The sequence below is a fragment of the Dendropsophus ebraccatus genome, chromosome 9, assembly GCF_027789765.1.
Source record: "Dendropsophus ebraccatus isolate aDenEbr1 chromosome 9, aDenEbr1.pat, whole genome shotgun sequence".
NCBI classification, from domain to species: domain Eukaryota; kingdom Metazoa; phylum Chordata; class Amphibia; order Anura; family Hylidae; genus Dendropsophus; species Dendropsophus ebraccatus.
The window spans coordinates 107951825-108222175 of NC_091462.1; the positions used below are offsets into that span (position 1 = coordinate 107951825).

The 270351-nt window shown below is 44.1% G+C and overlaps 5 protein-coding genes and 1 long non-coding RNA gene across 8 annotated transcripts; 3 read left to right on the forward strand and 3 right to left on the reverse strand.

Moving 5' to 3' along the window:
* Positions 1-31642: 31642 nt before the first annotated feature.
* On the forward strand, positions 31643-70330 carry AXIN1 (axin 1). Of its 2 annotated transcripts, XM_069984280.1 has the most exons (11): positions 31643-31856; positions 38527-39495; positions 53470-53610; positions 53730-53829; positions 55227-55364; positions 57275-57828; positions 59301-59477; positions 60349-60594; positions 61772-61879; positions 63260-63424; positions 65358-70330. In XM_069984280.1, the coding sequence occupies exons 2-11, from the start codon at positions 38618-38620 to the stop codon at positions 65482-65484; spliced, it is 2634 nt and encodes an 877-aa protein (XP_069840381.1). In that variant the 5' UTR covers positions 31643-31856; positions 38527-38617; the 3' UTR covers positions 65485-70330. The 2 variants fall into 2 exon arrangements, with proteins under 2 accessions (XP_069840381.1, XP_069840383.1); XM_069984282.1 differs by lacking the exon at positions 61772-61879.
* An 872-nt stretch (positions 70331-71202) lies between these two features.
* On the reverse strand, positions 71203-82560 carry PDIA2 (protein disulfide isomerase family A member 2). The gene is made up of 11 exons (XM_069984283.1): positions 82301-82560; positions 79440-79646; positions 79116-79249; positions 78656-78793; positions 77913-78026; positions 76743-76868; positions 75021-75215; positions 74811-74931; positions 72945-73126; positions 71518-71607; positions 71203-71433 (listed from the first exon to the last, which is right to left on the reverse strand). The coding sequence occupies exons 1-11, from the start codon at positions 82497-82499 to the stop codon at positions 71350-71352; spliced, it is 1590 nt and encodes a 529-aa protein (XP_069840384.1). The 5' UTR covers positions 82500-82560; the 3' UTR covers positions 71203-71349.
* Positions 82561-89670: 7110 nt separating this feature from the next.
* Positions 89671-137354, reverse strand: LOC138801444 (rho GDP-dissociation inhibitor 2-like). 2 transcript variants are annotated; one of them, XM_069984286.1, is made up of 6 exons: positions 137217-137354; positions 102157-102336; positions 94496-94579; positions 91106-91182; positions 90570-90633; positions 89671-90044 (listed from the first exon to the last, which is right to left on the reverse strand). In XM_069984286.1, the coding sequence occupies exons 2-6, from the start codon at positions 102329-102331 to the stop codon at positions 89845-89847; spliced, it is 600 nt and encodes a 199-aa protein (XP_069840387.1). In that variant the 5' UTR covers positions 102332-102336; positions 137217-137354; the 3' UTR covers positions 89671-89844. The 2 variants fall into 2 exon arrangements, with proteins under 2 accessions (XP_069840387.1, XP_069840386.1); XM_069984285.1 differs by lacking the exon at positions 137217-137354 and adding an exon at positions 108561-108669.
* On the forward strand, positions 133319-227525 carry RGS11 (regulator of G protein signaling 11). The gene is made up of 20 exons (XM_069984284.1): positions 133319-133351; positions 154712-154937; positions 162037-162133; positions 174460-174510; positions 179986-180092; positions 188024-188075; positions 193369-193427; positions 195057-195133; positions 198281-198362; positions 204584-204652; positions 205719-205748; positions 206471-206532; positions 206935-207048; positions 207839-207954; positions 208043-208130; positions 209590-209728; positions 212314-212396; positions 215662-215785; positions 222591-222745; positions 226649-227525. Exons 2-20 carry the CDS (start codon positions 154875-154877, stop codon positions 226770-226772), a joined length of 1692 nt encoding a protein of 563 aa, XP_069840385.1. The 5' UTR covers positions 133319-133351; positions 154712-154874; the 3' UTR covers positions 226773-227525.
* On the reverse strand, positions 153365-174705 carry LOC138801445 (uncharacterized). Its single transcript, XR_011364619.1, has 4 exons — positions 174439-174705; positions 155429-155532; positions 155257-155352; positions 153365-153434 (listed from the first exon to the last, which is right to left on the reverse strand). It is a non-coding gene; the product is annotated as an uncharacterized lncRNA (long non-coding RNA).
* Positions 227526-261443: 33918 nt separating the features above from the next.
* LOC138800467 (retinal cone rhodopsin-sensitive cGMP 3',5'-cyclic phosphodiesterase subunit gamma-like) lies at positions 261444-266671 on the forward strand. Its single transcript, XM_069982152.1, has 3 exons — positions 261444-261834; positions 263487-263527; positions 266595-266671. Exons 1-3 carry the CDS (start codon positions 261578-261580, stop codon positions 266669-266671), a joined length of 375 nt encoding a protein of 124 aa, XP_069838253.1. The 5' UTR covers positions 261444-261577.
* The last annotated feature ends 3680 nt before the right edge of the window (positions 266672-270351 follow it).

Below are 270351 nucleotides of genomic sequence, written 5' to 3' on the forward strand. Positions count from 1 at the left end.
CCACCATCTAATGTGTGTGGGGGTTGTTCACCCCCTGAGGGTACATGTTGAAGGAAAGAAGGATCAGGCAGTTTGATTTCAATATGCCCAGTCTTCAAGTTTTCAAGCTCTTTTTCTTCTAGACGAGAGGCACTTTGCATACTTTTCGTCAGGAAGAAGTCTCCCTAAAATGTAAATGTAAAAGTTGTGGACAACTAACATTAATGTGACTCTGTACTCAATCTGACCCCCCCCCCCCCAAGCCGCCTGCACTGTCAGAAATCTGCTTTTATTTCTAGATCTGACCTGGGCTCCGTTCGGCAGGAGATGCAGTTATTGTCCTAAAAAAAACTTTTAAACTTGCAGTCCTGTGTCATATTGGCGAGGCTTAGAGTGTCTGTGCCCTAGGATTGCAACACCCCTCTGTCCCTCCTCCCCGCCCTCTTTATTTTTAAAATGCCCCTAGAATAATTTCTCCTATTCATCACCTGTGTGAACACTGCACATAAGCTGGATCATTAAGGCACCTGTACAGTGTTCAGACAGGTGATGAATAGGAAAAATCCTGCCTGGGGGTGTTCCTAATGATAAGAGAGCGGGGAGGAGGGACAGAGAGGCGGTGCAAGAGGCCACACCAATTTGACACAAGGCTGCAAGTTTACAAGTTGTTTTTTAAGAAAATAACTGCATTACCTGCTAAACAGACCCCAGGACAGATCTTGGAGTAAAAGCACTTCTTTATTGTCTGACAGTTATCTCTCCTGTCCTCCTCAGACATGATTTCCTGTTCTCTCTATGGGCAGGGGTAAGCGGCAAACTGCTCCGGTTAGTGGCTTATCTCTCAAAGAACAGTTAGGCTGTGAAATTCCATCATGCCTGACCCCTATTTCCATTAACATCATCAGTTGGTAAAGACTCAGTCGGCCTTCATACACTTAAAACTGAGGACCGAACCCAAGACCAGGAGATGGTTTGGCCGACAGCAGAGACTGTAAAGGCAACTGTACTGGCCAACACTGGGGTCATTGTGGATAACATTGGAAGTACTTTGGCTGATAATAGGCAATTTATGTTGGCACTGGGGGCACTGTTTGGTTGTGATTGGTCCGGGGTTTATCTGGCTAACCCTGGGGGTCACGGTTTATGTCATTGCCTCTGTATTGGATCATATTGTGATTCTAGGGTCTCTGGGGCTCTTATTGTCTGTATGGCTATTCTAGTTAAATGGGCATTATGGCTGAACAAACATATCCTCTTACCCCGAGTTGTCACGTACATGTGAGATTCATCTTTCACTAAACAGCAAATTCACAAAAAAATGAATGTGAAACAAGTGATCCTCCAGACGTAGATTCCCATCCCCCATCATGCGTACAATCACATCCTCCATAGCTAATTGGCGCAATCACAATGCCCGTTTTGTATACCGCCATAGACTGAATACGGTAATCAACCTCATGAGGTTTCTACAGGAAAACCCTTCACTTTTTATCACAATTGAGAACGTCTTATTCCTCAAAGTGTGAATTTCCTTGGCTAATTTTCGAGAGGACGTTTCAACAAAAGAAGAATTATTCTAGACAAGTGATTGTAATTAAATCCTGTGAAAGAGCAATTTATGCTAAACAGTCACAAGCTGCAGCTATGGACCATTCCCCCCCAAAATCATCTTCTCTAAAACTTAAAGGAACACTCGTATACTATGTCATAGTGTGCCTACTGCCTACTGAGGAGCATGGCCAAGAACACGAAAATGAATATCTTTGTCATGCTCCACCCTCTCAGGCTGTATGCTGGGTATTAGTTTGGCCTAGAAAGATGGATGACGGCTCTAACAAGCTGGCTGGGTCATCCCTGTGAAAAACCTTGTCAGCATCCCTTCTTCAAGAACCAGATCCATACCTACATGATATATTCACCTCTAAAAAAAAACCCTCAATATTACAGCAGCCCGGGGACACAGACTTATGTTCTTACAGGAATGTATAAACAGCAAATGATAAACATGTGTAATTTTATGTGACAACCATCTATATTAAAAAGAACATTACTCATCTGTGCACACGTTATCTCCGCTGAATCCTTGTTTCCATGTGTCACCGTGTGACCGGGAAGAACTTAACATAAATGGCCCCAAGTTGGCTCTGTGACCTACACATACTTATTTTAGTCGCATGTGTTGATGGAGAGAGACCACGCACGTAGATTGTCGCTACTGACCATCTGTAAACAATTTGCAGAGGCACTTTGCTGCTAAGCAGGTGCATCTATAGCTGTAACATTGGGGACCTCTAAGTACTAAAATTCCTCTGGTGTATGTTTATTCAACTTGGTTCCTCCATTTTTTTGTATTCATTATTCATAGCATGCAATCTCAGAGTGACAGAGTATGTAAGTGTGTATGTATGTAAGAGTTAGGGACATTTTACATGTGATGATTTCTTGACCGATCAGCGAGATTAGCGCTCGTTTGGAGAGCCTTAACACGGCTCGGGACAATTAGCGCCCTGGCTGTACGAATGATCACTGTATTGTTAGTGCAGCCCTGGAAACTGATAGCACAGATATGTACATGTTGAGTTCTAGAATATGTATATATCTGTCCTGTCAGTTTAAAGATCACAAGCAGCAGTTTAAACTTTCATCCAGTGCAGATTCCAGTGATCTGGCATCGAGGTCTCCCGACTGATGACTGTAACTTCAGGCCCAGCCTCATGCAGAATGATTGACAGCTGGAAGAGGAGGGGCCTGAAGATACAGCTGGCGTCCAGAAGACGAGAGACCTGAATGCCGGATCACAAGCAGAGGGGATGAAAGTGTACACTGTGTCTTAAAAGAGTGTATCTATAGGTATAATATATTAATCATACTTAGGCCATGTTCACACAACATGAGACACTGGCTGTTCCGTGACCCGGCCGGTGTCAGAGAAGATCGGCCCAGCCGGTATTGCAGTACCAGCCGGATGATCTTCACTGCAGCTGAATTCGGATGTGGGCGCATCCGTACACGCATGTATGTAAATTCCCCACTGCACACAATGGAGCGTGCAACCAGAGCCGCACGCTCCATTGTGTGCACTGCCAGCTTTTCTGTGGCCCCTATTCAGTGAATAGCAGCAGCAGAAAACTAACATGTCAGTTTCTTGCGACGCCGCTAGCGACCCTGGCCGGAGTGTATACACTCTGGCCGGGATTCCTTAGAAGGCAGCACTACGTAAGTTCCGTAGTAATTACGAATACTTACATATAGTGTGAACAAAGCCTCAAACAGCACATTCAAATATAGGATATTAAAGAGAAACTGTAAGCTAGAAAAAATCAGTTCACCATCTCAAAGAAGTGCAGGAAAAGGCTAGATTAAAAGCAGAGCACAGAGAATAGGATAGTCAAGCTGACCTCTAATTTGTAGCAGCCAAATAGCAATGTGAACTCCAGCATTAAACTAACACTTTATTTAATCACAGTAAAATTCAATAAATCATAAAACCAACACGTTTCAAACTGCGAGAGTTATTAATTATCACAGTTCTTATCCATGATTAAGTACTGTCATGGCTTTAAAAAAATAAATAAATAAACATTCTAAATTTGCTAACATGGTTGCATAGATATGTAAGCAATGAGACTAAACCTTGATTGTAGTTACTGAGGCTTCAATCACCTAAAAAAGCTTGTTATTACAGATATTAAGAGTAATAGAGGTGTGGTCAGTGCCCTGGCCCCGCCTCTATGACACTTTTGATTTGGTTTTAGGTGAGTGGAGCCTCAGAACTCCAATGGATATTCTATGGATTGTCTAACTACTTACATATGAAGCCATGTAAGAAGTTTAGTATGTCTTTTCTAATTGACAGTTTCCCTCTAATATTCTATAGTACAACATGCTGCTGATGTACGTTTACAATATCATAATAGATACACAATACAAGTAAATGTTTTCTACTATTTTGCCTTTTAAGTAATATATACGCAGTGGCACCTTTTTCCCATTTACCCAGTAGTTCCTGCAACAGTTTTTTTTTTTACGTGACCTTTATTTTGTGGATCTGACCTAAAAGGCCACATAGCTTTCTAATAGCAGCTGCTGAGTGAAATTTACAAGGCAAGATGTACTCCTTTATGAACTATCTGTAACAGGATCCGACACAAGCTGGTGCCACCTCTTGGCACTCGATGTCACAAGCTTGTTTGGCAACAGGATATACTGAGGAATGCCATTCACAATGTGTGTCCCCTGTGTGACTCAGTGAAGGACTAGTGAATTATATTTAATAAAATAATAAAATGGCCTGAGAATACGAGATGTGATGAAGGAATACGTCCATTGGCCGAAATAAGGGGCAAGAAGACCATCCAAGCAGACACGTGGCTCCAATACTTCCAGCTGTGCACATTGCTAGGGTCCCTGGCACTGGTTTCAGACTTGTCTTCCACATTACTGGCCTATGAGCTACTTTGTGTAGGATTTCGGAGGGTTCGGTTGACACAATATCCTTAACCTATGGCATTTTGTTGTTTGGTAACAGACACTTAAGTTTCCAGTCGGCATGGTTTTCATCTGTGTCGAACATTTGCTGAAGGTGCTCCTCCACAGTGGGGTCTATGCTCCACATATGGTGGACCTGTCTGTCTATCGCGTCTCTGTGGAAAGGGGCTCTGTATAGCGCTGTCACTGGAGTGAGGGTTACACTGACGCCTGAAATAGCTCTCCTTTCTATCTTGTTGGGCCATCTCTTCAAAACCAAAAATGGTCTGTTAGGATTTTTTATGTTGGCCACTTGTCAGATTATCACTAGGTTGTGAAGGTCGCACACTTCTCTCTCTAGATTTCAATGGGGTGAAGCCTTTAACGCCTTAGGCTATGTTCACACGTCGTGAGAGACCGTCCGTTCCGTGACCCCGTACTTAAGTACCGTCCGGATGATCTTTCGGCCGCTCGCTTTACTGTGTGAACTGACAGGGTTTCCTAAGTCCGCAATTCACTGAATAGTGAAAACTGACCAGGCTCCTTTTTCAAAATCTGACCTGTCTCACTTAATGCGCTTATAGCTCAGTGATGCTTTAACGTATGCTAGTGATTCTGAGACTGTTTTTTCCTAACATATGGTACTTTATGTTAGTGGCAAAATTTGGTCACTGTTTTGTGTGTTTTTTGTGAAAAACTTCAAAATATCATGAAAAATTTGCACTTTATGAACTTTGAAATTCTTTGCTTCTAAAAAAAGAAAGTCAAATGACAAAAATTAGTTAGTAAGTCACATTATCAATATGTCCTCTTTATTCTGGCTTCATTTCATAAACATATTTCACTTTTTTGGGGTGTTCTGGAGCTTAGAAGTGTATCAGCAAATTATGACATTTTCATAAAATTTCCAAAACTGATTTTTTTAGGGTCTTGGGAGGCTTGTATACTGGAAACCCCCATAAGTGACCCCATTTTGGAAACTAGACACCTTAAAGAATTAATCTAGGGGTATAATGAGCATTTTAACCCTACAGGGGCTGGAGGAAAGTATTCACAATTAGGCCGGAAAAAAATGAAAAATAGAAATTTTCCAATAATATATTTGTTAAGATTAAAGTATCTCATTTTCATAATAAACATGAGAGAAAATGCACCCCAAATTTTGTAACGCAGGATCTCCTGAGTACAATGGTACCCCATATGTGGGCGTAAACCACTGTATGGGCACACAGCGGGGCTCAGAAGGGAAGGAGCGCCAATTAGCATTTCCAGTTCAGATGTTGCTGAAGAAGTTTCTGAGCGCTCCTGTAGTGTCAGCAGAATAACCCCCCCCCCCCAAAAGTCACCCCATTTTGGAAAGTACACCCCTCAAAGAATACATCTTGGGGTGTGGTGACCATTTTGACCCCACAGGTATTGGAGGAAAGTATTCAAAAGAAGACGGTAAAAATGAAAAAATAGAATTTTTCCAATAATATGTTTGTTTAGTTTGAAATTTCTCAATTTCACGAGAAACAGGGGAGAAAACTCATCCCAATATATGTAACGCAGGTTCTCCTGAGTATAACGGTACCCCATATGTGGGCATAAACCACTGTATGGGCACACAGCAGGCCTCAGAAGGGAAGGAGCGCCAATTAGCATTTTCAGTGCAGATTTTTCTGAAGAAGTTTCTGAGCCCCAGGTGCGTTTGCTGTGCCCCTGTAGTGTCAGCAGAATAAACCCCCCCAAAATTCACCCCATTTAGGAAAGTACACCCTTCAAAGAATTCATATTGGGGTGTGGTGACCATTTTGACCCCACAGGTATTAGAGGAAATTATTCAAATGAAGACGGTAAAAATGAAAAAAATAAATTTTTCCAATAATATGTTCATTTAGTTTGAAATTTCTCAATTTCACAAGGAAAAGGGGAGAAAACTCACCCCAATATATGTAACGCAGGTTCTCCTAAGTAGAACGGTACCCCATATGTGGGCATAAACCACTGTATGGGCACACAGCCGGGCTCAGAAGGAAGGGGGCGCCAATTAGCATTTTCAGTGCATGATTTTGCTGAAGAAGTTTCTGAGCGCCAGGTGCATTTGCAGTTCCCCTGTAGTGTCTGCAGAATAGAACCCCCCCAAAAGTCACCCCATTTTGGAAAGTACACCCCTCAAAGAATACATCTTGGGGTGCAGTGAGCATTTTGACCCCACAGGTATTGGAGGAAAGTATTCAAAACTAGACCATAAAAATGAAAAAAAAAAATAATTTTTCCAATAACATGTTTGTTTAGTTTGAAATTTCTCAATTTCACTAGGAACAGGGGAGAAAAAGCACTCCAACATTTGTGACGGAGGTTCTCCTGAGTACAATGGTACCCCATATGTGGGCATAAACCACTGTATGGGCACACAGCAGGGCTCAGAAGGGAAGGAGTGTCATTTTAGTTACAGGCAATATGTGAGTGTTTACTGGCTATCTGGGGTGGTAATGGACAATCTTGGGGTGTTTACTGGCTATCTGAGGTTGCGACAGGCAATCTGGTGTGGTTATGGGCAATCTCGGGTGGTTACGAGCATTCTGTGCCAATCTGGGGTGGTTAGGGGCAATCTGAAGTGGTTACGGGCAATCTGGGGTGGTCACGGGCAATCTGGGGTGATTACGGGCAATCTGGGGGTGTTTACTGGCTATATTGGGTGGTTACAGGAAATCTGGGGGTGTTTACTGGCTATCTGGGGGTGTTCACTGGCTATCTGGGGTGGTGATGGGCAATCTGGGGGTGGGGACGGGCAATCTAGGGTGGCGAAGGGCAATCTGGGGTGGCGACGGGCAATCTGGGGTAGCTATGGGCAGTCTGTGGCAATCTGCGATGGTTACGGGCTGTATGCGATGGTTACAAGCTGTCTGCGATGGTTACGGGCTGTCTGTGATGTTACGGGCTGTCTGCGATGGTTACGGGCTGTCTTCAATGGTTACGGGCAATCTGGGGGGTTACGGGCAGTCTGGGGGGTTACGGGCAATCTGGGTGGTTACGGGCAATCTGGGTGGTTACGGGCAATCTGGGGAGGTGACGGGCAATCTGGGGTGGTGATGGGCAATCTGAGGTGGTTACAGGTAATCTGAGGTGGTTACAGGTAATCTGGGGTGGTTACAGGTAATCTGGGGTGGTTATGGGTAATCTGGGGTGGTTACAGGTAATCCAGGGTGGTTACGGGTAATCCAGGGCACTTGACTTTGGTGACGGGTAAAAAAGTGCCGGCACCATTTGGAACAAGGGATCAGCGGTATATATTATATACCGCTGATCGCTTGTACTGGGACAACACCGGGTGGTCCCCGATCATTGCCCCATGCTCTCTGCCACCTCTGGTGATGGAGAGAATGGAGCTTTGATCATTTTTAGAAATTCTATCACTGTGAACAGAGTCTGTTCACAGTGATGGCGGCGGCCATCTTGGATCAGATGGTCGCCCAGGGAGGGAAGGGTCAGTGACCAGGTCACTAGGGTTAATTCTGGGGACAGGGGGGGACATGTTTTCATCTCCTCTCACCGTGGATTCACGGTGAGAAGAGATGAAAGCATTCAGCTGCGCTGGCAATGCCCGTTACTGGTGGCCGCCGTTATACTGGTAATAATGGTGATCGCCGGTGAGGGGACTGGCCGGGACTAAGCCCACACTCTGCCCCAACCCCTCAGCGACCTCTGGTCGCTGAGAGGAGGGGGCTGCGGGCCTTACCAGCACCGCTGCACTATTCTGCACCATCGCCATAAAGAGCTGATGGCAGCAGAATAGAGCCCATTAGTGATCGCCATAAAAATCCGTATCGGCGGTCACTAATAACATAATACACGTATTCTCTGGGTCACTACGGTTACGGCGATACCACATTTGTGTAGGTTTTTCTTTAACTATTATCACTTTGGTGCAATAGAAACTATCCTCCTAGCAAAAACCCACATTGCAAGATCCATAGCGTTCTTATCTTTTGCGCGACAGAGCTGGTTTTGGGCTTATTTTTTTGCGGGAAGATCTGTAGTTTCTATTGATACCAAGTTTTATATGTATATGACTTTTTGATCTCTTTTATGATGTATTTTCTAAAGTGGATTGATAAAATACAGCTATTCTGGTACTGTTTTTTTTTTTTTTTACAGCGTGTGTCGTGCGATATAATTATTGATATAGTTTTATAGATTGGGTCGTTATGGACGTGGCGATACCAAATATGTATAGGATTTGTGTTTTTGATCACTTTTATGTCACGTTTTATTGGGTACAGGGAATGTAATGCATCTTTATTATTGAGGGGGGCTGGGGGGCTGTGTTGTGTTTGGTGCACATTTTTTTCCACTTTTTTTTTACTTTTACACTAGTGTAAAATACTTTGATCACTGATACAATACATTGCAGTACCTGATGTACTGCAATGTATTGTATCATGCCTCATGCTGACAGGCAATAGCCACAGCCACCCCTGTCAGCATGAGGCATCTCCATGGTGACCCCGGGGACCTTCATTAGGACCCCGGGATCACCATGGAGACATCGGAGGACCGGACGGCGCCGCGGGACATCGCAATCACGTAAGTGACCCACAGCGCCGACCTGAACCCGTTAGATGCCGCTGTCATGGTTTTACAGCGGCATTTAACGGGTTAAACAGTTTCAGGGGGGGGTCAGTGGTCACACTGACCGATAATCCCCCGCTCTGCTGCTGCCGCCGGGTGGTAATTTATTCCGATGCGCCCGCCGTTAAAAGGCGTAGGCATCGGAATAAAGCCCATTAGTGGCCGCCGTGAAAAGGCAGCATGTCGGTCACTAAGGGGTTAAAGGGGAACTCCAGATAAGGAAAACTTGGTTTCTATTAAAAGGTACAATAAAAGTAATATAGATGTGTCTATACAATGTATTAACACATCTGTGCAGTTCTGCCACACTGGTAGCTGATTGACATCCAGGAAGTGAAGAAAACTGGCCTCTGCGCCAATCCACATTGTTTCCTGTTCCCACTGCTCTCCCTCCTTAAGAGACAAAGATTCCATGCCTCTTTTTCCCATTGTGTGTGTTTGTTGAGCACAGGCTGATGATGCAGACAGGGGGCAGGGCGTGATGTCACAGGAGGCTTGGCTGGATCCCCCAATCCCGAGTGAATCACCATCTCTAACCAGCCAGAAGCAGGTGCTGCAACTTCACTGATTGTGAAATTAGGACTATGTTCACACATGTTGGAGTGTCCTTGCAGTACTGCAGCGTATTCACAAAAATGGTACAGTAACACAATTAAATGATGCTAAATGGCAGAGAGGATCAGAGCCGGCACTGCCAATCCCACCTGGACAAAAAACGAGGCATAAACAGTATATCCCATGTAAGATAATATCGGATAAAGTCCTTATTGTGGGCTCATCTTCAAAGATAAAAGATGCTTTATCATAATGTGTGCATGGAGATGAAAAGAAAAAAAGTAAAATAAAATCAAAAAGTTCTTTACTGTATTCCAATATCAGTATTACAGGTAGTAACAGTGTGCTGTGGGTGTGGGGGGACCACAATGACATAATAAAGTACTGCAATTAATTCAGTAACACAATAAAACTACAGTGTGTGAACACAGCCTAGATGTTCTGCAACAGCTGTGGGTGGGGAATATGCAGTGTTGGGGAGTGTTATGAACAGCTGAGGGAAAGCAATGCATTCTGGAACCTGTAGTACTGTGTACAACTGCTCAACCAGAAAGTACAGCCACACAAGGTGCACAAGAATCACCAGTGGTGGGACACCACAGTTGGATTGCTGGTTGGTCTTATCTATTCTGCAGGGGCGTAGCCAGGATTTACGGGGCCCCATAGCAAAAATTTTTAAGGGCCCCCCCCTCCCCTATGCACAACACAAAGCACTGCATGCACATATATATAGCCACAAGAGTGAGTGGCAGAGCAGAGAGCCAATGGCTGCTTGCTATGACAGTCCACTGTTTTTACATATAAGGGCCCATTAGGAGCCCTTATGGTTAAATACATTGGTGCAGGAGTAAACTACCTTCTGCTTAACCTCTTATGTACTGCAGTGTGTAAGTGACCTAATATTCAGAATACAGGAGATATGTGCTTTACTGCTGGTGCACTGATAACCCCTGACCTATGCACATTTTCCAACTTGATCTCACAGCTGGAGAACAGAGGTCAGGGGTTATCAGTGCAGTGAAGCAGAGATCTCTGTCTTTTTTGTGTTGCAGCATGTAAGTAAATATTGGGTCACTTACACACTGCAGTACATGGCCCCATGGGCACTGGCCCCATAGCAACTACCTACTCTGCCTCTATGGTAGCTACGCCACTGCTATTCTTTAAAACTTTAATAAAAATATTTTGAACCATAAAAGAATAAAATGGGTTACATCTTTATGATGGGTAAACCACAGATCACCCTACCTTATCATAGTGTGAAGTTTTATGCTTTAATGACGCTGCTTCTCATTTTTTTACGAATTGTTTAACTCTTATTATATACTCCAGTCGCAACAAGAACTGCATTCAGAATTCTTCTACTCAGAATCTGTCACCGCTGTGCTGACAGACCATCCCCAATTGCTTAGCTGAAATCGTACAGTTAACACTACACTGTATTACCTCACAAATAAAATGTAATTTACTTTATGCATCGTGGAATACTTAGCTGCTGTTTAGTTCTGCCCCAGTTGTGACTATACCTTGCCTATAGAAAAAGTTAAGGTCACGTGCCCAAGAAGCTTCAATAGTTGTGATAAACACTCATTTATCTGTTTTTTTCCCAAACTTTCCATGCACCTGGACACTTCCCTCAGGAACCTCTGCATGTTTTATTTAATTGGTGAACGAGGAATAGGCCGCTGCCAGGCACCTCTGAGATATCTCCATAGAAGGATATTCTCATTTTACAAAATGATCCCCTATCTACATGTCACGCTGTCGAGACCCCCTACAAACCCTAAAAAATGCAGTAAACTTGTTGCCCAAATTTATCGTATTCTTGGAATTGGTAGGGGACCCATCCCCTACCCTGTGTAAAGCAAATAACTTTGTGAGTTTAATCATACTGGATTCTTCTTTTCCATGACATCATCTATCGGTAGACCCCTCACACACACACACACACACACACACACATAAGATAGTCAACTAGTAATGTCAAAATCTGCTGATTCAACTGACTGTTCTGTAATGTCTATGGAGGCCTATAGGCCGAGATCCATTCTGTTTCATCAGAGGCTCCGGCCGCTGCCTTGTCTGTATGATTTACACACTAGGTCAGCAGGGAGTCACTGTATGATGTCGCAGCCAGTTGCCTTACAGCTACATAAATGTCTGATCTAAAAATGTTAGTTTTGTATTTTGCACAGTTTTGGGGAAGGACATGATCAATAAAATATGGAAAGCCCTTTTACTCTTTGCACCAGAGAATAACAGCATTATTCTACATTCTGGAAACACAGATGGATATAAGAAAGGTACCATGTTTCCCCTTGACTTAACAGCTATCAAACAGTGTCAGTAGTTTGGAACGTGAACTGCAGATGACAGATTCAGTTTTAATGATTGTTTTTGAAGCGACACATCCAACTTCCTCACACTTTAGACTACAGTCTCTTGTAGTGTCACATTCTAAGCTCCTTTCCCGGCCGCATCTTGTAGCATTCATGGTATGTCGCTTATGTCTGACTCCCATCTTCTACTACTAATACAACTTCCCCCAGCTTCCCAAGTGTTAAGCCATAAGCGACAACTGGGTCACTACTGCTAGTTGTTAAATAAACTTGAAACTGAATCCACTTGTAGACATATACAATTTACATAATAGATACTCCCTATTTGAAATTATAACAATATTAAAAGTCCTAGTAAAAATGCAAGATGAGATCTAGGCTGTTTTTGGGGGGTAGTGTACCTCTTGACTGCTAGGCATGCCTCTAAGACGCACTTGAAGACAATTTGACAGACTTTAAGAGGGACGGATCATTGGACTAAAAGAAGCAGGATGGTTGTTTCAACAAATTGCCCACCATCAAGCTGTTACATGGTGTTGAAGGCAACGGAAGTGTATGCACAGCAAACAGACTCTAGGTGCCCCAGAAGGACCACCAATAGATAGGATTATTCATGACAGACTTATGGAGAGCGTTTCCATCCTGCCTATGTTGTAGATGAACACACTGCCTCCTGTTGGTGTGATGATATGTGATGGCTCACCACATAACAGTCGCTCAAATTTGGGCAGGGCTTTTAAAGGCTCATTCACACAATCCATGCCACGATGATCAGAGGAGGATCACAGCATGGATCCCCTAGCAGAGATGACAGGAGCGCAAAACATGCGCTCCTGTCATTGCATCTGACTACTTACCTGCTCCCCCGTGCTGGCCGGCTTACACATGCTCACTGGAATTGCCCTGGACTACACTGCCAGGAGAAGAAAGCAGCATAGTCCACGCCACTTCTGGTAAACATGTAAGTCGGCTGGCATTGGGGAGTTGGCGAGTAGTTACATGCAATGACACGAGCGCACATTATGCGCTCCTGTCATCTCTGCTTCCAGGCGGCATCCATACCAGAATCTGCACTAGGACTTGTCCTATTTATTCTCATGGTGGGAGGCACGAATCGTGTGAATGGCTTTTAAAATTGTTGCAGATCCGCGACCACAGACATTTTTACGGGATGTGTGAATGCAGCCTAACTGCAGCATAATGCTTACCCACACACAGGAAAGGTTTGCCATGAATGCCTCTGCCATATTGCAACACTTTCTTGACCGCCCAGTCATCAAATTTATCGCCATTCGAGCATTTATGTGACTGCCTGGGACACTAGCTTTGGCAACATATAAGTACACAAGATCTACAACATCAGTTGCAACATGTGTGGGCAAATATGGCGCAGGATGCCATATGGAACCTGTAAGTCTTCATATGCCCACGCACAACAAGGTATAAGAACCTCCTTAAAATTGTGCAGTTTTCCCCAATTGACTTTTTTTTCCCCAATTACTGCAGTTCATAGCGATGGTCTCAAATACAGAATTCAGAAATAAGATTGAAGCCATTAAAAGTGAACTTTGGCAGAGAAACAATAAGTTACAATAAATAACCAAAATAGGTCGGTAAAGTTCCCTACCTGCCAGTCCCCTTTGGGTCAGTGACCAAACCAATTTTCCAAAGAAAACTTCTCATAAGTTTTATGTAGAACTTGTGCCCGCAGGGCTGGGAGTAGCTCCCGTCTCCTTCCTCCATTTGTGAGTCTGATAGGAAAAATTGGAAAATACATAATATTAAAACAGACATTTGACATTTTCCTTTAGCCTTGAGCATGGTGGGGCCCCGGAGAGCTGGAGGGCACTGATATTTTCTACAGAGGCTGTTCATATTGGTACTGCTCTCCCTGGCCTCCCTATTTATGCAGCCTGTATTTGGAATGCAGCCTGTACTGTAATATTCTGGATGAGCTCATCGAGAAAAGGAAAATATACTTAAAGTTCAAGAAAAAAAGACCTGAAGCTGTTTTCACTGTCACAGCACAAACTTCCTGGGCAGAATTCTATTTATTCTAAGTATAGAGCAGGTCTGTATGATCTAGCTGACAGGGATGCTCTGTACGGGGTGCAGCGGGGCTCGGGGTGAAGCCCACAGACGGCAGGGGTGGCAATCAATGTATTTATTTAGCCTGCTGTTACCGAGAGCCCACAAAATCACTGGAAAAAATGAAATCAGAGGATCTTCCTAAGATGACAAGACCCACATAGAAAGTTCTCTTCTGTTTTGTAACTATTTATTTTAATATGCTCCTGGTAATGTGCTCATGTGTGATGTCATATCATGGCAAATGTCAGGAAATTAGATGGACTGCAATGGGCCAGGAAAAAAGAATCCCGGCAATCTCATATTCATCTATATAGATATTAAATAAATTTGACAGTTACCGGTTGATATGAGTGAATCTAGGTGGCATCTGTCTATTATGTATCCATCTCCTATCCATCTAATTGTTTACCTATCAATCTGATATCTATGTATCTATCTTATAAAAACCCAATTAATATGGCATCTACAGGTACAGATGAGTAAATCGATCTCCTATGAATCTATTATCTATTTATCAATCTATCTAAACATCTCACTCTCTCTCTATATATATACATATATTAATCAATCTTCCATTTATCTGTGTCATATCAGGGCAAATATCAAGAAATTGACAGGAACGCATCAGAAAGAAAATCCTTCAATGTCACATCTATCAAATTCATATGATAGCTAAAAAGGTAGATTATTGAATGTATCGAGAAATATAGAGAAAATAAATAATAATAATAAAATATATAACAACTGCAGCACACTAGAAAAAAAATGGATTTGTTTAACTGTTTTTCTTCTATATTGGAGCGCTGCAGTTGTTTCTCATATCTATCTATTGGTTAGCACACCTTTTACAAGGAAACCTACAGGATTTTAGCCGTTGTTGTAGGAACTACAGCTCTGATATAGGAAATTCAAACTTTGGTGAAACACAGACAATGTAAATTTTCACACCTTATCTCCTCTCCCATTCTAATTCTTAAGCATAGAAGAGATATGTGGGTAGGTTTCTTTCTGTAATTCATTTTAATTGTTAAAACTGTAAAAGAAACCATCATGTAAATAGATAGTGATAAGTCCCATTATAAAGAACCTGGATTATTGTCCTGAGCCACGGATCTACACGAGTGACACTCACAGATCTGCTCTTTGTCCCGGAGTCTCAGATTCTTGCATTGTGCTACTTGACTTAATCTGTCTCCTTCCATCTTGCGGATATCCACTGCTACTGTCTACATTTATTCTAACAAATAATAGGGAGGGGGCTGATTCAGTAGTTATTCTTTCTATGTAGAAAAAATAAACGCCCATCCTACTGTGTTTTTATAGTGGGAGCAAAATGAATGTTAATTATTACAGCAAATAAAGATGTGTCATGCAAGCTCCTGAGTAACGTTCTTCTGTAAGGTATCCTGTTTATCATGTCTGACCACCATCCTGCCTCTTTACATAAAACAGATACTAAAGGCCCTATCACACAGAACAATTATGGGCCGTATTCGGATGATAATCGTCCCGTGTAATAGAAGGCAATCAGCCCACATGAACGATGTCGGCTGATCGTTTCTGTCGTTTGTCTTTCAACTAGAGATGAGCGAACCTGGAGCATGCTCGAGTTGATCCAAACCCGAACTTTCGGCATTTGATTAGCGGTGGCTGCTGAAGTTGGATAAAGCCCTAAGGCTATGTGGAAAACATGGATATAGTCATTGGCTGTATCCATGTTTTCCAGACAACCTTTATCCAAGTTCAGCAGCTAATCAAATGCCGAACGTTCGGGTTCGGATCGACTCGAACCCGAACCCGGTTCGCTCATCTCTACTTTCAACATGTTGAAAGACAAATGACTTTGATGGCAGCGATCTGCTGCCATCGCCCCGTTGAACAGGAGCGGCGGCAACAGACCGCCGCTATCCTCTATGGGCTGCCCGAACGATCTAGCGATCACCTGGGCTTTGGTCTGATCAGGGGTTGGTCTTCTCAAAGAGAGGCATTGTCCATAGGAAATAATGGCTAAAAAAAAAATCAGTCTGAAAGGGGGTTGGTCTTCTCAAAGAAGTGGTCTGCTCAGGAAAATTACTTTTCCCTCCTCTCCATTTCTCCTACTGCTATCCCTTTGTGTCAGTCTTCACTTTAGGGCTATGTCCACAAAACTTTTTTTTTTGGCTGTTTTACGCCTACCTTTTTGGACTGCCATCATTATGAGCTGATAATACGCCCGTATTATGTAAAATCTGGCCAAAATTTGCATAATAAAGACATATTTTCATCTCATAATGACAACCATCCAAAGTAGCTGAAAAACTGCCAAAAAATTATCCCAGTTTATTCTAAAAATGTTTAATAATATAACAAGGCAAAACATTTTAGTTCAATAAGATGTATCCAGCCTTAGGCCAAGTTCACACTACATATAAATTCATTAAACAACAGCCGTTATTTAATGAATTTACCTATCATATTCGTTGCTATGGAATTCCGGCCAGAGTGTATACACTCTGGATACACTCCGGCCGGGATTCTTTGTGGCCGCACCAAAAACTGACAAGTCAATTTTATGTGGCGCTATTCATTGAATAGCGGCCGAACAAGACTGACAGAGCAGACAATGTAAAGTGCGGCTCCGGCCACACTTTACATTGTCGGTTATGGTTCATTGGAATGCGGGCACACCTGAATGCAGGAACTGGATGCGAGTGGCACTACAAGTCCAAGAGAGGCGGGTGCCAGCAGACTTGGTTCCGACCACGAACCTCAGTAGGTAGAAAGGATGATGATCCGCAGCACACCAATCGAGTGGAAAAACTTAGTGTTTTATTTTGAAAGTTTCAAACAGTGCAACACAGCATAGCACACCTGAATGCACCCGCATCCCAATTAAAAAGAAATGAAGTTCATCCTTCCGGTACACTGGAATGGCCGGTGTCATACATAGTGTGAACCCGGCCTTAGGCACAATGTACTTACCGTGGGTCCAGTAAGTTACGTCAATTGAACCTAGTCTAAGCACCTATGTTTAATCCAATCCCAAATTCAGACAATGCCAAGCTTTGTCTACTATGCAAAAAAAAAAGGATACATTCGGATAACTGAAGTTCAGTTATCCGAATGTAGTTCACTCCATTATAGTCAATGAGCCCCCTGTGAGTACACTGTGTTATGCATTGCCATAACGTATGGTCAGACTGCAGACTTTTAGATCAGGAAGACGTTATACTGTATGTTCCACAGATGGCTCTGAAAGGCATACAGTGGTGTAATCAACCATAGGATCTCACTGTAAAAAACAAAACAAAAAAACAACAACATGTACATGCAGTCTGCTAAGCTTTCTTATATAGCCGAAATACTAATAAAATTGAAAAGGAGATTTGTTTACCGTATACATCAGGAGTTTTTCTCAGTATATACAAATGTAGGGCTGTAAAACAGTGTGCACACAGTCTAGGAAACAGAGTTAGAAAAAAAGTCCTGGTAGAGAGAAATATGAAATTCCCAAGGAAAGTAAAAGGTTTGAATTGCTGAACTTTCCTTATCCTTGCATGTATTTGCTGGGAATTGTAGGCATTTAGGTAAGGATGGCTCCTCCATCATCAGTCTATAAGACAAAACAGTGACTTGTATTCCTGCTGGAGGAATGCCCTTATCACAAATATTAGGGGCATGCAGCAAACGTTTGTCATCAGTAGCAGCCCCGGCAGAGGATATGTCATGTATCATGTGCACACAGTAAGCCTGGTTTATTGTGCTGGTAATGCCCTGGTATGCGGCAGCGATTTGAGCACATCTCCAGATGTTCACAATGAATTGCTCTGTCATGTCCGATGGAAAGGATCTGCACTCAGCACCTGCTTTTCTATTAAAGCTGCTCTAAGAAGGAGGATCAACAGAGGCAGCAAGTTTGAGGTGCAGCTTCTGCTTCTTACTGGGTATTTAAGCTTTATGCGTTTTGTAACATTGCCATAGGACACGTGAAGAGCCAGTTTTGGAAGGAATGAGGAATTGAAGAATTTTGTATATATCCAGTTCAGTAGAGTCCATGAAGGATCAACCCAAAACTAGTATTGCCGACTGTACTTGTACTGGGCTATATGTTATTTTGGCACTATATGGCAGCTGTATAAGCGATTAGCAATATTACAACCCCTAACATATTCTAACAGTCAGGGCATTTTGACACGTACCAGGGAACCGCTTGTCACCAGTTTCTAACTCTTTGGGCTCTTTTTACACCCAATTTTTGTGTTGTCCGGCAGAGGTACAGGTTGCAGACTTTCCACTTTTACTGGATCGTGCTCTACTGAACAAGTCAGAGGTCTTCGCTATTTCATCCATCAGATAAATGCAAACTAAGGCAAAAACCATAAGTTTGCCATAAGTGCCAGGAAATTTGTTGACATATACAGCAAACAGTGTGGGAAAAAAAGGCTTGAGTCATGGAAGAAAACTTCAGCTGATGTCTGCCAAGCAAGGCACCATATCTTCTCTTTCTCGACCCCTGTGAATTTACTTGTTAAATGTGTACATAGTCTCATGCTTTTCTAAACATCGTCCCCTAACCTTCAGCTCTCCAATATAATAGGAGGTTGGGTTATACTATGCTAGGCATGCAGTAGAAGAGTGACAGGATCAGACTACACAAAGCGTTTGTAGTCTGTCACTATGGAGACACATAGGTCTGAATACATTGAAAATAGGCACTGGCACAACATATTAAAATAGTTGCAAACATTTTCAAACTTCTTAATATACTTCTTAAAGTTGCTGAACTTGAGCTTAAATCTTGTGAAGAGCAGATGTTTGATCACTACAAGTCCTAACAGATGTTAGACCCACCGCCAAGGTGGAGATCAATGAAGCACTGTAGCATCACTTCAAGGAAGGCATACTTTCATCACCCTGTCGACTACACTGGATACTTATTTCATTACTGGCACAACAAATGCAATGAAGCCGATATGGTCCGTAGACTTCAGGGAAGTTCCCAGGTCAGACTGTCCTGACCACATACCCCATTACCGGCTCTCCAATGTTTGTTCTTCTCTATATGGTACTTGTCCACTCATCGGGCAGATATTCTAAGCCCTTTATATTCCTGTAAAAGTATGCACGATATGATCTTTGTTCTTTAATCCTGTTTGATGTTGGCAATGGGTATGATAAGAATATTTATTGTACTGATAACGTGAGCATGTGTTCTCAACCCTGTCCTTAAGTACCCACAGCTGCATCCAAGGTGAATTACTCACTGTGTCACTAGCTGTGGTTTTCAGATTCTTGAAGTGAATGTCTATCGATGACCACAATTGTATTACTCTATTTTTTAAATAGGTCCGATGCAGAGCTACAAAACCTCAGCATAGCCATTGAATTAAATGGTAGAACCCTGATTGCTTGCATCCACCACTAGTAGAGTTTGGGTGCATTGAATATGTACTCAATATTCAGTAATGCTGCGTTTACACAGAGCGACAATTCGTCCAATCGAACGATTAACGATTTCGAAGTAATGATGTTTTTTTTATAACGATCAGCGTTTAGACGATATATCATTTGGAAAAATTGTTATTGCGATCGTTTTAAGATCACTTAGGCCTATCTCACACAAAGGGTGAATCAGTGAAAGACTGTTTACACGAAGTGATCTAAGAATTTTTAGTGAACGACCAACGATTGAAGAACTTGTTGAAAGATCACAATGAACGATTTCTCGCTCGTCACTTGATCGATCGCTGTGCTTACACGAGCCGATTATCGCTCAAATGTGATCGTTATTGCAAAAAATTTGTATGATAATCGCTTCGTGTAAACACACCATTAGTTTCTTAACTCCACCTGAAGGGGTACTGCCATCTTAATAAGGTATCCCCTATCCACAGAAGACAGAATGGTAAGCTTCATTCCAAATTCTGCACTTGGCACTGTTCAGTGCTATAGAGAACGAATGGAAATCTGGTTGCACACACAATATGCATATCCATCATTTAGAAGATCTGAAAACTAAAAGGGGTTGCAGCAGTCCGACCCCCACCAATTAGTGAGTTATACCCTATTCTGAGGACATTCGTGATATGGGTTTACCCCTTTAACAGTAGCCTAAAAAATAAATTAATAATTTTAAATTTTCTGTATGTTATAAATAGAAGACATTTTGCTGCTGTTCTTCTAATATCTATAAGTTCATTAGCAAAATTGCTATGCAAGGGTGCATACACACTACGGAATAGAGCCAGGAAACCTGTAAGCATTCTGCAGCTCGCACCCGCTCGAAGATTGTGGCGGGCGCACGTGTCTCCGCCTGTGTCATAGACTCTATTCTCTGTACTCCATGCACGGGCGGATTCCGGGTTTTCCGTTGCCATTCCATAGTGTGCACGCACCCTAACTTAGTGGTTCAATTAGTCAGGATCAAATGATCATGACTGCTCTGCTAAGAAATAATTTAAAGCAGCACTCCCCCTTTATTTTCGATGGGGTTGTGGGACACCATCACATGGTCTCTGACAAAAAGCATCTAATTGCTGTTTTTTGAAGAGACCTAAAGTTGCTGCTCTATATGTTCCTAAAAAGGATGCTGAATCCAAGGAATAGAGCGGGTGAGCAAGAACAGCACTCTGCTGCCTTAAACTTGGAATTTCTGATTGGTTAGCTTTTTGGTAAATATCCCTGTCTTTTTGCAGTTTCAGGCTAGGTTCAGACTATGTAACTGTGCGGCTGTATTTGCGGCTGTAATTGTGCGGCGGTATTTTTGGTGGTTTATGCGTACGCTGGAAAGTATACGATATACGGCTGCACAGTGCACACTATGTATGAATCTACGGCCCTATCGTTAACGGACCTGTAAAAAATGAACAAGACCATTGTTTGCGGCTGGACATGCGGCCGTGGATTGTCAGGCGGTCCGTACGGAGTACTTCAAAAATAGCCGGCAATGATGCCGAATGCCGATGCCTCTAATAGTTAATATATTAAATTAATAAAACACATTTGCTTTGTAATAAAGTCCCTTTCGTTGTTCAATAATTTAATTCTAACGAATCCATCATTGTGCAATTAAATATACTGTTAAAATAAATAGATATATAAATAAATGTATATTTATATATATATTTATTTTTTGACAGTATATTTAATTGCACAATGATGGATTCGTTAGAATTAAATTATTGACCAACGAAACTGAATTTATTTCAACGAAATTGTGTTTTATTAATTAAATATTAATTAGTACAGGAAGCTCCATAAGCCGTTAATTCATATTGGCGGCAATAGAGCTTTCTGTACTAATCATCACTTTACTTTAATGAAAACATCAAATGTTTCTTCTAATTATTTTATCACAATAGCATTATTAGAAGAAACATTTAGAATTATATGTGAGCTCAGCTGATTGGCTGATCGGCTCAGCACACATATAATTAGCGGGTCCGCAGCACAGTGACTGTATTGTGCTGCGGACCAGCGAAGAGGACACATCGGGGTGAGTATAGAGCTCTCCCCACCCCCTCCCCAGCACTGCACCCCTCCCAGCAAGGAAGGGGGGGTCAGTTAACCCCTTCCTTGCTGGGATGGGTGCAGTCTGACATCAGTCTGGCCCCCAAGGGGTTAAGGGGGATGCAATACATCCTCCCTTAACCCCTTGGGGGCCAGACTGTAAGCAGCGATCTGTAAAGATGCTGCATACTGTAAGGAGCACAACACCGCTCACAATGATGGGTGTTGTGCTCCTGTTTGTGTGTTTCTCCCTTTTTGTTTTTCAGATCCTGTGGATTACGTCGGATTCCGTGGACTACGTCGATGACCAGCGTTTTTTTAATGTATTTTTTTAATAAAATGGTCAATGAGGGGTGTGGGGGTGTTTTTATTTGAATAAAAAAATGTTTTAACTTGTGTCTTGTCTTTATTTCTTTACTTTATAGACTTAGTAGTGGAAGCCGTCTAATAGACGGAATCCATTACTAAGTCGGGGCCTAGTGTTAGCCGGTATAAAATGGCTAACACTAACTCCCTATTATTACCCCAGTACCCAATGCCACCAGGGGTACTGGGAAGAGCCGGGTGCCAGTGGTCCCGGAGCGTCAAAATTGGCGCTCCTGGACCGGGCGGCAGCAGGCTGGTAAGATTTAGGCTGGGGAGGGCCTAAAACAATGGCTCTTCCCACCCTGGTGTTACCAGGCTGCTGTCGTTTGGTTTTTAACCCGGCTGGTTATAAAAATAGGGGGGACCCTATGCATTTTTTTTTTAAATAAATAAATAATTAAAAAAAACCCGCATAGGTTCCCCCCTATTTTTATAACCAGCCGGGTTAAAAACCAAACGACAGCAGCCTGGTAACACCAGGGTGGGAAGAGCCATTGGTTTAGGCCCTCCCCAGCCTAAATCTTACCAGCCTGCTGCCGCCCGGTCCAGGAGTGCCAAAGTTGACGCTCCGGGACCACTGGCACCCGGCTCTTCCCAGTACCCCTGGTGGCATTGGGTACTGGGGTAATAATGGGGGGTTAGTATTAGCCATTTTATACCGGCTAACACTAGGCCCCAACTTAGTAATGGATTCCGTCTATTAGACGGCTTCCACTACTAAGTCTATAAAGTAAAGAAATAAAGACAAGACACAAGTTAAAAATTTTTTTTATTCAAATAAAAACACCCCCACACCCCTCATTGACCATTTTATTAAAAAAATACATTAAAAAAACGCTGGTCATCGACGTAGTCCACGGAATCCGACGTAATCCACAGGATACCGATATCTGAAAAACAAAAAGGGAGAAACACACAAAAAACACACAAACAGGAGCACAACACCCATCATTGTGAGCGGTGTTGTGCTCCTTACAGTATGCAGCATCTTTACAGATCGCTGCTTACAGTCTGGCCCCCAAGGGGTTAAGGGAGGATGTATTGCATCCCCCTTAACCCCTTGGGGGCCAGACTGATGTCAGACTGCACCCATCCCAGCAAGGAAGGGGTTAACTGACCCCCCCTTCCTTGCTGGGAGGGGTGCAGTGCTGGGGAGGGGGTGGGGAGAGCTCTATACTCACCCCGATGTGTCCTCTTCGCTTGTCCGCAGCACAATGAAGTCACTGTGCTGCGGACCCGCTAATTATATGTGCGCTGAGCCGATCAGCCAATCAGCTGAGCGCACATATAATTCTAAATGTTTCTTCTAATAATGCTATTGTGATAACATAATTAGAAGAAACATTTGATGTTTTCATTAAAGTAAAGTGATGATTAGTACAGAAAGCTCTATTGCCGGCATATGAATTAACGGCTTATGGAGCTTCCTGTACTAATTAATATTTAATTAATAAAACACATTTTCATTGAAATAAATTCAGTTTCGTTGTTCAATAATTTAATTCTAACGAATCCATCATTGTGCAATTAAATATACTGTCAAAAAATAAATATATATATAAATATACATTTATTTATATATATATTTATTTTAACAGTATATTTAATTGCAAAATTATGGATTAGTTTAAATTTAATTATTGAACAATAAAAGGGACTTTATTACAAAGAAAATGTGTTTTATTATTTTAATAGATTAACCATGAGAGACATCGGCATACTGCAGAGGATCGCAAACCCCGGTAATAGCAATTCATGTAAACTGTTTCCCTGCTTTCCCAGATGCATCCAGAGGTGTTTGCATCACTTTCTTAAGATTTTATTTGTTATTTTTAGTTGAACCAGATTTCAAAGTAAATGACCGTATGTTTTGAGCCGCATGTCTATTTTTTCCCACGGACGGAGTTTCATCCGCACATTTACAGCCGCATAAAAAATACAGCCGCACAGTTACATAGTGTGAACCTAGCCTAAAGGGGGATTTTAGCATAGGCTGTGTGTTCCTTTTAGTCTAATTTTCCTTTCTAGTCTCTTGTTAGTTCTTGGTTCATCTTTGTATAGTCTGTGATGGTATTTTGAAGTTGTTGTTGTTTTACTTTGTTCCTTATTGCCTCTTATTCTATTTCTGTTCATTCTTGCTTTCGACTTAAAGGGAACCTGTCACCCCCCGTGCCGGGGTGACAGGCTCCCGACCCCCGCTACAGCCCCCTATACTTACCTGATCCCGCTGGACTCTCCATCATTCTCTATGAGCGTTGGACTCATCTCTCAGCGCGCGTGCCGGGCTGCAGCGGCTGATATCTCCGTGACCCGACCGGATCCAGAAGCGGGACCCGGCGGGATCAGGTGAATATAGGGGGCTGTAGCGGGGGGTCAGGAGCCTGTCACCCCGGCACGGGGGGGTGACAGGTTCCCTTTAAGGTCTTACTGTCTGTTTAGGCCTTACAGTCAGGAAATAATTATCAGGAATACTGATCAGGAAGCCTTCCAGGAAACCATCAGTATTTCCTGACCATAAAAACAAAACATACTCACCTGCTGCAGCGGTGGTCTCCTCCAGCTTCTCCCTCTCTTTCTTGGCTCTACGAGCGAGTGATGTCACTCGTAAGACACCGCACTGGGGGAAGAGCATGCTCTTGTGTAATGCTGCCTCCCACCAGAAGATTGACAGGGCCAAGAGCCAATGACTCCCAGCCAAAGTACTGCATTTAACTGTATGCACTTCTGATTAGGAGCACATACAGTTAAAGGTGCAGCATCAGCAGTTGGTGGCAAGCAGAACATCTGATTTTAAGACAGTTAATGGATGTGCATTTGCATCTGGCTGGAATTCTGGATGCTCTCATTGGGTTTTATGAGGGATCTCTGTTGGAATTACGCACAGTTATAGGATATGTCCTATAAAAGAAAGGTTGTACGTGCCCAACAATAGAACCCTATGGGTCAGAAAATCTGTCTGTAAGTCCTGGGGATATTAGAGTACTATTAGTACTCAGAAAATGTGTTATGAATAGAGATGAGCAAAGCGAACTCGAGCACGCTTGAGGTTCGCTCATCTCTAGTTATTAACTATTAGTGCTTATACAGTACCTACACTGCTTTCTGATGGGCTTATTCAGTGGCAGAACAGCATTTATGGTCCACCTTGATGTTAACTCTTTATGTTCAGCAAAACTGAGTCATGGCTCCAATTAATCGAAGTGTGTATTCAGCACACAGTAACAAGTATGTTGACAGAAAAGATACAGCATCAACTTTGGGTTGAATTGGTTAAATTACCTAAAGATGTCCATGTAAAACCTCTTCAATAGATTTGTATTTGCTATGAAGAGTTCCCGGTGAGGTTTGGCAAGACTTGAACTAGCTTTAAGACCTTACTTCCTGCATGATTGCCACCCTGCATTGTTGGGCTGGTGCCCTGGTGATGTAACCGAACAAATCCTGCCAAAGCCGGAGCTTGTGGCATCTGGGCGGCTGCAATTGAGACTAGGAGAGTCATGTACAAAAACGTCTCAGAAATCTGTCTTATTTATGTTGGATGTAGCCTCTAATCATGTTGTAAGCATACACGGCATCTATTCCTTTCCTCGGTTATGAATGGGACTTCACTGACATAGACAAGATGAAGCAGTGTGGGTATGAGATGTTCTTTACTTCTAGGGGTGTTGATAAGTCATTAATCTCTGTTATACAGTACATACAGTATCGGAGATTTACTCCACTTAAGGGTCTATTCACACTGCTCTTATAGCTCACAAATGCCTCGGATTCTCTCATCACTGGTTCTTTTTACACTATTGTTGTGGTTTCAGTCAACTATGTAGTGCCAGATCTGTCACCAACAGACCACAATAATTTATAACAGGATCCATCAGGTTCCATCCTGGTGTCTGTTTTTTTGACAGGAGTAATACTGCTATAACCTGCACCGATATATGTCAAATATGTCAGAGCCTCCAGCGGTAGTTTGAGCTCTACTAGGACCTTTCCCAAGCAAAATAACTATACGGTGTATAGTTAGAATAAAATCAATCTAATTGTCGTATTATATTACACAGGTCTGGAAAGGTATCGCTTACAGTGCAAAAAAAGCTTGAACATAATACAAAGAACAATTTAAAAAAATGTAACACAAACTATGCATTCTTCACAGGATTAAGGAGATACTTAATATCTTAACAAAAGGGAATTACGAGTATAACACCAGTGAATACAGAGAATGGCGATCATTAGGTCGAGATATGCGTACATGCTACTCAGCTACTCACTGACGTCAATGGATTGGGTTTCCCTTGGCCTTAGCCTCTGGCCGAACTGGTCTGATCAACCCCTACTAGAGAGTACATGTATGATCCAAAAGATTAATTGAATTTATATGTGAAATTCCTTGCGACTATAGCCTCTAATCTGGGGCTTTCTGGCTGTTTCAGAACTATAACTCCCAGCATTTCCTGGCTGCTAGAAGCTGCAGGAGTGAGTGAATGGCCAGTTTAAGCACTCTGAAAAAAAAGCTCACCAACATTACATCTTGTAGATACCTCAGGGATAATATTACAAGCAATATAAGTCTATGGGGGGGGCGGGGGCATGGGAGTGCCTGGGACAAACTGAAAGAAATACAGCTAAGAAACAACTCTGTTAATAAGAGATCTCACCTCTGGGCCTCATGCACAGTTTACACTGCTCACTAAAGCATTATCACACCTTCCATATCACTGCTTTTTAGGCAGGGAGACACAGGAGAGCAGGATCTCCTCCTCTATGTGTTCAGACACACTTAAAGCGACTCTGTATCCACAATCTGCCATGTTGCCATGTATATACATAAGGAGCAGTACTATTTCTCGTCTAACATTAAAGCGACTCTGTACCCACAATCTGACCTACCCCACCCAAACCACTTGTACCTTCGGATAGCTGCTTTTAATCCAAGATCTGTCCTGGGGTCTATTCGGCAGGTGATGCAGTTATTGTCATAAAAAAATTATTTTAAATTTGCAGCCCCGTGCCCTACAGACGTATCTGTGCCCTAACTTTGCACCACCCCCTCCGTCCCTCCTCCCCACCATCTTTATCATTAACCCCTTAGCGACCCATGACGTATCTGATACGTCATGGTGCCGCGGGTGGTGTTCAGAGCGGGGTCCCGCCGGGACCCCGCTCTGAACGGCGCTGATCCCGGCTGACATGTGCAGCCGGGCAGTGCCTCTGTTAGCCGGCGCGGGTCCCGTTGCCGCGCCGGCTAATTAAGCACTTCAATGCAGCTGTCAAACCTGACAGCTGCATTGAAGTGCTTTATGCACACTATCCCTGGTGTCTAGTGGGTCGGATCTCCCCCCCGCGATGCGATCGCGGGGGGGGAGATCCGTTCTTCTGCCCGTGCCGGGCCTCAGCGTCGGAATGACGCTGATCCCGGCTCGGCAATAGATTGCTATGGCCTGCAGCAGGCCATAGCAATCTATGACCAATCTAATCGATCTTTGCTGTGTATATACACAGCATTGATCTCTATGAGAGATCAGTGCTATGTATATACAAGCCCCCCAGGGGGGCTTCTAGTCCATGTAAAAAAAAAAGTAAAAAAGTGTTTTTATTAATAAAAAATCCCCTCCCCTAATAAAAGTCCAAATCACCCCCCTTTTCCCATTTTATAAATATAAATTAATAAATAAACAAATAAATAAACATATTTAGTATCGCCGCACACGTAATCGCCCGAACTATTAATTAATCACATTCCTGATCTCGCACGGTAAACGGCGTCAGCGCAAAAAAATTCCAAAGTGCAAAATTGCGCATTTTTGGTCGCATCAAATCCAGAAAAAATGTAATAAAAAGTGATCAAAAAGTCGTATATGCGCAATCAAGGTACCGATAGAAAGAAAGCATCATGGCGCAAAAAATGACACCTGACACAGCCCCATAGACCAAAGGATAAAAGCGCTATAAGCCTGGGAATGGAGCGGTTTTAAGGAACGTGTATTTGTTAACAATGTTTTGATTTTTTTAAAAGCCATCAGATACAATAAAAGTTATACGTGTTATATATCGTTGTAATCGTAACGACTTGAGGAACATGCATAACAGTTTTACCATAGGGCGAACGGCGTAAATGCAAAACTCCCCGAAATCAAAACAAATTTGTTTTTGTTTTCAATTTGACAGCGCAAATTATTTTTTTCCGGTTTCGCAGCATATTTTATGGAAAAATAATGCCGGTCATTGCAAAGTACAATTGGTTTCGCAAAAAATAAGCGCTCATATAAGTCTCTCGGTGAAAAAATGCAAGCGCTATGGACTTTTAAACATAAAATGGAAAAAGCAAAAGCGCAAAAACGAAAATTGGCTTTGACCTTAAGGGGTTAAGAATGCCACTGGATTATTTACTTCTGTTTGAACATTGCACAGGTGCCTTAATGATCCAGCCCATGTGCTGTGGTAACACAGGTGGTGAATAATAGGCAATCTGCCTGGAGCATTCCTAATGATGAGGAGGGCGGGGAGGAGGGACGGAGGGGTGGTGCAAAGTTAGGGCACAGATACGCCTGTAGGGAAAAGAGCTGCAATTTTAAAAGTAATTTTTTATGACAATAACTGCATCACCTGTTAAACGGACGGCAGGACAGATCTTGGATTAAAAACAGCTATGCGAATGTACAAGCGGTTTGGGGGGTCAGATTGTGGGTACAGAGTCGCTTTAATGTTAGACGAGAAATAGTACTGCTGCTTATGTAAACATTTGGCAACATCCTGAAGTCACCTGAACTGACAGGTACACTTTAAGAAAATAGTTTTTATAGCAATTAAAGGTTTACTCCCTATCCAGTATAGGATTTCATTCATTTTATAACAAGCCTCTAAGGAGAGCAGCCTTCCTTTTTTGTAGCTCCAAAGAAAATTAATAAAGCAAGGGTGAGCATGCATGGCCCACAGCCTCATTCAGCCGAGACTTCAGGATCCCCATTCCTGAGATCACAGGAGCCAGTGGTAAATATAAATATATACATACTTTCCTAACTTTTCTGCCACTGGAGTCATGATTCCAAAGCGCAGCACACAGTTACAGGTGTCCCATCTCTGTGATTGGCTAAGTGGGCAAAGGTTCGTGCCGACCTGATGATGCTGTGCATTAGGACCAAGACAGAGTGAGAATTGCAGCAGCAACGTAGAACTGAAAAAGACTCTGTACCCACAATCTGACCCCCCCCCCCTCAAAACCACTTGTACCTTTGGATAGCTGCTTTTAATCCAAGATCTGTCCTGGAGTCCGTTCGGCAGGTGATGCAGTTACTGTCCTAAAAAAACAACTTTTAAACTTGCAGCCCCACCCTCTTAATCATTAGGAATGCCACTGGAACATTTTCTCCATGCTGAGCATTGCAGAGGTGCTTAACGATCCAGCCCATGTGCCGGGCTGACACAGGCGGGGAATAGGAGACAATCTGCCTGGAGCATTCCTAATGATGAGAAGGGCAGGGAGGAGGGACAGAGATTATGTGCCAGCCTAATGCATACACAAGCTAAGCCCCGACCTTTGGGCAAGGGGCTGCCAGTTTAAAAGTTGTTTTTAGGACAATAACTGCATCACCTGCTGAACGGACCCCAGGACAGACCTTGGATTAAAAGCAGCTATCCGAAGGTGGTTTGGGGGGGGGGGGGGTCAGATTGTGGGTACCGAGTCGCTTGAATATAATTTCTTCAAAAATTTTTATTTAGCTCCTGTCTGTGTACTTTTATAAACATTAGAAAGACAATTAAGGGATGTTTTCAGGCATTCGTTACGTAAAAAGGGTCAAATACAGCACTGGGGAAATTTACTCAACAAATTTGTGCAATTACTTCTTTGCAAGGTTTGGCATCAAGTGTAGATATGCAACTGTCCTCTTTGTGGTACAGTTGCCAAGGAAATAGCGACTATTTGGCATTAATAGTTGGTGGTATAGTGGTGAGGATAGCTGCCTTCCATTATTATGGAACCTATGCACAACATATATATAAATTTTGATTTCTGCTGTGAATGCCTTAAATTACTATGGTTTACAATGCTGGCAAACTTTCTGAAAGTAATGTTCACACAATGCTTATCCATGGCAGGTTAGTTGCAGAAAATTCTCAATCTGCAGCGTTACTGCACACACACACGTCAATTTATTTAGGATCTGATGCATATCAGTTGCAAAAGTCTGCAGATCTACATCATGTAACATACAGTTAAAGTTTTGTGGGCAGCAAAAAAAGTTTATATGCTACTAGGAATAGCATAAGAAAAAAAAGACATACCTACCTTGGCCTGTCTTAGCTCCCACTGTTACATCTTTTAATCCCCTACTTGTCACTTTCTTCTTACTACTGAGACATACTCAGTTGGGCTGATTTGGTTCCCTGCATCACTGTATAAAGCTGCCGTGCAGCTCGGAGCACGTACCAGCCGCAGCAGCAGCAACTTTATATGGGAGAAATGAAATTTTAATCCCCAGAAGCGCGGCGGGCAGGTAGTCATCTGGATGGCTCCCCACCTGTATGTAGTCTCCGCTCTCTGCTTGTCAGCGTGGATGAATGACAGGCAGAGAGGCCCATTACTGGCCTCTCTGCCTGTCAATCAACCCCTCCAAGCGACTACACACAGGGGCAGGGAGCCACCCAGATGACTACTAGAGATGAGCGAACCAGCCAAGGTTCGGGTTCGTATGAACCTGAACTCTCGGCTTCTGATTCCCGCAGTCTGCCCGTTCCGTGGAAAGGGTGGATACAACCTAGAGGACCGCCTGGAAAACTGGGATACAGCCATAGCCATAGGCTGTATCCCAGTTTTCCAGGCGGTCCTCAAGCTGTATCCACCCTTTCCATGGAGCGGGCACAGACTGCGGGAATCAGAAGCCGAGAGTAAAGGTTCATGCGAACCCGAACCTCGGCTGGTTCGCTCATCTCTAATGACTACCTGACCACCATGCGCCAGGGGATTCACACTTCATTTTCTCCTGTATAAAGCTGCTGCATTGCAGCTTTATACAGTGATGCAAGGAACCAAACCAGACCAATTGGTTCCCTTTAAATGGGTCAGATACTGTCTACAATTGTGGAAGTCTCAGTGTCTATTACACAAAATAGGTTTAACACAGCACAAAGACAGAAAATGTACTCTGCAACTTATTTACAAAATTATTACTGCCCAGTTTTAACCTCACTTCCACTTAAAGGGATTCCATGGACATACTTTCACACGCCACCCCACAGATGTGGAGAAACATCCACCAATTTAGTAGTACGTTTGCCGTGTCGGCTAATAATAACTATTCGTTGGCGGTATAGTGGCAAGCATAGCGGCATCCCAATAGGAGCACTATACTCTCTGGGAATTTTTCCCACATAGCAGCACTTCCCTGTCTGCATAAGGTTATTGGTATAAAGCTCAGTTTTAGGTTCTTTTCTCACATAAATCACAAGTCGATCCTTTGATCGGCAAAAGCTTTGAAACAGTAAAGCAAATAAAACGTCCGTCTTGCTATGATATCTGACACAAGAGAAGCGCCCTCACAGGCTTCCTTCCCTATACTTCTCCTCAACAGGGCTATGTGAGTGGACCAGCGATGCTAATGGGGGAACAGGTTTTCCAGTCAGGCTACGCGCCTGTGGCGGGAAGATAACGCGCCCGCTCGGCCGCGCGCCACTCACTCTTGCGTCCCGCGTGCGCGCCCCCGCTCCTCCTCCCCCCGCAGTGACGCAGAGACGCAGGGCCGCGCACGTCCAGGCAGCTCACTCTCGCTGCCTCTCACACGGCGCACTCGCCAACAGGAGCTCGCCGGGGCATGGCTGCCGGCCCGCAGCGATCGCTTTGTTTTCGTCTCTGTCTTCCCCAGTCGCCGCCGCTGCTGGAAGCTTGATGGGTGGCACTGGAGCGGAGGAAGACGAGGGCCCGGCGCACTATCCCGGGAGGAGAGCCGGCTTGTTTCCAGGGAGGTGAGTGAGACGGGAGCCGAGGGGGGTCATCATGCTGGGAGGAAACTTCAGAGGCGAGCGCCGGAGGCCGCGGAGTGTGCAGCGGAGCACAGGCCGGAGAGCGCCGTCCGCTGGCCCCGCAGAGTGCTGCTCCCAGGCTGAGGGGCCCCAGTGCCCCCACACACATCCCTGCCCGGGGCCTCTCTAGCTGGTGCCAGGGCTCAGCCACATACCTGCTTATTTTTTTGCATGCATGACCCAAGTCACATGATGCAGCTTTGATGCGATTATTTTTTCCTATGAGTTTTTTCCTATATTTAGTTTTGTTCTAATGTTTACAATTTCCACAAATCTTTGTGTTTTTTGTTTTACGTTGTCTTACGTCTGCGGCGACTTGTGGCGTGCGTGGGAAAAAGTGCAAATCTCCGAAGCGTACAGTTCTACGAGACTCGTAACCTATTTAGCATTTGTGGAGGTTGATTTTGGTTGTAAGGACGTGTTCCCCAATCTGTGTCTCTCCAGCTAGTGCCAAACTACATCTACCGTCTTGCTCGTTGTTGTAGTTTTGCCACAGTTGGAGTTTTCAGGCATGCTGAGGGTTGTAGTGTTGTCGGAGGTTGAACGTTGTGTCAGATCTAGGGCATGTTGGGAGTTGTAGTTTTGCTACAGCAGGTTGGGCAACATTATTTTAGGTAATAGCCACACAGGGTTGAAATATTGCTGGTTTCGACATTACCCGACCCCAGTAAACAATCCCTATGGTACAAACCGCCATAAGGAAGTGTGTGTTGATGTTGGATGTATCCTTGGATGTTGGAAGTTCTGTGTCTGTCAGATGTTGTGGCGCTTTCCTTTATATAAGGAATAGGGAACCTTCGGCCCTCCAGCTGTTGAAAAACTACAGTTCCCATCGAGCTAAAGCTTTGGCTGTCTCGGCATGATGGGAATGGTAGTTGGAGGGCTGAAGGTTCCCCATCCCACCTTTTAAATTAAGCTTATCACTGATCTCCAATGTGGTGCTCCATCGGCTGGCTACTGACTCTAGTAATTTAATTTTCTTTGGTATTATAAAAATATAGTGTAAAATATTTAATTGCTCTCCGATGTCTGCGTTCTTCCATATGTAAACATCTATTGGATGATGGGGGTCATGTGATGTCACTGCTGTTTACATGCCACCAGAGGGTTAATAAAGTGAGAGCATGATGGGTGAATATTAAGGGGGGCGTTCACCAGTAAAACTTAAGAACACCTGTGCACTTGATGTGATAAAATACACATGTTCTTTATAGGTCTCTGTTGTGTTGATGGTGTGAGTGAGGCTTAGTGTAGCATGAGTGACAGTTCTGGTCTGAGCCACCGCTGTTGCTTGGAAGGTCATGAAGTGATGATGATGAATGAGATGTATGGATCTCATATGGATAGTAAGCAGAAATTATGGCACAGGACTATATGCATCATTGCATGGCTATCTTTACCTTACATAAAACATTGACTAATGGGTCCGCTAGTCCCCAAGACAGATGTGGCAGTGCCTAGATACCCTGCAGGTTTGGAATGAGGCCTTGTTCCTATCACACCATGATTCCTTTATATATCTCCAGTAAAAGGTTATGTATCTCACTCTATAATCACAGAAGTAAACATTAGATATAAGCGCAACTCAAGCATGCCTGAATCCGAAAGGTTTGGCGTTTAAATAGCGGTTGCTGAAGATGTTGGACGCAGCCCTAGGGAGTCAGGGAAAGAATGGATAGAACCTATGGATATCTTTATCAGGACTCCCTATCGCTGCATTCAACTTCAGCCACCTGTATTTAAATGCTGAACGATCAGACTCGAGCACGTGTTATGGTCATCTCTATATTATACCACTTAAATCTCCATTTGTTGGGGAAAAAAATTTCACTGCAGTATACATTTTTCACTGTATATTTTTCTATGGGATGTAAACCAGGTTGACATCAGGGGAATGGAGCTCTGCGAATATTCTGAGCATATACCACCTGAAGCAAATACTTAAGGCATGTCACTAATGGGATATAGAAACTGTCTATTAGTAGACAGTTTATCTTACAAGTCATCTTTTTACACAGATATACCCTTTAAGGGCCCTATTACACCAAAAGATGTCTAACAGATTATCTGACAGATTTTTTTCAGCCAAAGTCAGGAACGGACTATAAACAGAAAACAGGTCGTACAGATAAGACTGAGATTTCTCCTCTTTTCAAATCCATTCCTGGCTTTGGCTGAAAAAATCTGTAAAATAATCTGTCAGACATCTTTTGGTGTAATAGGCTTGGGTGAAACAATCTGCTCTATGTTCACACAGCTGTCTGGACGCCCTAGGCTTCTCTTAACATAATAACGCAACATTTAGTATTTGTATTTATTTTGTTTTACATATAGAGTTATTGGATTGTCTATAGACACATTGGTCTCAGGTTTTATGTTACCAGTGCAGTTTGAGAAATGATAGCTGGGCTGTGATTCAATGCTCAGTTAGATTGATAAATCTGGGCCATTAAATGCATAAGCAAAAAAATGTGCTGTGACATTATAGAACAGGGTTTTCCCACAAACATGCCTGGTCAATGGGGGTCTAACTTTTTGGCATCCGCACTGATTGTGAAAACAGGGCTCCAGTGTTACAAGTCTAAATGGAACATGGTTCAGTGCTGTACTCCTCCGTCTGTCAGGTTCAGAGGCTTGTATAGAGCAGAACTGCATGTCTGACCACTCACTTCACATGGGGAAATGGGACCCTCATACTTGCGATCCTAGTGGGCAGAAACTCATCACCTAACCTTTAGAGAACAATCCCTTTAACTCTGAGTAACATGTTGCTGATCACAGTGACTGTAAAAATACCTTAAAGTGACTGTACCACCAGGCCCAGGCCGACCCACCCTTAGTGGGAGGAAACCCTAGCCCCTCTGATAGAGTTCCATTGATTCTAATGGAGTCATGTCATGGAGGGGATGGGATTTCTTCCCACTAAGGGTTGGTCGGCCCGCCTCCAGTGCTTCAGCCTGGGCCTGGTGGTACAGTCACTTTAAATTGGAAGAGATAAAAATATCCTTTGTAAGAAATAGGAAGAAATGTTTTTTTATTCTTTTCATAGCATAATATCTGTGCATGTGGATGCAGAACTCACACTGACATGGGTAGGTCCCCATACAGCCAGTAAGTCTGACCGAAATCTGCATTCATTTTGTCTATTAGTTCTTGAGCATTTGTCCTTATTTGAACCATGAAAAAACCAGCTCCAACTCCATTATTATGATTGGTAACATTTACTTTTGGGTCCTTTTACACTTGTTGATTTGTCAGGGGGCTGCAAACAAGTGCCGATCAGCGCTCGCTTACAGTGCCTTTACAGGGCACAACAATTCTAGGGGCCCGGGCTTCTCTAACATTCCTTGTATACTGGGATAACTGACAGCAGGGATATGTATATATTGAGGTTTGGGATATGAATATTAGAGATGATCGAACATCGGAAAATCTTTGGTTCTATAAAACTCGAACTTTGACGAACCTTCCGCATTTGATTCCCGATGCCTTTCCGGTCCATGGGGATGGAGGAGACTGCCCGGGTACCGCCTGGAATTCCGGGATTCAGCCTAGGCAGTTTTAACCTGAATCATAAGAATTTGGGCTAATATTACATACCATTTCTGGTTGTTGGCTATTTTGTTGGAAGTATTTTTGGCTTTTACAATTAGTGATCTATTACTGATCTGTGTGGATTGTAAAATGCATGACAAGTTAATTGGCAATATTTTATTAAATTTTTCATTCTATTTGAGTAACGCCCATAAAAGCTTTGTCCATATAAAGTCAGTTGGTGAACATACAGGGACATAAATAAGATACTGTGTCATCTCGGCCTCCTTGCCGTGACAAAATTGGTGTTGGCCAGGTCTCTGTGTACATTGTGCTATGATTCACGTAGATAGCGGCGGATTAGATCACTCAGGTTTTTATGTCATCACGTATTTTGTCAGAGAAACGTTTACGACTCCTTGTTATCTGCATCTCTTTCATCTCCGCACCCCAGTTCAAAGTGCTGGATCTTTTTATGAGTCGGTGAGAACAGCACGTTGCTTGTTATGTGACTATAGCAGTGACCAGCCGCAAATTAGGTCTAGATGAAAGGGCCGTAGCATTTCACTTCAGAGGGAATATAAATGGGGGAGGGGTTTATATGAATGGGTGAAGGGTCAAGCTTAGTGCTAGGAGCCTCATTTCTCTACCAAAGACTGGGCTCGTCCCGGGAGATAGGAAACCACTACAGCACTTGCATTACTTTGCAACTGGAGCCATGTGTCTTTTTTTTTTTTTGGGGGGGGGGGGGGGGTTGTTAACACTTGTCTAATAATTTCAAGACCCGGTAAGAACGGTGAGTCGGAACAATTTTCAGTACTTTTAGATGCATTGTCTACATAACCCTTGCGATTTGCCATTCCCAAATGCAATTCATTATTACTGAATAGTAAATGTTAAAGGGTATTCCTCTCTCATAAAGTGATAGTATATTGCCAAAGTATGCCATCCTATTTATTATCTCTGGTGGTCTACTTCTGGGACCTGTATAGTTCCTTAGAACAAAATAAACTCTGCACTCACGGTTGTGTCCCCTTTACTCCCATCATGTCGGCTTCAAATCTCCTTTTACACATGGCAATGTTCAGTAGACGTTTTTAAGTGTGCTAACACCATGCAGTCACTCGCTGTATGATCAATTGCTTATTCATTGGATGATTACCAGGTCTGTTACACAGAGCGATATAGGCCTGTCCGGCTGATAATTCTCCCATGCAATATTGCCCTTAAAAACTCAACCCGTCATTAACTGGTGACTAGAGATGAGTGACCCTTGAGCATGCTTGAGTCCGATCATTCGGCATTTGAGTACCCATGGCTGAAGAAGTTGGATGTAGCCCCAGGTAGTCCGGGAAAATATGGTTACAGACTATTGCTTTATCCATGTTTTCTGGATAGCCTTAGGGCAGCATCCAACTACTTCAGCCACTGGTATTCAAAAGCTAAATAATCGGACTTGAGCATGTTCAAGTTGTGCTCATCTCTACTGGTGACATCATTGTGATATATAATCACTTTTAAGATTTTTGAGTGGTGATTTTTGATCTTGTCTCATTGGAACCTCCAATCTGTTGTAAGGAGTCTTATCGTCCTAAGGAAAGGTGTGTTTTTTTTTTTTTTAATGCCAGTTATTGGAGGTAGCTTCCCTATAAGTTAGTCCTCGTCCCTTTTAAAAAGCCTTGATATGTGACTAAGGTTCATCAGCCAAACCAGAAACTCCTCATAAGGTATAGTTACCCTTCTGTAGGTGCTGTTTTGGTGTTTGCTGTAGCTAATAGATGATTTGGAGGTGGTACACAGATTTGACATCTGTGCAGTACTATATTTCACCTTTGACGGCGCTGTAAGGAAATTGCACACGTAAAGGCAGTTTCTCAGCCTAGCACCAGGGAACCCTTATAGTAAATAATAAATAAATAAATTATTGACTAACCTTTAACTGCTGTAAGTTTTGGGCCGTGACACTCTACTAAGACACAACTTTTATGTTATGTACCTTCCAGTGACATTTGTTTACTGAGGCCTTTTACTCTCTGTAGGGTGTAGCAGGAGGCAGCAGTATTACTCACTGGCTTTAGTTTTGGCTTTAGACAAGAGCAGCGGACCCCTGGAGTGAATGGAGTATAAATGTGAATCTACTGCTGTGCGGTAATGGAGATTCAATACATGCATAATAAAGGGGAGAAACTGCTAGCCACTTATTGTCAGGAATGAGAAAAATAGAAGAGGTGTAACCAGGGGGACATACTTACGCCCTATTCACACATCCTGTTCCTGTCCGCAATTGCGGATCTGCAGAAAAATTAGGACCAATGTATTTCAATGGACCCATACACACATCCGTGTTGTGTACTGGGCTGCAATCCGTTCCGCAAAAAAAAAGGACAGGCCCTAGTACGGACAGTAACTGACACACCCAATACAACTCTATGGGGTCCGTATTTTTTTACGGATGTAATACGGACTGAATTTGCGGATTGTTACTGACTGAAATTTGCGGATTGGAAAAATATACTGACGTGTGAATAAGGCATTAGGCTCCATGCACACGGAGCAAAAGTGTCGGAATGCCGCCAGCCTCCCTAATGACAGTATATGGGAGGCTTGTGCGCCTCCTCTCCCCGCGCTGAACTTATTTCGCCACTTTAGCTCCTTGTGTGCGAAGCCTTATACTCTAACTTGGGTTAGATGTTGTGGGCAGCACCTTTGATTTCACATTGCATTACCTGGTAAATCTGCAATCAAAAATCAGGTTTTAATCGTAGGATAACTCCTTTAAAGCATACCTACCATTTTTAAAAATCTTGGGACATGCCATATGTTTTTATCTGTTGGGATCTGCGGAGACCCTCACTCATTAGGAGATTGAATGGGGAGACACTGTAAGTTATCTTAGTCTATTGGCCCCGATTGAGCTGTGGAGTGAAATGCCCTAATGTGCACTTCTCCCACTCATTCTCCTAACTGGGGGGATCTCAGCAGAGACCCTGATCGAGCAAAACTGTTCACATGTTTAAGTCTTCTGCTGTATTTCTTGTCCTTATTGACCTTAAACTTATATAATTTTCTTGTTTTGCAGGAGGCTAATGTTTATCGGGGACCTTTGTCTCGAAATGAACAGAAATTGAATCCACGTTTTAATCATTATTTTGTAATCCAATACCGTCAAGATGAGTGTCCAGGGGAAAGGTTTCCCTTTGGATCTAGGGGGAAGCTTTACTGAGGATGCACCACGACCACCGGTCCCCGGAGAGGAAGGAGAACTGGTTACAGCAGATCCCAGGCCGTTCAGCCATAGCTATTACTCCGCAAAAAATGATGGGATCAGAAATGAGACTTCAACGGCGACACCGAGACGGCCTGACCTCGATCTAGGTTACGAACCTGAGGGCAGTGCTTCTCCGACGCCGCCATATTTAAAATGGGCTGAATCGTTGCACTCTCTGCTCGATGACCAGGATGGGATTAACTTGTTCAGAACTTTTCTGCAGCAGGAAAATTGCGGAGATTTGCTGGATTTCTGGTTTGCTTGCAGCGGCTTCCGGAAGCTGGAGCCAAGTGACTCCAAGGTGGAGAAAAGGCTCAAACTGGCCAAAGCAATCTATAAAAAGTACATTCTGGACAATAATGGCATTGTCTCCCGGCAGATTAAACCAGCAACTAAAAGTTTTATTAAGGATTGTGTTCTGAGACAGCAAATTGAGCCAGACATGTTTGACCAGGCGCAAATGGAGATACAATCCATGATGGAAGACAATACTTACCCTGTGTTCCTTAAATCTGATATCTATCTAGAATACACTACAATTGGCGGGGAAAGCCCTAAGGTTTACAGTGACCACAGCTCTGGGTCTGGGACAGGGAAAGGTCCACCAGGATATTTACCTACTCTAAATGAAGATGAGGAATGGAAGTGTGACCAAGCGGTGGATGACGACTGTGAAAGAGAATCCGTTTCCTCAAACAGACTCAACCAGAAACTTATATTAGAAGCTGCATCACATTGTACAGCACCAGCGAGACGACGGAGTGACGGGAGAGAGTTCAGGTATGGCCTATGTTACGTAGATATAATTGATGATATTGTGACATTCTGAACTTGGACACAGCAGTCCAGTTGCTTATCTCTGAAGGAGCAGCAGTAGGTGGAACATTGTTGGCACAGCAACTTTTTGGTTATATGGTTGCCCCCCTAATAATACAGAAAACGTACTCTGTGTTAATGTGCTAATGTGTGCAGTTCTTTTGTAGACGGTTGATGGCACTCTATGGACCAGTGCTGTAACCGTGTCTGCCTCCATTTAATCCTAAAAATTTTTTATTTATTGTGCTCTATCTGATGCTGGAAGTATTCTCTTCAAGTATTGTTGCTTTTGAGGCAAATACATTGTTGCATGGAGCCAAAGTGACTACTAGGTTGAGGCACGAGGCCTGCAGATGGTTATATACACTACAAATATAAGACCGTTCAGTTGTTAGAAATAGATATTGGCGTTCACCGAGCCGTGTGGGGGCTTGTTGTTAGAAATTAGAGATGAGCGAACCTGGAGCATGCTGGAGTCGATCCGAACCTGAACTTTCGGCATTTGATTAGCGGTGGCTGCTGAAGTTTGATAAAGCCCTAAGGCTATGTGGAAATCATGGATATAATCATTGGCTGTATCCATGTTTTCCAGACAACCTTAGAGCTTTATCCAAGTTCAGCAGCCACAGCTAATCAAATGCCGAACATTCGGGTTCGGATCGACCCGAACCCGGTTCGCTCATATCTATTAGAAATGTTTTGTTCTTGGTATTATAAACAACAGTTCTGGAATTTCTTTTAAGCTACATTCACATGTCTGCAATTTTTGTCCGTAATTGGGGAAACTATGGACCCATTTATTTGAATGACCCATGTCTGCACTTGCTACAATACCTTGATCTGTGCCGCAAAAAAAGACAGTTCCTAGTACAGACCTGTATTTGTGCCTCAGATCACCATTCACCAAAGAATGGGTCTATGAGTTGCAGATGCTACAGATAGCCCTACTGACCTGTGAATGAGGCCTTATTGTTCGGAATTGATAATGTGATAAATGTATTTGTGTTACAGAGGAGCTAATGCTAATTATGTAACATTTTTATTTATTTATTTTTTAAGGCATACATTTTTAACATTTTGTGTGGTATTACAGTTCATCTCCAAATTGAGTTCAGGAGTGGTGCTGTTTCTAAGTCTGGATAACCCCTTTAAGAGGATATTCCAGCCCAAAGCTTATGCCCTATCCTAAATATGTCTGAACGTGGGACAACTTCTAGAACCCCTTCAGTCTCAAGAATGGTGACTCTTCCGTCTCTCTGACTAACTGCTCTCTTCCGTCTCTCTGACTAACTGGAGATCCTTTGGAAAGGGGATAAGTTTAGGGCCATCAATACCCATTTCAACATCTGTTCTCTTCCATAAGCCACTGCAGTACCTTGTGGTTTATTATACCTGTCTGCAAATGACAGGTGTCCTGTTAGAGAGGGGTACACAGATGTTAGACATAGGGGCTGTCTAAATCTTCCTGAGTGCTCACAGGGTTACAGGAGAGCCCCTACCTTCTGTAAACCATTTAGATACAGTGGTCACTATTGACCATGGCCTCCTAAGGGCTTTCATGGTGGGGATCAGATCCCTGTTGGAGTAGGTGTTTTAGCAGTCTTGCCTGGGCCCCAATCTGGCACCAACAACCTTCACAGGCTAATACTGCAGAGCCGTAAAAATGTGCGTTGATGGTTATAAAGGAAGGTAAAATACATTTGCGATCAGTCAATACAACAAGGCGAGTCCCGTCCTTCCGTAGATTGTGGTGACATTGGCTTTGTACTAGAAGTGTATTCCTCTGCCGAAGCCAGTCTCCTCTTTAAGAAAAGAGCGACAAAATGTGCTGCAGACATGTAACAAGACGGAGCAGGTGCACAATTCATTCCCGGCCTTTATTATTCCCTGTTTGCAATAGATTATTAACGGAAAAATGTAAAGCATCTGCGTACAGCCCACGGGTAGCGTTCCCTTACACCAGCCATTGTTTAGGTCACTGCCTCTTTTATTTCTGCCCAGACATTGAACAATATAAACTTACAGTCCTGCGAGTCGGCACCTTGTAGACACTCATTGACTTTCCAGAACATCGTGGGAGCTCACGGAATACTTCTCACAGGTCGCAACAATTCTGCAGCGCCTGAGTAAGCCCTTAAAGAGTGTTAGGTCAGAAATTTGGCAGAGGAATGAAGCTCTACCGCGCTCTGTATCCAAGGTTTGGGAGGAATGTAGAAGTGATGCACATGAATAAAACTCGCAAACTCTAAAATTTATCCTGATGTAAACGGAAGGGTTCTGGAACTGTCCAAGGCAGGAGAGAGATTCTATGAAGATTTTGCTGCTGCTCTAGACAGTTCCTGACATAGACAGAGGTGGCAGCAGAGAACAGTTTGTCAGATTGGTAAGAATACACCACTTCCTGCAGGGCATACACCAGCTTATAAGTACTTTCACACTGGAGATTTTTAAATAGATGCAAATGACAAATCTGTATGACCTTCCATGATTTGAATGAAAAAAATGTCAGCTCTCGGGCCTACCTAAGGTGCTGACAGTGTGCTGTAGCTGCATGGTGCCTTTTGATAATTTTCTGTGCAGTGGATTATGTACAATTTCAGGTCTCCTAGTGTCAAAGAGGAGTTGTTTGTGCCACACTCTGGCCGCCTCACCACGCCTTCCTTCTCCCTTCTCTTCACGAATAATCAATGCTGCCTGGCCTCCTGCTCGCTCAGCTGTCAGCCAGTGTCCCTGATTGCAGATCAGTCCTCTGTAGGCAGTTTATGTATTATGTATCATTGTTACGGCCATGTTCACATAGTATTTTTGTCAGTATTTTACAAACTAAACCAGAGGGAGAGATTTATGAAGGGGTAAATATACACCTGGTGTAAACTGCCCACAGCAACCAATCACAGCTCCTCTTTCATTCTACCAGAGCTGAAAGCTGAGCTGTGATTGGTTGCCGTGGGCAGTTTACACCAGGTGTATATTTACACACTTTCATAAATCTCCCCCAGAAAGGCTATGTTCACACACTCTTGAAAATAAATGATGGCAGCCACTTATTGGCAAATAATTACTGTTTTAAAACAAAGGCTGATAGTTGCCATTAAATGACGGCCATCCGCTCAATTTCAACAGTGTGTGAACAGAGCCTTTCTATGTTTTCCATCCACTCCTGGTTTTCTTTGCAAAAATACTGTGTGAGAACATAGAAAAAAAAAATAAAGTCGTCTATTTCACATCCATCAGGGGATTTGAAGCATTGAATGAACTGCTGGCAAGGCTCTAGAAAGTTACCCCTAGACCACAGATCTAAAACATTTGAGGTCAGAGTTACAACTGTATCTGAGATTCTTTTAGACATAAACTGCCTACAGAGGACTGACCTGCAATCAGAGACAATAGCTGAGAGCAGAGCATTGATAATTCATGAAGAAGAGGAAGAAGGAAGGAGTGGTGAGGCGTCCAGAGTGTGACACAAAAAACTCCACTTTGCCTCTTCAGTACAGTAGGAGAAGTGAGATTGTTCATAATCCGCTGCATGGAAAATTACCAAAAGTCACCATACTCACTAGGGGACTGTCAGCAGGGCCCGGGGGCTTGACAGATTCCCTTTAAAGGGGTACTCCAGCGTGGGGGCTATTTTGGGATCTGGCCGGGGAGGAGGTGGCTGAGAGAAAAGACGTCCACTCACCTCTCCGGATCCAGCGGCGGGTCCTGTATCACGGCGCTCCGGTCCCCGATTCCCAGCCGCTTCCTGGTGTCTGACGCAGGCTCGAGACGTGAAGTCTCAAGTCCGCTCAGCCAGTCAGTGACAGAGGCGGGATCTGAGCGGACTTGAAACGGATCATGCCTTTGTCACTGACTGGCTGAGCAGACTTGAGACGTCACGTCTCGAGCCCGTGTCAGACACCAGGAAGTGGCCGAGAACTGGGGACCGGAGCGCCGCAATACGGGACCCTGCGTCAGACACCAGGAAGCGGCTGGGAACCGGAGCGCCGTGATACGGGACCCGCCGCTGGATCCGGGGAGGTGAGTGGATGTCTTTGCTCTCAGCCACCTCCTCCCCGGCCAGATCCCAAAATAGCCCCCACGCTGGAGTACCCCTTTTAAGTCTGTTTAGAACTTTGGAGTAAGAAGTTGCACAGCCTGTACCGCAGTATTGACAAGACCCATAGGGTCCATAGAAGCGCTTTGAGTGCGAAACAGGCTATCATCTTCCCCCTGGTGGCATCTGCCGACGTGTTTCCGCACTACTGTCTACATGCATCAATAAATAAAGTTTCGTGTTTTTGTAGCTAATGGTGAGTGCCGCTACGTTTTCCATTGCTTATTTCTGGACAAGACCCATCTGCTCTACGGGACATAAAGTAGTGACAATGATGTGCAGTATTGTTTGTATGCTTTTTCTCCACCCATTTATACTTACGATTATATCCACAAAGGGCCATTCTAGCGGTAAAAAGATTCTACACCACCATCAAAAGGGATTCTTTACTTTAAAAGTTGTGAGGCTGTGAGCGTTCTGCAGGAGGCAGTCTTTCTTGTGAACTCAGTAAAAGCAGCTTGTGTATATTTCTGGAGTGTAATAATATTGCAGGTTATGGCCATTCGATTCCTGAGAAGGGGTTCCCTCCCTAAAGTTAGGAAGATGAGGCTTTTACCTTTTTATGGAAGGATTTTCCTTTTCTGGACCAACACTATAGGATATGGAGATGTCTGTTTTTAGCCCTACTATAATAGTATGGGCCACCAGGTCCTACAGCGAACTACTTCTACTCTAATATCTGTTGGGGAGAGGAGGCACCCCCGAAACCTTCATACACATTAAAGGTTACCTGTCACCCTAGCTGTTGGGGTGAAGCCCCCCTGACCCCCTGGTGGAGCCCCTTTTACTTACCCCTTCCTCGAAGTCCCGGTCACGGACCCAGTTGGAAGCCATGCGCGCACTCACCAGAGATGAGTCTGCCGCCTATAGAGAATGCCTGTTTCTAGGAAGGGGGGCTCCACCGGGGTGTTGGGCGGCCTTCACCCCGTCAGCTGGGGTGACAGGCTTCCTTTAAATAGGCTGTTCTGCCAAAATTGGTTGGACTGATATCTAATGCCCTGCATCCTCCTTCCAGTGTGTGATGACTGACAACAGGGAGCAGTAGCTTGCATGTAGGAGTTAGGCCTGGTAGATATGATTGTCCTCGTCTTTCTCCGCACTGTTTCTGCAGTTGTCCGGACTCCTGGATGTAAACGCCAGAGGTTGTCATTAGTTGGGAAGCCGGACAGTCGCTGCGGTTTGTTTTGCTTGTATGGATTCAGTACATACGCGGGGCTGACGCCAGGGGCCTGCCGTTCTCTGGTGTTTACTTTTATAAGCCGCTGACCATAGAAGTTATGATCTGTGTGACCTCATCACACATCAAAGGCGGGGGGGGGGGGGGGGGGGGGGCACATATATGAAGGCTTTATGTTCTGCGAGACTAATGTGAGATGTGTGCATTCATTGCCATGGTGATTCGCTTTTGCTGATGCAGGCCGCCATCCTCTCTTTTTTTTTTTTTTTCTTTCCTACTCACTTACAAGACACAACTTCAAAGTGTCCCCCCGGCATGATTCACAATTTCCAGCAATTTTTTTAAAAAAATTTTTGTGCAAGGAAAACGTTTGATGCTCTGGAAATACTGCGCTGGTTTTACACAAATACGGGTAATCAGCTGACCTTTTTCCTTTCTTATTTTTTTTCTTTTTCGTGGAAAGTTGATCCCTCCAGAAATGACAGCTTGCTCATTTTTCCGTCTAACATGAAGTAACGGAACAGAGTTTTGCTATTTACTATATTTATACCCAGATTTTAGAGCGCTGCATGCCGTGCGGTCGCTGCCGGAGAAGCTGTCTTTGATTTTTTTTTTCTCACAGAGCTCTTTTCATTCGGCTTCAGAAGTCCCTGAGCTGATGACATGTTTACATATAGCCCAGTTCTATGGTGATTTGGTGCCCGGGATTCTCATTATAGCCCATAGTAATAAGGAAACTGACATCCAGCAAGTTCTTTGATGGTCTGCGCTGGATTGGGATTGTCAGGCTTAGTCTTCTCTCATTTTTAGCGTTTAGGAAGCCTGTTTGCAAATACTTTTAGGAAAATAGGAAGCAGCTTCGAGGAGAGTATCTAGCTCTGGAGGACCTGGCATGTCCCTCCATTATGCTGCGTTTACGCGAAACGATAATTGCCCCGATCATACGATTAACTATGTCGGAGTAATGATTTATTTTAATAACAATCAGCGTTTAGACGGAACGATATATCGTACGGAAAATTCGTTTTGCGATCGCTTAAGCCTATCTCGCACATAGGGAAAATCGGTGAACGTCTGTTTACACGGAACGATCTGCGAATTTTTTGCGAACGACTATTTTAGGACATCTGCGATTTCTCGCTCGTCGTCCGATCGTTTGCTGCATTTACACGTACGATTATCGTTCGAATTCGATCGTTATCGTGCAAATTCCGTGTAAGCGCAGCATCACATGGACAAATCCTTGATTTCAGTTGGTATTTTGTAACACCTAGCTTCACCTGTGGTGGCGTTGTAGTAAAATCAAATGCTTACTGCCAGGTTCTTGCACTGACTACAGCTGATTGCTGGGATGTCTTGTGGCAGGACTGTGTGATCAGCTTATTGATGGACCATTCTAGAAATAAAAAAAAAAATTTATAAAAAAACTTTTCAGTCAGTGTCAGGAGAAGTCCACGCCCAGAGCATTTACTCCCATTTCTGTCAAATGACCATGACAGATTTTCAATATGACAATAGGCCATTTAGGTGTCGGACACGGAGCAGGGAGGGGAGCGCTTGGCAAGCGTAGTTTTCTCCCGCTTGTTCTACTGATCATTCAGGGTCTGAACACTCAGACCCCAATTGATCAAAACTTTCTTGAAATTTCTTTCTGACATATCAATTTTTTTTTTTTTAATGTTAAAGAGGACCTGTCACCCCCGATGCCGGGATGACAGGCTCATGATCGCGTGCGCCGCTGAGGTGACTCTGACGCTCATAGAGAATGAATGGAGCGTCGGACTCATCATTCATTCTCTATGAGCGTCGGACTCCTCTCAGAGGCGCACTCAAGTAAGTATGAGGGGCTCTAGCGGGGGGTTGGGAGCCTGTCACCCCGGCATCGGGGGTGACAGGTCCTGTTTAACTATACACCTACAATCTGCCAACCAACTCTTTCCGACATGTTTGGGGGGGGGAGGGAATCAGACATGTTGTTTTTTAACTGTCCGATCCCTTAGTTCTCAGGAAAACAAGCTGCCAGTAGAGACGTGTGACAGCAGCTACTCATCTCTCATCCATGTCCAGTAAGGGCAAATCTGGCCATACACTGGTGTGACAGATTTATATTGTTAGGTTTCAAAAGTGGCTTAGTAGAGACAAGCACAGTTCGTGCATGCTCGAGTCCGATCATTCGGCTTTTGAATACCAGTGGCTGAAGTTGGAAGAAGCCCTAGTGAGTCCAGGAAAACATGGATACGGCCATAGACTGTGTCCTATACTCCCTAGGGCTGCATCCAACTTCAGCCACCTTTATTCAGATGCCAAATGATCGGACTCGCGTTGCGGTCATCTGTTACCCCTCTCCCCCAGTATAGAACACGCGCACGCTTGGCTAAACCGAGGATGCATGTTTGTAGGGGCTCAAGAGGAATTGAGAGCTCGGCCATGTTTGACACCTTTCTTTTAGAAGGTTGCATGTAATACTCCATTTTCCTATGGACCTATAGATAGATCTGCTTCTATCGAGTAGATGTATTGAAGTATGTTTGGTATGCCTTGCAGATGCTTTGTCTTTCATGTATCTGCGGTTGTGGTAGGTCTGTAACGCGCGGCCTCCCACCAGCCCCCGTGCTCAGGTTTCATTACATGCAATGAGGCACAAAGCACGTTTTACTTCTTCAGCCACTTTGTGTAAATGTATCTTGTGAGTGGGCCGCTCTCTCGGTTGGGGGGTAGGGGGGAGAGCCGCTTGCGTAAACCGTTTATAGTCATACTGGATCCATTTGTAAATTCCTCCCCTCCAGCTGAGCTGACAGGAAAGAAAAGCGTGGCCAGAAAGAGGGAGCGAGAGAGGCCTTTCCATCCTCCCCGACACAAAGCAGCGAATATGTAACCGCACCGTCAGGGAAAGTGAATTATCATTAGGAGTAATTACCCCGGTACCAGTCTGCTGGGTGACAGCCCCGAGCAACATGACAGGGCTGGGAAGTCATTACCTTGTATTTACACAAAGGCAGCTTTACGCAGCGCCTTTTCCGACCCGCCGCTCATTTCCAGCGTCTCTGTAGTCATCAGGAAGAGCACATCAGATCGAGTTACTTGAAGCCCCCCCTTGCGAAATACATTTGCTGAGAGACTGTATTCCGCCTGCCTTGTACTTCAGTACAACTGGGGACAAAGACCTTACGATAGTCGTCATACTGATGGTGAATATAGAGAATAGTCTTCAGTGTACAACCCCAGCATTTCAGGAGTATAGATCCAGAATGGTTGCCGTTACATCTTAGAACAGGGGGTGTCAAACTTGTGGTCCTCCAGCTGTTGCCAAACTACAATTACCTTCATACCTGTCTAGGCAGAATACTGTTTTTCCTTAAGGAGATCAAGCCACAAGCATTGCCCTATGGGAAGGGATTATGCTAAAAAGCTCCTCTCTAGTGTCACCTATTGGACATCTACCCTGTATGACACTGCTCCATAACCTGTGGCTCACCAGCTGTTGCAAAACTATAATTCCCTTCATATCTTAAAGGGGTACTCCGCCAAACCCTGCTGAGCATACTTACCGATCCCCCTGCAATCTTTTCAACAGCTTTCCCGCGCTACTTGCAAAAAGAAAAAGTATGGATTATCAAGATCGCACCATTTGGAAAACTACTTCTGGCATGCGGTGCACCTTCTCTATACTACAGGCCCACAGAGATGGAGGTCGTATAATGTCTCCAACGTAATCTGTGGACCGAATTAGCGATTATTTTGTAAAGCTAACCCACCCAAAGAGACAGAAGTCACATGTCCTCAGTCTTAGATGGGATAGCACTCAGAGCGAGTGGAGAGGACTGTGCTCTCGGGATTTGTTTTGTCTAGAGGGGGTTAGTCTGCACCAAAAGCAATGAAACGGCACTATACCAAAAATTGATGTATATTGCAAATAGGGGCATTAGGAGTGTGCCTTTAATAGAACTGGCAGTTTCCTGTCTGTAAGACCCCTTTAATATGCATGACACCCATTGCATGTAGGAAACCTGTAAGGCTGCATTCACACGTTCCGGGAAGTTGTCCGTGCTCACGGACAATTTTACACCCCATTGCTTTCTATGGGGCTATTCAGATGTTCCGTGATTTCACGGATCCGTGATCCGTTCCGTTAAAAAATTGGACATGTCATTACTCGGAACGGATGCACGGAAAGAATTCCCCATAGAAATCAATGAGTGACATCCGTGTTCATCCGTGAAAAACACGGATGTGATGTAATCAATGTCATTTGAAATGCTGTAAGACAGATCCGTGAAAAAAACGGACACGGATACAAAACGGATGCAAAACGGACTGTTTTGCACGGATCACGGAGGTATCTGCCGGACCACAATCACGGACCGGGAAAATCACTGAACGTGTGAATGCAGCCTAAGTCGGTGATCGCCAACCTATTGCAGAATCACTCCTCTTGCTGCCTAGAAGTCGGAGCTCCTAAGTCCATACCAGCCTGTTATTGCAAAATAGCTTCTCCCATCATACTCTGACGGACGCCTACAGGATAGCTTTGTAATATGGTGGTACTAGTTAGAGCGTACTTCCCTCTGGAAGAGAGCTTATTTGCATGGTTCCTTCCCTCAGAGCATGGCTTCTATGTCTCCATAATTTGGCTGAATCTACCAAAAAAAAAAAAAAACAGTATAGGTCCCTCCTTACACCCCAAAGATTGAATTTCTGACTTGCCCTGATCCATACAGAGGTAGTTGGATGCATTTCTTGGGAGGTACTTTTACTCCTCAAGGAGATCCAGCTAATGGGTGGGGTCCATATGAATTATGCAAATCGGCTCCCTGACGGAAAGCAGCACTTTCACAGCGGACCTAAGTTGCAGTTTGATGGTCTCTCCGATACACCTCTGGTGACCTCATGCCGGTTTGTAGAAGTTGGCCATCTCTCCCGTTCTTCTTCCATGTTGCACAATGTAAGTTTCATCCATGAATGTGGTTTTGTAATCCTGAGGATGAGATAGAAGCAGGAGTACAAGTCCCATCCGCTCCTGTTCTCATGCAAGTCACCACCCGCCACCAGGCACAGATTATACACCGTAATGGAAGTCGGCTGTCAGAAAATATTCCAGATGTGCTTCTAGGTCAGAGGTCGAAAACTTGTAAATGAGAACAAGGTGGAAGCTTTTCTGTGGAAGTGAATCAGCTAGTCCTATAAAGACCGGGATTTTTTTCTCCCCTTTTAATATATCCACCCACAATCCCGTTCAGTGGTAACATCTGTCTGTATGGGTGGGACATTTAGCATTGGTAATATTGCCTCCCTAACTCCTGATTAGAAGGAAAAAAACTACATGTAGGGGAAAGCAAGAAGCGGCGCCTTAAAGTGTCACTGTCGTATTTTTTTTTTTTTTTTTAGTACAGACGATTTTAAGAAACTTTCTTTTTTAGGCAAATATGTCATTATCTGCATTCAAAAAGACTTTACCCAGCCCCCCTCCTCCCTCTCATCCACTGCTCATTATCAGGAAATCTCGACTTTTACATCAGTCAGGCCCTGTGTAACCTGGGGAGAGGGGAGGGGGAAGGAGGGAGATTAGTCACCAGCAGAGAATAAAGGATTACACAGCGGGAGCTGTGTGAAAGCCAGTATTTAGAGGTCAGTGCTGACTTTAGAGGAGGGTGATGTAGCTGTAAATTAACTCTTTGTTGTCCTGTTTGGTGCCTCATCTCCCTTCACCCCTTCCCGTCTCCGTAGACAACCATGAAGACAGGGAGGAGTGCTTCAAACTGCTTTTTCATAATAAAGCCAATTACAAAGTTTCTTAAAATCGCCTGTATTATTGATTTCTGCAAAAAAATAAAATAAATTAAATGACAGTAACACTTTAAAGGGCCTCTCCAGGATCAGACAAACATGGCTGCCCTTCACTTATAGCACCACACTTGTGCACAGGTTGGTTGCTGTATTGCAACTTTGCTCCACTCACGCAATGGCCTTTCTTCTAGATAGTTCAATAGTCTTTATGAATTTCCCAATTATTTTCTATAAGAGAAACAGTGCAACCGAGATCTGCCCGCGATCACATGTGAGCTTCCCAGACGCAGCCACGAGCCATGCCCAACGCAGATCTGTGTTTCCACAAGCCGGAAAATGCCTGCGCTCATCAATAGCATCCCAAATATTTGTCTTGCTCTACGATCAAAGGCCTCATTGTTGTGGCAAATTTTCAATTGGTTACGTGTGATCGGGGCTGGAAACTTCCATGACGCGAGGATGAGAAATACAAAGTATGGCCAATGACTTATGGAGTCCGTGTGACTGCTGTGTACGGGAAGAGATCAGCAATCTCCGGCCTTATACTCGCCACCTGTTTCACAACTACAACTCCCATCAGGGCCTAGAGAAACACAGCTCTAGCCAGAAGTACAGCTCTCACCACTGCTGCCGATGTTATAGAAGTGCCGTAGCTGATATAATACTTGTGATGTAACAACAGGATTGGCAATGAGCAGGGAAGGAGGAGTAGTACAGGCTGATGGCCGCTTTATACTCTACTCTGTAGTATTTTGGAGTCCGTCGGCCTGTGGAAACTGAACTGGATGAAATACCCCTATAATCCCTTCCACATGGATGCATCCTGAGCCCCAGCAGTTATTGCACAAGCTCTTACTCTATCAGCATTTTATGTATCTCTATCAGGGCTCAGTCTACCTTTATTTTTGCTTAAATTGGTCATCGATTTCCTACGGGTCCTATTAGACGGGCCTAATCAATAATGTAAACGAGTGCTGAAATGCTAGATCGGCAATCATTGTTGCGTTTACATGAAGCGATAATTCGCCCGATCGTTTAGCAATTTTGAAGCAACGATTTTGTTTTTATAACGATCAGCGTTTAGACGAATAAATCGTTAGAAAATTCCTACGAAAAATCGTTATTGCGATCGTTTTTAAGATCGCCTTAGCCCATCTTTCACATAGGGTGAATCTTTGAAAGACTGTTTACATGAAGCGATCTGCGAATTTTTAAGATTTCTCACTCGTCTCCTCATTGCTTGCTGTGTTTACTCGGAATGATTATCGCTCAAATGCGATCGTTATTGTGAATATTCGAACAATAATTTGTTCCATGTAAACGCAACATTAACTGGGCCTATTACATGGCTGATTGTTTAGCAAGGGCTGCGCAGAGATCGTTTGGGATGTCCATGCAGCCCTTGCCCTAAAGTGTTTATACATTACCTCTCCACACTCTAGGTTGCTCAGCCAATCAGCCAATCGGCCAATGATGGTTTGTCAGATGATCGCTGTTTCCTGTTACAAGGAGCAATAATCTGCCTGATTCTCCGATTATCGCTTCCTGTAATAGCGCCCTCTGTCCGGAGAAGTTGATGCCCAGTAACGTCTGGTATGGCTCCCTGAGGTCTCCTACCACTTACACACAATCTTTCCAGGATAAGAGGGCATTCACACGTCCTGTGCACAGTCCATAATTACGGACGCTGTATTACAGAACGGACGTCATCATTCATTATGATTCCAGGAGCTCGAAACTTTTTAAATCTTCGTGCTACTGTACTGACACATCATGGATAGGAGAGAGAGGAGATGCTTCATGTGTATAAATAACTACCAGAGAGTACATTGAATCATTGAATTATAATTGTTGTTGCTCCCTTTCAGAGATTGTGGAGAGAGAGAGAGGTGCAATACTCACCTAATCTAGCCGATGTATGTGAGTGGTCAGCGCTGTACCCGTCATAGAAACTTCCGGAGTAACTGATGACCGTACTTTTCCTGGTGACATCAACCGTTGTGAGCCCACTGCACACGTGGTGGCACCTGGCTGCTGAGCTGAGAGCCACCCTTATTAGTCGACATGTAGTGATCTCCATTTTAATGGTTTAGATAATATCAGAGAGAAGTCCGAGCATTTTTAATAAATGACAGGTGTCAGGGGAGAACATAGCACTGAAGCATTGCTTACCTCTCCCCCCGTGTCTCCGATGCACCGTCTGACCGGCCCCGGGACCCCCGCCGGAAGGCATCTTACCTTGAGTTGTGATGATGAAGGGGGGGGGGGGGGGGGTAAATCCCTGTCCTGGCTAATGGACAGCCCACTCATCCAATCGGTGACTGAAGTGGCGTCCCACCCCAGTCACTGACTGGCTGAGCAGACTGTCAATCAACCGGTTCGTGACGTCAGCAGCACAGTAGTTCCCAGAGCCCAGCGGGGTCCCGGAGCGGCGTACCAGTTCTGGAGAGGCACAGGAAGATGAGAAACTGGCTGGTCTGTTATAGTCCCCCCTGCCCCTGGAGTTTGACTTTTTTTTTTACTAGTGACGGACTTCTCCTTTAAATAGTGTGGCTGCATGTCATTGGTGGTTCATTGTTTAAATAGTCGAGATTTTGGGGAGCCAGTCCGTTGTTGGATCTGCTTATTTAATCTTTTTAAGGCAGCAGACTGTATAGGTAAATCACAGATTAAATTGATCCATAACTGTGTATTAGAACGTCGTGCCCTCCTCCTATATAGCCAGCGAGAGACCCGGCGGCTGTAGAGGATGATGGCAACGGCCCCACAATGATGGGGACGCTCCACATCTCCGTAACAGCAGAAATTATATCAGTGAATTTTTTTTCAGCAGCTTTTAGTTTGACTTGATCCTATAGTAATGTGTTTCCTTTATCCCTTGCAGGCCGGGAACGTGGAGGGAGCCGGTTAACCCTTACTATGTCAACACTGGGTATGCAGTGGCACCCGCCACCAGTGCCAACGATAGTGAACAGCAGAGTATGTCTAGTGATGCGGATACCATGTCTCTGACAGATAGCAGCGTGTAAGTGCCACCGATGTCATTGTACTCGCACTATTGTTCACTGTCTTTCTACTTTCCTCTCTGTCACCGATGATAACAATTGACGCGTATTGATTATTTGTTTTTATCTTTTATGACAGCGATGGGGGGATTCCACCCTATAGACTACGGAAGCACCATCGTCGCGAGATGCATGAAAGTGCCAAAGCCAATGGACGCGTGCCACTACCTCACATTCCAGTAAGTGATGGAGATCAACGTCTACAAGACATTTGCATTCTTAACCTTCTCCCACCCTGCTACATCATAATACATTTTAGCAGAAACCGCTGTAATAGGTCATAGGATGGTGACACTGGAGGTATCATCCTATCAATAACCAACTCAAAGGTATCCCCATCACCTGAACTTTTGTTAGGTGATAGAGAATGCAAAAGAAAGCAAAAATTGCTTTCTTTTGAAGTTTGGCCTAGTTCTCCCTCCATACAGTCGACATGGGTTGCCTAGGTATCCTTAGCTCTGAGGGTGCTGGTCGAGCTGTGCCGTCACTTGGGTGGTCGGGATCCTCGGGAGCAGTAAATTTTGCTCCTTCCCTCCCCTCCACTGTGTCTTGTCTTGTTGTTGGCGCCATGGCTTTCTCCCCCATTTATACAAAGGAGATCGATGTCACTTCTATACTGTTCAGTCCCTGTTCACTGTACATTGACGTCTATAACTCCCACCCTGTAAGTCATGGTACCCCAACCTGCGGCTCTCCAGCTGTTGCAGAACAACTCCTCCCATCATCCCATGTAACAGTCGCTGTCAGGGTATGGTGGGAGTTATGTAACAGCTGGAGGGTTGCAGGTTCGGGATCACGGCTGTGAGGCGTCAGTCACAGCGGATGAATCCCTCCCTTATATTCCCCTAGTTTGTCATGTTTAATGCATTAGCCCATGTTTCCAGCCGAGGACATGATCGTAAATAAAAATGGTCGGCTCGGGTAATTGAATGTGACACACGGCTTCCGTCTCCATGATTAAAGTCATGCAAATCCCAATCCCGTCGCCAGAGCCGTGTGGCGTGTGGGAAAGTGTTTATAAGGAGCTATAACCACTCATTTAGCCGCACCCGGGGATTAATCTGCCGGTGTCACAACACGCAGCCAACCTCTATGGATATCCGATAACTCGTCCAGCGCCCGTTTGGCGCATTATGGAATCCTTTGCATAAAACGCTTCACTCGCTGTTTCTATGTTTTGCTGTTTACATCGATACTAAGCTGACCGCACAAAGTGTTTTCACACATGAGGATCGGGTGTCTCGCTATTGATCTGGAGTCCGCAGTGCAGAGATGGCTCAGGGACATTAATATTGATAGGACTGTGATCTGTTACTGCTGTAATATTACATTACTGCAGCATCAACGACCGAAGGTTTCGCAATTGTTGCAAGGCCTGAGTGACTGCGGCTTTCCGCATTGGGCTATGGGCCATGTTTCTGCAGTTCGTGGCAGATCAGGCGCTGCTTTCCAGCTCTGTACTCCAGTGTAATATGTATCCCCTGTACGCTTTCTACACATTTGTTGTTTACCATGTTTTGGGGTAAACCCTTATCAGAACAGAACCGTTCAGTGCCCACTTTTATTGTCTCCCCAGCGTACATATCACATACCAAAGGATATTCACGTTGATCCTGAAAAATTTGCTGCTGAGCTCATCAGTCGCCTGGAGGGAGTGCTGCGAGAGCGCGAGGCCGAACAGAAGTTAGAGGAGCGACTGAAACGCGTGAGAGCTGTAAGTATTCGCTTATGGGTTCTGCTCGTCTAACCCCTTCATGTCCACAATACACATATATACCTTCCTACTGCACATGCCTCATGCGGTAGAAACGTGTATATATGTTCCTGTAGTGAAGGGGATTTTAATGTGTATAAGTCCCCTAAGGGACCTATATATGCAATATAAAATGTGTACATTAAAAAAACAAACAAACATTTACATTACCCCCTTTCCCAATATACGATAAAATAAAAAATAAACATATTACATATTGAGTGTGCGGAATTGTCCAATCTATTAAAATAGAACAATAATGTTCCCGCATGGTGAACGGCGTAAATGAAAAGTGAAATAAAAAACACCAGAATTACTGACTACTGATGTCTTTTCTCTTACACCAATACGATACCATTACAAACTAGAGGTCATGGTGCAAAAAATGACACCCCAACCAACCCTGAAGGTGGAAAAAGTAGAAGCGCTATGGCTTTAATTTGACCCAGACGCCTGGGCATCAATGACCTTCGCTCATGGTAGGAGTTAAAGTTTTGCAGCAGCCATAAAGCCGCTGCTTGGGGGATCATAGGGTTAAAGCTGTGCAGTGATTCTGTACAACCTCCATCATGCTCCTATGGTCAAAGGCTGTCCTGGCATAATCGGGGTTGTAGTTCTGCAAAATCTTGAGACCCTCTGGGTAGTTACCCTTGAGATGCTGCGCCACAACCACGTACACTTCCACAGGAAACGCAACCCGGCGGTCTTTGGTCACATGACGTTTTGTAGCTTAAGTGGTTGTTATAACCCTAACCTGATATAGGGGGATGAGTGTGCTCGCTCTACCTGCAGTGTGTTGTGTTGCTCATTCTTCATTACAGCGGTTCTCCGAGTACGTACGCAGCCTGCTCCCTTCTCTCACAGCCGGACAGCTTGGCCTTTAGCTCATATATTATTTACATGGCACTAAACCTCTCCATGCTGGGGTATCCAGGAGGCTCGATCAATGCTATACAACCTTTTTCTATCTGTAATCTTCACTTACTATTCAGCAGGCGCAAACAATGAGAAAATGCCACTTATAGTTAACATGTGAAAGCAAAAAGCTGTGGTGCAGCTGCCCCACCTAGTGGTTAAGCTCTATATGGCAAGAAGTTTTCTTTTTTCCACAAGTTTTGTTGTGTTAGTTCTAAAAGTCCTTCTTACATACAGATAAATCGCTGTAGCTAGCACCCGCTTTGCAAGCGACAAGCGTTTTTCTTTCTCTTTTAGATAAGCATTTAGACGAAACAAGAAGTTATCCAGTGCTACAAAAACATGGCCGCTTTCTTCCAGAGACAGCACCACTCTTGTCTCCAGTTTGGGTGCAGTTTTTTTTTTTACTTATTTCCATTGAAGTGAATGGAGCATAAGTGCAAACCACACCTGACCTGGAGACAAGAGCGGTGCTGCCTCTGGAGAAAGTGGCCGTGTTTTTTGTAGCACTAGATAACCACTTTAGTACGATCGAATTTAAATAAAATCGCAATTGTGTTCACACACATATATATATATATATATATATATATATATATATATATATATATATATATATATATATATATATATATATATATATATATATATATATATAGATGCGATCAGCCACATATGAACCAATTTTCAGTTATTGTTTGATCATTGCCGTGTTTACCCCAGAAGATTATCGCTTAAATACAAACGATTTAACAATTTATTGCACAATAATCTGCCCGTGTAAAAGGCCCTTAAGTGCTGAGACCCTTTATTGATTGCTAAAGCAAAGGGTTATCCTCACATCCTGAGGGTTTGGTACACTTGTAGTGCTCCAAGAGCAGAGGTCTGTCTCCTACCTGAATAGTAAGCTGCAGTATATGATGAAGTGACTCTGTTCTTTCTCTTTTCCATCATAGGAAGAAGAAGGGGATGATGCGGACATCTCCTCTGCACCATCTATGGTTAGCCACAAATTGCCTTCAAGCCAGCCTGTGCATCATTTCGGTTCTCGATATTCTGAAATGGGTTGTGTTGGGATGCAGATCAGAGACGCCCATGAGGAAAATCCTGAATCCATTCTCGACGAACATGTGCAACGTGTAATGAAAACCCCGGGCTGCCAATCTCCAGGGCCCGGCCGCCATTCCCCTAAGCCGCGCTCACCAGACGGTCACTTGAGCAAAGGCCTCCCTGTGTCTACGGGAACAGTGCCACCCGGGCACGGCAAGCACTCGGCCAAGTCCGGCTCGAAATTGGAGGCGCCCAACATGTATCACCACAAGCACGTCTATCACCACGTTCACCACCACAGCGGGGTGAAGCCGAAAGAACAGATAGAGGCCGAGGCCACACAGAGAGTGCAAAGCAACTTTTCATGGAATGTAGATCCTCATAACTATGCAACCAAATCCCGAAATTATGCAGAGAGCATGGGAATGGCCCCCAATCCTATGGATTCTTTAGGCTACAGGTATGAGATGGCGTATCTCTCTGCTAGAACTTGCCACAGTTTTTGGTGTAAATTTGTCGGTAAAAAAATTTGTAATTAGTTTTTCCTAATTTTTCTAAATTATATATGTATATTTTTTTTTATAATTTGTCATTTTTCATAAACAGTTTGTCAGTGAATGAGAAGATTATCCAGGGGTTGAAAGTCTTTCCTGACATAACTCTTACAGCTGGGGGTTTGTTACATTGTACCTACACTGTAGTGACCCCTCAGGACAGGAGAGACTCATGCCAGTGCTGGATTTGCACTCAATTCTGACGCCCTGTAAGGGTATGCTCGCATTGAGTAAATTAGGCGGATTTCCCTGGCAGAACTTTCCGCCGCAGAATCCCACCTGTCTGTGTGCCATAGCCTGTCTATGGGAAAGCACACGCTCCTCCGCTGCCGCCACTCTCCGCTCAGAGAGGTGACATGTTACTACCCCGAGCGGCAACAGCATAGAAGAGCGTGCGCTTTCCCATAGACAGGCTATGGCACACAGACAGGCGGGATTCTGTGGCGGAAAATTCCGCTGCGGAATTCCACCTGATTTACTCAGTGTGAACATACCCTAACAAAGACATGACTGTAAACACAGAGTCATTTTAAGTTTCCATCCTCTTATGGTAATCACTAAAGGTTTACACTTACTAATTCCTTAAAGGGGTAAAAAAAAAAAATGCGCCCTTTTTATTGTATGTTCGTGTACCTGTCACTGAAAAAAATGTTGGCATGTCAAATGTTTTTATTGTTGTTTTATTGAACGAGCTGCCGTGTGGTCCGTTCTCCGACATGCCTCATAGACGTCCATTCTCCCCGCTCTTTCTCCTGATCGGTTGCGGTCTGAACACCCAGACATCGACTGATCAGAACTTTTGGCATGTCTCTGACATTTTGTTTTTTGGTGACACTGATTCTTTAAAGGGGTTATCAAGCACTACAAAAACACGGCCCCACTCGTCTCCAGCTTGGGCGGGGTTTTGCTGCTGAGTTCCATTGAAGTGAATGGAGCTTAATTGCAAACTGCACCTGAACTGGAGACAAGAGCGGTGCTGTCTCTGAAAGAAAGTGGCCATTTTTTTCTAGCACTGGATAACTCCTTTAAATAGTCTGTAAATCTTGAAAGTTTCCCCTGCCGGGCCTGGTCTAGCCCCTTAATGCCCCATCATGCACTGCACTTACACCTCCATTCCTTAGTGCTGCTTATTACTGTATATAGGTTGGTAGTGGTAAATGCCAGGTTAGAGCTTGCAGGAAGCATGGCGGATTCTGAATGCAGCTCTGGATGTGAATAGAGGAAGACTCCTTGATCGGTACAGAATATTAACCCATTGCAGACTGCTGTGCACCCGGTGCCGGATCTGCTACATGCCTGGCCGCACCATTATTACTGTGTAAGGATTTCTCGTCTTTTACGTTCCCATGTCACTTACATCTCACAATCTTTCATCCAGTGGTAAAGTAAGCATGTTGGCCAAGAGGAACGCAAAGAAAGTGGATTCTGGGAAGCTTGAGAGCGCGGCGCATGACATGCCTGTGGTTCCGGAGGATGCCGAGCGACACCAGAAGATAATGCAGTGGATAATGGAAGGAGAGAAGGAGATCAGCAGACACAAGAAAACCGTCCATAGGTGAGCGATGGGCTCACCCGCATATCATACTACTTTATAGTTCTTTGGTTCAGTCTCCCTTTGCATCCAGAGCTGTATTCAGAGTTCTGCTGATGGCTTCTTATAAACCCCTTCCAAGACACACCTCCGTATTCTGAAACGTACTAAGAATGGGCGTCAATGGAACGGTTGTCACATGACACTGTTCTACTCCACTCCCTTTCTGTAGGTTTGCCAGAGAGCTCATTTATCCCAGCAGTCTCATAGACTGTGCATGCATTGTGTTCTGACAGACTCGGGGTGTGGTGTTCTTAAAGGGTATGTTCATCAAAAAAAATTCTTTTAAATGAACTGGTGCCAGAAAGTGCAACAGATTTGTAATTTACTTCTATTAAAAAATGTCCAGTACTTCCTTAACTTATCAGGTCCAGAGCAGCAGCAAGTCTCCATAGGGATTCTTTCCAGTCTGACACAGTGCTCTCTGCTGCCACCTCTGTCCATGTCAGGAACTGTCTGCATCAGTAGATCATCCCCATAGAAAACCTCTCCTGCTTTGGACAGTTCCTGACATGGACAGAGGTGGCAGCAGAGAGCACTGTGTCAGACTGGAAAGAATACACCACTTCCTGCAGGACATACAGCAGCTGATAAGTACAAGAAGACTTGAGATTTTTTTTTAATAGAAGTAAATTACAAAATCTCTGGTACTTTCTGGCACCTGTTCATTTGGAAGAAAAACAAAAATTGGGGGAGAGCAACCCTTTTAAGATCACTGTGGGTCCTGTGGATGCGGTATGGTGTTAGCCAACCAGTTTTATAGGACACCTATCATAATAATATGCTCTCCTATGACAGACCTGGATTCTTAGATTTTACTTTTTTTTTTCTGCAGCTCATCAGGTGCCAAGAAGCAGTCCGCTCATGATGTGCCTAGACCACTCTCCATAGAACGGCCGGGTGCAGTCCATCCTTGGGTCAGCGCTCAGCTACGCAACGTGGTGCAACCCTCTCACCCCTTTGTCCAAGACCCCACCATGCCGCCCAATCCTGCTCCTAATCCACTGACGCAGCTGGAAGAGGCACGCCGGCGGCTGGAAGAGGAGGAGAGAAAAGCTGGAAAAATGCAAGTGAAGCAAAGGTATCCAGCAGCTTACTGTGTTATCCAACATTTTAGAGGGGGTTTTCTTCTATGTCATGGTAAATGCCATTGCTTCATGCTCCTGGGGGTCTGATCTCGGAGACCTCCATCAGTCCTCTCATTCAGTACTGCCTCGCTTTGTAAGGTTTCCATGCTGAGCGGCATCCTGTCCGCCTGCTGTGCCAGGGAACCGAAGCCCCATAAACCTACGTAGCGGCCTCCTCTGTTCTTCCTTCTGGAAATGTGTAACTCAATCCACAACTGTGTAATGCCGTATGACACAGACAGTGAGAACTCGACTTTTGAAATCAATTGTAGACATTCATAATTTACCTTTTTTTCCCATTTTCTTTAGTTCTCTTATTTGTACTTATCAGCTGCTGTATGTCCTGCAGGAAGTGGTGTATTCTTTCCAGTCTGACACAGTGCTCTCTGCTGCCACCTCTGTCCATGTCAGGAACTGTCCAGAGCAGCAGCAAATCCCCATAGAAAACCTCTCCTGCTCTGGACAGAGGTGGCAGCAGAGAGCACTGTGTCAGACTGGAAAGAATAAGACTTGTCTGGGCCTTGGTGTGGATGAGTCCTAAGATAGTAGTTGGATTTTATGCCAGGTCTCCATTATAACCCTCACAAGCGGGGGGCTGTTGTCATCTGTAAAGCGTTAGAAGTGTCATCATAAGCAATGGTCTTAGCATAGAAGACGACAGCTGTTGGTTATACAATATAAAGGGACTTAGGGGCGGTGTCTGTACGTTCATAGGTGTCAATCATTCCCATTGTAGCGGTGCTGCTCATAGTCTCAGTCTCTTACTTTGCTCGGAGTTTACAGATAGACCAGGATGTGTGGGAGATCCTGCTGGAAGCCATGTAGGCCTCGTCATTGGTAGAGAACCTTCATCTGTGGGGGGATATCCCATATATAACATCTGGTAAATGTCCTGATCCGCAGCCATATCCTATAATACAGGAGAGCTGTTCCCTACCCCGGAGCTAAGCCCCTGATTTGATGCATTACATGCGATGTAGCAGAGTTGGTTCTGTTGCAGTGGTTGATGGATGTAGTGATGTCTTGACATCGACTTTCCAACTGGCGCATGCTGGGAGTTGTAGTTTTGCAGGGTTGTGGCAGGTGTAGTAGTAGTAGTACATTTTCTAACCTATGAGGGTTATTCTCTAGGTATGTTCAAGAGGTTATCCAACGGGGGCGCTCCTCTGTCAGGCCACCGTATATTCCACTGCTGAATGTGGTACCAGCGGTCTCCGACATGGACCTCTCAGAGTCACAGTATGTGCCGCTCTTCTTTTCCATGTTTCAGTTTGTCTAGTAATAAGTCGTGTTGTCACCTAGCGCCCCCCCTCCATGTGCGTCTTCCTCCTCGGTTATTCCTCCCTTCCCCCCCCAATCCTCCTCCGCTGTGTATTATTAATCCTCGTAGTCTCCCCTTGTCTGGAGGAAATGTAGACGTTCGTTGTTCTGTGCCCATCACATGGCGTGTAGAGGGATGATGGGAGTTGTAGCTCATTTATTAGCATGCATTTCACTTATTCCCATTGCTTTTAATGGGATACACGATCATTAGGTAGCAAATACATTCGCCTAGATGAGTCCCCTGACATGGTGACCCCCCCGATGTGCAACCTCTACATCCATTGTGGTGTCCACCCAACTATGTAGGTCAGCAGACACCCGTTCTCTCTCCTCTGCATCTGACATCTATAAACTATCCTGTGGATATGCTATAAATGCTGGAATACCCCTTTAAGAACATGTTGCATCACCTGCTGCCCGGCTGGCAGGGCGCCATGTAGTTGCATTTTCTGCATACTCCGGTCTCCTGGTATGATGGGGGGTTTACACGGCCATCACATCAGGGGTGCGCTGCCGCCTCCGCTCTTGTATTTCCTTCTCATACATGCAGGGATGAAACCTGAGCAGAAATCTAAATAGAGGGCGGTGGGGTGCCCGGCCCAGTCACCTCCGCAGCCAACCGAGCGCGGTTACCCGGCAACGCTACAGAAACAATAGCAAATAATGGAACATTCCTCCGCCGTAGGACGTACTCGCTGTGCTGAAAAGTCGACTTGTGCTGCATTGCTTTACTGCTGGATGTATCACGGTGACATTAGAGAACCTCATTCCTCTCGGCGTGTTAAATTAGGTTAAAGTGGAAAATGTGGTTAGTATGGAAATAAAGGAAACTGAAGAAGTACGCGGCATCGGTGCCAACAAAGCCGCCGCTGCCTCTTCTGTCAGCGTCAGCTGGTGGCAAGATGAAAAGTCAGTCCCGACACTTGTACGAACCAGTGTTTATCCCATCACTATAGCACAACCACCATAGCCAAACCACACTATAGTGATGGGATAAACACAATGTCAGCGCTGGGAAGGACTTTTCATATTGCCTTATGGGATGTCTCCTGTCACCACCGGAACGGATGTACCGACCACACACCTTGTACCGACCACACACCTCTGCGCAAACCTGCACGCAGTGTGTATGTAGATAGATGGCCGAGTGATGAGACCTTGCCCACCGTATGGTTGAAGTGTTAGATTGGCTCATATCATGACATCTATAAAGAGAGTCAAGTCCACAGTCTCTCTAGTTCCTAGCTTACATTGGCTGCCGATTTAACCCTTTAACTCCCTTTTTTTCTTTGCCAGGCTTAAGCCGCAGAAGAAAGACAGCAAAAGCTCCGGACCCGGTGAGAACGTGGTGGTGGCTTATTACTTCTGTGGAGAACCCATTCCCTACAGGACCATGGTGAAAGGTCGAGTAGTGACCCTGGGACAATTCAAGGAGCTGCTAACCAAGAAAGGAAATTACAGGTAAACACGATATTATACCCATCAGGGAGACTTGTGGCCTATCCACAGGACATGCTGTATGTGTCCCCTAGGTTTGGGGTTCACCTCTAGAACGTGCAGCTATTGAGAGATCTACGGCTCTAGGCGCACACACAACTTGCACAACCACTGTTGGCATTAATGGGAGTTAAGATACCACTTTAAAAGCTATGCTCTTATGTAATTCTGGGAGTTGCGCCAATGCTCCCATTAAAGTCAATGAAAGTCACAGAAATGATATAGCTCATTGGCCTGTCAGGCATCTGATCTAATATAGATGGCTTCAGACATATAAGCTTTTATAACCCACTTTAATGGGTGTTCTCAACTGGGTATGTTATTCCCTAGCCACAGAATAGAGGATAACAAGCTAATGACTGGAGGTTTTAGTGGTCAGTCCCCCACCACCCCACCAATCGGCGTGTTGTCCTGTATCCTGCTGGTAGGGGGCTGACATGCTCAGATGGAAATATCCCTTTATGGTGCGTTCACACCTACAGGATCTGCAGCTGATTTTCTGCAGCAGATTTCAGTTAAAGAGGACCAATCACCTAAAAATCACTGTCCCTATTATCAAAGGAAATCTCTCCCTAAGTCTATCTATGAAGATACAGACTGCCTGTGCAGTCTGTATCTTATCCCTTTACCCAATTCTCTTGATAGCTGAACGAAGGCCGGGCGCCGCCATCTTGATGACGTCACTTTGCGTTTCACCGCTGGAACGCAAGTGACGTATTCAAGATGGCGTCGCCCGGCCTTCCAGCACCGAACAAGAGCATCCTTTACCTGTTCCTCTTGTTTGCTGCAGCAAGGCCGGCACCGCCATCTTGATTTCGTCGCTTGCGTTCCACCGCTGGAACGCAAGTGACGTATTCAAGATGGCGGCGCCCGGCATCAGACTGCAACGGACAAGAGGATCAGGTAAAGTATAAGATACAGACTGCAAAGGCAGTCTGTATCTTCATAAATAGACAAAATGAAGATAGACTGCTGTTGCAGTCTGTATCTTATACTATACCTGTTCCTCTTGTTCGGCCCGGCCGCTGCCTTCTTGATTACGTTACTTGCGTTCCACCACTGGAACGCAAATGACGTAATCAAGATGGCGGCGGCCGGCCTTGCTGCCGCTGTGGATGACGGGAGCTTCCTGTCTCGAGCCGGCTCTTTTGAAAAGAGCCGACGCGAGACAGTGAATTGAAAAGTTAATAAAACAAAAACGCGGCCGAAAAAATAAATAAGTATTTACAAATGTAATTAAATAAATAATTACATTGAATTAGAAAATAAAAAAAATTAAAATTTCTTCCGTGATTGGTTCTCTTTAAATAACTGAACACAGCATCAGATTTGATGCTGTGTTCAGTTATTTAACTGAAATCTGCTGCAGAAAATCAGCTGCAGATCCTGTAGGTGTGAACGCACCCTTAAGGACCAAATAGGCCTGGCCCTTAAAGGGGTTTTCTGGTGAGCAGAAAATGTCCAAAGCCGCCTGCTCGCTAGTGCTCATTTTCTTAGATCCCGCATCCTGGAAGTAAACCTGAGAGATTGGGAGGGGCCGGGGCTAAGCTGTGGGCGATCATCATTTGTGGACAGAACCATGGCCACATTCAATGTCAAATAGCTGTATGGTGTATCCGATATTTTGGAGACATTGTGCAACTATTGGACAGCACATGCGGGAGTGTTTCACTTGCATGCGATGATCGCGACTTGGCCCCGCCCCCCTCTCCCTGTTTCAGACGGGACTAAAGAAAGAAGGTTTAGAAGGCTTTAGTTGTCTTCAGCTCGCTGGACAATCCCTTTAAGGGGTAATGTCATATTTATTTTATTGGCCTATCCTTAGGGGGTACATAGCCACCTCCTGCCATGTACAACTCTTTGATGTTAACCCTCTCCCTTCTGCCTCCTCTTCTAGGTATTACTTCAAGAAAGTAAGTGATGAATTCGATTGCGGAGTGGTATTCGAGGAAGTGCGGGACGATGACTCTATTTTACCCATTTATGAAGAAAAAATCATTGGGAAAGTAGAGAAAATTGACTAAAGTCTTCAGAAGGAGAAGGAAGTGTCTGGAATGAAGCCTTGCTCTCTAATATATGCTGGAACGGGGGACTCCCTGCGGTCCCCTCGCTGTCATACTTGGTGGTACCTGGTCCTAGAGACGAGAACAGATACTGTACAGCAGTCTCCCTGCCACCAGCGGAGGTGCTGTGGGAGGCGTGTGGCGCCCTCTGTGGAGGGTGCGAGTAGTTGGTGTAATGTAGCGGTGTACAGCGGGAACAGAACCTTGGTTATGAAAGCTGCATATTTTTGATACCTTGAAATAAACGGGAAGATGATTTCCAACGTCACAGTGCTCTTAAGTACATTCAGACAGCGGTGCTGAGGTCACCAGACGTCACCTTGTCGGGTCAGGAGTAACACAAGGACATTTACCACCTGCAAACAACGAAAAAAGTTTTGCAGTTTGGAGATTCATTTCCAATATTCATCATCCCCCTCCCCCTGAAAATTTGAATTTTTAATTATTTTTTTTTTCCCTGCAGTTACAATAAATCTATTTTCTGGTTCCAGAAGTGACCTCTAACCTGTGACCGTTTGCAAAACGGCAACTCCCAGCATGCCGACTGTTCTCGTTTTGGAGGGTCCCAGGTTGGGGGTTATGCGCAGAGCCCGAGATGTTGGTACATAAATATGTATTATGATGTCTGGCTATTTTTTTAAAGAAACTTCTTAAAAAGTTTATAAAAATTTTTCGGAAATAGAAATCCAAGTGGAACGCCTATGGATTCCCGAGTTAATATTATGTATTAAAGTGATCTATTTATGTGTAAAGCTTATCTGTATATGGGTGGAGTTACTGCTGGGTACAGGAATGAATGGTCCAATATAAGGGTCCTAAAAAGATGGCTGCTTTCTATCTGAAAAAGCGCCACTCTCAGCCTCAGGTTGTACGTGGTATCACAATTTGGCACCATTTAAGTCAATGGAATTGAGCTGCCCACGAACTGAGGACAAGAGTGGCCCTATCTCTGAGTAACAAAAAGCAGCTATATTTTTTATTTTATTTTTTTTGCAGTTCAGTTACATTGAAATGAATAGAGATGAACTGCAATACTACAAACAACCTGAAGATGGGTGTGGTGCTTTTTTTTCCCCGCACACAGTGTTTGATAAATCTGCCCCTCTGGTCTCATGCTCTTTGCGTTTATTTCTAATCCGTTTTATGATTGCCCAACGGACAAAAAAATTCATGTAGAACGTGATATCTGGCAGTAGCTACAATGGTCTGTGGTCCTCCCCCGAGACATTGTCCATTTTTGCCAATAATTTTTTCAGCATTATATGAAGAACACCACAAATACTTGTCTTGAACCGATCTGCAGAGTTCTGAACTTTAATCACAACAAGAGCTGCATTCACAATTCTGCTAGTTTCCTTTTATGTATGCAAGTTAGCTCTCCTCAGGAGGATGTATACGCTCTAGTGCCACCTATAGGTAGCTACTTGACTCGTGAAATGTAAATAGGCATTGTTGCTGAGCCATACCAACCTATAGAGAGCAGTATTGTTGGGTCTTGGATCGGGTTAGTACAGAGGCCTTAGATCTGATGAAGCGCGCATGCGCGAAATGGCCGTCATGTCTAGTTTGTCTATGTGAAGTGGTTTGGCGTCTGAATAGCGACATGCATCGAAGTTTGTAACTAGGTGATAGAATAAAGACCCATTGCAACTTTCTGGTGAGTGCCCTCAGCTTTTACTGAACTTGTTGTTGCCAGGGTATTATTGGTTACAGAAGAACCCTTGATGTTGCTTAGGGGAGTCTACTGGTTCTCATAGAGGTGAATCCATCTGGTGTATGGAGTCTAAAGGTGCACAGCAGTGTCTTGACTTAGGGTCCTATTACACAGGGCGATTGTCGTGCGGAAAATCGTTTTATCATTAGAATTTAAACGATAATTGCAGGCAACGACTGAAAAATTGTTTGTGTGTCAGTGATAAACAATCTGGTTTGCAATCGTTTCATCTAATAGGACCCTAACATATTAATATCAGTGAAAAGAAGGGACTGAGACCCTTTGGTTCTTGGAGGCATAAGCTGGCCCCAAAACAGTCTGGCCCTTCCCCATAGGCAACACGTGAATGCATGGCACTGCTAAACGTTCATGTGTATGAGGAAGCTGGGAGGGATGACTGTCAGCCGATTGATTGTTACTGAGGCTCTATGGCAGTCTTTGCAGGCAGTGCTTCATGGGAAAACATATGCAAATTAGTTCTTCATAAGGAAAGTAACTGTTCATTTTAGAAGTCAAAATCTCTTAAGGGTCAAGAACCCCCAAACAGCAGTCTACAATCGACTCTACAGAGCGTTCCCTGTCATACTCATAGACTTATGCCGGCAAATTGTAAATGCAGCTTTTGGTGTGATTGGAGCACAGGGTACGGTTATAAGCTAAAGTCAAGACCTAGTTGTCTCATGTCTATCACAACCATCACATTTTGCTTTAAAGTTTCTTGGAAGTTCCCGGCATTATCTTATTGGGACATCTGGTTTAGGATTCTTCTGACCACATCTCATTGCGGTAATTTTATCTTTTCCATTTTACGGCCGTTTTTTTTTTTTTCCCTTATAGTGAAGCTGGTGTTTATGGAAACACTGTGTATTATTCTTATTAAAAATTAATTCCAGTATTTTATCCTGATCTCAGTGTTTTTCGCTTTGGGAACTTGCCCTTTCCTGCCAGCACCTCCTCAAAACTTTTAACAATTTTACAAAAATTTATGTAAAAAATTGCTAGTTTGCTATCAATAAATTCTGTGCCAAATGAATACAGCAAGAGTTAATTGTAGAATTTTTAAAGTAATTCTACAATGGGGCGGGGACTAAAAAAAATTTCCATCATCGTGTTGGATGGGGACTTTTCCGGGACCATTAAGTTTTAAGTATGTGATATTTTTTATTTTTAGGTACATATTTTATGTATTTAGCTGCATAACACAAATACAAAAATCCTTTAGGTTTCTCTGCCAGCTCATTTTAATACATTGTACCAAACGTTAACTTGCCTATAGAATTTTTTTATTTTTTTTATTTTTTCTGCAGCAGTTTAAATTAAATCTTGTGCCACCTTTAACCGCCGCAATGATAATGTGATCTCCCTATTTGAAGGGGCTACTTTTGACCATACAAGAGTATTAAAAAAAAAAAAAAATGGTGCTTTAATGTAAACGGAATTTTTCCTAAGCGTTTTTTGCAAGTTCTAGAACGCGGCCTTATTTGTATCCAGCGCCACAGATGTAGACTATTTTCAGAGAAGGTTCGTGTAAAATTCTGTTCATTAAATACAGTTGTGAATTGAAACTATTTTGTGTATATTATGTTTTCTATTATATAGTATAATATATATATTGCATGTTCTTTGTACATTGCCACTGTTCTATATCGAGGGTTGGAGGTTGCATATTTTTTTTTTTTTTTTTTTGTAAAATCACATCCATAGAATAGAATTATTTTTACAGTATAAATTATCCCGCCACTGTGTTTCAGAGGTCATGTACATAAAATCCAAGGAGAACTTGTTATTGTGTAAATGGATTTGTGAGTATTGTAAGAATTTAAATTTACCTTTTATTCTATCTTTTTGGTGCAAATTTTTTTTCCCCGTTTTTAGTTGAGCATTACATGTTTCCATAATATTATAAAAGAAAAACTGTTTGGGGTTTTTTTATTTTTTTTCCCCTTTTTGAATTTACTTTTTTACAAACTCAGTTGGGGTTTTTATTTTATAAAGGAATTATTTTTTGTTTTCAATTTTAAAGTATAATTTGCTTTTAGATTGTATTCTTTGCTTTTTTTTCCCCCTATAAGAACACAAATAGAAAGTCATTGGCTGAGACTTAAACTAATCTCTGTAAGTTATAAAGAAATGTGTTGGGCTAAAAGGGAAGCCGCGCCCCCTCCCTTTAGGTCCCGCCCTTTCAAAGCGGCAAAAGTTGGCCAACTACAGATAAGTCACAATTTTTAGGCTTGCACAAAAATTGCATCTTAATTTGTAAAGTATTAAATTCCCCATTTCATTTGAAGAACATTTAGTAAATTTTAGCAAAAAAAATTTACATGAATTTTTTTAGAGGGTTGATTTTTAATTTTTTGAAGTTGTCTCTGCATCTAAAGGGATGACATTTTTCCAGGTGCATCTTTTTTTTTTTTTTATGGAAAATAACTTATGTAGTTTTCCACAGTAAGTTATTTTTTTTTTGTCATCTTTTGAACCATTTTTTCTGTATTTGGGGTGGGGGGACTTACAAAATGAAATAAACATAAAATAAAATGTAATGAAAAGTTTTGAAGACACTAGTTTAGGTGATAGAAGAAGAAAAAAATCTGTATGGCTGTTTTAATTTTTTTTTTTAACATACCTCTTGCTTTGTTATCCTTATGTTTAGAAACCATCAGATTTAAAGCCAAAGTATGTTTTAGCCGCAGAATTTTTTTTTTCTTTTTTAATCAAAATGTCATTGGTACTTGTGCTGTCTGTGGGGGAAATATCTATTCTACACATGTATCCAAGTGTAACGCGTTTCGTCTACTTACATATAGATGTTTGTCACAGAGTGCCTTTAAATGTACTACTTCAATGAAACTTCGACATAATGCTTTCTATCCAGGGGATGTGTAAGAATTTTTTTATTCATGTTTTTCCACTTTTTTCTAAAGAGGTTTCCTTTGTAAATATGTACATTGTCTTTAGCAAAAAATTAAAAAATAAAAAAAATAAAAAGCACAGCAGCTTTTCTGAACACGCCTGTCACTGATCAAAACCCCACAGATATTGTCTTGTAAAAAAAAATTTTTTTAAACAAAGGTACTTGGAGATCAATAAAATAAGCTGTCATATGTATCCATGTGTCTTGTGTTTCATTAGTTTTTTTTTAATATCTATACAAACTATTGAAGTGTTAGTACTCTCCTTGCGATAGAGGATAAGTGTTATTGACTGTAATACCCTTTTAACACTGTGTTAAAGGGGTACTCCTCTTATGAAAATTTAACCCTGTTAAATTCCTTCCCATAATATAAGCATGTTTGTATTACACGAATTAGTCCTCGTCTGCAGTACATCCTGACTTACACCCTGAAGCTGCAAAAAACTCCTCACTTCTGGTCTCCAATGCTCTATCCTCCTTTCTGAGTCACATGATCTGTTTCTTTTGTTGCCAGGAAAGCTGTAGCACCTCATCTGTACCCCCACCCACCACTGATATCACACCAATCGTTAAGCACCTGGCCAAGGAGAGGAGAAAGCAATATAAGTGACAGCCTCCTGAGCCGTATAGGGAAAAGAAAACAGTTGTTTAAGTCCCGGACCCTGTCCCACCGCCAAGAAATCCCCTCCGTAAGCCGTACGCGCGGTCACCAGAGATGAGTCAAACGCCCATAGAGAATGACAGCTCCAATCATTCTCTATGGGCGTTGGACTGATCTCTGGTGAGTGCGCGCATGGCTTCCGATGGGGATTTCTCGACTGCGGGACAGGGTCCGGGACTTCGAGTAAGGGGTAAGTATAAGGGGCTCCACCGGGGCGTCGGACAGGCTTCACCCTGGCAGCCGGGGTGACAGGCTTCCTTTAACCACCTAGATGGTGCAGTTGGTTTTGACTGCAGCATGTAAGTGTCTAGATTTTTTTTTTTTTTTTTCCTGCTTGGGTTGTTGGCGCCTTTATTACATTGGTTTTGTATGGTCTTAAATGTAAAAGTCGCCTTATTGTAAAAATTCTTTATTGTTTGGGGCTTATATAAATCAGTAAACATTTTTAAATTTTGGAGATTTTTTTTTTCCTGAACTGGACGACCACAGTGTCCATTAACAATGTATAAGCTCCTCCGCACGTTGCCGTGTCTCTCACAACTATAATTCATCTTTTGACACTTCCGCTGAGTCGTCTTCTACTTTAATATCTTCTTGTTGCGCTGCTTTCAAGTCTTCTACTATCTGTTAAAAAAAAAAAAAAATCTAATCAGACTTAATTTTTCAAATTTTATATGAGAAATGTAAAATTTGGCTGAAAGTACAAACCTTCTCCTCTTCATCCACAGGGAGCACTCCGCCGCTGTCGATGAATTTGGAGAACAGCTCCACGGTCCTATTCTTGGTGTACTCAATCATCTACCAGCAAAATAAAATGTACATAATTTCCATGAAAATTCCCAGGTGCTGATCAAAATGCCGAATCCTGGAATGTGTCATTTTATTTTGCATTTGTTGAAGTGGAAGCGGCAGACTTTATGATGAAGAAAAATTACATTGTAAGAAATTTTAGAAACCATCTCAGGTTGATTCTTATTTACATTTTATTAAAATTGTAAATACTAGCTTGTTTTTTTAAAGGGATAGTTCACAAAAAAAATCTTTCAAATAAACTGGTGCCAGAGATTTGTATTTTTACTTCTATAAAAAAATCTCCAGTTTTCCAGTACTTATCAGCTGCTGTATGTCCTGCAGGAAGTGCTGTATTCTTTCCAGTCTGACACAGTGCTCTCTGCTGCCACCTCTGTCTTATGTCAGGAACTGTCCAGAGCAGCAGTGGCGTAGGTACAGTGAAGGCAGGGAAGGCGACTGCTATGGGGCCCCTGCATGAAGGGGGCCCGAGGAAGCCTGCCCTGCCTTCATGGTACGTACCCCGCTCCCCCCAGGGGTCCAGAGAGGAAGAGGGACCCCCACTGCACTGTTCAGCCCCCTCACTGTAGTGCCGGGTGAGCGGGCTGAACAGAGGAGCAGGACCTGCCAGACGGCACAGGAGAGGGATGAAGTACAGGATTTATGGGGCCCCATACAGTTTTTTGCTATGGGGCCCCATGACTCCTAGCTACGCCCCTGCAGAGCGGGAAAGGTTTTCTATAGGGATTTGCTACTGCTCTGGACAGTTCCTGACATGGACAGAGGTGGCAGCAGAGAGCAGTATGTCAGACTGGAAAGAACACACCACTTCTTGCAGAACATACAGCAGCTGATAAGTACTGGAAGACTGGAGATTTTTGTAATAGAAGTAAATTACAAATTTTTGGTACCAGTTGATTTAAATAAAACAATAAATAAATTGGTGAACAACCCCTTTTAATGGGAAACTATCAGCAGGCTAGAGGAATCTAATCTGCTGATATCTCCCTATAGAGCTCAGGGTGCTGAAGATGAAGGTCATATCTTTAGCATTTTGGTGCACCTGGGGCTTCGCTACCACCTTAAGTGCCCATTCCGCCCCCGCAGTAGTCCTGCCGCCAGTGCGCCACAACTTTTAGCATTTGTAACTAGCACTGATTCCAGGTACGTCTGGGTATGTCCACCTGGTGCTGTGAGTATTACAGTATTCTATTGGCTGACTGTGTGTGATTAAATCTGCGGTCTCTTTTATTCATATAAAAGCTAATCAGAATTTTTTTATTTTTTTTTTTAAAAAGGCTTTGATTGTAGAATCCAGTGCACTAAATGAGCAGCAATCCACTAACCTTCCGGCCCGGCCCTGCAGGGAAAAACCTCAGGTTGGGGTAGCCTCTTACTCGCATCCCGTCTATTTCATTAGCGGTGCCGTCTATTTTAGCGATGATGACGTTTTCGTGGTCTTTGTATTTTTCTCCAAGCTCCTCCCAGATGGGTTCCAGCTCCTTACAGTGAGAACACCACGGTGCGTCTACAACAAGAGGGTCACATGGGTTATTCAGAGCTTAAAGTGTCAGTGTCGTTTACATTTTTTTTGCAGAAATCAATAGTCCAGGCGATTTTAAGAAACTTTGTAATTGGGTTTATTAGCTGAAAAATGCATTTTTATCATGAAAAAGCAGTTTGATGCTCTCCCCCCTGTCTTCATTGTTATCTATGGAGAGGGGGGAGGGGTGGGGGCAGATAAGGCACCAAAACAGGACAACAAAGAGTTAATTTACAGCTACATCACCAGGCTATCTTCTCTGAAGTCAGAACTGACCTCTCTGACCTCAGAATACCGGCTTTCACACAGGTCCCACTGTGTCATCCTCTGTTCTCTGCTGGTGACTAATCTCCCTCCTCCCCCTCCCCTCTCCATAGGCTACACAGGGCTCGACTGATGTAAAAGAGTCGAGATTTCCTGATAATGAGCAGTGAATGAGAGAGAAGGAGGGAGGGGGATATTTGGATAATAAACCCAATTACAAAGTTTCTTAAAATTGCCTGAACTATTGATTTCTGCAAAAAAAAAAAAAAAAAAAAAAAAAAACGACAGTGACACTTTAACACTGGTGATGACCACGAACATTCATGATCGCCCGCCATTTGATTTCCCCCGCCTGGAGAGCTTAGATATGGCCTATAGCTGTATCCATGTTTTCCTGGACTCCCCAGAGCTGCATCCAACTTCTTCAGGCAGAGCGAGTCAGATTCTGAGCGTTTGGCTTTAGACAAACCTGAACTCTCGGCAGGATCGCTCATCGTTATTTAACACTTTACATAAGTGAGTGAGGCAGATTTGCCGTCTTCACTAGATAAGTTTTTAAAACTAGTTGTTTTGGGGGGTTTTTTTCTAAAAAAAACAAAACATTATCTAGTTAAATATATATTACGTATCCTATAATGATCATGTGTTACAACTGGTATTATACTTCAGAGCAGTATTCACAATTCTGCAGTTTGCGAGATTAAATATTCCAAGATCAGGACAGGATCCCACTAGCAGAATAGCGAATGCAGCTCGGGAGTATAATACAGGATGTAACTCAGGATCAGTACAGGATAAGTAATGTATGTACACAGTGACCCCACCAGCAGAATAGTGAGTGCAGCTCTGGAGTATAATACAGCATGTAACTCAGGATCAGTAATGTAATGTATGTACACAGTGACCCCACCAGCAGAATAGTGAGTGCAGCTCTAGAGGATAATACAGGATCAGTAATGTATGTACACAATGACCCCACCAGCAGAACAGTGAGTGCAGCTCTGGAGTATAATACAGGATGTAACTCAGGATCAGTACAGGATAAGTAATGTAATGTATGTACACAGTGACCCCACCAGCAGAATAGTGAGTGCAGCTCGGGAGTATAATACAGGATGTAACTCAGGATCAGTACAGGATAAGTAATGTATGTACACAGTGACCCCACCAGCAGAATAGTGAGTGCAGCTCTGGAGGATAATACAGGATCAGTAATGTATGTACACAGTGACCCCACCAGCAGAATAGTGAGTGCAGCTCTGGAGTATAATACTGGATGTAACGTGTTGTAAGGCTTCTTGTCTCCTGGGCCCAGCCATTCCCCCTTTGCTTCTAGCAGGATACTGTCTTGTGTCTTTTCAGGATTTGGGCATATTCACGGTATCGGCCATTTTTTTGTACTTACAGAATTCTACAAATACGTTCTTTGTTTCATCATATGCAACTTCCTCGAAATTTTTGCCCACGAGAACTTTGACCGGCTTCTTGTCCCAGTCTTCCGGAATCTCCTCACTTAAAAGATTTTGCTAAATTCAAAACCAAAAAACATCGACATTCAACGTGTAACCCAAGCTATCCCCTGGGCAGGAGTCATTGGGGCGGTGGTTTTCTGTACCTTTATTCTACCATCCAGCACTCCTTGGCAAAACTCTTTGACGGCCTCGGCTGTTATTTTGTCGGCATTGAAGGAAAACTTCTTGACCTGATCGATGTTGATGAAGCGGATGGTGGGAATATCTGCTTGTGTGAGTCCAAAGTACTCCAGCACCCCGGCATGAGGCCCAGCAGAATCGATCGCCACAAAGAGGACCTGTGGGAGATGGGGAGAGGGAAGAGAGAACAGGAGTTAGGGTACGTTAGGTGCGGAGACTTAAATCAGATTCCGCTTGAAGTTCCGCCCGTCCAGTAGACTCAATGATAGCCTCCGAGCCTATTCCGTAGTGGGAACATACCCTTAAACTGTGTCAGAAATAAAGGGGTACTCCAGAGAAAATTTTTTCTTTAAAATCAACTGGTCAGCAGGGCCGATTCTAGTTTTTTTTTACACCTGAGGCGAGAATTGACATAGCGCCCCCCTCCCACACTAAAGATCAAAACAAACACATTTTAAATGCAAATGGTCAAATACATGGCAAAAAAATATGACCATACATATTGTCAACATACTTATTGGCCAAATCCAGTATACTGAGAGATATGTAATTTACAAAACAAATAATACCACCAAACCATGAACATGTATTACCACCACACGGTGCTGTTGTTAAAACATAAAACCCAGTATATAAAGGCCAAAAACAACGCTATACAAGGGACAAATCCTGACCACATATTACCACCGCCTAATGATGTCATACCACCATATTGTTACTGAATAAAAATCACATGCATGGGGGCTATGGTTGGCTTTTTTGGCATTTTCTATTTCTATACAGACACATATATACACACACACAAGCACATACATACATACATAGAGGCACATACAGTCACATATGTACCCAATCAGAGACACACACACACATGTGATACACACAAGCACATATATACAGTCACATATACATATATGGACTTGAACATACATACAGAAAGACACATACAAGTACATATACCCAGGCACATACCTACATACATGCAATCTCATATACACACAGTCAGGCACATATATACACATACAGTCACATATACATACACAGTCTGGTACATATATACACATACAGTCACATATACATACACAGTCAGGTACATATATACACATACAGTCACATATACATACACAGTCAGATCAGCTATTTAAAAATCCTAAACCTTCCAATACTTATCAGCTGCTGCATGTCCTACAGGAAGTGGTGTATTCTTTCCAATCTGAGATAGTGCTCTCTGCTGCCCCCTCTGTCCATGTCAGGAACTGTCCAGAGCAGGAGAGGTTTTCTATGGGGATTTGTTACTGCTCTGGACAGTTCCTGACATGGACAGAGGTGGCAGCAGAGAGCACCGTGTCAGAATGGAAAGAATACACCACTTCCTGCAGGGCATACAGCAGCTGATAAGTACCGGAAGACTGGAGATTTTTAAATAGAAATAAATTGCAAATCTATATAGATTTCTGAAACCAGTTGATTTGAAAGAAAAACAAAAAATGTTTTAGCTGGAGTTCCCCTTTAAAGGACAGCTCCAGTGCACATAATGCCACTCCATACATTTCATAGAAGACGTAGCCGAATCTTTCCATAGACTTGTTAGGAGAAATGGGTGAAAGAAGATGGTATTCTATTTGCCTCCAGTCGTATGGTGGTCCCCAGAATTTGGTGGTCCCTGCTTTACCATGAGACTTTACCTTTCCTTTAAAGTCAGGTGCGGCCTGTCGGAAATTCTCCAGGAGTTGGAGTTGACCCTCGGCGGTTTTGTTAATAAACAGCAATAAGTGGTTGGGAATCTTGGCGGCAAAGATCTTTTCTGATGTCTGTTCAGTAAGAAATGTGCAGAGAATTAGAATATTTTCTACCATACGCAATGCCTGAAAATAAGCAAAATCATCTGCTGTAAAGTGGTGGAAATTTGTCTTCAGCTCTAAGAGGCACCTGAGTGATGATTCTGCAGAGAAGAAGCTTATATGCTACTTATAGGGGATCTGTCAGCCCTATACCATGCTCATAGGCTGAAGGCTAAGTTATAAAATCATGTTTTACTTCTAAGCTCAAGAGTTGTAAAGGCACTGAGCCTTGAATATTATTCATTCAGAGCAGGGAGGGAGGAGGCATGCATGCCACGGCTCATCCCAGCCTCTAGGACACTTGAACTTAGAAGGTAAACATGATTTTAGAACTTAAAATAGCAAAGAAACAGGTATCATTTATGTTACCTCCCTATCAGCTATTTACCAGCACTGAGCTGGTATAGGGCTGACAGATTCTCTTAAAAAGGGATCTCAATTTCAGGTTGATCTGGATCTGGCTCCTAGAACCCCACCATTCAGCTAACTAAAAGAGGCCGGTGTGGCGCATCTCCTTTACTCAGCACAGTGCCATACTTTTATTAGTGGCCATGCCTGGCATTGCATTTCCTGTTCACTGTTGTGGGATTTATCAGTCCAGAGCTGCAATACCAGAAAGAGCCACTACTGAGAGTATGGCACTGTGCCTGGTAAACCATGAAGATGTATGGGGGTGTACAGAGTGAAACCATCACACATCTGATATTGATGGCCTATTCTAAAGACAAGCCAAGAACAAAGTACACCTGTATGAATACCATACAAATAAAAGAACAATGATAGAAGGGAAGTGTGAACAGATCCTAGGGTGATGGGTCCAACCAACCTCTACTCTCCCCCATATACATGACCATTGAGCATAGCAGGCCAGCATGTCATTTCTATGGAGAGAAGCCGCTGCCAGTCACCTCTGACTCCGCTGTCCTCGTAGACATCACCTTCAGGTTGTAGGTTTCTGGTATTTTCCTATATTACTATATACAGCAGTTATTATATACATAGCATTATCCATACCTGATCGTTGTATTCGGTGACTAGATCCATGCTGTTCACCATCAGGAACTTTACCAGCTCGTCTTTGTCAAAGCCCAGATCCTCATCTCCCTTGTAGTCGTATTTCTCTTCAGACTATAAAAAAAAATTGATGAGACCTACCCACTGTGATATGTTCTGTGGCTTATTCCTTGAGGGGGGGGGGGGCAGAGTTATAGAGCAAACGTGAATAGGGCGCTAAGGGGGGCGCCTTCTCCATGTGAGAAGTAGAGCACGATTGCCATCTTGGCCGCTGTCTGTCTGGCATTGCTTTTTTGGATCCACTATAGTTTTTAGGCCACCAGGGGCTGCAGCAAGATGGGATGGTTGGTTGAGGGTGGGACATAGGTTGGTTGGCTACTGGAAATGTGAAGAGCAAAAGAAGTTTTGGCAGCTAGCATGGTTTGTGGCTGGAAGAAGACATCATGGTGGTCTGAATTACTTATTGAAGAAAAAGTGAAAGAAAATGCCTTAAAGAAGATGACCCCCTGTGTGTCCCTGGATGAACTGCACTGTAATCACTTCTATGGTCTTCACAGACTGCATGGTACTCATTAGGATGTGGTTTTTCAGTTATCACAATTTGTTACATGGGTTGGGGCCCACATAGGCTGTGGGTGTGTTGTGTGTACCCGGTGCTCAACCCCTTGCTATGCCGCTGGATGACTGACAGATGTGACTTTACCATAGGAGACTGAAATATCTGACAAAGGAAAAGCTCGTACACTCTTGAAATAGATGACGCTGTCTGTAGTCACTCCGAATTTCTCAAATATTTCTTCTTTATGGGCAATGGCAAAGTTGAAGTCTTCAGTGTTTGCCACAACCTCGTTATAGATGTTTAGGTCGACGTCTTCAGGATCCTGTAGATTTATGGGGGAAAAAAAACGCATAAAAACTTGGACATTGTCAGAATCGGGGCTGTCTACTCATAGGAACCAATGACCACAACTTATAATTCAACTGAATGTACTAAGCCAGCTTTGGGGGTCCACCGAGATCTATTCGTTGAAGACAGTGCAGGCAAGAATGTAGGATCCAGTAAAGTTCTTCTAAGCCTCTTGACCTTCCACCATCTAGCTGCTACCATTAAACCAAATGGGACCAGAAGCTAATGGGCCCGCTCAGGTACCGGGGTCTGGGTGTGAGTCTTACATATTAGATACATGCAGCCTTATTATTTACCTTGAAGAAACCAATCACTGAATTTTCATGAGATTTAATGAACTCCTCAGCATCCGATACAGTCTCCACCACTACGGCAGCGGCCTCCATCTTCCTTAGCATCCATCGGACAAGGCCCTCAGTGTCTCTCCTGCCTATCGGGGAAGGAACAATTGTTTTTGCTTCCCAGTAACACCATCTATCACCCATCTCCAGTATTGATGATAAATGTATGACTGCTGTGGATCCAACCACTGGGATCTCCTAAATGGAGGCCCTCAAGTGCCCCTCTATTCACAAGGGGCACCCAGTGACCCCCCATTCTCCGTCAGGTTCTCTTCTTACCTCCATAATCAATGTGACCGGTTCTGTTTCCATTCAGGAAGAACTTTATTGTCGGGTATCCTTTGACATCAAACTCATCACTAAGATCTTTCTCTTCAGTAGCGTCCACTTTGGCCAGACGAGCCTCGGAGGTCTTCTCCTTCAGGGTTTCTGCAGCTTTGCTATATTTTGGGGCCAGTTCCTTGCAATGGCCGCACCATGGGGCATCTGGGTAAAAACATAACCCAATGTTAAAGGAAGAAGGATATGCAAAATGGCTTTCTGATGCCCCATATGGAGGTCACCTACACTAATGTCAGTGTTTGACTCGTATAAGAAGCCCCCAAGAAGGCGAAGTGACCCATCTGTAGAGAGTGTTTTTTGGGTTGTTGCACCTTGTCATTACGTAGCCGGGTGCTGGATGGTTTATTATTGTGGGACCAAAGGGGAAATGTTTCTTCTTGAGGAGCGAGCCATAAAGGTGCATGGACTAGGGATCAGCGCGACTCCAACATGTTTGAGTCCGATAGTTTGGCATTTGATTACTGGTGGCTGAAGAAGTTGGATGTAGCCCTAGGGAGTCCTGAAAAACATGGATACAGCCATTGCCGTTTCTAGGGCCAGGCCACCACACGGGGCACCGACAGCTAGGGGGTGCCCGGCGGTACCCGAAAGCGACCGGCCCCCGCACTCACTGCATCACTCGGTGGCAGAGGGCGGTGTAAAGGACCACGGAGCTGTCTCACTCACATGTCTGTGCCACCCTCCCTACTCGGCGCCCCACGGATTGAGATCTCTGAGGGATCCTCCAGCAGGAGCAGTGATGACGTGGAGAGGAGAGAAGAGGCCAAAAGAGAGGACGACTGGCTCCATGACAAGATTAGGTGAGTATTATTTGTTTGTTTTCTTTTTGTTTGTTTTTTTTTATGGAGGGGGGGGGGGATACAGGGGGCACATTATTACTATATGGGGGACAATGCAGAGGGACATTATAAATATATGGGGACAATGCAAGTATATGGGGCAATGCAAGGGGACATTATAAGTATATGGGGACAATGCAGAGGGACATTATAAGTATATGGGGCAATGCAAGTGGACATTATAAGTATATGGGGGACAATGCAGGGGGACATTATAAGTATATTGGGCAATGCAGGGGCACATCATTATTACTGTATGTGGGGCAATTCAGGGGGGCATTAATAGTATATGGGGGGAAATGCAGGGGAACATTATTACTATATGGGGGCACAGCAGGGGCATTATTACTATATGGGGGCACAGCAGAAGATCCTGCATACAGGGGGCAACCCAGATACCTAGTGACTTTAGTGCATCAAGCAGCAGAATTCCTACAGTTTGGGAGCCTATAGGAGAGGAAAAGGGAAGGAAATGTGCGGAGCCTGAGATGTTTGTCTGGCAGGTTCAAACTTTTATCAAGATTCGCCCTGTTGCCAAAATGCCCTGGATACGGCCAGAGGCCAGAGGCTATAGGGATGTTTTCCATCCAACTTCTTCAGCCACCGGTAATCAAATGCCAAACTATCTGACTTGAGCATCTCTAGTGGAGTCCATAGAAGTATAAATGGCCTATAAGTCTCCACACATCTTTATGCCACTGACCTAAATTAGTAACATTATTATAATATATTATAATAACAGTGGAGATAACGTTACTTATATTGACCATCCCCACGTATTAGCCAGAGCAGCTACAAGAGATCTCTCCCTGGAGGACCCAGCACATCCAGCATTACCCAGACAACCCATTGACAATGCAGTGAAGAGTGTAATACCTCTTTTACCCTGTCGGGGCGCTGTATAAAACTCACTGCAGACAGGAGAATGAAAGCTGCAATCTGATTGGCTGTTACTGGTAACAAGGCCCTGTTCTGAGCGCCCCCTTCTGTACAGGAGGCCACTGTTTTTGGAGGGAGATGATCCACAGCAACCAAGATAGTCCGTCCAGCCCTTCATGTCTGATATTATAATCTATAGAAGAGGTGATTTCAGGATATCAGGATATAATGCTCCTTTAAATATGTAAAATGGCCGAATGCGCCTGTAATAACTAAATGTTTGCGCTTCGTCTTCCCTGTCCAGATAATGAGACTTCTGGGAAAATGTGCAGCTGGGAGCCGAAGGCCGACTATAGCATAACATGTACACCTGTCACCTTCCCAGTGAGCGCCCCCTGCAGGGGAATGTATGTATACAGTATATCACTGCTACATAGCAAGTACTGCTGGGTTTTTCTACACTGATACACTGTAACGAACCATCAGCTGTTGGATCTGAGCAGGATTGCTTGGAGCCTCTGTGTAACATATGGGATCACACCGCCATACAGTGCACCAAGAACATCCCCTTTATAGGAGTTAAAGGGATCATCCAGGATCACCACTCTGGTCTTTAGTTCGGGTGTAGGATTTGCAGTTAGGCTCCATTCACTTCAATGGAACAGAGTTGCAAAATCCCATCCAAATTTGGAAGAAAGCGGCCATGTTTTCTAAGCCTGGATAACCCCTTTTATTTATATGTTTTGCACCCCTTATAGCTACACCCATCATCTATGTGAGGAATATTTACATCATTTACCACAGGATAAGAAAAACCTAGCTGCTTTCTACCAAAAACGGCGCCACCTCCGTCCTCAGGTTGTGTGTTGTATTACAACTGCGCTCCATTCACTTCAATGGAACTGAGCTGCAATACCGCACACAACCTGAGGACAAGAGTGGCGCTATTTCTGGAAAATCTTCTAATCTTGGAAAACCCCATTTAAGGGCTCGGGGTAAGCTAAACGGCAATCATTGTGGCCGCCATATTGATTGTGATGAGAACTTCTCCTTCTTATGTCACCTCCAGATGATACTTACAGAACTCCACCAGCAGGTACTTATAGGTCCTGAGGGCGTTGTCAAAGTTCTTCTTGTGGAGGACCAGCACGTTGTCCTCTTCCAGGATCTCATCCGTCTTCTCCTCGCTGGAGGACTCTGCAGAAGTGGCGTTGGCGGAGTCTTCAGCTCTGACATAGAAGGCCAAGAGGAGGCCGAGGAGCAGGTGGGACCACCTCATGGTGTGTGGAGTGGGGATCAGTCTGTGCTGCCCGGAGGCTGAAGGAAAGGCTAGAGATAGGGAAGGGGCAGATAAAGCCTCAGCCGTGGTGACGAGGACGCGGCCAGCACTCGTGGAGCATTGCTACTGGTTTGTGCAACTCACAGAGGACCTTGTTTAAATATTTACCTCATCCTATCAAACCAGGAGCTGGACGCTGCCAAACCCTGAAGGGCGACGGGGACGAGAAAAACCTGGATTAATATTACTGTCAGGAATGAGGAAAAATTACAAAAATGCCATTTTTTAACTAAATTTAAAAAAAAATTACATTTTCAGTTATTTTTCAAATTATTTCTCTTTACAATAAAAAAATATACATTTGATTTTTTTCAAGTGTCCCTAAATTTCTGATATAGCAGCATGTCAGGCGTTGTGATGGGCGAGGTCCAGGTGCTGGCATGGGGTTGCATCCCGAATATAATGCGACTGCAAGAGTTGCCTAAAATGTAATTTTTTGGTTGCGGGCTGCAAGTCATGGGCGACTACTACCTGCTTGGGACTTTTTAAAACTTTTTTTTACAGTAAAAAAAAAGTCGCTTAATGGAAAGGTGCAAACAAATCACACATTTTGGTCGCTCTTCCCATGTCATGGTATAGCCCCAGCCATATGATAATGTATAGAAGGCGCCTGGTGACCCCATGTGTGGTGACATGATTTGCTATCTAATGACAATTAAACCGATTTGATGACGCTCTCATCTAAGTAAGTGTTATAAAATGGCAGATGTAGCAGAGCTGAGTTTATCTGTGGGCTAATATATTACTTTAAATTAGTATTATTTTTTTTAATTTAAGCCTAAATGCTTTTTTTTCTACATTAATATAATCCTGAATTATACATTTTTGATTATTTTTTTATTTTTTTTATTATTTGTCATTCGTTTTTAATGGCCAAACAGTAATTGTCTCGCTATGCAGCTGCTGTCCGCATGATCTCAGCTCCCTCTAGTGTTCATATTGGGGACAACAAGTCATTTTGTAATTTAAAGGGGGCTATACAGCTTTGCACCCTTGATGGCCTACCCTCTGAATAAGCCATCAATATTAGATCATGCATCATGCAACAGTATAATTAATCTCTGTGTAGTCCTATAGCCAAAGACTAGAAGAACAGCGCCACATCTGTACAAAGACTGACATTGCAGCTCAGCCCCATTAAGTACAGTGGAGCCATACCAGCTTCAACCCATGGACAGATGTGCTGCTGTTTCTGGGAGTAAGAAGCAGCCATGTTTTTCTAATCCAGTACAACCCCCTTAAGGGTGCGTTCACACCTAGAGGATCTGCAGCAGATCTGCAGCAGATTTGATGCTGTGTTCAGTTATTTAAATGAAATCTGCTGCAGAAAATCAGCTGCAGATCCTGTAGGTGTGAACGCACCATAAAGGAGAACTCTGGTGAAAAAAAATATATTTCAAATGAATTGGTGTCAGAAAGTTAAACAGATTTGCAATTTACTTCTAAGACTGGAGATTTCTAAATAGAAGTAAATTACAAATCTATATAACTTGCTAAAACCAGCTGAATTGAAAGACAAAAAAAGTGGCAGAGTACCCCTTTAAGTGTGTGTTCCCACCATAAACACCTACAGCAAGTATACCCACACTTGCATAGCCCAGGGAGTATACAGAACTCATAAGGCCCTATAGAAAAACTCAGGAAGGCCCTCAAATTAGAGCTCCACCATATGTACCACACCCACCTTTATTAAAGGGGTACTCTGGATTTTTTTTCCTGGTTTCAGAAAGTTATAGAGATTTGTAATTTACTTCTTTTAAAAAAAATCTCCAGTCTTCCAGTACTTATCAGCTGCTGTATGTCCTGCAAGAAGTGGTGTATTCTTTCCAGTCTGACACAGTGCTCTCTGCTGACATCTCTGTCCATGTCAGGAACTGCTCAGAGCAGCAGCAAATCCCCATAGAAAACCTCTCCTGACATGAACAGAAGTGGCAGCAGACAGCACTGCGCCAGACTGGAAAGAATATACCACCTCATGCAGGACATACAGCAGCTGATAAGTACTGAAAGACTGGAGATTTTTAAATGGAAATAATTTACAAATCTATATAAAGTTCTGAAACAAGTTGATATCAAAGAAAGAAAATAATATTTGCTGGAGTACCCCTTTAATAGAACAGGAGCTGTAGAAATCTACTTTGAATGAGCTCCCCCTAGTGGTGGCTGCAGGAAGCTGTTATTATAATATCATAGTAAGCAGAGGAGGCAACTCAATGCTGGACTCCACCCCCGCTGTACGCTGATATCAGAGGACAGATCTCAAGGTGACCCCACTGTTATAATAATAGGGACCCGTGTTTTGTACTGAGGTTCCTCAGCTTCAGGCCTGGAGACTTTGGTTATGAAGGTTCTTTGATATTTGTTACCGTTTCCCCCCATGTAGGAGGCCTCCGGGGACACTCCATCCCTTGTTTAATATATTTTTGCAATTTGGCGACCAGACAAAAACTAATGTTGTGCAGATGGAGGCTCCGCCGCTCCTCCGAGTGATTGGGACATTTCCGAAATCGTTTTTAAAGTGATGTTGACTATAAACACATAATGACGGGGCTGGAGCCTGCAGGACGCTGCTCAGACTCCGCGTCTCCTCTAAAAGCTTCAGCGGACTGCAGGGCCTTTGTTTTCTAGAAAATATTGCGGACAGCGAAGGTCACGATGGATGCTGCAGTCAGTGATACAGCAAATACTTCCATTCTATAAGGGAAAGGCAAGTTACCTTACATACAAAAACATATAGCAGGGGGCACTACACGGAGAAATGGAGACGGGAGGTTACAACTGGTCTAAACTAGAGATGAGCGCAACTCAAGTCTGGTCGTTCTGCATTTGAATACTGGTGGCCAAAGAAGTTGGATGCCGCCCTAGGAAGTAAAAGAAAACATGGATACAGACTATGGCCTGAAGCTGTATCCATGTTTTCTTTGGCTCCCTAGGGAGGCAAACAACTTCTTCAGCCACCGGTAATCAAATGCTGAACTATTGGATTCAATCACGCTCAACTTGTGTTCATCTCTAGTCTAAATGCACAAAGTGGTTGTCAAATATGAACCTTTAGTTCACCAACATGGATTACCACTACTTCTATATACAAGAATATAACTACTATAATACTGCCCCTATACACAAGAATATAACTACTATAATACTGTCCCCTATATACAAGAATATAACTACTATAATACTGCTCCTATATACAAGAATATAACTACTATAATACTGCTCCTATATACAGGAATGTAACTACTATAATACTGCTCCTATATACAGGGATATAACTACTATAATACTGCCCCCTATATACAAGAATATAACTACTATAATACTGCTCCTATACACAAGAATATAACTACTATAATACTGCTCCTATATACAAGAATATAACTACTATAATACTGCTCCTATATACAGGAATATAGCTACTATAATACTGCTCCTATATACAAGAATATAACTACTATAATACTGCCTCCTATATAAAAGAATATAACTACTATAATACTGCCCCCTATATACAAGAATATAACTACTATAATACTGCTCCTATATACAGGAATGTAACTACTATAATACTGCTCCTATATACAGGGATATAACTACTATAATACTGCCCCCTATATACAAGAATATAACTACTATAATACTGCTCCTATACACAAGAATATAACTACTATATATAACTACTATAATACTGCTCCTATATACAAGAATATAACTACTATAATACTGCCCCCTATATACAAGAATATAACTACTATAATACTGCTCCCTATATACAGGAATATAACTACAATAATACTGCCCCCTATATACAGGAATATAACTACAATAATACTGCCTCCTATATACAGGAATATAACTACTATAATACTGCCCCCTATATACAGGAATATAACTACAATACTGTGACCGCTTGCTCCACACCGTTACATATCAGACCTGTATAAAACACAAGATACATGATGATATAACAGAATGATGAATGGGCAGAATGTGATTAGTCTCTTCCTCATCCCATTATTGCTGATCCTGATCCAGCAGGACTCATTACTCTCCATCCGCAGCCACTTAGATCAGATCAATATTCTGCTGCTGATCCCATTATTGCCTTTTATACATTGGATCATTTATAACACTTTGGACCATTACAAGATGCAAGTCATGGCTGTTATACAATATACAGAATTACGGGCTGTAGACAAGTGGATAGACTCTGGTTAACAGGACATCAGCTTTGTTACTTTATCGACCTGGAATACACTGGGGTCACTTGTCTTGATGCCAGGGTGACAACCATTTTGATATTCATGTACTGTCTATAGGACTTCTGAATATTACTGGCAGTTATGAAGTCCCACAGAAGGTGAATGGAGTTGGGTTGTGCATGGGGAGTCCTGCTCACTTGGGGACAATTGCCCTCCCATTCTCATGATCGTTGGGCAGTGTCGGACCGGAGAATCCTCCGGTGGGCCCCCAGCTTTAGAACCTGAACAAACACTGACTGACATGTAGTTTCTCACTGGTTCGTCATTGGTGGGCCCCTAGGATCATTCCCTCTGGGGGGGTCCAGATACCCCGGTCCGACACCGACGTTGAGGGTCCCAAAGGTCTCACCTCCCCTGATCATCCTGTAGATAGGGGATATGTTTTAATCATAAGATAACCACTGTAGGGCCAATCTGTGGTTTGGGTTAGGGTCCTATTAGATGAAGCAAAGGGGAACTATTAGCAGTTTAGACTAATCTAACCTGCTGGTAGCCCCACAATGTACACGGGGTGCAGAGGAGGATGGTATGTCTTTTACCTTCCTCCTCGGCCCCGTTTCTATGCAGTTAGTAGTTGAATCCATGGCCCAAAGCACCATTAGGAGCACTGCCCCGCCCCCATCACACTGATCCAGGGGCAGAACAGTGCTCCTAATGGTGCTCGGGGCTGTGGATTCAACTACTAACGGCAAGGGAATGGGGATAGTCATTAGTTACAATTGTTACTACAATTGTTTACTCCATCTGATCCAAGCACCAAACGAATGATGAACAATTCTCGTCGGTCGTCTGATCGTTGCCAGCATGTACATTAAATTATTATGGTTTAAATTTAAATGATAATCGCCCCATGTAATTGGGCCCTATTAGATGACTGATATTAAGGCAGTGCTCGCTAACAGCTGGTTCGCGCACATGCACGCTTCTTCAGGTCTGAAGAAGCGCAAATGCGCGCAAACCAGCTGTTACCTGACTTCATCTAAGTGCTGGCGTTGTGTGATTTAGCCCAGTATGTCCTGTGTGTTTTTTATCGAACACTAAAATAAAGATTATCATGATTTAAGGTGAGTGCCCTCCTATGCTTCTCTCTTTTTTGAGTACTCTAGACGCACTTGTCTCTTTGGGAAAGTGAGCACCAACCAGTGACTTAGTAAATACTGTGCATTCAAACTCGCTGCAAAAATGAATCCCACACTGTCCATGTTCCTCTAAGGTAGTGCCGGTGTCTGTTCTATAACCGTGGATTAAAACATGTTCTATTACCCCTTAACGATTATTGGCCGGAACAATCCTCTGGCCGATAATAGTTTGCTGTGATAGGACCCTTAGGCACCAGGAGGATTACGACGCGGTACATAGCTTGGCTCTCTGTGTTTCAGATGTCTGGTGGCTCAGGAGCCTCGGACTTGACAAGGACCATCCAGAGACCATAAATATCTGGCTTCCTGGGGATTTGACCTTCGTGTACATTTCGGGATTGGAGGCTTCTCTTTTTGTGGTATTTCTCAAATAACACAGACATCGATAATTCCCAATTATGTGAGTGGTTATTCGATCTTTCTGCCAACCAATGCACAAGGATAAAGAATAGACTCCTGCTGGCAGAACACTTGGAGGGAGGTCTACAGGAAGACATCATGGACAAACTATTCCCACCTCTATCCAACAATATAGGCAAATAGATGGCAGCCATTGCTCATTCCAAGAGAAGGGTGCTCCTCCATAGTACAGAGAATAATTACAGCCAACTCAGCCAGAGAGTCTCTGATGGTAGCCATAGCTATGGTCGAGGTCACTTGATCATGCAAAGCTAGCAAATCAGCCAAAACGTATAAGATTTAAAGGGGAACCTTGTTGGTCCCCAGAAGCTTCTCACCACCCCACCAGCGGTCCACTCCACTATTGTCATTGGTTCTCACCATTGACCAGTCGACGAGCTATGATCTGTAGTCCACTCCACCGCCCATTGGTCCTTTTCGCCAACCTGAGCTTCAGACATTTGGTCCACTACATTGCCCATTGGTTAATTAATTTCTTGTTGGTCATTTCCAATGGAGTGGACCATATGCCTTCAACTCTTAGACCATGAAAAGAGATGAGACTTAGGGTAAACAGCGATTTTGGCCAAACTACGGTGATCGCATGACTCGTGCAAGTGAATAAGGTCATGTTACAACCCACACGTGGCTGTGGCCACAACCCATCAGTTGAAAAAAATCTCACCTCTTGATGCAAAGGACTAGTGTTGAGTGAATTTGTTGAATTGTTTGAGTTTGGCAACACTCACCGAACACTCTGCATTTGACTCCTGGCGGCTGAAGAAGTTGGAAGGCGCCAGGAAGAGAGGAATACAGCCATAGGCATCCAACTTCTCCAGCTGCTGAGAGTCAAATGCCAAGTGTTTGGGTTCGGAGAATGTTGCTGAACCCAACAGTTTGGCAAGTTCGCTTAACACTAGAAACGACTAATAAGCAATGGAAATAACTAGTGTAAAGAAAGAACAATAGGCTATGGGTCGGACCAAAGGTCTCCAGCCAATGGGCAGTGGATAGAACAAATAGGTAATGGTGTTGTAGGTCTTTCGATCTGTATAAGGACCAATGGAGAATGGAAAGAACCAATGGGCGTCGTTAAGAACCAACCACTTTCAGCTCATGGAAATGGAAGAATCCAATGGGCATCACGATAGACTATGATCGGACCTTCAGTTTGAGGACAACCTACTATAACTCCGGTTACAGCAACAATGAAATGGACACCAACATCGATTTATAGACCGTAACTGTATTTGCCGATCCCGCCTCTGTATCGAGGAACCCAACTCTTAACATTGTCGGGAAAAACCCTGATAAAGATTCATCTTTTTATTAAATACTGTCTTTACATGTTTGTATATTCTTTTCTTAGAAACTACAAGTAACTATTAGAAAACAGATGTAGAAACCTGGATATGTCTTGTACAATTTGTAATATGTGGTATTGATCGCCCCCTAGTTATACGATGGTTACGCCCCCGTCCCCCTCTATTCCTTCCATTCCTTTTTTATATTGAGGTTCCACTCCCAGGACAAGTGGTCGGTTTTGTCGTCGTCTGTGAACCAGGATTTGATGTGGTATGTCCCCCGCACAAGCATTCCTTTGGGGGCTTCTTCTAGGGGCGTTAGGAATTCGTAAGCCTCGGCTCGAGGTCCGTAGCTGCCAACCATGTGCGTTTCCTTGTCAACTGTTAAGAAAAAGATGGTTCTGTCAATTCATTATGTCACAACTCTTGATGACAAAGGAAAGTTGGTATCAAGAGCGTCTCTCACTCTGGAGGACCTACCCGGTCCTAAACTACATAGACAACAAACTGATAGGAATGTGCACCCTGTAATGCTTCACTTCGCCTGTGGGGGTGCTGCAGGAAAAATGAACACTTGTATCCCTTCAGGTTACAGCAGATAGCTGGGGATCCCAGTATTGATTGGCAACTCCAGCAATTTTTTTTTTTCTTTCAAATCAATTGGTGCCAGAGATTTGTATTTTACTTCTATTAAAAATCTCCAGTCTTCCAGTACTTATCAGCTGCTGTATGTCCTGCATATTTATGTCTATGACATACAGCAGCTGATAAGTACTGGAAGACTGGAGATTTTTAATAGAAGTAAATTACAAATCTCTGGCACTTTCTGAGAACAGTTTATTAGAAGGGAAAAAAAAAATTCGCTGGAGTTGCCCTTTAAGGATTACTTTTCCATCATTCACTTACCTTTAATTGCTTTCCTGTAGGTGTTCTGTATATATTTCAGCCCAGAAACTATTTCATGGTTCACCTAGACATAGGAAAACAAAAAAAAGACAGACAATGACTAAACAAGTCTATACGAGACACTCACCAGCAAAAAGCTAGAGATTTTAATATTCACGTAATGCCAATGACAACCCTTCCGGTCCTCTTACTATGACGGGACGGGGAGGGGGGGGGGGGGGGGGGGGGGGAGTATTGTAACCCTTCCTGTCCACATGATATGTCAGGAAAACAAACAATTATTTGAAATGTATAGAGGGACACTTCTTGTCCTCATACGGTGGCCATTCAGTGTCATAGTAACCAGAATCCAGCACAACAAATAAGACAATTAAGCAATGAGATTGGTTAATATAAAGGCTGGAGGGCTGCCATGGTATAACAGGAAGTGTTGTCATATGGACATGAAGTGAAAAACTTTTTTTTATGGGATTTTACTTTCAACCAGCTAAAACTTTTCTTCTATTATGTTTATTTTCTTACGATAGAAAACTTACCTTAAAAGTAATTTTAACCTCGTAGAACACCCCCTCCTTCATTATAAACGTCTGTTCCTTAAGTGCCGCTACGTTGCCTGCACATAAAAATATACAAATGCAATATAGCAAATGCATGGGCATATAGAATATTCCTATAATCCGGAACCTTGATAATACAGCAACTATGAGAGTCCCATAATACCAGGAGATCAGGAAATGTATGTAGTAAATGCTTTAGTACTCATGATAGTCAGTATATTTCTGTATCCAATCATTTCCAACTTGTATCTCTCCAGCTGTTGCAAAACTACAACTCCCAGCATGCCTGGACAGCTGCAACAGCTAGAGAGCCACAAGTAACACCTGGGTTGTAGTAAAGCAGTTTCTCCACTAGATGTCACTAGAGTACTAGGCTACTCAATACTAATTATTAACATGGCACCAAGATATTCCAGAAAGCAGTGTATAGACTTATCCCAGGAGCTTGCAATCTAATAGCCCTATGCAATGCAAACCATTACAATATATACCCCATTGTTATATATAAAAAAATAGCCTGTGCCCTGAGTAAGGCATAACTATAGATTCCCCCATGATCTACTATATAGCTCCTGCAGTGGAGTTCAGACCTGGGTAACAATGAGGTTCCCCAGTCCTCTGCATGGATTGTCTACTATTCTCACTTCTGACACTATTTTGCACTCAGATGTGTTAGTTTCTATTGGTGTGAGATGTTGCTTCCTGGCAGGAGCTCCATTGTGGGGGCTGCACCCGTGTAGATGAGCGCTGTGCAGGGGAAGGTGCGATAACATGGCGCCCTGTGTGCTGAATACTAATGTCCTCATACAGTCTCAGGGTGTCAGACTGCAGTGCTGGCTGTATTCAGATCACAGGAATCCAGGATGACAATGTGTCACCTCCTAATGCTTCTCCGTATTGTAACATTAGGGGGGGGGGGGGGGGGGGGATATAGAAGTTGTCGCGGGGCAGGATTTGGGGCCATGTAAGAGTAGTAATTAAAAGGAAATGCTGGCAAAAAAAGAAAAATCCGGATCAACTGGTGTCAGAAAGTTATACAAATTTGTAAATGACTTCTATTTTAAAATCTCCATTCTTCCAGTACTTAGCAGCTGCTGTAGGTCCTGCAGGAAGTGGTGTATTCTCTCCAGTCTGACACAGTGCTCTCTGCTGCCACCTCTGTCCATGTCAGGAACTGTCCAGAGCGGCAGCAAATCCCCATAAAAAACCTCTCCTGCTCTGGACAGTTCCTGACATGGACAGAGGTGGCAGCAGAGAGCACTGTGTCAGACTGGAGAGAATACACCACTTCATGCAGGGCATACAGCAGCTGATAAGTACTGGAAGACTGGAGAGTTTTAATAGAAGTAATTTACAAATTTAAATAACTTTCTGACACCAGTTGATTCCCCCCCACTGGAGTACCCCTTTAATGTGAGGGACGGCTCAGATGTGTTTATTAAACTGTCTCATAAGAAAGGCCTCGTATGATCACCCCGGCCCAATAAGTAAACAAGCCGCGCCATTCTAGCGGGGGGGGAAAAAAAGACATATAAAGAAATATGCCAAATGTAGTTTCAGATCCAGAAGATACAAAACATGGAGACATCTGGACAACTATGGCAGAAGGTATGGCAGATATGTGCTCAGACTGAATGACCCCCCCCCCTCTCGGGAGCTCATGCAATGTACAGTACTCAGCAGGGGGCAGCAATGAGCATGGGGGAAGAGCTCCTCTTGGGGTGGACTATACCTTTGTAGCTCATTGGTCTCTTACCCTGCACAATGGTTTAGTTTAAAAAGTTCAAGTGGTCACAGTCTCTACATAGGCAGCTCTTCCTGTGATGTCTCTACATAGGCAGCTCTTCATCTTTCTTCTCATTGCAGATTCCCTCTCTCTCCCCTTGCTGGCAGAGTGGGCGGCTCCTCCTGGTGTGATGCATCACACTCTCAGCCAATCAGAGGTCTCCCCATTCTGCTCCTCCTCCACACTCACTCACTGCAGTCTCACAGGCACAGAGAGAGAAAGAGAGAAGCTGCAGCTCCTTCCTGGGCGTCAGAGAAAGGGGACCAGGTGACGATCCTACAAGCAAGGCCCTCACTTTATAATGCTCTAAATTCATTTACTGTATATTAAACCTTCTGAGCCTTCAGGCTGTGGGGGAGGTGGGGGTATGGGGACTTTATTCTGAGGAAAATTTCATGGGTTGTCCGACCTCAGCACCCCCCCACCAATCTCCGTATGAGGCCCCGGCTTCTGTATGATGAATAGAGCCATCTCCTACTTGAAGTAGATTTTCTTGGAGTACCCCTTTAAAGCTTAAAGGTGACAGGTCACAATTTCACGTTTTACCAATATGTGACTATTATATGTAATTTAATTTAAAAACAAAAACAAAAAACTAAAGGCAGGCTTGTTTCACTTACACTATTTTTATTTTAACTCCTTCCTCTCTGTGGGCACTTACAGCAGCTGTAAAGCGAGATTAGTCAGGAATTTTAACTCTATCATTACTAATTTAGGAAGACGAGATATTATATTTCATAGTAATGTCCAAAGTTAACAAAAATAAAAAAATATAAATTTGTTTTCTCCATGAATATTTAGTAAACTATAATAAAATAATAATAATAAATAAAAATATAATGAATTTTTTTTTTAAAAAAGTGTCCATAAAAAAACCTGTCTTGTGTCCATGACATCCATGACATCTCTGCATCTCCTCCAGGACACCTGCTCAGCATGTCAGAGTAATGCTCCTATTACTAATTCATAGGGTGGGGGCCCAGATTGCGGATCGCTCCTCGCACGCCCCGTATTCATTTACTCCGGCACCTTCTTCCCCTGTGAGCGCTGCGGTGTAATTAACATGCAGCTGGCGCCTGGTACCTGCTCCATTCCTCCTCAGCTCCTCATCTAGGGACGTGAAATCTCTTGTTCCTTCTACAAACATCTCCCTGATCTGATAAAACTAAAGCGGTGGGATCAGTGCGGCCGTACGAGGGGAGATGAATGTTCCTAATGTAATGTGCTGGGAGGAGACGCTTCCTGGATGGAATTGGGAAATACCCCTAATGTCATCTTAATGGCGTGACCTCGGCCAGGATTTCAGTCTTGTTCTCCCATGAAAAGACACGTCCTGTGTCATGTCATCCTCCAGTCACATCCACAGCTGCTGCTGTTAGCTCTCAGTATACCGTCCCTACATACACTGCTGCCCTTTAGTCTCTCTATGCTCCCTTGTGTTGTATTGCAGGTGCTTACACTGTGCACAACTAAAGGGAGTCTCATCACAGCAGTCTTCTACTTATGTATCACTGCAGCATCTGACTATGTACATAGATGCATTAGTATAGGTTTTATACCTATGGGTTATATGTGTCACTCACCTGATAAGTCCATAGTGATGGGTGCTGGGGCTTCTTTGCAGATCAGATCCATCCTAGTCACCTGCACATTGGGGGCTTTGGGGTCTGGAAAGGAAAAAATACAGTGATGTTATTAAAAATGGACAATTCTTAAAGGATTCACCAAAACCATTCCATCCCTGTTATCCTACCACCAATAATCCCATACTATCCATATTAAATCCAATCACACCCCCAATCATCCTCTAACCATCCCATCTCCAATTATCCAAACTTATATTATATCCCATCCTCAATGATCCCCCTCTAACCATCCACCACCAACCATCCCATCCTCACTGATCCCCCCCTCTAACCATCCACCACCAACCATCCCATTCTCAATGATTCCTCCTCTAATCATCCACCACCAACCATCCAATCCCCAAGGATTCCTCCCATCGACCACCAACCATCCCATTCTCAATGATTCCTCCTCTAATCATCCACCACCAACCATCCAATCCCCAAGGATCCCTCCTTTAACTATCGACCACCAACCATCCCATCCTCACTGATCCCCACTCTAACCATCCAACACCAACCATCTCATTCTCAGTGATCCCCCCTATAACCATCAACCACCAACCATCTCATCCTCAATGATCCCTTCTCTAACCATCGACCATCAACCATCTCATCCTCAATGATCCCTCCTCTAACCATTCCATTTTGTCCCATCACTAAATATACCCCTTCATTCCCAACCATCCCATCTCATTCATCCTGTAGTCAATTATGCCACCTTATACCCAGTCATCCCATTGCCAACGATCCTGTCCCCCAATGATCCCTCCTACAACATTCCCATCTCATCATTCCACTGCCAGACCCCCCCCCCCCATCTCTAACCATTCATGCCACCTCATCTCCTCAATGATCCCCCCTCTAACCATCGACCACCAACCATCTCATCCTCAATGATCCCTCCTCTAACCATCCACCACCAACCATCTCATCCTCCATGATCCCTCCTCTAACCATCCACCACCAACCATCCAATCCTCAATGATCCCTTCTCTAACCATCCACCACCAACCATCTCACCCTCAATGATCCCTCCTCTAACCATCCACCACCAACCATCCAATCCTTAATGATCCCGTCTCTAACCATCCACCACCAACCATCTCATCCTCAATGATCCCTCCTCTAACCATCCACCACCAACCATCCTATCCTAAAGGATCCCTCCTCTAACCATCCACCACCAACCATCTCATCCTCAATGATCCCTTCTCTAACCATCGACCACCAACCATCTCATCCTCAATGATCCCTCCTCTAACCATCCACCACCAACCATCTCATCCTCAATGATCCCTCCTCTAACCATCCACCACCAACCATCTCATCCTCAATGATCCCTCCTCTAACCATTCCATTTTGTCCCATCACTAAATATACCCCTTCATTCCCAACCATTCCATCTCATTCATCCTGTAGTCAATTATGCCACCTTATACCCAGTCATCCCATTGCCAACGATCCTGTCCCCCAATGATCCCTCCTTCAACATTCCCATCTCATCATTCCACTGCCAGACCCCCCCCCCCCCCCATCTCTAACCATCCATACCACCTCATCTCCTCAATGATCCCCCCTCTAACCATCCATCACCAACCATCTCATCCTCAAGGATCCCCCCTCTAACCATCCATCACCAACCATCTCATTCTCAATGATCCCTCCTCTAACCATCCACCACCAACCATCTCATTCTCAATGATCCCTCCTCTAACCATCGACCACCATCTTATCCTCAATGATCCCTCCTCTAACCATCGCATTTTGTCCCATCACAAAATACACCCTTTCATACCCAACCATCCCATCTCATACTCTGACTCTGGGGTCCACCCCTATTCTATTTGACCTTTATGCACCTAAAACACCACTCATCTACAGTAATTTGCGCAAAACCATTGTTTCCCCCGTGTTTAGACGCTATTCAGGGTTCCATCGGTAGAACTAGGGTCCGACATAGGTTCTTCATGTTCCCTTATGGGCCTAAATCCACCAAAAAAACGGCGGTTTATCCTCCTCTGTATTTTACATTTCTGAATGACAGAAACGTAGATCCTGCGGCATTGCTTAATATTCAGCACGCGCGGCGCCCCGGGGACGACGCTGATCAAAGACGTTCAATTCTGCTTTATCACAAACTGCAGGAGGAGAAGAATGAAACCCAACAGTGTGAACAGAGGCGTGGAGGAGCGAGAAGCAGCTGGGTGCAGGGCCCTCCCCAGGAAAACCCTCAGCACCAGAACAGGAACACGCTATCTCCACGAACAGCGAGGCGTCAATCTCCAGCAACTCCCAGACGTCTCAGCCGATCCTTCCATTACTTCTAATTAACAGTGTCTAGAAACCTTCAGATGGGAGAGAATCAGTCGCTGTATGGAGGTCGTTCAGGGACAGCGGGGAAGGAGAGATATGGGGGGGGGGGGGGGGGGGTATCTTATTATTTACTCATCCACTTTCACTTATCAGAACAGTTTTCTCTTTGTAATTCGTCTACATCAGTTCTTATACTACAGTCCCATCCAAAGCTGCATAATCACATCCTATACTCCAGTCACATCCAAAGCTGCATAATATCATCCTATTCTCCAGTCACATCCAAAGCTGCGGAATATTGTCCTATACTCCAGTCCCATCCAAATCTGCATCATCACATCCTATACTCCAGTTCCATCCAAAGCTGCATCATCACATCCTATACTCCAGTCCCAACCAAAGCTGCATCATCACATCCTATACTCCAGTCCCAACCAAAGCTGCATCCTCATCACATCCTATACTCCAGTCCCATCCAAAGCTGCATCCTCATCACATCCTATACTTCAGTCCCATCCAAAGCTGCATCCTCATCACATCCTATACTCCAGTCCCATCCAAAGCTGCATCCTCATCACATCCTATACTCCAGTCCCATCCAAAGCTGCATCCTCATCACATCCTATACTCCAGTCCAGGCAGTCCATTACACATAATATTACTTGTGCATTATGAAGTGTATTACAGTATGTATACGGTCCCCGGGGGATATACAGAAGAGCTGCGTACACTAAATCCTATGGCAGATACAGGTCAGGGAGTCGGGTAAATGCTGCATCAGGAGGTTTTGCAGCTATGGAAGGAGTAGAGACCTCGCAGTGTTATCCGCTGGAGTGGGGCGATCTATTATTTATATTGGGGTGGGAGGGGCCAAGAGCTGTCAATCATAGGAACAAAATCAATGTAAAAAAAATGTAGATTGCTGCGTACAGTAAGCTGAGATATGAGGTGCTGTTTGCAGACTCATACCATTACTGACAATGGGAAATTTAAAGGGGATATGGCCATTAGGGGGGGCAGTCAGGATACGCCATAGTTTATGACATGGGCGAGGTGTGGGCTCCTGCACTATTACACTGTAACAGACTGCAGCTGTGAGAGTGCTCGGGCTTCCTCATTGTCCCAGGAGATGGAGACACGTGAGCTCTGCGGCCATTACAGCCTGTAATGTATCAGTAATCGCATCAGGAAATAGGAGATTTGTTAATGGAAGTTTTTCTGTGAATCATAATGTGATTGATCAGATCTGGGCCCGGCCCCATCCGTCACCATGAGGGATCAGGTTATCTGCGGCTGTGATGACGGGAAGGGATCTTTCCTGTATACACACATGTAGCAGAGATATATACATGTATACATGGCTCACATACAGTACTGGGCCCATAGGCTTTGGCTGTCCAGGCATGATGGGAGTTGTAGTTTTGAAACAGCTGGAGGGCCTGGGTTCCCCACCCCTGTTCTAGACCCTATTGGTAAGTGATCGGCTCCCATGTCAGCTACAGCTGGGGATGCTTGATGCTGGATCTGTGGGGTCCAGTATTGTGGGGGCGCCCAGGCCCAGGGTAGGGTCCTCCAGCCTGTCAGTGCGGCCGCATACATAGGACAACAGATTTTTTTTAGTTCCAATCACGAGTCAGCTTCTAGATCTGTGCAATGTCCAGAAGCTTAAAGGGTTTGTTTCAAGACTAAAAGCAATTACCTATCCACAAGATGGCCGATAAGTGAAGGACATTTGTCTAAATGGAATGGCAGCACACGTCTCCGGCCTCTGCTCCACTCATCCTCCATACAGCACAGTGCAGGTCTCCGGCCTCTACTCCACTCATCCTCCATACAGCACAGTGCAGGTCTCCGGCCTCTGCTCCACTCATCCTCCATACAGCACAGTGCAGGTCTCCGGCCTCTGCTCCACTCATCCTCCATACAGCACAGTGCAGGTCTCCGGCCTCTGCTCCATTCATCCTACATACAGCACAGTGCAGGTCTCCGGCCTCTGCTCCATTCATTCTCCATACAGCACAGTGCAGGTCTCCGGCCTCTGCTCCACTCATCCTCCATACAGCACAGTGCAGGTGTCCGGCCTCTGCTCCACTCATCCTACATACAGCACAGTGCAGGTCTCCGGCCTCTGCTCCATTCATCCTACATACAGCCCAGCGCAGGTCTCCGGCCTCTGCTCCATTCATTCTCCATACAGCACAGTGCAGGTCTCCGGCCTCTGCTCTACTTTTCCTCCATACAGCACAGTGCAGGTCTCCGGCCTCTGCTCCATTCATTCTCCATACAGCACAGTGCAGGTCTCCGGCCTCTGCTCCATTCATTCTCCATACAGCACAGTGCAGGTCTCCGGCCTCTGCTCTACTTTTCCTCCATACAGCACAGTGCAGGTCTCCGGCCTCTGCTCCATTCATTCTCTATGTGGTGTGCCCCCGTTAGGTGTTATATCGGAGGACGGCCGGTCACTTGCTAGGTGTTATGTGACACCACTTCAGTGGTGGATGGCCATGGTACAGCCGGACCTTATTGTGTTGTCACATGATGCCAATGCCTGGTGGGCACACAGGTGTGATGGCACGCCTGCTTTTAGTGGATAAGGCCGGTTGTACCCTTCTCCCCTGTGGTCAGTGCCCTGCCGGGTTGCTACCGGGTCCCTTGGGATAGTGCCACAGATGATGTATTCACAGGTGGCCAGAGCGGTGTAGCATGTAATACAGAAGGTCTCTGAGATACACTTGACAAAAGTTCCAATACAGACTTGAGACAACCAGATCTGTGAGATAAGTGCGGAGTAGGAGATAGTTGTGTTGGTAGAGTAGCAGAGAGGAGGATGCCGTGAGAGTCTCAACCCATGTAGAAATGTGCTCTGCCAGGATGTTGGAGGATATACTTGTAGAAGAACACCTGTGCCTGTGTATTGACCTTTACTTTAGTCTTCACACCGCCTTATGCCCACTAGCGTTGGCCGAACCGTACTAATGGCTGACACAGGCCCCAGACCTTGTTATCTGGGCTGAGCGGAATGCTGAGTCTTCACACCACCTTATGCCCACTAGCGTTGCCCGAACCGTACTAATGGGTGACACAGGCCCCAGACCTTGTTACCTAAGATGAGCGGAATGCTGAGGGTTCTCTGCTGACACCCGCACTGCGAGATGGATTTCAAAGTCTTACTGCAACTTTGCTCCACTCGGATCAGTTCCTAGCTCTGTGGCTCTATAGTGGATACTGTCCTGCACTGTGACTTCTTCCTGTCCACGTCCTTTCCTAAGAGGTTTAACACTGCATAGTGCTTTGTGTGGGTACGTAAGGGAAAGTTGGTGACAGTGTGCTATTCTGCACCCTACCCATGCGGGGCACTGGCTAAGACTAAACTTCAGGGACCTGGCTGAGGGCCAGGGCCCGGACAAGACTGCTGTGGAGAGCTATCTAGTTTGCGTCCTTACTCCACACTGTCCCGAACGGAAAGCTCTTGCTCCTCCCCCACCCAAGGGACTAACTTCCTCTACAGCGTGTAAGGTGCGCTGTGATTGGGTGAAAAGAGTGCAATAGAAGAACAGAGAGAAGAGGTGATAGAGAAGAAAGCAAGAAAAATCAAGAAAAAAGAAGACATACTGGAGGAAAAATGTTAAAAAGACGACAAAGATGAAGAAAGAAAGATAGAGGAAGGAGAAATAAGAAAAACATAAGAAAGGAAGGAAAGAAATAAAGACACAAGACCCTTTTACACAGGCCGACTATCGGCCGAATGAGCATTTCTGAGACCACACTTTGCCGATAATCAACCTGTGTGAAAGGCCCCAAGAGGAGGCAGAAGAAAGAAGACAGGAGGAGAGTGACATTACATTATCTGATGCAGTCTTCCTTATATTCAGCACTGGGCTGTGTATAAGTCACATGGCTCCATCCGCATGTATAATATAATGTCACACTGAGCCGGACCTTCTGCGGGAGATCTCAGGCTTACCCTGCTGTAAATCCTCCTGACAGGGTGTAAGGAGATGAATGGCCGCCATCACTATCTCCCCTCCTGATGGATACATAAGTGGCCGCAGCCTCCATCTCCACCTGACGCTCCCCCCATAGAGATTTCCCAATGAATCCATTAACAACCCCCGTCCTCCATCTTCTATTAAATGCTTTCCCTGGATTTCGCACTTAGGATCCACATCGGAGACCCGCCATAAATCATCAGTAAGAGACTCATCTGTGCCGTCACACATCAGCGCCGGCTATGCTGAACACTTGTTAGAGCGCACCTGCCGCCACCGAGAACAGATGGTGCCGAGCACGTGGCCATAGCCGGGAGGCCGGAATACACCACCCAGATCCGAAACCACCTGAAGAAAAGCCTATTTCCAGGCCAGTCATATCTATCCATAACCCATTATAATGCCCTACTGTGGAATTCTCTCCAGGAACCAGCAAGCTCAGGATGAGCACTGTGATACTAAAAGTATTGTCGAAGGAAACGGGAAGGTGAAGTGAAGCGGTGAGATTAATCCATTACTGCCCAGGACCATAAATGATTCCTCCGCAGGTGCCCAGAGGCTGATCAACAATTCCTAGCAGGGAAGGCACATCCATCTCTGAGGTGACCGTCGGGGAGGAAGGAAAGGGGGGAAAATCTATAGATTCCAGCAGACAAAATCAATGCGGAGAACGCGGCATGCAGACACGAGTAACGTGACGGAACTGAGCAACGTGATCCAATACCAACCACAGACAGTACAAGGAGTATAAGACCTTAAGGCCTTCTAGTCTGGTTATATCTGATCCCGGGAAAGCTGGGTGAGACCTCCATGACAGTTACCCAGCTTTCCAGGGACATATACCATTTAGGAGATTAGAAAAGCTGGGTGACAACTGCAGCGCTTATAAGGGCCATAGTTGCATGGCAGCCAATGTAGAGTGTCCGGGTCCTGCTGCAATATAGAGTCACTTCCTGCCATATTAGCATATACTGAGGTATTAAGGATGTGTAAAGGATAAAACATTGCTCTTTACTGCCACCACCGGGGAATCCCATGTGTAAAGAGTATATGGAAGGTTGGTCACATGACCTTCCCTCAGACAGCTAGTTCTGAGGGACACTGCAAACCAATCTCTCCACAGGGGGCTGGATCTTTCTAGTCAGTGTCCAGGATAGACCAGAGAAGGTATAGGCTACAGTAAATCTCACGCAACTATCCCAGACCTGCAAATTTGCCTATATACAGAAAGAGAAGTTATTCTACTGTAAAGAATATGAACTGCTCCCCCGCCCTGCTGGTCATTATTGGAATTGCTCAAAAAGTTTGACTCACCCACTACGGTGGGCAGGTTCCCTAACAAGGCCTGCTTGTATTTGATCAGACTCTCGTCGTCTTTGTCTAGTTCCTGGATCTCCTGCAGGGATTTCTTCTCCGGGGCCTTGTAGTTCAGGTCAGTTTCATCTTCTACGTCATCTTCAGTGGGTTTACATCCATCTTTGTCGGCCATGATGTCTGAAACGGAAGAGGAGAAGAGTCAGCGAGATGTATGACCAACCAGCGCCACCTGCAAGTGTTTCTGCTGCTTTGCAGACAGGACCGGCCCATCTGGCATTTGCCCGATGTGTCTGATGGTCAGTCCGGGCCTTATAGGAGATACAGCGTTATCCTATGTATTAAGAAGCAAAGCCCCAAGCTGTGGCAAGACTACAACCACAACATGTCAGCCATGCTGGGGGTTGTAGTCTTGCAGCAGCTGGAGAACTACTGGATTAGAAACAACTAAATTAGAACAGTCAACAATACAATTTAAGATTTAAGTGGAATGATATGGAGGCGATTTTTCTTTAAGTAAAGGCTTCTTTCCACACCATTACCATCTAATAAATCTACACAATCCCACTCCGATCAATAAGCCGCGGCGCTGCCATTTCTTAGATAAACATCAGATAATTGCAGATTAAAATCTATCGACAGGTGGGATGGGTTTTTTTCTCCCTGAACCTTAAAGTGATGGGAATGGATGATGAGAGTAGCGGGAAAACTAATTAGGAACAATTGGTATTAGATCAGCCACTTAAAGGGGAAGTGCATATTAGGAGACAGATGATAAATGAGAGGCAGGCAGCTGCTAGGCAACGGCACAACACTGTCATAATGTAATAAGCCGCATATTGGACATGTGAGGACACACAGGCAAAGGTGAGGCTTGGTCTTCAAAAATATTGAAGAAAATTTTTTTTGCAGTCTTTATATATGGAATATGCATCAAGCAGTAAGATGGAACATTAACTAAAGCACTATAAATGTATTCTGTGACGAGGAAAGACCCTTAAAGGGGTATTCCATAGAAAAAGAAATGGTTTTCAAGTTAACTGGTGTCAGATTTGTAAATGACTTCTATTTAAAAAAATCTTGTCTTCCAGTACTTATCAGCTGCGGTATGCCCTGCAGGAAGTGGTGTATTCTTTCCGGTCTGACACAGTGCTCTCTGCTGCCATCTCTGTCCATGTCAGGAACTGTCCAGAGCAGGAGAGGTTTTCTATGGGACATGGACAGAAGTGTCAGCAGAGAGCGCTGTGAGGAATGGTACGGAAACTAGGGGATTAAATGGGAAAGGAAGGAGGTGGTTATGGAGAGGAGAGGAAGCAAAGAAAGGAAGAAAAAAAAATCATAAAAAGTGTGAAGAAGGGTCGGGAATGAAGTGAAAGCGATTAGGAAAGAGGAGGTCCGAAAAAAAAGAGAAGGGCGAGAAGGAGGGTGGTAAAAAGGAAAACCGGACTATAGGAATAGGAAGAGAAGAGGAGTACAGGTACAGGTCATCAGACGGAAGCCAGAAAGGAAAGCAGTGGAAGAGGAGGAGACGAAGACCAGAAAGGATGACAAGGGAAGAGAAGGGGAAAGAGTATTACAGAAGAAGGGAAGAGTATATAGAGGAGCAGGAGAAGAGGGGAACCAGGAAGTAGTAAGAAAAGAAAGGAGGAAATAGAGAGAGGAAGAGAATGAGACGGTATGGAGATAAGAGGGTGAGAAGGGAGGAGGAGTACTTTATTTTCTATATTATTTTCCTCCCCTCAGTGATGCTACTAGACCGCACTGTAATGTTCTATGGCAGACATGTGAAAACTACAATTCCCATCATGCCTGGACAGCCAAAGCTAAAGCTTTGGCTGTCTAGTCATGATGGGACTTGTAGTTTTGCAACAGCTGGAAGGCCTGAGTTTGACATCCCTGTTCTATGGCAGACATGTCCGGTACAGTAGAACCTCAGGTAGTGCCATGTTTTCCTGACACCTTGGGGGAGATTTATCAAACTGCTGTGAAGTAGAATATCTTAGTTGCCCCTAGCAACCAATCAGATTCCACCTTTCATTCCTCACAGACTCTTTGAAAAATGAAAGGTGGAATCTGATTGGTTGCTAGGGGCAACTGAGCCAGTTTCACTTTACACCATTTTGATAAACTTCCCCTCTTGTGTTCTCTCTCTTCCTCTCGTTCCCTTTCCTGCCTTCTTATTCTCTTCTCTTTGTAAAAGATGGTGACACAAACTTTCCTTGCTGCTACCAATCCCACATGGACCGGTCAGCATGAAGCTAGACCACATGAACCCAACCACATGTAACCCTCATGCCAAGTATCTTCTACATCCACCTTCTAAGCCCCAAACAAAACTACAATTTTAGATTTACGCCATCATGCAACTTTGTCATGCAAAGGGTCAAATATGTACAATGCAAACATAAAACCAAGTTGTGCCCGCAAATAGTCTGTGACATGGCTGCTTGCTCGGCTTCTATTGGAGCAAGGTCACGTGACCGCCGGCAGCCACATCACAGACCAGGGCAGAGCTGGGGGGACACGGACGCTCGGCCAGACCCCAAATCGTCACAACATATCGTGTTGATACAAAATGGCCGCCAGGCCAATGTGTTGACGCAATAAAAAAAAAAAATTAGATTAATGGACTTTAACTTCTGGGGAGATGAAATGCAGAATCATCACCAACCCCGATCCCCTCCAGCTGTTGTACAACTCCCAGCAGCCATTTTATAACATCTGGAGATCTACAGACCATGTTGAGGACCACCACTATGAGAGATTTTAATGCTCTCACTTGACCTCTATGGTCCACCACATCCACCAATGCACCAAGGCCTGTCTGGCTGGTGGCCAACAAGCTGGAGTTCCCCTTTAAATAAGAAAAGCTAAAACATCCAACAAATCCAATCTCATTACATCGCAGCAACAGGCGACAAACACGAGGGATCAAAAGGTTTCTCTAGAAAGCAATAAGCAGCTAAGCAGCCGGCATACAAAGCAGCCGCCTCTGCCGCACGCTGTGACATTATCACGGGACAAGGCCAAGGTGTCAGATTGGTGTCACTCTATTATCCGGCTATCGTCTACATCGCAGGCGGCCGTCTAAGCCGCGGCGCACCTCCAAATAGATTCAGTCGGGTTTTTTTTTTTTTTACAGAAACTGGAGGAGATAAGCGAGGCAGGCAGATCGCCAGCTGTGAAGAGCGAGCAGATAAAACGCACCTCACAGGAAGCCATATAGATGCGCGTATCAAACGCCAGACGCCGGAGAATGAGATTAGACGCATGTGCTACAGCGGGATGAAAGAGACGACCTGGGAACTAATCACAAACCCAAATCGTATTACCTTCTCCAAAGAGCTTCTTTAGCTAATAATCCCGCCGCCGGATAAGTCTCCAGAGAGTCCATTGTGGACTCTCTGGAGAGGGGAGGGAGCAGGCACATCCGCGTAGGAGGGGGCATTGGGCACGGAGATGGGTATTGGGGAGATGGCTCTGCCATTGGGTACAGAGATGGGTATTGGGGAGACGGCTCTGCCATTGGGTGCAGAGATCGGTATTGGGGAGATGAGATATGTAGGGGAGATGGCACTGTAATTGGGTACAGAGATGGGTATTGGGGAGACGAGATATGTAGGGGAGATGGCACTGCCATTGGATACAGAGATCGGCATTGGGGAGACGAGATATGTAGGGGAAACGGCTTTGCCATTGGGTGCAGAGATCGGTATTAGGGAGATGAGATATGTAGGGGAGATGGCACTGCCATTGAGTATGGAGATGGGTATTAGGGAAACGAGATGTGTAGGGGAGATGGCATTGCCATTGGGTGCAGAGATATGTTGTAGGGAGATGGTATATGTAAGGGAGATGGCACTGCTGTTGGGTATGGAGATCGGTATTGGGGAGACAAGATATGTAGTGTTGGCCCCAAACTGGTCACACACAGGTCATGGGAATTCAACTAGATCCTCCAATGATCTTACATATTCTTGCCCAACAGCAGATGTTGGAGAAGAGGGGGATCGGGCATGTTGGTTGTCCCTATGTCTGAGCCCATTGTGCCCAGGCAGGTAAATAGAAATAAGAACAACTGGGGCATGCTCGAGTCTGATCGCTCAGCATTTGAATACCAGTGGCTGAAGACATTGGAAGCCGCCCTAGGGATTCCTGGAAAACATGGAAATGGCCTATGGCTGTATCCATGTTTTCCTGGCAGAAGTTGGATACCGCCCCTAAGGCCATAGTAATGGCATTGTTGAGATGACTAGAAAATTCCTATGGAAGTGCCTCAAAAACGCCAGAAAGTGAGTAAAATGCCACCTCAAAAAACGCCATGTGTGTAAGGCAGATCATAAACTTCTGTCCGCTGTCATTTTTATTGGCATTTTTCCGAGATTTTAAGACAGTGTGAAGCCAGTCTGTATTGGTCAGATTACTGCCCCTTTGCCCCCGGGGTAAGGTACGGCTAAGGGCCCTATGGCAGGATCAGCTGATAAACATTTGCTTGTTCATGGTCTGATCGCTCATACTATTACATAGACCATGGGCTGATAATCGGTCCGCATAATAGGGTTCAGGCCTTATCACCCATTTTGTTGACTAAGGAAAGGGTCAGAAAATAAGCAGGACTAGACTGCGCGTGAGGCTGCCAAGGGTCAATCAGGGGGACAATTTGTTTTTAGTTTCTTGTCCGGATTATTGATTAGATAAAAGGTAGGAGTTAGGGCCCTGTTCCACAGTAATGATAATCAGCCAGATCGGCCCGATTCGGCCCCATTTGGCCGATTATCGCTCTGTGAAATAGAGAGAACGATCAGCCGATAATCGGGTCATCGGCTGATCGTTCATTTAGGGCTAGACCTAAAATCATCGTTCCCCCACCGCGCATTGCTACGGTGGAATAGCGGTGCGCGGCGGGCGACCGACGATTTGAGAAGCAGCAGCAGCAGCATACATTACCTGCAGGGCTTCTCCTCCGCTCCGTCTTCCTCCCCGGGTCTCGCGCGCTTTAGCTTCAGAATGGCCTGTCAGCTGACGGAGCGCTCAGCCAATCACAGGCCATTCTGAAGCTAGAGTGCGCGGGACCCGGGGAGGAAGACGGAGCGGAGCAGAAGACCTGACAGGTAATGTATGCTGCAAGGACATCGGTAACGATGTCCCTGCAGCCCTCGCTCAACGATCATAGGGCCGTGGAATAGGCCCAGTAAACGAGCAGCGATCTAGCAGATCGGCGCTCGTTTACATCGTTGATCGGGCCCTCCTCGGTCCATGGAATAGGAGCCTTAGGAGCGGCGGCAGCAGACTGCCGCTATCTGCTGTGGGCTCCCCAGATGATCTTAAGATTGTCTGGGCAGCCCCTCCCGCACATATCTGTAGCCCGCCCGCTCTTACCCACTCGCTGTCGGTGCGTGTAATAGCGCCGGCAGTTAGCGGGTAAAAAGAGCAAGTGAGCACCGATATGACGGGTTGGTGGTCGCTTGCTCCTCCAGATCGGCCCGTGTAATCAGGATCCTACTCCCTATGAAACTGCTGCAGCGCCAGATACTGACAGGCAGGGGGAGCTCTCCACAACTAACCTTAGACTATTCTAGGGTACAATGTATATACCCCATGACAATTTACATACAGCTTAATAGTAACAAAGCAGGTACATTACAGGTGACATTTACCCATTATATAGACCCTGTATAACCAGACAGAGGACTTTATTACAGATATAGATGCAATCTTTTATTGTGACACTGAACATCGCTCCCCAGAGACCTGAATGACAAAGCCGGCATTTAATATGACATCATTGACTCTGGAGACAGACAGGGTGTAGGCCATCTGATGCCTGCTAATAATCAACTATCAAGTGTATAGAAGAGCACAAAGGTCAATAATAAATATATTATTTGGATCTAAATCATCCCCCACCCCATCTTTCTTTTATTAAATGGTCTTAGGTAGCTCCATCTCCACTGCAAACACACTAATATACTCAAATATACTACATATCCATAACATTTCGGCATCATTTCTTACATTTATCACTGACTTAAAACAGACACAAAGGAAAAACAATAGGTAAAGATGGAAAGCAAAAATAAAGTACAACTTTAGAATAAAAATTATAAAAAAAATTTGTATAATAACATATACAATATAAAAAAAATTGTATACTATGAAATGAAATATCAAATCAATTAAATTATATAATAGTAAATCGGGCAGCAAAACACTAATATAAAAATGTAAATAATAATAATAATAAATAATAATTAGCCCATAAAAAAACTAAACAAACTAAATTATAAAGCATAAAACCCAAAACAAAAATCTACTAAAACTGTGTAACCCACATATTACACATTAAAACAAAAACTTTATTGCAAGAACCCAGCCACACCTGGCTGCTCCCCGGATGAGCTCACCTCTGTAACATACTGTCAACCACATAAGTTCCAAAAGCTGTCCGCCAAATTCACAGACGTCGACTCCCAACATTTCCCAATTGGTCCCAATCATAGTCCAAATCAGAGGCAAAAAAAACCTTAAATTTTCCCTATGTATATAAATATAATAGAATAGAATAGATTTTTTTTTTTAAAGAGCCATCAAAAGAAGACAAAGTGGAGAGATCCCCTTCACAAATCTTTCTTCTGAGAGGAATACCTGAGCAGAAGACAAGACGTAATGGGAAAAAAATGGGATTGTTGGCTGAAGCGGGCGATGATTTGCAGGCGGCGTCCCCTCCCTGCACACACATCATACACACAGCCCCTGTGCTCCCCCCTCCCTGCTGCATGCACTGGCACAGCAATCCCAGCTCTATCAATCCCTGCAACTGCAATGATCTCATCCTTGTCTTTGTAGCGCACACACCAGAATACAAACACCAGCCTGGCTGCGGCAGAGGGAGGCCCCGAGCGTGGCACAGCTGGGGGGGGGGGGGGGGGGGAACTATATAATATTATATATATATATATATATATATATATATATATATATATATATATATATATATATATATATATAAAGAATCTCCAGGGTGTCTGCTCCGAATAAGCCGCGATGATGTCAAAGTGTTCATCATAGTAATTACTACAGGATAGGAGATAAGCAGATAGAAAGGTCTCCCCTGCTGCTATCATAAAAAAAAAAATTTTTTATTAGGGAAAGGATACAGTTCTTTTTATATCTTGTTTTCTGTATATTGTAATCTCAATGACAATAGATGCAGTATACAAAAGCAAAAATAATAAATAGAAGACAATGGGCGGATATGAATAATATACTGATTATTGCAGCAAAAGGTGTGAAACATTGAGGGGGTGTATGTGGACAATTTCTTACCAGAAACAACGGCACACCTGTCTTTAGAGGTTGTTTGCAGTATTGCCATGGGGTGACACCCATTTCAAATACCCAACACAACCACTGAACGGGTGTGGCGCTATATATATATATATATATATATATATATATATATATATATATATATATATACACATACATTATATATATATATATATATATATATATATAATTTTATTTTATTTTTTTATAAGAAAGTAGCCAAGTTTTGTAATACTGAACAACCCAACCAGTGTTTTGTGCTTTATGGTGGCAGCCAGGATAAGCCTATCTTTAGGGTACTCGGGAGTGCCCCTTTAAGTCACCTGATAGAAATATAAATAAGAGGAAACAAGTCTCAAAGCCAACCAAGTCTTCACCAACCCCCAGTGTATGTTCTTCTAAAACAGTCCGCTCTAGCGCAGACCCCAGTATCAAGGATGTACATTGGGGGTTGGGAGACCTCTTCACCATCTCTATCGCCTCAGACCTGAACAAAGCATGGAACAAGTCAGCAATGGCCTCCTCTCCTGGTGGTGGTGGGTCTATTATGTGTACAAGGGAAGGATAACATGACTTTGGCAGGGGAGGTCTTTACAGAATTATATCCACCCATGAGGAACCCATAAAGTCAACCCAAGCTGGGACTTCCTATAACCACGGAGACACATATTCAATGGCAAACCTGTATAATCCATCTACAAATAAGGGCAATAAACAAAATAAATAAATACTATGGGGGAGATTTATCAAACATGGTGTAAAGTGAAACTGGCTCAGTTGCCCCTAGCAACCAATCAGATTCCACCTTTCCTTCACTCCAAAGAGTCTGTGAGGAATAAAAGGTGGAATCTGATTGGTTGCTAGGGGCAACTGAGCCAGTTTCACTTTACACCATGTTTGATAAATCATATATATTATTATTATTATTTTTTTTTTTTTCTGCTGGGACTAGTCAACTCTCTTATGTGTGGTGGCCTCCCGCTAAGTCCCCAACAGATGGTGTCAGAGGAGAGAAGGATCCGGCATGTTGAAGTCCAATCCTTCCCTAGGTAAGGAAACACAGCTTTCTTCCAGGCACAGCGCCTTTCTTGTCATCAGTTTGTATGTGGTATTTCAGCTCAGTTCCATTAAAGTGAATAGACCCGAGTTGTAATACCACACACAACCTGAGGACAGATGTGGCACCGGTTTTTTTTTTTTGGGAAGAAAGAAACTGTTTTACTAATCCTGCGAGATCCCTTTAATAAAAAGGTTACCAAGGGATTTAAAAACTTTCTTCCAGAGACAGCACCACTCTTGTCTCCAGTTCAGGTGTAGGTTTGTAATTAGGTTTCATTCACTTCAATGGAACTGAGTTGCAAAAACTGCAACCCAAACTGGAGACAAGTGTGGTGCTGTTTCTGTAAGAAAGTGGCCATGTTTTTCCCCTTTAAGTGGTATTTTCCGTGAAGAAACTTTTCCCCTTCTTCGGGCGATTGGCTCGGCCCGGGGGTTACATTTCCACTGTTTGCAGAAAACGTGTAATGTAAATGAAGTGATTTGTCAGAGGGTGTAGCCGTGCAACGTCCCGCAGCTCGAGTTTCCCGACCAAAGGCTGTAATTATCATATTACACTCCAGGTTGTCTTCTTATTATAAGGGGGGGGGGGGGGGGGGGGGCAGAAGTGGTTTTCTAGGTCAGTAACATCCCTGCTTATGGAATCTTCCAAACACATCCCTGTCCGGCACCTAAACGGTTAATCTGTGAAAGCGGCCATCAGCTGAAATCGTGTAATATTCCAAAAAACACCTCTCTGTGAGAATTCCCCTGCTGAGTACATGAAGGGTTGTCAGAGGGAGGTCGTGCATAGAAAATCTGAAGTCAGAATGAAGAGATCAAAAGATCTACCCGAGGAGACCCCGTCCACCGGCTCCGCTTACAGAGCACGTCTTACTGAGTAAACAGGTTTAACCCACTCTATATGGCCACTACGTGTACAGCCTGTTCATCCTGTGCTGCCTGCTTCATGACCATAATGGTAGATTTACAGACATTACTTTAGCTGAAACCTCTGGGCGACCAGCTGTTATGGAAAAGCATAGCTGCAGGTGGTTTCACATTTATACATCAGCGGCCACTAGTGGGGAAATGTGGTATTACGTAAAACACATTTAAAGTGTCACTGTGGTTTCATTTTTTGCAGAAATCAATAGTCCAGGCGATTTTATGAAACTTTGTAATTGCCTTTATTAGGAAATTATGCCATTATTTGCATTCAAAAAGACTTTCCCCAGGTCCCCCCCCCTCCTCCTTCCTCTCTTTCACTGCTCATTATCAGGAAATCTCGACTTTTTTACATCAGTCGGGCCCTGTGTAATCTATGGAGAGGGGAGGGGGGAGGAGAGGGATTAGTCACCAGCAGAGAGTAGAGAACAAAGGATTACACAGCGGAAACTGTATGAAAGCAGATATTTAGAGGTCAGTGCTGACCTCAGAGGAGATAGCCCGGTGATGTAGCTGTAAATTAACTCTTTGTTGTCCTGTTTTGGTGCCTCATCTCCCTCCACCCCTCCCCTTTCAATAGAGAACAATGAAGACAGGGGGGGAGAGCTTTAAACTGCTTTTTCATGATAAGGCCATGTTCACACGTTGTATTAGACCGTCCGGGTCACGGAACGGCCGGTCTCTGCCCGGATCATCCCGGCTGGTACTTAAGTTGTGTGAACTGACAGAGCTTTCTGCGGCCGCAATTCATTGAATTGCAGCCGCAGAAAACTGACATGTCAGTTATTTGTGGTGCCGCACGGGATATCAGCCGGAGCATATACGATGTGTGTACGCTTCAGCCGGGATCCCATAGAGGAATAGGCAATGTTCAACACTGCATAAAGTACGGCCGTTGTTGCCGATGGCAACAGCGGCCGTACTTTTACGTAGTGTAAACAGAGCCTAAAAATGCATTTTTCGGCTAATAAACCCAATTACAACGTTTCTTAAAACGCCTGTACTATTGATTTCTGCAAAAAAAAAATTTAAACGACAGTGACACTTTAAAGGGAATCTGTCAGCACCTGGACTAGCCGTAAGGTGCTGGCTGTGAGGTGTTGGTAGTGTCCCCTGTTGTGTCTGTTACCTTGGTTTTCGCCATTGGTGCAGTGGATGTGTCACAATCTTGTCCAACAAGTGTCAAAGAAGAGTTAGCGGTGAGGCGTTTGTGCCGCGCTTCAGCACCCCTTACTACTACTTCCTCCTCCCTGCACTGTTGCTGCCAAGGGATCAGTCAGGACTGCACATTTCTGTGTTCGGAATCACGCATGCACCATAGTGCAGAGGAGCGGCGCACGTGCGCTAAGGGCCTAAAGGCCCTCAGTTGGTATGCTCACTGCACCTGCGCCACTCCTCCGCCCTATGCATGATTCCGGATACAGGAGCGTGCGGACCTGACTTATCCAGGTGTGAACTGTGACGTCGGTGCACAGTCTTTGGTAGCAAAGGCGCATGCGCACCAGAAGTTGGGCGACTACAATGAATGCTCACTGCATTAAGAGCAGCTGGCACCTGATATTTTGTGACAAAACAACACAACACCACATGGTCATTGGCAATAAGGGTGGCCATGCACAACCCTGCATCATCACAAACAACAGGCAAGGCCAAGGAAAGCCATTAGAGGACCTTGGGCACAGGGCATAAGCGGGGTTCATTAGGCCAGTGGTGATGGTGTCATGGTCTAGGTAGTGTTCTCCTGACATGCCCTAAGACTGTTGGTCATCATAACCTAATTCTTAAATAGTGAATGCTATGGGGATCTGTTAGCTGACCATCTGCACCAATATCTTAGGGATGTCGTCCCCAATCACAGTACCATCTTTCAGCAGGACAATTCTCTGTATCATCAGGCTCAGATCCCTAGGGACTGGTTGGAGCTCCTCAACAATAAATTCTCCATGCTGCCTTGGACCCCAATCTTCCAGGAATGGAACCTACTTGACATATTTGGGATATGTTGGAACAGACTGTAAGATTGCTTTTGCAGAGTCCTCCAAAGTTGAAGCCACTGATTACAAAGTTTGATCCCCGACACAATGGAGCACTGCCAAAACCATTATGAGGTTCTACTAAACCAGTACACATTAGCTTAGTTGTACAGTTAGACCAGCAGAAGGGATGTCAACAGGGACAGATGGACGTTGGCTGCACACGACCTCTCCATCCGGGATTCTGAAGAGCAGCAGCCCAGGGCTGTCTGGTGGCAAGGTCCCGGGCCAATGGGAGGTCCTTCTCAAAGAACCTATTGAAATATATAATACCTAGCATCCAAACTGTGGCTAAAGAAAGAAAAAAAAAAAATGTGAAAAATGTTGAATATTTTCCCATTTCTAGCAGCATCAGCTCAAAAATGAATCAGACATATCACACCCATATCCACCAGCGTAAAAGAACATAGATCTGTCAACACATTGAAGTAAAAACACAAGAATGTGAAGACATCACCTTAGGCGGAGATGTTAGACAAGTAGGTCAACAAAGACAAAATCAAAGAGTCCCGGATCACAAGACACTCACAAGGCTCAGATTAACTAGTTGTTGTTGTCTGAGCTTTTAGGGTTTGAAAGTCCAATTGGTGCGGACCATTGAGACTTGAGGTCATCTTCTGGCCACATTTACTTAAAGCCTATAGGACTTTGGCACTGGCAAGAAGATGGATTGTGGGAAGTTAATCCATAGGATGTAAGAAGAACCCACCACAGTCCTATGTTTCCATATTTGGCCTCAAACGTTCTGAACCAAGGAGCCTAGTATGTCAAAAGGTCTACCAGCATCGGGAGAAGAGTCAAAGTGAAGAATACTGGACAATAAAGTTAGATAGGTAAAGTTCACCATTATCTCATTAGTTCATTGACATATATGTAGGTATAGATGATCCAATACATACTTATAATGGCGCATGACTGCCCGATACCAACTCATCCAACAAGCCCATATCAGTTGATGGACTGACTGGACAATGGTGGACGCCAATTATCCATCTTTATTTTCCAACTTCATAACATTGAGCCACAAAATTGCTAAGGACCACGAATAGGTCAGACCCTACTGCCAAGGAGGAACAGTCTCGACCAAAAAGTTTAATGTTCATAGAGAATCCCCAGTAGTCCATCAGAATAACACTACCAGATTTCACATTACATCTTTCCTTCTGCTTTAACAATGGAAAGAGCAACGGAAAAGTCGACGGCCAAAAAGATTCAGGCATGTGTAATGTGAGACGCAGAACAAAACACCAAGGGGGTCCACCAAGATTTATATGTCCTCGATGGGAAGGTGAGGAAAAGGTCTCGACAAAGTTATATAAAAGATAGAGAATAGAAAATGTGAACACAATCAGAAAGGCGATGCAATGTTCCCCAAACTGTGGCTCCGTAGTTGATGCCGAAAGCTGTCACGGCATGATAGGGTTTGTGGTTTTGCAACAGCTGGAGAGCCACAGGTTGGGATGGAATAAGGGCCCTATTACAAGGAGCGATAATCGACCAAATCGCTACACATAACAGGTAGCGTGGCCGACGGCTGATCATAATGTATATAAAATAATAAAGATATTACTTACCTGTCCTGGTTGTCCCAGTGTCCTGTCTGGTTTCCGTGGCTTTCCGCTCACTGCAGCAGCCTCCGGTGCGTCCAAACCTGTCTCTGAGGTGACACGCCGCTCAGCCAATCAGTGGCTGTGACGCTGTACTATCTCAGGCAGTGATTGGCTGTGCGAACCAGAGGTGTGCTGCAGCTGCAGTGACTGGGGAATGCCATAGACAAAGCTGGAGGACACCGGGGGAACCTGAACAGGTAAGTATATCTTTTATTATTTTAAACCAAAGCAAGGGCTGCATGGACATTGCTAACTATACACACACAGCCCTTGCTGCACGATAATCGAGCTGAGTAATAAGCTTAGTAAATGAGTGCCGATCTAGCGGATCAGCGATCGCTTACCCACAACATCGGGCCGTGTAATACAGTCCCAAGAGTAGCATTGATAATGATTGTTGGAGATGTCAGCGCATGATGAGATTTGTAGTTTTACAGCTGGAGAGGTATATGTTCTAAAGGGTCTGCTAAGCAACTGATACTGATCAAGAGGGTGGAAAGAAATAAAGTCTTATCAGCAAGTGGGGTAATGTAACCACAGATCCTTGACCAGAATTAGAAAAACATGGCCGACATCTTTGAAAAATGGCAATATACCTCTTCCTGGACGAGGTCTACTTGATGTATCTATGACTCGGCTACAATACCCCACTCAGCCTGTAGTCAATAGTGGCGCTGTTGCAGGATAAAAGCCGCCATGTTGTTGTCATCTCATACAGTAGAGGGCATCTTTCTCTGATTAAAGTAAATTGGCTAATTCCAGGGTAATATAGAGAGCGAGGGGTTGGCGGTACTTTGTTTCTATATTATGGTTCCCATTAATTGCCATGATTCATGATCACATTCCACATTTCTCCCCGCTCACAAATGATTTATTTTCTGAAAACATGTAAATCTCTCATGTCAGGACTCCAGCGCCAGCCGACAGATGCCGCAGAGCGCTGCCAAGAGGCGGCATTACTCATGAGCCGTGCAGCAGCTGTCCGCAGACACCAATGTCACATACTGTTTGTACATACGATGAACTCCCTTCAATTACTCAAACCCTTAATCATATAATTAACCAAAAAATAAAAATTCTAAAAATTCAGGACAAAGATGTCAAAGGGCGCTGATACACGGAGGACATTGCACCGACCTCAACTTGCATAGAGAGAAAAATAAATAAAATTACACTATAAATCCACCCCAGCCTATGCTGATGATGAGGACTGACATGAGTGGCCTCCTTGGCACAATTTCCAATGTTTTCTTAAAAATACGCCGATCTCTTGCCAGCAGTGCCGCTCGGTGCCAGCTGATAGAAGCGATGAGAAATACAATTTATTTACAGAGACAGCAACATAAAATGAGATACACATAACACTCATCATTACAATCTGTTATTCTTCATATTAGAACACAAATGGCAAAAAAAAGAAAAAAAAACTCCAATAGTGGCCGCCATGTTTTCTCCTTATAGCTATGTAGTAGAAATAGGGACATAAGTGGTGCTGAGGTCCTCAAGGACATGGCCACCTCCATAGTGCTCAGATCTCCACGTAGCTAGGTGCCAGAGATGACTACAGGGCGTTCCTCTCCCTTCATTCAGATACTACAGATACCCCGCTGTGTACCACTGTACAGTGCTGAGCACAGAGCCTGCATACACCATTAGGATATTCTATTGAAACCCTCCCAACCAGTGTTCTACCTGCAATAGAGACCAAGCAAGGCCTCACCAAGTCCACTGACCTATGTTCTGCTTCTTTACCCAAACCTTACCCCCTTAGCTAAATCTTTTGCCTCTTTGCAGTATCTGTCTATCTATCAGCATATATGTCACAATGGACCAACTTCTTTTAGAGGGGATAACAATTTCAAGGGCCCTTTAGCTGTCTGTTGCCTTTGTGGGTCTCCATTCGGACAAAGGCCACCTTCCTAATGAACCATCTCAGGTACTTTAGGTAAAAGGGGTATTCAAGATAAAGATTTAACACTGTTTAAGCCCCACCCATAATCTTAGCTTGTGTGTATTAGGTTTCTATTACATGAATTGGTCCGTTTGTCTGCAGCACATCCTGACTCACACCCTGAAGCTGCTGAAAATCATCACTTCCTGGTCCAATCTGTCTCCACCCCTTTGTCCTCCCCCTCCCTTCTGAGACAGAGGTCACATGACTCTGTTACAGGCAAGCTGTAACAACTCATCTATAGGCCTGCTCACCACTGACATCACACACAGTGATTACCTGGCGAAGGGAGGTGAAACAGCCTCTCCTGAGCAGTATAGGGGAAAGGAGACACAGTCTCTCTAATCTATCTATGTAGATATTGTGTTTACTGTGCAAAGCAGAAGCAGATGGAGCCAGACACTAGATACCCGATACTACAAGACGGAGGAGGGAACCCTGCAGTTGGTTCTGAGATGCAATGCATGCTGGAAGATGTAGTTTCCTGGGCCGGTGCCATGATATAAAACTGGGATCATTTATAAAAGTTTGAATCCGAGGCTAGTAGCAGCGTAGACAAGTGGGAAAGGTGTTAAACAATTGTTGTTTGAATCCATGAGGGCACCTATATGCGTTTTGTGCATTGTTTTTTTTTTTTTTTTTTTTATGGGATCGCTGGATTCCCCTTTAACACTTTGCCGCCATAAACCACGTCATCACTGGTAATAATTGTTGGAATTGTTCAAGCTGCAGCTCTTACACCCCCCCATTAAGCCCCGGTATATTGGTTTTCACTTGCACACATATCAAAGGCCCCCCCTTAGCTAAATCCTGCCCCCCCCTACCTAAACTATACCCCACTTAGCTAAATCCTGCCCCCATACCTAAACCCTTTACAATATAGATAACCTTATAATATATAATGCCCCCTATCTGTAGGATTTCCCATGAGTTTTACCTGATAAAAGTCACGTTTTCTCATGGCTGACACTTTCCCTTTTAAGATGGAGCAATTCCATAGACTTCATTGGCTTGCTCAGGGCGTTCATTGTTTGGGTGAGGGGGGGGGGGGGGGGGGGGGGGATGGGATTAGCTGAGCAGTCATCTGATTTCGGGTTTATTGTTGCAGAGCGTATGAGAGCACAAGAGAATCATTAGCCTGATGCTGGCACGGCCGTCGGAATAAATCAAGGATGCCCATTTGACTCCGTGCCAAGACTTTTAATATCTGTCAGGTCAAAGAGTGACAATAATAAAGGGCAACATTTTTTGAGGGTGGGCTGAAAAAACAAAACAAAAAACAAAACAAAAAAAAAAAAACAGACTACTAAAAAGTGGCACATTGTTCCCATAAATAATTTAATTACATCAATCTCACATATAAATAGCAAAACATAAAGGGGAAGGGGGGTGGGGCGACGTGTTCTATCCAGAGCAGATCACGTTCTGTACTGTATTATAAGACGTGCAAAGCCCCTCAGGGTCCAATTATGTGAAAGAATGTGGTCATAGGGGCACGCCACTCATGTCAATGGGGATGAGCAAGGGTTAAAAGTTAATCCAGAAACGGTCAGTGTCTGTTACAGAATAAGAAGTTGGTTGAACAGTCCTCTAACCTAATGCAAAACTACAATCCCCAGCATGCTGTCTGGGCAATTCTGGGGATTGTAGTTTTGCAACATTTCCCGACTCAATGTAACGTTCTACACCTCTAAAAAAAAAATTGGGGCCTTAATGGTTAAAACGATAACATTCTCTAAAAAAAAACTCCGAAATTTAGGGCAACTGTGCAATACTTTATTTGGCCTGTGGTGGCGCTGCAGGAAAACTGAACACTTCGTGCCAGATTAAAGGGGTTCTCCAGAGCTACAAAAACATGGCCACTTTTCCCCCTACTGTTGTCTCCAGTTCAGGTGCAGTTTGCAATTAAGCTCCATTTACTTCAATGGAACTGAATTTCAAAACCCCACCCAATCTGGAGACAACAATAGGGGAAAAGTGGCCATGTTTTTGTAGCGCTGGAGAACCCCTATAAAAGTTTTGGGAAGTCTGCTTCACCCAGCGCTGGAACCTGGGGCCTTGTGCTACCCTTATAGGATGGGTATCCAGACACTGTAGGGCATTAGGTGGTCAAGTTCGTGAGTACGAGTTTTCTTCTTTTCCTATGAACCACAATATCCTGGCAGAGTACAAAGCTAAGCTGATCGAAGGTCTTTGCGCCTATGGTCAATTTAATTGGGATTTATTGCAATGGCCAATGTTGCATATACCCGTCTATGGGAATGGGAACAAATATAAGAATATATGGAAAATCACCATCATCAAACAAAATTAGGCTGCAAAAGGGAAGGAATAAGGTAGAGAGGAAAAACTAAAATGTTAGTGGAGCCTTTGAAGTTGAATGAAGCATCTGGGGAGGTTGAGCCAATAAATAAGACATAAAGAAGACCCAGATGCAGGGGCGCCGCAATGATGAGGCGACCTGAGTCGTCTGCCTCAGGCGGCGCCACCAGCTATCTTAATGGGGGCGGCATTCAGGGCCGCTTTAACCAGAGGGCACATGGTGCACGTGCACCGGGCCCACTGGTTAAAGGGGCCCCCCCGAGCAGGCCGGCCGTTGCTATGTGCGACCAATGCGGTCGCACAGGGCTCCGGCCACCAGCCTGTCAGGGGGGAGCGCCATGGATGGGTAATCTACTTACCCCTCCATGGCGCCCCCTGCAGGGCCCCCCCGCCGTTCGCCGCTGCTCCCCGCCCGCTGCTGCTGCGGCGCTTCAGCGCTGCAGCAGCAGCGACACTGACAGAGAGAGAGCCATTGGCTCCCTCCCTGTCAGTCACTCTTGTGGCCGCACTTCCTGCGGTCACAAGAGGCCGCACTCTCCCTCTAGCGCCCGACGTCACTGGAGCGTCGGCGCGAGGGTAAGGGGAGTGCAGCCTCTTGTGACTGCAGGAAGTGCGGCCACAGGAGGGAAGAGAAGAGGAACGCGTGGACCCAGGTGAGTAACAGTGTTTGTTTTTTTCAATGTTATATGGGAGGGGGAGCTATATACTACGGGGGGGGGGGGGGGGGGGCACAGGGGGCTATATACTATGGGGGGGCACAGGGGGCTATATACTATGGGGGGGCACAGGGGGCTATATACTATGGGGGAGAACGGGGGCTATATACTATAGGGGAGGACAGGGGGCTATATACTATGGGGGAGCACAGGGGGCTATATACTATGGGGGAGCACAGGGGAGCTATATACTGTGGGGGAGCACAGGGAGCTATATACTATGGGGGAGCACTGGGGAGCTATATACTATGGGGGAGCACAGGGGCTATATACTATGGGGGAGCACAGGGGAGCTATATACTATTGGGAAGCACAGGGGGCTATACACTATGGGGGAGCACAGGGGAGCTATATACTATGGGGGAGCACAGGGGAGCTATATACTATTGGGGAGCACAGGGGAGCTATATACTATTGGGAAGCACAGGGGGCTATATACTATTGGGGAGCACAGGGGAGCTATATACTATGGGGGAGCACAGGGGGCTATATACTATGGGGGAGCACAGGGGAGCTATATACTATGGGGGAGCACTGGGGAGCTATATACTATGGGGGAGCACAGGGGGCTATATACTATGGGGGAGCACAGGGGGCTATATACTATTGGGGAGCACAGGGGAGCTATATACTATTGGGGAGCACAGGGGAGCTATATACTATTGGGAAGCACAGGGGAGCTATATACTATTGGGGAGCACAGGGGAGCTATATACTATGGGGGAGCACAGGGGGCTATATACTATTGGGGGAGCACTGGGGAGCTATATACTATGGGGGAGCACAGGGGGCTATATACTATGGGGGAGCACAGGGGAGCTATATACTATGGGGGAGCACTGGGGAGCTATATACTATGGGGGAGCACAGGGGGCTATATACTATGGGGGAGCACAGGGGAGCTATATACTATGGGGGAGCACAGGGGACCTATATACTATGGGAGAGCACAGGGGACTATATACTACTGGGGAGCACAGGGGTCTATATACTATGGGGAGCACAGGGAATCTATATACTATGGGGGAGCACAGGGGGCTATATACTATGGGGGAGCACAGGGGGGCTATATACTATGGGGGAGCACAGGGGGCTATATACTATGGGGGAGCACAGGGGAGCTATATACTATGGGGGAGCACAGGGGAGCTATATACTACTGGGGAGCACAGGGGAGCTATATACTACTGGGGAGCACAGGGGAGCTATATACTACTGGGGAGCACAGGGGGCTATATACTACTGGGGAGCACAGGGGGCTATATACTACTGGGGAGCACAGAGGGGCTATATACTATGGGGGAGCACAGGGGAATATATACTATGGGGGAGCACTGGGGAGCTATATACTATTGGGAAGCACAGGGGACTATATACTATTGGGGAGCACAGGGGAGGTATATACTATTGGTGAGCACAGGGAGCTATATCATATTGAGGAGCACAGGGGTCTATATACTATGGGGGAGAGCACAGGGGGGCTATATATTATGGAGAGCACAGGGGGGCTATATACTATTGGGGAGAGCACAGGGGGCTATATACTATTGGGGGGAGCACAGGGGGGCTATATACTATTGGGGGAGAGCACAGGGGGGCTATATACTATTGTGGGAGAGCATAGGGGTCTATATACTATTGGAGAGCACAGGGGGACTATATACTATTGGGGGAGAGCACAGGGGGGCTATATACTATTGTGGGAGAGCACAGGGGGGCTATATACTATTGTGGGAGAGCACAGGGGGGCTATATACTACTGGGGAGAGTGCACAGGGGGGCTATATACTAATGGGGGAGCGCACAGGAGGGCTGTATATAACTGGAGGAGCACATGAGGGTCTATATACTACAGGGACACCTTAAAACTATGGAGGCACAGAGGGGTGTAACTATGTAGGAGTACAGAGGGGTGTAACTACTGTATAGGGGTACAAGGGACCTAACTACTGTATGTGTTGGAGCCTAAAATATTTGTCTGGCAGATTCTGGAGAGAAGATTCACAGCCAGGAGAAGACTTCAAGGTGGCCCAGGCTGGATGGAGAGAAAAAGAAAAGGTGACAGACTCTGATTGGAGAAAACGCCCCCGGTGAGTCACTGGATGTAACTGCACTCTGTTATAGGATTGTAGTGTTAGGGGTCATGATGTGGCGGTATTATGTAATGGTATCATTGGTGATATCTTTCTGTTTTGTTTAGTGCAGTTTTTATGTAATATGTAATCACTGTATTGTGGAAATAGTGTTATAAGGTAACTACTGTATGTATTGGGGCTCTTGATACAGTGTGGGGGCAAATTCAGTACATTATACAATGTGCCGAAAGGGAAGGGGGGGCCCACTCTTGAGGGCTGTGCACTGGGCCCACCAATGTATTAAAACGGCTCTGGCGGCATTCAGTGGCAGATTATAATATGAGCGGTTCGGGCGGCCGCCCACATTATAATCCGCCACTGATTGTACCATGTACTGGAGTCCCCCCGCGCCCGGGCAGTATCTGTAATGAGATGCTGTGAGCGGGGGAGACTGTATTCATAAGCGCCGCGCTGTACTAAATCAGCCGCGCCGTGCTGATACTACAGCGCGGCGCTTATGAATACAGTCCCCCCCGCTCACAGCATCTCATTACAGATACTGCCCGGGCGCGGGGGGGGGCTCCAGTACATGCATTCCACGTCCGTGATCCGTCAGGATCACGGAACGTGGGAATGCAGCCTTAGTCCCCCGGGTGATGTGCGGCTGCCGGGGGTGTCCCGTCCTGTCCCCGGCAGCGCACGCATCAGAGAGCTCCCTGTGCGCCGGAAGTCACAGGCGCACGGGGAGCTTTGTGATGCGCGCGCTGCCGGGGACAGGACGGGACACCCCGGGCAGCCGCACATCAGCCGGGACCAGACCAGAGAGGCTCGACGGGGGAACGGAGGGTAGGTGAGTTGTGTGCTGTTTTTTGTTTTTGTTTTATCTGCTGTGCAGGGGGGGGGGGGGGAGAGGGGGACCATCTATAAGGTAGGGTGGAAAGAGGGGGACGATCTATAAGGGAGGGGGGAAAGAGGGGGACGATCTATAAGGGGGGACCATCTATAAGGGGGGGGACCATCTATAAGGGAGGGGGAGAGGGAAGAGGGGGACTATCTATAGGGGGGGGAAGGGGACCATCTATAAGGGAGGGGGGAAAGAGGGGGACCATCTATAAGGTAGGGGGGAAGGGGACCATCTATAAGGGAGGGGGGAAAGAGGGGGACCATCTATAAGGTAGGGGGGGAAGGGGACCATCTATAAGGGAGGGGGGAAAGAGGGGGACCATCTATAAGGGAGGGGGGAAAGAGGGGGACGATCTATAAGGGAGGGGGGAAAGAGGGGACGATCTATAAGGGAGGGGGGAAAGAGGGGGACGATCTATAAGGGGGGGGGCCATCTATAAGGGAGGAAGAGAGGGAAGAGGGGGACCATCTATAGGGGGGGAAGGGGACCATCTATAAGGGAGGGGGGAAAGAGGGGGACCATCTATAAGGGGGGGAGAGGGAAGAGGGGGACCATCTATAAGGGGGGGGGAGAGGGGGACCATCTATAAGGGGGGGGAGAGGGGGACCATCTATAAGGGGGGGGGGGAGAGGGAAGAGGGGGACCAACTATAAGGGGGGGGAAGAGGGGGACCATCTATAAGGGGGGAAGAGGGGGACCATCTATAAGGGAGGGGAAAGAGGGGGACCATCTATAAGGGAGGGGGGAGAGGGGGACCATCTATAAGGGAGGGGGGAGAGGGGGACCATCTATAAGGGAGAGGGGACCATCTATAAGGGGGGAAGAGGGGGACCATCTATAAGGGGGGAAGAGGGGGACCATCTCCTAAAAGATCAGCACCCTCCTCTCCTGACATCCTCTGTGCTGCTGGGACTTCTCCTATAGGATTAGCACCCTCCTCTCCTGACATCCTCTGTGCTGCTGGGACCTCTCCTATAGGATTAGCACCCTCATCTCCTGACATCCTCTGTGCTGCTGGGACCTCTCCTATAGGATTAGCCCCCTCCTCTCCTGATATCCTCTGTGCTGCTGGGACCTCTCCTATAAAGTCAGCCCCCTCCTCTCCTGACATCCTCTGTGCAGCAAGGGACCAAACATTATGTTTATTGGGGACAGCAGTGGGGGGGGGGGGGGGGCAGTAGTGGATTATAATGTGGGCGGATTGACCGGGGGGGGGGGGCGTCATTCTATAGTTCGCCTCGGGCAGCAGAGAGGCTAGAATCACCCCTGCCCAGATGACTGCTTTTGTTGTGTCTTTTTCTGGATCCACACTTAGAATTGTGCTAAATAGTCTCAGCTAATCCCCTGTAGTTGGTGTAAATCTTTTTTTTCCCTGCTGTGAGCTGGAGTTACACAAGGCCTGTGACATGCACGGCACAGCACGGCACAGCACGGCACAGGCTGAGGCCTCTCCTGTGCCTTAGGGTGCGTTTACACAGGGCCCTATTCCACGGGACAATTATTGTTCAGATAATCGTTAAATCGTTCAAGCTGAAACGATAATTGTTCGGTTGAATAGCAGTTAACGATTAAACGACGAGAGATCACTCGTTGATCACTTAATGAGGCCTCGACCTATTTTTATCGTTACTCGTTCGCATGGAATCAGACGCATTTAATCGTTCGCAGTAGCGACAAGATGACCTCAAGAATAATCATAAGTAACGATCATTATTCCGTGTAAGTGGGTGAACAATTTCAGGTTGTTTGCAATAGCGGTCATTTAAGAGTTTATCGTTAACGATTATGCGATCGATAATCGTCCCATGGAATGGGGCCCACAGACAGTTTTTTAAGCCAAAGCCAAGAACAGACTATAAAATAGGGAACAGGTCATAAAGGAAAGACTGAAATTCTACATTCCTTGCTTTGGCTTCAAAAATCTGTCAGATAAATCTTTCTGTGTAGAGTAGACACACCATAAGGCACAGGAGAGGCCGCAGCCTCACAATTAGGAGTGGTCTATACTACTACCGCTTCCGTCCATCCTCTGTATGTGATGCCTGGGTAAGGAACCAGGTTATAGAGTGGCAGATGGAAGTGAAGTTACGTACTGCTTACAGCAAGCTAGTGATATGGGGGGTAAGGAGAAACCTTTGTAATATGGACTATATATAACTTTATTACATTTGTAGGGAATGTTGTTATTCTACCTTTAGGCCACTAGAGGCAGTGTTCATTGACGGATACCATTTAGCCTTTAGCACTGAAGCAGTTTGCCAACCCAGCATATTAATAAATGTAAAAATGGTAACAATGATGTATAATAAAGCCATTGTACATGACTCGGCCTGCTCCTTGTTTTCTGTGGTTTTATATGATACTGATAACAAATTCCAATCTTCTAAAAGGGTACAGAAACCATTTATAGCAACGACTGGGAGAAGCCTCTGGCGGTGGGTGACATTTCATAGCCAGAAGGCATCATTTGTTGGAGAATTCAGAGATCAAAGACTCCAATCAATAGAATAGAAGACCATGAGTTGTCCTCAAGTTTCTTCAACCCCCACTTTGTAGTTTCCGATGTATAAAGTTCATATGCAGGATTATGTTTCCAAGGTTACAGACTACAAACAAAACTGGTGTAGTCAGATCTTACAGTTGTGTTTAAAAGGGAATCACTCCTCCCTGAGGGAGTGTGACTTGGCCCCAGTACCTTACAGCTGCCGGGCACAGCTCTTCAAAAACTGCACCCGGCAGACTACATTTACATTTTGAAATTGCTGCCCTGCTGCGGAGCTGTGCCCGGCAGCTGTAAGGTGCTGGGGCCAAGTCACACTCCCTCAGGGAGGCGATTGGTTCCCTCTAACTCCATTCTCTCCACTCTTCTTAATAACCTACAAAAATGGAAAAGGAACACATGACCAGACTACACAGCGTTTGTTTGTAGTCTGTAACCATGGAGAGACACAGCTTCATAGAGGTACAAAACAGTTGGAGATTTGATTTTTAAACAAGGTTATTTGCAAAGTCTCTCAATTTATATTGTAGATGAATTGAAGCCGTAAAAATATTCTTTAACAATTTTGTCCAAAGAGAAGTTGGGAAGACGACCACACACAGTAACATATACAGTTCAAATATGTTTTTTGGACACAACACTATAACTTTAGGGGCCAATTTGATTGTTTTGGCCCAACAATAAGAACCTTCACAGACTGTGGTATAAAACAATCCAACAAGTTGGGAACCATTGCCAAAGTTTCTAGTCCTGTTGCTGTATCCAGGTTCTGGGACCCATCCAGCCCTGTTGTTGTCCATTACGAGGTTGTCTAAATGCTAATGACTTTGGCCAGTTGTATTTAGTTGCGAAAAGAAATAAGTGTTCACGCTAATAGAGGGTCGTTGCATCATACCTGCTCTGCATACACTCGGCCTCTCTCCGGTTTCGTAAAACCAGTTATAACTTGCTCCATATGTCAAACACACGACCTGTAACAAGTCTCTACAGCCTGCGGAGGTTGAGGCATCTCAAACTTTTTGGACATGCCTCTATGTTATACATTTCAGGATCTTTGCCTGTACATTTGGGGTTATGGGGAACACAGGTCAATATCTATGGTGATTAAGCCAATTCCAGAATATTATTCAAATCTAGAATTGGGGTTGGGAGGGCCCAGGTCTGCCAGTAGGTGGAGGTCTCAGTGGTGGGAATATTTTGAATGTCTACTGTGGTCAGACCAATATTGAAAAGTTTTTCACATCTAGAGCTGGTATTGGAGGGAACCACATCTGCTAGTAGGTGCGAATATTGTCAATGTCCATGGTGGGCAAATCCATTACAAGATAGTTTTCAAAGTCTAGAGGCCCAAGTGGTAAATATATATTCTGAATGTCTATTGTGGACAAAACCAAGGTCAAAAAGTTCTTCACATCTAAAATTGGGCTTGGGGAACCCAGATCTTCCAATAGGTGGAGGTCCCAGTGGCGGGATTATAACCAATGTCAGTGGTGGGTAAACCCATTTTGAAATAAATTCTGCACATTACATTAACTTAATGAAGATCGTATAGTGAAGACTTTGGATCATCGGTGGCATAAGAACCGCTTGCCTAACTGGCTGGGCGACCACCACCACTTGAGTATAGGTGGCTATATTTACAGAACTGGACACAGAAAATTCTATGGACTGTACAGTAGACTGCCTTTCAGTCTCTACTACACAGGTAACGGCAGGAACAACCAGATTCCATAAAAATAAAAACGAAACATAAACAATGCATAAAAGTGACAAAAACAGCATTTGGGGAGCACAGGAACAAGAAAGATTATGACCCAAGTGATAACTGAATATGGACCACAACGAGGAAACATGAGATTATGAGACCGCACGTATCATTCAGAATAAATTAGTGGGTGATCTAGACATGTAGGTATGTAGGACATTATTATTCATCTCAATAAAATCACGGGGCCAACCGGAGGTCACACAAATACAAGTCAGGATTAGCTGATGCCATTACTGTAATCTCAAGATGCAAACAAGGTCATGGCAAACAAGGTCATGGACAACAGTCTCGAAAAGTCTGACACATTTTATGACATCACAAGTTTGTCTTCCATCGTATTTACGGAAACAATACAGTTTATGATCAGCCAGTCATAGCCAACAAGCCAAAGTCAATGGCGGTATATGGAAGTTTCTTATTTCTGTACTCTACAGTTGTCCTCCAGTCTAGAGAACATGGATGGTATGCAGGATGTAGACTGCTATACAGTAGCGTGCCCCTCTGTGCTATACTATATTCCAATAGCACAGCAATCCTGCTCCTCTGTGCTATACTATATTCCAATAGCACAGCAATGTTGCTCCTCTGTGCTATACTATATTCCAATAGCACAGCAATCCGGCTCCTCTGTGCTATACTATATTCCAATAGCATAGCAATTCTGCTCCTCTAGCCATTGCATCACAAGCCAGAAGCTTAGCGATAGCCTTCGCTGTATTACTACGGACCTCGGCTTGTGGAATGTGTAATGACAAGGACTCCGCATGTGTTTTAACAATCTTTGCTTAGCAGAAATATTCACGGAGGAAGGAGTTTCTGGCACGAGAGTTTGTTTAGAAATCAGTCCAGTGAAGGCGGGCGAGGACAGAAACAGATGACACCCACATTTATAAACAGCGAGATAGAATAGTCTGCAAAATGAAAAACTGCAAACAAATTACAAGGCGGTATATGGCAACGGCCCAAGAATATCCGAGAGTGAGAAATCATCAGTCCGAGCAGAGATTTACTCCCGGCAGAGTGAGATATAAATACATAAGCGGCCATAGTGCAATTATCTCATCAATATCTACTATTATTTATTACCATGTGTTCTACTCCTCCCCAATAGAAACTAGTTTTATTACCCGCAGGTGACTATTACAGAGCGATCCTTATGACATCAGCAATCACCACCGCGACACAGTCTGATTAGGAACCAACAACTAATGGTAAAGCAATATTTTTCCATTTTCTTGCGCAGATTATAATAGGCGTAAAGGAGCGATTTCTGTCTGAAAAATCTACATACATTATTGGAATGAGTCATTATAAGCGGAGTCTGAGGGGGTAGCAGCTCCTTGTAGAGAGTGCCAGCTGGCAGGAAACAAAACGCTGCATTAATACTTGGTAAATACATGACATATCTGATCCTGAGTTACTTCCTGTATTATACCCCAGAGCTGCATTCATTATTCTGCTGGTGGGGTCACTGTGTACATATATTACATTACTGATCCTGAGTTACATCCTGTATTATACTCCAGAGCTGCACTCACTATTCTGCTGGTTGGGTCACTGTGTACATACATTACGGTACTTATCCTGCACTGATCCTGTTGTTATGAAGACCAGTCAGCACGCTTGTCCAGCTCACCCACTCAGCTAAGCTTAGATCCCAGCACAGTAGCTGGTGTAACATCACACTTCACTGAACATAAATCACCAAGACAAGTTCTGTGCAGAAAATATAATAGCAAGGAGCAAAGCTAGGAGATTTCAGCATTGTGAGTGCAGCTCTGAAGTATAATACAGGATGTAACTCAGGATCAGTACAGGATAAGTAATGTAATGTATGTAAACAGTGACCCCACCAGCAGAATAGTGAGTGCAGCTCTGGAGTATTAAACAGGATGTAACTCAGGATCAGTAATGTATGTACACAGTGACCCCACCAGCAGAATAGTGAGTGCAGCTCTGGAGTATAATACAGGATGTAACTCAGGATCAGTAATGTAATGTAATGTATGTACACAGTGACCTCACCAGCAGAATAGTGAGTGCAGCTCTGGAGTATAATACAGGATGTAACTCAGGATCAGTAATGTAATTGTATGTACACAGTGACCTCACCAGCAGAACAGTGAGTGCAGCTCTGGAGTATAATACAGGATGTAACTCAGGATCAGTACAGGATCTATAATTCCATATAAATGTTTGGCTTTTCCTCATACAGACTTTCAGGTTTGTTTTACCCCGGCTATGAGGACAAGATGACATAATCCCAATGTGACGTAAGAGATAATTGCAGATAAGAAGAAACAACAATAGTGGACACACAGAAAAATAAAACAAGGCAGGGGGAGCTTTGAAGATAACATGCCATGTCATCCACCAATGTGGTGACCAGAGATAGGACATAAGGGTGGGAGATGGGGGGCATGGGTGACAGGGACACTTCAAGAACCACCCACATGTCCTGAGTTCTGGGGATGTCCGCTATGATACTCAGTGGTAGAACCATTCTGAGGACACCATTGCACAACGTTCCTGAATACCGTATCTGCCCGGTCACATGATCCACCGTAGTGAATTGCTTCATTGTACACTTTCTTTAGGGTTTATGGTGTTTAGTGCCTTCTGCACACAGTAACAACAACTCAAGATAAAAGGTGACGGGGAGTGTTCAGCTGAATTCCTTTCAACAAATCCAGTCACTTCCTCATAGTGACTGAAAGACGACCAATGGACAACCCCACCCAGAAATCCCATAAAACATGGCATAGAGGAACAGACCTGGTTATTATCGCTCTTGTACAGTATTACCTGGTGCAAGGAGGTGTATGTGGCCCATAAAAAGCATCAAACCAAATTCGAGAAGCTACCGTGAAGGTTGGTTAGCAATGCCACCATTTTTGGCCTTCAAGTCACGTCAAGAACACTACAGATACACAAGTCAACCCATGCCCGGCCACCCCTCATCTGTGTCAATGTATTTAGGAGGTTATATGGCCCTCAAAAAGGTATCAAGCCAATTTAGATAGATTGGGGAGAAAAATGGTGGCATCTCCAACCAAAGTCAGACCCAGAAAAATATTGGTACACAAGTTGACCCAGCAAATAACCACCCCCTTCGAATACCAAGATGGCAAAAGATGGTAAGATGAAACTGTTCGGAAGTCTTTGTTTACTGAAGTCATCAAGTGGGTGGTTTGGCGTATGGTGGTATCTCTGGCCATCATTCTGCTTTCCACCACAGTTGCTCAATCTCAATTGGTATTGAATGAGATTCCCTCACACTACACCAAGTAGCCCAGTCATCAAATGAGAGTATGGTGGAGCCCCCCACCTGAAGTTTGGGGTGGGATGATGGGTGGGAACATTTTTTGTACACAACATCACCCACCACTGACTAACCCCTCATCTGTATCAATATATTTAGGGGCTTCTAAGGTCAACATTATAAAAACAGGGTAAGAAGAGAAGCTCTGGGGTCACTAAAATGTCTTTACTAAATGTTAGTGCTTGAATACGGAAGATGAAGGAAGATGGTAAGACAAGACCTTCCGTACTTCATTCCTTGGGTGGTTTACCGTGTGATGGTGTCATTCTACTTTCCACCATGGTGGCTAAGTCTAGTCCCAATTTAATGAGAGTCCCTAACCATCCATCAAATAGCTGATAGTATCATGGTGGAGTCTTTAGGCCTTGGACAGGGTTGGACATTGGATGGAGTTCTTGACTGAAGGTCCTTTTACATTAGTCGATTTCTCATCCACGGACTACTGCAAATAACACATATGCATATCCGTGCTGTCACTTTGCCATTTACCGAAGATGATGTATGGCCGGTAAATTGTGACAAGCGATCATCCGAAGATCGGGCGTTTTCCTGCTCTTCGGCCGTCACTTCTACACGGCTGGTTATGGGCCGCAGAAGCGTTTCCTGCAACACCATTCACAGTTCTCCACCATATGAACATACTTACAATAGGAGAACTATCTGGTGTAGTCCTGGTACAGTCCTACTGTGCCATTGCTTGAGGACCTCCACAGAACAGTCTGCTCTTCTAGCCCACAACCCTATATGACACCTACACTTCTACCCTACAAAAACACCCAATAAACTCCCTATCTGGCAGAAGTAGGTGTCAGTGAAGCCTGCCAGACACCAAGTCACACCAAGAGTGGAAGGAAACACGTCACCAGGAACTCGCAGAGTAGGTTTCTGAGATGAGGAGGGTCAAGTCGCCCCTCACAGATCTGAAGAGAGTAATTCTCCTTTGGAGATCTCCAACGTATACAGACTTGTCAGAGGATCTTCCAGAAACTTCAGGAATGTCCATCCATCACATCATCCAACCCCCCCTTATATACACATCATCCCCTACAGGCCCCGATCCCCTCCGTACACCAGTGTTATAATAGTGCTGCAGCCGATATCAGTCACACACATGGATATACATGTCTCAGGAAACACAAAACAGTGATGATGGGGGAGGGGGTTGTTCTACATGGCGGGGCTGATAACAGAGAACAATAGATCTTGCTATGAACACATTTAGTGAAGTGAATCATTTTCATGCTATGTGGTTTATCCTGAAGAGGAAGCGTCCTGTATAACAGATAGAACGTCCTGTGAGCTCTGCCACATGCTGTCATGGCCGTCACCGAGACCTGGAGACCATTGGTTGCTAGGCAAACTAAACTCAGCAAGATGGCCGAACATGCTTCATGGGGGCTGCTAGAGAAGTAGATGATATCCAGTTAACCACAACCGAGCGTATCTTACCCCATCACCCATAGCAACCAGGGGACTCTCCCCATCACCCCCCAAAGACGACATTGTCTCCGCTATGATCGAAAGGCCACACACAGTGATAATATATACGGACTCTGCCATTATAACATTCACGCTCCTCACGCCTCGCACATTTTTCATCTTATATCAACTTAGAACAATCCAGAGCCTTTTTCCACATTAAGCAGAAGCCAGGATTATGTCAGGTCAGTGGTCTAGAGAAGGGAAGACGCCACAAGGAGTCTGACTTACACAACACAGGAGGCCCCCCGACTTACACAACACAGGAGGTCCCCTAAAGTCACTGCAATGCAGCCTAATGTTCGGTAGGGATCAATATCTTAGGGAAGGATCAAAGATGCAGTTCCTCTCAAAGAACAGACAGGTTATGTATTGGTACATACTACAAAATGGCTGCCTGCAGTAGTTGTCACCCAAACAGGAAGTGCTATAATACACCTATAACAGAGGCGCCTGTAGAGCAAGCTCAGTGGCCTCCGCCACGGCGATCCCTACCTTGGGGCTTTACAGGCGATTGTAAAGAACAGGGCATGCTGGGAGTTGTAGTTTTTCAACAGCAAAATGGAAGGTGTCTGATGCCTACAAAGGCTATCCCAATCTATGTACTGACTCTATAACAAGGGAGACCACCATATTGTGAGCACATACCTGACCCGAAAACCTACCACACATTAAGAATAAGGCTACGTTCACACAACATATTTTTTATGACAAGAACGGCCTTTTTTGTCATAAAAAATGTGTTGCATCAAAGTCAATGTAAACAAAGGCCATATTGAACGGCCGTTGTCAATTATTTCTGCCCGTTCTGTATTGATTTCAATGCAATTGTCAGTACAACGACGGCCATTATTTGATACTCAAGACAACGGCCGTCGTTTTTGACGGGCAAACAAAGGCTGTTGATCGTACGCTGTGTGAACATAGCCTAAGCCTAGAAACCATCAACAAGCTCCTGTTGACTGATGTGTAATTCTTTATTACGAGTATAGGAGACAATCTGTCCTGGTTATACACGCACACGTCTGGGATCTGACAACAGCACCTACTTGCTGACAGTTTCCAACAGAAAAGCTAATAATAAATCCCGATAATGGAGATATTATAGCGCTATAGTTGGAAATCTTCTGACGGGCCAAAGCTCCCCTAATCTCCCGTCCATTACTTATCCAGCGGTAGGAGCCAGCATCTGGAGAATCAGAGGTGAGGCACATCTGGTTTGCGATACGTCCTGAATTATTTGCAATCATGAATAATGAAAACGCATTTATCCCTCCTGGAAAAAAGGAAAATAACCTGGAACTATGAGCTCTCCCCGATTATCCAAAGGCGACATCGCTATTGGCAGCCATGCTAATGCCTATGGGGGGGTCATTAGTCATTCTGTACACCCAGTACGCCATCACAACCATCATGGTGTTACATTAAATCTATTCTTTTACCGTCACTCTAGAACTCTATTCATGAACCAGGAAGATCAGGATGAGTAGAATGTATGAAAAAAAACTTAAAATCGGAAGTGTTTGGATGAACACATTATCCTTAAAGGGTTAGAAAAACAGGGCCACTTTCTCCCAGGAACAGTGCAACGCTTGTCCTCAGTTTGTGTGGGGTATTGCTGCTCAGTTCCACTGAAGTGAATGAAGCTGAATTGCAATACCACACACAACCTGAGGACAGGGGTGGCGCTGTTATTGCAAGAAAGTAGCTGTGTTTTCCTTATCCTGGATAACTCTTTTAAAGTGGATTAAAAATTATCTCCTAGACAGAGTAGGGGGTATATAGATGATGGTTGGGGGTCCTCAACATTGCCTCCCAAGTGAAAGTCTGCAGGGGGCATGCCCATAGTAGATGAATGGAGGGGTGCTGAGTATGTATGCTGCCGCTCCATCCTCTTCAGGGACAGTTGACCCCATTCTTATGAGGGCGGACCCCCACTAATCCCCTAGTTATCTCCTATGCTGTAGTAGGGGTAACTTTTAAAGGGGTTGCTCACTTCTTCCTCTGATCCAGTTGTGGTCTTTGATCAGCAGGTTCTATATCATGTCCGTGAAACCACGTCTGCATGTGGATCCTGCTAGCTGCTTATTGTTACTACTGACCACTACACGCTGGCGAGGTCCAACCCACATGAGATAATGTGATAACAACAAGTCATCTCCATACACGTCAATGAAAGCGAACAGCAATACTGCACACAAACTGAGGACAAAAGGGGCGCTGTTCCTGGAAGAAAGTAGTCGTGGTTTTGTAATCCAGGAGAATCCCTTTAAATAAGCAATGCTTCATCAGTGGCCGTCATTTAAGGGGATTCCTGCTGAACTTGAAGGGTCTTATGAAGGTCTGAGCGTAGGCGGAGAACATTATTGTAACCTATAGCACAAAATCTTGCATTTCCTGTTTACACTTTAAGGATGTGTGAACCCCAGACCAGAAACCTTGTCAGATACAACGGGGCTGCTCCACTATAGGTTCCCCAAGTATGACTACTGCAGAGAGTCCCCCGTGAGTATGTAACACCCTATCAGTATGGGGAGGATCAACTAGACTGGATACAGATAGAACAATTCCTCAGACAAGTATTTGGTCTGTACAAGGTTTATAGCCTCAGGATATAAACAAGAAGGTTTCTATTCACTGACAGCAACAGAGATCTTGAAAAAGGTGAGAAATAAAAACAATCTATATAAGAAAGTTACACAGGTTTTCATTATACAGAGTAGACTTAGTATGGTGGAACAATGGACCGGACCTTTAAAGGAATATCCAGAATTAGAATAGGCATTGATGCTTCCTTTCAAAAACAGCACCCCCCATCTTCAGGATGTGAATGGTATAACAACTATCTTATTCACATCTGTGAAACTGAGCTGCAATGCCACACACAGACTAGAGGAGAAGGGTGACGCTGTTTCTAGAAGAAAGCAGTTATGGTTTTTCTAATACTGGATAACCCCCTTTAATTCAGCGATATGGGGTGATTATCGGCCGGACAGACTGACATCATCCCGAGTAACAGAGCGAGCAAACGTCGGACGTTTTCACCCGTCAGAAATATTAGACATCAGCCACACATCTCCCTGTGTAATAGTAGATGTATGGTCCATGGCAAAGGCACACACAGGTAATCTAGTGATTGTTCGTGCAGCCCTGGCCGCATGATTACCGAGTCGTGTAATAGGCTTTGTATGCGAGTGCTGATCTAGGAGATTGTCTCTCTTACAATGCAGCTCACTAAGAATTGGTGATCAGCTAAGCCCCTGACCACCACCAAGAGGTTTTAAAGGGGTACTAAGGCCGAAAATCTATCCCACTCAAGTCTTCCAGTACTTATAAGCTGCTGTATGTCCCGCAGGAAGTGGTGTTTTCTTTATCACACAGTGCTCTCTGCTGCAACCTCTGTCCATGTCAGGAACTGTCCAGAGCAGGAGAGGTTTCTTGGGAAATTTTCTACTGTTCTGGACAGTTCCTGACATGGACAGAGGTGGCAGCAGAGAGCAGAAAGAATATACCACTTCATACAGCAGCTGATAAGTACTGGAAGACTGAAGATTTTTTTTTAAATAGAAGTAAATTACAAATCTGTATATAACTTTCTGAAATCAGCTGATTTAAAAGAAAACGTTTTTCCCCAGAGTACCCCTTTAAGTGGTTTAAGGAAGTTCCCCTATAATATGGACTATGGAAGCTTGCTGATTTGTATATGTAAATGAGCTCATTTAGTTTTCCATATGTTTTGCATATAATGAGACATAGTTTTGGGGGGGGTGTAGAGATCTATTTGAAGAAACGTCTTCAGAATTCCTCAAACACTTCACATACAGATCAGGATTCCCCATCATGCAGCGACGAGTCTCAACCTGTGACGTACCTGAGATCCTCGCTCCGCAGCGCCGCACTCCTCAGCCTAGCCCAATGGGGTAGGGACCGGCCCAGGAGCCTTTCGGATAACTGGTCAGACCTGAAAGGCGGCCTCTAAAGTTGTTCAATTGTCGGTTTGTTGCAAAAAGTATTGGGAGGGACAGGTATGCAGAAAACATGGCGGCACCAAAAAATCCAGGTGTCAACCCAAATGTCCATGCAGGACAGGGTAACATAGTATGTGCACCACCGGATGGCGCTGCCTTTACCAACAGTTGTCTGGGATAGCTCACGCGTCAGAGAAAGTTGTGGAACCCCAGTTTGTATCCGTTTGGGGATTGCACTTTAAGCAGTTTCCCAGTAAATCCATAAAATGCACTATAAGCAGTTTCCCAGTAAATCCATAAAATGCACTATAAGCAGTTTCCCAGTAAATCCATAAAATGCACTATAAGCAGTTTCCCAGTAAATCCATAAAATGCACTATAAGCAGTTTCCCAGTAAATCCATAAAATGCACTATAAGCAGTTTCCCAGTAAATCCCATCCGATGCACTATAAGTAGTTTCCCAGTTAATCCCATCCCGTCTGGGAGCGGCCCGTCCACAGGATTCAGGCTATAGGGAAGTGCCGGGGAATTCACTGCAGCGAGGAAGTCTTCATATAGTAGCATTAACCCTTACAATGTCTGATGGCTTCATACAATGGTCTATGTGGTTCCAAATACACGAGGGGTAAGGAAACAAGTAAATTAGTTTCCGCACCACTGACTATACACAGGACGTACGCATGGTGCGAGTATACAGATCCGTGCCCAAACACGTGTGTTAGTATTGGGTGTGACAATATGAATCTACTCTGTGTTCCATTGTAGCAATTCACGTACAATTGTATCGGGTCGTGTGATCCATAGGATGGAGTTCTGATAAATATTTACAGAACCAGTTCAGGAACCGAGCCCAACAGGAGGGAACTAGGTCCCGCTTTGCACGGTCAGCTCTCCCAGCATGGAAAACCCTCAATGCAACTTGTCCCATAAGTCACGGCTGGAGCCTGACCCAACCCCAAATAATCCAACCTGACTAAACGTGCAAAGTTCAGCCCGGCAGAAGTCGCCCCACCGCACCATGTGGCCCCCTACAAGTGCCCAACGCCCAAACAGGCCCCAAAGTAGAATAAAAAGTGCGGAAACATAGTGAAAAACCTACCTCTGTACTAGTAGGAGTGAGAGGGCTGTGCTCAGGCTGCAGCTACACAGTGCAACTTGTGAAGTTGGAGGCTCAGCTTGTGGGGTGGCCAAGCCCTGTGCACAGTGCAGCCAATGAGCTGGGGCCCTGCTGCCTGGACTCTCTCACAGGAGGTGTGGGCTGAGAGGGTTCCTATCAGGAACTGGGATGACAGGAAGTGACTGGGGCTGCAACAAAGCGCGCATTCAACTCTGCAAAAGAAGCTTTGGCTGTCCAGGCATGATGGGAATTGTAGTTTTGCAACAGCTGGAGGGCTGACGGTTCCCTATCCCTGCAGTACATCAATATTTCTCAACCACAACTCCCAGCATGCCCTGACAACCTGTGGCATCTCCAACAAACACCATCAATGCTACTCTTATTTGGCTCTCTCTGTTTGAAAACTACAACTCCCATCATGCCCTGCCAGTTGAAGGCCTCTCCAATAACCAACCTCAATGTGCCACACTTAGGGCCCTATTCCACCGGACGATAATCGTTCAGATTATCGTTAAATTGTTCGAACCTAAACGATAATCGTTCGGTTGAATAGCAGTTAACGGCTAACGACCAAACGAGAAATCGTTGATCGTTTAATAAGACCTGGACCTATTTTTATCGTTGCTCGTTCGCAAATCGTTCGCATTGAATAAGACGTGGTTTGCAGTAGTGACGAACGCAATAGTGATGACAAGACGAGCGCAAGAACTATCATAAGTAACGATATGTAAATGGGTGAACGATTTCAGGTCTTTCGGAATAGCGGTCGTTTGGATAGTTTATCGTTAACTATTATGCGAACGATAATCGTCCCGTGGAATAGGGCCCTTACCCTATGCCCCAGGGGTTATTCAGGTTTAGAAAAAAACAAAAAAAAAACAAAGGCTGCTATTATTTTTTAGTTTGTTTTTTTTTGGGAGAAACAGCGCCACTCTTGTTTGAGTGAGGTATTGCAGCTCAGTTTTATTGACGTCAATGGAACGGAGCTGCAATTCCACACGCAACCTGAGGACTACTGTGGCGCTGTTTTTCCAAGAAAGCAACTATGGATAACCTCATACTGTGGCTCTCCAGCTTATATAAAATAAAGTTCCCATCATGTTCTAGACCTGACTAGATCAGTGTTCTCCAGCTATTGCCAAACTACAACTCCCAACATGCCGGACAGCCTTGGAATTATGGGAGTTGTTTTGCAACAAATCTGGTGCTCTCCACCTGTTGCAAAACTACAACTCCCATCATGTTCTACACTAGCTCTGACTATAGTAGTGTTCCCCAATTGGGTGTTCCACAGTTGTTGTAAAACTACAACTCCCATCATGTTCTACACTAGCTCTGACTATAGTAGTGTTCCCCAATTGGGTGTTCCACAGTTGTTGTTGTAAAACTACAACTCCCATCATGCTCTATGCTAGATCTGACTCGATCAGTGTTCCCCGAACTGAGACTCCGCAGCTATTGCAAAAACTACAGCTCACAACATGCCCTGACATGACAGCCTTGGAATGCTGGGGGTTGTAGTTTTGCGGTCAAATGTGTCTCAGATACAATCATGTGATTGTCTCTATAGACAAGGTGAGGTAACCTCATCTCCATCCACCGACACTTAAAGGGGCTCTCTACTTAAAAATAAAGGGGGGAGATTTATCAAACATGGTGTAAAGTGAAACTGGCTCAGTTGCCCCTAGCAACCAATCAGATTCCACCTTTCATTTTCCAAAGAGTCTGTGAGGAATGAAAGGTGGAATCTGATTGGTTGCTAGGGGCAACTGAGCCAGTTTCACTTTACACCATGTTTGATAAATCTCCCCCATAGACTCCTCTGTTTTTCAGGATTGTCACCTTTTGGCCTGAGTGAAGAGAAGTTACAGAGAGTGCCCCCCCCCCCCTTGCTGTGTAATACTTGGTCTCTTCTGTGGTGGGTCTGCAGTAGAACCTTAGTGAGAGCGGAGAGCCCCTTTAAGGTCCACATGTTCTAGAGACTTACCTGTACTGATATTTCAGGGGTGGTCTTACAGTTATATATTACGGTTCTAACACTTCTCCTAATTGTAAAGAACTCTGCTTGCTGTCAGTGACTTGGATTCTTATTTACAGGCAGAAGACCCCATTGTGACCAGAGACTTCTCACAGCTGAGGGTTTGTAACAATTGCATCACGTATAAATATATATATATATATTTATATATATATATCCACATAGGTCCTGAATCATTCCTTCATCTAAGATAAGAGTCAGTTCCCCCTTCATCTTCCTCTTTTCTCTGCAATAACTAAAAGTTTCTGCTTTCTATTTAAAGGGATCTGTCTGTCATTAAAGGGATACTCCGGTGAAAATCTTTTTCTTTCAAATCAACCGGTGTCAGAAAGTTTTATAGATTTGTAATTTACTTCTATTTAAAAATCTCCAGCTTTCCAGTACTTATCAGCTGCTGTATGTCCTGCAGGAAGTGGTTTATTCTCTCCAGTCTGACACAGTGCTCTCTGCTGCCACCTCTGTCCATGTCAGGAACTGTCCAGAGCAGCAGAGGTTTTCTATGGGGATTTGCTGCTGCTCTGGACAGTTCCTGACATGGACAGAGGTGGCAGCAGAGAGCACTGTGTCAGACTGGAGAGACTACACCACTTCCTGCAGGACATACAGCAGCTTATAAGTACTGGAAGACTGGAGATTTTTAAATAGAAGTAAATTACATATCTGTATAACTTTCTGAAACCAGTTTTTCGCTAAACAACCCTTTTCATACTTATGAAGTGTAAACTGTGAGGGTTTATGGCTCAAGAACAGAATGCGAGGATGGCAGTGAGGACTGACACAATGGAAGACTAGTGGGAGAGAGGATATCATGTTAGGGTAATCATTAATACTGTGCTATACCATTCAGGATGCCAAACACCACACCCATAGTACATGTCCCATATACAGCCCTGACTTGTCACCAAATGAAGTCCTAAATACAGTAATAACCACAGAACAGCTTATTATACCGTATACGTGTGGCTTCTGCGGAATGGCAGCTTAGTAGTTAACCGTGTTCAGGTCACAACATTATCAGCTGAGGATGTGAGTTATGTTACACTGATACAGCTCTGCTATTCATCATCCTGCAGAGAAACATGACAATGTAATGGATGACAGATGAGCCACCCCCAGGACAGAAGCTATAGAGAGCCCCAAACTGAGACACCCCTGGGGGGGGGGGCAACAATAGGAGTATCCAAGATGGTATTATAGTGGTTATATTCCTGTATATAGGAACAGTATTATAGTAGTTATATTCCTGTATATAGGAACAGTATTATAGTAGTTATATTCCTGTATATAGGGGCAGTATTATAGTAGTTATATTCTTGTATATAGGAGCAGTATTATAGTAGTTATATTCCTGTATATAGGGGCAGTATTATAGTAGTTATATTCCTGTATATAGGAGCAGTATTATAATAGTTATATTCTTGTATATAGGAGCAGTATTATAGTAGTTATATTCTTGTATATAGGGAGCAGTATTATAGTAGATATATTCCTGTATATAGGAGCAGTATTATAGTAGTTATATTCTTGTATATAGGAGCAGTATTATAGTAGTTATATTCTTGTGTATAGGGAGCAGTATTATAGTAGTTATATTCCTGTATATAGGGAGCAGTATTATAGTAGTTATATTCCTGTATATAGGAGCAGTATTATAGTAGTTATATTCCTGTATATAGGAGCAGTATTATAGTAGTTATATTCTTGTATATAGGAGCAGTATTATAGTAGTTATATTCCTGTATATAGGAGCAGTATTATAGTAGTTATATTCTTGTATATAGGAGCAGTATTATAGTAGTTATATTCCTGTATATAGGAGGCAGTATAATAGTAGTTATATTCCTGTATATAGGAGCAGTATTATAGTAGTTATATTCTTGTATATAGGGGGCAGTATTATAGTAGTTATATTCCTGTATATAGGAGCAGTATTATAGTAGTTATATTCCTGTATATAGGAGCAGTATTATAGTAGTCATATTCATGTATATAGGAGCAGTATTATAGTAATTATATTTGTGTATATAGGGGGCAGTATTATAGTAGTTATATCCCTGTATATAGGAGCAGTATTATAGTAGTTATATTCCTGTATATAGGAGCAGTATTATAGTAGTCATATTCATGTATATAGGAGCAGTATTAGTTATAGTTGTTATACATCAGTATATATAGTACAGTCTGGACCCCTCCCATAGATAGCATAAATTCTCTTCTAACAGTGAACATGTTTCAGTCTTTGTATGGTGGTTGCTCTTTGTGTCTCGCAGCTTCTTCCCGTCTTTGTTCCCTTCTTGCATTATTATGGTCCCTGTTTTCCTAATTTTCTAAAACTTCTCCAAAACCAACAGTCAGAAGTATGTGGCCTGTGTATAGAGGTTTATCACCGGGATCTGCTGGCTCGGGCACATGCTAGGACTGCAGAGTTTGTTGACCACGAAGAGTTCATTGTTTGCTTCTGGGTCTCCATAGTGAGTCCCTATTGACTGAACAGAATTTATAACTGAACATTTAATACAACTTTTTTTTCTAAACAGACACCTTGCTGCAGTAATTTTTTTTGCAGGACCAATATAACTTTTTAAAAACCTATAGTTCTGTAACTTTTGAGGGATTTCATTTTATTTTTTTTTGCTGTTCCTTTTGCCTTTAAGCTGATCTGTTATTTATATTCTGCAAAGTTAGGGGTTAAAGGGGTATAGGAGAAGAAGAAAACTCATACTCACGAACTTGACCACCTAATGCCCTATAGTGTCGGGATACCCATCCTATAAGGGTAGTACAAGGCCCCAGGTCCCAGCGCTGGGTGAAGCAGATTTCCCGAAACTTTTAAAGGGGTTATCCAGTGCCACAAAAACATGGCCACTTTCCCCCTACTGTTGTCTCCAGTTTGGGAGGGGTTTTGAAACTCAGTTCCATTGAAGTAAATGGAGCTTAATTGCAAACTGCACCTGAACTGGAGACAACAGTAGGGGGAAAAGTGGCCATGTTTTTGTAGCGCTGGATAACCCTTTTAAGAGGAACTGTGCGTTACACAGTAGAATACTTCGGCTAACTGCAACTTTGTTCTACTGGGATCAGTGTGTAACTGGATACGGGTCACTGCCCTGTACTGTGTTAATGGGGAAATCACATAACACCTCTGTACATATCCCACTGTGAGAATCTGAACCGAGTTACCTCACCAGGTGCAATAAAAAGTTAGTGGCACACCTGTACTAGGACACTACACCATGTTGATGTGTGCAATTTACTAAAGGATTGTTTAAACTGGATACAATTGTAACAAACCGTCAGATTTCAAAGTATTGGATTGAGTTTTCGTTCTCACTTAATGACAGCAAGCAGAGAATGAGTATGGCTTCTGGCCCGATACACTGTAACAGTCCCTCAGCTGTGCTGCTAAGTGAATTGCATAACCCAGCTGACACTTGTGGATTGGAGTCAGCAATTGACAGGAGGCAGATGGCGCAGATGTTGCCCCGGCTGCACAGCTGGCTCCGCACATTGTTTGTGTGGCTCTTGTTCTGCGAATAATGAGAAACATTCCTGTTCTCCTGTGCAGAAACCAAAGTTCTCTCATTATTGGAAACGTGTTCCTGTAAATCGTCACATGTGCCGGGGCAGAGAGGTCAACGTGTGATGCAGTTTGTTACAATTATCATAGGAGTTATAGAATTAAACATCCCTATGATCAGAACTGGAAGTGTTGTCATGGGGACACAGTGAGAATAGCTACTCTCACAGGAGGTGTGCAACTTCAATGTCTGACAACTCTTCAGCTATGAGCCTATCTGTTTCTATGACAGCATTGTGCTACCAAAACACAGATACTGGAAGTGTTGTCATAGGGACACAGTATGATAAGCTATTCTCATGGGAAGTCTGCAACTCCAACCCCTAATATCTCCTCAGCTATGAGTCTGCCTGTTAATATGATAGCATTGAGCAACCAGAACACAAGTACTGGAAGTGTTGTCATAGGGACATAGGTAAAGAAGCTTTTCAAGGCTGCTATTTCACACTCTCATGACTAGATGGTTTAGCAGGACACAAGCAGATATTTTGACAACAGGCCTGGAATTTTACACAAGTACACTCCTTGAATATGAGCCTTAATGTCACTGACAATGCTGAGCTACAAGATCACAGAAGCAGGAAGTGTTGTCTTAGGGACATTGGTCAAGAATCAGTAACTACAACCTCTAATAACTCTTTGACTATGAGCCCAACTTTTACCTTACAAATGCTGAGCTACCAGGGCGCAGAGACAGGAAGAGTTGTCATAGAGATGTTGGCAGAAAAGCTCTTCTCACAGCACGCTTAAAATTTCAACCTGTAACTATCCCTATTATCAAAATGCACAGACAGGAAGTGTTACCTTAGGGATGTTAGTGGAGAATAGCTTTTCACAGCAGAAATTTAATTCCAATTTCTAATCACTCTTTGACTATGCATCCAACATGTATCATGACGATGCTAAGCAACTAGAACACAGGGACAGGAAGAGTTGTCATAAGGACGTTGTCAGAGAAGCAAACCTACATACCTATAACTAGCAGAACCCAGAGACAGTAAGATGATTGGAGATGCTCTTGTCCCAGCAGATGTGTCATTTCATCCTGATAGCTCTTTGACTGTCAGCTACCGGAAAAGAGTGCCAGGAGGTGTTGTCTTAGGACACTCTGTATTGGATTTAGAATTCCCTATCGGTATTCAACCTCTGATAACTGTAACTACGGGTCTGAACATCACTGTGACAATGCTGAGCTACCAGAACACAGGGCAGGAAGTGTCATCATAGGGACACAGACAAAAGCTCTTTTAATAATTTCACTAATTGAGAACAGATTTTCTGTCGGTTCCCCTTTAAGACTCGCCCCCCCTCACCATAATAAAGCATTGGATATAATGCCACCCCGGTGATTATTATATAATTGGTGCGGTGATTATATATAATTAGACTCTCAGTCTTCCCTGGTTGCTGTATACATCCTGACACTGAAGACCCCGGGTCTGATCCCGCTGCCGCCTCGTGCACATTATCTGTAGTTAGTTTTTTCTGCTGTTTATGTATCAGAAAGAAGGAGATTTCTCCCGAAAAGAACCTGCACTAGTTCCTTGGCCTGACAGCGCCCCCTTGCCACCATTTATAATACAATAATAGCGCCTCCTTTGTCCTTAGGTTATGTGCGGTATTACACCTCCTCACTGTTCATTTCAATGTAACTGAGCTGCAATATCACACACAAACTGAGGACAGGGGTGGTGCTGTTTCTGGAAGAAAGTGGCCATTTGGAAAAAAAAAAAACCTGGATAACCCTTTAAAGATGACTGCTAGGACTAACAATGCTGAGATCTATAGGGCCCTCAGTGATAGGACCCTTCTAGTGATTGGCGGAACAGAGAGCCAATGGCTGCTTGCTCTGTCAGTCCACTGTATTGAACTATAAGGGCTCATTAGCGGCCCTTATGGTGAAATACATAGGTGCAGGAGCAGACCACCCTCTGCTTAACCCCTTATGTACTGCAGTGTGTAAGTGAGCCTAAGTTCACTTACATGCTGCAACACAAAAAAAGGGTCAAAAAGCAAAAGACAAGGAGATCTCTGCTTCACTGCTCATACACTGATAACCTCCGACCTTTGCACAGAGCTCTGCACATTTGCCTACTTGATTGTGGAAGCTGGAGAACAGAGGTCAAGGGTTATCAGTGCAGTGAATCAGAGACCTTGTCTTCTGTTTTTTTAACCCATTTTTTTTGTTGTTGCAGCATGTAAGTGTGTGTTGGTTCTACGGCTAGATGTTGTAAGCTACTACTTGTCATTTGTCATGTTGCCAGTGCTAGTTCAGCACACAGGTGTGATGTTGGTGCCTGTTTGTGTATGGCCTGTAGTTTGTTCCCCAAAATGGTCGGTAACTTTCAAGGTTTGCTATCGGTCCCTTGGGCTCTTGGCAACCTGGAGTGGCAACTGACCCACCCGGGATGTTGGTACCGCCACCCACAGAGAAGGGGAAAAATAACCCAAGGTGTGCGGTGGTGTGTGTATAGGTGCTAGTGCAGACAGAGGTAGACAGAGTCCCATGCGTTTGATAGAAAAAATAGAAAAACTTTACTGAAGATCTTTTGCCAGATAACAGTAAACGTTTTGCAGACAATAGTAATCTTGATTGTTTGACGTAGTGCTTGAGGTAGGTGCTTGAAGGAGTAGAAAGTAGTGCTCTGTAGAAGGTAGAGAGGAGAGGAGTTTGCCCAATGAGGCCCTTCTACTCTGCCACAACTTTAGTAGAGATCTGAGATCTGGTATTCATATTTAGACTATGTCTGACTGCCTTCTGCCCCCTGGCATCCTAGAACCCTTCCCAGTTGGGTAGCACAAGCCCAAGTTGTGGTTATCTGGGTGTAGCTAGGTGTCCGAGGTTTCCCAATTACCTGCACTGCGCAGTAGGATACGTAGACCTTTATATAACAGTAGCTTTGTCCTACTGGGATCAACTCCTATTGCCTCAGGAGTCTGTCCTGCACTTTTTAGACACGTTCCTGGCGTGGGCTAGGGTATTCCTTGGTGGCTACTCTCCCTTACTTGTTGCTGAGCACTGCATAGTGTAAGTAGTTGTTTGCTTTAAAAGAACTCTTGGTCTCTAGCTGCATCTGTTCACACTGAATACCTAGTCTGAACTGAACTACCTCCCTTCCTCTCACGTGGAGCTAACTCCTCCTACAGGGCTGTGAGTGTTTGAGAGCAAGAACCCCTTAGTGGTCAGCAAATAACATCAGGTACAAACAACTTAACCCATTACCTCCTTCAGCTGTGCAATAGTATATGTAAGAAATACTGACACCTAGTGGGGAAACTGCATACTTCATCCACCACTTGTGGACATGCGCATAAAAGAAACACTAGCAGTGGGACACCACAAGTGAACTTTGGGTCACTTACACACTCCAGTACATAAGGGGTTAAGCAGAAGGATACAGGACAGCTCTTAGGTTTATCTGACAGATTTTTGAAGCCAAAGCCAGGAACAGACTATAAACAGGGAACAGGTCATAAAGGAAAGATTGAGATTTCTCCTCTTTTTAAATCCATTCCTGGCTTTGGCCTCAAAAATCTGTCAGATAAATCTTTTTGTGTAAAGGCACCCTTACCTTCTCCCCCGGGCCCCCTGTCTGCACGGGCTCCATAGCAGCTGCCTGGCCTGCCTCTATAGTAGCTATGCTGTTCATCTATCAGATCGGTTGGTCCTGTAATTCAACACTATTAAGGGAGCGGGCACTGTTGTTATAGGACAGACCGAATTAAGATGTGTCTGTGTAGAGATACTCTAGAACCTTCCAGGCTATGGGATTTCTCCTGGATACTGTCGAGTGGGAACACTGAGCGATGATGTTGTGGAGCAGGAGACTTAGTCACTGCCTTGAACTTTGGAGTACAAGAGTTTATCATTGACCAAGGCAAGAAGAAGAAATAAGACGAATGACCTCAGTCTCATAACTTGTTTCTTAGAGCAGGTCGGGTTCTGTGGAAACATCCTGCCATGTACTCCATATGTCTCAGACTGACGGTTATTGGGGAACAGGGTGGGAAACATGAGGGATCAATGGTGGAGGAATATACATGTATTTACTTTATGTGTCTTAGATCTCAACTAAAATCTGACCATTACATCTATATACCCCATCACTGATCTGACCATTACAGCTATATACTCCATCACTGATCTGACCATTACAGCTATATACCCCATCACTGATCTGACCATTACAGCTATATACCCCATCACTGATCTGACCATTACAGCTATATACCCCATCACTGATCTGACCATTACAGCTATATACCCCATCACTTATCTGACCATTACAGCTATATACCCCATCACTGATCTGACCATCACAGCTATATACCCCATCACTGATCTGACCATTACAGCTATATCCTCCATCACTGATCTGACCATTACAGCTATATACCCCATCACTGATCTGACCATTACAGCTATATACTCCATCACTGATCTGACCATTACAGCTATATACCCCATCACTGATCTGACCATTACAGCTATATACCCCATCACTGATCTGACCATTACAGCTATATACCCCAACACTGATCTGACCATTACAGCTATATACCCCATCACTGATCTGACCATTACAGCTATATCCTCCATCACTGATCTGACCATTACAGCTATATACCCCATCACTGATCTGACCATTACAGCTATATACTCCATCACTGATCTGACCATTACAGCTATATACCCCATTACTGATCTGACCATTACAGCTATATCCCCCATCACTGATATGACCATTACAGCTATATACCCCATCACTGATCTGACCATTACAGCTATATACCCCATTACTGATCTGACCATTACAGCTATATCCCCCATCACTGATCTGACCATTACAGCTATATACCCCATCACTGATCTGACCATTAAAGCTATATACCCCATCACTGATCTGACCAATAGAAAATAAGCTGGCTATATCCTCCATCACTGATCGGAAAATTAGAGAAGAAGCTGGCTATATCCTCCCCCAATTACCTTACTGTTATAAGAGAAGCTGGCTATAGCCTCTGTTTTTGATCTGACCATTAAAGAGGAAGCTGGCTATACCCTCTCTCACAGATGTATTAGAGAAGAAGCTGGCTATATCCTCCCCAATTACCTGACTATAAGAAGAGCAACTGGTGATATCATCCCTCAGTGTCCCATTAGAGGAGAAGCTAGGTACTTCCTTCCTTCCTCAGTGATCTATTAGAGGAGAAGCTAGCTACTTCCTTTCAGAGTGATCTATTAGAGGAGAAGCTAGCTACTTCCTTCCTCATTGATCTATTAGAGAAGCTAGCTATTTCCTTCCTCAGTGCTCTATTAGAGAAAAAGCTAGCTACTTCTATCCTCAGTGCTCTATTAGAAGAGAAGCTAGCTACATCCCTCCTCAGTCATCTATTAGAGGGGAGGCTAGCCCCTTCCTTCATCAGCCATCTATAAGAGGGGAAGCTAGCTACTTCCTTCCTTAGCCAACAATTAGAGGGGAAGCTAGCTACTTCCTTCCTCAGTGCTCTATTAGAGGAGAAGCTAGCTACTTCCTTTCTCAGTGACATATTAGTGGAGAAGGTAGCTACTTCCTTCTTCAGTCATCTATTAGAGGGGAAGCTAGCTACTTCCTTCCTCAGCCATCTATTAGAGGAGAAGCTATCTACTTCCTCCCTCAGGGATTTATTAGAAAAGAAGCTAGCTACTTCCTTCCTCCGTGCTCTATTAGAGGAGAAGCTAGCTACTTCCTTTCTCAGATATATATATTAGTGGAGAGGGTAGCTACTTCCTTCCTTAGCCATCTATTAGAGGAGAAGCTATCTACTTCCTTCCTCGGCCATCTATTAGAGGAGAAGCTATCTACTTCCTTCCTCAGCCATCTATTAGAGGAGAAGCTATCTACTTCCTTCCTCAGCCATCTATTAGAGGAGAAGCTATCTACTTCCTCCCTCAGGGATTTATTAGAAAAGAAGCTAGCTACTTCCTTCCTCCGTGCTCTATTAGAGGAGAAGCTAGCTACTTCCTTTCTCAGATATATATATTAGTGGAGAGGGTAGCTACTTCCTTCCTTAGCCATCTATTAGAGGAGAAGCTATCTACTTCCTTCCTCGGCCATCTATTAGAGGAGAAGCTATATACTTCCTTCCTCAGCCATCTATTAGAGGAGAAGCTATCTACTTCCTTCCTCAGCCATCTATTAGAGGAGAAGCTATCTACTTCCTTCCTCAGCCATCTATTAGAGGAGAAGCTATCTACTTCCTCCCTCAGGGATTTATTAGAAAAGAAGCTAGCTACTTCCTTCCTCCGTGCTCTATTAGAGGAGAAGCTAGCTACTTCCTTTCTCAGATATATATATTAGTGGAGAGGGTAGCTACTTCCTTCCTTAGCCATCTATTAGAGGAGAAGCTAGCTACTTCCTTCCTCGGCCATCTATTAGAGGAGAAGCTATCTACTTCCTTCCTCAGCCATCTATTAGAGGAGAAGCTATCTACTTCCTTCCTCAGCCATCTATTAGAGGAGAAGCTATCTACTTCCTTCCTCAGCCATCTATTAGAGGAGAAGCTATCTACTTCCTCCCTCAGGGATTTATTAGAAAAGAAGCTAGCTACTTCCTTCCTCCGTGCTCTATTAGAGGAGAAGCTAGCTACTTCCTTTCTCAGATATATATATTAGTGGAGAGGGTAGCTACTTCCTTCCTCGGCCATCTATTAGAGGAGAAGCTATATACTTCCTTCCTCAGCCATCTATTAGAGGAGAAGCTATCTACTTCCTTCCTCAGCCATCTATTAGAGGAGAAGCTATCTACTTCCTTCCTCAGCCATCTATTAGAGGAGAAGCTATCTACTTCCTCCCTCAGGGATTTATTAGAAAAGAAGCTAGCTACTTCCTTCCTCCGTGCTCTATTAGAGGAGAAGCTAGCTACTTCCTTTCTCAGATATATATATTAGTGGAGAGGGTAGCTACTTCCTTCCTTAGCCATCTATTAGAGGAGAAGCTATCTACTTCCTTCCTCGGCCATCTATTAGAGGAGAAGCTATCTACTTCCTTCCTCAGCCATCTATTAGAGGAGAAGCTATCTACTTCCTTCCTCGGCCATCTATTAGAGGAGAAGCTATCTACTTCCTTCCTCAGCCATCTATTAGAGGAGAAGCTATCTACTTCCTTCCTCAGCCATCTATTACAGGAGAAGCTATCTACTTCCTTCCTCAGCCATCTATTAGAGGAGAAGCTAGCTACTTCCTTCCTCAGCCATCTATTAGAGGAGAAGCTAGCTACTTCTTTCCTCAGCCAGCTATTACAGGAGAAGCTATCTACTTCTTTCCTCAGCCATCTATTACAGGAGAAGCTATCTACTTCTTTCCTCAGCCATCTATTAGAGAAGTTAGCTATTTCCTTAATCAATGTTGTCACGATAGAAAAACATTACCCAGAATTCCTTATTTATCAGCTTTAAAGATATATATGTTTATAAGCTTTAAGAAGGTGAAGGCCGTGCTCTGTAGAGATAGGAGCATCAGAAATGGAAGGATAGGGACGGCTGACATCTTGGGTGACTGTATGACGGAACAATTAGTCCCATTAGAGCTAATATGGCCATCAGCAGTATCTAACATTAACCCATGAGTCCTCCATTTTCTCGGCCTTGAAGGTCCCTTGCTGACTGGTGGAGCCTGATCTCTATTTACCTGTGCAGTGTGGGACGGCGGAGGATGTAATCTCTGTATTGACCATGACTATATTTATAGACTGTAATGAGGTCATCTCTATCTCCGCTCTCCTTCCTAAGCAAACACGTCCAATTTGTCTCGACTTTCAGTATAATTTAACCTCTCGGTTTCCGTGATTAACAAGGACGTTCTGCTAGGAGGCGGCAAGGCAAGATGTGGAGCGTCAGATCAGGGCATCATGTGAGAAGATCAGTTCTCTGTCTGTTCTCATCCTCCGGAGACGCGTCTGTTATGTGGGTCTATCTGATCCGATCCTTATCATCACGTTGTTTTAGGTCCAACGTTCTGTGCTGATTCTTAATATAACTTCATAGGGGTAAGAGGGGCGTTTTTCCTGATACAGAGCTCCGAATCCCCTGCATAGACGAAGCTACGTGATAATATTGTCTGTCTGCAGCCACCTCTAGGGGGAGCATGACCATGATAGACTCTATGGGGGAGATTTATCAAACATGGTGTAAAGTGAAACTGGCTCAGTTGCCTCTAGCAACCAATCAGATTCCAACTTTTATTCCTCATAGGCTCTTTGGAAAATGAAAGGTGGAATCTGATTGGTTGCTAGGGGCAACTGAGCCAGTCTCACTTTACACCATGTTTGATAAATTTCCCCCAATGTCTGCAGATACTATAGGGTTAATCCTGCTGTAGTACACAATGTCAGCCACTTCCTATCATGTCTGTAGTAGAACATGCCGGTCCCTTGAGTATCTGGCTATTTCCTTACAGAGCCGCTACAATGGAGGAAGCCATCTTCTCAATATAGTCCACACAATACATCCTGCAAAAGTCTACACGCCAGCGATGAATAATGACGGCTATTATAATATATACACATATATATATATATATATATATATATATATATATATATATATATATACATACATGGTTTATAGAGAGTTCTGAAAAAAGTAACCTAGTTATGCAGTGATGCCTTATAAGCGTCTATTACTTTACAGCTAGGCTGATTTACCATTAAAAGGGTACAGCGGTGAAAATCTTTTTCTTTCAAATCAACTGGTTTCAGAAAGTAATATAAATTTGTAATTTACTTCTATTTAAAAATCTCCAGTCTTTCAGTACTTTTTAGCTGCTGTATGTCCTGCAGGAAGTAGTATATTCTTTCTAGTCTAACACAGTGCTCTCTGCTGCCACCTCTGTCCATGTCAGGAACTGTCCAGAGCAGGAGAGGTTTTTTTTATGGGGATTTGCTGCTGCTCTGCACTTTCCCTGACATGGACAGAGGTGGCAGCAGAGAGCATTGTCTCAGACTAGGAACAATACATCACTTCCTGCAGGACATACAGCAGCTGATAAGTACTGGAAGACTGGTGATTTATAAATCACAGAAGAGGAGATCCTGCCCCCTATATCTCTATAGCAAACACAGAAGAGGAGATCCTGCTCCCCTATATCTCTATAGCACACACAGAAGAGGAGATCCTGCTCTCCTATATCTCTATAGAACACACAGAGGAGGAGATCCTGCTCCCCTATATCTCTATAGTACACACAGAAGAGGAGATCCTGCCCCCTATATCTCTATAGCTCACATAGAAGAGGAGATCCAGCTCCCCTATATCTCTATAGCACACACAGAAGAGGAGATCCTGCCCCCTATATCTCTATAGCACACACAGAAGAGTAGATCCTGCTCCCCTATATCTCTATAGCACACACAGAAGAGGAGATCCTGCTCCCCTATATCTCTATAGCACACACAGAAGAGGAGATCCTGCTCTCCTATATCTCTATAGAACACACAGAAGAGGAGATCCTGCTCTCCTATATCTCTATAGAACACACAGAAGAGGAGATCCTGCTCTCCTATATCTCTATAGAACACACAGAATAGGAGATCCTGCCCCCTATATCTCTATAGCATACGCAGGAGGGGAGATCCTGCTCCCCTATATCTCTATAGCACACACAGACACAGGAGGCTAGCTTCTATGATGTCTGTGGCATCTATAAGGGGGACAGCGGGCGGGGGCAACATAAGGAAGCTATCTATAAGGAGGGGCGACAGAGAGGAGGGCCATATACTAAAATGGGATCACATAGAGTCAGCCTACCCGCTAAATGTGGGTGTAAAGGGGCCAATACAGATGTGCAGTTGGTAGAGATGGTGATGGTGAGTGTGGAGCCTAATATGTCTGTCTGGCAGATTCTGTGGATTCGTGGCCCGGAAAGGTTCTCATAACGGCCCAGGACAGATGGAAAAGAAAATGAAAAGGGAAGAACTCCGATCAGAGAAGACGTCTCCTGTAAGTCACCTGATGTAACTGTACTGTAATTTTTATGGTGTACAGAACCTGTGTAGAGCTGAGTGTGTTGATGGCATAGTGGTCGGTCAGAGGAGGGGGGCCCCAATCAAAAGTTTGCTATGGGGCCCAGCCATTTCTAGTTACGCCCCTGAGTGTAGGCTGTGGATCCAGCACTGAGGTGGTAATAAGAGCCTGTAGTCTCTCTGTGGCCTCTCTGCTTGCTTCCAATTCACTCCAGTGCCTGGTCTCCTATCTCCCCCCTCCCCGTCTCTCCATAGACCTCTATGAGCAGCAGGTAACATGATCCCTCAATGAGTTGAGTGTCTTATAGTTGCAGCTACTGTACATGCACTATGTCTGGTACTATACAGACACAATGATATGGTATTAGATATGTACTATGACTAGTAACATATTATATATGTATTATAACTGGCACTACTACGGTCTACCATACAATGTCTAGCATTAAGCTTGTACTATGGTCAGTATGAATAACAGTTTTAGATGTGACCACTAGATGGCAGAAGAAGCAGGTCCCATAATAATAATTTCTTTATTCACACAGCACCAAGGTATTCCACAGCAATACCAGCAAACACTTCATCCTGGAAAACAGAGAAATGGTTCTTATTATAAGGAATCTTCATCTAGATAAGAGAATCAGATGACCGGAGCTGCTTCTCAGTATAAAACTTTCTGTTCTTAGTGCGAAAAATAGGAAATTCACAGGGAAAAAAAGGATAACATTGCAGTACCACCAGCGACCACCAGATGTCCCTCTTTTCAAGCTATGACAGCAGACAGGTGTAATGCAATGCTGCGCACATACTGTCAGATATGGGGCAGGCCATGGATTACCCCTTTAATGACCTTCTTCATTCCTTTCTTGAAGGTGCCTGTAATTATGGATCTGCAGTTACGGACAAATTTAGGGCCCATTGATTTCTATTGGGCTATTCAAACTCATAGAAATAGGACATGTCCCAGTACAGGAAGTCATTGCACAATTGTACGATATAGTATGCTACATTTTCTTATAGGCTTAAAAGAAATCTACACTGAGGTATAACAGCCTGATACACTTATTTGGCCTCAGTCAAGTGAATAGGAGCCAATGAATATGTTTGACATACACGCCTGGCAGTGGCGTAGCTACCATAGAGGCAGCTGCTATGGGGCCCATGCATGAGGGGGGCCCGGGGATGCACAGGGAACATGAGCTATCCTGTGTCCTTTGGCTTTACCCCTTACCTGCTGCACTGTGTAAGTGAACCAAAGTAAGAGGGTTAAAAGGCACAAGACAAGGAGATCTCTGTTTGACTGCTCTGATAACCTCTGACCTCCGTTCTCCGTAGCTCCTGCAAAGGTCAGGGGTTATCAATGCCCGAGCTTCGAAACAGAGATCTCTTTGTCTTGTGCTTTTTAACCCTTTTTTGTGTTGTAGCTTGTAAGTTAACATTGGGTCACTTACAAACTGCAGTACATAAGTAGTTAAGCAGAAGGTAGTCCACTTCTGCACCTATGTACTTAACCATAAAGATTCCGAATGGGCTCTTTTAGTTAAATACAGTGTACTGACAGAACAAGCAGCCATTGGCTCTCTGCTCTGACAGTCACTTTAGCTGCAGGATTTTGCCTCTGGCCACAAGATATTTTATTTTTTGCCACAACATTGAGCCTATATATATATATATATATATATATATATATATATATATATATGCAGTGCTTTGTGTTGTGCGTGGGGGAGGCGCGGCCCTGTACAGTATTTTGCTATGGGGCCCCATGAATCCTAGCGACGCCCCTGACGCCTGGAGATTTTTCCACAGTGCAGAGCTGTGTGAATGTAACACTAACAAACTCAGCTCTGCTCAATCCATAGATCAGATATCTCCTGCAGTTCCAGCATTGTCCATCAGGTGGCAGTAGAGATAACATGAGGACCAACTTCTAACCATCTCCCCAGTTCACCCAGAAGCTTGTGCTCAGCGAGTAGGTGACACACAGAGCGCTGCCCTCCTCGCCTCCTCCTCCTCCTCATCATCATGACTATCAACAACCTGCAGCAAGGGAAGAACTACAAAGTGCAGATGTCATGTCTGACCAAGGTAAGAGCACGGCCGCCGTCTCCGCTGCCGCCACTTTAACTCCTCGCATTCCAGCAGCGATGGGACAGATGTGCAGGGATGCAGGGGTTAGGCTGAGCAAGCACGGCATAGCTGAGGTGTGTACGTACGTGTGCGCAACAGATGTAGCAGAGACGACTTTGTCCTTTAACTCTTTTGGGCTGCGCCGTTTACGCCTTGTGCTGAGAATGTATGATTGCCAGCAGTCCTATGTAAACCGACATTGCTAGATAACTAGATATCATACAGCATGCACTGGCAGTCCCATGTAAAAGCAGAAAATACACAGAAGATTATATACCTGACTTCCTTGCAGTTGAGATTTTCTTGAAGTCCTATGTAAACCAGGTCATATACCATGGATAATGCAGTAGGCTTACTTACAGTCCTGTGTAAACTAGATAATACACATAAGATAATACAGTAGACTTAGTTGCAGTCCTATGTAAAAATATGATTTCCCACAGGTTTACCTGCAGTCCTATGTAAACCCACAGATAATTCTCGTGTGATAATGTGGTAGGTTTAGTTGCAGTCCTATGAAAACCAGATAATTCACATGGATTTAGTTGCAGTCCTGTGTAAATGAGGTGATATACATGAGATAATGCAGTAGGGTTACTTGCAGTCCTGTGTAAGTAAAACCACAGTAAGATGCAGTCCTGTGTAAAAGAAGCTAAACACAAACAGATAATGTTATAGTATAAAGCAGGATAGGGCAACATGTGATGGATAGCACGTAATGCAGTCCCATGTAAAATCTCTGCAATTTATGATAAACTGATTAGGTAGGATGCTATACAGTACAATCTAGGATGCTAAGTGCAGTCCTATGTAAATGGCGGGCCGTGCTCCATCTGTGTGCACTGTGTGGCGGTGCCCCTGCCAGGATAATGAGCGCCCGGCTGCAGAGTTACATCAGGACACATTCCCAGATAAAGGAGTTATATATAGATGACATGGAATCTGCCCTGATGGGGAGAGGAGAGGGGCTGGAGCATCACTCCCATCATCATCACTCTTACCATTACTCCCATCATCATCCTCGTCATCACTCTTATCATCATCCTCATCATATCGCACCTATCATTACCCCCACCATCTCCTCCAGCATCACTCCCATCATCATCCTCATCATCACTCCCATCATCACTCTTACCATCATCATCACTCTTACCATCACTCCCATCATCCTCATCATCATCACTCCCATCATCATCCTCATCATCACTCTTACCATCACTCCCATCATCATCACTCTTACCATCACTCCCATCATCCTCAACATCATCACTCCCATCATCATCCTCATCATCACTCTTACCATCACTCCCATCATCCTCATCATCATCACTCCCATCATCATCCTCATCATCACTCTTACCATCACTCCCATCATCATCACTCTTACCATCACTCCCATCATCCTCAACATCATCACTCCCATCATCATCCTCATCATCACTCCCATCATCCTCATCATCATCACTCCCATCATCATCCTCATCATCACTCTTACCATCACTCCCATCATCATCACTCTTACCATCACTCCCATCATCCTCAACATCATCACTCGTACCATCACTCCCATCATCCTCATCACTCTTATCAATCCCATCATCGCACCTACCATTACTCCCACCATCTCCTCCAGCATCACTCCCATCATCAACCTTACCATCACCCTCATCATCACTCTTACCATTACTCCCATCATCACTCTTACCATTACTCCCATCATCATCCTCCTCATCATCACTCTTACCATCACTCCGATCATCATCTTCTTAATCACTCTTATAATCACTCCCATCATCGCACCTACCATTACCCCCACCATCTCCTCCAGCATCACTCCCATCATCACTCTTACCATTACCGTCATCATCACTGCACCTGCCATCACTCCCATCATTTCCCCGCCATCACTCTTACCATCACCCCCACCATCTCCTCTACCGCTGTATTGATTACTAATGGCTCTCACCCTCATCCTCCTGGCGGCTTCAGTTTCCATCAGTAAGTGCAGCATTAGTCGGCGGTTGCTGTATACTATATACGAGGGATTATAGCAGGAGGCAGTGGTCAATCCAGAGTGGTGGTGTGTGTGTGTAGTGTCTGTGTGTGGTGTGTTGTATGTTTGTGTGTGTGTAGTGTCTGTAGTGTCTGTAGTGTGTGTAGTGTGTGTGTGTGGGGTGTATTTTGTGTGCAGTGTGGTGCGTTTGTGTGTGTGGTGTTTCTGTGTGTACTGTGGTGTGTGTATTGTTTATGTGTAGTGTGTGTGTGAAATTTTTGGTGTTTTTGTGTGTAGCGTGTGTGGGATGTGTGTAGTGTGTCTGTATGTGTGTGTCTATATGTATGTATGTAGTGTGTGTGTAACATGTTTGTATGCGTGTTGTGGTGAGTGGAGGGGGGACCTGACACCAGGGACCTAACACCAGGGACCTAACACCGGGGTCCAAACACCAGGGTCCAAACACCAGGGACCAAACACCGGGGTCCAAACACCAGGGTCCAAACACCAGGGACCAAACACCGGGGACCAAACACCAGGGACCAAACACCAGGGACCAAACACCGGGGACCAAACACCAGGGTCCAAACACCAGGGACCAAACACCGGGGACCAAACACCAGGGACCTAATACCGGGGTCCAAACACCAGGGACCAAACACCAGGGACCTAACACCAGGGACCTAACACCAGGGACCAAACACCAGGGTCCAAACACCAGGGACCAAACACCGGGGACCTAACACCGGGGTCCAAACACCAGGGACCAAACACCGGGGACCAAACACCAGGGTCCAAACACCAGGGACCTAACACCGGGGTCCAAACACCAGGGACCAAACACCGGGGACCAAACACCAGGGTCCAAACACCAGGGACCTAACACCGGGGTCCAAACACCAGGGACCAAACACCAGGGACCTAACACCAGGGACCAAACACCAGGGTCCAAACACCAGGGACCTAACACCAGGGACCTAACACCAGGGACCAAACACCAGGGTCCAAACACCAGGGACCTAACACCAGGGACCAAACACCAGGGACCTAACACCAGGGACCAAACACCAGGGTCCAAACACCGGGGACCAAACACCGGGGTCCAAACACCGGGGACCTAACACCAGGGTCCAAACACCAGGGTCCAAACACCGGGGACCTAACACCAGGGTCCAAACACCGGGGACCAAACACCAGGGTCCAAACACCAGGGACCTAACACCAGGGTCCAAACACCAGGGACCTAACACCAGGGACCTAACACCAGGGTCCAAACACCGGGGTCCAAACACCAGGGACCTAACACCAGGGACCTAACACCAGGGACCTAACACCAGGGTCCAAACACCGGGGACCAAACACCGGGGACCACACACCAGGGACCTAACACCAGGGACCAAACACCAGGGACCTAACACCAGGGTCCAAACACCGGGGACCACACACCAGGGTCCTAACACCAGGGTCCAAACACCGGGGACCAAACACCAGGGTCCAAACACCGGGGACCTAACACCAGGGACCAAACACCAGGGTCCAAACACCAGGGTCCAAACACCGGGGACCAAACACCGGGGACCAAACACCAGGGTCCAAACACCGGGGACCAAACACCGGGGACCACACACCAGGGACCTAACACCAGGGACCTAACACCAGGGACCTAACACCAGGGTCCAAACACCGGGGACCACACACCAGGGTCCTAACACCAGGGTCCAAACACCGGGGACCAAACACCAGGGTCCAAACACCGGGGACCTAACACCAGGGACCAAACACCAGGGTCCAAACACCAGGGTCCAAACACCGGGGACCAAACACCGGGGACCAAACACCAGGGTCCAAACACCGGGGACCTAACACCAGGGTCCAAACACCGGGGACCAAACACCGGGGACCTAACACCGGGGACCTAACACCCAGCCCTTCAGACCCCATTACCCTTCATATCCCAGTGTCCTTCAAACCCCAGTGTCCTTTTGATCCCAGTACCCTTCATACCCTGGTGCCATTCAGATCCCAGTGCGCTTCAGTCCCCAGGACCTTTCAGACCCCAGTGCCCTAAACCCCTAGTACCCTTTAGACCCCAGCACCCTACATATCCCAGTACCTTTCACACTCATTGCGCTGTACCTTTGGCAGAACCTTTCACCACGATGCCCTTCGGATTCTAATGACCTTCAGATCCTGTTGCACCTCAAACGCCAGCAGTCATTGGATCCTGGTAAACTCTTTAGATACCATCTATCTTCTGATACCCACCACTCTGACCCCCCTGCCCCCACCCTTCAGGCCCTACCACTGGGAACACTGGAGAACCCCCGGACCGGCGGCCATTACTGCTGCCCTGCTCAGCTCTGATGTGGTGATGCGTCCTGTACAGCAGCTCAGGAGCCTGGGAGAGCTGGGTGACAGGGCATTGGTGGCCATATTGGTGGATAGAAGGGGGTGCAGAGCATTCCTCCTCCCGTTACATGGAGCCTATTATAGATTTCCTCAGGAGCGGTGAGCGCCGGGTGAGACTCCCTCCATCTGTTCTCAGATCTCATTCTAGTCAGCAAGAAAACCGAACGCATCCAAAAAGATGTAAAAGAAGCGTGTAATGAGAGCGGGGGATGGGGGGATGCTGAAGTGTCTGCAGGAGAACTGATTGCATCGGAATATTCACAAATCTCATCGAGACGTCCTCAGCACCGGCCACACAAAGCCGCCAGGTGTGGGCACCCAGAGGAATGCAAGATGAGGGTGTATCACACATCCTAGGCTTAGATACACCAGCTCAGAGATAGTATCACACATCCTAGGCTTAGATACACCAGCTCAGAGGTAGTATCACACATCCTAGGCTTAGATACACCAGCTTAGAGATAGCATCACACATCCTAGGCTTAGATACACCAGCTCAGATGATAGTATCTCACATCCTAGGCTTAGATACACCAGCTCGGATGATAGTATCACAATTATAGGCTTTAAATTGCTATCTCAGCAGATGGTATCGTACATGACATGCTTAGATACCTGGCTCACCAGTCAGTATCACGCATTACCAGTTTAGATACATCTTGCTATAACACATCAGAGACTTCGGCGCTCAGTTACACTGACGTCCCTTTGATTCGTCCGTTGCAGCCGAGAACATAAAATACTAATTTGTGATGAAATAACATTAAGCTGATACAAGGCGACCGGATGTGCTGAGCTCTGACACCGGTCACTGAAATACCCAGAAATCCAGAGATAATCTCCTTATAGATGATGTTCTGCTGCCAGGCAACTGCTGAATATGTAATTATACAAATGTTACCGCATGTCACCAGCATAGTATAAACCGCCACAATAATCCACATCATAGTGTGCACCACTCCTGTACATAGAGGGCAGTGTTATACCAGTTATATTCCTGTACATAGGAGGCAGTATAGAACTTATATTATTGTATATAGGAGCAGTATTATAGTAGTTATATTCCTGTATATAAGGGGAAGTATTATAGTAGTTATATTCTTGTATATAGGGGCAGTATTATAGTAGTTATATTCCTGTATATAGGAGCAGTATTATAGTAGTTATATTCTTGTATATAGGGAGCAGTATTATAGTAGTTATATTCCTGTATATAGGAGCAGTATTATAGTAGTTATATTCTTGTATATAGGGAGCAGTATTATAGTAGTTATATTCTTATATATAGGAGCAGTATTATAGTAGTTATATTCCTGTATATAGGGGGAAGTATTATAGTAGTTATATTCTTGTATATAGGAGCAGTATTATAGTAGGTATATTATTGTATATAGGAGCAGTATTATAGTAGTTATATTCCTGTATATAGGGAGCAGTATTATAGTAGTTATATTCTTGTATATAAGAGCAGTATTATAGTAGTTATATTCTTGTATATAGGAGCAGTATTATAGTAGTTAGATTCCTGTATATAGGAGCAGTATTATAGTAGTTATATTCTTGTATATAGGAGCAGTATTATAGTAGTTATGTTCCTGTATATAGGGGGAAGTATTATAGTAGTTATATTCTTGTATTTAGGAGCAGTATTATAGTAGTTATATTCTTGTATATAGGGGCAGTATTATAGTAGTTATATTCCTGTATATAGGAGCAGTATTATAGTAGTTATATTATTGTATATAGGGGGCAGTATTATAGTAGTTATATTCTTGTATATAGGAGCAGTATTATAGTAGTTATATTCTTGTATATAGGAGCAGTATTATAGTAGTTATATTCTTGTATATAGGAGCAGTATTATAGTAGTCATATTCTTGTATATAGGAGCAGTATTATAGTAGTCATATTCTTGTATATAGGAGCAGTATTATAGTAGTTATATTCTTGTATATAGGAACAGTATTATAGTAGTTATATTCCTGTATATAGGGAGCAGTATTATAGTAGTTATATTCTTGTATATAGGAGCAGTATTCTAGTAGTTATTTTCCTGTATATAGGAGCAGTATTATAGTAGTTATATTCTTGTATATAGGAGCAGTATTATAGTAGTTATATTCTTGTATATAGGAACAGTATTATAGTAGTTATATTCCTGTATATAGGGAGCAGTATTATAGTAGTTATATTCTTGTATATAGGAGCAGTATTCTAGTAGTTATTTTCCTGTATATAGGAGCAGTATTATAGTAGTTATATTCTTGTATATATGGGCAGTATTATAGTACAGGTAGGCTGATGGGGGCAGGAAAATAATAAATAACTGAACTCACCCGTCCTCGTGCCTCCAATACTCCACTGCCCAGTTCCATTCACATCAGCCGTCTGTCATCTTCAGCTGGAAATCAGGTACGCCCCAGTCACTGATTGGCTGGATGGACAATCACTCAGCCAAGGAGGTGACATTGCAGCGAGTGAAGCTGCAAGTCACTGGCTTATGTGAATGGGACCTGGGAGCGTCACATTGGGGGCACCAGGAGGGGTGAGTTCCGCTGTTTATTATATTCCTGCAGTTTTTGGACTTCTCCCTAAATATAAATTCCTATAATTCTCAAATTCTCCTCTAATGGTATTACTATTGTCTCACTGTAGATGGAGCGCCTCATTGTGGCCATGCAGGACCCAGATGTTGGCATCAAAATGAGAAACCAACGCTTGCTCATCACTGTAATCCCACATGCCATGACTGGTAAGCGCTGCCTCATAGTCATAGAAACAATTGTTTTTTGCTCTTTTTGAGATACTATTACTGGTTCGAGGTTCTCATACAGGCCAGGACTAGACTGGTTTGATCCATTGATCCAACCTTCTGGGGAGAGAAGACGTTGGACGTTGGGAAGTTCATTTCCTGCCATATAATTTTCAGACATTGAGCTTGGCACCAGTCAAAACCTTAGGGCCCTGTTCCACTGGACGATTATCGATCGCATAATCGTTAACAATTAACAATCTCAAACGACCGCTATTGTGAAAGACCTGAAAACGTTCACTTATTTCCATGAAACGATAATCGTTACTTATGATCGTATTTGCGATCGTTTTTTCTTTGCTATTTCTTCGCTTATTCAATGCGAACGACTTGCGAACGTTTTGCGAACGAGCAACGATAAACATAGGTCCAGGTCTTTTAAAGCGTTCGGTCGTTAATCGTTAACTGCATTTCAACCGAACGATTATCGTTTAGATTCGAACGATTTAGCGATAATCTGAACGATAATCGTCCGGTGGAATAGGGCCCTTAGGAATATGTTGGCCAACACCTACAGCTGGACCCGCCAAGTTTGACGACACCAGTCAAATAGCTAATATGCATAGGGGCCCCCTGGCCTCTTCAGATAATGGTGGGGGAGAGAAGGGTCGGACATGTTGGATTTCAACCCTATTGTTCTCAGAGAGATAAGTTGCCTTTAGAGTCTGCCAGTGGTAAGAACACATGAATATTGGGCTGAGCTGAATGTATGGAGGGATCGGAAATGATCGTTGTTGGCTGAATTAACTATTGAAGGTGTATGGCCACCTTAAAGTGGTATTTTCATCAGAATATGTTAGCACCTATTCATATAGGCGATTTAAACAACGAGCAGATACAGGATTCGTGGGAGTGCAGGTCAAGTGATGCAGACTCAAGAAGTGTCGATAATGTAGATAAAGATTTTCTCAAGACACTCAACACATTTTGTAGTTGTGCCAACTACTTCTACATCACCCCACCAGAGCTCCAACAAATCCTCTATCTGTTTGTCCATTGTTCAAGTTAGGGATGGTCCGAAACTGCCGAGGTTCGGGTTCGTATGAACCCGAACGCTTGGCATCAGATTCCCGCTGTGTGTCCACTCCGTGCAGCGGGTGGATACAGCGGGAGTACTGCCTGGAAAACTGGGATACAGCCTATGGCTATGGCTGTATCCCAGTTTTCCAGGCGGTCCTCCCGCTGTATCCACCCGCTGTATCCACCCTCTCCACAGAGCGGCCAGACAGCGGGAATCATTTCCGAGAGTTCGGGTTCGTACCAACCCGAACCGAACTCTGTTCGGACCATCCCTAGTTCAAGTGTCTTCATCCTATCGAAGAGAACAGGTGGAGCGGCATTGGCCAAGTCACCGGGCCCCAACGTGCTTTGTGGGTTCCAGTGTTGGTCCTGACTTGCACAACCACCTCAGGTAGGTGGCATCGATTGGTTAGGCGGCAGCTGTTTCGCACGTCACGTGGTGCGAGAAAGCATGTGACGTGCGAAACAGCTGTCGCCTAATTACTTCATCCACTTCATGTAACCTGTTTTGGTGATGGAATAAAGGAACAAGTGTTTTTGCTAATATGGTGAGTGCCATGTTCTTCATCGCTAGATGAGTCTATTTTGTGCTGGGACTGTGTATAGTAGAGCACCACCTATAGCACCCCTCCGGGACAGTGTGCGTTCACACAAAAAGACGCTGCCTGAGTGCGGTTGTGGGGTTTAGTGCCGAGAACTTTTTGTTGACCAGATGAGAATACCCCTTTAACACGAAGCCTTGCCAACCTCTATGGCTACTCTCCTGCTAACGCTTGCCTGTAGCCAAGTCTCAGCATGGTTCTGGAGACTCCGCAGCTATCGCCTCCATCCTCTTCACACTTCTACATTCCATTACTGTAATATTCCTGGAGATATTCTGTTTCTGGAAACATCCATGGGCTGAATTCCTTAGGGCGCACATTTCAGAAACGATATAATTAGGTGTGAATACATTTATGTGCCAGTAGTTCTGACTTGTTAGCTCAAGTTTTACTGCCGGGGTCTGAATCAATTCCCATGTTATCCAATGCTAGATTTAATAGGCTCAAAAATAGCTGGTGTACACGTACAGGGTTAACCGGGCACAATAGATGGCGCTTTCACAATTCGGGAAACATTTGTCGACAGTTCGGATGGTTGTAGGCTACAAGTTATCCTGTTTAACATGAAAATGAATAGGAGGTTGTCACTGCCCCGCCCCCTTTTTATTTTTACTATAACAGTATTGATCCAAGCAGAGCATGTCTGCACATATAAGGTTGTAATTTACTTCTGTTTAAAAAATCTTCCGTCTTTCAGTACTTATCGGCTGCTGTATGTCCTGCAGAAAGTTGTGTATTCTCTCCAGTCTGACACAGTGCTCTCTGCTGCCACCTCTGTCCATGTCAGGAACTGTCCAGAGCGGGAGAGGTTTTCTATGGGGATTTGCTGCTGCTCTGGACAGTTCCTGACATGGACAGAGGTGGCAGCAGAGAGCACTGTGTCAGACTGGAAAGAATACACCACTTCCTGCAGGACATACAGCAGCTGATAAGTACTGGAAGACTGGAGATTTTTAAATAAAAGTAAATTACAAATTTACTGAAACCAGCTGATTTAGAAAAAAAAATATTTTCGCTGGAGTACCTCTTTAAGGAGCATGACTAGTAATTCCCCAAGACAACAGTGGTTCAACTCTTAACGTTCCTAAAAATTCTTCTTTTTTGTTATTAGTTTTATTTATAGCTGCGAAAGCCGAGTGGCAACCAATATGGCCTCCATTAAAGTTCACGCATCACCCAACGTAATAAAAGCTCCTGGATGTAAAATCTTATATAACTGTATTCCTTGGAAGACGTAACATCAGCCATCTTGGTTGTCAGCCAGGTTTCTCATAGCCATAGGTTCTATCCAATTTATTTTTGTCCTATAACATTTATAAAGCTTTTCTTGCATAGAGTGAACTTGTCCACCCTTGTCCCATGATCGAACGAAGAAGGATCTATGGAACTGGTGTAAGAAGTATAAAGACTGCGGTCACGGTGACACACACCGAATGGGGAGCGGCGGCGGCTTTGTACTTGGTCTTACTCTCCAGACTATGAATTATTCACAATAGATGTTCGGAGGTTCGTAAGACCTGTGAACATCAAAAAATTCCATTGATCCTCCAAGGAAAGCTCCGAGTTCTACCATAGAACTGAAAGTGCCGAGCTCATTAAATCCCCAAAGTAATAGGAAGTGAAAGTTTTGAATACAAAAAGTTTGGAATTTTGGAAACAGAATGTCAACCAGTCCCAGACCTGGCATTGGGTCTGATGGCAGGGGATACTTATGGAGGGTCTTCATTGGGACACAAGACAAGGGGTCAATGTAAAGCCAATTACCACATCTAGAGACTCATCCAGAGCAGCTCTTAGTATTGGAGTTCTGGGATCAATGGACAACTTGTAGGACTTTGTTAGCTTTGTGGTTGTTCTTCGGGAAATAAGTTCTTCTTTCTTGAAGAACAACCACAAGCCAAATGGAATCTTCCATGGTGTCCATTGCAGATTGGTTTTCTTTATAGACTCCCAGTAGTAAGACCCTCGAGTTTCACATCTAGAGGAGCTTTCAGTATTGGAGGAAAGCTTTGCTAGCCATGTGGTTGTTCTTCAATAAATGGACTCTAGCCACCACAAATCTTGGTGACACCTACAGACTTGATTCTAAAGGGGGCGCATCACCGAGGGGATACCGGTGCACTAGGGGGAACCGATGCAGATGGCGGGAATTCTCTGGCGATTTGAAAAATAGGCGGCACCACTGGGATCTACTTCCCAGTGACTTTTTTATGTAGGGAAGCAGTACATTTCCGCTAAACACTGAATGTATTGGGGTGGGGCAGTTCTGGAACAGGTCCTCCGGGCACGGTACTGGTATGGGCTGATTGGTGCATCACAGATTCATTCATAGCACTACTCTATGCAGTTCAGTGTCTAAATACAACAAGCCCCGTATGGGATCACATAGTGGTGAGTGACCTACTTAGGAACTGCTCTTCATTAGTTCCATAATTTTTGCCTGGGAAACTTTGACGATTTCATAGAAGTAAACACAGTTAATAATTCATAGAATTTAATTTCCAGATCTCAGAAGGTATTAAACCGTTCAGTGCCAGACAGCCGAGACAGCAGCAGAACACGGTAACATATAATATTCACATTTACTAACTGATGCCAATGAAGGTCTCTGCACTCCAGAGCTGCACTCACTATTCTGCTGGTGGAGTCGCTGTATACATACATTACATTACTGATCCTGAGTTATATCCTGTATTATGCTCCAGAGCTGCACTCACTATTCTGCTGGTGGGGTCACTGTGTACATACATTACATTACTGATCCTGAGTTATATCCTGTATTATGCTCCAGAGCTGCACTCACTATTCTGCTGGTGGGGTCACTGTGTACATACATTACATTACTGATCCTGAGTTATATCCTGTATTATACCCCAGAGCTGCACTCACTATTCTGCTGGTGGGGTCACTGTGTACATACATTACATTACTGATCCTGAATCCTCCAGTATTATACTCCAGAGCTGCACTCACATATATACGTGCTGATACTTATGTTCCTATAATGTAATGCTGATCCCCACTTCTGCAGAGCTCTAATATATTTTAGTAAGAAGTAAAGAATATATTGTAAGGGAACATGTCAGTGGGTGGAGGGGGTCTGGGGTGTGCTATATATATATATATATTCCTCCATTTTTACCTTCAATAAACATTTTTTAGATGCAGATTTTCCCAATGATCATAAAACATAAAAGACATAAAAGTGCCATAAAAGCTGCACACATCCCCTGACTTATTATTTATTTAGGCCCTGAGTGAGGATAGAAGGAGCCGGAGAAGGAAGGAGGAAGTAATTTCTCGGTCACAGGAGGTGGCTGGTGAGAGGAGGAGGTTGTTACACAGTCCACCAGATTGTCAGCTTGTTTCGTATCAGGTGCAGTCTATGTAGGGGCATGTAAGGGCCCTATTACACCTGCTAACGATGTCCATGCAGCCCTTAATGCCCGATTATCGGGCCCTCTAATAGGTTCAGTAAACAAGCGCCGATCTGGCAGATTGGCGCTCGTTTACTAAAATGATCGGACTATAGCCCCAGTAATAGTACCCTAAGATGGGCGAATGGACTGATACCCTGGGTAGCTATGGGGTAGGGTATGGTTTGGGACCCTCTTTGTGAGGCAGACATCAGGTAGTGGCAGAAGATCTGAAAGCTCCGATGGTTCCTAGACCCCATAGAGTAGGTGGTAGGAGGTGGGAGTTTCCAAGGGTCTAATAGTTCAGATGACTCCTATCCACCATTTAGTAGGTGACCAGGTATGACCTATGGATCAATAACTTAAATGGGCGGTGCTATAGGACTTGATACTTTAGAAGGCTGTCAGATCTCTATTAGGTTATTAAAGGGGTAATTGAAAAAAAAAATCTTTCAAATCAACTGGTGCAGAAAGTGCCAGAGATTTGTAATTTACTTCTTTTTAAAAATCTCCTGTCTTCAAGTACTTATCAGCTGCTGTATGTCCTGCAGAAAGTGGTCTGACACAGTGCTCTCTGCTGCCACCTCTGTCCATGTCAGGAACTGTCCAGAGCAGGAGCAAATCCCCATAGAAAACCTCTCCTGTACTCCAGCCTGGCGAGAATATACCACTTTCTGCAGGACATACAGCAGCTGATAAGTACTGGACGACTTGAGATTGTTTAGTAAATGTAAATTACTAATCTCTGGTACTTTCTGGCACCTGTTAATTTGAAAGATTATTTTTTTTGTGAACTACTCCTTTAAAAGCCTTTGAAGAAGAGATTGGGCCACTGGTGGACACCTACCATCTTAAGATGATAAAAGGCCTCCTATGCCTTAAGCAGGAGATTATCAATGGACCACTCATTTTAGGCAATAGCTGTTGACTTCACAGCAGGTTGTCATTGCCAAGAAAGCCAATATCTCAGATAGCTATAGATGCCATTTAGAAGTTGGTAATGGGCATCGCCATAGTAACTGATGCCTCAGATGGCTCCCAGATGCCCTTTAGTAGATACAGGGTGGTGCACAAGAAACCTTTTTAGCTTTTTTCAGGGCACTGGGCCCACTGGTGGACCATTCAGTTTAGGCGACGGTTGGTCCCAGCACGCTGTAAAGTGAGATGTTTTTCCATTAAGAAGAATTGCTATGCTGACATCTAGTGGCCTGGAGGAATCTGACAATAATTTGAATCATAGATATATATATATATATAGGGGGAGATTTATCAAACATGGTGTAAAGTGAGACTGGCTCAGTTGCCCCTAGCAACCAATCAGATTCCACCTTTCACTCCTCACAAACTCTTTGAAAAAATGAAAGGTGGAATCTGATTGGTTGCTAGGGGCAACTGAGCCAGTTTCACTTTACACCATGTTTGATAAATCTCCCCCCAAATGGTTTCTTAAGTTGGTGTTTCTTTAAGCGCCACGTGATCCTGCCCAGAAGTTCTGCTCCCTTCACCCCTCCCCATGTCCCCGGTTACATCTTAACTGGATTTACAGTTATATTTTATCTCACACGTCGGAGGATCGGAACGTTTCGCGGCTCCGTCGCTGAGCTGTTTCATTACGATAATTAAACCCCCGAGCCTTGATTACACTTGTGGGACTTTTTTTTAATTTCCTTAGCATCCTCTTGGGCACCTGCTCTTATCTCCAAAGCTAAACCTGACTGCTGGTAAAAATAAACCGGGAAAAACGCAGGAAACATATGCGCCACTTTATTTGTTCTGGATGGGAAGTAAATAAAATTGAGCAAGTTTCCACCCTAGGTGATTAGGAACCTCCTGAGAACGGCAGCAATGGTGGAGGGGAGGGCCATGGACAGGGGCCTTATGGGCTTGTCCACCCACCATGGGCTATTGGAGAATCTTCGGAATCTTTAACTTTTTTCACATTTTTTTTACATGTTTGCGCAAAAATAACCATTATCCAGTTTCCCCTATTAATCTGCCCTCAATATCCCATAATAAGGATCAGAAAAGAGAATTTTTGAAACTTTTGAGATAATATGTTTGTGCCCCTGTGGTAAATTCAGCCGATTGGACAGGATTTGGAAAGGCTTCAACCCTGTCTGTATAAGGTGTCACAGCTAACAATGTATATCAGAGAAAACACCTAGCCACGAGGAGGAAAGGGCTGCCTGTAGAGCTCAGAGACAGGATTGTGTGGAGGAGGAAAGAGCTGCCTGTAGAGCTCAGAGACAGGACTGTGTGGAGGAGCAAAGGATTGCCTGTAGGGCTCAGAGACAGGATTGTGCGGAGGAGGAAAGAGCTGCCTGTAGGGCTCAGAGAGAAGACTGTGCGGAGGAGGAAAGAGCTGCCTTTAGGGCTCAGAGAGAGGACTGTGTGGAGGAGGAAAGAGCTGCCTGTAGGGCTCAGAGACAGGATTGTGTGGAGGAGGAAAGAGCTGCGTGTAGGGCTCAGAGACAGGATTGTGCGGAGGAGGAAAGAGCTGCCTGTAGGGCTCAGAGAGAGGACTGTGTGGAGGAGGAAAGAGCTGCCTGTAGGGCTCAGAGAGAGGACTGTGTGGAGGAGGAAAGAGCTGCGTGTAGGGCTGAGACAGGATTGTGTGGAGGAGGAAAGAGCTGCCTGTAGAGCTCAGAGACAGGATTGTGTGGAGGAGGAAAGAGCTGCCTGTAGAGCTCAGAGACAGGATTGTGTGGAGGAGGAAAGAGCTGCGTGTAGAGCTCAGAGACAGGACTGTGCAGAGGAGGAAAGAGCTGCCTGTAGGGCTCAGAGACAGGATTGTGTGGAGGAGGAAAGAGCTGCCTGTAGAGCTCAGAGACAGGATTGTGTGGAGGAGGAAAGAGCTGCCTGTAGGGCTCAGAGACAGGACTGTGCAAAGGAGGAAAGAGCTGCCTGTAGAGCTCAGAGACAGGACTGTGCAGAGGAGGAAAGAGCTGCCTGTAGAGCTCAGATAGGATTGTGTGGAGCAGCAGATCTAGAGAAGAGGGCAAACACATCTCTGCTGCACTGAAAACTCCCAAGAGCTTAAATGGAAGAAGATGGAACTCCTCCTGCCACACTGTACTGTGATCAGCATAGAAGGGTAAGATAGGTCACCAAGAACCAATGGTTTCTCTGGCTGATCGCTAAAGATCCCGGCTGATGCTAAAGAATTTGCAGACTGTGAGAAACAAGATTGAACTTTTTGGCCTCAGTTCTAAGTGTCAAGTCTGGAGGAAATTAGGCACTGCCCCTCACCTGCCCTATACCACCTGTACATTAAGGAGGTGACCAGGCATTACTCATCACCTGCCCCATACCATCCCTACAGTGAAGAGGAAACTAGATACTGCCCCCCATCTGCCTCATCTGCTCCATACTCTCAATGAGTTGTGGCTTATTTCACAATAAGGGATTGGTTAAAGTGGAGAACTCCTTTCATAAAGCAACAGCATTCTCAGATCCAAATGTGGTGTCCTACCACGGGTGTTGCAGTTGAATACACCCTTCGCAAAAGTCTGTACTTATTGTGTTATTATGGTGATGAAAGCAGTACTAAAGTTCGCCAGTAGATGGCGCTGTATTCTGTATATGTGTATGGAAGTTGCACAACTGAAGGATGCAAAGGGTTATTGTTTCTATGTGTCACCAGAATCTGTAGACCAGTAGGATTCGTGTTTTTCTGTTTTGGTGCACTCTTCACCCACTCACAGTGCACCTTATATGCTAGAGAGAAAGTAAGTCACATGGGTGCAGGAGGAGCAAGGTCTTTCTTGTTCTGGACATTGTGGAGAAAGGACACGAGTCAGATAGCTCTCCACAGTGGTCCTATCTGGGCCCCGGCTCTCTGCCAGGTCCCCGTTCTCCAAGGTTCAGTCTTAGCTAGTACCCTGCATTGGAAGGATGCAAGACAGTACGCCTCTCGCAACTTCTTCACTAGTAACACTACACAGCACTATGCAGTGTTAAAGCCTCTTAGGAGAGGTCTAGCCAGAGACAATCTCAACCCACGCCGTGGACAAGGAGGAGTCACAGAGCAAAAGAGCTAGGAATTGATCCGGACAGAGCAAAGTTGCAGTAAGCCTAGGAACCCTGTCTCGCAGCGTGGGTGTCAGCAGGGAATCCTCAGCATTCCGCTCATCCCAGGTAACAAGGTCTGAGGCCTGTGTCACCTATTAGGAAGGTTCAGCCGAGTCTAGTGGGCATAAGGTGGTGTGAAGACTAAAACTCAAGGTCAATACGTGGGCACAGGTGTTCTTCTTCTTCTAAGTATTCTATCTTATTCTTCAACATCCCCGCAGAGCACAGTACTACATGGGTTGAGACTCTCAATGCATCATCCTCTCTGCTACTCTGCTTTTCGTATTACTCAGTACAACTCAACCAACACAACTATATCCATCACCGCACTTCTACTACAAATCTGGTCATTCTATTGTCAAGTGTTTATTAGGAACTTTGTCAAGTGTTTTTCATAGACTTTAACTAAAGGAACCTTATACTGTTGAACCTGTATTACCTGCTGCACGTTTACAAACAGTAAACCGGCTCAACTATATATCAAAGACTCTGCGATTATTCGCAACCCACCGACACAGCACACACAGCAACCTTGGGACACTTCCCCTTTCTGTGGGTAGTGGGTCCTATTATCCGGGAGGGTCACTATACCACTCTGGCCATCCGTGATATCACCCCAAGGTGATATCACCCCAGTAGCAACCGGGCAGGACACTGACCCCAGGAGAAAAGGGTACAACTGGCCTTGTAAAATAAAAGCAGGCGTGCCAACACACCTGTAAGCCCTCCAGGCATTGGCGTTACGTGACAACATCCCAAGGTCCGGCTGTATCTCAGCCAACAACCACAGAAGTGTCCTCACACTATAACACCTAGCAAGTGAACGGCCGATCCTCCGATATAACATCACACCGGGGGTACACCACACAAAGCTTTTGGGTTTCTCATATATGAACTTTATGAACAGTAAGATCCCTATGAAGCAGTCCCCAGGGCTTCTCTCCAAATCTGCCACCTGGTAATGGGAATGGATTGGAGAACATTGACTATCTAAGTGCACCTTAGTTTAGATCAAAGGCTCTTAGTGTTGTTATTGACCCTGGAGACTCTCTGGAGCCCATCAGCAAGATTTTCAGACTGTTATATGTAGATCAACTTGACGCCCTACAGTATATTTTGTAGACTAATTCAACTCCTTGACCTGGAGCCATGGACAGAGACAATTCCATGAACATCTCCCAGCTATTTTCTTGGCCACTGACTGCAGATAAAGAACGCTGTTACTGTCAGCTGATTGTAAAGATGTTTCCAAGAACAGAAGGACTGTCTCATGAGAACTACTGCCTTGGCGCCTGTTTATGTATGTAATATATTAGGAGGTGCTGAGTACAAGTTTATGTCTCTGCTTGGTCTATATTTAAAGGGAAAGTTCAGCAATATAAATGGTAAAAGAATAACATATGCACAAAAATATAACAACTATAATACTGCTCCTATATACAAGAATATAATTACTATAATACTGCTCCTATATACAGGAATATAACTACTATAATACTGCTCCTATATACAAGAATATAACTACTATAATACTGCTCCTATATACAAGAATATAACTACTATAATACTGCTCCTATATACAGGAATATAACTACTATAATACTGCTCCTATGTACAAGAATATAACTACTATAATACTGCTCCTATATACAAGAATATAACTACTATAATACTGCCCTCTATATACAAGAATATAACTACTATAATACTGCTCCTATATACAAGAATATAACTACTTTAATACTGCCTTCTATATACAAGAATATAACTACTATAATACTGCTCCTATATACAAGAATATAACTACTATAATACTGCTCCCTATATACAAGAATATAACTACTATAATACTGCTCCTATATACAAGAATATAACTACTATAATACTGCCCTCTATATACAAGAATATAACTACTATAATACTGCTCCTATATACAGGAATATAACTACTATAATACTGCCTCCTATATACAAGAATATAACTACTATAATACTGCTCCTATATACAAGAATATAACTGCTATAATACTGCTCCTATATACAGGAATATAACTACTATAATACTGCTCCCTATATACAAGAATATAACTACTATAATACTGCTCCTATATACAAGAATATAACTACTATAATACTGCCCTCTATATACAAGAATATAACTACTATAATACTGCTCCTATATACAAGAATATAACTACTATAATACTGCTCCTATATACAAGAATATAACTACTATAATACTGCTCCTATATACAAGAATATAACTACTATAATACTGCTCCTATATACAAGAATATAACTACTATAATACTGCCCCTATATACAAGAATATAACTACTATAATACTGCTCCTATATACAAGAATATAACTACTTTAATACTGCCTTCTATATACAAGAATATAACTACTATAATACTGCTCCTATATACAAGAATATAACTACTATAATACTGCCCCTATATACAAGAATATAACTACTATAATACTGCTCCTATATACAGGAATATAACTACAATAATACTGTCCCTATATACAAGAATATAACTACAATAATACTGTCCCTATATACAAGAATATAACTACTATAATACTGCTCCTATATACAAGAATATAACCACTATAATACTGCTCCTATATACAAGAATATAACTACTATAATACTGCTCCTATATACAAGAATATAACTACTTTAATACTGCCTTCTATATACAAGAATATAACTACTATAATACTGCTCCTATATACAAGAATATAACTACTATAATACTGCCTCCTATGTACAAGAATATAACTACTATAATACTGCTCCCTATATACAAGAATATAACTACTATAATACTGCTCCCTATATACAAGAATATAACTACTATAATACTGCTCCCTATATACAAGAATATAACTACTATAATACTGCTCCTATATACAGGAATATAACTACTATAATACTGCTCCTATATACAAGAATATAACTACTATAATACTGCTCCTATATACAAGAATATAACTACTATAATACTGCCCCTATATACAGGAATATAACTACTATAATACTGCTCCTATATACAGGAATATAACTAATATAGCACTGAAGAGCAGTATAGGACCATTGTATTGTGTTCTGGTTCTGGACACTGACTTGCTTGTGCTTTGGTTCTAGGTAATGACGTTGTGGAGTGGCTCATACAGAAGTTGTCCATCAGTGATGAAGGTGAGTGACTGACTTATAGTGCACTTGTAAAGCGACACCTCCTTAGGCCTCTTCTTTGCTGCTGAGTGACTACCCCAGAACTCCATGCAGTGAGGATATCCAGCAGTGTTCTGGTGGTTTGATGGTGTCCTAGGTGGGGGAGGATGCGGCATGGATAGACAGTCCATTATACAGCAGATACAGCTTCCTGTGACCACTTTGGTACTAAATACACTGACATAGTGGTCACCAAGAGAGGAAGTTGAGGGGTTGCTAGGCAACGTGATCTAAAACTTTATACGTACTACAGTGAGCAGCTGCAGGGAGTCTGTACAGGAATGGCGTAAATGAGATCATTATTGTCCCTGAGCTGTATATGATATCTCTATGAGCCGTACTCGGCCCTCGCCTCACGTCTTTATCTTATAGTACATGCGGCGAGTCTTCATTAGTGCCAGAAACCTTACATAATGTCTCATTAGCTAAGAGAATGGAGGATTCGCCTGGACCGCTGCCTCCCCCACTCGCCCTCACTAGTCTCTGACAGCAACGTCCTATCATCTTCCATCGATTCCATTACCTTGTGGACTTGTGGGTTTTAACGTTCCATTTTTAAGAATATATATATATATATATATATATATATATATAGTCAGTGTAGTGAGTGGTCAGAGTTTCTACAAGGCTCCCGGGTCCTATACCTCGCCATCTTCTCTGACGCTGGCCATGCACTTTCAAAAACTTTGTTTGGCTGACAGTTATCTCTCCTGACATCCCAATACACATGAATGCTCACCACTTCCATTACTTATCAGCTGCTGTATGTCCTGCAGGAAGTGGTGTATTCTCTCCAGTCTGACACAGCGCTCTCTGCTGCCACCTCTGCCCATGTCAGGAACTGTCCAGAGCAGCAGCAAATCTCTGACATGGACAGAGGTGGCAGCACTGGAAAGAATACACCACTTTCTGCAGGACATCCAGCAGCTGATAAGTACTGGAAGACTTGAGATTTTTCAATAGACATAAAATACAAATCTGTATGACTTTCTGACACCAGTTAATTTGAAAAGAAAGAAAAAAATCTCTGGCATTTCCCTTTAACACACCGCACTGAAGAAGACAGAGACCATCTGCTACATCAATCAATGCAGATGCTGCTGGGATCACAGGACTTTAGCTAGCAAGTTCCCTCAAAACACATACATATCTTAGTTCTTACATTTGCTATCTGTTAGGGTACTATTACTTGGAACGACAATCGTCCCTATCCGGCCGATTATCGTTCCGTGTAATAAACACAGCGATCCGCCGATGATCGTTGTTATCGGCTGATCGTTGATATAGGTTCTGACCTATAATTGTCGCCCACAGACCGTGCACCGATACGTGTAATACATACATTACATATCCATTATCCAGGGCTCCTCTTGCTCCTCTTCTCCCCGGGTCCGGTGCGCTGCAGCTTCAGAGCAGCCTGTCTTAGCTGACAGGCAGCTCAGCCAATCACAGGCCTGGACCACTGCGGCCAGTGATTGGCTGAGCGGCCTGTCAGTTAAGACAGACCGCTTTGAAGCTGCAGCGCACCGGACCCAGGGAGAAGAGGAGCAGGAGGAGCCCTGGACCATGGATAGGTAATGTATGCCAGTTTAGCAAGGGTTGCAAGGACATAGGTAACGATGTCCATGCAGCCCTTGTTAAACGATTATCGGGCTGTGGAATAGGCCGATCTAGCACTCGTTGACTGTTATTATCGGGCCCCCATCGTCCCGTGTAATAACACCCTTAGAGAAAATGTCATTGTATGATAATTTACTGGTCCAGGTCCATGAAGCATGAAGAACTACTACTATATACAGGATAGGATTATATGTGTACAGTGGCGTATGTTCACACTCTGCATATGTCTGTGAGCTGTGTTCTGATTGGTTTCTGTAGACAACTGGTTGAGTTCTTGTCCCAGCAGTTCAGAAAACAAGATGGCCGCCCTCACTGTGTGTTTCCGATGATAAGGATCCATTTATAGACTCATCCTCCCAATAGACTTGTGCAGGTGCTAAAATAATAATTAAATTATATGGAGTAATTACAGAATAAATAGACAGAATTCCCTGGGAGCCCCTGGTGTAGAAGTGGCGGTAACAGTAGTTACAGTGTTTCCACGATTCCCGGACCCTCGGGACCCTTCCCCCCCCCCCCCCCATCTTCCATCATCTTCTTTTTTTCTGCTTCGTCTCTAGAAACTTCTTTCATCTGCTAATGCATACAAGGCAGGGAAATTAATTTGCCAATGCAATAGATTCCGCTTTACATCGCCTTCCTCGTGCCGTTCGCCGATTGGACGGGTTCTGAAGCCGAGAATTAGGAGGATAGATAAATAAGTAAGCAGAATATCTGCCAGTTCCAGTCCAGGATGAAGGATTTAGAGGGGAAGTGATGGACGTATCCTTTGAAGTTTCTCTGGAGAAGGGACATTGCGGCTCAATCAGATTGGATTTAATGAGGAAAGATGAAAAGTAACCGGGGCCAATTAAAGGCACATATTGATAGGATGGGATATATGTATACATGTTCTGTCGGTGGGGGTCCCATCTCTGGGACTCCCACTGTTCAGGGTAGTAATGGGCTGCCACTCTCTTCCTGCAAACCTTACTGTAAGATAAAAAGGTCCAGTCCTTTGTTTTACTACGTTACATTAGAATATTATCAAAAAGTTATCTTATTTTCAGTAATTCAATTTAAAAAGTAAAAACCCCTATATAATATAGAGTAATTACCCTCTCTCTCTCTCTGTACTGATTGGAAGGGGGAGGGGGGAGGGGCATGGTCTGCATAGCGGGGTCTACAGCCCTGTACTCTGACCCAGGAAGTCTCCCTCACCTTCCAAATCATAGCAGATCCACTTCAGGCTGGGGCTTACATCAGGGGACAGGACTGTGGAGGTAATCTCTCTATAGCTGTGACCCCTCTCTCCCCAGACAGAGAGTGCTGTATGTACGTGCCCACATCTGCCCTACTCATTCCTTCATGCCCCCTGCAGTCTCGGTCAGCCCTTGTGTTTCCCATCCTCTCCATTCCTGCTATAATTTGCCTGCACTCACACTCAGCTATACACACTGCTGTTATAACGTGCCTGCGCTTTCACATAGCTATACACACAGCTGTTATAATCTGCCTGCACTTACACTCATCTATACACACTGCTGCTATAATGTGCCTGCACTTACACTCAGCTACACACACTGCTGCTATAATGTGCCTGCACTTACACTTAGCTACACACACTGCTGCTATAATGTGCCCACATGTGCCCTGCTCATTCCTTCATGCTCCCTGCAGTCTCTGGCCGTCCTTGTGTTTTTCATCCTCTCCATTCCTGGTAGAATGTGCCTGCACTCACACTCAGCTATACACACTGCTGCAATAATGTGTCTGCACTCCCACTCAGCTATACACACTGCTGCAATAATATGTCTGCACTCTCACTCAGCTATACACACTGCTGTTAAAATGTGCCTGCACTTACACTCAGCTATAAACACTACTGCTATAATATGCCTGCATTTACAATCAGCTATATACACTGCTGTTATAATGTGCCTGCACTCACACTCAGCTATACACACTGCTGCAATAATGTGTCTGCACTCCCACTCAGCTATACACACTGCTGCAATAATGTGTCTGCACTCCCACTCAGCTATACACACTGCTGTTAAAATGTGCCTGCACTTACACTCAGCTATAAACACTACTGCTATAATATGCCTGCATTTACAATCAGCTATACACACTGCTGTTATAATGTGCCTACACTCACACTCAGCCATTCACACTGTTGTATTGAAAGGTTTCTGTCACTGTCCTCCTGCACAGCTCTGTGATTCTCACTTCCTGATTGGTCCATGCTAAACACACACCCCTTCCCCATTGCGGTCATGTGACCACACAGACCTCTGACAACAGTCTCTATTCTAGCCTGTTGTACTACTGCATTATGGGAATGTGCAGTCCCTTCCTGTATCTACAAACTGCTGCTGTTTTTTTTTCCAGGTTTATGCATTATACATTATACTCCATAGCACAGGCAGCAAGGGGGAAGCGAGCTCTGAACTACCAGGTCTGCGCTTGCTTCCTCTTGTAATATGGTCAACCCCATCACTCCACATTGGAGTATTGCTTCAAAACCGCCCCCCATACCAACAAATCTGATCCCCCAAGAAGCCTTAATCCGTCACTTGCATCAGATTCGGCCATCAGTTTATAATGTCGGTGGTGATAGGGGTCGGCAGTAGCCAGTTTATATACAGGAAGGTGGAAGCCACATGTTCTGTGTAGCATAAGGATTGTAATATCTTGTATCCCACTCTAGGGGAAAGCATAGAGGGCAGCCACTCCTTCAGATGACATAGCGCTATACTTTCTACTAGCCTAGGGTGGTCCGCCTGCGACAGGTGACCCTTTAGGACTTGTTTCTTTATATCTATGTTATATCTGCTTCTAGGAAACCAATATGGCCACCATCATGAATCCCCCAGAGGTTGTCACCCAGCTGTTCCTAGCTTAGTATCATGGAACAGATGCATGCATCACTGTGGCTTCTGGGAGACCAAGAAGGTTAGATGTCAACCCATATAGATGCCGATGTGGTGGCCATATTGGCCTCAAGGAAAGGCAAGGGTCTCAGCCCTGGTTTGCCAGGGTTATGCAAAAGAGATCAGACCCCTTTGACCTGGATGGCTAAATCTGGCACCATAATGGCCCCTTATTTCCACGTCACGTTGTCAGCTTTCTTTATGGATTGGTAAGTATAGACTATTTTTTTCTGCATAAACTGTTCCCGTTCTGGCAGGAGGATGAGGGTGTTTGTGATGGCGCAGACTCACGCAGCATCTGTCTACACGTTTTGTGTGGGGAAAACAAAAAGCCTGGCATCAGCGACTAGTCCTCCTAATGTCTGTTCCATTACAGATTAGGGAGTCTTACATCATCAGGGCTCTTCAATTATGGATGAAATGAGTGAAGGCGAGAGGCGGCGTAATGTGCTGCCACTGAGATACCAGCAATCCTAGGCTGGAAATAGAGAAAAAAAAAATTATTTTGTATTTTTATTCCTAATTATTGTTTTTTTCCTGTTTTTTTTTTTTTTTTTTTTTACACCATTCTCTGTTGACGCCTTCATTGCTTGTATAGGAAACTGATACATCACAATCAAAAGTGAAAAAATAATCCCTAGTGTATAATATAGCAAAAAAAAATAAAATAAAATAAAATATATATATATATATATATATATACCGTATATATATATATATATATATATATATATATATATATATATATATATATATATGTATATAGAATAAAAATTCTTATGCGTTACATTTTTTTCCCCCAAAATTAATTTTGTAACGCATTTCACCTGAACATATATTGCAGAACTTGACCCATTGGATCAGCTTGTGAATAAATGAGCGTTTCACATCTTTTATTTTGCAGAAGCGTTGCATCTTGGGAATTTGCTTGTCAAGTACGGTTACATATATCCTCTTAAAGACCCCAGGAATCTAGTTCTTAGAGCGGATGACTCCCCCTACAGATTTCAGGTAAATCTCCACAGACCATCCCTGCAGTAATTTAATTTATTTGGTGTCCTAACAAGTTCTGCAGTGCCCCCTAGTGGTAAAAGGACTCTACTACTCACCAACAAGGCCCAACATTATCTGGTATGGTATATGGTATATGCAATTACTATCCAGCTTAGTATACAAACTATATTGTGCCATACTGCTCATAGTGGCCATACATGGTAGTGCACATTTAATTATATTTTTAGTTTTGAATATTTTTGAGATTCCAGGCCTCCATTTGTCCTCTATCCTGTAAGATTAGAGGGTTGTTTATATCTTTTACCAACTCTATACCAAATCAGGTATAAAGGAGGCCTGTATGGGCCTTGCCCGTTCACCACTGCCCCTGCATTCTACTGCCGGTGCTTGGAGGGGGCCCAGACATGTGGAGCAGGCGGATACAGAGCGACAGTGAAGAGTTGTTAGTGTCTAATGGCCGACATTAGTAACAGTGCTCGGATCGATCCCTTTGTGGTGCGTTATCGATTAACCCTCCAGCTTTCATTTCCTGTGCATCCTCCAATTCCGAAATCAACAGGTTTGCTGCCGCCGGGCTTTTCTCTCATCAGATTTTCCCAAGAAAATTGAAAGATAATTGGACTTTAATGCCCTGGAGTATTGTAGAGGCTGCAAATAGCTTGTATTAGAATAGAATCAGCAATGAATAACCCCAGGCGGGAAGAACCGGCTAACTATAGAAGCAGAGGAAACTTTACTTCTTATGCTACTTATTCAGATTATTTTGGAAAGTTGTAGTGTGTATTATTATACCATGTAATCCCACACGTTCATCCTGAGCCTTCTGGTGCAGGAATACAATGTCAGAGCAGGGGAAGACTGGAACATAGGACAGTACAGAACAATGGTGGGATATAACAGTAATGTTCTTGTACATAGGAGGCAGTATGACAATATATTGTTGTATATAGGGGGCAGTATTATAGTAGTTATATTCCAGTATATAGGAGCAGTATTATAGTAGTTATATTCTTGTATATAGGGAGCAGTATTATAGTAGTTATATTCTTGTATATAGGAGCAGTATTATAGTAGGTATATTCTTGTATATAGGAGCAGTATTATAGTAGTTATATTCTTGTATATAGGAGCAGTATTATAGTAGTTATATTCTTGTATATAGGAGGCAGTATTATAGTAGTTATATTCTTGTATATAGGGAGCAGTATTATAGTAGTTATATTCTTGTATATAGGAGCAGTATTATAGTAGTAATACACGGACTGGAGAGAATGGAACTGCTGCACATCCCATCCATGGCTGATACTAATGCCGCTAGGCCTATATTAAAAATCAACACCAGAGTGTCTGTATATGAATTGATAGGGACCCATGTGTATCAGATACCGGCACGAGGTACATGGGGCAGTATGGCTTGATCAATTCATACACAAAATTCTGATGTGTTTTTTATTTAGCCTAGCGGCACTAGTATCAGCCATAGGTGTGAGGTGCAGCACTCTGTTTCTTCCCTGAACCGCATTTTGTTTCTCTCTTTTCTCCGTGTTTTGCACTCCTCCTGGTGAGACCCACATGACCGCAATTAGCAGGAGACACCTGAGTGCACATGGTTTTAATCCCTCCTGTTTTTTCCCATTCTGTTTGCTGCAGCTATGGTGAGCGCAATACCTCATCCAGACTTGTGCTGTTTGGGGGCGACCTTCTCAGCCGGCGGTGCTGGCCGGGTTCTGGTGTGGTGTTTTTGGGTCTGGTCCTGTGGCATGGGGGTCGCAGGGCCGTCCCATGGCCCCCGTTCCCTGGCTGTGCACGCCTGCGGGGTTGGTGGCCACTGACTGGCACGGTGTGGACTTAGTGTAGGGACCCATGTGTATCAGATACCGGCACGAGGTACATGGGGCAGTATGGCTTGATCAATTCATACACAAAATTCTGATGTGTTTTTTATTTAGCCTAGGGGCACTAGTATCAGCCATAGGTGTGAGGTGCAGCACTCTGTTTCTTCCCTGAACCGCATTATAGTAGTTATATTCTTGTATATAGGAGCAGTATTATAGTAGTTATATTCTTGTATATAGGAGCAGTATTATAGTAGTTATATTCCTGTATATAGGGAGCAGTATTATAGTAGTTATATTCTTGTATATAGGAGCAGTAGGGTTTTGGTGGGGCTTTTTGGGTCTGGTCCTGTGACATTGGGGTTGCAGGGCCGTTCCATGGCCTCCTTTCCCTGCATGTGCATGCTTTGCGGGGTTGGCGGTCGCTGACCGACACGGTGTGGAGTTAGCGTAGGGACCCGTGTGGACCAGAGGACCTGCGCGGTGGTACACGGGGCAATATGGCTTGATCAATTCATATACAGACACTCTGGTGTTGATTTTTAATATAGGCCTAGCGGCATTAGTATCAGCCATAGATGGGATGTGCAGCCGTTCCACTCTCTCAAGTTCGTGTATTATAGTAGTTATATTCTTGTATATAGGAGCAGTATTATAGTAGTTATATTCTTGTATATAGGAGCAGTATTATAGTAGTTATATTCTTGTATATAGGAGCAGTATTATAGTAGTTATATTCTTGTATATAGGAGCAGTATTATAGTAGTTATATTCTTGTATATAGGAGCAGTATTATAGTAGTTATATTCTTGTATATAGGAGCAGTATTATAGTAGTTATATTCTTGTATATAGGAGCAGTATTATAGTAGTTATATTCCTGTATATAGGAGCAGTATTATAGTAGTTATACGATCCAAAAGTAAGAAAGAGCTTAGCACTCACCGTTTGCTGCCAACATAGTCCACTTTATTCAGGTAAGCATGAATACAGGGGAGGGAGGTGGAAGCAGGAGCGTCAAGGCGCCTTGACGCTCCTGCTTCCACCTCCCTCCCCTGTATTCATGCTTACCTGAATAAAGTGGACTATGTTGGCAGCAAACGGTGAGTGCTAAGCTCTTTCTTACTTTTGGATCGTATTGGAGTTGTCTTCACTAGCTATATGCACCACCGAGCTACCTTTCCTTATGCCTCTATATCCTCTACCTCTATCGTCCTAGCCCGGATAGTCGTCTCAGCCACATATGCACTTTGGTGCTAACTCAGTTTATCTACTGGACTATATTATAGTAGTTATATTCCTGTATATAGGAGCAGTATTATAGTAGTTATATTCTTGTATATAGGAGCAGTATTATAGTAGTTATATTCTTGTATATAGGAGCAGTATTATAGTAGTTATATTCCTGTATATAGGAGCAGTATTATAGTAGTTATATTCCTGTATATAGGAGCAGTATTATAGTAGTTATATTCTTGTATATAGGAGCAGTATTATAGTAGTTATATTCCTGTATATAGGAGCAGTATTATAGTAGTTATATTCTTGTATATAGGAGCAGTATTATAGTAGTTATATTCTTGTATATAGGGGCAGTATTATAGTAGATATATTCCTGTATATAGGAGCAGTATTAGGCTGGGTTCACACAATGTATATTTCAGGCAGTATTTGGTCCTCATGTCAGGTCCTCATAGCAACCAAAACCAGGAGTGGATTGAAAACACAGAAAGGCTCTGTTCACACAATGTTGTAATTGAGTGGATGGCCGCCATATAACGGTAAATAACTTCCATTATTTCAATACAGCAGCCGTTGTTTTAAAATAACAGCACATATTTGCCATTAAATGACGGCCATCCACTCAATTACAACATTATGTGAACAGAGCCTTTCTGTGTTTTCAATCCACTCCTGGTTTTGGTTGCTATACAGCCTCAAACATACAGCCTCAAATATACGTAGTGTGAACGTAGTGTGTATAGCCTTATAGTAGTTATATTCTTGTATATAGGGGGCAGTATTATAGTAGTTATATTCCTGTATATAGGAGCAGTATTATAGTAGTTATATTCCTGTATATAGGAGCAGTATTATAGTAGTTATATTCCTGTATATGGGAGTAGTATTATAGTAGTTATGTTCTTGTTGATAGTGGGCCACTGAATCTTAGAAATGAATACTGCTCCTATGATGAGATCTATAGTAAGTGAAGTTGCCCTTTAAATGACGACACTGTCTTGAGCCTGGGGCCACAGGGCATTCAAACAAATGAGGTGTTTTGAGCTGATTAATAACAAGGAATGTTCTGCTAAATTTGGAAAGAATCAGGAGATTATGTCAGATACATTTTGGGGCTATGAATATCTTGTTAGGGCGACAGGATATTTATTTTGACAGGAGCACTGCCCAACATGGCAAGACGCACTGCCATCCTCTGTTATTACTGCAATCTGTCTTGGAGACTCTAAGCCTGATAGACGTGAAGCTGCTTCTCTGCAGGCTGTAAAAAGACAATGAGAGGAGCACGTCAGGAGGGAGATTGATTTAAATAGGTTATGGGATCGGGTCTGACTGATTCCTGTCACATACCAGCTGCCAACATGGGCTCTATATACCGCCCGGAGATGTATAACCCTATAACATCTCACTATACCCCCTCCCCATCGAATAATTCCAGACTAGAAACTCTCTTCTCTGGCTTAGGGTGGGTTTACACTACGGAATTCTCGCAGATAAACTCTGCGGAATTCCGTCGGCTGTCCGTGCGCGCGGCGGCGCGCCTTTCCGCCGGCTCCATAGACACCAATCTATGGGCCGGCGTATTCCACTATCCGCCAAAAGAAGTCTCCTCAATGGGGTTTCCCCCAGATGGGATGTCCACATGTTGTAACTATATACATATATATATATATGTATATATATATATATATCCTCATGGCCACATAATTTCATAATAGAATTATTACACCTTGAGGGCGGCTAGTGCCCATCTCTCCATACAAACATATGATCTGCTATAATATTCGCTTATCAGCACTGACAGCCCTATATACAGAGTGCATGACCACCATTTCTTCTGTATGTTGCCTTCCAGATAGTGCCCCATATACAGGGTCTAATCTTGATTTACAGAGAGCACCCCATACTCCCCCCAAATTTTTATTAAAGTATTATATTGCCCCCCAAAAGTTATACAAATCACCAATATACACTTATTACGGGAAATGCTTATAAAGTGCTTTTGTCTCTGCACTTACTACTGCATCAAGGCTTCACTTCCTGGATAACATGGTGATGTCACTTCCTGGATAACATGGTGATGTCACTTCCTGGATAACATGGTGATGTCACTTCCTGGATAACATGGTGATGTCACTTCCTGAATAACATGGCGATGTCACTTCCTGGATAACACGGTGATGTCACTTCCTGGATAACATGGCGATGTCACTTCCTGGATAACACGGTGATGTTACTTCCTGGATAACACAGTGATGTCACTTCCTGGATAACATGGTGATGTCACTTCCTGGATAAAATGGTGATGTCACGACCCGACTCCCAGAGCTGTGCGGGCTTTGGCTGCTGGAGAGGATGATGGCAGAGGGATGCTCAGTGTCCCTCCAGTGCCCTGTGTCCCTCAGTGTCCCCTGCCATCATCCTCTCCAGCAGCCACAGCCCGCACAGCTCTGGGAGTCGGGTCGTGTCATCACCATTTTATCCAGGAAGTGACATCACCATGTTATCCAGGAAGTGACATCACCATGTTATCCAGGAAGTGACATCACCATGTTATCCAGAAAGGGACATCACCATGTTATCCAGGAAGTGACATCACCATGTTATCCAGAAAGGGACATCACCATGTTATCCAGCAAGTGACATCACCATGTTATTCAGGAAGTGACATCACCATGTTATTCAGGAAGTGACATCACCATGTTATTCAGGAAGTGAAGCCTTGATGCAGTAGTAAGTGTAGGGAAAAAAACACTTTATAAGCATTTCCTGTAATGTGTATATTGGGGATTTGTATAACTTTTGTGGGGGAATACAATACTTTAACCCCTTAACGACTGCGGGTGTATATTTACGCCCACGCGTAATCGCCCGAACTATTAATTAATCACATTCCTGATCTCGCACGGTAAACGGCATAAGCGCAAAAAAAATCCCAAAGTGCAAAATTGTGCATTTTTGATCGCATCAAATCCAGAAAAAATGTAATAAAAAGCGATCAAAAAGTCGCATATCAAGGTAACGATAGAAAGAACACATCATGGCGCAAAAAATGACACCTCATACAGCCCCATAGACCAAAGGATAAAAGCGCTATAAGCCTGGGAATGGAGCGGTTTTATGGGTACAAAGGCCCCGTTCCCACTGAGCAAAACTAGCGGAAACTAGTTAATTCTTCAGGGCGGACAGAGCAGGAGCTCGCACCTCCCATAGACTCCTATTATGAGCGGGAGGCTAACGGCATTCCGCTAGTTTTGCTCAGTGGGAACGGGGCCAAACACAAACACCGTATCGCAGCGTATTTTCTGCTGCGATACGCAGCAGATACGGAGCAGATTAGATCTAAATAACTGAACAGCATCCAATATGCATCAAATCTGCTGCGTATCTGCTGCGTATCTGCTGCGTATACGGTGTGTGTGTTTGTACCCTTAGGGTATGTGCACACTGAGGAAAAGGCGAGGAATTCAGCTTGAAATTCAGCTCAAAATTCAGCTTGAAATTCCTCCCGTAAAAAATGTGCAGAGCAAAGTCCCATTGTGTTCAATGGGTTTTCTGCTCTGTTGTTCACACTGCAGAATTTCCGAGCAGAATTTTCTGCTGTAGATCTGCTAGAGGAATCCTATAGAAGTCAATGGGGGGCTTAAATTCTGCTTGAATTCTGCCTGAAAACTTTCAGCTACAATTCCTCGAGAATTGCTCAGTGTGCACATAGCCTTAGAACATATATTTGTTATCAATAGTTTGAATTTTTTACCAGTCATCCGATACAATATAAGTTATACATGTTATATATCATTGTAATTGTAACAACTTGAGGAACATATATAACAAGTCAGTTTTACCCCAGGGCGTTTGGTGTAAAAACAAATACCCCCCAAATAAACAAAATGCGTTTGTTTTTTTTTCAGTTTCACTACACATTGAATTTTTTTCTGGTTTCACAGTGTACTTTATGAAAAAATTCAGCCTGTCATTGCAAAGTACAATTAGTGGCGCAAACAATAAGTGCTATGGCCTTTTAAGCACAAGGAGGAGAAAAACGGAAGAGCAAAAATCGAAATTGGCCTGTTCCTTAAGGGGTTAATAAAAATTTTTTGCCAGTCTTCTCCTTTAACTGTGTCCTAGAGTGAGAGTGCCCCCTATCAATAGTGCCCAAGCAGAGTGCACCCCCTAGTAAAGGGTTTGGTCACCCCCCCCAAAAAAAAAATTCAAATCAACTTTTGCCAGAAAGTGCTTTCTAAGAAAGAGATTTCTCATTTACTTCCATTAAAAAAATCTCCAGTCTTCCAGTAGTTATCAGCTGCTGTATGTCCTGCAGGAAGTGGTGTATTTTTTCCAGTCTGACACAGTGTTCTTGGCTGCCACTTCTGTCCATGTCAGGAACTTCCTGCAGGACATACAGCAGCTGATAAGTACTGTAACACTGGAGATTTTTTTTAATAGAAGTAAATTACAAATCTCTGGCACTTTCTGGCACCAGTTGATTTAAATTAAAAAAATGTGCTGGGTGAACTACCCCTTTAACATTGCTCCAGCCTCAGTTGCCCATTTTACAGTGTCCTATTTAGAATGTTTATCCCCTAAAACTCCCAGCAAATACAAAACACTGGCCAGCGGCTTCCTTACACATGGCCATGGGTGACAGCAAAGCATTGTGGTCCATGTGGCTACCAGTGCAGGGCCCTCTCTCCTGCTGTACCCGTTACTGTTCCCTGCCATAGAATGGCTTAGTTGTACATTTGTATTGTTGGCAGTGTTTGGCAGTTATTTTATTTGATAAGGGGGTGGAGTTTTGGTTATTTCAATAATATTTTTAACAGAATTTTTCATTCAATTTCTTACCTTATAGACTCCATATTTCTGGACCACCAATAAATGGCCTGCCACAGAGCTGGACTATGGTGAGTTACACTTGGTTGTTACCGTGTCTAAAAATTTGTGTGACACATTATCAGGGAATTGAGGGCCCTATTATGAGAAGAAATTCTCTTCCTTGTATCCCCATGACAACTCTCCCGGTTTCTGTACTTTTATAGAGATGCTGAGGATTGTTATTAGTGTTAGATATGTAAGATGGCTTACAATTGGTTCTTGATAGCCTTTGTGTGCCTATGAGCCCTTATTCTGTAATTATATGCTCCTCATGGGCGGGGCTTTATTTGATGGAATTGTGTCTATTGGTTCAGTTTCCATAAGGTGCCCTAATAAAGTGGTCCCTACACCAGTGATTTTCAACCAGTGTGCCGCGACACATGGTCGGGTGTGCCGCGGGGAAAGTTCCCCAAACTATGGTGCCCCTGTGAAACAGGAGAAAACAATGGGGGAGAGAAACCTGGGGATGGGGGAGAAACAGGGGAGAGAAGCATGGGGGAGAGAAGTATGGTGGAGAGAAGCACAGGAGAGAAGCACAGGGGAGAGAAGCAAGGGGGAGAAGTATGGTGGAGAGAAGCAGGGGGGAGAGAAGTATGCTGGAGAGAAGCATGGGGGAGAGAAGTATGGTGGAGAGAAGCACAGGAGAGAAGTATGGTGGAGAGAAGTATGGTGGAGAGAAGCATGGGGGAGAGAAGTATGGTGGAGAGAAGCATGGGGGAGAGAAGTATGGTGGAGAGAAGCATGGGGGAGAGAAGTATGGTGGAGAGAAGCACAGGGGAGAGAAGCAAGGGGGAGAAGTATGGTGGATAGAAGCAGGGGGGAGAGAAGTATGGTGGAGAGAAGCACAGGAGAGAAGCATGGGGGAGAGAAGTATGGTGGAGAGAAGCACAGGAGAGAAGCATGGGGGAGAGAAGTATGGTGGAGAGAAGCACAGGAGAGAAGCACAGGAAAATGATGTAGGAGGAAACCAGGGGAGCGTGAAAGGGTAAGGAAAGGACGTTTGTTATGTTCTGAGCCTGGGCAGCAACATATTCAGGCTTTGTTCCCCCAACATCTTTTCTTGGTCGTTTTGCGGTCATTTTATGGAATGGGCGTCATTTTGGCGCCTAAACGCGGTTGTAATTTGCATAAACTGGGTGTGTTTTGGTGACAAAATGACGGCCATCCAAAAAAGCTGCAAAGCATCCAAAAAAAGAGAATGTTGTGGGAACATAGCCTCAAAGTTAGTTCTGAGCGGAATACACCCTTAGGCTATGTTCACACAACCAGGGCCGCTTTGCCCAGAGGGCACATGGTGCACGTGCACCGGGCCCACTGGTTAAAGGGGCCCCCCGAGCAGGCCGGCCGTTGCTATGTGCGACCAGTGCGGTCGCACAGGGCTCCGGCCACCAGCCTGTCAGGGGGGAGCGCCATAGATGGGTAATCTACTTACCCCTCCATGGCGCCCCCTGCAGGGACCCCCCCGTCCGCCGCCGCCCCCGCCCGCCTGCTGCCGTTGCGGCGCTTCAGCGGCAGCGTTACTGACAGAGAGAGAGCCATTGGCTCCCTCCCTGTCAGTCACTCTTGTGGCCGCACTTCCTGCGGTCACAAGAGGCAGCCTCTTGTGACCACAGGAAGTGCGGCCACAAGAGGGAAGAGAAGAGGAACGCGTGGACCTAGGTGAGTAACAGTGTTTGTTTTTTTCAATGTTATATGGGAGGGGGAGCTATATACTATGGGGGAGCACAGGGGGCTATATACTATGGGGGAGCACAGGGGAGCTATATACTATTGGGGAGCACAGGGGAGCACATATACTATTGGGGAGCACAGGGGGCTATATACTATGGGGGAGCACAGGGGAGCTATATACTATGGGGGAGCACAGGGGGCTATATACTATGGGGGAGCACAGGGGGGCTATATACTATGGGGGAGCACAGGGGGCTATATACTATGGGGGAGCACAGGGGAGCTATATACTATGGGGGAGCACAGGGGAGCTATATACTATGGGGGAGCACAGGGGGCTATATACTATGGGGGAGCACAGGGGGCTATATACTATGGGGGAGCACAGGGGAGCTATATACTATTGGGGAGCACAGGGGCTATATACTATGTGGGAGCACAAGGGAGCTATATACTATGGGGGAGCACAGGGGGCTATATACTATGGGGGAGCACAGGGGAGCTATATACTATGGGGGAGCACATGGGGCTATATACTATGGGGGAGCACAGGGGGGCTATATACTATGGGGGAGCACAGGGGGCTATATACTATGGGGGAGCACAGGGGGCTATATACTATGGGGGAGCACAGGGGAGCTATATACTATTGGGGAGCACAGGGGCTATATACTATGTGGGAGCACAAGGGAGCTATATACTATTGGGGAGCACAGGGGGCTATATACTATGGGGGAGCACAGGGGAGCTATATACTATGGGGGAGCACAGGGGGCTATATACTATGGGGGAGCACAGGGGGGCTATATACTATGGGGGAGCACAGGGGGCTATATACTATGGGGGAGCACAGGGGAGCTATATACTATGGGGGAGCACAGGGGAGCTATATACTATGGGGGAGCACAGGGGGCTATATACTATGGGGGAGCACAGGGGGCTATATACTATGGGGGAGCACAGGGGAGCTATATACTATTGGGGAGCACAGGGGCTATATACTATGTGGGAGCACAAGGGAGCTATATACTATGGGGGAGCACAGGGGGCTATATACTATGGGGGAGCACAGGGGAGCTATATACTATTGGGGAGCACAGGGGAGCTATATACTATGGTGGAGCACAGGGGGCTATATTCTACTGGGGAGCACAGGGGGCTATATACTATGGGGGAGCTATATACTATGGGGGAGCACAGGGGGCTATATACTATGGGGGAGCACAGGGGGCTATATACTATTGGGGAGCACAGGGGAGCTATATACTATGGGGAAGCTATATACTATGGGGGAGCACAGGGGGCTATATACTATGGGGGAGCACAGGGGGCTATATACTATTAGGGAGCACAGGGGAGCTATATACTATTGGGGAGCACAGGGGAGCTATATACTATGGGGGAGCACAGGGGGGCTATATACTATTGGGGGGAGCACAGGGGAGCTATATTCTATTGGGGAGCACAGGGGGCTATATACTATGGGGAAGCACAGGGGGCTATATACTATTGGGGAGCACAGGGGGCTATATACTATGGGGGAGCACAGGGGAGCTATATACTATGGGGGAGCACAGGGGAGCTGTATACTATTGGGGAGCACAGGGGGCTATATACTATTGGGGAGCACAGGGGGCTATATACTATGGGGGAGAGCACAGGGGGTCTATATATTGGGGAGAGCACAGGGGGGCTATATGCTATTGGGGGGAGAGCACAGGGGGCTATATAATATTGGGGGGAGAGCAGAGGGGGGCTATATACTATTGTGGGGGAGCACAGGGGGCTATATACTATGGGGGAGCACAGGGGGCTATATACTATTGTGGGGGAGCACAGGGGGCTATATACTATGGGGGAGCACAGGGGGCTATATACTATTGGGGAGCACAGGGGAGCTATATACTATGGGGAAGCTATATACTATGGGGGAGCACAGGGGGCTATATACTATGGGGGAGCACAGGGGGCTATATACTATTGGGGAGCACAGGGGAGCTATATACTATTGGGGAGCACAGGGGAGCTATATACTATGGGGGAGCACAGGGGGGCTATATACTATGGGGGAGCACAGGGGAGCTATATACTATTGGGGAGCACAGGGGTCTATATACTATTGGGGAGCACAGGGGGCTATATACTATTGGGGAGCACAGGGGGCTATATACTATGGGGGAGAGCACAGGGGGTCTATATATTGGGGAGAGCACAGGGGGCTATATAATATTGGGGGGAGAGCACAGGGGGTTATATACTATTGTGGGAGAGCACGGGGGGCTATATACTATTGGAGAGCACAGGAGGGCTATATACTAATGGGAGAGCGCACAGGGGGGCTATATACTATTGGGGAGCACAGGGGTCTATATACTATGGGGGAGAGCACAGGGGGGCTATATATTGGGGAGAGCACAGGGGGGCTATATACTATTGGGGAGAGCACAGGGGGGCTATATACTATTGGGGGGAGAGCACAGGGGGGCTATATACTATTGTGGGAGAGCACAGGGGGGCTATATACTATTGTGGGAGAACACAGGGGGGCTATATACTACTGGGGAGAGTGCACAGGGGGGCTATATACTAATTGGGGAGCGCACAGGAGGGCTGTATTTAACTGGAGGAGCACATGAGGGTCTATATACTACAGGGACACCTTAAAACTATGGAGGCACAGAGGGGTGTAACTATGTAGGGGTACAGAGGGGTGTAACTACTGTATAGAGGTACAAGGGACCTAACTACTGTATGTGTTGGAGCCTTAAATATTTGTCTGGCAGATTCTGGAGAGAAGATTCACAGCCAGGAAAAGACTTCAAGGTGGCCCAGGCTGGATGGAGAGAAAAAGAAAAGGTGACAGACTCTGATCGGAGAAGACGCCCCCGGTGAGTCACTGGATGTAACTGCACTCTGTTATAGGGTTGTAGTGTTAGGGCGGTATTATGTAATGGTATCATTGATAGCTTTCTGTTTTGTTTAGTGCAGTTTTTATGTGATATGTAATCACTGTATGGTGGAAATAGTGTTATAAGGTAACTACTGTATGTATTGGGGCTCTTGATACAGTGTGGGGGCAAATTCAGTACATTATACAATGTGCCAAAAGGGATGGGGGGGGGGGGCCCACTCTTGAGGGCTGTGCACTGGGCCCACCAATGTATTAAAACGGCCCTGGGGGAGAAGTATGGTGGAGAGAAGCACAGGGGGGAGAAGTATGGTGGAGAGAAGCACAGGGGGGAGAAGTATGGTGGGGAGAAGCACAGGAGAGAAGTAGGGGGGAGAAGTATGGTGGAGAGAAGCACAGGAGAGAAGCACAGGGGGGAGAAGAAAACAGGCCCAGGTTTCACACTGAGTGAGTATAAATACATTAAGAATCTATATTATTAACTATATGTATAATATGTACTGTTTTAGTGTAATTTTGTGCCATTTTGGTTGGTGGTGTGCCCTGGGATTTTTTAAGTATAAAAAGTGTGCCGCGGCTCAAAAAAGGTTGAAAATCACTGCCCTACACAATACCACCCACATGGAAATGACAGAAAGCGAGCATTTCATGGAGATTGGGGGATTTCTGGAAGGATTAGGGGTGGAGTTAATAAATGAGGATGATGGGGAGGAGGAGACATGATTCTGTTTTCTTCTTTTTAGCAATATACCTTGCAAAGAAGAATATCAGGAAACAAGGAGACCTGGTGGAGTATGAGAAGGTCAGTCATTAACATTGTAAACTCAGTTGTTTTGACATTTGTAGCTGGGTGACAACCAATATGGCGTCCATTACAGCTCCGACCAGGAATGGGACTTAACTTTTCTAATCTTCTTAAAGGGGAACTATCAGCAGGGTAGACGAATGTAACCTGCTTATAGCCCCTTATTGCACAGGGGGAGGGTATGTCTCTTACCTTCATCCTTGGCGCCGTTCCGGTGCAGTTAGTAGTTTCTCCATGGTCTGGTAAGACCGTTATCAGCAATGCCTGCCCCCATGATGCCAATCTGCCCCCGGCCTGCCCTCACCTTTCTAATTATAATCAATGGAGTGGGCTGGCCAGATCGGTGCTATGGGGGCGGGCAGTACTCCTTATGGTCTTACTACAAAGTTATTCCTCCTAGAAATGTATGAACATATTGAAGACTGGCTGTAATCAATACCCTGGTCCGTAGAATGTTATGGCTCATGCACACTTAGCAAAAGACGAGGAATTTCTGCTTGAAGATTTCTGCTTGAAATTCCTCTTCTAGGGTATGTGCACACTGAGCAATTCTCGAGGAATTGTAGCTGAAAGTTTTCAGGCAGAATTCAAGCAGAATTTAAGCCCCCCATTGACTTCTATAGGATTCCTCTAGCAGATCTAGAGCAGAAAATTCTGCTCGGAAATTCTGCAGTGTGAACAACAGAGCAGAAAACCCATTGAACACAATGGGACTTTGCTCTGTACATATTTTACGGGAGGAATTACAAGCTGAATTTCAAGCTGAATTCCTCGCCTTTTCCTCAGTGTGCACATACCCAAAAGAAGTGACATGTTACTTCTTTGGGGTGCGTGCACACTACAGAATTTCCGTGTATAACCTGCGCGAGGGATTCCATCGCTCGTACCCGCACGCGGCGGCGCACATCTCCGCCCGTGCCATAGACACTATTCTATGCACGGGCGGATTCCGCATTCCACCGAATTGACATGTGACTTCTTTCACGGGAATGCGGAATCCGCCTGTGCATAAAATAGTGTCTATGGCACGAGCAGAGATGCACACCGCCGCGTGCGGGTATGAGCGACGGAATCCGTCGCGGGTTATACGCAGGAATTCCGTAGTGTGCACACACCCTCGGACAGAAAGCGGATCTGCGGCAGAAAATTCTGCTCGGAAATTCTGCAGTGTGAACAACAGAGCGGAAATCCCATTAAACACAATTAGACATTGCCCTGCTCATTCTTTTACGGGAGCAATTTGAAGCAGAATTTAAGAGCGGATTCCTCTTCAATTCCTCGTCTTTTGCTCAGTGTGCATGAGCCCTTACTCTGTACAGTTTGACAAGATCAGCACTGGTGGGACAATGTCAGACTACATACGGGTTTGTAGTTGTCAATATATTCAAACATTTCCGGCAGCGGGTTGGTGTAATCTAAAGTTCTAAGAAACGGTGCTCCGAATCAGAGCGGTCAGGACAGGAGAGCGGTCAGGAGAGGAGAGCGGTCAGGACAGGAGAGCGGTCAGACCCCCTCTGGGGTGTGTCAGCGTGTATGCGTTCAGAGCACCTCTGAGACATGGAGATCACGTCCTCAGCATTCTCTTCTCTATCTTATCCAATGTTTTTTTTCCTTGTGATCTGACAGGATAATTATAATCAGCTGCACAAGAGAATCAATCACACGTGGGACTTTGTGGTGATGCAAGCGAGAGAACAGATCAGGTACATAGACGCGGAGTCCTGTATATAGGAACCAGTGAGGGCATAAAGGGGAGTGTGTGACCCCTGACCCACATTACAGATTTCACAGCCAAATATCAGTTAGAAGGGCCCCTACCCAAATAAGAGGTTGGTCATAGAATATTCTCAGTGATGGACGGTAATCAAGGTATGTGGTCAATTACACTACAGCTCCTCCGCAGGTTATATTGGGTATTACATGATGCACATTGTAATGGGATAACGGGATAATACACGGATATGAATGCTCTTATCTTGCGGCATTTTATTTACAGCTCCATTTTATAATACTTATTTAAAGGGGGGGGGGGGGTTAACCAATTAAAGGGGTACTCCAGCAAAAATCTTTTTCTTTTAAATCAACTAGTGTCAGAAAGTTATATGGATTTGCAACTTACTTCTATTTAAAAATCTCCAGTCTTCCAGTACTTTTCAGCTGCTGTATGTCCTGCAGGAAGTGGTGTATTCTTTCCAGTCTGACACAGTGATCTCTGCTGCCACCTTTGTCAATTTCAGGAACTGTACAGAGCAGTAGCAAATTCACATAGAAAATTTCTCCTCCTGATATGGACAGAGGTGGCAGCAGACAGTGATGTGTCACACTGGAAAGAATACACCACTTCCTGCAGGACATACAGCAGCTGATAAATATGGGAAGACTTGACATTTTTAAATAGAAGTAAATTACAAATCTATATAACTTTCTGAAACAAGTTGATTTTAAATAAAAAAAAGATTTTAGCCAGAGTTTCCCTTTAAGTCACCATATCAAGTTTGAACATAGTTTACCTTTCTTATGCTTTCTAACTCTGTGGACCTAAGCAGTCATTCAACAGAGCTGAGGAAGGTCACATGATATGCTATCCTTTAGGATTGACTCTTTAGAAACAGGAAGTGGTTGTGTCAAGGGGATGGGGCTAACTTTTTCCCAACTTGTGATTAACCCTTGAAGGGATCACATGAAAGGAAAAAAAAAAGTACCTTATTGCTCAGTCTGGATATAACTGTAATTGCTTTTAAGGGAACGGTCGCTATCCAGAACTTTCTATATATGTGGCTACTTATCATGTCTAAATTCACATTTTCACAAATACACAGATCATGACAGCTGTGATGAGTCTTATCAGACGTCTCGGCCTCCCTTAAGGTCTGTTTATGCTTTTGTGTCAGAGTTGCACAATTCTTTTATGGATGACCTTTTCGGTGTAATGAATTTAGGTTCCTCAGATAAGATGAGCCTCCTGGGGTTGTGGGAGCAGTGATTGGACATGTCAGCTCTAATCCATCCGATATCTCTTCCTATTACAGACCGGGCCGCTCGCTGGTCTGTTAATATTTTGTTAAATCAGAACAGGGCGACATAAAACGTTCTGGTCCCGGGGTCCATGTAACATCAAAATGTTTTCAACCTCTCCCAGATCTTTGTCTGGAGATAATATATGTGAAATCCCATCTGCATGCTTATTACCGGAGCTACAGGGGGTGCAAAGATTGCAGTCAAACCCAAGCCCTGGCGCCTGAAGAATATACTAGTACTATGAATGGTAGGGGCCCTAATACCGATTCTATACTGGGTCCTAGAAGCTCAAAGTTAAAGAGGTACTCCCCTGGTTTCAAAAAGCTATAGAAATTAGTAATTTACTTCTATTTTTTTTAAACTTAAATTCTTCCAGTACTTATCATCTGCTGTATGTGCTGCAGGAAGTGGTGTGTATTCTTTCCAGTCTGACACAGTGCTCTCTGCTGCCACCTCTGTCCATGTCATGAACTGTCCAGAGCAGGAGAGGTTTTCTATGGGGATTTGCTACTGCTCTGGACAGTTCCTGACATGGACAGAGGCGGCAGCAGAGAGCACTGTGTCAGACTGGAAAGAATACACACCACTTCCTGCCGGATATACAGCAGCTGATAAGTACTAGAAGACTGGAGATTTTTTTACTAGAAGTCATTTACAAACGTATATAACTTTCTGAATCCAGTTGACTTAAAAAAACATTTTCTCTGGAGTACCACTTTAAGTGTCTTCCCCCTTGTGTTGCACATGGACCCCGGAACACCCAACACCATTGGAGACCCGGCTGCGAGGTGCGTAGAGCTGTTCTGGGAGCCCAATTAGCACAAATGTGCTGATATTCCCTTTAAAGGGAGACTCCATCCACAAATAAAGTTTTGGTTTTGGAAACAATAACCCTTGATTTCTGAGACCTTCCAATTATATCTACCTGCGGTCTACAGGGGCTAAGATATCCGGGGTTAGATATTGTGAAATGTTCTTAGTAGGATAAGAGTTGTCACCTTCTCTCCCAAAAAATAGCACCACAGGTTGTGTGTGATATTGCAGCTCAGCTCCATTCATGTCAATTGAACTGGGCTGCAATACTACACACAACCTAAGGACAGGTGTGGCGCTGTTTTTGTTAAAAAAAAAGTAACCATGTTGCTCCATTGTGGCTGGTATCTATTACAAGTTTGACCCAACCATCGAGATCCCGGCCTCTCTACCTTGACCCCATTAACGTCGCTGCTGTTAAAATCTTCATGTCTGATGGATTTTCCATAGAGGGCCATGACTCGGGACACGTACGCCTTTTTGTAAGCGCGTTTTAAACCTCCATAAATAAGTAACGTGTTTATGCAGTATACTTAATACAGACGGCACACATGAAATATTCATGCAAATCTATCATGAAAAATTCAGGGATCATGTCGAATATTTGTATGGATCGCACCGGATACACGCAGCGTCGGCGGCAGCACATTGTGTGGGGTTATTACAGCCGGTCATGGTAGATAGGTGGACGTCTGTGTGTATACATTTATTCCCTGGATGGGGGTGGCGCCATAGGTTTTTACAGACAATGTGCTTAATGGATTTCGGACCAAGAGATTTTATGTGGTATTGTTTCTGGATACACACAGTGCTCCCTCCTGACAAGCAGCCATCTTGTGTAGAGAACAAAGCAGGATGCAAAGAGCCTATAGAACCCAAAGGGCCTCATTTGTCACAGTGACCTTGTTGCCTATAGCAACCGATCAGATTTCAGCTGCAATTTCTAATATTGTATGGATTTGCAATCTTTATGTTGTTTTTATATTGTAGTCTTTTTTTTTTACTTGTTTATTATATAGGGCCGCCAAACAGCGGCGTAAAGGAGACCGGATTGTGATTGAGTGCCAGGAGCAGGCCTATTGGTTGGTGAGCAAACCATCGGTAAGCTTGTTGTCATAGATACAAGAGACTTTACACGGGTGATTGTTAATGTTTTCCAGAACTTACTCAATAAAGTTGATTGAAAATAACACATAGTTCTATCTATAGGGCTGATTATGAAGCTTTGTAAATGAAAACGCGTCGATGTTGCCCATGGCAACCAATCAGAGCACAGCTTTTTCGAGAACTGCTTACAAAATGAAAGCTGTGTTGTGATTGGCTACCATGGGCCAAGATGTCTGTTCTTAGGGCGTGAATTACTACAGGAGATATAGTAGAAAGTATGGGGGAGATTTATCAAACATGGTGTAAAGTGAAACTGGCTCAGTTGCCCCTAGCAACCAATCAGATTCCACCTTTCATTCCTCACAGTGTCTTTGGAAAATGAGAGGTGGAATCTGATTGGTTGCTAGGGGCAACTGAGCCAGTTTCACTTTACACCATGGTTGATAAATCTCCCCCTGTGAGCGTACATTGGGGCCTCTTCAATAAACTGTATTTATAATATTTACAGGATAGGGGAAAAGTAGGAGATCGCAGGGGGTCTGACCACTGAAACCCCCGGCGATCTCTGTATTGGACCTCGGCCGGCTCTGTTATGAATAGAGCCCTGGGTCAGCATGTGACCCACATCTCTGTTCATTCCTATGGAGTGTCGGAAAGAGCCGAGTAAGTCCAGAAGAGCGCTGTACTTGGACTTTCCATTGCTCCATAGGAATGATTAGAGACGATGGTCGTGTTCCGAACCGGGGCTCTATTCATAACAGAGCTGGCCGGGGTCCAATACGGAGATTGCCAGGGGGTTCAGGGTTCGGACCCCCCCCCCCCGCTATGTCCTACTTTTCGTCTATCCTGTGGATAATTTTTTTAATATGTTGATGCCCAGACATAGAACATAACAAACAGGCTATCTTTACCTTTTTGCGCTACCCCGCGAAAAGGAAATGGAGACAGGATCGCTCAGCCGGGGACTGAAAATGATGTAGGAGGAAACCAGGGGAGCGTGAAAGGGTAAGGAAAGGACGTTTGTTATGTTCTGAGCCTGGGCAGCAACATATTCAGGCTTTTTTCCCCCAACATCTTTTCTTGGTCGTTTCGCTGTCATTTTATGGAATGGGCGTCATTTTGGCTCCTAAACGCGGTTGTAATTTGCATAAACTGGGTGTGTTTTGGTGACAAAATGACGGCCATCCAAAAAAGCTGCAAAGCATCCAAAAAAAGAAAATGTTGTGGGAACATAGCCTCAAAGTTAATTCTGAGCGGAATACACCTTTAGGCTATGTTCACACAACTTACAACTACAGCCGTAATTTTGCGGGGTGGAACAATGCCTATTGATGAATGGGATCCCGGCCGGAGTGTACATACATCGTATACGCTCCGGCTGGGATCCCATGCGGGGCCGCAAAAAACTGACATGTCAGTTTTCTGCGGCCGGAATTCAATGAATTCCGGCCGCAGAAAGACCTGTCGGTTCACACAGTGAGGCGAGCGGCTCCGGCCACTCGCTTCACTGTGTGCTATGGGAAGCTCAGAGTTCCGCGGCTGGACGGATCATCCGGCCAGCACTTAAGTACCGGAACGGCTGGTCTTTAGCGGTGTGTGAACATAGCCTTAAATGTCCATATTTTGACTTTAAAGGGGAACTCCAGGTAGAGGTAAAAAAAAAAAATGAAACTTCTGCAGAAGCATAACGCATTACTTACCTATCTATCCCAGTTTTGAAACTACCAAAAATCCATTTGTTGGGGGGGTGGGGGGTGGGTTTGCTCTGTTTTGTGTTTCTGTTCTTCCTGGTTTGGCATTTCCCAGAATGCAATGCTTTGCCTCATGTGATCATTCCAGCCCCCACCCATTACAATCAGGAAAATTAGTGCAGCAGCTGCTTCTGGTTATCCAGCCCCGTATCCTGTGACATCACGCCCTGCTCCCTGTCTGCATCATCAGCAAACACACACAATGTGAGACAGAGGCCTGGAAGATTTGTCTCCTAGGGGGGAAGCAGAAGGAGCAGGAGACAATGTGAATCGGCACAGAGGCCATATTTCTTCACTTCCTGGATTTATATCAGCTACCAGTGTGGCAGAACCGTACAGATATGGTAATACATTGTATAGACACATCTATATAACTTTTAATGTACTTTTAATAGAAAAAAAGTTTTTCTTATCCGGAGTTCCCCTTTAAAGGAGCACTTTGGTATAGAAAATTATATTTAATTTTCTACTCTCTCCTGAGACAGCATATTATCTTCTGCTGACCCCTGTACATATATATATATTTACTAGGACATTTAGGGAGATTGAGGAGTGTTTATGACATGCTGCCTTGGCCTGAATGATGCTATAGAAAGAGGGGAAGACAGGCAATGAGTACAGCAGGTGCTGCCGCCTCACTGCTTGTGCAGTGTATAGTCTGTGAAATTAGATGTTCCGCAACAACTCTGAATGGGGAAATGGAAGGAGTGCTGAGGGAGGAGAGTAGGCAGGGTGGGAGGACTGAGCAACTGCTCAACCAAAAAGTACAAAACTAAGACTCCTAAACAAATGGATTTTATGGTGGTCTGGGGCAGTTCTGTGACTTACATTTAAAGTGCCCCTTTAAATGTAAGAAAGTATGTTGTCAGCACTTCAGCAGAATAGTGGATGTCCATGCTGCGCTCTAGGGTAGTCACCTGCAGGCTGTACAGCCCAACCTTATTCCATCTCTATCTAGTCACAGATGCTAAAGGAATCCCTAATGAATTCCTTTTCGTAGTCTCCCTTTAATTATTTTTTTTCCCCACATAAAAAAGCAGCATAAAAGCAACACACGACTTTTTAGTTCTGGTACAAAGCGGCAGGTTGTGAGTCACTGCTGCGGCGTCCCCACATCTGTCCCACTCAGGAGGTTCTCATGTGCGTTCTCTCCCACGCTCGTCTTTCATGGTAGGTTCTGATCTTTCAGGCCACCATATTTGCATTTCTGATCCGGGGATAAAAAACATAGGGGTCAGTATAAAAAATCAATGCTGCTGCTTTCATGTCACCTTCAGGCGACTTTGATGTCCCTCTCCTCACATTTCTCCTCTTTGCGGCAGCGGTGGTTTGTGTTAAAGGTTTGTGTGAGCGGTGTATAATTAGATGTGTATAATTTTGTTTCTGCCATGTTATACCGCGCTGCTGGCATTCTTTTTTATTACTCTAAATATAGCCTCATTCCTTGGCATGTGTTCAGACTGAAAATTAATGTAAGCAATCGACTCCTCGCGGGAACGCTTAAAAGATTTGGGATAAGACTAGAGATTGTCATTGGACGAGCCAAGCTTCAGGCTGTGACAGGGCACTTTAAACACTGGATTCAGTTCAAGGCTGTGTTCACACAACGTAAAACTACGGCCGTAGTTCTTGCCGCAGAGCTACGGCCGTAGTTTGTCGTTGTGTGAACACAGCCTAAAGGGACATTCCAGCCTATAAGTGACTTCCTGCTGAGCTTGTGCTTATATGAAGCAGCCAATCAGAACAAGCAGAGCTGCAATGTAAAGCATGGAGGACAGTAATGTATGCAAAGGAAAAGAGCTTGCTCTCTGCTGCCACCTATAGGAAGGAGTCTGGCTTGGCAAATATTCCCGAGTTATATTTCAAAGTTCTTTAACCCCTTAAGGACCGGGGCAATTTTGATTTTTGCGTTTTCGTTTTTTCCTCCTTGTGCATAAAAGGCCATAATAATTTTTTCACCTAGAAACCCACATGAGCCCTTATTTTTTGTGCCACTAATTGTACTTTGCGGTGCGCACGGGATTTATGTAGAGGCAGTCCGCCTGTACATAAATCTCCGTAGCGCCGGAGCTGCGGGGGCATTTTTAAGTCCGGCGTAAAAAACGCCGGACTTAATAAATGCCCCCCTTTGTGTTTTTAGTAGATATGTGTTTTTACCCTGGGGTAAAACTGACTTGTTATTTATGTTCAAGTCGTTACGATTACAACGATATATAACATGTATAACTTATATTGTATCTGATGGCCGGTAAAAAATTATTGTTTACAAATATATGTTCCTTAAAACCGCTCCATTCCCAGGCTTATAGCGCTTTTATCCTTTGGTCTATGGGGCTGTGTGAGGTGTCAGTTTTTGCCCCATGATGTGTTCTTTCTATCGGTACCTTGATTGCGCATATACGACTTTTTGCTCGCTTTTTATTAACATTTTTCTGGATTTGATGCGACCAAAAATGTGCAGTTTTGCACTTTGGGATTTTTTTCCGCTTGCGCCGTTTACCGTGCGAGATCAGGAATGTGATTAATTAATAGTTCGGGTGATTACGCACGCGGCGATAGCAAACATGTTTATTTATTTACTTTTATTAATAACCTGGGAAAAGGGGGGTGATTCAGACTTTTATTAGGGGAGGGGGCTTTTTATTGACAACAACACTTTTTTTTTTACTTTTACACTTATACTAGAAGCCCCCCTGGGGTTAGGGTTATCCCCCCCTGGGGCTAGGGTTATCCCCCCCTGGGGCTAGGGTTATCCCCCCCTGGGGCTAGGGTTATCCCCCCCTGGGGCTAGGGTTATTCCCCCTGGGGGACTTCTAGTATAAGTGCACTGATCTCTCATAGAGATCTCTGCAGCATAGATATGCTGCAGAGATCCATGAGATAGGCACTGCTGCAGCCGGAAGTAAACGAGTGCCGAGCCAAGGACGGCGCCACCTTGGAGCGGTCCCCGGCAGTCTTCAGAAACGGAGATCGTTCCTCCGGGATAACGTCCCGGAGGAGCGATCTCCCCACTAGACACCAGGGATGACGCTGCAAACGGTACTCGGAGGCAGCTGTCAACTTTGACAGCTGCATCCGATTACTGTATTAGCGGGCACGGCGATCGGACCGTGCCCGCTAATACCTGCGGTCCCGGGCTACAAGCGGCACCCGGGACCGCCACGGTTCAGACCGCGGCCGCCACGCGGCCCCGCTCTGAACATCCTTAACGACCGCAGGGAGTAAATATACACCCGCTGTCGTTAAGGGGTTAATCACTGTTGTTTGGTTTTGGTTTTTTTCCAGAAATCAATAGTACAGGCGATTTTAAGAAACTTTGTAATTGGGTTTATTAGGCAAATCTGCCATTATCTGCATTCAAAAAGACTTTCCCCAGGTCCCCCCCTTCCTCCTCTCTCTCATTCACTGCTCATTATCAGGTAATCTCGTCTAGTTTACATCAGTCGGGGCCTGTGTAACCTATGGAGAGGGGAGGGGGGAGATTAGTCACTGGCAGAGAGCAGAGAACAAAGGATTACACAGTGGGAACTGTGTGAAAGCCGGTATTCAGAGGTCAGAAAGGTCAGTGCTGACTTCAGAGGAGATAGCCTGGTGATATAGCTGTAAATAACTCTTTGTTGTCCTGTTTTGGTGCCTCATCTCCCTCCAACCCTCCCCTCTCCATAGAAAACCATGAAGACAGGGGGGAGAGCTTCAAACTGCTTTCTCATGATAAAAATACATTTTTCGGCTAATAAACCCAATTACAAAGTTTCTTAAAATCGTCTGTACTATTGATTTCTGCAAAAAAAAAATTTAAACAGTGACACTTTAAAGGGGCAATTCCATCTCAAGATGTTATCCCTATTGTGTGATTGTGTGAAGGTTGAGCCCCACTGTTCTCATTCAGCAATTTAGTCCCTGTTTTTGGGAACTGTGGAGGTCCCAGCGGTATTTTGTTGAAAAACAAGTTTTATTCCAGCAGTGTGGCGAGGGAGGGAGTCAATGAGGCGGAGCCTAGAGCATCCATGTGCTAGGCCTGCCTCCAGGGGTGTGCCGAAAATGAAGAGAGGAGCAGCAGGCCACGGATGCTGTAGGCCCCACCTCAATGTCTCCAGCCTCAGAAATAAAACTTGTTTTTTGCCAAAATTCCGGCTCCAGGAGAAAGGCCGACCCCCGGACCAGACATGGCGTGATGAAATGTACAAAGTGGTACCGGCGGTTTGGGGATGGGTAACGGCCCGTACAGATTTGTTTTAAGGAGTATGGTTTGAAGGGATGCTGCCTCCCATAGGTGGTAGAAGAAATCAAGCTGTTTTTCTAGTAACAGCGAGCTACTTTGCATACTTTGTAACATGGTTATCTATGTATCCAGAAATTGCAATTCCCAAATATGTGCGGACAACCCCTTTAAGTAAGGACTTCCCCTTTAAGTACTTGGTTGTGCAGGAATCTGCTGTTCTGATCTATGGCTCTGTATTTCAGCCAGGATGCCTCAACGTGATGGAACGTGGACCGGAGAGAGGGAACTGCTACACAGGAAGAATGCCGCTGGTGGGTTTATTTGTTTTACTTGTTTATACGACTCTTGACTTTTATTCTGGTGTCCGATTCTAAGACTTGGAACAAATAACAAGAGTCAAGAATGCTGGGATTGTGAGCGCAGGATGGAGGCGGTGATGGATGTCACATCTTTTATTATACCACTTAGCTGTTTGTTGGTCAGTCACATGAGTGTCAGTACCGCCAGTGACCGCCATTATAGCGCCTATACTGCCATTATAGCGCCTATACTGCCATTATAGCGCCCATACCAACATTATAGCCCCTATACTGCCATTATAGCGCCCATAACAACATTATAGAGCCTATACCGCCATTATAGCCCCTATACCGCCATTATAGCGCCCATACCAACATTATAGCCCCTATACTGCCATTATAGCCCCTATACTGCCATTATAGCCCCTATACTGCCATTATAGCGCCCATACCAACATTATAGCGCCTATACTGCCATTATAGCGCCCATACCAACATTATAGCCCCTATACTGCCATTATAGCCCCTATACTGCCATTATAGCGCCCATACCAACATTATAGCGCCTATACTGCCATTATAGCCCCTATACTGCCATTATAGCGCCCATACCAACATTATAGCGCCTATACTGCCATTATAGCGGCCATACCAACATTTTAACGCCCATACCATCATTATAGCACCTATACTGCCATTATAGCGCCTATACTGCCATTATAGCGCCTATACTGCCATTATAGTGCCTATACTGCCATTATATCGCCCATACCGCCATTATAGCGCCTATACTGCCATTATAGCCCCTAAACTGCCATTATAGCGGCCATACCAACATTATAGCGGCCATACCAACATTATAGCGCCCATACTGCCATTGTAGCACCTACAGTATACCGCCGATATAGCCGCCATTATAAATTTCATGAAATGATTTCTAGCTCTTAATTCCTGCGTGTATCCTGTTACCCTGCTTGCTTCTTTCTTGTAGTTTTCCTTCCTCTTCATGCACCAGGAGGCTCAGGATTAGCGCTATAATGTATAACGTCATTTATGTATAATTCTTTTTTTTTGGCAGGGAAGAAATGCCGATTATTACAAAAGAGAGGTAAGAAGAAGAAAAAGGAGGGGTATGGAGGGGGGTAACGGATCTTATAAGTAAGCTGTTATTTGGTCTGTGTATAGTATTGATATTTGAGCACCGTATGGCGGTATTATTCAGCGCTGTATGGTGGTATTATTTAAACACTCTATGACAGTATTATTTAAGCACTGTATGGCGGTATTATTCAGCGCTGTATAGTGGTATTATTTAAACACTCTGTGGCAGTATTATTTGAGCACTGGATGGCGGTATTATTTAAGCCCTTTTTGGCTGTGTTATTTTACCACTATATAAAAGGAATATTTTAGCACTATATAGCAGTAGTATTTGAGCACTTTATGGTGGTATTGTTTTACCACCATTTAGTGGGATTATTTTAACACTATATAGCAGGATTATTTTAGCACTATATAGCAGTACTATTTGAGCACTTTAAGGCTCCATTATTTTACCACCATATAGTGGGATTATTTTAGCACTATATAGCAGGATTATTTTAGCACTATATAGCAGAACTATTTGAGCACTTTATGGTGGCATTATTTAAGCACTTTAAGGCTCCACTATCTTACCACCATCTATTGGGATTATTTTAGCACTATATAGCAGGATTATGTGAGCACTGTATCCATGACAAGTGAAATATTGCATTAATACATAACATAATATTAAGATTCTTGATTTATTTGGCACAATATATAGCGCTAACCTTTTTTATGTACCAGCTGGAGTACCTCACAAAAGCCATGGCACGTACAAGAGTGAAATCTTCCATCTGTCTGGAAGGGTAAGCTTCACAGCTGAAATCATAGTGGAGCCCCCTGCTGGTGCAACACTAGACACCATATATCCCAGAATATAAGAGTCCAGCACTTATTACAACCCTTTTCCTACCCTTGTAATAGTCTGAGATGGGGATCTTGCCTCTACCGGGCCCCAATGCAAAATTAGTAACAGCGCCCCCTACCTACCATTTCCCTCTAACAATAAAGGCCTTGTTGTAAGGACAAAACACTGGGACAATCCAGCAGCAAAACCCATAGGGCCCATTCACGGGTATCGGGAGGTCGAGTCAAAGACCTGAGAATTTTTTTTAAAGGAACGTTCTTTAAGAGACTTCCCTGCAGCTCTACGGCAGTGTCTGCACTTTGTTCCTCTGCGGTTCCTTCTTTTCCCATCTCTCTTGTAGGTTTCTTAAGTTCAGCGAGCAGTATCTCCCGCACGATCCCATTATGTCTGGCTGCCTTCCCAGTAACCCATGGATCACAGATGATGTCATGTACTGGACAAATAACGCTCTCATGTATGTATAACACAGGAAGTTAGCTGAAAACATGAAGCATGCAAAAGTCCTGGCGCCCCTTCTCCAATGTGAAGTCAATTATGCAAAGCTTGGGGCCAACTATAAGTTTAAATATCTATACTTTTTGGATTTTCATCTTCCTGGCTGAATGCTTCAAGCTCTTATACAGGGAGACCCACTCTGATCGACACTTGAAGGGTCAGAGTATAGATTACATGACTTGGATTACTGCCTGAGGTTGTGTTCACACATTCGCAGTTTTGTCGTGTTTCTTTCTGTGGGACCAGAGCTTGGCTTTTTTGACAGTACTACACGTATATGTCTTATATATTATACACTTATATCCCTTATATTTCTGGCCACAGCACATACTCCTCTCTGCTATACAATACGCATCTTTAGTAGGCAGACTGGCTCAGGCACGCAGCCCAGGATTTCTCGTCCTGACCATAGCACATGATAAGCCCCACCCCATCTTCTGTATTTTGTCCTGATCTTGCTGTTACCAGAGACAGATCCCCCTTGACTACAGATTGCAGAGAGGGGATACACCTAGTAACCAAGACTCCAGAGCTGTGTTTCCTTGGATAAGGAGTTATTTTTGGTTAATTATGTGATTTACTAATATGTTAGGAGTCAAATTGACCATCACATGGGGGAAGTTTTTTTTTAAATGACAGTGACCATTTAATTTAGCCTATTCAGAAATCCTACCGATCATGTGATTAGACAAGGGCGCCAAAGCTTCAGCGGATTGTATTATGATACACATGTTATTATTTTTAACCAGGGTCCCGATGCCGACTAAACTACGAGTGGAACGCTGGACTTTTAATTTCATGGAGCTCTTGAATGACCAGCGTGGCAGGAAGGAGTTTTTGCAGTTCTTGGAGAAGGAGTTTAGTGGTGAGAATCGGCGACAACATTCCCTTTGTTTGTCCGTGAACGTTTTGGTGGGAGCCTAGTAATAATATTATTTTTTGTTTGTTTGTAGCTGAGAATCTGTGTTTCTGGGAGGCGTGTGAGGAGTTACGCTACGGGGAGCAGTCTAAAGTGGCCTCCACCGTGCAGTCCGTCTATGAGTAAGTCAGCAGATCTCCTTGTAACGTGTTCCAGATGACTTCAATCAGCACTATAAAAGGTTCTTGGCCGTGCACCTGCCCAGATATGGGATTTATTCACTCGGTCTGAGATTATAACATGAAATTACTTGGTTGTTCAGACGTTGCCCATGTGCCAGGTTACATGAGGTTGAGGAGAATTCCAGATTGTTGTATGACCATTAAATGCACGATCCACGCATACTTACAAGACCAGGACCTTTCTGCCTTTAAAGGAAGAAAAGCCCACAGTATTATATGGCTAGTACTGGTATGGGCCAACACATCTATGTTATAAGTCGGTCCATACTAGTGATAGTACAGTTCTTCAAACCACCCTTGGAAATCTGGATCTGGTTGGGTTGCCAATGGGAAATATGGATCTGATTGGGTTGCCAATGGGGGTGTAACCAGCAGCAGGGAGGGAGGTGGCCATGGCAAATCAATACAAGCCTCTTTTTACCTTTTGGGTTTTTGGTGGGCTAATCCACTAATATGACTCTCAGTTACCCGATAGTGATAGTGACAGGTCTTCGGAATCTTCGTTAGAAACATGGCCCTTACCCCATTAGGGCCCCTTAATGTTGGCGTTGACCTCATGCAATACTAGTAAAAGTATGGTTCTACAAATCACCTGGTCTAGGAAAGGGTTGGCAATGGGCGTCTAACATAAATATGGAGGGGGATGGCCAATGGCAGATCAATATAGGGCTCTTTACATCTTGTCGAACATTGGTGGTTACCCAGTGACAACTATCTGGTAAGGGAGGGCTGTACCTAGGGGAATAGGCACAGGTTTCACAATTATGACTTGAGGCTTGGACTTAAACATGGTGCTTAGCCCATCAGAGCCTTTTAGTGGTGGTGTTGACCTCACGCTTGTCCATACTAGTAATATTCTACAACCCACTCTTAGAAGCCTTCATTTGACATAGGGTTGGGTTGCCAATGGGTGCCTAACAAGAAGGTGGATGGAGACAGCCATGAAAAATTAGTATAGGGTTCTATACATCCAGCTCCCGGGAGGGATGGACCTTGGACAAAAAACACCAGTTTCCCGACTACCCCTTCACAACCCCTACTGGTGGGGTTGACTTGACCTATGGTAGACATGCCACTGGTGCTAGTAATAGTAGCTAAAAACAAGGAGTAGTCAGTAGGAGATATGATAGGTCAAGATGGCTCAGCACTAGCTAACGGTGGCAAAGTGTCCAAGGGTCTAAAGCCCCTTTCACATTATCCTGTCCCTGCACGGACCGTATATTGCGGACGTGGGGTTGAGCCCTGAGGTAGTTGTGTTAGCACATTCTGCGACCTCATGCAATGCTAGCGAGGTTCTTGCATCTCTATGGCTCCAGTTTCGTGTAGTAGTCAGTTTCTTGGCCGTACGAGGTCCCAGCAGTAAATCTTTGATCGTTCTTTTGTCCTTTTTCCTCTTTAGACACTTTTTGGCCCCTGGAGCGACTCGCTGGGTAAACATTGACAGCAAGACAATGGAGAAGACATTAGAAGGTATAAAGAATCCTCATCGTTATGTGTTAGATGATGCCCAAATGCATATCTACATGTTGATGAAAAAGGTGGGTTTTCCAAAAATTCACTGCCTTATACAGAGCTGGGAGGTTCCAGGTCTACTCACTGGTGCCCCCTATAAAAGATTGCTGAGTATAACACTGAACAGAGGAAGAGGATGGTCCCTTCTTGCCCTTCTCAAATGAATATTCCATGGGACACTTCATGTAGGCCCAGGGGTCAAGAGAGGGGGGTCAAGAGAGTCCCTAGTGTGGGGGGGGCCTCCACATACCCTCAGTCATCATTATAAGGGTACTTTATGGCCTGCTACCCACTTGCTTGCCACTTAGAGAGTGCTTTTTGTAGATCAGAGTCCCCTGTATAGACCGGCACACAGAAGGATCTTACAGGAACTTATATCCCAATGTCCACCTGTTGGCACCATGTCAGCAGGAAGGTTAGGTTCGGCAGACCCCAGACCTACATATCCAGTAACCAGGATCGGGCCACATGTTGATTTTAGCCGTTCCTCTGGTGATGAGTCCCCTTTAAGTTCTAAGTAATATCAGAGAATAGATGTATCTGGTAATGATCTTTAGGACTTCTGGGATTGATTAGCATGACTGGTTATGAAACAATTCTGTGAGATTTTTATAAGACCCCCCCCCCCATGGTGTTACTATAATTACTGTATACTGGTGGGGGGGCTTTAGTTCTGTAGCGTCTGTCTCCGGATCTCTGGATATATGTGGGGGCCTCTCGCACTGATTCATTTACATTTTTGACACTTTTTTGCAGTATATCAATACATATAGCGCTGCCTATACATTTCACATAGCTGCTGCCTGCCAACAGCAATGCCTCCCAGCTCCCACATACACATTCAGCTCCTTCTGCTTCCCATACAAGCTGTCTGCGCAGTTGTCTTCATTGCCCCACTTTCTGCCTCGTGTACATGTAACGGACTTCCTTTTTCTGTTGTACACTCTTACTAAGAATTCAGCCAACTAGATCTTGCTCTCACTACGCCTTCTTGACTAAAAACCACACCCACACATAGTGGGAGGGAGATAGTATTGACTGAATTCCTAGCTAAAGTGTACAGCAGGAACAGGAAGTTTATTACAGTATGTACCATGGGCCTCCAGCTGTTGCTAAACTACATTTCCCATCATGCCTGGACAGCCAAATCCAAAGCTTTAGCTGTCCAGGCATGATGGGAGTTGTAGTTTCGCAACAGCTGGAGGGCCGCAGTTTGGAGACCCATGGTATGTACACTAGACAGGAAGTGGAGCAATGAAAACAACACAGTAGTTTACATCAAAGTCATAAGAAAACTATGAAAGATCATAAAGATCATAAAGATCAAGAACGGTAGTAAAATAACGTTGTCTCTATATGTTTTTTAAGTAGACAGTTTAAAATTGGTTTCATAATGAAAACCTTGATTTTCTAGGAGGTTATGGGAGAGGCTTAAAGGGGTTCTTCAGATGATTTTTTTTTTTCTTAAAATCAACTGGTATCAGAAAGTTATACAGATTTGTAAATTACTTCTAGTCTTCCAGTACTTATCAGCTGCTGTATGTCCTGCAGGAAGTGGTGTATTCTTTCCAGTTTGACACAGTGCTCTCTGCTACCACCTCCAGAGCAGGAAGGTTTTCTACATTTTCTTGATACGCCCTTCTATTCCTATAGTTACCAGTCCGATAGGCATTAAAGGGGTTGTCAAGCGCTACAAAAACATGGCCACTTTTCCCCCTACTGTTGTCTCCAGTTTAGGTGTGGTTTGCAATTAAGCTCCATTTACTTCAATGGAACTGAGTTTGAAACCCCACCCAATCTGGAGAGAAGAGAGGGGGAAAAGTGGTTTTTGTAGCACTGGATAACCCCTTTAAGTTAAGTTTAAAGGAATAGTTCAGCAAAATCAGCTGATGCCATAAAGTGCCAGAGATTTGTAATTTATTTCTATTAAATCTCAAGTCTTCCAGTACTTATCAGCTGCTGTATGTTCTGCAGGAAGTAGAGTATTCTTTCCAGTCTGGAGAGCAGGAGAGGTTTTCTATGGGGATTTGCTGCCGCTCTGGACAGTTCCTGACATGGACAGAGGTGGCAGCAGAGAGCACTGTGTCAGACTGGAGAGAATACACCACTTCCTGCAGGACATACAGCAGCTGCTAAGTACTGGAGGACTGGAGATTGTTTTTTAATAGAAGTAATTTATAAATCTGTATAACTTTCTGACACCTCTTTAACTTTTTTTCAAAGTAGTAGCCAACATAAAACCTCAGATGTTACAACTATTAAATTGGCTTGGGGTATCCTGACTGAAGGTCTCCTTCAAACACTGCTAAACATGAGCCAGTAGGGGGCACCAGAGAACAAGCTCTCCTATTTGTGGAGGGGACCTTCTTTATATATGTGGTGTCTCATGAGGCAATGGTGCAAATTTTCTATATAACTGATATCTCTGTGGGCTCCTTATGAAGAACAGATGATAACAGCACCAGACAGCTCAGGATGAGCACCATCATAGATAGACAGGAAACCAGGAAGCACTTGCTGCATTCTTCAGTCTGTAGCAATGCTGCTTTATATACCAGACATGGCGGCCACAGATCAGGCCATGTGAGTGACTGCTGTTCCTTCCTTCCAGGACTCGTACCCCCGATACTTGAAATCTGAAATGTACAAGAGTCTTCTTGGCCAAGCGTTCATCCCCCCTGAGACAAAGAAAGGGTTAGTGACATTTCACCATCTTCAGTGCTGGATGTCGGGGACGCTGTCCTGTTCATTAAAGGGGTAACACAGTCTCTGCTGCCACTGCTATGTCACGTGAACAGTCAGGCTCCATAGAGCTCCATTATAAGTCTGACTGATCACATGACACAGAGCCGGGAGTGAACCGCGCTTAGGGGGGGGGGGTCATCTCCGATATGGGTATGGGTCTGAGGACTCAGATCTGGACCGATCAAAACTGTCATAGACTGACATGGAGAGAAAGGAGCTGCTGCACATCTCACCTATGGCTGATACTAATGCCTCTCAGCTACATTTAAGAACCAACGCCAGGATGTCTGTATATAATTTGATCAAACCATATTGCCCCATGTACCACGTGCAGGTCCCCTGGTTCACATGGGTCCCTACACTAACTCACCACCGTGTCAGTAAGCGACTGCTAACCCCGCAAAGCGAGTACAAAAAGGGAAGGGAGGCCATAGTATGGCCCTGCAACCCCAATGTCACAGGACCAATTCCCAAGGGCCCCCGCCAAATCCAGCAGGCACCGCCGGCGGAGAAAGCTGCCACCAAGCAACACAAGTGTGAACATAGTCTTATCACTCACCATTGCTCCTGCAGGTAGAATTGGAAGAATAGGAGGTATAAGTCATGTGTGCACAGGTGCCTCCTGCTGGTTGGGGTCACGTGGGTCTTACGTCATGTGCCCGTAAGAGGTGTTCAGAGTGGGACCGCGGGTATTAGCGGGCACGGTCCGATTGCCATGCCCACTAATACAGTAATCAGATGCAGCTGTCAAACATGACGTTGTCCCGGAGGAGCGATCTCCGTACCTGCTGCCGGCCGGGGACCTCTCCAAGATGGCGCCGTCCCCGGCTCGGCACTCGTTTGTTTTCAGCTGCAGCAGCCGAAAGCAAACGAGTGCCGATCTCATTAATCCTTACTGTATAAGTATACAGCAAAGATCCCAATGAGAGATCAGAGTGTATATAATAGAAGTCCCCCAGAGGGAATAACCCTAACCCGAGGGGGAATAACCCTAACCCCAGGGGGGGATAACCCCAGGGGGGGATAACCCTAACCCCAGGGGGAATAACCCTAACCCGAGGGGGAATAACCCTAACCCCAGGGGGAATAACCCTAACCCCAGGGGGAATAACCCTAACCCCAGAGGGAATAACCCTAACCCCAGGGGGAATAACCCTAACCCCAGGGGGAATAACCCCTACCCCAGAGGGAATAACCCTAACCCCAGGGGGAATAACCCTAACCCCAGGGGGAATAACCCTAACCCCAGGGGGAATAACCCTAACCCCAGGGGGAATAACCCTAACCCCAGGGGGAATAACCCTTACCCCAGGGGGGCTTCTAGTATAAGTGTAAAAAAAGAAAAAAAAAATTGTTATAAGTAAAAAGCCCCCTCCCCTAATAAAAGTCTGAATTCTTTTCCCTTTTCCCATTTTATAAATATAAGTTATTAAATAAATAAATAAATAAACATGTTTGCTATCGCCGCGTGCGTAATCGCCTGAACTATTAATTAATCACATTCCTGATCTCGCACGGTAAACGGCGTAAGCGCAAAAAAATCCCAAAGTGCAAAATTGCGCATTTTTGGTCGCATCAAATCCAGAAAAAATGTAATAAAAAGCGATCAAAAAGTCGTATATGCGCAATCAAGGTACCGATAGAAAGAACACATCATGGCGCAAAAAATGACACCTCACACAGCCCCATAGACTAAAGGATAAAAGCGCTATAAGCCTGGGAATGGAGCGATTTTAAGGGACGTATATTTGTTAACAATGGTTTGAATTTTTTACAGGCCATCAGATACAATATAAGTTATACATGTTATATATCGTTTTAATCGTAATGACTTGAGGAACATATATAACATAACATATATAGTCATTTTTACCCCAGGGCGAATGGCGTAAAAACACAAACCCCCCAAATAAAAGAAATGCATTTTTTTTGTTCAATTTCACCACACTTAGAATTTTTTTCTGGTTTCGCAGTGTACTTTATGCAAAAATTCAGCCTGTCATTGCAAAGTACAATTAGTGACACATAAAATAAGGATAAGGGCTCATGTGGGTTTCTAGGTGGAAAAATGCAAGTGCTATGGCCTTTTAAACACGAGTAGGAAAAACCGAAAACGCAAAAACGAAAAATGGCCCCATCCTTAAAGGGTTAAAAAATTCAAACCATTGTTGACAAATATACGTTCCTTAAAATCGCTCCATTCCCAGGCTTATAGCGCTTTTATCCTTTGGCCTATGGGGCTGTGTGAGGTGTCATTTTTTGCGCCATGATGTGTTCTTTCTATCGGTACCTTAATTGCGCATATACGACTTTTTATTAAATTTTTTCTGGATTTGATGCGACCAAAAATGCGCAATTTTGCACTTTGGAATTTTTTGGTGCTGACGCCGTTTACCTTGCGAGATCAGGAATGTGATTAATTAATAGTTCGGGTGATTACGCACGCGGCGATAGCAAACATGTTTATTTATTTGTTTATTTATTAATTTATATTTATAAAATAGGAAAAGGGGGGTGATTTGGACTTTTATTAGGGGAGGGGATTTTTTATTAACGGTGCCGTTCAGAGCGGGGGTTAAATATAGCCGAGTGGCATTGGTGTTAGCCATAGGTGTGAGGTGCAGCGCTCCTTTCTCTCCATGTCCGTATAAAACTGTCATAGAGACGTGTCAAAAGTTTTTGGAAAATGACAGTGACACTTTAAAGGCGTTGTTCACAAAAAAAAAAACTTCTTTTAAATCAACTGGTGCAGAAAGTGCCAGAGATTTGTAGTTTACTTCTATTAAAAAAATATCCAGTCTTCCAGTACTTATCAGCCGCTGTATGTCCTGCGGGAAGTGGTGTATTCTTTCCAGTCTGACACAGTGCTCTCTGCTGCCTCCTCTGTCCATATCAGGAACTGTCTAAAACAACAGCAAATCCCCATAGAAAACCTCCCTTGCTCTCCAGACTGAAGAGAATACATCACTTCCTGCAGGATATACAGCAGCTGATAAGTACTGGAAGACTTGAGATTTTTTTAATAGAAGTAAATTACAAATCTCTGGCACTTTCTGGTCTACAACTCTCTGATCTACTTTCCTATAAAATACCATATATAATGAATACTGGACGGCCGCTTTAAGGATACATGGCAGTCTCCATTTGATACGACTGTGTTCTGTCCGGAGACCCCAGAGACGTCTCGTCTTACTTCCTTCTGATACTATTGCAGAGTCTTCCCGTTCATGAGGAGACAGCGTCACTCCAGCCCGAGTCCGGCGTTCCTGTTTCCTCCAGATCAAGAGCCAAGATCAGATGGAGAGAGCAAATCCGGTTCTCCGGCCGCCATATCGCAGGTGACAGTGAATGTAGCTAACACTTGTTGTCTTAAAGGACTGGTCCACATTGACACATTGTTCCTTACAAGCACAGGGACTCACTCACTAAAGTAGTTATATAGTAGCGCCTGGTCTCTTTGGCTGGAGGGTGATGTTCAGGGGTCCCTGTCCATATAACATATCGGACCGTGTAAAGGTATCAGACGGCTGTCTTTTTTCCATGTTTCCATGGCAAAAAAAGAAACTTTCCAAGTAGTCGCAAAGTTTTTTTGAAAAAAAAGTTCTTACCGTTTTGTGTATAAGGCTCCTGTGCAAAAAAAAAAAACGTACTTACCTGCCGCATGGCTGCTCCTCCAGCTTTCCCCTCCGTTTTCTGGCTTTGCAAGCACATGAGTGACGTTACCCATGCTTCACAATAATGGAAGATGGGGAGAGAGAAGCCTCTTGTGGCCGGAGAAATAAGGCTGCCTCCAGCTAGAAGAGTGATTGACAGAAAAGGAGGCTCCCGGCCCTGTCACACACAACAAAACATTAAACTGTAAATGCTCTTGATTAGGAGTGTGTACAATTAAAGGGCCAGCGCCAACACCCAGCAGTACATGCCCTAGTGCTGGTTCTGCCCCGGGCTGTACAGTTTCCGGATGTGCCTCTGTAGCTGTCCTAAATTCCAGGTGCCCCCATAAGGTTCTATGGGGCATTCGTTCTGGACAAGTATACTACACGTCTTATAATTTTCATATCACAACCGCAGGTAGAATTTAGCTTGGGGTGGGATGGGTGGACACAGACAGTGTACCCTTAAAGGACAACTCCAACGCTGATAAAAAAAAAAAAAAAAAACTGAACTGAAGCTCCAGTTGGTGTCTTCATTTTTTCTTCACTTCCTGGTTCGGGCTTTCCCATGATGCACTTTGTCTCCTGTGATGTCTAACTGACTCTGTAAAACTGTTACATGGCTTACAGCTTGCTCAGCCAATCAGAGCTGAGCAACCTGAGTCAGCTGACAAAGGGAGGCTGGCCTAACAGGACTTAGACCCGCCTCCCTCTTGATGATGTTATTGTCACAAAATGGCTGCCACAGAGAAGCCCTGGGGTCAACAGTCATTAGGTAAGAATGAGTTTACTTCACTTCCTGTGTAGGGGGGAAAAGATAAGGAAGGGGGGCAGATAGGTGATTGACACATATTACAGAGTTATATAACTTTGTAATGTGTTTCAATTACTGGGAAAAAGCTTTTCAACTGAGGTGTCCTTTAACTCGTCCCTGCCTACTTGTCTCGATCAGTCCAAATTGACTGCGGACAATCACAGAGACGGTCCTGCGACAATGTGAAACACGCAACAGAGACAAAGCGAAAAAAAAAACACAAGGAAGTCAGGGAACCAGAAATAGCAGAAAGAAGAACACATGACATGCTAACACCATTTACAAAGAAAGACTAATAGCTGGCAAAAGGTTAACAGACTGGGGAAGTATACATAGGAGGACAGGGGCACAGTCCAGCACGTGATTGGAACAGAGGTCCAGAACCAAGCAAGAGTAAGTGGGAAGAGAAGATGTCAATCACCTAGACAAAACATAGGTTAACTGCGAAGTGGCCAGAAGGAGCTCAGCAGGGAACAGACGGGTGTGGCAGATAAATCAATCAGCTGAGCAGACGGAGTAGGACAGAGTTCAGATGGAGCCCAGACAAATGCAAAAACATATAATTCAAACGCAAAACATGAACCAAGCTGAGATCCGAACAGGCACAGTCATGACACTCCGGGCCTATTTTCTGGCATGGACACCCTTATCGAAAAATTCTGAAAGATGTCCATGCCCCATAGAACCCTATGGATCAGGAAACCTATCAGGAAGTGTGAAGGGGGCCTAATATAATTTTATCACTAATAGTCCTGGCTTCATTGTGCTTTTGATTGATTTATGCCCGAGAGGAAGTGGTAAATGAAACAACTGCACAATGTGTATTGTCTCCAGTTCCTCCCTCTCTACCGAGACTACACTTCATTCTCTGCTGTCTCAGGAGGCTTGGAAGGACTTTGTCTCTGAGCTCTAGTCCCACTCCCTGAGTGATGTCACCTACTCTGCTCTGCCCCTTAAAATGACATCATCATCCCCATAGGAAGAGTCGCACAGACACACAGAACTAATCTTGGCGGTTTCAGAACTAGGGCAGGCAGGTTAGCACTCCTGTATACGTCTGCAGCCTTTTCCTTTTTTTTCTAGTACCCCTTTAAAAATTAACCCTGTGTATTCCGACCCTGCAGACATATTCTAGTCACAAGCATAAAACAATAGAACTGATTACTTTTAATATTAAATCTAGCACTCGAGTAACTAACTGCTGAGTTTAGGTTTTTGGGGTTTTTATTGCTTGATTTTCTTCAATTTTCCACATTTTGTGAACAATTACAGCAAACTATAGAACGGGAAGTACGACTCAGCGGGGAAGCAGGAATTTGCTAATAAATGTCTATATATAGGGCCGTCCAGATGTATACGTGCTCCCGGAGTAACCCAAGTGTTTATATTACAGTATTATATTACAGTATCCATTCCGTCATGTAGAACTGAGAGCGAGAAACGTCCCAGCTGTGTCATTTCAGACAGTCATACAAAGTATTTATTATATACAGTGGCAGTATTGTAGTAGTTATATTCCTGTATATAGCAGTATTATAGTAGTTATATTCCTGTATATAGCAGTATTATAGTAGTTATATTCTTGTATATAGAAGCAGTATTGTAGTAGTTATATTCCTGTATATAGGAGGCAGTATTATAGTAGTTATATTCCTGTATATAGCAGTATTATAGTAGTTATATTCCTGTATATAGGAGCAGTATTATAGTAGTTATATTCTTGTATATAGGAGCAGTATTATAGTAGTTATATTCCTGTATATAGGAGCAGTATTATAGTAGTTATATTCCTGTATATAGGAGCAGTATTATAGTAGTTATATTCTTGTATATAGGAGCAGTATTATAGTAGTTATATTCCAGTATATAGGAGCAGTATTATAGTAGTTATATTCCTGTATATAGGAGCAGTGTTATAGTAGTTATATTCTTGTATATAGGGGCAGTATTATAGTAGTTATATTCTTGTATATAGGGGCAGTATTATAGTAGTTATATTCTTGTATATAGGGGCAGTATTATAGTAGTTATATTCTTGTATATAGGAGCAGTATTATAGTAGTTATATTCTTGTATATAGGGGCAGTATTATAGTAGTTATATTCTTGTATATAGGAGCAGTATTATAGTAGTTATATTCTTGTATATAGGAGCAGTATTATAGTAGTTATATTCTTGTATATAGGAGCAGTATTATAGTAGTTATATTCTTGTATATAGGAGCAGTATTATAGTAGTTATATTGTTGTATATAGGGGCAGTATTATAGTAGTTATATTCCTGTATATAGGGAGCAGTATTATAGTAGTTATATTCCTGTATATAGGGGCGGTATTATAGTAGTTATATTCTTGTATATAGGAGCAGTATTATAGTAGTTATATTCTTGTATATAGGAGCAGTATTATAGTAGTTATATTCTTGTATATAGGAGCAGTATTATAGTAGTTATATTGTTGTATATAGGGGCAGTATTATAGTAGTTATATTCCTGTATATAGGGAGCAGTATTATAGTAGTTATATTCCTGTATATAGGGGCGGTATTATAGTAGTTATATTCTTGTATATAGGAGCAGTATTATAGTAGTTATATTCTTGTATATAGGAGCAGTATTATAGTAGTTATATTCTTGTATATAGGAGCAGTATTATAATAGTTATATTTTTGTATATCTTACATCTCCTATACAGACAAGCATTATGTAGGACGACACTTTTAGCTGTGATCTCATATACACACATATGGTACATGGCAGAGTCCCGTCCCGTCCCCCACAATGTAATAGACTATAAACCTCTGCTGCCACCTACAGGAGGAAAACATTTTTCTCCTGGTCTGCAGCGTTGTTGTACAGTGAAGGATTTCATGATTTACTTGTTTAGATATTTATAAGATGAGATTATTTCTTGTTGGATCATTGACAGGAAACTGCGCTCCTCATCATTTTTTTTTAGCTTCCCCGAATGAGACTATTCCCAGGCCTCTCCCAGTGTAAGATATCATTCTGTGTCTGGTTTATTCCCCAGAGAGCAATGTTTTTGGCAGTAAAGCGAAATTAGCTGTTCCCAACAAAGACTCTACGTTCCCATATTCACACACTATGCATTAAATGAGCAGAAGGAACCGCAGGCTTACGGTGATATGGGGGGGTTAAGTAAATGTAAACATGGGATCACTATTGTAGATAGATTTTTCCGACAACCCCAATAACCTGATTACAACAAGTCCTTCTACTTGGACCAACAGTGATCAGCTTTAGGCCGGGTTCACACTATGTAAAAAACATTCTATTTGTGCAATCAACGGCCGTTATTTGTACAAATACGGCTGTTATGAAGTATGGCCGTGTTTTTTACGTAGTGTGAACATAGCCTTACTCTGCAAACCTGGCAGCAGGTGCTCATTTTCTGTACAGCACCCCAACAGGAGGGATTAAGTATTACACAGTGTCCGATTATAGTAATGGGTTGCCTGTGTAATGCAGGGCAGGAGAGGTCCTCCAGAGGGGGAGACTCACTTTATGATGAAGAGATAACATGATATAAGAAAAACAGATGTTTAAAGCTGATAAGTTCCTTTAAATCCATCTCAGAGACTGATCGCTCCCTGGATGGATAAGATTTCAACTTCCTGTACAAGTTTACGGAGGAAGAAAAAAAGGGGTAGCTGGTGAGAGACAGAGGAAGACAAGATGCTAAATGGTCTGGTGAATGTTATATTACATTCTTGTGTTGAATTTGCAGCTCATCCTGCTCAGTATTGCTGTATAATGTCCTCCATTCCGCTATTGCATTTAGGGTGAACTAGAGAGATGTGTGGAAGCACATCGCCTCCTCTGTGTGTATGCTGTGTATAGTAAACATCAGCAGCTAGCCTCCTCTTCTGAGGGTTGTACTATAGAGATATAGGGGGCAGGATCTCCTCCTGTGTCTTATACTGTGTATAGGAAACATCATATTAGCTAGCTGTGTCCTCTGAGGGTGTGCTATAGAGAGATATAGCATAGCAGGATCTCCTCTTCTGATGGTGTACTATAGAGATATAGGGGAGCAGGGTCTCCTCTTCTGTGTGCGCTATAGAGATATAGGGGGTGGGATCTCCTCTTCTGTGTGTGCTATAGAGAGATAGGGGAGCAGGATCTCCTCTTCTGTGTGTGCTATAGAGAGATAGGGGAGCAGCACCTCCTCTTCTGTGTGTGCTATAGAGATATAGGGGAGCAGGATCTCCTCTTCTGTGTGTGCTATAGAGATATAGGGGAGCAGGATCTCCTCTTCTGTGTGTGCTATAGAGATATAGGGGAGCAGGATCTCCTCTTCTGTGTGTGCTATAGAGATATAGGGGAGCAGGATCTCCTCTTCTGTGTGTGCTATAGAGATATAGGGGAGCAGGATATCCTCTTCTGTGTGTGCTATAGAGATATAAAGGGCAGGATCTCCTCTTCTGTGTGTGCTATAGAGATGTAGGGGAGCAGGATCTCCTCTTCTGTGTGTGCTATAGAGATATAGGGGAGCAGAATATCCTCTTCTGTGTGTTCTATAGAGATATAAAGGGCAGAATCTCCTCTTCTGTGTGTGCTATCGAGATATAGTGGAGCAGGATATCCTCTTCTGTGTGTGCTATAGAGATATAGGGGAGCGGGATCTCCTCTTCTGTGTGTGCTATAGAGATATAGGGGAGCGGGATCTCCTCTTCTGTGTGTGCTATAGAGATATAAAGGGCAGGATCTCCTCTTCTGTGTGTGCTATAGAGATATAGGGGAGCAGGATCTCCTCTTCTGTGTGTGTTATCGAGATATAGGGGAGCAGGATATCCTCTTCTGTGTGTGCTATAGAGATATAGGGGAGCGGGATCTCCTCTTCTGTGTGTGCTATAGAGATATAGGGGAGCAGGATCTCCTCTTCTGTGTGTACTATAGAGATATAGGGGGTAGGATCTCCTCTTCTGTGTGTACTATAGAGATATAGGGGAGCTGGATCTCCTCCTCTGTATGTGCTATAGAGATATAGGGGAGCAGGATATCCTCTTCTGTGTGTGCTATAGAGATATAGGGGAGCAGGATATCCTCTTCTGTGTGTGCTATAGAGATATAAAGGGCAGGATCTCCTCTTCTGTATGTGCTATAGAGATATAGAGGAACAGGATCTCCTTTTCTGATTATGTACTATAGAGATATAGGGGGGACAGGATGTCCCCTTCTGTGTGTGCTATGGAGATATAAGGGAGGAGGATCCCATCTTTTCTATGCGTGCTGTGTATGGAGACATCATAGTAGCTAGTACATACCCACTAACCGAGGGACAACTGAACATCAGAGATGGACCCTAAAGTGAGGAAAACTGGTGAACATTCCATGTAAAAGTGATAGAATGGCCATAAGCAGTGCATATATATATATATATATATATATATATATATATATATATATACACACACACACAAAGCAGGTCGTCCTGAAAAGTGACCTGAAACCACATGGACTTTAAGTTTTCCCCCTTGTTTGCTATGAGCTGGTTACAATACCCAAGGCCGAACCAGGCCGGAGGCACAGTTCTGGAGTTGACATCCCCTCTTGGCCTTTTGGGCTTTATTGTTGTTTCTTGTCCAGTATATATATAATGTGCGGCACCTTGTTCCATTTCCTCCTTCTCATTGTCATTTGTCTCCTTTGTACAGCTGTCCCCGCTAAGCAGTCCCTTGGCTAAATCACCCGGAAACCTCTTGCCTGCTTGTCCTGAAGAGATTCAGCCCTGTTCCTTGCACGGTGCCTCCTTCTCTCGCCTGGAAGCCTCTCCCACCTTCCCATGTCCCAGCGCCAATAGCTCTGAGAGGTTTAGTCTCATGTGACTTTCTTTTTCTTAATGGACTTTGCTGTAATAAGGCGCCATCATTTTCTTTGATTGTGATCACTTAAAGGGATGATATTGGCACGTTGGAGGCGGCCATTTTGTGTAAAGATGACTGTAGCCGATTAGTTCCTCTACATTAATACAGATGTTGCGTCTTATTATGGCATTGTCTTATTCAGTGCCTAATACCCTAAAGCATGTTTGCTATTGATGAAGTCCAGATATACATGAATCCTTCCCTAGATCCATTGTTTGTGGTACCACAAAAAGGGGAGTAAAAAATGTAAGAAAAATGTGAATTAAAGTGTACCTGTCAGTTAAAATTTTTGAGTTGTATGGCAAAAGTTTTGATTGGTTTTGTTCTGGGTGTTGAGATCACATCTAGTATTGAGTGGAGAGGCTGAACTTTTTGGGTTCCATGTTTTCCAGGACTCCCTAGGGCGGCATCCAACCTCTGGAGTCGCGAGGAGTTGAGTTCCAAGTGTTCAGGTTTGGAGAAGGTTTCTGAATCCGAACAGTTCGGCCTCTCCGCTCAACACTAAACATTACCAATCCCTAGAATGAGAGAAGCACGTGCCTGAGCACTTCTTTCCCTGCAGCCAGTGCGACCCAGACAGTGACATAGAGTCACAGTCTGTTGTCATCACATGGCACAGAACTGGGAGAGATCGCACCTAGTGATCGTCGGGGTCTAAACACCCAGAGCCCAACCAGTCAAAATTCAGTATGTTTTTTAAGACCATGCAAACACATCAAGAACATACAAACTCCATTTTGGTGTTGAACCCAGGGCCCCCTTACTCACGGTGTAGCCACGCTGCCTTAGCTAATGCTGGTTACACTCACACCAGTCTTATGGAAAACTACCACAGCCGGTTTTGTTCCAAAGCCAAAAGAGTATTCAGATGGGATGGAAAATATAAGAGAGGACTTGTACTTCTCTTTCCTGTTGCATCCACTTCTGGTTTTCCAAAAAACACTGCTGTGTATGAAACCAACATAAAATATTAAAATACAGGGATAATACATCAACTGGCCCCTCTGCCCTAGGTGAAAATCTAGTTAAAACTGATCTCGAGCTATGCTAATGGCTTTCTAATAAAATGGCTTTAGCCTGGCATTGACCTGACATATATCCAAATTTGGATAGAATTCATTTCTATATAGAACCAAATTTATTTTATATAGTTCCCGGTAGCCCCCTACCTCCTATCCAGCGCCTCTATCAAGTCCCACCGTTTTCTTTTTAATATGACCTGATCAAAATATGTAAGTGAGCTCCTTAGGTGCACTGAGGTGTTCCTCGCCCTCCCAGTGCACCGTTCTGCCTGACTGATGCATATTCCAGTATGATGGAAGACCGCCCCGCTTATTTATCAGTAAGCGTGAGCATCGGAGGCGGCCCGGCGGCAGAACGGAGCACTGGGGTGCCAAGGAACGCCCCCAGTGCACCAAAGGAGCTCATTTACATTTTTTTACCAGATCAAATTTCTCAAAACGTTGGGACAAGAGCAGCACTGGATAGAGGTGGTAGCGGCTACCGGGAATTATCAGTAGGATCGTATTCAGAAACCTGCTGATGCAAACATACCATCACAGATACTTAAACATTTTTTTGCAGTACCTGTTCGGCACCAGTGCAGGAATCCCAGTGGCGTGGCCCTTTTCACAACGCTGCCAGGTTCCCATGTTTAACGCCGTTTGCTGCTTGAGCATAGGCATGCGCAGTGCCCCCAGGTGTGATGATTAGAGATAAACGAACATCGGGAAATCTTAGGTTCGATCGAACTTGACCTTCTCGAACCTTCAGCATTTGATTCCCGCTGCCTTCCTGGTCCGTGGGGAAGGTGGAGACTGCCCAAGTACCGCCTGGAAAACAGGGACACAGCCTATTACCTAGGCTGTATCCCTGTTTTCCAGACAGTACTCGAGCAGTCTCCACCTTCCCCACGGAACGGGAAGGCAGCGGGAATCAAATGCTGAAGGTTCGAGAAGGTCGAGTTCGATCGACCCTAAGATTTCCCGATGTTCGATCATCTCTAGTGACGATAACCCTCCTCCTCGGTGACGAATCAAATAGGGATGCATCACAGAGGGGAGGGGCTATAGTCACATGCGGGGGGGCTTTCCCCCATTGCTCCAAACTGGGCCGGTACCCAAGCAGAAAATGGTGCCGAGGGCAGGAGCCCAGCAGTGTTTTGAAAAGAGGACCATGCCACTACCTGTGATGGTAGATTCACTTTAAATAAGTTTCCGTTGGCTGTGTACTATTTGTTGCATTTATTATTTTTTTTCTTTTTTTTATATTGTTTATTCTTTTTTTTTCTTCTGTTTTTGCTATGAAAAATTTACGAGCTGTATCTCTGCAGCGGATTTGTTCACAAAGTTAGGCATTGTGTGCTGACCTATTTTCCCAGGGTTTTCTTTCTTTCCCTATGAATCCTCCTTTCATAGCACAGAAGCCTCCATAACCCATTTCAGAGTCATACTTTCCTCAAGTCAAGTGAAAAGACGTCTTATCCCGCCTTTGTTATCATCGCAGGCCTTTTAATATTTCTCCACGTTAATCTTCCATCCACCGCTCCAGGGGCCCCCACTGTGTTGTGCTGTGTTTCCGTCTCTTTATAATAAAATGCTTTCCGCTAGCTGAACATTTCAAATAAAAAATAAAAAATCTAAAAAAAAAATAAAAATTAAGCTTCAGGCCAGCTTTAGATTATTTAAAAACCATCTGTGATCCTTCTTAAAAATTACATAAGGTCTATTATCCGTGAGATTCCACATGGAAAGAGACCTCGCTCTGAATCTACATTATCTATAGAGACACATAGGACGCAGGTCAAAACAAATTGCAGGAACGCTAAAGCGTTGAATCCGACAGATTGGGTTCAAACTGGAAGGTTGGGTGGAAAGTGAAGAGAAGAGTTTAGAAAAAAAGTAAGCAAAGTTTAAAGTGTTGGTGTCATTTGGAGTTACTGCCGATAGATTCCCGATCCCGGTGCTGGTTTTCTTATCTTCCTCCACGGTGCCGTTTTTCAGTATTTTAAAAGAGAAAATATGCAAATTAGTCTATTTAGTGCACTGGGGGCGTGCCTCAGCCCTTCAGTACACCGCCCACCGGCTCGTATGCCGCCTCCTACTTATGCTTATTAATATGTCTATGTTTCCCTGTATCAAAAATGTATAAAATAATAAATGGGGGACATCTATAACGAGTTTAAAGAGGAAGCCACGCCTCCTCTCTGCCTAGACACACCCCCTGCCTGCCCATCAGGAGAGCGGGGGTTATGGCAGACGTACTCCAGGGAGAATCTGCGCCTTCTTCCTGGTGTATGCCAGGTAACACAAGTTTAATGAATCTTCCCCAATATGTTTATTTCAAGTTCAAATATTTAGTGAAAAGGAAAAAAAATAAAATAATAATACTAAAAGAAAAAGAGACATAAAATACATAAGTTAACATATAGCTAAAATAAAACTAAAAAAAAAGTTTAGCTGAAGCTGAAAAAGTTTGATAAAAAGTAAAAAATAAATAAAAATAATTAAGTAAAAAAAAAAAAAGTTAAACTATAATAATTTATAATATACCCATAGCTTAAAAATACCATACAAATATTAAAACTCAGGTGTGTTCTATTTAAAAAAAAAAAAGTTTTGGAATAATTTTTATTCCATGATAAAAAACCAAATCAATTAATTAATAAATAAATAAAAATGTGATCAAATGTAACCCCAACCACACACACACACTAAGAACTGAAATAGAATGCAAATGTAGATGTATGAAATAAAACACAATTTAAGTGCAAAATAGTAATAAAAATTGAATAAAAAAATTAAAAATATACATTTTTAATGACTTTTCTTCTTTTTTTTTCAAAACAGGAATGAGATTCCCCTGGAATGCCAAATATACATTGTAGATAAAGTCTTTACTGCCCAACCAGAGTCCCGGAAGTCACAGACAGATGTGGACACAGAGAGTCTAGAATCTTCCACCGCGTTTTGACAGGAGATCCCGCTGCCGCCGTGGCGTTCTTTAATATCTCCGGTCTTGAAGATCAGGTGCCTTTTATACAATGGAGTCGGTGCGGCCTGTACATAGTCGGTCACCCTGCACATGGTGGATGTCGGTGTATTATAGCATTATTATTACATGTGGGAATGCTGCATACTATCTGACTCATACTGAACCCAAATTTGAATGAAGTCGAATGTAATGGCTCTTGGATATGGGTCGGGGGGTAGGTGACCACTAAGGCATGGGGAGTCTTGAGGGACCTGCAATGCTCCTTGGGAAAATATGCAAAGTAGTTCTCCAACAACAGGAAAAGCTTGCTCTCTACTGCCACCTATTGGAGGGAATCACCCTGTAAGTCAATGGCTGAAACGTGATAGAATTATCAGCCATTTATTGGACAAATAAGTGGTGTGGGCCCTTTAAGAAGCACAATGTACAGCTGATTGTGGGTTTATTTTAATTATACCCCCAACATTGAGACAAGGAGTGTACTGCTCTAATGGGGTCAGTGACCTGTCCCCGTATGTGATAGTGGTGTGTGACAGGGGAAGAAGGGAAGCTGACAGCAGGGCAGAGTATTTAAGGCAATGAGGACTGAATTACATGAGGAGGGAGAATAGAGGGATCGAGTATTTCAGGTCTGTACTAATCATGTGACCTGTGTTAGTTTATGATTCCACAACTTGCCTTACTCCTTGTGACTAAGAGTTAAAGGGAATATTCAGGATCAGGAAAATACAGCTGCTGTCTTCCAGAAACAGCACCACCCCTGCCCTTAGGTTGTGAGTGGTATTACATCTTTTCTCTATTCATTTGAATGAAAATGAGCTGTAGTACCACACAGAACCTGAGGACAAGAGTGGCGCTGTTCCTGGAATAAAGTGCTATGTTTTTCTAAATGTGTATAACCCCTTTAAGAGTTTCTGGTGAAGACTGTGCCAGTTCTGTGACTAGAGACTGATGGCGGAGCAGGGTCTTCACACACAGATCCGGTCGCATTGATGTACGGCAATTGTGATATGTCAATCTCTTGTCTTCCATGTTATTTTTTTTTTTAGGCAAATAGGGGGCGCTGTTTTATGGTCTAGCTCCTGGGCACTATAGAGCTGACCTCTCCACTCCTGTTCTTGTATAGATAAATTGCACATGTCGACTTTGCACAATCACTGCTGTAATCTCCCGAGGACTCGGTATATCTGTGTATATATTGTATACAGTGTAGCTAGCGCACAGCCTCATGGGATGGATGGCCGTGTTATTTCTCTGCTAACACAGAAAGGAGCGTTTGCTTTAAAATTAAAGGAACTCTTCAGGCAAAACTGAGGGGGCGGGGCATGACACAAAGAGGGTAACAAGGTATGCCATGGCTCGCTCCCTCCGGCCCTGCACTAGGCGTAACACATAACACTTCATGCTAATTAAACTTCCCTAATTGTCTAAGGCAGTGAAAGGGTCAAGGTTTATTGAAATGACAGGGCCATTTTAACACTCTCCATGACAGTTCCTTATACCCACACATACACAGCTCTGCTGCATGCACAATACACACCCAGCTCTGCTACATCTTACACACCCAGCTCTGCTACATCTTACACACACAGCTCTGCTACATCTTACACACCCAGCTCTGCTACATCTTACACACCCAGCTCTGCTACATCTTACACACACACACAGCTCTGCTACATCTTACACACCCAGCTCTGCTACATCTTACACACACACACAGCTCTGCTACATCTTACACACCAAGCTCTGCTACATCTTACACACCCAGCTCTGCTACATCTTACACACCAAGCTCTACTACATCTTACACACCCAGCTCTGCTACATCTTACACACCCAGCTCTGCTACATCTTACACACCCAGCTCTGCTACATCTTACACACCCAGCTCTGCTACATCTTACACACCCAGCTCTGCTACATCTTACACACCCAGCTCTGCTACATCTTACACACCCAGCTCTGCTACATCTTACACACCCAGCTCTTCTACATCTTACACACCCAACTCTGCTACATCTTACACACCCAGCTCTGCTACATCTTATACACCCAGCTCTGCTACATCTTACACACCCAGCTCTGCTACATCTTACACACCCAGCTCTGCTACATCTTACACACCCAGCTCTGCTACATCTTACACACCCAGCTCTGCTACATCTTACACACCCAGCTCTGCTACATCTTACACACCCAGCTCTGCTACATCTTACACACCCAGCTCTGCTACATCTTACACACCCAGCTCTGCTACATCTTACACACCAAGCTCTACTACATCTTACACACCCAGCTCTGCTACATCTTACACACCCAGCTCTGCTACATCTTACACACCCAGCTCTGCTACATCTTACACACCCAGCTCTGCTACATCTTACACACCAAGCTCTGCTACATCTTACACACCCAGCTCTGCTACATCTTACACACCCAGCTCTGTTATATCTTACACACCCAGCTCTGCTACATCTTACACACCCAGCTCTTCTACATCTTACACACCCAACTCTGCTACATCTTACACACCCAGCTCTGCTACATCTTATACACCCAGCTCTGCTACATCTTACACACCCAGCTCTGCTACATCTTACACACCCAGCTCTGCTACATCTTACACACCCAGCTCTGCTACATCTTACACACCCAGCTCTGCTACATCTTACACACCCAGCTCTGCTACATCTTACACACCCAGCTCTGCTACATCTTACACACACAGCTCTGCTACATCTTACACACCCAGCTCTGCTACATCTTACACACCCAGCTCTGCTACATCTTACACACCCAGCTCTGCTACATCTTACACACCCAACTCTGCTACATCTTATACACCCAGCTCTGCTACATCTTACACACCCAGCTCTGCTACATCTTACACACCCAGCTCTGCTACAGCTTACACACCCAGCTCTGCTACATCTTACACACCCAGCTCTTCTACATCTTACACTCCCAGCTCTGCTACATCTTACACACACACACACACACAGCTCTGCTACATCTTACACACCAAGCTCTGCTACATCTTATACACCCAGCTCTGCTACATCTTAAACACCCAGCTCTGCTACATCTTACACACCCAGCTCTGCTACATCTTACACACCCAGCTCTGCTACATCTTACACACCCAGCTCTGATACATCTTACACACCCAGCTCTGCTACATCTTACACACCCAGCTCTGCTACATCTTACACACCCAGCTCTGCTACATCTTACACACCCAGCTCTGCTACATCTTACACACCCAGCTCTGCTACATCAACACACACACAGCTCTGCTACAGAAACATACCCACAGACACATACAGTGCTGTATCAATATACATACACACATACCACATCACCATACACAAACAGCTCTGCTACATACATACATACATACATACATACATACATACATACAGATACACACATTGTAATACAGATTGGCCCTATCTACAGTATCTGACTTTGACATCACTGAAGGTCCTGCAGGCTCTTGAGCTCCGTTCTGGGTACGTTCCCAGGGCTTTAACATGTGGGAATCACATCCTCCTGCAGGGCGCTGATCTCACTGATCGGTGTCCGTCAGGAGAAGGGAGAGGACTGTGCAGCTATCAGTAGCTGCACAGGTCACTCAGCAGTCAGGCCTAGCACTGAATCTTTATCAATCATGGGATGAGCATTGTACTTAGTACTTACTGGCTACTCGCCATGTGATACTAAAGACAGTATAGGATGTGCGTTTAAGTACTTAATCCCAATCTACGTATAGTACAAATGCCTATGCGGGTGATCAGCTCAAGTCACACCTACATACAGCATTATCCACTTCAGCTAACCCTATACCACCGCAATCCTATGTCTGCGCTCTGCCCGGGAAGTACTATAGGGAGGTCATTTACAATTCCTATTCACTGCCCACTAATGTGCCTCTTACAGTATATGTACCGTATACCACTCTGCACCTTCTGCTATATGAGGTGAATGGGCACCGAGGAGTCTGTGGGGGAGATTTATGGGGGGGCAGATCAGGAGTTGGGCGGAAGGGGCACATCTCTACCCTTTACCTACTAGGTCACAATACTGCCTTTTCTGAACAGCATATAGATATGTTACCTAAAAGCTGCGTCTGAATTTAAAGGGGTTTACGATGATCAAAATATTTTTAAGTCATATTGTTAAATAAAGTTATTTTGCTACCTTCATATGGTCCTTCATGCTTTTCTTCTGCTGTTTGAATTGATGTCTTTATTAGCCCCACTTCCTGTCTGGTGTACATCTTATATTGGACTTCCTGTCTGGTGTGCATCTTATAATGGACTTCCTGTCTGGGGTAAATCTTATAATGGACTTCCTGTCTGGTGTACATCTTATAATGGACTTCCTGTCTGGTGTACATATTATAATGGACTTCCTCTCTGGTGTACATATTATATTGGACTTCCTGTCTGGTGTGCATCTTATAATGGACTTCCTGTCGGGTGTACATCTTATAATGGACTTCCTGTCTGGTGTACATCTTATAATGGACTTCCTGTCTGGTGTACATCTTATAATGGACTTCCTGTTTAGTGTACATCTTATAATGAACTTCCTGTCTGGTGTACATCTTATAATGGACTTCCTGTCTGGTGTACATCTTATAATGGACTTCCTGTTTAGTGTACATCTTATAATGAACTTCCTGTCTGGTGTACATCTTATAATGGACTTCCTGTCTGGTGTACATCTTATATTGGACTTCCTGTCTGATGTACATCTTATATTGGACTTCCTGTCTGGTGTACATCTTATAATGGACTTCCTATATGGTGTACATCCTATAATGGACTTCCTGTCTGGTGTACATTATATAATAGACTTCTTGTCTGGTGTACATCTTATAATGGACTTCCTGTCTGGTGTACATCCTATAATGGACTTCCTGTTTGGTGTACATCTTATAATGGACTTCCTGTTTGGTGTACATCTTATAATGGACTTCCTGTTTGGTGTACATCTTATAATGGACTTCCTGTCTGGTGTACATCTTATAATGGAGTTCCTGTTTAGTGTACATCTTATAATGGACTTCCTGTCTGGTGTACATCTTATAATGCACTTCCTGTTTGGTGTACATCTTTCTGTTCTTGTGTATACTTTACCTAGATCTCCCTCTAGCTACACCTTACTAACTATAACCCCTTACACATCGTTGGGGGGGGAGAGAGATAGGGTTGGCTATAATCCCAGCTAGAATGTACAACAGTAATAGGAAACCTGTTACAGGAAGTTGGGCTAATGACGACAACCGAGCAAACAGTTTACATCAAAGACAGAAGGAAAGCTCGGAGGAAGAAAGGAAGTAAAAAAAACAACATTATTCACCAATATATGTTAATTTATTAGACAATTAAAAATAGTTTCATCATCAGAAAACCCCTTTAAAAGGAACCTGTCACACTGACAATGCGGTCCCTTCTGTTGGCAGTATGTTGTAGAGCCGGAGGAGCTGAGCAGAATGATTTATAGTTTAATGGGAAAATGTTAAGCAGAACTTGTAATATGTCCCTCTAAGTACCACCAGTGGGCGGTCCTAACTGGTGAGTGACAGCCTTCCCCTTATTTATTTACATACAAGCACTAGGGCCACCCACTGGACTCCTAGGGGGAGATTTATCAAACATGATGTAAAGTGAAACCGTCTCAGTTGCCCCTAGCAACCAATCAGATTCCACCTTTCATTCCCCACAGACTTTTTGGAAAATGAAAGGTGGAATCTGATTGGTTGCTAGGGGCAACTGAGCCAGTTTCACTTTACACCATGTTTGATAAATCTCCCCCTATAGTGTCAGGAATAGCAGGGATTCTGATCAATAAATGAGTTATGCTTAGTCTTTTCCCACTAAAGTATACACAGTATCATTCTTCCTGCTCTATAACATGCTGCATTTTTTAAAGTAAGAGGTTCCACTTAAAGGGGAATTACATAATGCTTTAAAAAAAAAAAAATCCTCAAATTTTCCAAGAAAAAAAAAAAAAAAAAAAATCTTGGATTGGTGGGGATGATGAACCCCACAGTTCTGCCATGTCTACATGTCCAGTACAATCAGGTGGAATTCCCCTTTAAATGCCCAGCATGCCTTGCAAGGCCACATGTTCTTGTGAGGGATGCTGGGGCTTCAGCAGCAGCTTGACAGCCATGAATTCTTTGCCTGTTATAAGCATTATATAGGTTAGACTATTTCTAGTACTTATTTATTATATATATATGGTCCGTGGTCTATTTATAATCTTGTTATAATGTCACCATGAATAAAGAACTTTTTAAAATAAGAATTGTGATTCTGTTATTACATCCCGCCTTGCAGAAGTATTCACACCCTTCATGTGCTGACATCCTGGTAAGCCTGTGCTTATACCCAGCAGTCAATCTGAACAAGAATGGAGGAGGGATCCGGGATACAGGAGGTGGATGTGATCAGTGCAGGGACCCTCACTCATCAAGATAATGGCAGTGCGCATCCTTAAAGGGGTTATTTGCAAAAAAAAAATATATATATATTTCAAATCAACTGGTGTCTTCTTCCCCACTCACATTTCGGTTTAGCTTTGGGTTCACAGACTTTTCCTGCGCTCGTTTATCTGCATTGCTGGACGCCATAGGACTAGTGATGAGCGAGTACTAAAACGCTCGGGTGCTCGTTACTCGAGATGAATATTTCCCGATGCTCGAGTGCTTGTTTTGAGAAACGAACCCCGTTGAAGTCAATGGGAAACTCGAGCATTTTTGCAAGGGACCAAAGCTCTACAGAGGGAAGGTCGTGTGAGGACCTGTCAACCTCGGAAAATGATGGAAACACCATGGAAATGGACAGGAAACAGCAGGGGCAGCATGTATGGACGCCTCTGAGGCTGCCTAATGGCACCATTACGCCAAATTATGGGCTCCCGACTCTCCCCCCCCATGTTCCTGTACCTCCTCCCTCGCTCCAACTTTGGGGGTAGAGTATGTGTGTAACTGGTGCTTTTTTTTTAAGGCACAGCTATAGCTTTAAAGGGAACCTGTCACCCCCCGTGCCGGGGTGACAGGCTCCCGACCCCCCGTTAGAGACCCCTATACTTACCTAATCCCGCCGGGTCCCGCTTCTGGATTCGGTCGGGTCCCGGAGATCTCAGCCGCTGCAGCCCGGCGCGCGCGCTGACAGATGAGTCCAACGCTCATAGAGAATGACGGAGCGCTGGACTCTCCTGTCATTCTCTATGGGTGTTGGACTCATCTCTCAGCGCGCGCGCCGGGCTGCAGCGGCTGAGATCTCCGGGACCCGACCGAATCCAGAAGCGGGACCCGGCGGGATGAGGTAAGTATAGGGGTCTCTAACGGGGGGTCGGGAGCCTGTCACCCCGGTACGGGGGGTGACAGGTTCCCTTTAAGGTATAGCTGAACTACAGATCCCAGCCAGCCAAGAGAATGTCAGCAACAGAACAAATTGACTACTGACAGCTGCACTACAAGTCCAAGCCAGCAGCCAAGAGTAGCAAAAAAAAAAAAAATGTTTTAAAAATGTTTAAGCCCTTAGAAGGACTGTTGGGTTCTTCATGTCTGATTCCTGTCTAACGGCACACTAATTCCCTGCCTAAAGGCCCTATTCCACAGAACGATTATCGGCCGATATCGGCCGCTACGGAGGATAATCATCCCGTGGAATAGAGTGCAACGATCAGCCAACATCGTTCATGTCGGTTGATCGTTGCAGTCGCTTGTTTTTCAACATGTTGAAAAACAAGCGACTGATATAGCAGCGATCTGCTGCCGCCGTTCCGTTGAATAGGAGCATCGGCAGCAGACGCTGCTATATCCTATGGGCTGCCCGGGCGATCAGCGATCACCCGGGCAGCCCCCCCGCAGCTCACCGCCGCCCCTCCCGCACTCACCCGCTCGCTGCAGCCGCGTTGAATAGCGGCGGCAGCGAGCGGGGAACGAGGAGCGCTCATGTGCTCCCCTATGACGGCCCGTGGAATAGGGCCTTCACACTCTCCCTGACACACAGCAGCTCTCTCCCTAATCTCTTCCAGCCTGCGTCTGACGCGAGCACCGCGGGACCTCATTCTTATATGCCAGGGTCATCTGATCTGGCCAGCCAATCGATGCTATCGACATGTATGGGTCCCACGTGATACTACAAGCTCTCATAGCCTCTCCTGCATCATGATTGGCTGAAAAAAAGCCGCCAAACATGCAGGAAGAGGAAGATGCCATTGTTCCGAGTATCATGGGATGCTCGTCCGAGTAACGAGCACCATCGAGTACCAAGCTAGGACGAGCATGCCCGCTCATCACTACATAGGAGTCATGGTCTAGGGGTGGAGGATTCTGCATTGTACATAGAGGCCACCTAGCTGTGAAGAGGAGCTGCCCTTTAAATCCCTATGTCCTGTCATTCAGTGTCTGTGAAGCGTCTGGGTCTTGAGGCAGTCCTGTTCTCTGGCACGAGGAGCTGAAATCCTCGCAGTTCACTTAGCACAATAATCCATGTGCGTCATCCTTCAGTCAAGACGCTCGGCTGATCAGGCGCTCGCTTTTGCTGCTCCACTAAGCCGCCGCATGTTTTTCTTACTTTCCTTAAGTGTCTGTGTGAGGTTGTAGAGTTGTCACCCCCGTTCTAGCATCATATATAGCTTTATCTGTGTCAGGGATAGCTGGGTGACAACAAACATGGCCGCCATAACAGCTGTCAGAGAGGTTGTCACCCCATACCAGAGCCATGAGTTTTTGCATCTACCTTAGGATAGCTTGTAGAGGGCATTAAAGTGTGCCTGTCACTTTAAAAAAAACACATTTTACATATCAAAAGTTTGATCAGTCGGGGTTCAGGTGCTTAGATCCGACTGTTGGCTAGAATAAATGGGGAGACACGCACGACACAAGACAGTCCCATAAAAATATAGGAGTCTGTCTAAGATAGAATGAACTTTGAATGAGATTTATAATTTATGTGTATTAAAAAATCTCCTGTCTTCCAGTACATATCAGCTGCTGTATGTCCTGCAGGAAGTGGTGTATTCTCTCCAGTCTGACACAGTGCTCTCTGCAGGACATACAGCAGCTGATAAGTACTGGAAGACTGGAGATTTTTTTAATAGACGTAAATTACAAATCTCTGGCACTTTCTGGAACCAGTTGATCTGTAAGAAATTTTTTTGGGGTGAACTACCCCTTTAACCCCTAGACGACCCTGGACGTAGGGTTACGTCATGGAAGTCTGTCCCCAGACGAGCGGAGCGCGCTTCATAGGAGGTGGGGGCCCGGCTGCAGTGAGCAGCCGGGACCTCACCGGTAATGACACGCTGCAGCGATCGCGCTGCCGCGTGTCATTAACCCCTTAAACGCTGCGGCGTTTAAGTGTAAGTGACAGGGGGAGTCCCCTGTCACTTACCGATCGGGACCCCCGCAGTATGACTGCAGGGGTCCCGATCGTTGAAACGGACCGCCGGAGGTCTCTCACCTGCCTCTGTGCGGTCTGATCGGCGATCTGCTACACTGAGCCTGCACAGGCAGGCTCAATGAGCAGATCGCCTATAACACTGATCAATGCTATGCCTATGGCATAGCAATCATCAGTGTAGAAATCAAACTAGTGAATGTAAAAGTCCCCCAAAGGGACTTCAAATTTGTAAAAAAAAAAAAAAAAAAAGTTCAAAACACTAACACACTACCCCAAAGCCCCTCCCCCAATAAAAGTTGAAATAACCCCCCCCATCCCATTATATAAATAAAACATATAAAAATAAATAAATAGATAAACATATAATATACCGTAGCGTGCGTAATTGTCCCATCTATTAAAATATAACAAAAATCAATAAAAAGTGATCAAAACGTCCGATCTTCACAAATATGGTATTAATAAAAACTAGAGATCATGGCGGAAAAAATGACACCCCATACAGCCCCGTAGGTGTAAAAATAAAACCGTTATAAGTGTCTCAATAGGCCCATTTTATTAATATTTAATTGCCAAAAAAAAAGGATTTCATAAAAAAACTCAGACTAACACCCATCCTATGATCTCAGAATTGTTTGCAACTGGTGCAAACCCCTGTCGGACCTTACTTCAGGTGAACGAAAGCTGGGGGCAGTGTTTAGAAAACCAGCAGGAGGGTGAAGTAAGATGAAAAAAGAAGAGAAGAAAAAAAAAGGGGGGGGGGGGGAGGAACAATGGGGAAACATTGAAGAGACAGAATTTTGTAGCCACCCACCCAAAAGTGTGGGCTCACTACAAATAGACAAGACAAGAAAGAAGAAGAGAAGCTAAAGCACACCTATGACTCCTCTCCATCTGAGGTCAGAAAACATGAAATCGAATGGAATTGGAGACCACCACCACACTCAATCAAAACCAGGAGGAATGGCTCAGGGAACTCAACGAATCAGCTGTGGGAAATCGGAAGAATCCTTAAACAGAATCCATCCCCTCCACGCTTTAGAGTAAGCTGTGCTACGATCATGGTCCTCCGCAATAAGTTCCTCATATCTGCTAATTGCATTAAGTTCCGCCAGCCATTCCGTCATGGAAGGGCACGTCGGGGTCTTCCAGTGCCTAGGAATGACCAGGCGTGCAGCCGTCAGGAAGTGTCTCAATATGCCCTTCTTGATCGAGGAAATGGAGCCTGGGAGAAGGCTTAATAAGGCACATTGTGGGGTATTAGCAGTTTGTCTCCCAGAATATACCTCATGCACCCGGAACACTTGATCCCAAAAGGATTTAATCACAGGACAAGCCCAACATATATGCAAGATGCCCCCGTCCGAGAACCCGCATCTCCAACAAGCTCCAGAAGCGGATGGATACATGTGCTGAATGTCCGCGGGGCACCTATACCACCGCGACAGAATTTTATAATTCTTTTCTTTTGCATGCGAGGCCATGGAGAGACCATGAGTGAGAGTGCAGATCTTCTGAATCTACTCCCCCGAGAAAGTCATAGAGCAGTCGGCCTCCCATTTCCCAAAGAAATGTGCCAGACCTGCATTGCTAAGTGATTGAAGCAGCTGATAGAGTCTAGAAAGAGTCTGTGGCCCCGATGCATCAGAAAGGACCCAATTGTCGAAATCTGAGAGAGTCCTAGGGAGAGCCGCTCTGGACGCAAAAGCCTGAAAATAGGACTGTAGTTGACTGTATTCCAGCCAGGAGATTGGAGTACTAGGATGTGCAGATCTAAGTGCCTCCAAAGTGGGCAAAACCCCCTGAGGAAACACCTGATGCAAGCGCACTCCCGAAGAGCTATCCCACACCAGAAAGGTGCGTGTCAACATTCCAGGCTGGAACCCAGGATTCCCAAATAGCGGAGACATCAAGCCAGGTTGAGAGGAGATACCATGTCTGGTCACCCACTTATCCCAAATGCAAAAGACATGCAGGGCAAGGAACGGCCAAGAGGTTGGGTCCCCTCAATCGCCAGGGGGGAGCCACGGAGCCATGAGAATGTTAGAAGGGGCCAGTGACCTTTCTATTGCCACCCACAGCTTTGTCCGGTCAGCATGCGACCAATCCAGCAAACGAATGAGAATGGCTGCCTCGTGATATAGCTGGAGGTCTGGGACTCCCATGCCCCCAAGGTGTTTTGGCTTAGATAAAATTCCACGCCCTATTCTCGGACGCGATGCTGACCACACAAAGCGCACTCTAAAGTAGAAAGCAGACACATGAATGGGAACAGTCTGAAACAGATACAAAAACCTCGGGAGGATATCCATTTTGAGCACAGCCATGCGCCCAAACCACAACAAATATTTTGTGTGATAAGCTGATAGCATAGATAAGATCTTGGTCTGCAGCGGGGCATAGTTGAGAGGGAAGAGCTATGTAATGCATTCCTCCCTCCATCTAAAAGCAAAGCCATCTAGAGTGCTGGGAGAGAGAGAAACATTGGGGATCACAGTCCCCAAGCGATTAGCCAATAGCTTAGAATAGAGCTTAATGTCGCAATTGAGCAAGGAAATAGGGCGATAGCTCCCACAAACTAGTGGGTCCTTGTTTGGCTTGGGCAGGACCACCACATGGGCCTCCAGGGACTGGCGGGAAAAGGGACAGGAAGGCGATATGCTATTAAAGGCCTTGAAGATCAACGGTGCTAGTGTAGGCTTAAAGGCCTTATAAAATGGGGCGGTAAACCCATCTGTTCCGGGGCTCTTGCCATTTTTAAGGGCGGAAATAGCAACCTCAAGTTAAGTTAAGCCTGGGCAGAGCAGTCTCACGGACGTAGTCCCGAATTCTGGCCTCCAAAGCAGAGCTGGGCATATCTGAGTAAGCTCCGCGGATATTATACAGGTCCTTGTAAAAGGCCCCAAAAGTATTTGCTATAGCTCGTGGATTATGAACCAATGCACCACTCGGGAGACGCAGAGATGGGACATACGTGGAGGAAGTGTGCGGGTGAAGAAATCTAGCTAAAGCTTTACCGCATTTATTTGCTTGTTCATACAGATAACTGCGGAATCTCTCCCCTCTCCGGTTCGCAGTTAAAGAGATTAGATTCTTGATTTGTTCCCTAAGAGATGAAATCTGGACCCATAAGTCCGAGGTAGAGGATGTTTTATGGAACTTAACCGCAGCATTTAGCTTCTCACATAGTGATTTAAGTTTGGCACCTCTCTCCCTCTTCAACCAAGCCCCCTGTTGGATAAAAATGCCGCTAAGAACGCATTTAAGGGCCTCCCATTGCAGGGGAGGAGCAGTCTGATCCGATTCATGTGTGGCTATGAATGTAGCTATCGTCCTCTCAACCTCGGCTCTACATACCCCATCCTTCAATAGGGTCTCGTTGAGACGCCAGGTCCAATCACGCTGCTCTCCCCCTGGTACAGCAACGGACAAATATATTGGAGCATGATCCGACCACACTGCCGTTCCTACTGAGGCAGAGGGCTGAGAAAGGAGAGTTAGTTGTGAGACAAAGAACATGTCCAATCTGCTATGTGTATTATGGGCAGGAGAAAAATAAGTGTAATCCCGATCAGTCGGGTGGAGGATCCTCCACACATCAACCAAGCGATGAAGGCGTAGCGCCTGCAATGCTTGGGTCCTAAACAAGCGAGGGACCACTGATCGCCCTGTGGATGTATCAAGGGGAGGATCGAGGGCCAAGTTAAAATCCCCACCCAGAATGAGCACCCCTTCTACAAAGTGATCTACTTCCAACAAGATGTCCCACAGTACTGACCCTTGATTAGCATTGGGAAGGTAAACGTTACCTATGGTGTATTTAGTATTCGCTATTAGGACTTTTAGGAACGCAAATCTACCCACAGGGCTCACAAGGGTGTCCAGGACCTGGTGCTGTAGGGACTTATGTAGGGCAATTGAGACACCCCTGGATTTGGAGCCTGGAAAAGAACTATGTAACCAGTAAGTGTAGTGGGACGAGCGCATTATCGGGATGTGATTAGTCTGGAAGTGCGTCTCCTGGAGAAGCAGAACCTGCACCCGCTGCCTGTTCATAGAGTATGTGACATGGGAGCGCTTCAAGGGCTCATTGAGCCCCCGAGCATTCAGGGATGCAAGTTTTAATGATAGGAGGGCCATCGCCAACCACCAAGGCATCAGACGGAGAGGAGAGGACAAACAAGACGACCACAACACAAAAAGAAGACAATACATAGATAAGACAGAGACATGAGAGAAGAAAATGGGGGTAGAAGCACTAGAAAGAAAAGAGAGCCAACAGACTGGCTCCCAAAGCTGCAAGAGAACTAACCTCTTGCAGAAAGGTACTCCCGTCAAATCGGGAACAACGCCTCAGGCGTCAACCTAGGTAGGGACTTGTCTAGCAAGTCCCTACCTAGTTTGACTTAATGCAATAGCCATATACAGTGTAAAGCAGGCTAACAGGCACAATCTAGCTGTCTATCAGGAACTGTCCGCCGATAGCCTCGGAAAATAGTCCGAGTGTATGAGCGGGCCCCTTCAAGAGATAGAGCAAAAGTACAAACAAACAGAAAGCATAATAGAACAAGGCAACAAGTGAGATAAGGCACATTTGCTTGAAAACGGGCAATTGCTGGGAGAGTCTCCCTCCCCCCCGCCAAGGTGGGCACTGGAGAGTCAAAGCATGGCGGCCTAGCATCTTCAGTGAGCGTCACCCGTGGCCGCTGCAGCCTCGCTAACCGAGCCGAAGCCCGAGCGTCCCGGTAACGAGGGCATCAGGGACCAATTGGGGAGAGACACCAGCGGTAAATCAAGCGCCGAAAGAAAATCAGGCAACCCATCCGGATCACGGAGCTCGTGACGCTGACCTTTCCTGCGCACAATCAGGTGAAATGGGAAGCCCCACGCATAAGGAATTTCTTTTTCTCTCAAGAGTTCTAGCAGCGGTTTCAGGGCTTTCCTTTGTAGGAGGGTGTTCTGGGACAAGTCCTGGAGGAGGGTCAGGGAGAGATCCCCATAAGCGACAGAATCCAGATTGCGGACCGCCTGCATTATTTCCTCCTTGACCTTGTAATGATGTAAGCGGCAGATGACATCCCGTGGTCTAGCAGGATCTTGACTAACCGGCCCCAGTGTCCTGTGCGCTCAATCTATTTCCATGTCGTCTGAGATAGGCCGATGCAAAACATGGCTAAAGATATCCTGGAGTGTCGGCACCAAATCTGATGATTTTACAGCCTCAGGCAACCCCCGCACTCTAATGTTGTTGCGTCTGCTGCAGTTTTCAGCGTCATCTTGTAGGCGATATAATTGTCGGATGTGCTGATCGTGTGCATCACATTTGGCCTGTATATCGGAGACTTGGGAGGAGAGGGAGTCATGACCACAGGCCAATTCATCCACCTTAGTGTCCAACTCCTGTACAGCTGCCTTAACAGAAGAAATCTCCTGTTTATATGAATTTTCCAGGCGCTCAATAAATTTCTCCATTTTGTGCCTGGTTGGCAATTGTTTGACATGTTCCTTCCAGTCCCAACTCATGTCAGTGTCAGGTGCAGAAACAGAGGAGACCCCTGGCTGGGAAGAGCTGAATGGAGCTGCAGAGGGGTTGAGGGAAGCAGCCCCCATGGTAGCCATTTTATTTGCACTTTCTTTCTGTTTTTGGCCAGACCCCCTGGCAGACATATTTAGCAACCTTGCTGGCCTCTGGGGGAAAGAGGGAGAGGAAAGAAGTGGCCAGTCCTCCTCAGATAACGGCAGGTGGGAGATGCTGAGTCTGCAAGGGGCCCGGATGCTGACAGGCAAGATGGCGCCCGTCCCTTAGGGAAAGCATGGGAAGGAGCCTCTGCAGTGTCCCCAGCCGCACCGGGGGCCACCAACAGTATGTCCGGAGAATGCAGGGGAGCCGGTGAGTAATGCTGGAGGAGCGGGAGGGTGGGGTAGGGCTGTGACTTACCGCCAACTGTCCAGGCTAGGAGCGGGTCCGATGCAGCGCCCTGCAATGGCGGCGGAGCTGACTCCTTCAGGGACGGCTGTGCCGCGGCCGGCTGTAAGGGCGCGGGCTGCTGCTGAGGCGCTGTGTGATGTATGTCGGGCGGCCGAAGCAAGCTCGGTCCAGAGGGAGCACTCGGGGTGATGGCGGAGCCCACAGAAATCCGACAGTTGCGGCGCCACCGGCTGGAACCCCAGAGGAAGATGGCGGCCGCACAGCAGAGGAGGACCGGCGGGAGGCTGGGAGGGAGAAAAAGCCGCCCAGGCTGCCTTGCCGGGTCCCCGAACGGAGTAGTCTCTTCTGCGGGGTGAGCCCTTTTGTTTTTCTGCTCTTAGAGCTGGCTAGGACAGGTGGAGGAGGATGAAAAGCTGGGGTATTTCCCCTAACGGCGGGAGCTCCAAAGAGATGCGACCTCACACTGCCATTGCCAGGACACGCCCCCCACGATTTCACCTATTTATATCTTCATAAATAATATATTTGGGGTTCCATCATACATGTTATGGTAAAATGAATGACGCCATTACACAGTACAACTATTCCTGTAAAAAACAAGCACTTACATGGCCCTGTAGATAGAAAACTGAGAGTGCTAGAGCTCTTAGAAGGGGCGGAGGGAAAAACGAAAACACTAAGATCAAAATTTGCGCTGTCCACTGGGTCATTTTGGGCCTGGTCCTCAAAGGGTTAAAGTGTGCTATAATGGGGGAGAGCCTGCGTCCTATACACAGCGTGCGTCTCGGGATGAGGACGGGCGAGGCTCCAGCTCAGGCATTGGTCCGCGGCCAGTCTGTTTATCTAGGCTCCCAGCACTGTGTAACCTCAGAGCAGTGAGTTGTGGCCATCAGAGAGCGTAGAGCGGGACCCTCTGTTATATTTGGCCGTATGACAGAATTATGAGCCGTGCTCTGAATGATGGATGACTTTATCAGGATGAAAAGCAGGGATTTTTGACTAAACACATAAACTTTGTTCGGTTCTGGTTGTTTTTAGGCAGTCTGGGGTTTATAATGGGATTTCTTCTAACAACATAAAAACATTGGCGGTCAGCATAGCAACAGAGCAATATACATAACCAATAGGATCACTGTGTACATACATTACTGATCCTGTACTGATCCTGTATTATACTCCAGAGCTGCACTCACTATTCTGCTGGTGGTTACTGGAACGAAAACACCCCCCATTTCCTATAATTCTTGTACCGCACTGCATTGTGGGAGGATGATAACATTCCTGGGCCTGTCTGCACTTCTCAGGCTGCTGGACACTGGATACGGCTGCCATTGCCGCATAGCCATCTCTGTACGATTACTGTGGATTGTGACTGATTCTGCTGATCCTGATGATGGAGGGAAATGAGAGGGGGCTGTATACTCCCTGTATACTCCCTGTATCCCCTCATTCCCACATCTGTTCTCTCTCAGGCCGCAGTCACATTTGTCCTCTGATGTCACAGATTATATATGTGCTTACTCAGACGTTCTTCCCAATATAGCTCAAGACAATCAGGTAATGTAATCCCTTCACACAGATAAAGCTGCTGCGAGGATCCGGCCGGGCGTCTGAGGCCTGAGCTCTGCAAGAGTCTGAGAGAAAAATCTCTGCCCAACATTACTACTAATATCATACTTATATAGATGGATATATCACATAATACACACACACACACACACAATATATCACACACACACACAATATATCACATAGTACACACACAATATATCACATAGTACACACACACACAATATATCACATAATACACACACAATATATCACATAATACACACACAATATATCACATAGTACACACATACACTATCACATAATACACACACACAATATATCACACACACAATATATCACATAGTACACACACAATACATCACATAGTACACACATACACTATCACATAATACACACACACACACACACAATATATATTACATAATACACACACAATATATCACACACACAATATATCACATAGTACACACACACAGTATATCACAATACACACACGATATATCACATAGTACACACACACACACCATATATCACATAGTACACACACACACACCATATATCACATAGTACACACACACAATATATCACATAGTACACACACACAGTATATCACATAATACACACACGATATATCACATAGTACACCCACAATATATCACATAGTACACACAATATATCACATAATACACACACAATATATCACATAGTACACACATAATATATCACATAGTACACACTTAATATATCACATAGTACACACATAATATATCACATAGTACACACTTAATATATCACATAGTACACACATAATATATCACATAGTACACACTTAATATATCACATAGTACACACACAATATATCACATAGTACACACACAATATATCACAGTACACACACAATATATCACATAGTACACACACACAATATATCACATAGTACGCACATAATATATCACATAGTACACACATATCACATAGTACACACAATATATCACATAATACACACACACTATATCACATAGTACACACATAATATATCACATAGTACACACACACTATATCACATAGTACGCACATAATATATCACATAGTACACACATATCACATAGTACACACACAATATATCACATAATACACACACACACACACATTATATCACATAGTACACACACAATATATCACATAGTACACATACAGTATATCACATAGTACACACACAATATATCACATAGTACACACATAATATATCACATAGTACACACACAATATATCACATAGTACGCACATAATATATCACATAGTACACACATATCACATAGTACACACACAATATATCACATAATACACACACACACACACACAATATATCATATAGTACACACACAATAAATCACATAGTACACATACAATATATCACATAGTACACATACAATATATCACATAGTACACACACAATATATCACATAGTACACATACAATATATCACATAATACACACACACACACACATTATATCACATAGTACACACACAATATATCATATAGTACACACACAATATATCACATAGTACACATACAATATATCACATAGTACACATACAATATATCACATAGTACACACACAATATATCACATAGTACACATACAATATATCACATAGTACACATACAATATATCACATAGTACACATACAATATATCACATAGTACACATACAATATATCACATAGTACACACATAATATATCACATAGTACGCACACAATATATCACATAGTACGCACATAATATATCACATAGTACACACATATCACATAGTACACACACAATATATCACATAATACACACACACACACACACATTATATCACATAGTACACACACAATATATCATATAGTACACATACAGTATATCACATAGTACACATACAGTATATCACATAGTACACACATAATATATCACATAGTACACATACAATCCAATACATAATATATCACATAATACACATACAACATATCACATAATACACATACAATATTACACATACAATATATCATATCATATAATACACATACAATACAATACACAATATATCGCATAATACACATGCAATATCACATACAATCCAATGCACAATGTCACATAATAAGCCAACAATCTAATACAAAATATATCACATGATACATCCACAATATATCACAATACAATATATCATATGATACACCCACAAACAAAATATACAATATATTATATAATACACCCACACTACAATACACAATATATTATATAATACAGTGACAATTCAATACACAATCTATATCATAAAAATCAAAGTCTGTCTGTCTGTCTGTCCTTCTGTCTGTCTGTCTGTCTGTCTGTCTGTCCTCTATAGACTTCCAAACGCCTGAACCGTTTGACCCCAAATTTGGCACACAGATACATTGGGTGCCCGGGAAGGTTATTGCGAAGGTCCCGTCCCCGCCAGATGTACAGGAGGGGAGGGGGAGGGGAAAGAGAGGCGCCCCATAGAGATGAATGGGAAAATCTCCTCACTGCAAACACATGTGATATAATTAGCTGCAGCAGACACGGCAGTTGGAGCCTTAGCAACCAATAGGATTACTGCTTTCATTTTCACAGGGAGCAATGGTTGCTAGGGAAGCTGCCTCACAACATCCACAGTAATAACTGGTAGACCCCCTACTCCATCTATACAGTACATATATATACAGGACCCCCTACTCCATCTATACAGTACATGTATATACAGGACCCCCTACTCCATCTATACAGGACATGTATATACAGGACCCCCTACTCCATCTATACAGTACATGTATATACAGGACCCCCTACTCCATCTATACAGTACATGTATATACAGGGCTCCCTACTCCATCTATACAGTACATGTATATACAGGACCCCCTACTCCATCTATACAGTACATGTATATACAGGACCCCCTACTCCATCTATACAGTACATGTATATACAGGGCTCCCTACTCCATCTATACAGGACATGTATATACAGGACCCCCTACTCCATCTATACAGTACATGTATATACAGGACCCCCTACTCCATCTATACAGTACATGTATATACAGGAGCCCCTACTCCATCTATACAGTACATGTATATACAGGACCCCCTACTCCATCTATACAGTACATGTATATACAGGACCCCCTACTCCATCTATACAGTACATGTATATACAGGACCCCCTACTCCATCTATACAGTACATGTATATACAGGGCCCCCTACTCCATCTATACAGTACATGTATATACAGGACCCCCTACTCCATCTATACAGTACATGTATACAGGACCCCCTACTCCATCTATACAGTACATGTATACAGGACCCCCTACTCCATCTATACAGTACATGTATATACAGGACCCCCTACTCCATCTATACAGTACATGTATACAGGACCCCCTACTCCATCTATACAGTACATGTATACAGGACCCCCTACTCCATCTATACACTACATGTATATACAGGGCCCCCTACTCCATCTATACAGTACATGTATACAGGGCCCCCTACTCCATCTATACAGTACATGTATACAGGACCCCCTACTCCATCTATACAGTACATGTATATACAGGACCCCCTACTCCATCTATACAGTACATGTATATACAGGACCCCCTACTCCATCTATACAGTACATGTATACAGGACCCCCTACTCCATCTATACAGTACATGTATATACAGGGCCCCCTACTCCATCTATACAGTACATGTATATACAGGGCCCCCTACTCCATCTATACAGTACATGTATATACAGGACCTCCTACTCCATCTATACAGTACATGTATATACAGGACCCCCTACTCCATCTATACAGTACATGTATACAGGGCCCCCTACTCCATCTATACAGTACATGTATATACAGGACCCCCTACTCCATCTATACAGTACATGTATATACAGGGCCCCCTACTCCATCTATACAATACATGTATATACAGGGCCCCCAACTCCATCTATACAGTACATGTATATACAGGACCCCCTACTCCATCTATACAGGACATGTATATACAGGACCCCCTACTTCATCTATACAGTACATGTATACAGGACCCCCTACTCCATCTATACAGTACATGTATATACAGGACCCCCTACTTCATCTATACAGTACATGTATACAGGACCACCTACTCCATCTATACAGTACATGTATATACAGGACCCCCTACTCCATCTATACAGTACATGTATACAGGACCCCCTACTCCATCTATACAGTACATGTATATACAGGGCCCCCTACTCCATCTATACAGTACATGTATATACAGGGCCCCCTACTCCATCTATACAGTACATGTATACCATACTGTGACTGGGTAACACTGCCACACCAGACCTGACCAATACCGCCATACTGTGCTGGATAACACCACTATACCAGACCTGACCAATACCGCCATATTGTGACTGGATAACACTGTCATACCAGACCTGACCAATACCGCCATACTGTGACTGCATAACACCGCCATACCAGACCTGACCAATACCGCCATACTGTGACTGGATAACACTGCCATACCAGACCTGACCAATACCGCCATACTGTGACTGGATAACACTGCCACACCAGACCTGACCAATACCACCATACCGTGACTGGATAACACCGCTATACCAGACCTGACCAATACCACCATACCGTGACTGGATAACACCATCATATCAGACCTGACCAATACCGCCATACTGTGACTGGATAACACCGCTATACCAGACCTGACCAATACCACCATACCGTGACTGGATAACACTGTCATACCAGACCTGACCAATACCACCATACCGTGACTGGATAACACCACCACACCAGACTTGACCAATACTACCATACTGTAACTGGGTAACACTGTCATAACACACCTGACCAATACCACCATACTATGACTGGAAAAAACTGCTATACCAGACCTGACCAATACCACCATACTGTAACTGGATAACACTGTCATACCAGACCTGACCAATACCGCCATACTGTGACTGGATAACACCGCCATACCACACCTGACCAATACCTTAGAATAAATCTAATTAACACACTGACACTTTATACCCGGGCAGCGCCGGGTACATTTTCTAGTATTTTATATAATACACCTATAATCCAATACATAATATATCATATAATATACCCGCGATACAATACACAATATGTCATATATTACACCTTTAATACAATACACCATATATCACAATACAATACATAATTTATCATATAATACAGCCACGATACAATACACAGTATATCATATAATACACTTACAATACAATACACCTGCAATATAATACACAATATATCACTATAAACCCACAATACACAATATAGCATATAATACACACAAAATACAGTATACAATAGTTCACGTCACGCACAATATACATACAAACACACAATATATTACTTCTCTCTTCTCCTTGCTGCCATGTGGCTATTGCTATTTTAGCAGGTTAAGCTACCAATAAACCACCTAAATGTTTGAGTTTGTGCGAAAGTTTGGGTTCTACTGATTCGGTTTGCTCCTCTCTAGTTGTACGCAGCATGATATGAAATATGATAGTTACATTGTTGAAAAGCTTAGAAAAGACAAAAATAAATCAAGTCCAATCCATAGCCTTATAGTGTTGATGCAGAGGAAGACATAAACCCCTTGAGAGGCAGATGCTAACTCCCCCAAAGCAGGGGGAGTGCCGGGAGTGTCCCTGCAGCTGTGGTTTGATGCCAGGCCTCACAGTACTAGGCCGCTTTGCCTGTCTGCTGCAGGGATGTAGTGTTAGCCAGGTGGATAGTCCCCTGATCGCTGACCTGTTTCTCCCATGAGGACGCCACAGACAGCACTGCAACACTGTCATGTAACTTCTTCATCTTGGCAAATGCAAATAAGGGTGCAGAGTAGCCCCCATTGCGGTTCCATGTGTATGACAAAAATTGCAAGACTCCAATTTGAACACATAATAAAAGATAACTTTCTCCTTCTGTAAGTGAGTCTTCTTATGGGGTTAGTTAAAAAGTAAAAAAAAAGTTTAATAAAATATAACATTTGCAATGTGGAATATATGAAGAATAATGCTGGATTGGGGTAAATGAAGGTGCAGAATACGCCCCCATGGCAGTTCCCTAATCCATTCATTACAATGTAAGTGGCTGATCTTGTATCGCGGTTTATTAGTCTAATGCACCAAACACGTAGGAGAATAATTTATAATACTGTAAATAGAATCATTGCTCTGCCAGGCAGTCGTGGGTATGAGAGGGCGCAGTAAGCTCCCATCGCTGTTCCGCGGGGATAGAATAACGCTTCCCTCTGTAATTATTCTTCATCTAAATTAACAATGGAAATGTATTTTGAATTATGATTATTCATCGGGATTGTTGAGCCTGAAGTGCTTTCTATGAGGGGGAGTCAATAATTATCCGCAATAAAGCTATAACATTTCCATAGAAATAGAAAACTCATAATAATATCATTTCTCAGCATAGTCCTCCTGTTTTTCAAGCACCGAGCAGTGAGCAATGCAAGTACCTCTTCCTTCAGGTCTTCGTGAAAGGTGAACTGAATACTCCTCAAGTGAAGCACACAGGTCCTAGTCTGATGGGCCAAGATCCAACCTATACAAGGGAGGGGGGACACCTCAAACTTACTGGGAGGCTTCAGTAACATAGACAGTGGTATACAGACAACACCATTTTTTGCTTACCTAGATTCATTTTACAGGATTTCTGGAGTAGGCTTGAAATATAGGCCCTACTCCAATAATAAGCCCTGGTCAGCTGACCAGATCCCTGACACTGGGTGGCCATACATCAGCCAATCAGGGCCAGACTTGTTATGCTCCGCCCCCACCTACTTAACACAAGCTGGGGAGGAGGCAGGAGGGGTAAGAAGATGCACAATGGGGGACATTGAATATGAAGGGGCGGAGGGTACATGGGCAACTACAGAGGGGGTAGGTATACAGTATGGGGACTACCTGCAGAGGGGGATGTATAGAGTATGAGGGAACAACTAAGGGGGGGAGGGTATACCGTATGGGGACTACCTGCAGAGGGGGAGAAAGGGATACGGTATGGGGACTACCTGCAGAGGGGGAAGGAGGTATACAGTATGGGGACTACCTGCAGAGGGGGGAGGGAGGTATACAGTATTGGGACTACCTGCAGAGGGGGGAGGGAGGTATACAGTATGGGGACTACCTGCAGAGGGGGGAGGGAGGTATACAGTATGGGGACTACCTGCAGAGGGGGGAGGGAGGTATACAGTATAGGGACTACCTGTGTACATTATGCCTGGCTGTGGACTCAATAGACATTTTGGTGGATTGTCCAGATACATAATGTCTGGAAGTGTCAAGGAGGAGGGAGCAGGACAACATGGACTCCTCTCACTTTTTGCTCTGCACTTTAAAGAAGAGTCTAGGTGGGAAGACATAGGGATGTATAGGCCTATAAATTATGGGGCCCATGATCCCCACCCATAGATTGATCCAAAAGGGGGAGTATTAAAACAGATGAGCAGATGGAGCAGTTCACTTTGGTGCATTTGACGATGCCAGGACCTGTGACTGTGGCCAGATCCTGGTACCACGGTAAGTAAGCTCAGGAACCGGGGGATCATCAGCCATGAAACCGAGATCGTTGGCCCCATATAACAATGACAGATATATCCTGAAGTCCAGTTGTGGTTCCTTGGGTGTTGGAGTAACTAGAACTATCAAATATGCATCTCCCTGGCATCAGATTACCGGATGGCACAGACGTGTTTGGGAAGTGTTGAAGACCCCATTCACCAGTCAGCTCACCCCATCACACCGGTTCCTGCAGTTTTCACAGAATTATGCAGGTTTCACCACCAGTGATGATTCTGTCCAAGATGTCACCTTCATTATCATAGTGACCTGAATGTTTTTGCCATATGTCCAGGGGTATATGCAGCATTGTGTTTTGTGACCCATCTTACAAACCTGCGCCATCATACCACAAACTACCAATCACTAAACACTGGAAACGAGCAGAACGGCTGTGGTGAAAGTGATGACAATGAACTGATGTTTCAACTTTACACTAGCACAGTGATAAAAAATAAAAAAATAATGGTATCAAACAAAGGGGAAAAGGTCGTCCCCATCGCTGTTCCGCCTGGATGTGCTACATTCAATGTAATAATGACAAGGCATTTAAAGGGGTCGGCCACTTTATAGTAAAATAGTTCAGTGTACAGTATTATTAAGTGTACTCACTGTATATACTGACAACAGTTCCCTGTGTTACCTCATAGAGCTAAAATCAGACTCCCTTCCTCCAGACTGTGCTGCTCTGTTTTGTTTTTGCCCATAAAATGGCCGACATGGAGGAGCATGTGACCATGCCCCGCCCCTGTGTCCTCCATAGACATATACAGGCTCAGTGGTGGACACTGGGGGCAGGGCACTGTCACATGCTCCTCCATGTTGGCCATTTTATGGACAGGAACACCATAGAGCAGGACAGCCCAGCCTGGAGGACGGGAGTCTGATGTTAGCTCTATGAGGTACACAGGGAGCTGCTGTCAGTATATACAGTGAGTGCACAGGGAGCTTCTGGCAGTGTATCCAGTGAGTACACAGGGAGCTGCTGTCAGTATATACAGTGAGTACACTTACTAATACTGTAAACTGGATTATTTTACTATAACGTGACCAACCCCTTTAATGGATGATATTTTGTTATCACTGGTACTTGAAATCACATTTCTAGAGATGAACAAACTGAAATTCACGAACCAACATTTGTTACGAACGGTTTGCAGAGTTTGTAACAACCCTGATCCAAGATGGTGGCAGCACAATTTAATAGACAGAAAAAACAAAATGAGTATTCACACCTTTCTGAGCTCCCCCAGTGTTCTCTTATTGGTCTTTGGTGTCTCCCGCTGATCACAGCTGCCTCCAGCCCCCTAAGCCAGTCACTGACCATGTTCATCTCAGGAAGTGGAGGCAGCTGCAGTCAGCCGGGAGGACACACCAGGGGAGTGTGGACAGGTAAGTATTGATGAGCAATCTTGCTTAAAGGACAAGTGCCATGAAAAACTTTTTCCCAGTAATTTAAGCACATTACAAAGTTATATAAGTCTGTAATGTGCTTCAATCACCTATCTGCCTCCCTTCCCTGTCTTTTCCCCCCTCCACCCCCCACCAGGAAGTGTCCTAACTCACACAGACAAAATTACTGTCGTTACCGTCACCAGGCAGCTCCTTCTTGTGAGGATAAGTCATCAGCAGGAGGGCTGCTCTAGGTCCTGTTACAGCAGCCCCCCCTCCCCAGTCCAAGTGATGCAGTTGTTCAGCCAATGGGAGCTGAGCAAGCTGAGTCACCTGACAAGGCAGGGGAGGAAGGGGCTGCTGTAACAGGAGAAGGAGCTGAGAGAAGAGCTTGGTGACGGTGACAACAGTAATTAGGTCTGTGTGAGTTAGGACACTTCCTGGTGGGGGTGGAGGGGGGAAAAGACAGGGAAGGGAGGCAGATAGGTGATTGAAGCATATTACAGAGTTATATAACTTTGTAATGTGCTTCAATTACTGGGAAAAAGTTTTTCATGGCACTTGTCCTTTAACCACAGTAAAACAGCTAAATGCCTTCGCATTAGTGCGTTTCCTTTAAGGTTTGGTTCAGATGAACCTGGATTTTTCTTCAGAGTTTAGTGAACTTTGAAAAGATCGCTCATCTCTACCTCATCTCTACGTATTTCTGCATAAAAATACACTTGGTAAAATTAAGCTCCACTGCCCAGCAGTATATGAAGGTCTGTGTAGCAGCACTAACAGGAGCAGAGGTGTCACACAGGTTACAGGTAAGAAAAGTAAAGTAATCAATCAAGAAGCTGCACTTACAGGAGCACAGGAGATTGTGGGGGAGATTTATCAAACATGGTGTAAAGTGAAACTGGCTCAGTTGCCCCTAGCAACCAATCAGATTCCACCTTCCATTTCCCAAAGAGTCTGTGAGGAATGAAAGGTGGAATCTGATTTGTTGCTAGGGGCGACTGAGCCAGTTTCACTTTACACCATGTTTGATAAATCTCCCCCGTGTGTTTTTTAAAAAAATATTTAACTGTTTAGTTTCTAGATAAAGCTACAGTAAGGGCAAGAGGAGCATTACATCTCCTGGACCTCCATCTCCAAGACCCCTGGAGCAGGATGAATGTAATGTTTTATTATAGAAAAGCGCCATAGCTGCTGCAGGGGCCACACAGGTGTATAAGTCTGCAGGGGCCTGAGCAAGCTGGAGCGGGAATATAGGTATCATCTGATTTAGCCAAGCATCCTTGTGTTCACGTATTTGGAAGAGAAAGTGGGGTGCACAAAGACAGAGCAGGAGAGGTTTTCCATGGGGATTTGCTACTGCTTTTGACAGTTCCTGACATGGACAGAGGTGGCAGCAGAAAGCACTGTGTCAGAATGGAAAGAATACACCACTTCCTGCAGGACATACAGCAGCTGATAAGTACTGGAAGACTGGAGATTTTGAAGAAGTAAATTACAAATCTGTATGATTTTCTAAAACAAGTTGATTTGATATATTTTTTGCAAGAGTTCCCCTTTAACAGATTTTTTTTTTTTACTCACAATGTCAGAAAAAGCATATAATAGCCTAAAAGGATGCACCCAAGGGAGTCCTTGTTTATGGAAGGTATTTCATACTAAGTAGTATTTCATACTAAAGTACGAGCCATGTGTTGTTTTGTACTTTTTTTTATGGTACTTTATTTTTTTATTCAAAATCATATATCTCATTGGTTAATTTTTGTTAACTTTTTTTGGGGTCAAATGGAAAGAAAATGGAATTTTGTATTTACTTTTTTTGCGCTTGAAGTTTGAAGTTGTTCAGTAAAATTACAGAATGATACAATTTATCGAGTTTTTTTTCCTAACATTTAGCTACTTCGCCACAATAGGAACCTTAAAAAAAATTGTTGTCACATTCCAAGACCGATAACTAAAAAAACAAAAACAAAAAAAAAAAAAAGTTTTTTTTTTTTTTTAATTTTTGTTTCTATTGGAACTCAGCCTAATAGCGTTCTGCATTCAGATGGCTGTCCTATAAGAGATGTATGGGAGGCAGCCCTATCCTGGTTCATAGTATCAATATTAACGTTAATCAGTGTGAGTTAATCTTCGCTGCATGTGAGGAGCAGCTACAGACGTGTGTGTGACAGCTCAGTACTTAGTGATGTCAGCGAGCCGCTCTAAGTAGCTATTAATATGCTCCACACCCAGCATGCGGCTCCATTACCGCTTCTGGTGTTTACAAATAATCTCAGAGAAGCGATCCATCTCATTCCAGCAAGGTAAGATCCATCATCTTATTAGGGCGAACCTACCACCAGCCTTTGGTAATTTGTAAATTTGCTTCCGTTGCGATTGATCCCTAATCTATCTTATGCGGTAATTTGGTTAATGTCAAATTAATGGGATTTTACCAAATTTAACCCAATTTTTATTACGGTGTAACCAGAGATTGAAACAGATGATAAATAATAATAAAAATATTATTAAAACATTATTTTTAGGGATTCAAAGGAAATATTTGTAGAGTCTATGTCGTGATTCAAGACTTCAATTCTTTTGTAATTTTTTTATTTTTATAAAAGTTGATTCACTCGTAAAAGAGATCCTCTAGTCCTCAGGTCTTTAGACAGAAGGTTTCTTTATTCCCAAACTGAATCAACACAATTTCTCCAAACCTTCATCGTATTGAAATCGAAAAAATTTGTGTAACGGCTGAAAGTTGAAATGCCAAGGAGTATTATAGATGAGTGGTAATCTAGCAGAAAGTTGACCAAACTTTTATCTGTCGGCAAATCTCAAAATTATAATTCAATTCTAAATGTAAAACCAGTTAGGGAAATTCTTCTGTTCGCAATAGAAATCCTCTAATTCTTAAGGAATATTATAGATTAGAGGAAAAATTTTTACCAAATATTCAGAGGATTAGAGAAAAAGTTTACAAAATGTTTTAAATTTTTTTTTAAATATGGTTTAACGATCAAACAATTCGTTAAAATTAAAATTTTAATATTTTTGAATGATATAAGGTCAAATATTTGGAGGAGTCTATCGGTAAATCTCAATTATAATTCAATTCTGAATGTAAAACCGATGAGGGAAATTCTTCTGTTCGCAATAGAAATCGGATTCTCAAGTCTTTATCCCGTTCAAGTTTTGCACATAGTAGATAATCGTTTTTCCTTCGTTATACTGTATACAATCTAATTTCTTTGAACTTTCAGCGTATTAAAACCGCCAAGAAAAACTTCTGCTGGAATTTAAATATAAATTACAAAATAATATGAAAAATATTTAGCAATTATTATCTACATTTTGTTTTTTTTAAATGATGAAAGGGAAATATTTGAGGAATATTTTAGCAAACCTCATGATGATGGAGATTCTCTTGTCCCATAAATAGGTGATCTTTTTACCAATTTGTATCCACCCAAACTTTTCGAACTTTCATCATGTTTAAAGGGGTCAGGAAAAATATCTGTAAAATTGGAAACATAAATGTGAAAGAGTGGAAATTAGGCAAAACAGTTGTCATTATTAACGTTCATTTCATTACATTATTAATAAATATGAATTTGTTATAAAATATTATATCTAATTTTATGTCGTTTTTATCTAATTTCATTTGCTGTAAATATCCTCCCCATATTTTATAGGTGAATGAGGTCTAATGACCATGAATAATAGTGCCAAGGGAATTGAGTTTCAATCTGAATTGATAGGACTATAATTATTTGGGTACAAAGGATAATGTTAAGGGTTAGTGTCGAGCGAGCATAGTGCTTGATCGAGTATCGGGGTGCTCGATCGAGCTTGAGCTTAATCTTTGCATATTCTGTTTACACATTCCTTAAAGGGATGACGTTTACAAAAATTAGAACGGAAAAATAAAATAAAAAAAATGCAATAGGGGAACTAGGCACCCTCCTCTCTTCTGAGCAAGGGCACCTGGTTAAACACCTGAGTCTCCCATTGATTTCAATGGGGTTCATAACTCGAGTTGAGTACTCGAGCATTAAACAATCCTCGACTTGAGTAACACTGTTAAGGGTCATCAAGGTGGCAATGAAGAAATAAAGTGCTACCTGATGACAACCCCAAAATAAAGCTAAAATATCAATGCATCATCCCCTGAATCTGTCCTCTCTTTGGGGTGACCCCTAGTCATGGTCATTCTGAGTTTGGACGCCATGACACACGAAGGGATTTAAAGGGAACCTGTCACTGGGGACGTAGGTACAGAGCCCACCCGACCCCCCGGTGCAGCCCCCGGATACTTACCCTTTCCGGTGAGTCCGCTCCTGGACCCGGTCCCAGGACGAAGATATCAGCGCCCGAAGCTGAGCGCGCGCTGTATGCAAATGACCTGAGATGAGTTCGATGCCCATAGAGAATGAATGGAGCCATCATTCTCTATGGGCATTGGACTTATCTCTGCAGCGCGCATGCACGGCTTCGGGCACTGATATCTTCGTCCCGGGCTTTGTGCCCACGTCCCCAGTGACAGGTTCCCTTTAATAGCCAAAAAAAGCCACCACTACGCACACATAAATATCATCCTAATAGGTATATTTCAAACTAGGCCTGGACTGAGGCTACTTGCTGGCCATAGAAGAACACATAACTAACACTGAAATTTGTTTTTTTTTTTTTAATTATGTGCCCCCCCCCCCTCAGATGTTCCTCAATATTTGTCACCATGAATATTAGACCAACGGAATAAGACCGAATACAGTCTGCAAGGTTACCCAAGATCCATTGAGACAACTACCGTAGTTGTCCTTATATATTACTGTTGACTATATTCTACTACAGTACAAATATGTAGTTGTATATTATATATTATACTATACTATATTATATACGATAAAAATTCACCACATATGGAAAATACCAGCAGAGCTGATGTCTACCAGTCTATGCAGAGAGTCCTCCAATGTGTCCACATTATTATGTAGATTACCAATATGAATGTCGGAGCCTTAGATTACAACTATTACTATAAAAGGGGGGCACTTACTTTTTTTGCATAGATTATAATTATTCTTTGTTTGCTCTTTAAACAAAATGTATTCGCCCAAGTTCTGTTTATTCTAATACAATTTTTTTTTCATGTATCATTCAAGGAAGCAGTTTGGGGGGGGGGGGATACTTTTTCATGGCACACAGTTACATGGTTGAGGTTTACATGGGTCTCATGAACAGAGGTTGTCTCCGGGTCACACGGGCCAATCCTAAGCTTCGTGTCTTTACCATTTTATAAGATCTCCTCAAATGTGCTTCCTCGTGCAGCTGTAATAGCGGTAGATTATTCCAGAAGAGTGCAACTGTGCATTTACAGAATTGCTGGGAGCCTAATCTGATTACATGTGTGCGTATAGAGAATCCCTCCATAAAGCCTCAGGAGAGGATCACAGAACATGTGGGACAAAAGGAGGCCGCCGCCGTGGTGATATTAGCATTTTGCAGAGGACAGCAGTTATAGTTATCTCATTGGTCCGTTGTGCTGGCGACAGCTTTGCTATATCCAGGGTAGGTCTCCGGCCATAACATGTGTAGAGGTCCCTGTACTAGAAAGAATGTACTTCTAAAATAACCGCGTACAGTGTATAAATAGTACTACATAACAGTAGTAGTAGTAAAATAATAGCACCGTATAGTAAGTACGGTAAATACATATTACAACCCTGCAATGGCTATATAGCTCTGTGTAAATATCCTTGTATTAGAAAGAATGTACTTCTAAAATAACCGCGTACAGTGTATAAATAGTACTACATAACAGTACCCAAATAATAGCACCGTATAGTAAGTACGGTAAATACTTATTACAACCATGCAATGCCTATGTAGCTCTGTGTAAATATCCTTGTATTAGAAAAAATGTACTTCTTAAATACCTTTAGTACTGTGTATAAATAGTACTACATAACAGTACCCAAATAATAGCGCCATAAGTAAATACCTAAGGCCTATATAGGTTTGTGTAAGTATCTGAGCATAACCTGTATAGATGTCCCTGTATTAAAAAGAATGAACTTCTAAAATAGTACTACATGACAGTACCCAAATAGTGGTACTGTTAAAAAAATGTGCATCTAAAATACTGTCAACATGATGGTATCTAAATAGTACCTCCTAAGAGTGCCCAAATAATAGCACCACACAGTAGCTGGTTTATTAGGACTATGCAGTTCCTATAAAGGTGTTAAAGCCACTGAGCAAAACATGTCGAAGTCCCTGAACTAGAAAGAATGTACTTCTAAGATTTATCAAACATGGTGTAAAGGGAAACTGGCTCAGTTGCCCCTAGCAACCAATCAGATTCCACCTTTTATTTTCCAAAGAGTCTGTGAGGAATGAAAGGTGGAATCTGATTGGTTGCTAGGGGCAACTGAGCCAGTTTCACTTTACACCATGTTTGATAAATCTCCCCCATTGTGTCTAAATATTACTGCCTAATAGTACCCAAATAATAGAACCATACAGTACCTATATAGAGCTATGCCAGCCTGTAGACAAAACACGTGTGGCTGGCCATTTACTTGAACTAATGTACTTGTAATATACCGTCTTTTCTTAACTAGTACTGCCCAAATAATGGCACTGTATAGTAGACACTTAATACACCCATACAGTGCCTATAGAGGTTTATGAAGATAACGTGTATAAGTCCCTGTATTAGAAAGAATGTACTTATGAAATACTCTCACAATGATGGTGTGTGAATGATACTGCCTAATAGTGCCCCAATAATAGCACTATACAGTGAATGATACTGCCCAATAGTGCCCCAATAATAGCACTATACAGTGAATGATACTGCCCAATAGTACCCCAATAATAGCACCATACAGTAAAAATATGTGTATCATGCAGTGCTTATATAGGTGTGAGCATTAGGAGTAGAAGGACCTTTATTAGAGATAATAAAGTCTTAGGCTGGGTTCACACACAGTATATTTCAGTCAGTATTTGGTCAGTATTTTGCAACCTAAAGCTGGGTTCACACTATGTATTATTCAGGCAGTATTTGGTCCTCATGTCAGGTCCTCATAGCAACCAAAACCAGGAGTGGATTAAAAACACAGAAAGGATCTGTTCACATAATGTTGTAATTGAGTGGATGGCCGCCATATAACGGTAAATAACTTCCATTATTTCAATACAGCAGCCGTTGTTTTAAAATAACAGCACATATTTGCCATTAAATGGCGGCCATCCACTCAATTACAACATTATGTGAACAGAGCCTTTCTGTGTTTTCAATCCACTCCTTGTTTTGGTTGCTATACAGCCTCAAATATACAGCCTCATAGCCTCAACCAGGAGTGTATTGAAAACACAGAAAGGCTCTGTTCACATAATGTTGTAATTGAGTGGATGGCCGCCATTTAATGGCAAATATTTGCTGTTATTTTAAAACAACGGCTGTTATATTGAAATAATGGAAGTTATTTACTGTTATATGGCGGCCATCCACTCAATTTCACCATTGTATGACCATAGCCTTTCTGTGTTTTCAATCCACTCCTGGTTGAGGTTGCAGAATACTTATTTTTTGCCTTTTGGGTCTTTCCCCCCAGTTCTGAGCTGCTGCTTTCTACTGAAGACACAGAAAACTGTGTGAGCTGTTCACTCTGTCTCCACTATAAACCCCTTCCTTCCTTCTCAGCTGGCTCATGTAAACAATGTCCCTGGCCGTCTGTTTCTGCACTCTGTGATGCCGGGAGGGTTAATCTGAGGTCAAGTTGCTGCTGACCTCATTGTGCTTAACCTTTATGGCATTACAAAGTACAGAGATAGCCAGCTAGGGACACTGCTTACACCAGCCGTCTCAGAAGGTGTGTGTGTGTGGGGGGGATTAGCAATGGAGATGGAGTGAACAGCTCACAGACAGTTTTCTGTGTTATCAGTAGTGTGTGTGTGTGTGTGTGTGGGGGGGCCTTAATAAAGCTTTACAGCCAGTACCACAAAGTCTGAAACAACCGGTGGGTCAAAACAAGCTGAACATGTTTGGGGTGAGGTTATAAAGGCTTCTTAATGGTTGGGTCCCTGGGGCAATTGACCTTACATGATCCTACAGTATATCCCTGGCTATAGGTGAGTGTGATCATTGATATATAGGGTAATCAGAGTTGTATTATCTCCTTTGTAGATGCAGCTGGATGATGACGCCGGAGGAGGGAAACAAAAGAAACGTGATCCATTCAAAAGGAAACATCGATAAGTATCTACCAATTTTTATGTAAATTACAGTGTGTAAATGTAGGAGAACATATGGATATATCCTTCCTCCTTCCATCCCTCATAGTCAACTGTTATCCAAAGTCATGTGTCTGTCCAAACAATGGGAATACATCTAGGCTTGGTCTAGATGACAACCTGTTTGACTATCCTGGTGGCATGGTGCACTAGAAGGGTCATTTCTAGGCTACAGATGACTATGGTCACATTGTAGCCCAGGTTGTGTAGACCACATTGACCTACTTGCTCCAAATAGGCAACATTTCCACCAAGACCATAGTCTGTGAGTGTAAGATGAGTAAGGGTCCTCGAAGGTCCATAAAATTTATAGAGATCTTTTTCCCTTTACAGGATTAAAACCTCCACACCATCAAATGCGACAGAACTAGGTCAACTACAGGCCCAGACCTCCATAACCATTACAGATACTAATGAAGAGCCTCAGGAGAAAAGGAGGGAGTCTGTAGACCAAAATGACATTCCAGATGGGCCCATTATGGTAGAGGCAAAGGAGGTCAACGAAGGTGAAAATGCTGAGCAGAAACCAGAGGAGGTGAAGAAAGACGAAGGAGGAAAGGAACCTGAAAAGCCAGAAGGAGCTGCTCCAAAAGAGACGAAGGACACATTGGCTCCAGCAGACAACAATCCAGTGCCTCCAGCAAAATTAGGCCCAACACCCAAGAAAGCCCCAAAATTTAAACAAAGAGCAACAAGACAGTTCAAGAGCAAACCACCAAAAAAGGGAGTTCTAGGGTAAGAACATGGAGTATGGGTTACTGACCAACTTCAACCAGTGATGGCAATAATGAACTAGACTGAGGGTTTATATGATTCCAAATTAAACCACTATAGTATTACTTCATTATAGACAAGAATATAACTACTATATTACTGCCCCCTATATACAAGAATATAACTACTATAATACTGCCCCTATATACAGGAATATAACTACTATAATACTGCCCCTATATACAAGAATATAACTACTATAATATTGCCCCCTATATACAAGAATATAACTACTATAATACTGCTTCTATATACAAGAATATAACTACTATAATACTGCTTCTATATACAGGAATATAACTACTATAATACTGCTCCCTATATACAAGAATATAACTACTACAATACTACTCCCATATACAGGAATATAACTACTATAATGGTAGCAATGGTAAGTGTAATACCATATCCATACTTGTGTCGTTTGGGGGCAGCCTTCCCCGCCGGTGGTGCTGGCTGGGTTTTGGTGGGGCTTTTTGGGTCTGGTCCTGTGACATTGGGGTTGCAGGGCCGTTCCATGGCCCCCCTTCCCTGCATGTGCACGCTTTGCGGGGTTGGCGGTCGCTGACCGACACGGTGTGGAGTTAGCGTAGGGACCCGTGTGGACCAGAGGACCTGCGCGGTGGTACACGGGGCAATATGGCTTGATCAATTCATATACAGACACTCTGGTGTTGATTTTTAATATAGGCCTAGCGGCATTAGTATCAGCCATAGATGGGATGTGCAGCCGTTCCTTTCTCTCCAGTTTCCGTCCATAACTACTATAATACTGCCCCTATATACAAGAATATAACTACTATAATACTGCTCCTATATACAGGAATATAACTACTATAATACTGCCCCTATATACAGGAATATAACTACTATAATACTGCTCCTATATACAGGAATATAACTACTATAATACTGCTCCTATATACACAAATATAATTACTATAATACTGCCCCCTCTATACAAGAATATAACTACTATAATACTACTCCCATATACAGGAATATAACTACTATAATATAACAGTCAAGAAACAGAATCTCGCACTCACCAAACTGGACAGATGCAGGTGGTTTATTGCAGATACATCAGAGCAATGTTTTACGCCTACTACGGCGCTTCGTCGGGCTAGGAACCATTTCCTAGCCCGACGAAGCGCCGTAGTAGGCGTGAAACATTGTTGCTCTTGTGAACACATCTGCTCTTCCACCACCGCTCTTGCTCTGATGTACCTGCATAAACCACCTGCATCTGTCAAGTTTGGTGAGTGGGAGATTCTGTTTCCTGACTGTTATATTTGTATCCCGCTTCATTGGTCTCTGAACCGCCACTCCATGGTTAAGGTACTATCGTTTGCTTTAGACTCTAGTCCCTGGCACCCTGATCAATAGTGTTCCTTGCGGCTGGTCGATCCGCTCTCAACCCTACCATAACTACTATAATACTGCCCCCTATATACAAGACTATAACTACTATTATACTGCTCTTATATACAAGAATATAACTACTATAATACTGCCCCCTATATACAAGACTATAACTACTATTATACTGCTCTTATATATAAGAATATTCTCTAATATATCTGCATTCTTTTTATTTACTGCGACCTCAGTTTCGGAGATGACATTCCCGGCATGGATGGACTTGGTACAGGTAATGGCTGGTTGTATATATATCTTTACACTTTCTGTTGCCCTATATGGCGGTGTAGTAATATATAAGGCTTGTTCATCGGGCTGATGGAAGCAATGCTGTACAATAATTCACACATTTGAACAGCAGCTTGGCTTGGTTATGCACTGATATAGGAGCAGGGGCAGCGGATGGATTTGTATATCTGGTGTGTAGGAAAGCTGGGTGGCGGTACTTTTTACTCTCCACTTTTGCAGCACGTATTTCTATACAGATATCACCTTGCAGCGGAGCGGGATCCCAGTCGCGGTAATTGTTTTATTCCTTGCTGACAAAATGCACAATGCTTAAGAGGATTTTTGATGAAATCTAAGCTCCTTATCCCTCCTATGTAGCTCACCGCTGGCAGGAAAGTGAGGATTAGGGACAACGGACATGATGACAAGGATAACATAATCCTCATTTACTTTAATAAAATTAAATGTGCCTTAACCCTTTACTGTGCCACCATGGGGTAGACTTGGCACGTCATAAAGGAAAATGTAAGGAAAAATTCTGCCCACAAAAGCCTATATTGTTCGATCCGGGCCTAAAGGGTTCCAGATCCACCTCATATTGTTTTATATTGTATCCCATCCCATCACCGGCCCTGATTTATAACCCTGGCGTCTTGGCCCCTTCAGGCTTTAGGACCCTGCTGTGGCTGCTACACCCCATTCATCTAGACCACACGTGTCAAACACAGGCCCTCCAAACTACAATTCCCATCATGCCTGGACAGCCATAGCTTTGACTGTCCAGGCATGATGGGAATTGTAGTTTTGCAACAGCTGGAGGGCCTGAGTTTGACTCCCCTGAGATTCTAGACAATCAACAAAACCAGAGAGGAACCAAGGGACCTATTCGAGAAAAAGATTTTTTGGTTTCTCCAAATAACTGTCTTTTGTGAAAGACCTGCAACCCTTCACCATAATACATGGAACGATAGTTGTTAGTTACCGTCATAATTATGACTGTTCGTAAACTCTACGATGGTAATAATGAACAAACGATGTGTACATACACTGAAAGATTAGCGCACGACTAAGGAGGTTGTCCAAGAAAAATGTACTTTTCCCCTATCGACAGGATAGGGGAAAAGTAAGAGATCGCAGGGGGTCCGACCTCCGTACCCCCTGCCGATCTCCGTATCAACCCCCAGCTTCTCTGTTATGTATACAACCGCAGGTACGGCATGTGACCCGCGTCTCTTTTAATTCCTATTGAGCCGCTGAAAAGTGCCGAGTATTTTTGCCACAATTCTGTCAAAATTGCTATTTTACTGCTAATTAAACGCTATGTGTGAACATAGCCTTATTCTATAAACATTCTATCGACTTTTTTTTTTAGAAGACCGCCCCCATAACAGATCACTTTCTTGAACAAATTTAAGTAGTCAGCTCTAATGTGTTTCACTGTACAGTCATGGTCAAAAGTTTTGAGAATGACACAAATCTTATATTTTCCCATGATCTGCTGCCCTCTGGTTTTTATGTGTGTTTGTCAGATGTTTTTATCACATACAGAAATATAATTGCAATCATATTATGGGTAACAAAAGCTTATACTGACAGTTAGAATGAGTTAATGCAGCAAGTCAATATTTGCAGTGTTGACCCTTCTTCAGGACCTCTGCAATTCTCAATGAACTTCTGGACCAAATCCAGACTGATAGCCGTCCATTCTTGCACAATCAGAATTTGTTGGTTTTTGTTTGTCCGCCCGTCTCTTGATGATTGACCACAAGTTCTCAATGGGATTAAGATCTGGGGAGTTTCTAGGCCATGGACCCAAAATCTCTATGTTTTGTTCCCTGAGCCATTTAGTTATCACCTTTGCTTTATGGCAAGGTGCTCCATCATGCTGAAAAAGGCATTGTTGATCGCCAAACTGCTCTTGGACGGTTGGGAGAAGTTGCTCTTGGAGGACATTCTGGTCCCATTCTTTATTCATGGCTGTGTTTTTAGGCAAGACTGTGAGAGAGCCGATTCCCTTGGCTGAGAAGCAACCCCACACATGAATGGTTTCAGGATGCCGGTTACAGTTGGCATGAGACAAGACTGGTGGTAGCGCTCACCTCGTCTCAAAATAAGCTGTTTTCCAGATGTCCCAAACAATCGGAAAGGGGATTCATCAGAGACAATGACTTTCCCCCAGTCCTCAGCAGTCCACTCCCTGTACCTTTTGCAGAATATCAGTCTGTCCCTGATGTTTTTTCTAGAGAGAAGTGTCTTCTTTGCTGCCCTCCTTGAGACCAGGCCTTGCTCCAAGAGTCTCCGCAGTCTCACAGTGCGTGCAGATGCCCTCACACCTGCCTGCTGCCATTCCTGAGCAAGCTCTGCACTGCTGGTAGCCCGATCCTGCAGCTGAAACACTTTTAAGAGACGGTCCTGGCACTTGCTGGTCTTTCTTGGGCGCCCTGGAGCCTTTTTGGCAACAATGGAACCTCTCTCCTTGAAGTTCTTGATAATGCGATAGATTGTGGACTGAGGTGCAATCTTTCTAGCTGCGATACTCTTCCCTGTTAGGACATTTTTGTGCAGTGCGATGATGACTGCACGTGTTTCTTTAGAGATAACCATGGTTAACAGAAGAGAAACAATGATGCCAAGCACCAGCCTCCTTTTAAAGTGTCCAGTGGTGTCATTCTTCCTAATCATGACAGATTGATCTCCAGCCCTGTCCTCATCAACACCCACACCTGTGTTAATGGAGCAATCACTGAAATGAAGTTAGCTGGCCCTTTTAAGGCAGGGCTGCAATGATGTTAAAATTGTTTTGGGGGATAAAGTTAATTTTCTAGGCAAATATTGACTTTGCAAGTAATTGCTGTTAAGCTGATCACTCTTTATAACATTCTGGAGTATATGCAAATTGCCATTTTAAAAACTGAAGCAGAAGACTTTGTAAAAATTAATATTTGTATCATTCTGAAAACTTTTGGCCATGACTGTATTCCGCCTTATCTTCATTATAAAGGGATTCAATATCGCCACCTAGTGCATATATAGTGTAACCGCTACAGGCTAATGATTCCTTTCTCTTTCAGATATTACAGTGATTTGCCCTTGGGAGGCGTTCAGTCACCTGGAGCTGCATGAACTGGCCCAGTACGGTATCATCTGAGGACGCCGCATCACGCTACAAGATATCTTAATTGACATGAACCCGTCCACACCTTTTATGGCGGAAATCTAAAGATTTAGATAAAACCCAGAATTCTATAAAATGTAGGAAAACTGCTGGGCAACCATCCAAAGGGCAAATGTCTCATTTACAGCTGGTGTCCTTGAGACATTTGCCCCTGGATGCCCAAGTACTATAGAAATATAACCGATATTGCCAACACGTGACACTGGTTTGAAATATTCTCCAGGTCTTTGAGTTGCTTGCCTCCGCCATTATATACGTGTGCATTGCTACCTACAGATCTCATATGGCCAACAGTTCCTGAAATTGTGTAAAAGAACTGAGATAACACCGCCACCTAGTGTGTATGTGATGTAACTGCTACAGGATTCTCCTGATTTTGGTTATTCTGTGCTCCCCCTTGAAGTCAGTGACAAAAATGGCGCTACCCCAGCTAGGCCCTGATATAACCTACCGCTCTGTATTTTACCCTATAGTCCTACCTAAATGTATTCGTCCTCTGCCCAAACCCCTCAATGTATTATGTACCCCATTTCTGTAATTCTCAGGTGTATATGTAACTCACATCAAACCTGTTTTGCTTTTTTATGGAAAATCTACTATTTTTCTATGCTAGGCGATGGTCAGAAACATATAATATAGAGATATAGGACCTTGTGTGGAAAGTGCCTCGCAGAGGAGGAGCCTGGTTTACCACAACAACCAGTCAGAGTTCAGCTTTCACTTTCTAAGCACCTTAGGGAAAATGAGAGGTGAGCTCTGATTGGTTGCTATGGGAAACTTGGCTGCTGCTCCTGTGAGGCAGTTTCCACATGCAGAGCCCCGTTTTAAATCCTATAGATTGTGTCCTCATTCTTCATAGGTTAAGTGAAAACACATTTTGGCACAAATAAATTTTAAAACCAAGGATTGGTCTTGCCCGTTTGTGCAGGTATTTTATTAGGAGACTCGCCTAAAGGGGTATTCATATCTACAGGACAGGCCACAAAGGTCTAATCAATTAGAACCTACAACTATCCTACACTTGGTAGGCCATGGTGGCCATTTTATGTAGTCTATATAACTCCCATTGACATCAAAGATAGCTGGAGTTGTGAATATGCCAAAAATATCCTGATGGGAATACCATCGAACGTTTAACAGATAGCAGGGGAGAGAGTAACAATGAAGCACTGCCCTTATGCGTGATGTAGACCGGCCCGTCACCTCTCCCCACGTCTGTGATGCTGACTGGGAAAATGCCCGCTCAGCCAATCAGTGACTGGAGCAGCATCCCGCCCCAGTCACTGACTGGCTGAGAAGCCAGTCTATCATCCTGAAGAGGCACAGGGAGAGGTGAGTTAATACTCTTTATTATTACCCCCCCACACACACACACGCTCCACTAAAAGAAAAAAAATCCCGCAAGCTGGACTTCACCTTTAACTAATGTAGTTATGCCTGTAGGAATTGTCCAGGTAAATAATTTTTGCCAATACTTTTATTAAGCAAACTTTTCTCCTTCTTCCGATATGCTGCCCTTCCCATTGTTGACAGCTCATTGTCTAGGTTACCAACCACTGCTCTGCGGTCTGGTTGGTGTGTGTGTGTGTATATATATATATATTATATATATATATATATATATATATATATAGCTATAATGTACATGTATAGCAATGTGTATGTATACTGTCATATATAGATAGATAAAGTGTACTAAAACACGTAGTAAGGGACACAAGCCAAAGTCAGGAAACCAATAAGGCAGGATAGCTATCACAAGGTAGAAAGCCAGTATAGACACACAAGGTATACACAGTAGCAAGCATCAGGCACAGTAATTTAAAGGGAATGTGTCGCAAAGTAAAAAAAAAATTTGAAAGTGTTAAAACTGAATTTGTTTTTTGTTTTTTTGTTAATTTAGATGTTTTTCTTTTTTTTTACATGTAAGGAAATATGAAAAATTAACAATCTAATTTTTCCTATTTCCCAGTGATGGCCACCAGGGGGAGCTCCACCAGGAAACTGCTGGTAAAAGCAGCCTGAAAGCTGGATGCTGAAAAGAAGAGGCAGTCCCTGTTCAACTGCTGTGACATCATCACCTCCCTCCTCTTTTCACAGGAGAACAAAGAGGGGAAAGGTGATACTATGTGTACTGCTGGGCAGCGCCATTTTGTTGTTGTCTGCACAGCAGTACACATAGAAGAAGCATGTCCCTAGCCTTTCATAATGCACCTCAGCTGCTGCAGAACCTCCTAATACACCTAAACCTGCACACAGCTCGCCCACACTCACCTCACTCACTTCTCACTACCCATCCCCCGCATGCACATAGGTAGAGGAGGTGTGTGTATGTGTGTGTATATGTATGTATATATATATATATATATATATATATATATATATATATATATATATATATATATATATATACGTATGTATGTACAGGCTAATGCTCTCTGGCGTCAGTAGTGTCACACATTACACAGGTAGAGGTGGTGTGTGTGTGTGTGTGTGTGTATATATATATATATATATATATATATATATATATATATATATATATACACACACATATATATATATATATATATATATATATATATATATATATATATATATATATATATATACATACAGTGGTGTCTTGGATTAGGAGCATAATTTGTTCCGGGACGGCGCTTGTAATCCCAATCCACTCTAAACCAAAGCAAATTTTCCCATAAGAAATCATAGAAATGCAGACAATTGGTTCCACACCCCAAAAATAAATATTTATTATTCTGAATAACATGTAAAACAGATTAAACAAACATTCAGAAACAGCAGAATCTGTGATATTATACATTACTGTACAGTAATGGAGAGGATGGGAAACACAAGGGCGGACAGAGACTGCAGGGAGCATGAAGGAATGAGCAGGACAGATGGGGACACATACATGCAGCGCTCTCTGTCCGGGGAGGGAGGGGTTACAGCTATGGAGAGATTACCTCCACAGTCCTGTCCCCTGATGTAAGCCCCAGCCTGAAGTGGATCTGCTATGATTTGGAAGGTGAGGGAGACTTCCTGGGTCAGAGTACAGGGCTGTAGACCCCGCTATGCAGACCATGCCCCTCCTCCACTCGCGCTCCCACCCAGTACAGGGAGCTCTTACACCAAAGCAATGCTCTTACACCAAGTCACAATTTTGAAAAACTGAGCTCTTAAACCAAAACACTCTTAATCCAAGTTATTCTTAAACCAAGGTACCACTGAATATATATATATATATATATATATATATATATATATATATATATATATATATATACAGGAGAGTACAGGCTATTGTTCTCTGGTATCAGCAGTGTCACACGTTACACAGGTAGAGGAGGTGTGTGTATATATATATATATATATATATATATATATATATATATATATATATATATATACACATATATATAAGTGGGCAAAGTCCTGCAGCACTCCACAAATGTAATACAGGTTGGTGTCGAGCGGTAAGCACAAGGGACCAGTCGTGCCAAACTTATCGAAAGGTAGAAAACCGCAGCACTCCGGATAAATTCAAAAGAATGTGGTTTTTATTTTCACCCAAAAACTTGCGACGTTTCTCTCTCGCTGACACACTGCTTAATAAAGCTCTCAGCAGAACGTCGCAAGTTTTTGGG

Coding starts and splice junctions, on each gene's coding strand:
- AXIN1 (XM_069984280.1), top strand. CDS start 38,618: ATGAGTGTCCAGGGGAAAGGTTTCCCTTTGGATCTAGGGGGAAGCTTT. Junction 60,595..61,771: donor AAAATGCAAGTGAAGCAAAG/GTATCCAGCAGC, acceptor GTTATTCTCTAG/GTATGTTCAAGAGGTTATCC. Junction 63,425..65,357: donor ACCAAGAAAGGAAATTACAG/GTAAACACGATA, acceptor CTCCTCTTCTAG/GTATTACTTCAAGAAAGTAA.
- PDIA2 (XM_069984283.1), bottom strand. CDS start 82,499: ATGAGGTGGTCCCACCTGCTCCTCGGCCTCCTCTTGGCCTTCTATGTC. Junction 79,250..79,439: donor CGGTCACATTGATTATGGAG/GTAAGAAGAGAA, acceptor CTTCCCCGATAG/GCAGGAGAGACACTGAGGGC. Junction 71,434..71,517: donor CTGTGGATGAAGAGGAGAAG/GTTTGTACTTTC, acceptor TTTTTTTAACAG/ATAGTAGAAGACTTGAAAGC.
- LOC138801444 (XM_069984285.1), bottom strand. CDS start 108,654: ATGATTGGGACCAATTGGGAAATGTTGGGAGTCGACGTCTGTGAATTT. Junction 102,337..108,560: donor GTTGACAGTATGTTACAGAG/GTGAGCTCATCC, acceptor CTTCCGTTTCAG/ACATCATGGCCGACAAAGAT. Junction 90,634..91,105: donor AGGTTAAAATTACTTTTAAG/GTAAGTTTTCTA, acceptor TCCTATGTCTAG/GTGAACCATGAAATAGTTTC.
- RGS11 (XM_069984284.1), top strand. CDS start 154,875: ATGACTATCAACAACCTGCAGCAAGGGAAGAACTACAAAGTGCAGATG. Junction 208,131..209,589: donor ACCGTGCAGTCCGTCTATGA/GTAAGTCAGCAG, acceptor TTTCCTCTTTAG/ACACTTTTTGGCCCCTGGAG. Junction 209,729..212,313: donor TCTACATGTTGATGAAAAAG/GTGGGTTTTCCA, acceptor CCTTCCTTCCAG/GACTCGTACCCCCGATACTT.
- LOC138800467 (XM_069982152.1), top strand. CDS start 261,578: ATGGTAGAGGCAAAGGAGGTCAACGAAGGTGAAAATGCTGAGCAGAAA. Junction 261,835..263,486: donor CCAAAAAAGGGAGTTCTAGG/GTAAGAACATGG, acceptor CTGCGACCTCAG/TTTCGGAGATGACATTCCCG. Junction 263,528..266,594: donor CATGGATGGACTTGGTACAG/GTAATGGCTGGT, acceptor TTTCTCTTTCAG/ATATTACAGTGATTTGCCCT.